At 36.4% G+C, this 288358-nt stretch overlaps 1 pseudogene; it reads right to left on the reverse strand.

The window, feature by feature from the left end:
- Positions 1 to 12203: 12203 nt before the first annotated feature.
- On the reverse strand, positions 12204 to 207479 carry LOC123791745 (host cell factor 1-like; annotated as a pseudogene).
- Positions 207480 to 288358: the final 80879 nt, after the last annotated feature.

The raw sequence follows: 288358 nt of genomic DNA on the forward strand, positions 1-288358 counted from the left end.
TGGTCTATTGAGATGATCATACAATGTTTACCCTTTCTTCTGTTAATGTGGTGTATCATAGTAATTGATTTTTGTATGTTGAACCATCCTTGCATACCAGAGATAATTCCCATTGGTCATGGTGTATGACTCTTTTAATGGATTGTTGAATTTGCTTTGCTAATATTTTGTGGAGAATTTTTACACCTATGTTCAGGGATATTTGCCTGTAGCTTTCTTGTAGTCTTTTTCTATCTTTACTATCAAGTTAATGCCTCATAAAATGAATTTGGAAGTGTTCCTTTCTCATTTCTTTGGAAGAGTTTGACATGGATTAGTGTTAATTCTTCCTCAAATGTTCGATAGTATTCACCAGTGAAGTTATCTAGTTCTGAGCTTTTCTTTGTTGAGAGATTTTTTATTATTTTTTTAAAAGATTTTATTTATTTATTTGACAGAGATAGAGACAGCCAGCGAGAGAGGGAACACAAGCAGGGGGAGTGGGAGAGGAAGAAGCAGGCTCATAGCGGAGGAGCCTGATGTGGGGCTTGATCTCGTAACGCCGGGATCACGCCCTGAGCCGAAGGCAGACGCTTAACCGCTGTGCCACCCAGGCGCCCCAAGAGTGATTTTTTATTATTAATTTAATCTCCTTACTAGTTGCAGTTCTGTTTACATTTTCTATTTCTTCATGATTCAGTTTTGGTAAGTTGCAGCTTTTTAGAAACTTGTCCATTTCCTTTAGGTTATCCAGTTTGTTGGCATATAATGCTCAAAGTAATCTATTACAATCTTTAAATTACTGTGGTATGAGTTATAATGTCTTCTCTTTAATTTCTGATTTTTTTTGAGTCTTCCCTCTTTTTTTTTTAAGATTTGATTTATTTATTTGACAGAGAGAGACAGCCAGCAAGAGAGGGAACACAAGCAGGGGCAGTGGGAGAGGAAGAAATAGGCTCCCAGTGGACAGGGAGCCCGATGTGGGGCTGGATCCCAGGACCCTGGGATCACGGCCTGAGCCAAAGGCAGATGCTTAACGACTGAGCTACCCAGGCGCCCCCGAGCCTTCCCTCTTTTTTTCCTGATTTAATCTAGCTAAAGGTCTGTCAATTTTGTTGATCTTTGCAGAAAGCCAACTCTTAGTTTATTCTATTTTTTTCTATTATCTTTCTATTTTCTATTTCGTTTACTTCTGCTCTAAGTTATGTCCTTTGTCAACTTTGGCCTTCTTCTGTCATTCTTACTTCTTTGAGATATACAATTGGGTTGTTTGAGATCTTCCTTTTTTAATGTATGCTTTATTGCTGTAAACTTCATTCTTAATACTGTTTTTGCTGCTTCCTGTAGTTTTAGTATGTAGCGTTTTTCTTTTCATGTGTCTCAAGGTATTTTCTAATTTCTCTTTTGATTTATTCTTTGACCCATTCATTATTCAAGAAGGTGTTATTTAATTTCCACATATCTGTGAATTTTCCAGCTTTCTTTTAGCCAGTAATTTCTAGTTTCATTGCATTGTAGTTAGATAGGATATTTGGTATTGTTTTAGCCATCTTAAATTTGTTAGACTTGATTTGTGGCCTAGATTGGAGAATGTACCATGTGCACTTGAGAGGAAATGTGTATTTTGCTGTTGTTAGGAGGAGTGTCCTGTATATTTCTGTTGGGTTCCTTTGGTCTATAGTGTTAAGTCTTCTATTTCCTTATTGATATTCTGCCTGGATGTTCTCTCTGTTATCGAAAGTGGGGTATTTAAATTTTGTCCTATTATTGTTTTGCTCTCTCTTTCTTCCTTCGGTTCTGTCAAAGTCAGCTTGATGCATTTGTGCTCTGATGTTGGATGAATATATTTATAATTGTTTTATCTTCCTAATGTATTGGTCCTTTTATCATTATATATTGTCCTTTGTACCCTGTGACAGTTCTTAACTTTAAGTGGTTTTTTTTGTTTGTTTGTTTGTTTGGTATAAGTATGGACACTCCTGTTTTCTCTTGGTTAACATATGCATGGAATATATTTTTCTACCCTTTCACTTTTAGCCTGTGTGTGTCCTTAAATCTAAGGTCTGTCTCTTATAACCAGCTTATAGTTGGATCTTTTTTTAATCCATTCATCTACTTTTTTGATTTGGGAGTTTAATCCATTTATATTTAAAGTAATTACTGATAGGGAAGGACTTACTCTTACCATTTTGTTAACTGATTTTTGTCTATCTTACGTTTTTTTTGTCCATCTTTTCCTCTCATCCTGTCTTTCTTTGTGATTCTTTGATTTTTCTTTTGTGTGGTGACATGCCTTGATTACTTTTTTCTTTTCTTTTTTTGTATCTTCTATAGATATTTTCTTTGTGGTCACCATGGGCCTTATGTATCTTATTACAATCTATTTGAAGCTGATGACATTTTAACTTTAATCACACACAAATAGTCTATACTTTTATTTCTCCTTCTCTCTACACTTTGATATTTGATGTCACGAATTATGTCTTTTTCATATTGTGTATCATTAGAATACATTTATAGTTATGGTTATCTTTTATACCTTTATCTTTTAACTTATATACCAGAATTAAAAATGATTTATGCACCACTGTTACAGTATTTAAATATTCCATATTTATCTATATATTTACTTTTACCAGAGAGTTTTATACTTTCATGTTGCTCTTTAGTGTCCTTGAATTTCAACTTGAAGGACTCCTTTTGTCATTTCTTATAAGACAGGTCTATGCTGATGACTCCCTTAGCCTTTTTTTTTAATGGGAAAAATCTTTAATTATCCTTTGTTTTGAAGGATATTACTGTATTCCTCAACTCTGGAATTTCTGTTTGGTTCTTTTTTAAATATTTTTTGTCTCTTTGTTGATATTCTTTTTTATTCATGTGTTATTTTCTTGAGCTCACAGAGCATCTTTATGATGATGATTTTGAGTTCTTTTGGTAATTTATATATCTCTGATTCTTTAGGATCAATTTCTAGAGTTTTATTTTGTTCTTTTTATGGGGGCCATTTTCTTTGTTTCTTTACTGTTTTATAACTTTGTGTTGGAATATGCCCATTTGTAAAACCAGCTGCCTCTCCCAGTCCTTATGATTTCATTTGGGGGAAGATGTTCATGAAACAGCCTAACTAGAGATTTTAGGGGTATCTAAAAACTTCTGGGGGAAGGTGTGGCTTCTCTAGGCCTATGTAAGCAATTTATCAATTAGAGAGGCATGGCCAGTTTCTTTTTCAGGAGCCTATAATCTATTGCTTTATCTGATGTCTGTGTGTGATACTGAAAGTTCTCTGGTTTACAGCAGTAATTGCCTAATTCTCTCTTGTTCTCACCAGATACCAGGCACTGAAAGTGTGCTGGCTTTCCATCAGTGCCCTAAGACAGGCAGTTACTAGCTCTTCAGGCAGTCATCAGAAAAGCTGGAACACTGGACACATGCTCCACTTCTTTTCCTCCTTCCCGAGGGAGAAGTTTAGACTTGTGCATCTTTTCCCACTCATGCCAAGCTGTGCCAGCAAGCCACTCCCCATCCTTCTTTGTTTACAGTGGCTCCTAGGCATACTAACTAAGCTAGTTCCATCAGTGTTCCAAGTGAAGTGAGACATAAATTAGGCCCTCGGATAGCCCTCTGAAAAACCACAATGTTGGGTGCATGAATGCCCTATCCTTCTCTTTCTCCCTGAGGGAAAAGTAGCTGGTAGGATTGTTCTTTCCCAGTGCTGTACTGTGCCAGCTTGGGAGAGAGGCTGAGCCAGGTAGAGTGAAATTGATCTTCTAATCCATTTCAGTACAGCTGTTCTTAGCTTTGTGCTCTCCTGGCATACTGAAACTTCTTAACTGGATTTGGGGATTATCTAAATGCCAATATTTTGGTCCACATATCTTGTTAAATCAGTGTTTCTGTGGGGAAAGTAGGTCTGAGACTTCCTATTCTGTCTTGCTGAACTTGTTCTCTATTTTTAAGTTATTTTATTGCTAGGAAATTCTTCCAGTAGTGTTATAAACTGTTATACCTTTCATCTGTATTAGTAGAGTAGATATCCATGATTTGAAGTGACCTGAATCAGGCTTCTGTGAATACCACCATCTCCATTCTATCCATCTTTTATTCTCAGGAGCTTCCATTTTTTAAATGTGATCACAATTGATTGTGTAGCTCTCAACCCAAACCGCATCATTGAGCCTATTTCCTGGTAACTTTCATTCTTGGGACCAGAGACAGTATGAAGGAAATGTCTCTCAGGTGACTGAGGTCATAAGACATAAAACTTTGTAGTTATGCATTTTTATTGCTGCAGTTCAAGAAAACTTTTTGGTGCCTGGGTGGTTCAGTCAGTTAGATGTCTGCCTTAGGCTCAGGTCATGATCCCAGGGTCCTGGGATGGAGTCCCACATCAGGCTCCTTGCTCAGCAGGGAGTCTGCTTCTCCCTCTCCCTGTACCCCCACCCCCACTTGTGTTCTCTCTCAAATAAATAAATAAAATATTTTTTAAAAAAGAACATTTTCATGGTTAAATTAGTTAAATCCAGGATTTTATTTGCATCCCAAACAGGCTTAACTAATGCAATTTTCACTGAACTTAAAAAATATCCCAAACTCCAATAGCAACTTGAACCTCATGGTTTTAAGTATTATATCGCATGGCTATGCGGTCTTAATCTACATTGTTTATTTTCTTCCCTTTTAAAATAAGTACAGCCAAATAAATTATTTAATGTTTTTGTTTGTGTTTACTCTAATACAGAGTAAACACTAAACCATTCGATAGCATGCCATCAAAAATTTGCCTGGGGTTGTGTTGTTAAATAGATACTTGACAGGAGTGTATATACACACCAAACTTACCATGGCACTGTGCCTTTATGAAATTATTTTCATACACTTCACGTTCTTCTATCTTCCTCCCAACCTGTATTTTTGCCAGATAAATATCAATGTTTGTAAAGATTGTGCCTATAACCCTTTCTTTTCCTCCTTAGTAATTTTCTTTATGAAAAAGTTAACAGATTCTTCTAAGACTGTTTTTGATGTGTGAGCTGTCCTTACTAAAGATGCATTAGTCTAACTATGGCTCTGAAAGTAACTATAATAACTTTTAATCTTTATCATTTTGTCTGTTTAATGGTTCCCAAATGGTTCTAGAATATGCGAGACAACACATCTATTAAAGTGGAATAATGGTGTTCTTAATAGCGCTGAGGCAAGGGCTCTTTGGCTGTGTAACTTTCTTATGAGAACATTAGTCGAGTCTATTTGGGTCAGAAAAATGAGACTACACTTCAGCTAGAGGAAGTGACATGTTGTTGTTGCCAGACAGGCAGTTTATTATTCTTTTCTGAGCAGAATACCCAAAAGATACCCACTGAGCAGGGTGCCTGATGTGAGGCTCAATCCCAGGACCCTGAGGTCATGACCTGAGCCAAAACCAGATGCCTAACCAGCTGAGCCACCCAGGCTCCCCAGAAATTGAAAGATTTTAAGTAAATAATGACATTATCATAGTTTTAAAAATCACTCATTCTTCAGGATAGGGATGGCTTTATAGACAACAAGACTAAATGTGGTAAGATCAGTTAGAATAACTTCGAAGTAATATAGCTGACAGGTGGTGATGGTGTGGGTTAAGATAAAAAATAACAGAGGTCGAGAGAAATGGATTAATAAAATTTGAAATATTGGGGGTGCCTGAGTGGCTTAGTCAGTTAAGCACCAGCCTTCGGCTCGGGTCATAATCCCAGGGTCCTGGGATCAGCCCTGCATTGGGCTCCCTGCTCAGCGGGAAGTCTGCTTCTGGATCTCCCTCTGCTGCTCCCCCTGCTTGCACTCTCTCTCTGTGTCAAATAAATAAATAAATAAATAAAATCTTTTAAAAAAAGAATTTAAAATTTGAAATGTCAGATTTTAGTGCAATATTAGGTGAAGAGTATAAGGGTGAAGAGAGAGAGCAGTATGGGATATCTCCCAGTTTTCTAATTTCCTCTTGCTGAATAAGAAATTACCATAAATAGCAACTTGAAACAATCTACATGCATTATCTCACAGTTTCTGAGTCAGCAGTTATCAGAGCTTAGCTGGGTCCTCTGCTCAGGGTCTCCCAAGGCTGACTTCAAGATGGCAGTTGGGACTGCAGTCTCATTTCAAAGCTGTAACTGAAAAAGACTTCTTCCCCAGCCCCTGGGAACCTGCATCTGGTGAGATAAATACTACAGTTCCCTAATTCCATTCAGTTAGTGCTGGTCATATCATTATCATGATGCTGCACCACCAATGGTGTTGCCTCCGTGAATGCTGGACTCCCATGAGTCTCTCCAAGGTGTTTACTGTGCTTGAGTGCACAAATGCAAACCTATCTCAGAGTATGACGGAAACTGTAATTGATAATGCATTTTCTCATCACACAAATTTGCCATTTACAATTTTAGAATATGCACGTAGAACAACAACACGTCTTCCCACTATGTCTCCTTTTGAACATTCTAGGCAATTATCACTCCATTTCTAGAATGTGATCTCTTTGATGTTGGTAATACCCCAGCTTTGCACACAGTGCTGTAAGTGGGAAATGATGGGCAAGGGACCCCGGGCAGAGTGAGTAAAGGAGTAGATTCACCTACAGGATGTCTGTTCCTTGTCCAGGCAAGTCTCAAGAGCAACCTGGGAGAGCATGATGTCAAAACATTAGTTGCATTTTATTCAAAATCAATTAAGAATATTTATTCAAAATACTGAAATACTTTGGATGTTTAAACCAACTGTAATTACTAAAAACAAAGCTCACAAACAGGAACATATTGCATTTTATACCTAAAAAGAAATGAGAAAATGAATAAATTAAATGAAGAATCTAAAGTTACAAAGGATATAAAGTTCTACAGTGGCATTTTAGAATTTTTCTCCTCAAGTGATGAATGTTCTGTCAGAACTCTTGTTCTAATTGGATAAATTGCATTCTTTACTGGGTGGAATGAAATTGACGTTTTGCACCATCTAAATTTGTGAAACTCTTCAAAGAATCATAAGTAGTGATAAGTTACATGAGTTTTGCCATGTAAAATACAGTTGTTGGGAAAAGGCTTTCTGAATGAAAGCAAACAGACAGTATCTATAGAAAAGATGAGCTGAAGTATTTACATATTTCAATATAAAAACTAGAGTTAAGAAGATTCTCTATCCAGCAGAATTTGCTCTGAGTTTGACAGGTACCTCTGCACTTCAAGATTCTATTTTCTCATTTAAAAAGAGCATGGTCTGCATAGAAGAGTCAGTTGACAGGACAACGGTTTTAAGTGTATTTACTAAAAGTTTTAAAGGAGAGTACAGGCAATTTTATAAAAATATTAAAAAATGAGATCATATTGAAAAAAATACATTCTTGGAGAAAAACATAATAGCTGCTGATACCATTAAAAAACTAAGGTATATGAATATGTAGCAAGAATAATTTCCTGCTTTTTTAAAAAAGATTTTATTTATATGTATTTGACAGATAGAGAGATTGAGAGAATGAGTGGGTGGAGGGGCAGAGGGAGATGCAGACTCCCTATTGAGCAAGAAGCCCAATGCAGGGCTCGATCTTGGGACCCTGGGATCATGACCTGAGCCGAAGGCAGACACTTAACTGACTGAGCCACCCATATGCCCAACTTTTCTGCTTGTTATTTCTTATGGTTCAGATAATCAATATAAAAACTTTTTAAAAAACATTTTCCTTAGAACAAATTTTCTCATTTTTAGAGAGCAATTTATTATTTAAAATCTTCTGGCAGTGCATACCAACCAGAAAAACTTGAGACTGTTACCTAAGCAAGGAAACACTTCATAGGTATAACTCACTGAGATTTTAGAGTTTATTATGGCAGCTAGTATTAATTGAACATATACAAAAATGGGTACCTTCAAGCAGAATGCTGCCTTAACAAAATGGAAACTATGTGGGATTGTCTTTTTTTTTTTTAAGTAGGCTCTACAATGGGCAATGCAGAGCTTGAACTCATGACCTTGAGATCAAAACCTGAGCTGAGATCAAGAGTCAGATGCCTACCCAACCAAACTACCCAGGAGCCCCTTTGTGGGATTGTCTTGGTGGTTGGGCGAAAGTCGGTAAAAAAACTTATACTGAAGGCTGAAACGATAGCTGCCCATGTTTACCAGACGTGAAACATTTGTAAAATTATTGTTTGCCATACTTGGAAGGCACGCTATGTGCTAACTGTAGGATTTAATAATGTATCTACGGAGCAGTGGCTGCTGAGTTTTTCCTATTTTCCCTTTCCCCAAATGGAATCGATCATGCGCTTGCCCCTTAGTTGTGTATGGGATATCTGCACTGAATTTGACAGATAATTTGTCTCTTTAGCTCACAGGTTCCTGCACTACGTGGAGCCATATTCATAGACAGTAGAGAGGACTGTTTATCATACAGAAATCCTGAACTTCTGAGCTGGGTCCAGTAACCAGATAGCACTTCCAATTTTCACCCTTGGTAGATTATCTGCCTTGAATCCACCAGGACTGATTTTGCTGTCTTTTATCCTACCTGTTAGGTAGGTAGATTTCTGGTCACTCTTCATTTCCTGCACTTTGCCCATTGCCTCTGCACATCTCATGTTTTGTTCCTGCTTTCCACCCCTCCCCAGTTACTGAAACTCTTCAACTCTGTCCACTGGAATTCATGGTCCATCATCAGCAATATCCTTAGTGTTCTCAACCCCTTTTTCAAACTTTTCCCTTTATTTTTTGCTCTACTAGGAAGCCACTTCTTCCATTTGGACACCCTATCAAGGGTGACTCTTCTTCCCACAGTGCTTGCATCATTGAAAGGGGTGAAGAGTGAGGTTTGACAGCTCACTTTGCCTTTGTCCCAGAGGCCTGGGGACAGGCAAAGGGGCAGAGGGCAGGGACAGCAAGAGGAAACTGGGCCAGCAGGGGAGATTCTATTTTTCCTCCGGAAAGATCTCTGCCTTGGTTTAGCCAAGGAGAAAAAAAAAATCTGGAAAGGGAACCCTACGTGCTAAGGCTAAAATTACAATAAAAAGTTAACTTCATCAATTCCAACGTTAAGAACTACAACAAATGCACGGTCAGTGGTCCTGCCCCCAGCCCCAATTAAGGGTAAAAAGAAGTCAGGCTCAGTGGTATCTACTCTACACCAGTTGAGAGTCAGGAGGTTTGCACAGAACACTGCTTAGACTCCCAAAACTTCTTCCCCCTTCTTTCTCTTTCTTTCTTCTCCATCTTTAATGGGGAGAGAAGGGGCCAGGGGAGAAGGGTTGGAGTTCCAAGGCCTGAAAACAGGCCAGGTAGAGGCGTGGTCAGCCAAACTGAGGCACGGGCTATGAGGTGGCTGGAAATGAAAAAGGAACAAAATAAAATAGAACCAGATGGACATCCAGTGCATTGAGCAGAAGCTGAAAGGGAGCCTGGGGGTGCCTTTCCTTGCTTCCATGACCCCCACCTGCACCATCAGCTGCCTCCTCTGCTGTCAGTCTACCCAGGGCTCAGGAGGGAGGGCCTCAGGTCCCTTGCCAAGAGGTTCTTCGTTTTGTGTGAGAAAGAATTCAAGAGCAAACTTTTTAGAGAAAGGGACAACAATTTATTAAGTCTAGAAGCAGGAAAGGAGCTACTTCACAAAGTAATAGTTTCTCCTCCCAGATGAGGAAGAGGACCCCCCCCCTTGCCTCTAACTTATGTTTTTAAAAGTTAGCTAACATCTAGGGAAGGGCTTACTCTTTAACTTTGGGTTCATCATTTACATGAGCAGTTAGTTTTTCCATTGTCTTAGGGTTGTAATTAGAGTTGTGAAATTACCCACATGGAGCAATTTTAAGACTGTCTGGTCTTCGTGGCTTTAACTGCTGGAGGGAGTAGGATCTTGTGGTCTTCTGTGAGTTAGGATCTTGTGACTCTTGTTAGGACCCAGGAGCTTTTAGGTTAAGGGTCAGCCTAAAAACCAAAATGGCTTCACTTCGGTCACCTTGTCTCTGGAGTCTCCCTTATCTCACTTGCAGCCAAGGAAAAGGAACAGAGAAAGGCCCCAGACTCCTACCTGGACTTGACTAGGGGTTCAGCCCTGGGGAAGGGCACTGGGGGAGAAGGGCACTGCTGTCCCACTCACTCTCTGTCCAGATCTGTCTTCCCTTCTTCCTGTAGCCATGGTACCAGGGTACCCGACGTTGCTTGAGATTTTTAAAAAACCGAGATGCAAAATCCTAGAGGAGAACACAGGCAGCAACCTCTTTGACCTTGTGGCTGCAGCAACTTCTTGCTAGACATGTCTCCAAAGACAAGGGAAACAAAAGCCGACATGAACTACTGGGACTTCATCAAGACAAAAATCTTTCACACAGCAAAGGAAACAGTCAATAAAACTAAAAGGCAACCTATGGAATGGGAGAAGATATTTGCAAATGTCTTAGATAAAGGTCTAGCATCCAAAATCTATAAAGAATTATCAAATTCAATACCCAAAAAACAAAAATACAGTCAAGAAATGGGCGGAAGACATGAACAGTCATTTCTCCAAAGAAGACATACAAATGGCCATTAGACACATGAAAAAATGCTCAACATCATTGGGCATCAGGGAAATACAAATCAAAACCACACTGAGATAATACATCACGCCAGTCAGAATGGCTAAAATGAGCAACTCAGGAAACAACAGATGCTGGTAAGGATGTGGAGAAAGAGGAACCCTCCTACACTGTTGGCAGGAATACAAGCTGGTGCAGCCACTCTGGAAATCAGTATGAAAGCTTCCTCAAAAAGTTAAAACTAGAGCTACCCACTACCTAGCAATTGCACTTTTAGGTGATAATACAAAAGATAGAAACATAGTGGTTCGAAGGGGTACATGCACCCTGAAGGGGCACATGCACCCCAGTGTTTACAGCAGCAATGTCCACAATAACCATTATATATATATATATATATAACCCCCAGTCAAGTCCAGGTAGAAGTCCAGGGCCTCTCTCTGTTCCTTTTCCTTGGCTCCAAGTGAGATAAAGGAGACTCCAGAGGCAAGGTGACCGAAGTGAAGCCATTTTGGTTTTTAGGCTGACCCTTAACCTAAAAGCTCCTGGGTCCTAACAAGAGTCACAAGATCCTAACTCACAGAAGACCACAAGATCCTACTCCCTCCAGCAGTTAAAGCCACGAAGACCAGACGGTCTTAAAATTGCTCCATGTGGGTGTGTATATATATATAATATATATATATAATATATACACATATATATAATATATATACACATATATAATATATATAATGGAATATTACTCAGCCATCAAAAGAATGAAGTCTTGCCATTTGCAATGATATGCATGGAACTAAAGGGTATTATGCTAAGTGAAATAAGTCAGTCAGAGAAAGACAAATATATGACTTCACTCATATGTGGAATTTAAGAAACAAAACAATTTAATATAGGGTAGGGGAAGGAAAAATAAGATGAAAACAGAGAGGGAGACAAACCGTAAGAGACTCTTAACCACAGGAAAGAAACTGAGGGTTGCTTGAGGGGAGGGGGCTTGGGGGGCTTGGGGGCTTGGGTAAATAGGTGATGGGCATTAAGGAGAGCACATGATGGAATGAGCACTGGGTATTATATGCAACTGATGAATCACTAAATTCTACCTCTGAAACTAATAATATACTAATTAGCACTATATGTTAATTAAATTAAATTTAAAAAAAGAAAACAAAAAAACCAAGATGCAGTGAGAGAGCATGCAGGGCAGCCAGCGCTCCTGAGAGGGCAATGGGGGCTTGGGTGTGGGATCCGCTTGGGCCTGGAGGCTGGTTTCCCTGAGCGGAAGGGGGCCTGGAGAGGAATCCAAGTGCGGGGGAGCTTCCTCTCGCTGGCCTTTGAGTTCTTCACAATTGCTTTCATTTCTGGAGAGGAAAGGGGCGGTTTGCAGGCTTTCCTGGTTTCCTGTAACCCCCAACTTGGGGCCAGCCATAGCCCATCTCGGTGCTGGCAGCATGTGGAGGGAGGGTGGTGGCAGGCCTGGGGGTGCAATCCCTGCGTGGCAGGGGTGGAGGACAGCACTGGGCAGGAGGTGATGGCTGAAAGCAGGCCAACAGTCTCAGTATCCAGAGGCTGAGATCTCACTGAAGGGCTCTGTCGCAGGTGCCAGTCTCGGCATGCACAACACTCCCACGCTGGGCCAGGCTGCAGCTCCTGCTATGTTAGCTGGTTTTAGTCAGGATGGTGCCCAGGTGATCATCAGATGCAGGAAATATGTGTCATCATTGCATTGGTACCCATAATGACCTCCACCACAGTGTCCACCTCAACTGAGATGGCAGGCTCTGGGCCTGAAGGTGGGATCCCTGTACTGCTTAGATCCATGGCGGCCTGGAATTAAGGGGTTTGGGAGGCTGACAGGATGTCGGCAGAGACCCCCATTAAGGGTATGGAGGCAGGTTGCAGAAGTCGCTGTGGTGGCAGCTGCCATGAGGCCCTGGCAAGATCTGGAGTTCTTCTGGGGGCAGCACCAATGGGCCCTGGGCCAGCGTGGACTGTCAGGATGGTCACAGCCTGAGTCAGTGTAGAGGACATGGTTGTGTGATGGCACTGGAGTTAGTGATGTTCACACTGTTGCCCTGGGTGCTTTCCACCTCTTCCTGCTCACAGATGGTGGGGGATGTTGGTCTGAGCTAATGCTGGAGGTGACAAGCATGGCTGTGTGCATGGTGCTAGCAATGAGGCACTGGTCTGGGGGTGCTGCCACCTCCAAGCTGGATTATAGGGTCCCATGGGAGAGGACAGTGTCAGGGAGCAGGGCACGAATGCCGACTGACATGGTGGTACCAAAGGTCCTGTAGGGATGGTGGGCAGGGGCTGCTGCCTACCCTCAAGCTTGCCCACACCCCTGATGGGGGTGGTGATAGTGGATGTATAGATGGTACCCCTCTCATGGGTCTCACAGGGTGAGTTGTAGCACACCAAGATCACAGTGCCAAGCTGCATGTCACTGTGCCAGGCTGCATGTCACCCTGGACCAAGTCAGCAATGGTGACTGACCAAGAGCTGTTCTATAGTGGGCAGGGCTAGAACGGACATAGGGAGGCCATAACACAGGCTGGGACTTAACCCCATGGGCACTGTGATTGGAGGCACATGGGTAGGCTGGGAGGTAGGCTGCATGGTGATGGTGGGGGTTGTGAGCCCACAAGCCCTTGTCATTGTGGTCTGTGCAGTATGGGACAGTAATGGGAGTGGGGCTGATCACCTGGCTTGAGGGGATGGCAATGGTGCCCAAGGTAGTGATGGGCATGGCCAGGGAGGCTCTGGTGCTGTGGACCACAGCTCTAGCAAGGCTGGTGGGAATGGTGTCTGTAACTCTGCTGAGGGTTGTGACACCTGTGGTGTTCTTCACAATCAACATGGTGATGGTGGGCTTGACAGTGGAGACAGTGACAGGGGTGACCAGGTGAATACCCCTCAATGGGCATTAGCACCACCTAGGTCACCACCTTGCTTCTCATGGCCAGTGGCAATTTGGGGGAGAGTAATGATGATTTCAGTGGGTGCTCCACTTCCCAAAGTCATCACCTTGGTGGTGATAGTGGTAATGGGGAACTTGATGCCAGGGCTGTTGTCATACCTGTGACCAATATGGTCTTGATGATGGTGGTTGTGCTGGGCTTGGCAGTGCTGGAGAACACACTGCAAATGCCCAGTATGGCAAGCTTAGTCCCAGCCCCACTAGTCTGCATAGAACGGATAATGGCAGTGGGCTTGCCATCTGCTGAGGTCACCAGCTTCAGGATGGTCCTAGCTGACAAGGGCTTTTTGGTCTGGAACACCACCATCACTTTGCCCAGAATGGATATCAGAACACTGTCTTCTACAATAGAGATGGGGCTCTTCACTCATGGTCTTGGTGACCCCAATCCACCACTGTGGTCACCACCTGGGCTTGCTGGGCCATCATCACAGTCCCTCACTTGAGCACCAAGATGATAGGGTGGGTGGACGTGTTGACAGCAGATGAGATGGAGGTCCCCATCCAGGCAGCTGCAGTCATCAACGTTTGAGTGGCTGGGTGGCTCACCATAACTGGAGAAGAGGCCACCTTCACAGTAGCCAGGAGGGTGGTGGTGCCAAGTGTCATAGCCATGGTTTTGATGATGGTGGTGCTCCCTGTGAGGCTCGGGACTGTGAGCACCACAAAAGATCATCTGGGTGGGGAAAGCTGTGGTCACTGACCGCTAGTGCATCCACCTGGCTCATCTCTGGGCTGCTGCTAATCACTATTCCCTGGGCACTCCGCCCATTCTGCAAGGAAAAGTGATAAAGTGATGAAGAGCTTCTACATTGTTAATCAAATGATCAGATGTGAATTAGAGATTATTTCCTGTTTTTCAGTATGTACACACAGAATTTCCCAACCCTGTTGATCAAGAAGACCATCTGTAGTGCTTTACAGTACCATCTTTTTTTTTTAAAGATTTTATTTATTCATTTGACAGAGAGACAGACATCCAGCGAGAGAGGGAACACAAGCAGAGGGAGTGGGAGAGGAAGAAGCAGGCTCCCAGCAGAGCAGGGAGCCTGATGCAGGGCTCGATCCCAGAACCCTGGGATCACACCCTGAGCCGAAGGCAGATGCTTAATGACTGAGTCACCCAGGCACCCCTTACAGTACCATCTTTGTCATAAATCAAGTGTCTGTGTGTGTGGGTTTATCTGGGAGCTCCCACTTATGTCTCATCTGTCTGCCTATCTCTGCACCCAGTACCATAACTGCTTAGCTACTGTAGTTTAAACATAAATCTTGATGTCCATTACAGCAAGTCTTACCACCTCTTTCTTCTCTTTTGGCTATTCTTGGTCCTTCACATTCTCATATAAATTTTAGAACCAGCTGACAGTTTCACAAAGTAACCAATTGGGATTTTGAATGATAATTCATTGAATCTATAAATCAGTTTGGAGAGAATCTTTAGGGTATTTCACCTTCCAATTTATGACCATGGTATATCTTCTGTTCTTTTACATCAATTTTTTCTTTCAATGTTTTCTGGTTTTCTGTGTAGAAGCTTTGCACATATTTTATTAGATTTATTTCAAATTATTTTTAAAAGTTTTTAAAAATTCCTTTGGATATTTAGAAAAAAGTTAGTTTTATATATTAGACTTATATAAAATAACCTTATTAAACTCAAATATTCCTTTTTTTTAAAGATTTTATTTATTTGAGAGAGAGAACAAGCAGAGGGAAGAGGCAGAGCGAGAGAGAAGCAGGCTCCCTGCTGAGCAGGGAACCTGATGCAGGGCTCAATTGCAGGACCCTGAAATCATGACCTGAGCCAAAGGCAGATGCTTAACTGACTGGGCCACCCAGGCACCCCATCAAATATTACTTTTAATAACTATTTATTGGTAGATTATTTTGGATTTTTGTGTGTATAATCATATTACCTACACAAAATGATCATATTCTTGCATTTCTTTTTAAAAATTAATTTATTTAATTAAATTAAATAGAGAGTGCATGAGTGAGTGGGGGGAGGGGCAGAGGGAAGGGGAGAGAGAGAATCTCAAGCAGACTCTGTGCTGAGCACGAGGCCAACGTGGGGCTTGATCTCACTACCCTGATATCATGACCTGAGCCCAAACTAAGAGTTGGACGCTCAACCGACTGAGCCAACCAGGTACCCCTGTGTTTCTGCATTTCTAATCAATGTATCTGATTTCTTTTTCTTGTTTTACTGTATTGGCTAAGATCTCCAATATTACTGTGAATGGAAGGGGAGATAATGGGTATCCCAGTTTGTTTCCCAACCTCAAATAAAAGTATCTAGCATTCTACCACTGTGTATCATGGTTTCATAGTTATGTTCTTCAGACTAAAGAAACTTCCTTCTATTTCTAGTTGCTAAGAGTTTTTAATGATCAATGATGAATTTTTTTCAAATTTTTTTCTGCATAGATTGAGATGATCCTATGAATTTTCTCCTTTATTTTATTCTAATTTATTCTATTTAATTTTTCTTCTGTATGAATTGCAGTTTAATATTTTTTCCCCAAAGATAAGCCAACTTTATATTTCTAGAATAAGCTCAGCTTGGTCACTCATATCATCCTTTTATATATAAATGGATTTGGTTTGCAGATACTTCAAGAGTTTTGCATCTATGTTCCTCCAGATCAGCCTATTTTTTTGTCTTGTAGCGTCCTGTTCAAGCTTTGCAATCAAGGTGTTGGAGCATTCATAAAATGAGCTGGGATGTGTATGTTCATTCCCTATCCTCTGAAAGGGTATGTATAGGATTAGCATGACTGTCTCCCTAAATGTTTGGTAGACATCATTGAATTTTCTGGACTGCTCTGACATCAGTGTGCACATTGATGCCCCACACTCTGAGGATCTAAGATTTCAGTAAAGGGTGACTTATTTACAGAAAATAAAACCAGCTCTTGCTGGTCTTGCTGAGTCCTTGAATTATATTGTTGTCTTCCTCTTAAAATAAGCTTATATTTACTTGATGCTTACCGTAAGTCAGGCACTCTGCTAAGAATTTTACTTGTACTATCTCCCTTAATCCTTTAACAATACTAGGAGAGCCTCTGGTATGCTGATGAGAAGCCTGAGGCACAGAGAGAGGTCAGAAAATTCCATGGAGGACCAAGCTGGGGAGCAGAGGAGGCAGGATTCTACCCCAGGCATCCTGGCACCAGAGCTTACTCCCCTCATCTATTACTCCCCTGGCTAAGGCACCTTGCTTGCGTTTAGACTGTTGCTCTTTTTTCTTCTCTATTGAATTGACTCCTCTACTCACTTATTTCCTATTTTCTTAATACTTAATAAATGCTTTCACAGTCAAATTTTCCTTGATTAATGCTTTGTTCGAATTCTGTGTTTCAATATATGGTATTTTATTCTCACTGCTGAATAGCTGTTAATTTTAATTTGGAGTTTTTCTTCATCTTGAGTTATTTAGAAGAGTGATTTAACATTTCTGAGTGGAAAGTTTCTTTGGATCTAGCCTTTGGTTGTTTACTCTCTGGTTTTGTGACATTGTAATCAGAACTTGGGCAATGTAATTTCTGCTTTGAACACTTTTCCTCTAGAATTTTTTGGAAACCTAACATCCGGCTAATTATTGCAAGTGTTGCACGGTGTCTGAAAATAATGTGTTTTCAATTTGTTTGGTACACATTTCTATATATATCTATTATAGCAAGCTAGATATTTGTGATATTCAAATTCTTTATATGGTCCTTTTTTCCCAGCTTGCTTGCAATTTTCTGAGAGGGATTTTTTTTTTCTTCCTCCTTGGTTCTGGTTGGCCAGTTTCTCTGTATTTTTGAAAATATTTGCTATATATATTTCAATGCTATGTTCAGTCCTTCATGGTTTTCGACATCTTCATGAGGTCTATCTTTAAGCAATATAAAACATTTGTCTCGTCACACTCAATACTTGATCTTTTTTCGATTTTGTCAAATACTCATTTTTTTTTCAAGCCGGTTTTCATTTTTATAGTAGTGACCTGGCACATCTTTATCCATTTCTGTTATCAGCTTTCCATGTCAGAAACACATCTGCTGCCTTAGCACTGCCGTGGGCCCAACTTTACTTATGCTTCTTTTCTCTGATCTCTGCGGAGCCCTTCATTGATCCACAATGACTTGAGATCAATAAAGTCTTGCAAAGATGCATTTACTCTTTTATTTTTTTTAAAAGATTTTTACTTATTTGAGAGAGAGAGAGAGTGCATGCACAAGCAATGGGAAGGGGTAGAGGCAGAGGGAGAAGCAGACTCCCCGCTGAGTAGGGGCCACACGTGGGGCTCCATCCCAGAACCCTGGGATCATGCCCTGAGCCGAAGGCAGATGCTTAACTGACTGAGCCACCCAGGTGGCCCGCATTTACTCTTTTTAACTGGTAAGATATAAAGTAGGAAGATCTGTCTGTTGACTGTTTATCTCAGCCTGTATTTTCAGTGGGGCTTGCTCTTATCTTCCAGGATTGTTTAGAACATAAATCATTTTCTAAAACCTTTCTCAGGCTCCTGCAGGAAAGCAGGGGCATAGATCTGCTGTATCTCAAGACCAAAGGCATTGTGTTTTCTTTCCTTTCTTTCTCTTTATTTTTTCCATCATGCCTCTATCATGTTTTACTAGGTATTAACTTCCAAATGTGGATAGATCTGTTCAGAGGGAGTCTGTGTGGCTACGTTCCACATGCACTTGGGGATTTGCTGGAATCTTCTTTTCCCTTCTGTTTCTTGTTGGCACTTCCTGGTGCACAGCGCTGGTTTTCTTCTTTACTTCAAAGGACTAATAGGAATTATTTGAATAGAAAGGAATAATAACAGAAATGATTATTCTGATAATTTTTGGTACAACCCTTGATTCTAGCACTTATACTCTGTATGTTATTATTATGATTTTTTTTCCAGTGTCATCCATTAAATGATAAGTCCTTTGATAGCAGGAACTGTGCTGAATCACCTTTATTGTCCTAGTGTGCAGCATGATGCCCGGCACACAAGCATTCAATAAATGTGACAAATGAGGCACATGGAAATAGACTAATGCATTCATAGACACCTAACACAGAAGGCCATGAGATGCAAATATAATGAACCAGGTGTCCTTACCTCTACACATGGCCTCTAATAATCTCTTCTTCATATAAGAGCCAAAAAGATTCTTTTAAGACTTGTCTGATCATGTCCCTTCTCTGTTCAAAATCTGGTTCTGGGGACTTTCTATCTCGCTCCAAGTAAAAGCTAGAGTTCTTACCTTGGCCTGTGGTGCCCAATGCAATGTGTCCTCATCTCTCTTCACTCTTTGCACAACCTCCTCCAGCTATGTTGGCCTTACTGATTTTCCTTAGACAACCTAAGCAGACTACAGCCTCCAGGATTTTGCATTTGCTTTCCCTTTGCCTGGCACAGACGCCTCCTGTTCCATATCCACATGGCTTTCTCTCTCACCTGATCCAAACTTCTACCAGAATGCCACTTTCCTTGAGAATCTGATACCAGCCCAATCTGCCTGTGTCTTTTTTATCACATTGATTTCCTCACACTCTGTGACACCACCTGACATATTAAATATTTGTTTATTTACTCCTTCTAGAACATACGCTCCCTGACAAAGGACACGTGTCTAGTTTTTCCCTGCTTCATCCTAAGGGCTTAGTGAATGGTAGATGTGATTTTTAAATGAATAAATAGAAGTATTTCTTGGTCTAGGTGGCTATTGCTACATTTGCTATCGTCATGCATACTGAAAACATAGAGGTACACAGTGACTGGCACTGAATACCACCAGGGAGTGTTGGGGCTCACAGCCATGGTGAGGCAGGCTGGCAGCCTTGTGCCCTTAGCTGCACTCCATATGAGCCAGATGTTTGGTCATCCATGGATAAGCAAGAACTGTGGGCTTCCAACACAGTCCTGGGAGAAGGATGCCATAAAGCCTGTACTCTTTGGGTTTCGTGCCCACGGCAAAATAACTCTCATGGCTGGGTGGTGGGAAAAAACTGAGATTGTATGTGTGTATTAGGTGAGCCCATTCTTAGAGGAATAAGACCAATCTTGATTTGGTGTCTGCAGAATGTCCTGTTCTCACATTCATGCTGCTGTGGACTGGAAAACGTGTGAAAAACTGTATTTGTATTTAGCTCAGATACAAGTTTGCTATTTTACAGGCCAAGACTTTGGTGACCAAAAGCAAGGGTCCCTAAACTACCTTTCCCCCCTCAACTTGCAATGCCAGTGTAGAAGATGACCCTTCACAGTATAATTAATGGAGTGGTTTAGAGATGCTTAACTGAACTAAATTAAAACTTAAAACCAAGATGGAATTGTGGAAAGATAATAAAAATGGTCTGATTCACCTGTAAAATTCTATAATTTTAAGTCTTTTACACTTACAAACTTGAGCATTTGTAAATATTTTAAATATCTATAAGATGATCTTTTGACTCTATAGGATGGTATTTTGACACCTAGGCTGAATTTTGTACTGGATTGGTAATCTGTAAGAAAACTGGAATTAAGTTATCAGCGATGTAATAAAGAAGAGGTGGGTCTTAAATCTCGAAGTAATGCTGCCAACTTTGTCCTGTCCTGTCTCTCATGTTTGTTGAGAATTTACAATGCCCCGGGTACTGTAAGGGCTTCCAGAGCACTTAACTAAGGGCATTAATTAATTATGATGTGATTAATCAGTAATAAGGGAGATTAAGGGTATTCTTATTAACCTATTGTCTGCATTTCACCTTTAGCACACAGGATCAGAGAATGGTTTCCTAAGACTGATAAAGGGAGGAGCTGGAATTGTGTCATAGGTAACCTCAGTGCAGAATCTGTGCTCTAACCTGGAGTTTTTCTTATAATCAGTAGGCTGGCTGCCTTGAGTAGACCTGGATTCTGTCATGCTTCGCAAGTTTCAGAAAAAATGCAAAGGGACCCAATTATCTAGGTCATGAAACCTTTCTAGGGTTTTGGAGCTAATGGCAAGTGGGAAGAATTCCAGAGATGGTAAGAAAAATGAAGGGGAAGCATAGAGCTCTCTGAATGCCTTCAAAAGAATGACCATGAATTGATTTCTGTCTCTAACTAATAATTTGGTAATTCAAGGGAACAGACCATATAAACAAAAACACGATAAAGCCATCTTCATTTTTCCCCTAAAATTTGTATAAAACAAATTATTTTTCTTATACATATTCTATAAAAATTCTGTAATTAGGGGTGCCTGGGTAGCTCAGTCAGTTAAGTGTCTGACTCTTGATTTTGGCGCAGGTCATGATCTCAGGGTCATGAGATCAAGCCCAACATGGAGCTCTGTGCTGGACATGGAGCCTGCTTAAGAGTCTCTCTTCTCTTCTCCCTCTGCCTCTCCCTTCCTCATGCTCTCTCTCTCAAAAAAAACCTGTAATTAATATTCAAATTTGACTGTTTCAGAGAGTTTTCATCAGTTATCACATGTGTTACGCGTTTTTCAAATTAACACTTGTTAAGTAAAGCACACTATGCCCCATGGTAAATGGTGAGATGTGGTTCAACATAAAACAGGAGAACTTGAAAGAGAGAGGTTTAATACTCACAGGTCCTGAAGGAAGTAGCTGGAGGAGCACAGGGGAAGGTCAGCGCAGGATGCAAACAGAGAGAGAGAGGCAGGACCTGGGGCGCTTGACTTTTTTAGGATCTGTGGGTGGAGTACTTTGGGGTTCACAGGCTAAGCCTGGATTGGTCAGTTCAAACCAAAAGAGCAGGGTTTTTGGTAAGCTCCACAGAGGTCTTATCTAAGCGGTGCACAAGACAGAAAGCCTGGGAGGCAGGGATACCGTTTATCCCAAGGACTGTTGGAGAAGTCATGTTAGGAACTTCCATTTATTCGTGACTCTGCGGGCTGCCGTTGAGGGCCTGTGCTTGCTAGGGTCAGTTTAAGATGCCTGCAGACCACAGAATAGATGCCGGGGCTGCAGTACCAAGGAGTACTGTAGCTAAACTCCTAACATCATAGAACGAGAGAACCTTAAGACTGTTATAGGAAAAATGTTAGCGCATAGTGAATATAGGTTTTGTTTCAAAAAATAGTCTTTAATGAGAATCTAGCAAAACCATAACCTATTAATAATGAAGCTGAGGGGATTTTTTTGTTTGTTTTTTAGCTATAGTTAAATTGAGAGAGGACTTTAAGTATTATATGCAATGCATAGGAAAGCTTAAAGGACATTTTGATTTTTAATTTTCAAAGTTAAGAGTCATAGCTCATAAACATCTTAGAAAAAGTGTAACCTTGTCTAATTTCTTTCTTGTTTTTTATACTTTTGGCTGTTTTTACCTTTTGTAGCTTCTCCAAGAGAAGTATTTTGTATTTTTCATTACAGATTTACCAATTGTAATTTATTTGTCAATTGTAATTGTGTTTATTAATGTAGTAGCCTCTCTGTTTCGGCTGTGAATTGTTTTCCTAAAACTAGTACCAAAGTTGAAAAGAATAGTGATCAAGGTGTATTTGTCCAAAAGATAAAAGAATAATAGGCAATATCTTTATTATTAAGTATTATCTACTTACTATCATTATCTATTTGTTAGTAGTATCTAACAAATCACTTAACCACTCTTTATACAATTCTCAGCACTAGTGGAGGAGGGGCTGGTACAGAACGTTATGAATTTGTGTAGCCAGTTTAGCCTCAGTGCAGAAAGAAACACCACAATACACTCTCTTTTGCAGATGGGGAGGTATGAATCTTTGTTCTCTTGTGCTGTTCTTGATAAATGTTGGCCTCAGCATAATGCTGAGTACTCATATAGTTTTCAAAGGACATTCACATTTATTCTCATTTCATTCTTTTTTTTAAGTATGTATGTATGTATGTATTTATATTTTTATTTGAGTATCCTTGACACAGTGTTACAAAATTAGTTTCAGGTATACGACATAGTGATCCAACAAGTTTATACACTATGCCATTCTCACCACAAGTGTAGCTCCCATCTGTCACCATATAACACTGTTACAACACCATTGACTCTATTCCCTATGCTGTGCCATCGTCCCTGTGACTTACTGATTCCATACTTGGAAGCCTGGACCTCCCCCTCGCCCATTTTCCACACCCCCCGCCCTCCTCTCTGGCAACCGTCCTCTGTTCTCTGTATTGATAGGTCTGATTCATTATCTACAATAAGACTGAGGAAGGTGAGCTGTTTGCACAGTTTAAGTGTCTTGCTTAAGATTGGGCAATGAATTTATAATGAGTTGAGATAGGAATGGAAATCTCTTAACTTCATGCTTTCAAATGCAGCAGCAGATCTCAAATGTCTTAAATGGTCTTAAACGTCACTGATTGGATACAGCTGTATGACACTAAATTTTTTTTTTCAGTTTTTACTTAATTTCCCATTAGTTAACATACAGTGTAATATTCGTTTCAGGTATACAATTTAGTGATTCATCACTTCCGTACAACACCCAGTGACACTGAACTTAATGTGTAGTCTGTGGTTTGTTCTAGGACCTCTCTGCATTTTAAAGGCATTCCGACAATTATCACCAGGAATAAAGCTTTGATGTCCATCTCAGTATTACTTATTTACTCTCTATGAAGTAATTGGTGTCTCACAGAGATGTGTTTATGTTGAATTATTTTTTTTGTAAAAATGATGTAAGCCTTTTGAATTATTCAAACTGTTTTTATAATTTTTAATACAAAATATAATTTCATTTTTCTATTAGATTATTTCTCATGGAGATCAACAATGTTTAAAATGGTTGATTAACAAAGTGGTTAGTGGACTATTTTAGAATATTTGCATAGGGTAACATAATGTTTTCCTCTCCAAAGGTAAGGTAAGTATATAAATACATTTATCACTTAGGGTGAACAGCTACTCAGCGTAACCTTCCTTGAGCTTCACGTTATAACAAAACAAATGGGATTGCTAGTTAATGAAGAAGAGCAATGTTGCAGAAAAACTACTGACTTCTACTTCTCTCCCTCTTTCCCTTCTTTCCTCTTTCTTCATTCTGTTCATCCATCCATCCATCCATCCATCCATCCATCTGTCCTTCTAGCTTACCCTTTTTTGGTATTTGCATTTTGTCTTGCTTTCTTCCTTTCTGAAATTTATTAAAAAAACCTTGTTGGTAATACTTGCAATTCTGACAAACTTCTGATGTTTCACATTAAAGAAATGGAAGTCCTGCATAAAAAGAGAATATTCTGGGAAACGTTAGTTTAGCTTAAAGTAGACATAGTTATGCCACTTTAGAAGATGCTGGTTAAACAATTTTAAATAGTACATTACTGAAACTATAAGAGGAAGATGGAAGTATATAGAATTTTCCACTTACCTGACCATGAAACTATTTACATTTCTCATAACAGTATTCAAAAGAATACCAACTGGAAATTGTGAGTCTATTAAATCAAGCTTATTCATTACATGATGCAAATGCTTTGAATTCTGACAGTTTGGGGGGGGGTTTGTTTTTATTTCAGATAGAGTGAGCGAGTGCACATGCGAGTCGGTGGCAGGGGGTAGGGACAGAAAGAGAGGAGAGAGAGAATCTCAAGCAGGCTCCCTGCTCAGCACAGAGCCCCATGCAGGGATCAATCTCACCACGAGAGATCATGACCTGAGCCGAAATCAAGAGTTGGATGCTTAACCCACCGAGCTACCCAGGCACCCCAACATTTTTTTAATATTGGAATTTCTATTATCTAATAAACATGTTCATGTTTTCCTTAATGGTTGTGGCTTTATCAGTTTCTACGGGTGTTTCCAACAATCCTTGCTTTCCATTAATTTGAAATCCTTCATTCTATCTGCTGCAGCAATTGTTAAGACTATCTTAACTTCGTCAAATATTGTACCATTTATACGTTCAAAATATACTGCTTCACCTGATTATTTGTGTCTCGAATTGTATATTTTTAAACAATTGATTTTGAAATAATTGTATTCACAGGAAGTTGTCAAAAAAAAATACAAGGATGTCTCATGTGCTTTTCACCTAGTTTCTCCAGTAGTAACACATTGCATAGCTACTGTACAATATCAAAATGAGGAAATTGGCATTGGTACAACCCACGAGCTTATTCAGACTTCATGAGTGCAAGTCTTTGCAATCTTATCCCCTGTGTGGATTCATGTAATCACCACCACAGTCCAGGGTAAAAAGCTGTTCTTCCTTTACAGGCTCTCTGTGCTACCCCTTCATGGCCAGGCACACATCTCCCCATTTGGTTCTTAATCTTCAGCAACCACTGCTCCATTTCTATAATTGAATAGTTTGAGAATTTTACATAAGTGGAACCATACAGCATGGAGCCTTCTGAAATTGGCTTTTTCACTCAGCATGTTTCCTCTGAAATCCACCTGCATTGTGTGTATCCAACAAGCTTGTTCATTTTTGTTGTTGAGTAGTAATCCATGGTGTAGATGTACCATGGATTGCTTAATCGTTTTTTGAAGGACTTTTGGGTTATTTCTAGTTTGGACTTGTAAGCATAAAGCTGATACAAACACTGCTATACAGGTTTTTGCGTGAACATTAAGTCTTCACTTATCTGTGATAAATGCCCCGAGTGTAACTGTTGGCTCATATGAAAAAGAAATTTCCAAACTGTCATTCCGCCTGGCTGTAACATGTTATATTTCCACCAGCAACCGATGAGTGATCTGTCTCCTCTGTGTCCTCAGCAGCTTTCGGTGTTGTCACTATGTTTTATTTCTACCATTCTGATAGATGATATCTTATTTCATTTTCCCATTTCCCTAATGGTTAATGATGTTGAACATCTTTTCCTGCACATGGTTGCCATCTTCTTTGGTGAACTATTTGTTTTGCTCATTTTCTAATTGGATTTTTTTTTTTTACTGTTGAGTTTTGAGAGTACTTTACATATTTTAAACTTGAGATACAAGTTTTGCCATGTGGATGGTTTGTAAATATTATTTCTACCCGTCTTATAACTCATTTTCTTCTTTACAGAGTTTGGCAGAGTAAAAGTTTTTAATTTAGGGGATGTCCAATTAAATTGTATTTTAATTGTTATATTATTACTTTTAAAAACTTCACTTGATACAATGTACCCTTTTAATTTTGCCAAAATTATTCTTGCTTATTATAAAGCATTGTAAAAAGTACAATTTTTAAAACCCTATAAATTCTATTCAAATTTGCCATCATTAGCATTTTGGGGAATAGGCTTAATCTCTCTCTGCATATATTCATATACGTGTGAAACAGAGAAGTAATTTACAAGAATAATATATAGTTCTTTTAACTTTAAAAAGCATTAAATTCATTTTTATTCAAATTCAAAAGACAGGAAACCAAAGCAAAAATATGACATATGTTGAGCTTTAGATAAATTTTCATTTGCATTAGGGAATTTTAGTTCTTATGAGATCCCTTTACAAATAAGAAAAAGGTCATGAAAAAAATTAAAGTTTAGAATTACAGTTGACCCTTGAACTACATGGGTTTGAACTGCCTGGGTCCACTTATACATTTTTTTAATAGTACTGTATATGTATTTTCTCTTCCTTATGATTTTCTTAATAACATTTTTAAAAAATATTTTATTTATTTATTTGAGAGAGAGAGAGCACAATGGGGATGAGGGGCAGAGGGAGAGAGAAGAGCAGGAGCCTGATGCGGGACTTGATCCCGGGGATGATTAACCGACTGAGCCACCCAGGCGCCCCTAACATTTTCTTTTCTCTAGCTTACTTTGTTGTAGAAATAGAGTAATAAAATATGTAACATTCAAAATGTAATAACTGTATGTTATCACTAAGGCTTCTGGTCAACCATAGGCTATTAGTAGTTCAGTTTTGGGGGAGTCCAAAGTTATATGCAGATTTTTGACTGCTCAGAGGGTTGGTGCCCCTAACCCCATATTGTTCAAGGGTCAACTCTATTTTCTTTAATTATAGGTTTCAATTTTACTCTATTGATTAGCTCCATCCTATGAAGGTAATCATCCCTTTTATGTATCCTCCTATTATCTTTCTCCTGAATTTCCATTTTTATGACTTCATGTAAAACTGAGAATACCTTCACAATGTGTATATTCTATGCTATAACCTTAATACCCACGGTGTGTCAGCTGGCTTCAATTTTGGCGGCTGTACAGTAATATTCTGTTTTGTGAAACTATTGCTCCAGTGACCCTTCCACGCACTGAATGTAGTCACTCCAGTCAAATGTCAGTGGGTATGATGGTTTTGCATACCTGGCCTTTACTTTTAGAGCATGTATACACTTCTCAAGTCTGCACAGCATGGCTCTTTCTTATAATGTGTGTGTCTCTCTCTGTCTTTTCCAGACCTCAGATCCTCACTCTGTGTCATAGTTTGAAGCTAAGGCTGTCCCTTGGTGAAATGGAGATAACATTGCTTAAGTCATTCCTGCAGCATTTTTAAATTTTGTTGATACAGATCCCCCCTTCAACCCATTCTTTCTACAGCCCTTTAGCCATGAAGCCTAGGGCATGCAGTTTGTTATTCAAGGATGGGGTGAATTGTATCGAGAAAGGAGAGCCTGGAGACAGGTGGACATAGCAAGGCTTCCATAAGCAAGTGTTTTGTCTATTCTTGCTAGGTTTTTTTCCCCAAGTCAAGAATTTAATTTATTATTAAGTATCCTATTTTTATGTATTCTACCTCATTAATTTATTCCTTCATTTATTTTCATGATTTCCTTCCTTGTTTTTTTCTTTAGTATTCCTTTGTTGGTTTTGTTTTTCCATTTTTTAAGTGAGTATTTAATATATTTATTTTTATTCTTTCATTTTTACTGATAAATGTTTAGTGCTATGGCGTTTCTCCTGATCATTTTTTTAAATGTGTCCTGTTGATTTGGATGTGCAATGCTATTTTGTGATTATTATTAACAGAAATTTTGTTATTTCAGTTTGTATTTCTTCTGTTGCCCAAAGGTTGTTTAATAGGTTTTTAATATCCAAGGTAAAATACCATTTTTATTTTAGTTTTTATTAATATTTTCTAAATTTATTGCATTGTGATGAGAACTGTTTCTTGTAATATTTCTACATTTTGCAACTTCACTAATGTTTTCCTTGTAGCCTAGCATATGATCGATCCATTTTTGTAAATGTTTCATGAGTGTGTAAATTTCTCTTACAACTCAATATATATCTATGAGGTCTCCTAATTGATTGTATTGCTTAAATATTTTCTCTTTACATCTTTTTGTTCATTTGACTTGTCTTGCTGAGAGTAGTGTTTGAATGTCTCCTCTTATTAGCGTATTGCCATATCATTTAGTATATGAATATTTCTAAGTGTTACATCGCTGTCGTGAATTACAGCTTTTATTTATTTATTTATTTATTTATTTATTTATTTATTATTTATTTATTTATTTATTTACTTTTTTTATGTTCGGTTAGCCACTGTATAGTACATTATTAGTTTTTGATGTAGTGTTCAATGATAGTTTTTAGAATTAAAAAGTGCCTTTCTTTGGGGTGCCTGGGTGGCTCAGTGGGTTAAGCATCTGCCTTGGCTCAGGTCATGATCTCAAGGTCCTGGGATCCCTCCCTGGATATCCAGATGGTAGAATGGTGGGATGTACAGCGAGGAGTCTGTGTCTCCCTCTTCCTCTGTCCCTCCCTCTCCTTCTTCCCCTCCCCTGCTCATGCTTTCTCTGTCTCTTAAATAAATAAACAAAATCTTTAAAAAGAGAGAGAACTGCCTTTCTTCATCACATTTAGTGCTTTTGGTTTACATTTTACTTTGATATGTGGATTGCTACTTCTATTTTCTTATTGTTTTTATATGCCTGGGGTATCTTTGTCCATCTACTTTTAGCATATGGAATCGCTTTGTTTCAGGTCCTCTCTTGTATACAGCATATAGTTGGGTTTTGTCTTGCAAACCAAATGGAAAATTGACTTCTTTCCTCTACTCTGCCTCTGATGATACCCCTGAAATCTTAATAACATCTCCTCCATGAAGTTCCTGCAGAGTTCCCTGCAAGGTCTCCCAAACATGGCACATGGCCTCCAGGGACCAAGAACATTTACTCAGCACTTTTATTTCTCTGTTTCCCCTAGTTGTTACCTGTGAGCTGTCACTACACTGGAGTTGAAAGTGACTGGGTGCAGGGCTCTTTCTAATGGAGTGTAGCCCCTCCCCTCAGTTTGACAAGGGAAACAGGCCACTAACTTTGATATTTATGCTTTTCTAATAGCTCTGTTCCTACCACCAAGCTGGGTATCCAGCATGGTGAGGGTGGTATTCTCGATACTTGCCTCCTTCTGTTTCCAGCTCTTTTTGTCCTCCTCTTCACAATCCCTTAGGATTGAAAGTCATCAGGCTATGAATTCTTTTTTCTCCTGAAATTCTATCTTTCTCTTAGCCGTGGGCAGCAACTTCATGGTCTGGACTTCACAGGAGAAAGAAGTAACTTCTGTGTGTATTTGGAGACACACTCTGACCAGATTGCTGTAGGCATGCATTCTTTAAATGGTAAAGTAATTTAAAAACTCCTCTTTTGACAAAGCCTGGTTTGCAACTCAATTGCCCTGCAACTCAAGCAAAAATCTAATTTGACAGTTAAAGGTGAAAAACGACTTCATTGATATAGAACCCAGTATCTGCACTTTCCCTGAGCACTAAAACACTTGATTTCAAAGGACAGTGAGCTTCACCAAAACTTGAAAATATGTACTGAAAACGGTGCACTTATCTCCACCGCAGGCATTAAGTGCAGGGCGTTGTGTAGCCTATTCTGCTGCTGCAGTTGGTCAAACCATTTGTATGCAAGTCGGTCCTTTTTTATCCCTGTCACAGTGTTTGGAATTGTCATCATTTTTGTTCAAGTGTTCAGAGAAGTTATGGTTTCTAGGAAAAATTGTTAAAGGGCTCTTCTGGGATAATTTAGTGTGAGTCAGCTAAGCACTGCTGTGAAAGATTGGTGGCTACTTCTAAGGGTTAGTAGCTTTGCATTTGCCACTGATTTATTCAGAAGTGAAGGTATGGTCATCACTGCATTATCCCTAATACGAAGAGATGATGTGGGGTGCAGAGGCTCTAGTCAACCAAGAAGACGTCAGGATTAATTGTGTTAATCACATCTGACAATAAAAATCAAAGCTTTTAAAATGTATCATTTTGAGGAAATGTGTCCTCCTTCTTTTTTGAAACTAAACTTGGCATCCATACCAGGGGATTGGGTTGAATTCTCATGACTAGTGTATGGATGACAGTGGAGTGACAATGTGTTTTTAAGCAACACTCATAGCTTTTTGCAAAGTCAGCATATTCAAATCTTTAATGACACTGCACATAAAGATGATAAGAGTTTAGCAGGAGAATCAGAAAAAACACTTAATCATTTCCACTTCAGCATTTTTAAGTTGATGGGCTCCATTTTATTCCTGAAACTACACACATCTCTAGTCTGGGCAAGTTTCAATTTCTATACCAATGAATCAGTTAGCTTTTTATCCACATAACTAAATATTAAAACCACTTTTCTTAAATGAGAATTGGAGCTAAAGATTTAGTTAACATAGCACATTTGCAGATTTATTTATTTGCTTTTTTATTTATTATCGACTTTTTTTTTTTAGAGAGGGAGAAAGAGAGTAAGAGTGCACACAAGCGGTGGGACGAGGGGAAGAAGGAGAGGGAGAGAAAGAATCTTAAGCAGGCTCCTTGCCCAACATGGAATCCAATAGTGAGCTTGACCTCAAGACCCTGAGATCATGACCTGAGCCGAAATCAACAGTTGGAAACTTACCCCACTGAACCACATAGGTGTCCCAGCACATTTATAGATCTTAAAGGGGCTCTCCCCAAACCTGAAAGATCATACTACCAGTTAAATGTTACTGAAACAAGACATTTATTTGTGTGTTTGTGTTAGTGGGATGATCTGGTACTATTACATTATCTTCTTGTCACTAAGAAGGTTCCTCCAATCATATCCAGTTGTATGGAAGATTAAGCTTCTACAGAGTGTTTAATCTAAAGGAAACTTGGGGACTAAACACTACGCTTTTTGGAAAGGCCACTCTATTGATTTAAAGGGTTTAATGATCCCTTACATGTGTGTAAGGTCTATTAGTACTGTTAAGAATTACATAGGCACACAGGAAGGAAGAGGTTTCCATGATGGATGATATAGACTAATGAATCTGTAATTTTTTTTCTTGCTCTAAGAAGACAGACTAATACTGACATCATTTGAGTCTACTTATAAATCATTATCTATAATTTTATTCATTCATAAATGTATTCATATCAATATTTAACCTTTTAATTTAAGACAGCTATTAGAGATCAAGTAGGTTCTATAGACTGAAAAAAGAAAACTTTATCAAAGCATTATCATAACACTAATTTTTGAGTACCACATGTTATATTCTTGAGAAGTCAGTTAAAAAACACAAACAAAATGTGTTATTGTTGCATCTGAAAATCAAGGTTGAGATTTCTTCTAAAAATACTTTAAGTTGTATAGTATTCATGGTTTTGTCTAATCTAGTGTATCTTAATAACACATGAATTTAGAAGGCGTTCAGGATAGTCTGCTGCTTTATTTAATATTGTGAAAAACTGACATGACCACAGCCTTTTTAAAATAGAGCTAGAACAGCCAATGCAGAGACTGCCCTTCTTGCCTTGGTCTGAAAAGAGCCAAAATCTTTGGGTTGGGCTAAACAGCAATTGTGTAAAGCACTTATTTGAGAAGTTGGTGGGGGAATAGACATTCTGATCACAAAATTCAACATTCAGGAATTTCTGAAGATAAAATCAGAAGACAATCAATGCATAATCCAGAGTAGTTTAGCTTGTTAACACCCATAGGAAAAAAACTTTTTTTCTTTCTCTCATACAATTGTCCCTTCCTGTTTCTCATTACAACCCCTTGCTTTTACCCTACAAATGGGAATACTATTTGGGTATGTACGTGAACCCATGCTCCCCAAATTATAACTCTTTAATTCCAAATAAACTGTGGCTTGCTTCTCCCTATGGCTCTTTTCCTCAGGCTCTTTTCCTCAGAGAGTGACTGAGGGTGACTCAATTACTTGTCCCTGTTCAGGTGTCACCCATAACTCCATAACTACACCAACACTAACCAGGCATGGTTTTTAAAGCACCATTAATTCAACTGCTAACTTAAAATTTGTGAGTTCAGCCAAAGGCTATATTTTTTTTCAAGATTATATATATTTATTAATATTTTATTTATTTATTTGACAGGGAGAGACATTGAGAGAGGGAACACAAGCAAGGGGAGTGTGAGAGGGAGAAGCAGGCAGCCTGATGTGGGGCTCTATCCCAGGACCCTGGGATCGTGACTTAAGCCGAAGGCAGACACTTAATGGCTGAGCCACCCAGGCACCCCAAGATAAAATATATTTTTAAAAATCAATATGTTTTGCTTCCAAAAAATTCAGAGTTAGGTAAATTATTTGTAAGATCTCAAAGGGCCATAGATATCCATTGACAGATGAATGGATAAAAAAGATGTGAGATATATCTATATGTCTATAGATATATATATATATAAAAGAATGAAGTCTTACCAATCTTACCATCTGCAATGATGTGGATGATCTAGAGGGTATTATGCCAACCGAAATAAGTCAGTCAAAGAAAGACAAATACTATGTAATTTCACTCGCACGTGGAATTTAAGAAAGAAAACAGATGAACATAGGAGAAGGGAAGGAAAAATAAAACAAGACGAAAACAGAGAGGGAGGCAAACCATAAGAGATGCTGAACTCCAGGAAAAAAACTGAGGGTTGCTGGAGGGGATGTGGGTGGGGCGATGGGGTAACTGGGAGACGGGCATTAAGGAGGGCACTTGATGTAATGAGCAATGAGCACTGGGTGTTATATGTAACTGATGAATCACTAAATTCTACCCCAGAAACTAATAATACAGTATATGTTAACTAAATTGAATTTAAATAAAGAATTAAAAAAAAAAAACTCATAGGGCTAGATTTCTAAAGCAACCAGTGACTGCATTAGAGAATTCGGGGATTTGAGAGAATAACCATTTATTTTTGATGCCCAGTAATTTAGAAATAATAAGAGGTAACACTGAATGCTCACTTATTGCCATATTCTGAGCTAGTAAGTCTTTTCCATGTATTTTTTTATGGAATCTCAGAAATACCTTGTAACAGTAAGCACTGTTGCTATCTGGAGTTTCCAGATGAGAAAACTGGGATTGAAAGAGAGCCAGTAACTGTCAAAATCATAATTGAGCAGTTGGGACACAAATTCAACCCATTCTAAAAATACTCATCCTTAAATATTGGTTGTCTAGACTCTCTTTCCATTCATCAGCCAGAATGAGCTGGCAAGAATGAAAATATGATCATATTATTTCACTGTTACCCCTGAAAGTCTTCCCATTTCCCTTGAAATCCCCCACCCTTTTCATGAGCTAGTCTGCCTTCCTCTTCCATCTCCTGACAGCACCTCCTCCTCCTCATATCCTCAGGCCATGTTATATTTTCTAGTTATTTCACACTCTTTCCTCCCTCTTTCTAGAATACTCCTCATACTTCAGTCTGTTTTACTCTTCACTTGGCTAACTCCTCGTCATCTGACCAGTCTCAGCCAACACATTATTTACTCCCAGGGCCTTTTTGAAATTTACACATACAATACTCCTACTCTCCTTTCATGATAAATAATACATATACACATATATGATATATAATATATATAGCTCTTCCTTTAATATATAATAGTATAATATATATTATACCTATTAGGCTTGTTTAATAATTGTGTTCTTTATTATAATGAAAATTCACTTTGGGCAGGGTCAAGGCCTATCTTGTGAACACTGATTTTGCCATGCCTATTACAGCACCAGTCTATGTAAATATATCTTGAATGGCTTAATCAGATAGGTCTATAATTAGTGTTAATTAGTGTTAAGTATACGGATGAGTGTAAGCATTAAATGTATCAAATAAATGTGAACCTCAGCATGAATGTGCTGTAAATAAGACTGTCCCATTCAATTTTGTATTCTCAATGCCCACAATAACAATGGGCCAATAATGAATGCTAGATTAAATATTTTTGGATGAATATGAACACACTGAATGGTTGAGCATAACCTAACCAACATGTATGTAAATATTTTCTTGGGCAAAACGGTAATGATAATAAGTATCCTAGAGTCTTTGTGTCTGAAGTAAAAGCAAAAAGAATAGAAGTAAAGGTATAACAAAAGTACTTGAGAGATATAAAATAATATTTTTATGAGAAAAATACAGAGTCATTTGATAACATTTACCCACTAAACATGTAAATATTTTATCTGCTATATGAATTGTTATTGGAAATATATCTGGAGAAAAGAAATTTCATTTCTTTTTATATTCACATTTGTAATCTTGCTGGTTCAGCCTCTTATTTTATGGTCTATCCTTTGGGTATTTACTGAAATGTTACATCTTACATTTATTGTTTTGTTTTATTTTATTTTATTTTATTTTATTTTATTTTATTTTAGTGAGAGAGCATGACCACAGTGGGGGGAGTGGGGGAGGAGGGGCAGAGGGAGAGGGAGAGAGATAATCTTAAGCAGGTTCCATGCCTAGCCTGGAGCCCAACATGGGGCTCGATCTCATGACTCTGACATCATGACCTCAGCCAAAATCAAGTCAGACACTTAACTGACTGAGCCACCCAGAAACAAGATTTTGCATGTTCATATATTTCATTCCTTTTATTATCTAGGAATGTAGTACATCCATACAATGGAATATTATTTACCCTTAAGAGGACAGTTAATAAAAAAGGAAGGAAATTCTCACATCCTATGACAGGGATGAACCTTGAGTACATTATGGAAGTGAAATAAGCCAGCCACAAAAATAAAAAATACTGTATGATTCTGGCTGTGGGAGATATCTGGAGCAGTCAAATTCATGGAAACAGAAGGTAGAATGGTACTTGTCAGGGGCTGTGGGAAGGGGGTATGGGGGATTTCTTTTTTATTGACTATAGAATCCAGTTTTCTAAGATGAAAAAGTTCTGGAGATTGGTTGGACAGCAATGTGAATACACTTAACACTACTGCACTGTATACTGTAGAAATGGTTAAGGTGGTAAATTTCATTTTTAAAAATTTTATGTTATATATATTTTTACCATAATAAAACATAAAAATGAGTGAAAAATAAGTAAAAAGTAGCTTAAGTATTTTAAACTGTCTATAAGATATGCAAAAATATCTCATAATCACTATTTAAAATAAATTAAAATATGTGATTTCCTTTGGAGCCAATTATTTTAATAAATGTTTCCTTTGTTATAATGCTATCAATATGAGATGTAAATTTCTTCAAGTGTTTACTGCAAACGTTGGTTTTTACAATCTGTACTTGTTCTTTTACTAGCTCCATAGGACTTAGAAGTGGTATGAAGCTAAGCATCATTGATATTCTGTGTAAAGAAGGAATCAGCCTAAGAAAAACTCTGTTCCCAATTTATTATTCTTTTAAGGAATACTTTTTAAGGTATTTTCATGATTAGAGGTAAACAATCTTGCTGTAAATAATCCAAGAAATGCTAAAGTAGACAGTGGAAGATGACAGGTAATCTTAACCCTCATATTAACTACTTGCTTCCCACCCCCGCCACCAGTCTCTCTCTTCCTGCCATGTCCCCTTCCATGTTCCCAAAGTCACAAGATTAGTACCATTTTAGTATCTTTCTTTCATACATATATACTTAGAGAGCCATGCAGGTTTTTCAATTTGATGCTTTTATAAACATTTTTGTATCATATATACTTTTATATTATTTTTATACATTATCCATCTATTGCTTAAGGAAAAATCCCCAATCTGGGCAAAGGATATACATGTAACATTCAGTTCCTATTGCCTCTTTCCTCCTAAGAAAGGTTATAACCATTTATGTTTCCATAAGTATATACGAATTAAGTCCATTGTCTCATAAGCACCTCTACTAAAGGCATTATTAATTTCTAAATATTCGGCAATCTTAGATATATAAATGGCATCTCATTATTTATTTATTTATTTATTTATTTATTTATTTAGAATGTCTTTGTCTAACGATGATTGATAACTGATGTCTATTTTTCTATTTTTCTTTAGGGTGTTCATACTTTTTTTTATTGATTTGTAAGAAGTAATTACAACTCAAATGTACCATCCCTTTCTTGTATGTATTGCAAGCATTTCTCCAGAGTTCCATTTGTCTTACAGCTTTCCCATGAGTTTGTTTGCCAAACAGAAATTTAAATTTTTATACAGTTAGTTTTATCAATCATTTCCCTTGTGGAGTCTGGCCTTAGTGTCATGCTCAGAAAGATTTTTCTTAATCAAAGATGGTTGTGTCCCTATATTCTCCTTTTTTTTCCTATACTAAAATATTCTTATATTTTCTTTTGATACTATTTTTAAAAATAACCTGGTGCTACAAAGTGAGGCTTGGAAACACATGGCACAGCCAGGTTCTCCTACTGTCGCTCTTGGTTTGTGCTCCCAGTGGATCCAGTTACGGATTTTCAAATTTCAGGATTGTCCTGGGCTTGTGAGAGAAAATCTGTCTACTTACTTTTCATGGCTGCAGCAGTGGGTGTGAAGAGGGAGAGGCGGGTGCTAACAGATGGGGTAATTTCCACGTCTATACTTTGTAGGAGATAGCTCTGCCTCCCAGCACTTCTTCACATTTTGTCTTACTTTTATATTTAATTGATTGCAGTGGGATTTGGGAAGCCCAGATTCATGGGTTCATTTAGTACTCTTTCCTTTTTCCACATTGTGAAGTGGGTGATTGTTCAGAAAATCATTCTTGCCGTACATACTGAGGTCCCCATTCAACCTGCTTTCAATAACAGCTCCCCGACCAGCAAGCCAGAGTGAGGTAGAGGGAGAGCACAAAATTTTTTTCGGCCACTGGCCTCTGTTACTTGAAAACACTTCCTTAGGCCACTAGCTGCCTGTTAAACCAGAAGCCTGACCCTCAGGCCCAAGTCCTATACTAGCGAATAGGCCTCTTTCACGGAAAGACTTGGGGTGTGTTTCAGTCTACTGTCTGTGCAGTGCAATGTCCTGGGAGTGGTAGCCTGCCTAGAACTGTCTCTTTGGTTGTTACAGTCCCATAGCACCCAGGAACACAGTTCCCTTGGCCTCTGAGTCAGGCAAAAAGGGGGCATCCCATCAGCTGTAGCCGCAAAAATCAGGATATCAGGTATGTGTAAAAGCTCCATTCCAGGAGATACTGGTACTCTGGAGTATGGCAGAGGGAGAGTGTGAAGATGGTGCTTCTCAGCCATAGCAAGGCAGAGGGGGAATGTAAAGATGGTGCCTGTAGGAAAAAAACACAAAAAACAAAAGGAACAAAAAGATGGCACCTTCCAGCTATTGCAAGGCAGAATAAAAGTGCAAAGATGGCACCCACCAGTCTCTGTGCCCAAAAGAGTGTTCCAGCAGACTCTTAGATCTGTGCGTATTAAACTAGATGCCTGCTTCGGGCCAATGCTTTATTATACTCAAATGAGCCTCTTCCACCTAAAGTCTGAGTAGAATCAGCTGTCTCTGAGCTGGGCCCAGGGGGGTAGGAGTGTGGAGAACTTTTTAAGAGCCGTTTCTCAGATGGCTACAGTGTTGTGGATGTGGGTGGACATGACCCTGTTGGTTTTCAAAGCTAGATGTTTTGGGGCGCTCATTGCTCAGGTACAGGTCTTAAAAGTTGTCCAGCGTGGTGTTCAAACCTTCCAATCCTCAGGGGAAGCTCCAGGTTTTTAATTCCCTCCCGATTGTGGTCCATGTCAGGAGTGGGGTCTATGTGGAGAAATTGTGTCCCAACCTCTCCTACTGACTTTGATGTGGTTTTCTTCTAGTTTTCCCAAAGTATAGTCATTGCTCAGTTAGCCTTCAGGATTTTTTTTCCCAAGGAAATTGTTCCATATGTAACCATAGACTCAGAACGTCCATGGGAGGAGGGACGTTCAGGATCTTCCTGTGTTGCTATCTTGAACCAGAACCAGACACCTTGTGTCTTTGTGGATTTATCCATTCTGGACATTTTTAATAAAGAACTTATATAATATTTTATTTTTAGTGTCTGGCTTCTTCCCACTTGGCATAATGGTTTTGAGATTCATGAACATTATTACATATATTTGTACTTTATTCCTTTTTATAGCTGAATAATATTTCTTTTTAAGTATATATGACAATCTGTTTATCCATTTTTCCATTCATGGACATTTGGGTTCTTTATGACTTTTGGCTTGTAAATAGTTTACTAAGGTCTCTATATTTTTTCAAGATATAATTCTCTTAAAAACTTTGAGGACTTCCTGTGTGTCAGTATAATATATTCGACAAAACACACAGCCAAATTTCCTTATGAGAGAGGAACTTATTTACCTTCAGCCGCATGTGATATTAATTTGGAACAATAAAGTAATGATTCTTAGAAGTCATCTTGAAAAGCCAGAGTGATTTATGAAGCATATTCTTGTTCTGCCAATACATGACTTGGTCCCTTTTTTTAAGCTTTCCGTAATTCTTCCCTTCAAATTTCCATCCGCGATCTGCTTAAGATCCTTTGGGCTTTTGTCTACCGCCTGGCCCCAAGATATTACCATACAGTTTTGGTGTTTTACGGTAACACTCTACTTCCAGATACCAAATTCTGTCCCAGAGTCTACTACTGGGTAACAAACTACCCCCAAATTTAATGGATTAAGATATTAATCACATTACTATGTCTGATGATTTTGAGAGTCAGAAGTTCAGAGAGGGCTTAGGTGATTATCCTCTTCTACATGGGTGAATTGGGGTCAGTTGGTGGTGTTCAGCTGATGGCCAGTCTGGTTTTAGTGGTTTTAGTTGTGCACCATAACCACTATCTAATCCAGATATTTTCAGTACCCGTGAAAGAAATGCCATTTCTATTCCCCTCTGCTGTCAGCTGCTGGACACCGCTAATTTACTTTCTGTCTCTTGGGGTTTGTCCACTCTGGACATTTCATATGTGTGGAAACATACCATTGTGGTTCATTTCTATAATCTTAATCCCTATACATGTATTGAGGTTTGTTTTATGGTGCAACTGTTACTGAACCTAAGTTAGGCTGCCCTTCGATCGAAAGGCTAATAGTCAAGAGATGAGTTTTGATTGGAAAGGAATATGAACTTTATTCAGGAGGCCAGTCACTTGGGGGAGAAGGCAGACTATTGTCCAAAAGTCATTTTTGCATGGCTCAGAAATTTTAAGGGGTTTAATCAGTTAAGGCAGCTCAGTGGTCTGTGACATTTCTTGATTACAGTCAGACTCGATGATGCCAGCTACAGAGTTATCTCAGTGCTCTGGGTTGTGCAAGAAGTGCTAGTTCCTTGGTGCCTGGGGGCATTGTGGAAGAAGGTCTGGTTTCTGGGTACCCAGGGGAAGTTGTGCAAGAGAGACTGGTGACTTATGAAAGTGGTCTGTTCTCTCTAGGAAAGGATGCACAATCTATGCATCTATTCTAAAGAAAGGTTTAGGGCGCCTGGGTGGCTCAGTCGGTTAAACGTCTGCCTTCGGCTCAGGTCATGATCCCAGGGTCCTGGGATCGAGTCCCACATCAGGCTCCCTGCTCGACAGGGAGCCTGCTTCTCCCTCTCCCTCTGCCTGCTGCTTCCCTTGCTTGTGCTCTCTCTCTGTCAAATAAGTAAATAAAATCTTTAAAAAAAATAAAAAAGGTTTAGTTCATCAATCACATGGGTTAAGAGTACTTGATAAAGCTTAAAGACTACTGGGTTGGCAGGAGGGGCCCAGGCAGAGGCTTCAATCCCCCACTATCAATCTCATCGTTCTGTATCTATGAGATTAGGGATGAAGATGGGTCATCTTCTGTAACGCCTTCCTGCCAATCAGCGACAATGTAGGGATTTTGGAATGGAAAACTCTTACACAGTGGGAGAATCTTGTTTCTGGCGTTTCCACTGACGGAGACAGTAAGGGCATCTCCAAGCTAGTATGAATAGTGTTAGGTCCTGCTTGACAGATGCAAAAAGTCAAACAAAAACCAAGGAGAGCAAGAAATACAGCAATGCTTAATAGGGTATATTTCCAATTGAATGGTATTGAATTTAACCAATTGCTAAAAGGAGCTATAGCAGTGCATCTATAGCTGTGATGTGTTTACCTAAATCCTTCATAACTGCAGTTACATTTTTCCAATAATTTGGGACATATACACAACACTGTTTTAATGAGAGCACAGATTCCTTCTTGAGCTGCAGTCAGGATATTAAGGGCCATTCGGTTTTGGAGGTCCACCTTTTGAACTTGTGGGTTATTGCATGTTGGGTTTGGTTACAGGTGGCTGCTGTATGCTGGGCTAAAGTCTCTGCTTGCAATTTTACATCAAGAGACGTGGCTTCTGGGACAAATATGGTGAAGGAATAAATCCAGAAAGAAGGCTTTTTTGCTTGATGTCTAGCCTTAACAATATCCTAATTCTGAGAAATCACTGGCAAGTGGGACAGGACCTGTCTGGGAAACCCCAAGTGGCATCCCCAATGGATCCTCTATCCAATCGTAAGGAAAGTGGGGCCATCTACTATTTCAACAAATCCATAGCTAACCCCATGGAGTGGGGTACGCTCTGGCTTTAAAGGAGTGATTTTGTCATCTCAGCCACATAGAATGGGTCAGGATGATAGCTGAGTTACACAATTGTCAGGAGTCCATCATATTGTTTAGCTGTTCAAATAACCCTATGCCCGTGGGATCCTGTTATTACCACCACAGAGTAATAGACATGAAGATTGTCTATATATGAGCTGTCATATCAGTTTCCCTGAAGTTTACATGAACTTATCTAGCTTAGGCAAACAACAAACATTCAAAGACAACTAATCAGAACTAGAATTTAACACCCACAAAGTCGTGTTATTGAAACCTAATGTCTCTGTCTAAGATCACCCTCATTTCCAAAGATCACCAAGTTGAGAGTAGTTCCTTTGTAAAGTAAGTCCAATTTTAGTCACTGAGAGTTTCGGAACTCTGGAGGGCTCAGGTACAGACAAAGCTAAATGTTTCAATTTGTTCACAAAGGAATATTTTATAGAAAACTTTATTTATAAGTTCTTATCAATAGCAGATCAACAATCCAAGAAAACTGTCTTTTAACAGAGATAAAACAGAATTTCAATGCCAGTGTACTTTTAACATCCATTCATTTTAATCTTAGTTCTGACCACACACAAAATTTTTTCCCCAAGCTTTCCCTTTACAAAACTTCTACAGCTTTTTCATTTGTAATTGGTCCTAAACTTTCTCTCTCTAAATAACCAATCTCTTTTTAGGACAAATTTACTTTGTTTTACTTCAACAAATATGTATTCTCCTTTTATTATACCTTCCATATGCATCTCCTACTTTCCTACATACAAAGTTGCTTTCCTTATCATTTCCATCAGGCTTAATTACATTTAGTGGAACTTTAACTCCTAGAAACCATAGTCTCCAGTGAAAATTAAGTAGTAACCAACTGTGAACTGTCTGTTGGGCCAGAATTCTTTGGATTGGCAGATTTATGAATACATTTCATAATTTCTAGAAACATGTGCTTCTCCATAGTATGACCTTTTAATAAAGCATAAAGCATGTTTACCAACAGACCAAACTATCCTCAGTGTCTCTGCATTAAGAAGCCAAAGCAGAAAAGCCTATGTTCAGTAATCAATAGTTTAGTATTCTATCTCATTGAAAAAGACCTGGCTCAGTGGGTGGAGTGTGCAATGCTTGACCTCGAAGTTGTAGGTTTGAGCCCCATGTCTAGTGTAGAGATTACTTAAAAATAAAATCTACAAAATAAAAAAGAAGACTTAGATATCTGATGAATTCAACCCAATTTATCAATTAACTTAGCAAAACTTTTTCAAGTTTCAGCTTACCAAAGATTTTGAAAGGGGTCTTGGCAATCACCCATGAGAACTTTATGAGACAGACAAGATTAACCATCATTTTAAGCCATCTTTTTGCTAACGAATTACAATAGAAATAACACAAGCTTATTTGGGGGCGCCTGGGTGGCACAGCGGTTGGGCGTCTGTCTTCGGCTCAGGGCGTGATCCCGGCGTTATGGGATCGAGCCCCACATCAGGCTCCTCCGCTATGAGCCTGCTTCTTCCTCTCCCACTCCCCCTGCTTGTGTTCCCTCTCTCACTGGCTGTCTCTATCTCTGTCGAATAAATAAATAAAATCTTAATAAAAAAAAAAACAAAACACAAGCTTATTTGACCTTTAGTAAACCTTGGTAGAATAAAGTTTTATGTTTAATGTGAATAACTCTAAAAAATGCCTATTTTAATTAAACCAACATACTGAAAGTAGCTTTAATACCACATACGTTGCATCTGTGTCCACTAAAAGCCAACCAAGTTGTTCTCCTGGTCATTTTCCCCTGGGGCTCCTGTCGGGTTATCTGAAGTGGGTGATCTAAGTCCAGCGGAGCTGCTAGGCCCCTGGTGCTGATTTGGGAGGCGCTTCAGTTTGAACCTCATAAGGAGGTGGCCTAACAGCAGCTACAGGTCCTTGATAGTGAGCGGAAGGGAGCAGGAGCCTGTGGGGCCTGAGGCACACACAGGGATAGTAGAGAAGCTGCGTATGAAAGTCACGCCCATGGTGTTGCAAACAGGAAGAAGGGGAGGTGGAGGCAGGGGTGCCACGGGTGCTGCCGGCAAGGCTGGAGGTGGATTTAAAGTTTATTCTACCATTCTTTCATCTCTGTGTCCTGCCTTTCCCTGCTGCAAAACAGACTTTTTCTCTCATTGCTTTTTAGCTCTTTGCACCATTTATTAACTTTTTTAAACTTATTTTTTAAAGTTCAGTTAATTAACATATAGTGTATTATTAGTTTCAGAGGTAGAGTTCAGTGATTCATCACTCTTATATAACACCCAGTGCTCATTACATCACGTGCCCTCCTTAATGTCCATCACCCAGTTACCCCATTCCCCTACTCACCGCCCCTCTGGCAACTCTCAGTTTGTTTCCTATGATTAAGAGTCTCTTGGGGCACCTGGGTGGCTCAGTCAGTTAAGCATCTGCCTTCTGCTCAGGTCATGATCCCAGGGTCCTGGGATTGGGCCCCATATCAGGCTCCCTGCTCAGTGGGAAGCCTGCTTCTCCCTCTCCCTCTGCCACTCCCCCTGATTGTGCTCTCTCTGTCAAATAAATAAATAAAATCTTTTTTAAAAAAGAGTTTCTTATGGTTTGTCACCATTTATTTAAAAGAGATGGGCTTTCTTTGGGAACAGAAGGAGTATTCCCCATCTTCCTGCCAAATACTCAGGAAAAAACACAGAAGAAACAAAATTATGACAAGAAGCAGCTTTTGTTTTTGTTCTTCCCCAAAAGTTGAGGGGCTTCACTGACATATGTAGGCCAGGTGGCGTTACAATAAAAAAAAATCCTTTTCTTAGTCATGGGCTTCTGGCTATATTCTTTCCATTTATTCAAAATACGGCCCAATGGCTGTTTTAGTGAGACAGAGATAGAAATTCCCATTGTACACAAATTTAACAAAATACAACCCCCCCACACACACACCAAAACAGATCTGTTCTCAATTCCAAGTACAGTGTCCATCTTTCATGTCCCTTTTAGTTTCTCCCCAAAGCCAGGCCTTTCTCATGAGAAAAGCAAGGACAATGAAATAAAAGTACCCAGTGCTTCACAAATGAGAAACTTGCATGGGCACACACTCCGACAGACTTACCGGATCCAGAAGCTCATCAACTGACCCCCAGTGCTCCTTTCCTTACTGCTCAGACCAAAAAGCTAGACTGGCAGTTGGATTCCAGTCAGTCTGGAATCAGCACGGAGCTTCCCCCGAGACAAAACCAGTCCCAGCAACTGCAGGATCCGTCAGTATCCCCAGGCCCCCTTCCAAATCCCGTTAGCATAGCATGGAGCAGCTTGTGTCCCCTGATGGTCAGGATCAGAATGACTAGCCTGGGAGTAAATTTTGAGCCCGGGCACACTGCAAGGCCGACCGCTTTGTCCACCCAAGCACGGGAGTGCTAGCACTCTTGGCTGGCTTGCCAAGTTTGTCACCAAAACCCAAGTTCGGCTGCCTGTCACTCCAAAGCCCAATTCTCAAGAGCCGAGTTTTGATTGGAAAGGAAAATGAGCTTTATTCAAGAGGCCAGACACCTAAGCGGAGGGCTGACTCTTGTCCAAAAGCTAACTGCACTGTTTCTGTCTGGCCCAGGAACTTTTTAAGGTGTTTAATCAGTTAAGGGAGTGCAGTGGTTCGTGACCGGTCTTGATTATGCGCAGATTTGATGATGCCGGCTACAGTTATCTTGGTGCTCAGACCTGGTGCAAGAAGGTCTGGTTCCTTGGTTCTTGGGCGAGGTTGTACGAGAAAGCCTGGTGACCTGTGGAAATGCTCTACTCTAGGAAAGCATGAATGATCTATAGATACACAGAGAAAGGTTTAGTTCATCAGTCATATGGGATAAGGGTGCTTGCTAAAGATGAAGGACTACTAGGTTGGCCGGAGGGGTTGAGGCGGCTTCAGAGCATGGGGTGTATCCTGGAGAATGTTCTGTGTGCCCTTGAAAAGAATGTGTGTTCTGCTGTTTGGTCTGGGAGAGTGCTCCACGTTCAGACTAGTTGGTTTATAGTGTTGTTGAAGTGTCCTACTTCCTATTTGATATTCAGTCTAGTGGCTCTATTTATTATTGCAAGTATGATATTGAAGTCTCCCGTTATTATTGCTGAATTGTCCATTTCTCTCATCAATCTGTCAGATTTTGCTCCATGTATTTTGTATCTTCTTGTGGATTTAATTTGCATTTCCCTAATGGCTAATGGTATTGAATATCATTTCCATATTTTATCCATATTTTTCAAATTACCCGAGAGTAACATGAATTACTTTTGTAATCTGAAAAAACTATTTTATAAAAACAAAAACAGTGACTTTTCTAATAACAGATACACTTTAAGAGTTGTAAATACAATTCTTATGTAGTATCTGTCCAAAGGCAAGTACCCAACAGTATTTGAAAAAGTGAGTTTTATTTCTACTACTTTATATCAGACATGTTATATTTATTCTCCCTTAAAAATACTTTTAAAAATTTAAATGGCTAGTTTATATGAGTTTGAAAGCATTAAATCTGACTACCTATATGAACCATTGTTTCAAAAATAATATATATAAGGTCAATTCAGCAAGAGAATTGAAACATGCAACATAAAAAGCAATTAAATATTTTTTAGCCCAAATTATATACTGAGTTTCTCTGACAGTTTTCCCAAAAAGGTATCATTAAGTCTGACATAGGACACTTCAGAAATTTAAATTCTCCACTCAGTAATGAGAAAAAACAAGAAGTCTAAACTTTGTACATTTATTTGACGATGCAAAAAGTACTATTTAGCATTAAATTTTTTGAAGAAGTGCTTCCACAATTTTAGTATTTCTTCCAAAAATGTGAATTTCCCAGTTGAAAATATCCCAGGAAAATAGGCCCCTCCCCACAATTTCCTTTGTTTCTGAGGAACTTTTGTCACTTTACACAATACTTGTATTTATATTCAATTGAAAATTACTATTAATCACGATAACATTTAACAAATTTATTTTAGGGTCATTAAGTGATATTTGTTAGTAGACATCTGCCCTCAAGCAAATGACAATATCTCAACATCTACAAGTCAAAGAAATAAAAGTAATTAGCTTTGGTTCAGGGAGAAAGCAGAAGATTAAATTACAGATAAGTTTTAAAAAGGTTAAAACATGCTCCTGGATTTTAGACATGTATGTCATGCAGGAATAACAATGTTGAAGTAAAGACATTTGAAATAAATTAAAGATAAAGATAATTTGATAAGAAAATAAACTTGAATTACAGTTTGCCACACTTTTGATCAGGGATAGTTATCACAATCTTTTCAAGTAAATAAGAAATAAGTTTAATACCCTACTAATTTTGTCGGTTTTTATTTTTAATCAACTTCACTTTTAATTTATGTATCACTAATAAGTAGCTTAGTTAGCAGTTGGAACAGATATTTCTAGATTGGAGTGTCATCAATTTGGATTTAGACCATAACTAAGGCTCATGTTTGGCTTGAACGAAGACAGTACTTTCCAAAAGCTTCATCTTCACCGCCTGTTCTGGGACAATATGAAAGTGTTAGAATTGAAAGAGGATTTCTTGTACAAGGATTTTCTTTAGTTAATATTATGAAAAAATTGTTTGAAATATAAAAACTATCTTTAGTGGTATAATACACTTGTTTTTTGAGTAAAATAGAAGAATTGGAATAAGTGAATGCATATAATTTATCAGGAATTAAAGGAGTTTGTTTTTTGCCAGGAGAGAGGTCAAAGTCATACGCTTTGGTGACTAACAGAACTGGTCGAAATTCTAGCTCTGCCATTTGCTGTGTCACCTTGATGCCACCTACTCCTCTGTACTTCAGCAGTCACAGACTATAGCTCATAGGATTCTGGTGAGGAGAAAGAGAGGACAGATTTGCAAATTCTTTAATGTAGAGCCTGGCATAGGGTAAGTGCCTAATATAAATTACATTATTACATAGCATGTATATTATGAAATAATATAGGTTAACATATAGAATTATAAATTATGTATCTCATGTAAATAATATAGTATAGACATATTAACTCTTTTTTGTTATGTTCAATTAGCCAACATATAATACATCATTAGTTTTTGATGTAGTATTCAGCGATTCATTAGTTACATATAACACCCAGTGCTCATATTAGCTCTTAAAATCGTTTCTAGGTGACCACTCCCAGAGTATGAACCGGCATTGATGTGGGTGTGAATGCAGGTATGTAGCTGGGCAGTTGTTAACTTATTCACTGCCCCCGTCATCAGTTACTTCCACAAATCTTTATGGATATTTACAAAACAGTTTGAGCTTCCTCCACCATCGGAGAATGTTGTGGACCGAATGCTTGTGGCCCTGCCCAACTCATACATTGAAATCCTGACCCCAACGTGACGGTATTAGGAGGCGGGGCCTCTGGGGTGATTACGTCATGAGGGCAGAGCACCCATGGGTGAGATTAGTGCGCTTATAAAAGGAAGCCCAGAGCTCTCTCTCACCCTCTTTCTGCCACGTGAGGATATAGAGAGAAGGTGGCTGTCTTCATTTTCCAAGTTGATACTTCCTTGTACCTGAAAGATCACGTACAAACTCCTTAGCCATTACTTCAGGGTTCTTACGAATGTCGTCCCCATATAACGTGGCACGTTGTAATTCTTCCCTTATGCAAACCTTCTGATCTAACTGGCCTGGTGTGTTTATGTTTTCATAGTCTTAGTCCAGATTTGCTCTTCATTACAACTTTATACATTATGCTCCCTTCATTTAGAATTTCTTCTTACATGTAATCATTCCTTATGCGTATGGACCCTTCTTTCTACATAGCCATACTAGCTTTCTACACCTTGAAGCTTTCCTGCTGTAACCTATGCAGCAGATCGTTTTTCCAAACTTAAACTTAAAAAAAGCAGGTCAAGAGGGCAAAGAAACAACACCTATCATTTTTACCACTAATTTGAGTATCATCATAAACTCCCTCATTTGCTTACCCATCTTTTAAAACGTGTCCACTGCTTGACTACCTTCAGGTTCCTTCATGGTAGGGGACATGTTTTACTTTTCCCACAGTGCATAGCGGGGTGTTTTCCCCTAAAATAAATGTTTTATGGATTCTTAATTGGTTGATGCCTCCAGAGGTTTCTATAAAAATCTATAATTGCTTCGCACGGTTTATCATATGCTGCACTGTTTATTTGTTCATTGAGTCAACAAGTGTTGTGAGCACTGAATATGTGGTACACGGTGAGTGATAAAAGACAAATATATTGAAATAGTTATTCTCAAATTTTAGAGTTAGGGGACTTGCTAAAACATGGATAGCTGAGCTCCACCCCAGACTTTCTGATTCCTCAGGTGTGTGTGTGGGGGAGGGGGGGCAGAACTGCATCTTAAACTAGGTCCTAAGTGGCACTGAAACCGTTGGTTTGGGGGTCCTGCTTGGAGAGCTCCCCTAACACATTACACTGAATATTGTAAGTAATTCTAGAAAACATTCTCAAAACAGTACTAGTAATTATATCTATAACGAGATTGAAACAGAGCGCCGCAGTAAATATTAGTAGCCACACAAAATAACCAATAGAGATTTCAAAAGTATATTCCAAAATAATGAAATGAGCCAAAAATCTTAAAGAAGAGAGCTAATTATGTAGAATTGTTCTCATTACCTAGGAAATAAAATACCTTAGATGTTTTTAATAATTATAATAAGAATGATGGGGTAGCCCTGAGTTTTTAACAATGTTAACAGAAAAAATTAATATGTCATAACAACAGGAGAATATGTTACGTAATCCTGGCAAAACAAGGCTTTCAAAGTAGATCCTTTCAGGGGAAGACCAGGTTATTAATAAATAAAATAATAAAATAAAATAAGATAAAAATAAAAATAAATAGAAGAAGAAAGGAAGAACCACAATGCTGCCATGTTAATGGAAGAAACTTAAAAATGGTTTTATTGGGGTGCTCGAGCAGCTCAGTTAAGTGTCTGCCTTTGGCTCAGGTCATGATCCCAGGGTCCTGGAATCAAACCCCGCATCAGGCTCCCTGCTCAGTGGGGAGCCTGCTTCTCCCTCTCTCTTTGTCTCCCAGCTCTCACTCTCACTCTCTATCTCAAATAAATAAATAAAATCTTTAAAAATTGTTTTATCGATGTAAAAATTAGAGTTCTCTTATACCGAAGTAGATTAAATGAGCCTCAGATTTGAATTATCTTGGGTTATGCATAGTTCTCATGTGCAGACCAAGAATCAATTGATTAATAGCCTAGAGCTGTCTAAAATATTCCTGCTAAATTTCATGAGATTGTTGAACTCTTAGGATAATAGGGAATGAATTATCATTGTTTTAACTGTAACCACAGAAAACTGTAAGAATAAGAGAATGAGCAAGGATTGGAATATATGTCCAAATGAAACAACAATTTTAAATCAATGATATTAGCACTTCTGTGACCTTTTTGAGTAGAATAGTAAGTTTTCTTATTGGGATACATCTCTGGATGCATACTGCCCACTTGCATGACGAAGGCCACAAGCACACTACCAAATGGTCAAATAACATCTCATAACCCTGGAACTGTGGGTATCCATGAGTAGTTTGTGGGAGCAGAACTAAACCTTATGGTCTGATTCATTCCCACATGCTTCTCTTCTTCATAAAAACATTCCTAGTGGGCCTAGTGCTAAATACTTATATATATTTTTGTAGGTACATGCTCAATGACATAGCCACATATTGTCAAACGATACATATGCAACTAAAACATGAATGTATATACAATGAGAGGAAGAGCAAAGGCAGAGACAAGCAGCTTGTTGGAAGGTTTAGAGGAGAGAATGGTCAGGTCCTGGCAAGGCTGCTCCTTGGCTAACTAACCCTAGTGGCCCAAGTCTATCTGACCTCTTGCTCAGTTACAGCCCTTCCCTCCTGTGCTGGCACTCTCCGTCCTGCTAAAAAGTCATCTCATGGCAGGTTTGGGTGAACATGAATAGACAACGTATATCTGGCTCATGAGTTTTAATGTGTTGTTGAACACAGAAGGAGAACATGAAGCATCTTGTTAACTTTTCAGTTGCTGATAAGTAGGCCCTTTTGAAGTCATACTTCATAGACTCCCAATTACAGCTCTGAATAGCATATGTGGGTTTTGAGAAAAATCTGAGAAAAACTAAACAAGTTAGCAAACCTAGAGGTCATGAGCTGCTTCATCTCTTAAGTCTTCCCAGTTCTGATTTCTTCTTCAAGCCTTTATCTTCATTCTCTGCGTTCTCTTTAGCATACAATTCTGGTAGTAACTGAGATCTGAGTTGTATTTTATTTGATGGAACTGAACCTGGAGGTGAATAAATCTAATTAAAGTTAACATCCAATTCTCACACACCTTCATGTCCCAGATCAAGATAAACAGAGGCTTTGCCAGACAAATGTCTAAATCTGCTGCAACAACTGTCAGCTGCTTTCACAAGGTCTTTCTTGGCAGAACGATGGGTTCAACAGCAATGCCATTAACCTCATAATAATCACCTCTCCACTTAATAGGAAGGCACCCTGTGAGAAAGCCTATTCCAAGAACATTAGAATGAGAACATCAGAATTAAAGAACATGTGGGGCTGGGGGATATAGGAATGGAAAATTCTAGACTCTGTCAGTCCTCCAAATATGTATGAGTGATGGCTGAGATTAAGCTGTGTTTGACTTGTGGTATTGTCGACAGTGATATCCTATCCAAAAGTCCACAGAACACCAGCTGCTGTTCCTTGCTTCTGTATCTTAACACTAAAAGAGGGATACTCACAGAGCTAGCAGGGCAGTTATAAACTATGGAGTTAAATAATGCCCTCTAAAAGAATAAGGAAAAATGTAAAATAATTCTTCAAGAGAAGAAAAAGTGCCATAGAGAAAAAAAGGGGGGGGACTTGTCAGTTATAAATGAGTTGGAATCTTAGCTCTACTTTCTTCTACTGGGAGTTTTTACCTCCCTCATTATACTAGTGAGTAGGCTTGAACAACTTCGGAAGAGGTTTCAATCTCCTTTTCCATCGAAAACATCATTCTGAAAAGGAATGTGGAGAATCTCCCTGAATTTTTTTTTTGGGGGGGGAGGTTGGTTCCCTGAATTTTCTTTCTAGTTTCTACAACCCCTTCATAACACACAAAACACAGAAGGAAATAAACAAAAACATCCAGTTAGAGAAATCCATGATTCCATACAATCAAGCCTCCATGATGTAGATGGAATCTCATATGATGTTCAGAAAGTGGTAGCGTTTGGGAGTGTTATGGGAGTGATACTCCAGGAAAGAAAATTCTAGGTGGGGGGACCAGCATGTCTGTGAAAGGTCACAGACAGCAAGGAACAGAGCATGTTGGGGACACAGTGAATCTGTCATAGTAAAGTCTAGAAAATGATCTAGATTTGGTGTCCCCGCACAGAGTCTTTTTAATGTCCAGGAACACATGTCGCTTTTGTTTGCTAGGGACAGAATTCTGAACCCAGAATTCAGATAATTTATATGAAAAGGGAATTAAGTGGTTCCCACAACTGGGAAGTCCAAGACTGATTTCAAGTATGGCTGGTTCTACAGAATCAAATCATGAAATTAGATTGTCTTTCTTACTTTTATGGGGGGGGTCTATTTATGAGCTAGCAGTTCTCTTTTCATTTAATGTACAAGTTTATCCTTATAATAATTCCACACTCTTTTTTTCCCCAGTACCTTTTATTAATTTTTTTTAAATTTTAATTCCAGTGTAGTTACATAGTGTTAGATTAGTTTCAGGTATATAATATAGTGATTCAACACTTCCATACAACACCTGGTGTTCATCACAAGTGCACTCCTTAATCCCCATCACATATTTCACCCATCCCCCCCACCCTCAGGTAACCATCAGTATCTTCTCTATAGTTAAGAGTCTGTTTCTTGGTTTCTCTCTCTTTTTCTCCCTATGCTTGTTTGTTTTGTTTCTTAAATTCCACATGAGTGAAATCATATGGTATTTGTCTTTCTTTGTCTTATTTCTCTTAGCATTATATTCTCTAGCTCCATCCATGCCATTGCAAATTACAAGATTTCATTCTTTTTTATGGCTAATATCCCATTGTATGTACATACCACATCTCTCTTGGTTATCACAGTTTTGTAGTAAGTTTGAATATCACGTATAAGTTATCCAATATTGTTACTTTTTAAAAAAGTGTTTTGAATATTTTTGGTCTTCTGCATTGCCATATAAATTTTAGCACCAGTTTGTCAATCTCTACAAAGAACTTGCTGGATTTTGATATCTATTATACTGAAACTGTAGGTCGATTTGGATAGGACTGTCCTCTTAACAAACTTGAGTTTTTTAATAAATGAGCACAGTTTACTTCTCTATTTATTAAGATTTCTTGAATTGCTCTCAGAAAAATACCTGCAGGAAGCCAGTGAAATAGATATTTGAATGTATCTGTGAAGAATATAAGTTTGGAGGCCTTGCCTGTTTGTTCCAGATTCAGGCTGAGTGAAGGAAAAGGTGGCTTTTTCTGGTTTTTCTAAAAACAGGTATCAGTAAAGCAGGGAAAGAGGACCAGGGGAGACTAATCCTGACAAATGGGAACTCTGAAGAAGGTGTTGGTAGTGTTTCAGAAAAGGGTAACAGCAGATGGGATGGAGTCAGAGAGTGGTGGGCATAAGCTGGAAAGCAAAGTGCTGGGATTCAGGAGTAGATTAAAATATCATTTTCTTGAACTAGTTAAGTGGTTTTCAGAGAGGAAATTTGCTAAGAAGAGGTTTTCCCTCAGTCCATTCCTTCTGAAATTCTGTTAACTTCTCATCTCCCAAAACCAGGGGCTTTGGGGGCCTGTGTCTTTGGCACATCTCAGTAGTGTAGAAACAACTTCTGACCTCATAACACCTTAAAAAGTAAATTAAAATTTCTGAATAATGATTTTTTGCAACATCCAAGTATAGGAGAATGTGAAGACAAACAGTGTTTTATCTCAAATACAATGTATTGTACAAGATCATGAGTTTGAAGTGACATTGGACAATACACTTTAGGCTGGTAGGGGATTTCAGAAATGTCACACGGGAATGGCAAATAAAGCCAGGTGAGTAGTAGGAGCTTATAGAACCAATCGTCCTCATGGTTCCAAACCTAGATGTGACTAGACAATGTAGGAATCTCCTATCTCATTTTTCCCCCACTGATTTAAAAGTCAACCATCTTGGTTTTTATTCTAGCAGTTTCTTTGTGACTTTCCGATATATACTTGCATACACATACCTCTGTATCTATATCTATGTATGTATATACATAAATTATCAATATATGGCTTGCAATTCCCCATGTAAAAAAAGGAAAGTAACATAACAGCATCCATTCTTCTCCCCCTACATTTTTTAAAATTTTTTGCTATTATCTAGATTTTAAGTTTGTGCTATCATTGAATTATGACTTTTTGTATTATGTGATCTTTATCAGGAGGTATCTTGGTTTTGGCATATTTAAACCAATTAGCTACCCTTAGTTTCTCATGGTTCCTTTGCTCTGCCTCCTTGCCTACCATCTTGGTTCTGCTGTATGACATAATCATAATATTACAACCCCTTATTGATTTCTACCAAAAAAATCAACAAGAACCAAACATTTTATGTAACATTTGAGATTTGTAGGTGCTATGGAATGTCATACCAGCCTTTCATCAGTTTGCTGACTGTATCCCCCCTTGTTCCACTGACTTCCACAGTTGATACTCCCTGTACATGACCCTCATGGCCACATGCAGACCTTGGGAAGCTTTGTCCAGTTGCCTGCTTCTCCTCAGAAAACAATCATGCTTACCTGGTCTTGCCTTTCCCAGGAACCCTGGAATCTTGATGAATAAAATGTTTTAAATTCTACCTGTACTATAGACAGGAAGTCCGGAAAAATGTCATCTGGACTACCTATTTCATCCTCATAGTAACAATATGAAGTGAGTACTAGTTGCCTGCTCAGGGTTGAGTGGTGGGAGCAATATAAGAGGTGGGTGCATGGCCATAGAAATTTTGAAAACAATGACAAAAGTCATTCTGCTTTTTATTATCACATGCACTGGCACTTCTAAACAATCTCAGTGGCAAAAATAAAACACCCCTTCTGGGGCTGACCATTCCCCTTCCCTGTTGTTGACAAGTCATCAGTAGGTACTTTTACTAACCCAGTTACACAGATGGGGAAACTGAGGCTTACACAGGGTATTGTTGGCCTTCCAGGTCTTACAGACTGTAAGGGAAAGTATTGGTATTTGTACCAGGTATAGGTTACTCCAAAGTTCTTAACAAATATGCTATTGTGCCTACTTTTTGATGACAGTTTTTAGTAAAAGCAGGCCTTGGCTTTTCTCTACCCCTTAATAAAATGCCTTTGAGACATTATCAGTGAAAAGCACTACAATCTGATCACACCTCTAATGGATTTTCACAGACAATGATAGTGCATCTGCGTAATTCCCTAGGAAAGCTAGTTTCAACTCATTATTGTCAAGGACTATTGACCAGTTAGTGCCAGTTTTATCTAAATGTGTAACAGAGAAACTCAGGCCTTCCTGAATTCATAATGAACTATGTATGGCTCTTGCTAATAGCAGGACATCGCTGGTTCTCCACAAGAAGCCAAGTTTGTAATCTGAACAAAGACTTAAAACATAGCAGCTGTCTATATTTTAAGAGAAAGCAAGCTATTTGCCAAATACTAGTCTAAAATCTTCATGTTTCTGAAAGAAAAATATTCATTCTGTTTTGAATGATCCACAAAGTTTTCTACAAATAAAACAGGAGGATCTTAGAGAGAGAACCTTACTTATATGTTATATGCCAAAAATTCAATCACATGAGATTGATTCTGTTTCATAGTGGTGGCACTAAATATGAATTTAATAAATTCTTGTCATTTAAGTTTTGCAAAACAAAATTTTTTAGAACATAGACCTAAACTGATTAAATAAAACATTTCTTTTATAAATTTCACTAATAGGTGTCATCTTTATTACCCATTAAGAATCATTAGGGTGACTGTCTTAAATTGTTCATATAATTCTTTATTCTATTGTGTTCCCACCTATGTCATAGGTACATGACAGTACACTTTGCAGTACAAAGTGCAAGAACTTTGGATTCATAGAGACCTAATCCAAATCCTCATCTTGTACATGAACAAAGATGGGTAGCTATGTTCATCTCTCAATTGAATGAAAGAAAGATGGAAGTCACAGAAAAAAATGTTACAAAAATTAAATATAATTTCAACATATTCAGTGTCTTAGATTTACCCCTGTATCAGTGTCCTAGGGCTGCTGTAACTGATTACCACAAACTAAGCTGCTTAAACAACAGGAATTTTATTTCCTCTCAGTTCTGGAGACTAGACAAGGCATTGGATAGGGCTGTGCTCCATTTGATGGTTCTAGGGATGGGTTCTTCCTTGCCTCTATCCAGCCTCTGGTGGCTCCTGGAAATCCTTGACATTCTTTGGCTTGTAGCTGCATCATCCTACTCTCTGCCTCTTTCTTCATGCGGCATTCTACCCCATGTGCTTTTGTCTCTGTGTCTTCTCTTCTTAAGAGGATACCAGTCATTGGATTTAGGATCCAATCTAATCTATTATAACTTCATCTTAACTAATTGCATCTGCAAAGATCCTGCTTCCAAATTAGGTCACATTCTGAGGTTCTGGGTGCATGTGTATCTTATGGGAAGACAACTACTGAACCCACTCCACTTATCTAATTTCTTATTCTATTGTGTTTCCATCTGAGTCATAACACGGGGGACTACTTTGCTGTAGAAAGTATAAGAATTTTGAATGATAGAGACCTGGATTCAAGCTCCCTCCTTGTATATGAACAAAGACAGGTTTAACTATTTCTCTATTTGTAAATTAAAGGGAAGAAGATGTAACTCACAGAAGTGCTATTAAAATTAAGTATGATACTCTGAAATCATGTCTGGCACTTGCTAGGTACTTAATAAATATTATTTTTTCCTATTAACATTTAGAATTAGAATATTCTGTATTAAAATATTTATTAGGATGCTAAGTAATTAATAGACAGTCATAATCTTTGACAAACCTATACCCTATGTAAATAATGACTAGTTGGAAATTACACTGTTAAGAAGTCCTTCCCTATACAAAAAGCCCCCTTTAGTTATATGAACTATTACTCACTCTTCTGCCACAAATACTTTTATTGAGGAATTAAAACTCTGTAGTAGGGGCGCCTGGGTGGTACAGCGGTTAAGCGTCTGCCTTCGGCTCAGGGCGTGATCCTGGCGTTATGGGATCGAGCCCCACATCAGGCTCCTCCGCTATGAGCCTGCTTCTTCCTCTTCCACTCCCTCTGCTTGTGTTCCCTCTCTCGCTGGCTGTCTCTATCTCTGTCAAATAAATAAATAAAATCTTAAAAAAAAACTCTGTAGTAATTTTTCTCCCTTGTTAAATAATTAAAATTGTAATCAATTATGTAACATTTCAAATGACAACAACATTATATATCAGAGGTTTATGTAACAACTGGACTTGACAAATCGGTTTAACATTTGTCTACATATGTTTTAATTCTTTTGTTTCAAGTTAGGAAAATAAAGATTTACATGTGCAATTTAACACCACATTCGCATCAGCTCCCTTTCCTTTCACTTCTTAGTAACCAATAAAATGAAGAGGATGCTATTTAGGTCACCTAGTCACAGTACTCCAGGGGTGATAGTAACCACAGACTATAATGTGTATAAAATTTATGTAGTCTATGTGTAAAAATTGCTTTTTAAATGTATATTAATAGTTTTATATGTATGCTTTTCAACTTGTTTTATTGCAAGCTGATCTGGACATTTTATTTCAATAGCTTCACTCATGTCCCCTGCAGGAAAGCCACAATAACTTATCAGTTCCCTACTGAGGGACAATCAGATTGTTCCTTTTCTTTCTGCTCTTACAGCCAGTTCTGTAGTGAATGTCCTAATGCTTTCTCCATTTCAATAAGTGTGGCTGTTTCTAGACTTGCAGTTGTTGAATTATTGGATAGTCACATCTTTAACTTTATGGATATTACTAAATTGCTTTCCAAATTAGATGTCCCAGTTTATACATTCACCAGAATTATATGGTAATTCCCATTTCCACACATTCTTCTCAACATTTGGTACTCTCAAACTGACTTTATCAATCAGATGATTATAAAGTAGTATCTCTGTCTTTGATTATCACAGGGGTTAAACATCTTTTCATCTTAGTTTTCATGTTCTGAGCATTACCAGTTGTGTCCTTTGAAAATATGTATATTTTGGGTTATCTTTTCTTGCCCTCGTTTGTATGAGGTTTAAATATATGTATCCTGTATAATATTTCTGTGTTGGTTCTGGGTTTTGCAAATATCTTTTTCCAGTCTGTGGGACATCTTTTCTGGTTTCCACCATAGTTTATGAGTCTTGATGTCTTATGGGCAACTATCTTCTTATTTATTTGGATTTCTCCTTTCAGCACTGACGTACTCTATTTTTCCTTGGAGACTAGAAGCCTATCTTTATAAGAAACTGCTCAGTGTCTTCAAGTCATTCCAAGGCTGAAGCTTTGGTATGGCTGACTGGGTGGGGATGAAAGCCCAGTGCTGCCATCTGGTTAGACTGAGCTAAGTAGTGCGCCCTCTTTACTCATGTTTTGAGCTGTTCTTCTAGTTCTCACTTAATCTGGTTCCCAAACTCTGTCTTCTGATAGGCTTGTTACTTTATTTCTCCTGGACTTTTCTTAAAAGCAAATGAGTTTCCGCACCTTCCCATATTTGAGCCTAATTTTAAGTCTTTGCACAATTTAAGGGTGGGGGAGCTGATGGGAGGGGGTCAGTTGCATAGACGATGTGTAATTGGTCAACAGAGATAATCTCTAAATGACTGAGGATTTAATGTAAATTATTTCTGTCCATATAACTGAAAGGAAATAAAATTTAATTAAACACAGTCCTCAGTTAACTCTGGCTGCAACAGAATGAGGCACTTGCCTCACTTCCTTTTCTCCTGGCTACATTAAATAACTCTGTTCTTAAAATAGAACAATTATCTGCCAAATGATGTTAAATTAAAAACAAATGATTCTTTGCTGTTTTAATTATCCTGGAACTTGTATTTTGAGGAATAATCCTTCATGCATTTAGTCTCATCCACATTGAATTCTTGGTCAGAAATGATAATAGAATATTTAGCAAGAAAAAGGTTGGGAAGTAATAGAGTATAATCTTATTGTTTTGGCCTATTTGTAATATCTAATATATGAGTGAAAGCTTTTGCAGTTTGCAACTATAGAGTTCATGGATATTTATCAATGTCTGTTTTATTGTATGGTAATTCCCACTGTTGACCACATCAAGAAATGAAGAAAATGAAAGAATCTGGAAGTAGCATGTTACTGTTTTGGCTTGTATTGGAAAACCTAAAAAAAAAAATTAATGAATAGTGTGGTTTTTTTCAATTTTGTTGAGGTCTACAGTGTTATTTTCATTAGTGTGTCCTTTTTGATCTTTGAAATGTGGTAGTTCTCTCATAATGTGTCACTAGAACTTCTAAAAATTTTGAAATATCTTCCTGTATGTCCCTTCATCTGTGCCTTGTATCTGTTTATATAAGTGGTAATCACATGGCCTAATTTGAATTAACTTCTGAAAAAGAATCAATAATCAGAAAATGCAATAGATTGATTTGATTGATTAACTATTTAATGATTTAACTATTCTCTTATTCATTCAGCAAGCACTCATTAAACTACTATTATAGTATCTGGTATTTGCTACATACAGGACAACTGAAAATAAAAAGACAATAGCCAAGTTGATTAGGCACATATGGATCTCCCACTATCCAAATCTATTAAATTACAGAGTTTTAACTGAAAGAGTTTACATGGCTATAGATATTTGCATTTGATTATTGAATAACATTTAGGTGTGAGACATGCTTGCACAATAATAGAGATTGCTAAAAAATTATTTTAGTTGCCAGAGTGTGCAATTATATACTTTAATTATGTTACAACAAACTTCACTCTTGTACATTTATTTTTATTAGAGTGAAGAACAAATTTATAGTTAGTGAAGACCAGGTTTTTAGATGGTACTTTTAGCTTGGTGGCTCTGATGGATTGACTTTTCCCATAGAAACACCCATGGAACCAGGTAAGGGATGGAGATGTTCAATAACACTGGGAACGACAATTGGTACTTTTCTAATGTTTTAAGAGAATGAGGACTCTTTTAGACCCATTCAAACCAAACAAACAAACAAAATCAAAGCTTAGTGACTTGACTTAGGCCATAAAGATAGCAAGAAGAACAGCAAGGAGATGAGTTGGGAAAGACTTCTATATGCTCACTCTCTATCCCCTTAGTAGAGACAGAGGACTTGTATCAACCTCAAATCTGCAGTTAACATTGTATATGGATGATACCTTAGAGGTAGATAATTCCCTCTCTCTGCTTTCTTATCACTTCTTTTTACTCTGAATCAGTACAGAACAACTCCCAGGAATGCAGCACATCCAGTGTCAAATAAGGCAAATAACAACATCATGTATCCTGAGATGCACAATGGAAACTAAGTGTGAATTACCATAGGAGGAATTTTGGTTGCAGAATACAAGGAGGGGTATAATTTTATTCACTAGTTCTAGCTAAAAATTTACTCAGACTCTCTCAAATTACTTATAAATTTACTTTTTACCATTTAATTAGTCAGGTAATAGAAAGGAGAAAACCCTATCATAGTAGTAGAGCTACATTAAAGAAATGCCAGAAAGATATCAAAAATTCATTTAGAGTTTGTGGGCACAATTTGTCCTTTAGCAGAACTGAAGTTGGAAGGGACTTCTGCTTTCCATAATGGTACCCTTCAGAATACCTTAACCTGTTGAGAAAAGCAGACAAGTGGGGGTTGGGGACGTGGGAGGACCTGTTTGAAGGCACAAGATAGCTAAGCATATATTGAAAAACCACCTGCCAAAATTTGAGAGAGGACATAAATTCAGAAAAGAGATTCCTGTTTCTCTGGGGTTATTTGCTGATTGCCAATTATGGAAATGTACAGATGAAATACTGACAAGTGCTTTAGACAACTCTCAGGGCTGGGGTGGGAGGCTGAAGTTGGAAGCCTGAGTCCACTGATATGATAATGGGGACACTGGTGGAACTACCAAGTTTTGAATGGAGATACTGGGAGTTGCACCTTACAAATAAGAACAACAGGGTAAAGCTGCACCCCTGCTTCACATGGTCACCAGTCTGATAAGGGATCCTACATTGCTAGGACTCCAATGCCTGGAAGAGGCACATGTAAATCATCTTTGAGAATTGTAAACTCTAAAAAGGAGAATCCCAATTCTACTTTAAATTTGAAAAATAAAATAAATTAAGAACTCAGCTTACAGTTTAAAGCTGTTTAGATAGATGAGAAATGTAGATAGGTTGATAGTTGATATAGATGATAGTTAGATAGCTAGATAAATAGAGAAATATCTAAGACAGAGTAAATGACATGTAGAACACAATGAGGAAGTCCAAAATATGTCCAAGAAGTGAAAGAAAGAATTGAATAGAAGCAATATTTGAGGTTATTGTGTCTGAGAATTTTATAAAGACAAAGGACAATCAATCATGGCCTAAAAAAGACCTACAGCTTTAGTATGATAAATACAAAATGAGTATGAGTCACACCTCAGTACATCATAATAATACTCCAGAAAAACAGAGACAAAAGGAAAATGTCAAACTCAAGAAAACATACATTTTCAATGTAACAAGATTTTTAGAAATACACCTGATATTTTGGTAACAGCTTTATTGAAATACATTCACATAACATATAATTTACCACCTAAAGTGTGTAATTCAGTGCTTTTAAAATTTACATTCACAGGGTTGTCAACCATCAACCAAACTTTTGAATATTTTCATCACTCCAAAAGACAAACTTCATAGCCTTCAGCTTCAGTCCCAAATCTTCTTCCCCATTCCAGCCCTACACAACCACTTTCTGTCTCTATACGTTCCTATTCTGGAAATTTCATATAAATGGAATCATATGTGTTCTTTTCCTACTGGCTTCTTTCACTTAGCAAACTGTTTCCAAACCTTGGGGCACCTGGGTGGCTCAGTCGTTAAGCGCTGCCTTCGGCTCAGGGCATGATCCCAGTGTTCTGGGCTCGAGCCCCACATCGGGCTCCTCTGCTGGGAGCCTGCTTCTTCCTCTCCCACTCCCCGTGCTTGTGTTCCCTCTCTCGCTGGCTGTCTCTCTCTGTCAAATGAAGAAATAAAATCTTAAAAAAAATGTTTGCAAACTTCATCCACATTGTAGCATGTATCATTATTTAACTCATTTTTTGGTGACTCAGTAATATTCCATTGTATGTATATGCAGACATACTTTAAAGATATTGTGGGTGTGGTTCCAGACCACTGCAATAAAACAAATATCACAATGAAGTGAGTAAAATCATTTTTTTTATTTCTCAGTGCATATAAAATTTATGTTTATATCATGATGCAGTCTGTTAAGTTACAATAGCATTAAAAACAATAGCAAAACAATGTGTATACCTTAAATAAAAAATACTTCATTGCTAGAAAATGCTAACCTTCATTGGAGCTTTCTGCAACTTGTAATCTTTTTTACTAGTGGAAGGTCTTGCCTCCATGTTGATGGCTGCTGACTGACCAGGGTGGTGGTTGCTGAAGACTAGGATGGCTGCAACAGTTTTTTAAAACAAGACAACAGTGAAATTCATTGCATCGAGTGACTCTTCTTTTTATGAATGATTTTTATGTACCACATAGTGCTGTTTGGTAGCATTTTACAGCAGAACTTTCAAAATTGGAGTCCATCTTCTCAAACCGTGACACTGATTTATCAACTCAGTTGATGTAATATTCTAAATTCTTCTTTGTTTCAACAATCTTCACAACTTCTTCACCAGGAGTAGTTTCCATCTCCAGAAACCACTTTCTTTGCTTGTGCATGAGAAGCAGCTCCTCATCCGTTCAAGTTAGATCATGAGATAGCAGCAATGTGGTCCCATTGTCTTGCTCCATTTCTAACTCCAGTACTCTTGCTGTTTCCACCACCTCTGCAGTGACCACTGCCATCAATGCCCTGAACCCCTCCAAGTCCTCCATAAGGGTGGCAACCAACTTTTTCCAAACTCCTGTGAGTGTGGATATTTTGAGCTCTTCCCATGAATCACAAACATTATTAATGGCATCTAGAATGGTTAATCCTTTCCAGAAGGTTTTCTATTGACTTTATCCAGATCCATCAGAGTAATCACTTTCTATGGCAGTGAGAACCTTTCATAAAATGTATTTCTTAAAGAATAAGACTTGAAAGTTGAAATGACTCCTCAATTCATGGGCTGCAGAATGGATGCTATATCAATAGGCATGAAAACAACATTCAGCTCATTGTTCATCTGCATCAGAGCTCTTGGGTGACCAATGAGCAGCAATATTTTGAAAGGAATCTCTGGGTCTCAAAAATGCATTTAAAATATTCAGTAAACCATGTTGTAAACAGATGTGCTGTCATCCAGGCTTTGTTTTTCCATTTATAGAGCACAGGCAGAGTGGATAGAGCATATTTCTTATGGGCCTAAGGGTTGAGCACTGGCTTCACTTAGTCACCAATTGCTTTAGTCCCTAACAAGACAATAAACCTGTCTTTTGATGTTTTGAAGCCAGACATTGACTTCTCTCTAGGTATGAAAGTCCTAGATGGCATCTTCTTCCAATAGAAGACTCTTCCATCTATGTTGAAAATCTGTTAGTGTAGCCACCCTCATGAATTATCTTAGCTGGAACTTTGGATAACTTGCTGTAGCTTCTACACCAGCACATGCTGCTTCACCTTGTACATTTATATTATCAAGATGGTTTCTTTCCTTAAACCTCAAGAACCAACCTCTGCCAGTTCATACTTTCCTTCTTCAGCTTCCTCACCTCTCTCAGCCTTTGCATAATTAAAAAGAGTTAGGGCCTTGCTCTGGATTAAGCTTTGGATTAAGGGAATGCTGTGCCTGGTTTGATCTTCTGTCCAGACAACTCAGACTTTCTCCAAATCAGTAATAAGGCTGTTTTGCTTTCTTATCATTCATGTGTTCACTGGAGTAACACTTTTAATTTCCTTCAAGAACTTTTCCCTTGTATTCACAACTTGGCTAATGTTTGGTGCAAGAAGCCTCACTTTTGGCCAACATGGCTTTTGACACGCTGTCCTCACTAAACTTAATCATTTCTGGCTTTTTAAAAAAGATTTTTATTTATTTATTAGAGAGAGAGAGAGAAAGAGAGAGAATGAGCAGGGGGAGGGGCAGAGGGAGTGGGAGAAGCAGACTCCCCACTGAGCAGGGAGCCCAATGTGGGATTTGATCCCAGAACCCTGGGATCATACCTGAGCTGAAGGCAGACACTTAACCAACAGAGCTCCCCAGACACCCCAATCATTTCTATCTGTTGATTTAAAGTAAGAGACATGTGACTTTTCCTTTCACTTGAACACTTAGAAGCCATTGTAAGGTTATTCATTGGCCTAATGCCAATATTGTTGTGTCTCAGGGAATAGGGAAGACCAAGGAAGGGGAAAGAGATGGGGGAATAGCCAGTCAGTGGAGCAGTTAGAACACACACATTTATTGATGAAATTCACCATCTTATAAGGGCACAGTTCACGGTACCCCAAAATAATTCCAATAGTAACATCAAATATCACTGATCATAGGACGTTATAGCAAATACGATAATAATGAAAAAGTTGGAAATATTACAAGCACTACCAAAATGTGACACAAAGACATGAAATGAGCACAAGCTATTGGAAAAATGGTGGCAATAGAATTGCTTGACACAGCATTGACACAAACCTTCAATTTGTAAGAAACATAATACCTGCAAAGTGCAAAAAAGTGAAGTGCAGTAACTTGAGGTATGCCTGTGGCATATTCTGTTTATACATTCATCAGTTGATGGACATTTGGGTTGTTTCCATGTTTTGGCTTTTATAAACAATGCTGCTCCCAAAATACAAATGTGAATATAGAATTGTTTACAAAGTTTTGGGTGGGTGTATATTTATCTTGGGTAGGTCCCCAAGAGTGGAGTTGTTGGGTCAATGGTAACTGTGTATTTAATGTTTTGAAGAATTGCTAGATTATTTTCCAAAGCAGCTGCACCACTTACCTTCTCACCAGCAGTGTATGAGAATTTCTCTACATCTTCACCAGTGGCCAATACTTGACATTATCTGATTGATGTTTATGTCTGTTTGTTTTTATCGCCATCCTAGAAGATGTGAAGTGGTTTGTGAAATGCTGTCATCTTAACAAAACTAATAAAGTCAGTAGTCAATGGAATGATATATTTAAAGAAAATAACTGCCAACCTAGAAGTCTTCACTTAGTGAAAAAGTACTTCAAAATTAATTTGAAATAAAGAGAAAATTTAAAAATTGATAGCAATAATGATCAGCACATCTGTACTAGGAGAACTAAAGCCTGTTCTTCAGGCAGAAGGGAAATGTTCGAAGATGAAAACTCATATGTGCATAAATCTTTAAATTCCATGCTGGAAGTCAGCTGATCCCTAAACTTTCTTTCCTTAACACCTAATAGAACAAGAACACCCTATTTCCTTCAAACGGAATTGAGTTTTCATTTTTTCCCCTTGCTCTGGAAATAATACATTCAGCTTTGTTTCATATATATTTGAGTAGTAGTTACATTCAGAAGCTTGGATTTTACCTGCCAGTAATGGGGAATTATTTCAAAAGACAAGATACAGGGAAACCAATTAGGTCATTGGGCAGGTGGAGGGGTTGTCACCAGATGAGAGGTTAGATGGTCTCTGTTAAGAGATGGGTATAATTGGACAGGGTGGGAACATATAAGGTTGGCAGGTTGGATGTAAGGGATAAGAATGAAGGAGGAGATAAGAAAACATGAAGGAAGATACTAGTCAGAAAGAGAAAAAGCATAATAGAATAATTGTTTTGTAGGGAAGGATATTAGTTTATGTTTGAAGGTGTAGAATTGGAGGTGCTTGTGGAAAATCTGTGACTGGGTAAGTAGGTTTAGAGTTCAGGGGAAAGACAGATTTGAGGCTCCTGAGCATATTGGTTTATAGTAACACCTTGGGAATGGATGAACTCTCCATGGGGGAATTCTTCCTAGAAGGGTATTGACAATCAGGGGCACATTCAGAATCACACTGGCTTTCTTTCAAAGACAATGGCAAGGACACACCCCTTTTATGTTCTGGTCCAGTTGGACTGTGGTGAGATCTGGATTCTCAAGTTCATCCTTGGTTAAATTTAACTGCATAGAGAGAATAAAAGAAGTCCCGAGGAATTTAAAGAATGGGGATAGGAAAATGGAAGTTGCAAAGTCCAGAGAGAAAGGATATCTAGAAGAGCTAAGAAAAATCTAAGAGAAGGTGGTGTTCCAGAAGCTAAGGGAAGAGGACATTTCACAAAGGAGGTCAGACTGAAAAAATAAGAACAGAATAAACAAGACAGCTGAGTGACATTTTAGAAAACAAATTCAGCTGATTTCAGTCAGCCTTTCAGACAGAAGACAGGCTTTGTGTGTGTGTGTGTGTGTGTGTACATTTGTGTACATGTACACACACACATGCACATGAAGGGGAAGGTATTAGGAAGAAGAAGTGGAGGCTCCAGAAGTACAGACAGATGAGTATAAGCATCTCCTGCATAGACCACCCCAGGGGAGAAGCTTAGATTTTGTCTATCAATTAGAAAAATAGAAAGAAGATAGAAAGAAAACCAATCAACAACTACACACAATCTCTATAAAGGAAACCCTATGTAGATGTGCTAGAAATGAAAATATGTGACATTATGTTACAAAGGACACAGAGAAAAGTAATAATATATAAGGTGACTTTTATATGTAAAAGAATAAAGTCTTTAAAAGAGCACTGAGATCATGAGAAAAGAGAGGAAGGAGGAACATGGATGGGATAGAATGAAGGCATTGGGGCTTGGGTCAGTGAAGAGATAATTATTGCTATCACTTTTAATTTTTAGTTAACAGCTAAAAACGAAAAAAGAAAATAAGATGGGTATAAAAGAACTGGGCATAACAGAATTGTTTCAAATTCCACATCTTTTTGCATAATTTACCCAAACCATGTCAGTAAAAATGGTTCTGGGTAGTTGAGGAAGAAAGAAATGGGACAGTGCATTGTAATGATCTTTCTCTGTTTGCAGCAGATGTTCAATGGGAAGCCCCGAATGGTTGCTGCTGGTTGTTATGCATGGCTCAGAACAGAACAGCTTGTGGGAGCTATGAGCCCAGAAGCTGCAGCCTGAAAATAGCCCGCAGTCGTCAAATTTGTGGTGAGCATCGTGAAGAGACACTGCTCACAGTGCCCTGGGGGTTGTGGATTAGGTGACTTTTCGATTTCTGACCTAGGAGCAAATTATGCTGTCATTTTGAATAATCAAGATATGGTACCACATGGATTACTTGTAGATAAACTTGTACAAAAGTGTTTTAGGATGTATGAGTACATCAAGAAGATATGGTTTTCACAGATTTGTGTAGAATTTCTAAGGTGAAGACTAATAATTTTTATTTAGAGTTTTTAAAGACAATGTTGACTAGAATTCATGTGACAACACCAAAACCTATTATATGAACTATAGAAAACACTCCCATTCTATACTGATAGCATTCTCACTGTGCAATTATAACTAAAGAAAAACATTATTTTAGCAAGTGAAAGATATGGGTTAGGGAGCACTATAGGATGAAAGTAAAAAAAAAAATCTTTAAAATATTTCAAACAGGAGCCCTTCATGGAAGATATGAAGAAAATTAGAATAGAGAAAAACACCAGAAGGAAAAACTTTGTTTAGCATTAAAACATTATATGCTTAAAACAGATATGATGTTCAGAGAGTTCCTAAATTAATACATTTGCAAAAGTTTGCTGTAAAACTATTTCTGTTTTCAGCTTAATAAATAACTGTATTTGGACTGAATTAAAAGGATATTTTATGGATATGCCATTAAAATGTGAAGGGTTAGTTCTTAAAACTATTTCTTTTTTTCTTTTTTTTTTTAAAGATTATTTATTTATTTATTCGACAGAGATAGAGACAGCCAGCGAGACAGGGAACACAAGCAGGGGGAGTGGGAGAGGAAGAAGCAGGCTCATAGCGGAGGAGCCTGATGTGGGCTCGATCCCACAACGCCGGGATCACGCCCTGAGCCGAAGGCAGACGCTTAACCGCTGTGCCACCCAGGCGCCCCCTTAAAACTATTTCTATCTTTGGGTAAAATAGAAAAATATCCACAGTCAGTATACGGTCAAATGGTTTATTTTTCATCCTCCTTCACAGGAAAGAGGCCTGACACTATTTAGCTCTGAAGTAGCTTATGTATCTTCTAGATACTCTAAACAAGAGATCATTTCCTTTCATCTATGAAATTACACAGGAAATAAAACTTATTAGCACAGCAGTAAGTTTTGATGTGATGATTACATCTATGGCGATTACCTCTCCCATTTGGATAGTGATTTTTACCTTTCGTTAGGTAACTTGTCATTGTTTAACTCATTTTATTATAACAGCACATAATATTACTGAAATTTGCAGGCTTTTGTCACCAAGAAAAAATATATTTGTTTTGTTTTTGTTTCCTCTGAGCACAGTTATTTAATTTTCAAAACTAGTTTCTTTCACTCTTTCCCACTTTTCTTGTAATGTTTTATTCTCCTGGCAAAGTTCTTGATCCAGGGATACAGCCGTGAACAGGGCAGGCAGGGCCTTTGCCCTGCTGCTGCTCATAGTCCATGGGGGAGTCAAGAATTAAAGGAATGTTACAATGTGACAAAGGTTAAAACAAGGGAAACATCCAACCCTCTGCAAGGCTGCTATGCCCTTTGATTCTACAGCATTTCTGTTGATCCATTGAGTCCTGATCCCCAAGGTAAACTTGTCACCTTCCCTTTCCCCCTCAAATCTTCATCAGGCATTTGGCTTCACCATTCTATTTTCAGCCCATTTAGAGTCTAGTTGTTGATGCTCACATTTCTAATGCCTCAGCTGCATCTGCCTCTTACAGGAGAATTTGATTTTAACCATTTTTCATACAAAACAACCTCCCCAAATCTCTTTTTTCCCTTCTGTCAGATCTCTGAAGAGGTATTTCTTAAAAGTCCTCTCCACCAACTTGTATTTTATGAATATTTTATATGCCTTTACACAAAACTTTTTCAGTTTTCTTCTCAGACCTTCATGCCTGAAACGTAATTCTACATTGCAAATTTGCCATTGCAATTTCTACACTGGAAATATTTCTGTCACTTCAAAAATACATATTGATCCCTTTTTTAATGCGTGAAGTACTGTGATCCCACTATATTTAATACAGAGCTAAAGAAGATAGAATAGGCCTTTCTGTTAACCTCACCTTGTTTGAGATAAAGAATCATGCATTGAACTAACAGCTTATGCTCTGTGGTGAAAGTGGTCTTCATGTTTCCCTATGGGCTATGAGGATGACTTTAGTAGGGTGGATAGATGTACACAGTGCTGTTTGTCACGTTGCCACTAGATGATAGATGATGACCAGGACTGCACATTTACTCTGGTCCTTGGCATTTACAGAGCTTTACAATAATCTTTGGCCTTTGTTCTTCTTACTTTGTTGTTGTTGTTGTTGTTGTTGTTGTTGTTCTTATTTAATACAATGCTGTTGTTGTAATAGCACTGAAATTAGAATATATTTCCCATAAGTAATTTAGTGGCCTTAACTGAACACTAATCATATACTCGCAATGAGATAGGCATGCATCTCCATTTTATAGATGAGAAAGTAGAAATTTGGGAAAATTAACATGAAAGTCAAAAACCTAATAAGGCAAAAAATGGAGTCAACTCAAAACTAAATCCATTTGAGTTTAAACTTCCAATGGGCACATGGCAAGTTTGCATCATCTCTCTAAAACAGATGGAGAAAAGGTCCTTAGTACCAAACAAAGCATTTTCCAGAGGCCTGGCTCACCACTTCTTCCTCTGTCTTGTGGGACAGGTTCATAGTTAGAGGGACCTCTGCAGTCAGCATGAACTCGTCTCAGGGAGTCCTGCTTTGCACTAGCTGTTGTATACAGATGGGGTGGGCAGTGTGGGATGAAAACCCATGTAAGGAGTTCCTGGTCTTAATGTTTCCAATACTCTGCAAACTGCTATTACATAATAATAGTGTGGATTAGGTGGCCGATAATTCACCTATCTTTCTGATGTGAATCTTCCCAAAGGAGGGCAATGGAATAAATTAATTTAAAAAGTGGATTGAAAAAAAAATATCTACTGTACATTACTCATCATACCCAATTAATTAACTCAAAGTTCAAATTGAGGGTGGAACTTGAAAACATCTATATTGTAGTTTCTGTATAAGTCCTTCATCTCCAATTAAAATAGTTGAAATAAGTATCAAGTCTGATACCTGTTAGAGTGTCCACAGTGCCTTAAACTACAGCAGCAAAATAAAAAAGAGTCTGTTGAATGATTATGAGTCTATTGTTTGGTTTTCTTTAGATCCAAAGATTGAAAGTGAGGTCTAGGCTTAGGGACGCCCTATACATTCATGGGTTTTTCTTGCAGGAACTCAACCATATTCTCATGATGAAAATGGAAGAAAAATCTCCTGCTCCTGGCAGGATGAGAAGGAAAAGTAACCATGTTGAACTAGATCTAGAGCATTCTCCATAACAAAGCCTTACTCTGAGGGAAAAGACTTTAACAGAGCTTTATCAGACTGGGTGGAAGGCGATTAGACAGTTCCAGCCTCCTCTAGCCTTCCTGTTTTACCTAAAAAGCTGAGAATCAGCTGTGAAGGTCACAGCCCAGGGACTCAGGGACATTAAAAGACTGAGATTTAATTAAAAGATAGGGAATGCTTCATTTCTTCCACATCTTACCCCTGGATTAATAGGACTCCCATAAATTACAGTGGATTATGGTTTAAAGAGCTGCGAGACACAAACTCTACTTAAGTAGGAGTTCTTAGGAAAACCCCAAGACTCTAAGGGAGAAAAAGGAAACAAGAATGCTAGAGGACGTTGAAACCTCTGGCACATGCAGCTAGAGCAAACATTAAACACAGCCCACCTCCTAGCCAAATTAACAAAAATCCCTAAAGTCCTGTTTGCCTCGTTTCCTACTTTCTGATACATCACATCTGTCTTTCAACAACAAAAAAATTTGCAAGGTATGCTAAAAGACAAAAATAAAAATGAAAGAACCCCAAAAGATAAGAAACAGACTCTGAAAAGAAAGCAAATATCAAAATGAGACTCAGGTGTGACACCTTTGAAATAATCAGAGAGAGAACTTAAGTTAACTCTGATTAATATTTAATTATTCTAATGGAAAAAGTGGGCAACACACAAGGAGAGATGGGCAATTTAAGCAGAGAAACAAACACTATTAGAAAGAATCCAAAGGAGATATTAGAAATCATAAACACTGAAAAAGAAAAGGATACCTGTGATTGGATACAGCCAAGGAAATAACCAGTGAACTTGAAAACATTCCAATAGAAGATTACCAAACCAAAATGCAATGAAAAAAAAAGATAGAATATTCAAGAATTATGGGACAATTACAAAAGAAGCAATATAAGCATTATTGGAATATCAGAAAAGAAATAAAGAAACAGAAGAAAATTTTAAAGTAATAATGGCTAAGAATTTCCAAAATTAATAGGTGGCATCAAACTACAGATCCAGAAGACTTAGTAAATACCAAGACAAATACCAAAAGTGGACACTCAGACATATCACATTCAAACTGCAGAAAAGCAAAGACAAAGAAAATCTTGAAAAAATTCAGAGGAAAATAATATCTATAAAGCATCAAGCATAAAGATTACATTAGACTTCAAATTCTAGCCATGCAAGTAGGAAGCAGACCGAAGTATTTAAAATACTGAAGTAGAAAAATACCAACCTAAAATTCTTTAACCTGTGAAATCTTTCTTCAAAAGTAAAAACAGACTCTATCAGACAAAAATTGGAATTTGTGAAGAGTAGACCAGTGCAGAAACTTCGACCTACAGAAAGAGAAGAACAAAGGTGGAGAAGGAATAAATGATGGTAAAATAAAATAAATTGTTTTTCTTAATTAGTTGACAAGATAGCTTCTGTTTTCAAATTAATAATGTAGCAATTTATTGGGTTCATATGGCATATGAATAAGTAAAATGAATGACAGCAATGTTATAAGGGATAAAGAGAACTTGAGAATACTTGGTTATAAGATACCTTCATTACCCCCAAAACCGGTATAATGTTATATGAAGCTTAGATTCATAGTAAATTTTGCATTTTTTTTAAAAAAGGAATTTTTTTTAAAAGAAGTGTAAGTGATATACCAAGTAAAGTGAGAAAATGGAATAATGTAAAATGTTCAGTTTATATCAGAAAAGGTAGAAAAAGAGGGGAAGGGAAGGGAGAAAAAAAGAAATGAACAAGTGCAGGGAATTGAAAAAGTTCTTACACGGTAGATGTTAATTCGTCTGTATCAATAATCACGCTTATTAAAAAATAGAGACTGTCAGAGTGGAGAAAAAAAGTATGACCCAACTGTATTGCTTATAACAAACTCATTCTAAACATAAATACACAGATAAAAGTAAGAGGGTGGAAAAAATATACCATGCTAACCCTAATCAAAAGAAACTGGAGTACTTACATTAATTTCAGACAAAACCAATCTTGTCATTTGTGACATGGTTCATCCTTGAGGGCATTATGCTAATTGAAATAAGATAAGCAGAGAAAAGACAAATACTATATGATATCACTTACATGTGGAATCCTAAAAAAAAAAAAAAGAGTTGAACTCATAGAAACAGTGAGTAGAATAGTGTTGGCCAGGAGTTGGGTGTTCAGCGAAATGGGGAGAGGTTGGTAAAGGATCCAAACTTTCAGTTATAAGATGAATAAGATCTGAGGATCTGATGTATAACATGGTGGCTATAGTTGATATACTGTATTGTATAATTGAAATTTGTTATAACCATAGAACTTAAGTGTTCTAACCACTTAAAAAAGTAATATGTGAGGTGATTTATGGGTTAATCAACTCAATGGTGGGAATCCTTTCACAATGTACACTTACATTGAATTACCATGTTGTAACTTTAAATATTTAAATATTTAATTTGATTTATCAATTATACCTTAATAAAGCTGAAAAACAGTAGATAAATCCATTATTATAATTAAAGACATCAACATCATTATTTCCCAAACTGATAGATCCAGCAAGAAGACAGTAATGATATAGTTAAATTGAGCATCATCTCATTCAGTGGTATCTAGCTGATATTTATAGAATAATTCATTCAATGATAGTGAGTATGGATACTTTTCAAGCTTATATGGAACAGCCACCAAGATAACCCACACTGTGGGCCACAAAACACACCTTAACAAACTTAAAAGCATAGAAATGTGACAAAGTGTGCTTTCAGATCACAATGGAATTAAACTTGAAATAAACAGAATAAAGATAGCTCCATGTGTTTGGAGCATAAACAACACATTGTTGTTGTTGTTGTTGTTGTTGTTGTTGTTGTTTTAAAGATATTTATTTATCTATTTGAAAGAAAGAAACACAGAGAGAGAGAAAGCAGGGGGAATGGCAGAGGGGAAGAATCTTCAAGCAGACTCCCCTCTGAGTGTGGAGCCTAATGTAGGGCTCAATCCCATGCCCCATGAGATCACAACCTGAGCCAAAATCAAGAGTTGAGCACTCAACTCAACTATCAGGCACCCCAACAACACACTTCTAAATAACACATAGTTCAAAGAAGTCTCGAGGAAAACAAAAATATGTTGAACGAAATGAAAATACAACTTAGCAAAATTACTGAGATCCACTGAAAGCAGTGCTCTGAGGAAAACTTATAGTACTGAATGCATATATTAGAAAAGGAGGAAAATATAGAATTGATCATCTAATCTTCCACCTTAGGAAACCAGAGAAAGATGTACAATTTAAATCTATAACAGGCAGAAGAAAATAACTGACAAAAAATAGAGCAACAATCAATGAAACTGAAAACAAGAAATCAATAGAGTAAATAAAAACCAAATTCTTTGAAAAGATCAATGAATTCATAAGGCACTAGTTGGGCTAACCAAGAAAAAAAGAGAGAAGGGATAAATTACTAATATCAGAAATAAAAGCAGGATGACTACTATTGATCATTAAAAGGATAATAAAGGGATATTATAAACAATTAATATGCCCACAAATGTAATAACTTTGATGAAATGAACTAACTCCTTGAAAAACACAAATTACCAAAAAATACAAGGAGAAACAGATAATCAGAATAGGCATCTATCTATTACAGAAATTGAAAAAAAATTAATAATCTAAAAAAGAAAACAACAGACCCAGGTGGTTTTACTAATGAATTCCACTAAACATTTATTGTAGAAATGATACCAATTCTCTAAATTTTTTTTTCCAGAAAATAGAAACAGAGGGAACTCTTCCATGCTGATTTTATAAGATTAGCATTACTGTAATATAAAACAAGATAAAGACATTAGAAAAAAGAAAACTATAGACCAATGTCTCTCATAAACTGAGATTTAGAAAAATCCTCACCTAAATATTAGCAAATTGAACCAATGTATAAAAAGAATTATGCACAATGACCAAGTGAGATTTATTCCAGTTATGCAAGGCAGAGACACCATTTGAAAATCAATTAATGTAATCCATCACATCAACAGGCTAAAGAGGAAAAATCACATGGTGTTATCAATTATTGCATGAAAAGCATTTTAAAAATCACCAATCACCAATTATTCATGCTAAAAACTTTGAGCAAACTGGGAAGGGAAGGGAATTTTCTCAATTTGATAAGATGCTTCCAACAACAACAAAAAAATCCTACAGTTAACATCATACTTAATGAGGAGAAACAGGATGTTTTCTTCCTAAAATAGGGGATCTGGCAAGGATGCCCCCTCTCTTCACTTCTATTCAAAATCATACTGGGACTCTAAGTAATTGCAATAAGACAAGAAAAGGAAATTAAAAGTATATTGATTAGGAGTGGGAGGCAAGATAGCAGAAAAGCAGGGGAACTTGTTTCATCTGGTCCCCTGTATTTAGCTAGATAACTATCAAATCATTCTGAACACCTATGAATTCAACCTGAAATGTAAGAAAAGAATTGCTGGAATTATACAAATAGAAAAGAGACTACTTTTTGCAAGGTAGTAGGTGTGGAGAAATGAATTAAAAGGGATATAATGGAAGATAAATGGTGAGGAAGGGAACCTCCATATGCCAGCTACCAGAAAGTGATATAGCCCCAGAGTGCATGTATTGCATGGTGCACTGGGTGTTATACACAACTAATGAATCATTGAGCCTTATATCGGAAACCGGGGATGTACTGTATGGTGACTAACATAATATAATAAAAAATCATTAAAAAGAAATCAACACCTTTAGAAATTTGTTCCAGTGAATGATATCCCTGCCTGAAAGGTACTCAGGTGGTAAAGTGAGGGACACTATATCATACTTAAAGGGTCTATCCAACAAGAAGACCTAACAATTATAAATATTTCTGCTCCTAACTTGGGAGCAGCTGATTATATAAACCAATTAATAACCAAATTAAAGAAACACATGGATAATCGTACAATAATAGCAGAGGACTTCAACACCCCACTCACAGCAATGGACAGATCATCTAAGCAGAAGATCAACAAGCAAACAAGGGCTTTGAATGACACACTGGACCAAATGGACTTCTCATATATATATGGAGCATTCCATCCAAAAGCAACAGAATACACATTCTTCTCAAGTGCACATGGAACACTCACCAGAATAGATGATATACTGGGTCACAAATCAGGTCTCAACTGACACCAAAAGATCGGGATCCTTCCCTGCATATTTTCAGACCACAGTGCTTTGAAACTTCAACTCAGTCACAAGAGGAAATTTGGAAGGAACTCAAACACTTGGAAGTTAAAAAGCAACCTACTAAAGAATGAATAGGTCAACCAGGAAATTAAAGAAGAATTTTTAAAATTCATGGAAACAAATGAAAATGTAAACACAACTTTGGTATATGGCAAAGACGGTCTTAAGAAGGATGTACATAGCAATACAAGCCTTTCTCAAGAAATTAGAAAAGTCTCAACTACACAAGCTAACCTTACACCTAAAGGAGCTGGAGAAAAAAGAGCAAATAAAGCCTAAAACAAGCAGGAGAAGAAAAATAATAAAGGTTGGAGCAGAAATCAATGAAATAGAAAACAAAAGAACAATAGAACAGATCAATGAAACTAGAAGCTGGTTCTTTGAAAGAATTAATAAGATTGACAAACCCCTAGCCAGACTTATCAAAAAGAAATGAGAAAGGACCCAAATTAATAAAATCATGAATGAAAGAGGAGAGATCATGACCAACACCAGGAAACAATCTTAAGAACATATGATGTGTAACTATATGCCAGCAAATTAGGCAATCTGGAAGAAATGGATGCATTCCTGGAAATTTAAAAACTACCACAACTGAATGGGAAGAAATAGAAAATCTGAACAGACCCATAACCAGTAAGGAAATTGAAGCAGTAATCAAAAATCTCCCAACAAGAGCCCAGGGCCAGATGGCTTCCCAGGGGAAATCCTACCAAACATTTAAAGAAGAACTAATACCTATTCTTCTGAAGCTGTTTCAAAAAATAGAAATGGAAGGAGAACTTCCAAACTCATTCTATGAGGCCAGCATTACCTTGATCCCAAAACCAGACAAATAACCCACGGAAAAGGAGAATTACAGATCAATATCCCAGATGAATATGTATGCCAAAATTCTCATCAACATATTAGCCAATAAGATCCGATGGTGCATTAAAAGGATTATTCACCATGACCAAATGGGATTTATTCCTGGGCTGCAAGAGTCATTCAACATTCACAAATCAGTCAATGTGATACATCACATTAATAAAAGAAAGGATAAGAACCATATGATCCTCTCAATAGATGTAGTAAAAGCATTGGAAAAAGCACAGTATCCTTTCTTTTTTTTTTTTTTTTAAAGATTTTATTTATTTATGTGACAGAGAGACAGCCAGTGAGAGAGGGAACACAGCAGGGGGAGTGAGAGAGGAAGAAGCAGGCTCCCAGCGGAGGAGCCCGATGTGGGACTCGATCCCGGAATGCCGGGATCACGCCCTGAGCCGAAGGCAGACGCATTAATGACTGCGCTACCCAGGCGCCCCCACAGTATCCTTTCTTGATTAAAACTCTCCATAGTGTAAGGATAGAGGGGACATACCTCAATATCATAAAAGCCATCTATGAAAAGCCCACAGCAAATACCATTCTCAATGGGGAAAAACTGAAAACATTTCCCCTGAGGTCAGGAACACAATAGCGATGTCCACTCTCACCACTGTTGCTCAACATAGCACTAGAAGTCCTAGCCTCAGCAATCAGACAACAACAACAAAAAACAAAATGCATTCAAGTTAGCAAAGAAGAAGTCAAACTCTCACTCTTCACAGATGACATGAAACTTTATGTGGAAAACCCAAAAAACTCCACCACAGAATTGCTAGAACTTATACGGCAATTCAGCAACATGGTAGGACACAAAATCAATGTACAGAAATCAGTTGTGCTTATATATACTAACAATGAGACAGAAGAAAGAGAAATTAAGGAATTGGTCCCATTTACAATTACATCAAAACCCATAAAATACCTAGGAATAAACCTAAGCAAAGAGGTAAGGGATTTATATTCTAAAATCTACATTTATGAAAGAAATCAAGGAAGATGCAAAAAAATGGAAAATAGTTCCACGCTCATGGATTGGAAGAATAAATATTGTTAAAATGCCTATGCTACCCAGAGCAATCTACACATTCAATGCAATCCCTATCAAAATAACATCAACATTTTTCACATAGCTGGAACAAATAATCCTAATATTTGTATGGAACCAGAAAAGACCCTGAATAGACAGAGGAATGTTGAAAAAGAAAACCAAATCTGGTGGCATCACAGTGCCAGACTTCAAGCTCTATTACAAAGCTGTAATCATCAAGACAGTATGGTACTGGCACAAAATCAGACACATAGATCAGTGGAACAGAATAGCGAACCCAGAAATGGACCCTCAACTCTGTGATCAACTAACCTTTGACAAAGCAGGAAGGACTATTCAATGAAAAAAAGACTTGTCTCTTCAACAAATGTTGTTGGGAAAACTGAACAGCAACATGCAGAAGAATGAAACTGTACCACTTTCTTATACCATGCACAAAAATAAATTCAAAATGGAAGAAAGACCTAAATGTGAGACGGGAATCCATCAAAATCTTGGAGGAGAACACAGGCAACAACCTCTTTGACTTTGGCTGCAGCAACTTCTTGTTAGACATGTCTCCAAAGGCAAGGGAAACAAAATAAACATGAACTATTGGGACTTCATCAAGATAAAAAGCTGCAGAGCAAAGGAAATGGAAAACAGAACTAAAAGGCAACCTAAGGAATGGGAGAAGATATTTGCAAATAACGTATCAGATAAAGGGCTAGTATCCAAGATCTATAAAGAACTTCTCAAACTCAACACCCCAAAAAACAAAGAATCCAGTAAAGAAATAGGCAGAAGACATGAACAGACATTTCTCCAGAGAAGATATACAAATGGCCAACAGACATATAAAAATATGCTCCACTTCCCTTGGCATCAGAGAAATACAAATCAAAACCACGATGAGATAACACCTCACACCAGTCAGAATGGCTAAAATTAACAAGATAGGAAACAACAAATATTGGTGAGGATGTGGAGAAAAGGGAACCTTCCTGCACTATTGGTGGGAATGCAAGCTGGTACAGCCACTCTGGAAACAGTATGGAGATTTCTCAAGAAGTTAAAAATAGAGCTACCCTACAACCCAGCAATTGCACTACTAGGTATTTACCCTAAAGATAAAGACGTAGTGAAATGAAGTGCCATCTGCAGCCCAATGTTCATAGTAACAACATCCACAATAACCAAACTGTGGAAAGAGCTGAGATGTCCATCGACTGAAGAATGGATAAAGAAGATGTGGCATATATATATATATATATATATAACTCAGTCATCAGAAAGGGTAAAGTATCCATACTTGCCATTTACATCCACGTGAAATTGGAGGGTATTAGGCTGAGCAAAGTAAGTCAAACAGAGAAAGACAATTATAACATGGTTTCACTCATATGTAGAATATAAGAAACAGCACAGAGGATCATAGGGGAAGGGAGGGAAAACTGAATGTGTACTTATCAGAGAGGGAAAAAAACCATGAGAGGCTCTTAACTATAGGACACATACTGAAGGTTGCTAGAGGGGAGGTGGGTGCGGAGATGGGGTAATTGGGTGATGGGCATTAAGGAGGGCATGTGATGTGATGAGCACTAGGTATTATACACAACATAAATTATTGAACACTACATCTGAAAATAATGATGTACTATATGTTGGCTAATTGAATTTTTTTAAAAAAGTATATTTATTGCGAAGAAAGAAATAGAACTGTGGTTGTTTGCAGATGACAGGATTATCTATGTAGAAAATCCCAAAGAATCAACAACAAAGAACTTCTGGAACTGATAAGCAGTTAAAGCAAGTTGGCAGGATAGAGTAATAATATACAAAAGTTAATTGCTTTCCTATACATCAGCAATGAAAAACTGGAACTTGAAATTAAAACACAACACCTTTTACATTAACAACAAAGATACGGAATTTTGTAAATTTCAAGCAACAACAGCATGTTTCTAAAGGTTAGGTGGAAAGCAGAAGACCCAGATTAGCCAACACAGCAGTGAAGAGGAAGAACAAAGTTGGTGGGTTGGTCCCACATGACTTTGACTTATTATAATGCTGTACTAATTAAGACACAATGATATTTGCCAAAAAATAGACATAATAATCAGTGGAATAAAATACAAAGCTCCACAACACACTCATGCAAATAGAGTGCACTGATCTTAGATAAATAGGCAAAGGGAATTTAACTGAGAAAGGATAATCTTCTCAACAAATATTGTTGTAACAATTGAATCTCCATATATAAAAGGAAAAAGAAAAGAAAAAAGAATGAAAAAAAGAAAAAGAAAGAATCTAGGTAGAGACATTACTAAAAATTAACTAAAATTAACTCAAAACTAAAAATTAACTCAAAGTGGATCATACGGACCTAAGTGTAAAATGCAAAAGTATAAAACTTCTAGAAGGGTTTATGATAAGTTTTTAAATATAACAGCAAACTACTATCCATGAAGGAAAAAAAAACCTGATAAATTGGATTATATTAAAATTAAAAACTCCTGCTCTGTGGAAAACAACTGTTAAGATGAGGGAGAGAAAAGCAACAGACTGGGAGGAAATATTTGTAAAACACATAACTAATAAAGGGCTTGTCTCTAAATATACAAAGAGATCTTGAAACTCAAATACAAGAAAATGGAGAACCTGATTAAAAAGTTGGGCAAAAGATCTGAACAGACATGTCACCAAAGAAATTATAGAGATGGCAAATAGGCATATGTAAAGATGCTCCACATTGTTATTTATAGGGGAATTGCAAATTAAAAGAACAACATATCACTATACAACAAGTAAAATGACTGAAATCCAGAAAACTGGTGACATCAAAACATCAGCTAGGATAAAAAACAACAGGAACTTCAATTCATTGCAGGTGGGAACCCAAAATGGTACAATGCCTTTGAAAGACAGTCTAGTAGCTCTTACAAATGGAAACATAGACTAATCATATGATCCAGAAATTGCACCCTAGGGTTTACCCAACTGATTCGAAAAGTTACGCCCACAGAAAAAACTATATGTAAGTGTTTATAAAGCTTTATTCATGATAAACCAAAGCTGGAAGCAATTAAGATGGTCTTCAATAGGTGAATGGAAAAACAAATTGATACATTAATACCACAGAATATTACTACATACACCCAATAATGAAATATTATTCACTGATAATAATCAATGAGCAATCAAGCCATGAAAAGACAGAAGAACTTTCATTTTTTTAATTTTTATTTTTTTTAGATTTTTTTTTATTTATTTGACACAGAGAGACAGCCAGCAAGAGAGGGAACACAGCAGGGGGAGTGGGAGAGAAAGAAGCAGGGTCCCAACAGAGCAGGGAGCCCGATGCCAGGCTCAATCCCAGGACCCTGGGATAATGCCCTGGGCCAAAGTCAGATGTTTAATGACTGAGCCACCCAGTCACCCCAAGACAGAAGAACTTTAAATGTGTGTAGGTGAATAAGAGAATTCAGTCAAATAACTAACTAACTAACTAACTAACTAACTAAATAAATAAATAAATAAAGCAATTCAGGCAACAGTCCTAAGATACGTTGGACATTTGAGGAAGAGACATGCAGCTTGATGTATGGAGTAGAAACAAAGTGAGATGATTTGTATTTCACATTTATATCTATCAGAGATCATGTTTCAGGGGAGATAGGAAAGTCGGACAAGATGTCTTATGTGGTAATTGTCAGGCAGCCTCTACTCAGCTACCTCTGTGCTTATACAGTGAGCTCACAGCTGGTGTGGTGGCAGAGATGAAAGCTCTGGATTCACAGCATGGGCTTTTTCTTACCTGGGTTAATCTAGCTATTACTGCAAATGGAGTTTTGATGTGTCAGAAAGAGAATAAAGCTGAGTTCCCATGTGGTATTACATGTAAAGAGACCATTTGGTGGCAAATTAACTTGAACATAGCTGTCTACTCTAGAAAGAGAAGTGACTCATGCTTCTTAGGACTAATACTTTTTTTTTTTTTTTTTTTAGGGAAAGAGAGGAAGAGCTTCAGTGGAGGGGCAGAGTGCGAGGGAGAGAGAGAATCCCAAAGAGCTTCTCCATCCGGTGCTGAGCCTGACACGGGGTTCAATCTCACAACCCTGAGATCACAACCTGAGCCAAAACCAAAGATTGGACGCTTAACTGACTGAGCCATCCAGATGCCCCAGGACTGATACATTTCTAAATATGAATTTGCTTTTCCTTCCCACTCTATAGCACTTTTGATGATACCACTTCTCAAAGGTTCGGAGAGAGTCTGATTTATAGACATGAGATCCCTCATAACATTGTTTAAGACTAAGGGACCCACTCACTGCATATGAGTTGTGGCACTGAGCATATAGCATTAGATCTTGTGGTCCTACCACACATTTCACCATCTACAAGCTGCCAGTCTGACAGAGCATAGAAATGGAACTTTCACAATTCAGCTAATGTGATTGCTTGGAGAAAAACCTCTGTAAAGTTGGGATTCTGTCCTTTAAGTATGTTATGGAATTTAAAATAACTTCTATTATATAATAATAAAATCAATATTAGAAGACCTGGCTCCAGTAACCAAGGAATAGAAGTTGGAATGAATCTGCTAACTCATTATTCTCATTGACTCATTGGAGTATTTGTTCTGTCTTCCTTACAGCTTTAGGCTGCATGGGTTCAGAGATCCTGCTTCCTGAAAGAAGGATACCTTAATCCAAGAACCAAGAAAGGATTGAATTAAACTTAAAGCTACTTGTTACTGCTCCTCTTTGGCTCCTTATAACGTTGGACAAAAAGGCAATGAAATTACTTTACTAATAGATTGACCTCTGTCATCATTATGAAGTAGAGTCACAGCTACACAATATGAGTAAGGAGGAATCAGTCTTTGAGAAGGTCACTCATGTGATCCATTGGGATGTCACTTAGTGTCCCACATCCAATTTCCACAGTGAAGAGATCAAGATCATTATAGCAACCACATTCTGGTAAGAGCATGTTAACAGAGGCAAATCCCTTATCGATGAAAGTCTGAGTCATCTACCAGTCAAGACATCTGGTCCGGCAGAAATGCTAGATGAGACCACAGGGCATCTAGAATGGGTGGTAGAGAAAAGACATAATATTAATAATTTTGACCTTGAGACCAATTTAAGACATGGGCTATCCATTGTCCCACTAACTAAGTTCCCCCCCCCCCAATTATTATTAACAACCAGAATTTTGGAGAAGCTGTGACATGATGGCAAATACTCAGTGTCAGTAACCAATGGGTCTAAGCATGAAAGGAGTGGACAGTAGCAGAAAGTGTCAGTATTTGTCATGTTCCTTCCAGGCCGCTTGGGTCCTTTCCACAAACTCCATGTGCTTGTCCTTCAGTTTTTGCATGCTTCACTTTTAACAACTCACATCTATAAACTTCTTTAGAGGGATATCTTTAGGTTCCTGAAGCTGTTTCATCCAATGCCCCAAGAGCCAGAAGTGCCCAGCAGTTCAATTGCTCTCCAGGCGGCCTGTTAATGACTGACTGGCATATGAGGATGAGAGCCCAGCTCCCATACCTCCAGATGGATGAACTCCACGGTGAAACTTATTCTCTGAAGTTTCCCTTGGTTTCTTTTCCTTTCATTTCTTGATTTTTCCTGTTCCCTACTAACTACAAAGTTTCTTTATAGGAACACTTCCTTAATAAATCACTTGCATAAGAAAAGACAATTATCATATGATTTCTCTCATCTTTGTAACATAAGAACTAGGAAGATCAGTAGGGGAAGAAAGGGGTAAAGAAAGGAGGGGTAATCAGAAGGGGGAATGAAGCATGAGAGACTATGGACTCTGAGAAACAAACTGAGGGCTTCAGAGGGGAGGGGGGTGGGGGATGGGATAGACTGGTGATGGGTAGTAAGGAGGACATGTATTGCATGGTGCACTGGGAGTTATATGCAACTAATGAATCATCGAACTTTACATCAGAAACCAAGGATGTACTGTATGGTGACTAACATAATATAATAAAAAAAAACATTAAAAAAAACATGAAAAAAAAAAAAGAATCTTTATCACAGGATCTACATCTGGGGAATCTGACCTAACAGTATAAGAACTTTTCATAAGATAAACTGGGACTGTTGAATATACATTTGGGGGATAATAAAATTATATCCACACTTCTCACCATACTAGAATAAATTTCAAGTAGATTAAAGAGCTAGCAATAACATTAAAAAGTACAGGAAAACATATTCTATGATTTTGAGATAGCAGGCTTTTCTGAACATGGCATGAAACCAATATAAAAAATAGGGAATATAATGATGAACTAATGCAAGGTTTTCTGATGAACAGAAGATACTCTATGTTAAAAAGATGAAAGACAGACTGAAAAAATATTTACAACATATGTAACACAGTTATATAAATTATATATAAAAGGCCCTAAGGATAAAAAAGCGAAACCAAATAACTCAAAGAGAAAAATTAGAAAAAAAAAGAATATGTAAAGGAAATTCACAGATGGAATGTACTTAACCACACTAGTAAAAAAATGCAAGTTAAAATTAAATATAATCCCTGGAATAAATTGGAATAAGGTATTAGAAAAATTTATGATTGGCAAGAGTATATGAAAATGAGTACTTATATCCACCTTTGAATAGAGAGAATTTTGTATCTACTGATATTTTATTATTTTTTCTACTGATATTTTAAATGTGTAAACCTATACTTCAGGAAGACCTTTTGTAAGAATTTTTTTTAAAGAGTTTATTTATTTATTTGACAGAGAGAGACAGTCAGTGAGAGAGGGAACACAAGCAGGGGGAGTGGGAGAGGAAGAAGCAGGCTCCCAGCGGAGGAGCCTGATGTGGGGCTCAGTCCTAGAATGCCGGGATCACGCCCTGAGCCGAAGGCAGACGCTTAAGGACTGAGCCACCCAGGGACCCCAGGAAGACCTTTTGTAAGAATTTATCCAAAGAAGCACTTGCAGATTGAAAAGATCGATAAATACACACACATGCTTTGTAAAATCAGTTGGAAATTAGTTAAATGCAGTACTGAACCACTAATTAGATAATTTGAAGTTTCATTAATAGATAAAACACTGAAAAATTGTAGCCATCAAAAGAATGATGTGATTTACATATGTTGGTATTGAAAGGACTTTGATGCATGGGTAAAAAGTAAGCACATTTCAGAAAAATGTGTGATATTTGGCTACATTTGTGTACCACGACCATCAACAACGAATCTCTTTGTGCACGTGTGTGTGTGTGTGTGTGTGTGTATGCATACACATATACAACAAGTTTACTAACTTTTAAGTTGATGGATGTCTCATATCCTTGATCACTGATCTATGTTCCATAACTTATCTATAATCACTACGCATGTTTGTGATATCCAATGTCCATTGCATTGTAATTGCAGGAGGTAGGAGTATGGGTTTTATAGTCAGCTCTATTAGAATGAGAGCTCCACCATCTGAAAATATTGACCTTGGGCAAGTTCTTTAACTCCCTAAGCTTCAATTACCTCGTTTGCTAAAAGTGGATAAGAGCAATATCTCTACTTCTTTAGTGAGGTGAAATAAATAAGAAATATGATAAGAGTTGCCTGCAAATTGCCCACTAAAGTCAGCAGTTATTTATCATTCCTACAGGGATACATTCCTCCAGATTCAGTGGCTAAAGGAGAAAAATTTTGAATGAAGTCTTATGGTTCTCAAACATTTCTGAGGGAAAATAAAAAATGAAGGCTTCTGCTTCTAAAATATCTTCTGCAGGTAACACACAAAACTTCAGAGTAGTTTAATTCAAAAGTCCTAAAAAATGTCAAAAGCACAACTGGCCCTCCATTACTGTCTTTTTAGTCTCCCATCTTTCTTTAGCAAATCGCTTTAATATTATTATAGAAGCATAAGGTTTTTTTGGGGGGGTCTTGTTTTGTTTTTCTTTTTCTTGAAGAATCAAAAATTTGTGACTCAATACCATATGAAAAGAAATAAGTAAATGTTGAATCAAAGGCTATAGAATAATACACTAAAAGCACAAAGTAAAACATCACCAGCAGAAAAACTAAACTGAATATCCAGGGAAGTCAATGGTTTTGAATAACATAAATTGTGTAAAACGTCCGCATGACAACAGTTCAGGATTTAAGGTTAATTACTGAAATTGCATTGCCACTGACTCTTTTCACACAGTTATAGCATATATTATTTTCAGCAACCATGTAATCTGGTTAAATACTTCATAAAGCAAAATAAAGATAAAGAAGAATGGTGTTGATTTGAGAAGGACCTGTGTGCCCTCAGCCCTGAGCTTCATTCCTCTACTCACTTTCTTCCTCTCCCAACAAGGGTGATAATGCTTCCATTTAGAAGATTTTTATGAAGAGTAGAGATAAATAAATAGTAACCACCAAATAGCCTGGAACACAGTAAGAACCGAACAAAAGGTAGCTAATGATCTGGGAATTGTGTCACTATTTTAACTCAGTTTTTCCCTCAAAGACTAAAATTGTTGGAGTGAGCAAGAATAAAGGTTTATGCAAACTCTTGAGGTCACCTAAGAAATATGATATTATTTTTAGAGGCTTAGACCAGACTTTCAGCAATCTTTTTTTGAGATACTGAGCCCAGTGTCTCAAGAGCTCAGAAATTTCTGGCTTAAAGAGAATCTCAGTGAATCTTGGAATATACCTCCATTTCGCTTCAATCAGGGATCTAGTCTTACTCATTTCCCCCAGGGCCATCCTTCTCCTACTTCATGTCTTCTCATCTGTTGGATAAACATCATCAGGGTTTTGCCTTCTGTGATATGCTATTTCCCCAACTGCCATTAGAGCAGCCCATTGCCTAAAAATTTCCTTTATTCAAGTGTTTCCGTGTTTCTCCAGAGGGTATCCCACATGTGTTTGCAAACAAATTTTATCAGGTGCCTTGTTATAGCTGCTGGCATTCCTTCCTCTCTTTCCTGCCGCCCTAATTGGCTTGGTACTCACTTGTCTCTCTCACATTACAATGTTCCTTCTCCTTGTGGCAATTCCTGAAAGCCAATGGATGTCTGCCAGCCAACACTGTTGCCCCTTCCAATTCCATGGCTTGACCATTCTATATTTATGCAATACTTTCTTGAAATCAAACACAAGCATTTATTTCTCCTAACCCCCACCTCTTTAAACTTGATCATTTTTTTCTAACTTCTAAAGAAATTTCTGGATCATTATTTCATCATCCAGTGTCTTCAGTATCTTTCCATAATTGTAGCACTAAAGTAATGTATAAAGTATCTGTCATATGTCCATTCAAGTCAATGGTCCACTTGTTGTATGGCTTCTTCCCTGGTCCTCTGTGTCTTACCTTTTCCTAGACAGGTTAAGATCCACCTCCTGTATTCCCATTATACTTCAAACTTAGGCTTACCACTTATCAACTAGATCCCAAGTCTTCCATGATGAAGAATGTGTGGAAGTGATTTTAGAGAGTGATGTTAGGCAGATAGACAGGTTAGTATCCTTGGTTGAAAGTGCTCAGTAAATGTTGGTTAAACAAGCGGAAAAAGAGTTGGTTGGACCAGGTGACCTTAAATAGTATAAGAACTGGCCAAATAAAACAAGCTGTAATGTGACATTGTTTTCAGTTAGGGTCATCATTAACTATGAAATGCTCTAAATAATTAATAAGTAAATGCCAACTTAAAATTTGGATGCAAAAAACCACATGGTATAATTTAAACATATTTGTTTTGTTACACTTTATGTGTGCTTTTCCTTTAATTGGTGATCTAAGAAATATGATATTATTTTCAGAGGCTTAGGCCAGACTTTTCAGCAATCTTTTTTCTAAGCATCTCAGAAGTAAGACTTTATCTTTCCATATTTGTAGCACCTGAAAGAATGTATAAGAAAAAAAAAGTACATTAATCTGCTGTTATTGTAAACAATTATGAGGAATATAATTAACAAAGAGGAAACGAGAAATCTTATCAAACAACAAGAAAAAATTAAACTGCAGAAGGATTAAAACAGAATCCTGAAGCTGGAAATATGTTTTAATCAAGGCCTCTGTAGAAGTTTTTCTGAAGATAGTAATTAAACAATGTACAATGAATTAATAATAAAGATCTTTTTGTGCAAAAGATATATTTCTAGGGAGCTTAGACTCTGTTTCAATTTTCCTTCCACTGCCTTTTCCTGTGAAAGTCACAGCCTTTTAGGTACACATTATCCCATGTATGAAATCATTTTTCAAGCTGGTGTATTGAAATCTCTTGAAAATCTAAGACTTCTTAGATCTGCTAAAATACATTTGCTAATACTTACACTATTTGCTTTAATTTTAAAAAGCTATTTTTTATTCCAAGAATTTTGTTGCATTTCCCAATATTTAGTGTTAATATTTTCAATTAAAACTTTGTTATCAACTAGAAATTAACATTTTGGAAGACAGTAAAAAGGTTCAGAGCAGTGCAAATTCATTTGGGAGGGAATTCTATGGTTAACGTTGGAATATTGTGAAGGATTTCTCATACTTGCACTCAGATACAGCACAGTTTCTTTTCCTACCATTGACATGCTGATTTTTCTCTTTTTACTCTTACTTGGTGGCTTGCACTGAGCTGGGATTTTACTTCTGGTTTTATGCTGCGGGAAGTGCTAACAGTCAGATGAAAATTGCATTAGGCTATGGCTAAGATGCCAGTTTTGTATTGTGTTGAACAAGCACTCTGAGCACAGGGAGGAACTTGTAATACAAATGAGCACAAAATGTGAGCCCCAGCAAGAAATAACGTGCCTCTCATATAACTGAGAAGCACAAAATGGGACATACAGGGGCCGTGATGATTAAGTTGCACAACCCAACCTTCTTCCAGAATGAAGATTTCTCTGGAAACTTGTAATTGGAAATAGTTGTATTTCCTGAACCAAAAGTGTTTACTTCATGAAGAAAATAGCTGAGGAAATATGAAACCAAAAAACATCCACAAAGCTATTTCTATCTGATTAATGGCAACTAAAAAAGGGAAGCTTTGATTCTGTTACCCAGGCAAGAAGGGAGGCTCAGAAATGCCCACATCATCCCAGTCAGCAGCATCTCGAAGAGAAGAGTCATTGTCCAAGGCATTTGGAATTTTCATTGCTCATCTTTCTGTGTCTGTATTTAGAAGTTCATGTATGGTTCCATCACGTTGGCTACATTTGTAATTGTACCTAATAGGGTCTGTAAACCATTAAATTTCTAAAATATTTCACTACAATCTTTTTTTTATCAGCTCTTTCACACTCTCATTTCTAAACAATGTAATTATGCCTTTTGCAGTAAAACACAGCCTTATGAGGTATCTGCCAATTAAAAAAAAAAAAACCTGAATATTGTTTCCCAAACAAGTATCTTCCTGATGGCTTAAGCAGAAATGGTTATAAATTATATATAATTGGACAAGTACACTAGGCCATATTCAGCATTTGAAAAGAATAATATAAAATATGCAATTTACTATAGTTTTTCCTCATTGAAAAGATAACGCAAAGGTTCACTACTCATTATGAAGTTCTTTAGGTATATTTTGAAGTTCTTTAGATATATTAATTAGGTTTTCTTTTCTTTCAAGAAAAGAAAAGGAATCAAATGTCATTTGATGTTGTAATAACATAAGAGTAAAAAGAAAAAAGAAAAATAGTAGTAAGTTTAGTGATTTATCCTATATTTTAGAATCTAATACTCACTCATCATCACAATTGATGATAAAATCCAATATTCACTGCAACACTGGAAACATGGTTGTAGCACTCCTCTCTCTCATTTTCATGAAAGAGAACTCTGACCACAGAGGCAGTTGGCCAACCCCTACAAAAAATGGAGAGGTTGCTCCAATCCTATTTGCTGGATTCTCTACTTTTCCTGTTACCTCCATGTAATTCTATCTTTTTCCGTCCTTCGTGTTTTCATGTGTCCACACTTGATTCAGAAAAGGTTTTGAAACCAATATTCATCAAAGTGAGAATGATCAATGAGAACAAAGTAAAACTACTGCCTATCTTGGCGCAGAAATGTTTGCTTTGCTTCGTTTTCAAATGTTTCCTGGAGAAGAAAGATAAAGAAAGGAGCACAGATGTTTTAAAGAAAAACAGTTTCTTGAGAAAACAGAAAAACACAAGTGTTGGAGTGAATCTGGAGAAACTGGAAACCATGCACATTTTTTGTGGGCATGTAAAATGCTGTAGGTGCTTTGGAAAACAGTATGATGCTTCCTTGCAAAGTTAAACATAGAATTATCACTTGATCTAGCAATTCTATTTATGCATTTAGATACAAAAGTTTGGACAGGGACAAATAAAATATATATATATATATATATATATATATATATATATATATATATATATATATATATATAGAAAAGCAGTAGCATTAGTCAATCTATAATGGAGGCAACACTTAGAAAATGAAGAATTTGGAAAGTTTATTAGGGCAATAAATTTTTCGTTAAATTCCAAAAAAACACAAAATACTGGAAAAATGAAAAGTGTAGAAGAATGACTCTGTGGGTGAGGAACAGTCTTATATAATTTTTCTTTCACCTTTTCATGAATGATGTAACAGAACTTCTCAAAGTGCAATCCCCAGATCATCAGCATCTGTGTGCCTTGAAAACCTGACAGAAATTCAAATTTCCAGATTTTTTGGCCACGCCCACTGAGACACCAAGCAATCTACATTTTAAGAAGCCCTTCAGGTTATTCTGATATACACTGAAGTTCTAGAACTACGCATATAGATGGGATGCACAGGTAAATACATTTAAGTTCCAAATCCTGGAAGCACTTACTAACTGTGACCCTGGAGAAATTATATACATTCAAAGGGTGTTGGTATTCTCCTCCACAAAATGAAAATAATAATAAAGACTACTGTCAAGGTTAAATGAGATACTGAATTGGTGATAGACTATCAAATGAGACCTTTCCTGTTGTCTCAATAAATGGCCACAAGAGTTGCTAATATGTCCAAGTAGGAATTTCTAAAATGCAGTAGAAATGATCCAACAATAATCAACTGACTACAGACTCCAAGGGAGAAGATTTGAAATCGTGAAAGCAATGCTTAGTGGAATTTGTAGGAATGGAGAATTTCAGAGTGTTCTAAGGTTTCTCTCCTTCCATCCCTTTAGATGAGAAGAGTGGCTGCTTCCCTCCCCATAAGGCAAGAAAGAGGGTGCCAAGAAAGCCCTCTGCTAGAAATTGAAAGTCTTTAAAAGAAACTAAGCTCTAGGCCCATTTGGATACAGCCAAGTGGGCAGAACAAGGCAAAAGAATTCTTGTGAAGACCTGCTATTTGTCTCTAGGATTTGGAAGCATAGGTACATATAGATTCTGATGTGTTATTTTCCATGTGGGACATTTTGAAGTCTGCACTTTGCTTGGGACAACTCCAAATTGCAGGTCAAGGAAGAGGAGTCAGCATCTGGGCCAGCTGTACTTCCTCTGTTTTATCAAACAAAGACACCTACATTTTCTATGGGTCAATTAGATGCCATATATTAGAGGGTAGGCATCTTGAAAGGACCCTACCTATTAGGGCTGCTTGTTCTAAGACTAAAAGACTCTGAGGGTTGGTTTTAAGACATCAGCCAGAGAGCACACTGTCAGAAAATAGCACAGCACAGAGACCTCTGTGCACAGAGATTCCAAAGAAACCACAGATACATTCCCTAAGAGAATGTATTTGGACAACTGCCATAGAAAACACAGTGGCCAGCTGCTGACTGCTGAGTCAGAACTACAAGGAGCACCAGCTAAGGGGTAAAATCTTTATTTTTCCCTCACCTTTCTCTTTCTGATCTCCATTTCTCTGCCCTGACTCTGAAAGGGTCACAAGATGGAGGGTGGAGGGGGAAAAAAGGAGTAATGTGAAAGTAGACATATATTTCTTTAACCACAGTTGGGTCCTGATCATTGGGTAGGGAAGATGGTTGAATTTCATATGAGATTAGGGTCAAGTTTTTGACTGAATTGGACTATTACAATTTCTGAAAATGACACAGTTCTAGTGGGTAAGAAACAACTGAAGAGTGATGGGATCTATCCAAAAGTAATGGTGAGAAAGTCACAGTTAATAAAGCATGTTAAGGAGTAATAGGGAAAATATAGGAAAGCTGTTTCTAGTTTGTGCTTCATCAATTCTAGTGCATTCAATAAGCTTGTTCCACAAATGAAGTATCTAAGAAAGTGTCTACAATATATAGAGGTAATCAATACACATTATCTTTTCCTTTTCTTTCTTTTTCTTCTTCTACTTCTCCCCCCCCCCCCATCTTGTTAAGAAGATTGCATGGGATGCAGGTCAAATAAGACCTTTTGTTACTTTTCACTTAGTGGATCAAAGACACTTGTAAGAACTTTTAACATTAACCAGTTCTGAAGAATTAAACTTGAGCAATGAATGTTTTTCAGAAAGATTTTGACTCATAGAAAAGTTTTACAGCAAATCCTTTTCTCCTCATGCTGGAGAGACAGAACTAAGATGAAATTCAGCAAGGGCTGAAACACTTGAAAATTAGTGGGAAGCAATCTTTTTTCTTGGTATGTGATTATCTTTGCATTTGTTCATAGTTGAAATTACATTGAAATTAATAATTTAATTATATTAACTTACTTTCAATGGAGACATGTAAGTAATTTTTAAGTATTAGTAGAATTGTTACACATTTAATGTTACCTAAGAAAATTCTCATTATTAAGGTGTCAAATCGAGCTCTTATTATGATGACCTGAAGACAGTCAACCCACATTTTCAGCAAAGTTACCTGGAAATGTGGAACACAGAACAGAGAAGGCTGGCTCCAGATTAAGGAGAGAAGATGTATAAATTGACTTGATCCTCAGGAGGATCTGACCTAAAGTTGATTCCAGTCTGAGGTTCAAGTAATTCATTCTTGACTTAAAAAGGCTCAATCTGAGGCTATTCCTGCCTATTTTTCCTCACTGTTCACCCAATCCCAGAATAAGATGATTTCTAATAACTATATTACTGAAATAATTTATTGAAAATTCATAAAAATCATGTATAAAACCATTATAATAGTTACAAGTACATTGGAAAACTAGCATTACTTTCTTACTTGTTTTTTGCCCAAATTAGCTAATACTTGGAAAATGACAGAATATCAAGATGAATAGATCCCTATGTAGCACTTTTAGATGGACATTTTTGTGACGTAATTAGGGTAGTTGATGACTTAATCAAAATTTCACCTTGGTCCTGAAGGAAGATAGAAAACCAGAAATATGAGTTGCTATAGAACAAATAGATTTGTCCTCTGGGTGGCAAATGGTTACTACATGCCAGCTACTGTTTGAAAAACTACATATAGAGAGAGCTTTCAATTTTAACTGAGTTTTACCTTTATAGGGTGAAGTTTTTTTATTTGCAATATTCTGAATTACAAAATTATGGATGCAGTGTAATACTTCTCACTACTTCCTCTTCCCAGTGCTCAAACCAAGAAGGCTATTTATTATAACCTAGGTCTTTATTAATGAACGGTGAATAGTAGTTTGTCAGGCAATCAAAGGTTATATTTTTATGACTTCTGTGATGTCAAATCAATCACTGCAATTTATGGTACTGTAATTTCTGCACTCCTATAAGGATAATGAAATCTTGGGAATCAAAGTTTTGTGATCATTGTTCAGTTCCTACCTTTTAGATAGTTCCTAACTGGTTGCATATGCAGCACTGGTGCACTGATGCCTATAAACAGCAATTGCAATTTGTTTTTTTATTTTTTACCAATCTAAAATTAATGGAAACCATTCTTGCTTTGGCCTTAACAAATGGCATTGTGCCCTTTGCAAATCTTCAGAGGCTACTAAAATTTCCCTTGTGACACAATGACGAGAAGGAAATGCTTTTGAACATTTCTAATTGGAAACTGAAAATTCTAAGATAGGAGAAAACTTTGAAAGGTATTGATTGTTTGGGGCATTTTCCCTTGGAAGGAGAAAAACAATGGGCTAGAACCAAATTACGACATGGTCCAATTCTTAAATCCTACAAAACACAGTTATTATTTACTGCTTAGTACCTTCTCTGTTAACCAGAGGGCTTGGGTCATTATAGATCATAGACCCAGTAAAAGCCTCCAAATTCTTGGAGAGTAGTAGAAAGCTTCAACCATGAGGGACTATGGATTCCAAGAAACAAATTTGCCATTCTGAGAACACTCTGAAGAAAACATCATGCCCTTTGTTGCTTCTATACTTGGACCTGCACTTTGATTTCTGTTTAGAATGTTCTTAGTTCTTTTTTCTGCTTGGCAAATGTCTACTCTTTAAAAATCACATTTTTGGTGTGATTATGAAAGAGATATGTATTCATTTTAGGGAATTTGAAAATATAACACTACATCAAAAACTAATGATGTACTTACTATATGTTGGCTAACTGAACATTTTTTAAAAAAGGTATAAAATGGGAAAAATTTTTCCTTGACTACTCAGGCATAATCACTGTCACTTCTTTAGTAGGTATCATCCCAGATGTTTATTGATGGAAATACATATACATGTTTATGCATGTAATATTTACAGAGGCTATGTGTTTAAATTAACAATTGGAATAATTATTTATGATTTTTTACCCACTTGGGACTTGTACAGTTTAGCTTTGTATCATATACTTATCCTACTTTGTTGGGTATTCTTTCAAATATGATTTTAATAATAGTTTATCATATTATGTACTGTAGTGTATTTAAACAGAATCCTGTAGCGTAGGAAATTCAGGTTGTTCTTAATTTTCTCCACTTTAATAAAGCTGGTATGAATTTTCTTTACTTTTGCCATTAGTCATTTTTATTTGGTATCTCTGAATTATTATCCTAGGAAAGTTCTTCAAATGAGAACTAGAGGTCAAAATATATAATAATTTTTAAAACTTTTGATACATATAGCCAAAAAGCTGATAAAAAATATATATCTTTATGTACTCTCTCAGCAGAGGATGAGCTGGAAATGTCTTTGGCAATGTGATATATGAAAAAATGCATTGTATTGTATTTTTAATTTAATCGTTTTGATTTCTGGTGACAATAAACATCTTTCATGTATTAATTTATTTTTTGTTTTTCAATTTTGTGACTCATTTGATGTTCTTTGATCATATTTTGATGGGACTCTTTGTCTTAATTTTCTAAGTGTCTTTCATATAGAAAAACACTTTTTCTGTCATGTACTTTGAATCTTTTGTATTACTACTTTGAATTTTTGTTTGCTTATAAAATAATTTAAATATACATATCAAATTTTTATAGAGTCAAAGCTATGTCTCAGTATTATTTTTTATAAAACACTGCTGGTGATCATCAGTATCTGTCAAAAGCGAATGTGTATCTCCTGATGGAAGAACAAAATACCACCCCCTTTCCTGTAGCAAAGTCAAGCCCTGACACTCACTAATTCCCAAATAGGTTTCCAAAAGCCTACTTCATCCAAATACACACTTTTTTCCCCTCAAAATTGAAACAAAATAATATTGGCACTATATATTATTTTACATGCTTTCATTGTTTTATTAATGTAATACAATGTGAAAAGACAGAAAGGAATAAACATTGGAAAAGAAGAACACATTTCATAATTTTCATATATATTAATTATAAATGCAGAATAATTGTGCAAAATAAGCTAAAGCAACTTTGCTAAAGATATGCAAGATAACTAAGTAAAATTCAATAGGATTTATGTGTACCATTAGTAACAAGCTAGAAAATATGTTTAAAGTGTGGTATTTCATTGTTCTTATATGCATTTTAAAAAGTTTAATGAAGTATGATAGTGTTATTAGTAATATATTTTAGCATTTGCTCAAACTGATCCCTATGAATTATTTTAAATGAATTAAAAATGTTTTATGTTCTTATGACTTTATTCAATAGGTACACATTACCTGCTTCTTGTTCTACACCCTTGATTAAAATTAGAGGCTATAAAATCAACACACAAAATCAGCCGCATTTCTAAACACTAACAATGAACAATCTGAAAAAGAAATCTAAAAAAAATTCCATTTACAATAGCATCCAAAAGAATAAAACGTTTAGTAATAGATTTAAAGAAAGAGGCAAAAGATTTGTATATTGAAAACTGTAAAAGATTTTTCATTTATAAGATTTCTACTTAAAAAGGCATAAATAAGTGGAAATATATCATGAATTCATGTCAGAAGATTTAATATCGTTAATTTGAAAATATTGTCCAAAGTGATCTCCAAATTGAAAGAAATCCCTAGCAAAATCATAATGATTTATTTTACAAAAATAGAAAAACCCATCATAAGATTCATATAACCCAGAATAGCCAAAACAATCTTGAAAAGAGCAAAATTGGAGGACTCACACTTTCTGATTTCAAGCTTACTATAAACCTATAGTAATCAAAAGTAAGGATACCATCACAAGAACTGAAATATAGACCAATAGAATAAAATAGAAAGCCCAGAAATAAACCCTCACTTATTTGGTCAATTGATTTTCAAACATCATTCAACGAAGAAAGGACAGTTTTTCTTTTTGTTTGTAAGAAATAGATTCACTTTCAATTGTTAAATCCAGTTGTTTATGCATTGTTATGCTTTATGAAGGCATTTTGACACTTTCCTTTTTCATAATGTTAAGACTGACTTCTTTAAAAAAAAATTCCAGTGTAGCTAGCATACAGTATTATATTAGTTTCAGGTGTACAATACAGTGAATCAAAATTCTGTACGTTACTCAGTGCTCATCATGATAAGTGTACTCTTAAACCCCTTCAGCTATTTCATACATCCCCTCACCCATCTCTCCTCTGGTTACCATCAGTTTGTTCTCTATAGTTAAGAGTCTGGGTTTTTTTTTTGTGTGTGTGTGTGTGGTTTGTCTATTTTTTTTCTTTCTTTCTTTGTTTTGTTTCTTAAATTCCACATATTAGTGAAATGATATGGTATTTGTCTTTCTCCAACTGACTTATTTCACTCAGCATTATAATCTCTAGCTCCAACCATGTTGTTGCAAATGGCAAGATTTCATTCTTTTTTGGGGGCTGAATAATATTACCTTGTATATATATACACCACATATTCTCTATCTATTCATCTATTGATGGACACTTGGGTTGCTTCCACAAGTTAGCTATTATAAATAATGCTGCAATGAGCTTAAGGATGTATACATCCCTTTAAATTAGTGTTTTCATATTCTTTGAGTTAATACCCAGTAGCACAATTGCTGGATCATATAGTAATTCTATTTTTAATTTTTTGAGGCACTCCATACTCTTTTCCACAGTGGCTGCACCAGTTTGCATTCCCACCAACAGTGCACAATGGTCCCTTCTTCTCCGCATCCTTGCCAATACTTGTTATTTCTTGTGTTTTTGATTTTATCCATTCTGACAGGTGTGAGATGACATCTAGTTGTGGTTTTGACTTGTATTTCCCTGATGATGGGTGACGTTAAGGATCTTTCCATATATCTATTGTCCATCTGTATGTCTTCTTTAGAGAAATATCTGTTCATGTCTTTGCCCATTTTTAATTGGATTATTTGATTTTTGGGTGTTGAGTTTGAGAACTTCTTTGTATATTTTGGAAACTAACCCTCTATCAGATATGTTATTTGCAAATATCATTCAGCAGGCTGTTTTTTAGTTCTGTTGATTATTCCTTTTGCTGTGCAGAAATTTTTATTTTGATGTAGTATCAATAGTTTATTTTTGCTTCTGTTTTCCTTGCCTCTAGACATATCCAGAAAATCTCTAGAAGGGGACATATCTAGAAAAATGTTACTATGACCATTGTCAGAACAATTGCTACCTATGTTCTCTTCTAGGATTTTTTTTTTAAGATTTTATTCATTCATGAGAGAGCTCAAAAATGAGAGGGGGGAGAGGAAGAAGCAGGTTCCCCAAAGAGCAGGGAGCCCAATGTGGGGCTTGATCCCAGGACCCCGGGATCATGACCTGAGCCGAAGGCAGACCCTCAACCGACTGAGCCACCCAGGTGCCCATCTCTTCCAGGATTTTTACAGTCTCAAGTCTTACATTGATGTCTTTAATCCATTTTGAGTTTATTTTTTGTATGGTGAAAGAAAATGGTCCAGTTTCATTCTTTTGTATGGAGCTAGCTGTCCAGTTTTCCCAATGCCATTTGTTGAAAAAACTGTCTTTTCCCCTTTGCATATTCTTGCCTCCTTTGTTGAAGATTAATTGAACATGTAATGGTGGGTTTATTTCTAGGTTCTCTATTTTGTTCCATTAATCTATGTGTCTAGTTTTGTGCCAGTACTGTATTGTTTGGATTACTACAGCTTTGTAGTGTATTTGAAATCTGGGATTGGGATCCTTCACCTTTGTTCTTCTTTTTAAGATTGCTTTGGCTATTTGGGGTATTTTGTGGTTCCATACAAATGTTAGGATTATTTGTTCCAGTTCTGTGAAAAATGCTATTGGTATTTTGATAGAGATTGCATTGAATATGTAGATTGCTTTGGACCATATAGACATATGCGTTCTTTCAGTCCACATGAATGGAATGTCTTTCCATTTGTTTGTGTCATCATTAATTTCTTTCATCAATGTTTCATAGTTTTCAGAGTACAGGTCTTTCACCTCTTCAGTCAAAGGACAGTATTTTTAATGAATAGTGTTGTGAAAACTTAATATCCACATGTAGAAGAATGAAGTGGGACTCTTACCTTATATGTTACACAAAATTAACTCAAAATAGATTGAAGGCATATATTTAAGAACTAAACCTATAAAATTCTTAGAAAAATACATAGAGGAAAATCTTTATGGCACTACAATTGACAATCATTGTTTGCATATGACAATGAAAGCACAGGGGACAAAAGAAAAAATAGATAAATTGAACATCATCAAAATTGAAAACTGTTATAAATCAAAGAACACTATTGGGGCACCTGGGTGGCTCAGTCTTTAAGCATCTGCCTTTGGCTCAGGGCATGATCCCAGCATTCTGGGATCGATCCCCACATCAGGCTCCTATGCTGGGAGCCTAGCTCTTCCTCTCCCACTCCCCCTGCTTGTGTTCCCTCTCTTGCTGGCTGTCTCTCTCTCTGTCAAATGGATAAATAAAATCTTTAAAAAAAAAAAGAACACTATCAAGAGGATGAAAAGACAACTGAACAATGGCAGAAGATATTTGCAGACTGTATATCTAATAAAAGATTGTTATCCAGAAAATGTAAAGAACTCCTACACCTAAACAACAACAAAAAAAACAAACTATCTAAAGGGGCCAAAGAACTTAAATAGCCATTTCTCCAAATAAGATGTACAAATTTCCAATAAGCACACTAGAAAGTTCAGTGCATCAAATCAAATTAGGGAAAACAAATCAAAACCACAATGAGATACCACTTCACATCCATTAGAATTGCTGTTATTAAAGAAAAAAATGGAAAATGACAAAAGTTGGAGAGGATGTGGAGAAATTGGAACTCTTTTGCATTGCTGTTGGGAATGTAAAGTAGTACAACTACCATGGAAAACAGTTTGGTGGTTCCTCAAGAAAGTTTAACATAAAATTACCATATGATCCAGCAATTCCATTTCTACGTGTATGTCCAAAAGAACTGGAAAGAGGAACTTGAACAGATACTTGTACACCCATGTTCATAGCAGCACAATGGAAACAACCCATGTGTCCATGAACAGATGAATGGATAAAGAAAATGGGGTTTGCACATACAACAGAATAACAATCAGCCTTTAAAAAGAATGGCATTTTGATATTGCTATAACAAGGATGAACCTTGAAAACATGCTAAGTGAAGTAATCATAGTCACAAAAGGGCAAATATTACTTCGTTCCATTTATAGGAGGTGTCTAGACCAAACACATTCACAGAGACAGGAAATAGAATAAAGGTTACTAGAGGCTGGGATAAGGGATAAATTTAAGGCTATTTTTTTTAAAAGATTTTCTTTATTTATTTTACAGGGAGAGAGAGACAGCAAGAGAGGGAACACGAATGGGGGGAGTGGGAGAGGGAGAAGCAGGCTGCTCGCTGAGCAGGGAGCCAGATGCAGGGCTCAATGTGGAGTTCAATCCCAGGACCCGGGATCATGACCTGAACCAAAGGCAGATGCTTAATGACTGAGCTACCCAGGTGCCCCAAAAGGCTATTTTTTAATAGTAATGGAGTTTCTCTTTGGGATGAACGAAGAGTGGAAGTGGATGGTGGTGATGGTTGCACAACATTGTGACTGTATTTATGTCCTCACAAAGATTATAATCTACAAGACATTAAACAGATATTAAATGTTAATTTTTGTTGTTACATTATATAAAATACATATGTAATAAGATACAACATGTATTATGGAGAAAAATATTATATACAATGGAAAATATTGCAAAAAACACACCTATGCTTACAGTCAGGTATCAGGGGTTTATCCCAGCTGAACATCAAGTTATCAGTGTATTAATAACAATTTCTCTGGTACTTTCACTGGAAGAAAATAAACGATTTTGGAGAAAAATATTTTCTTCTCATCCAGATTGCTCTTTTCCACAGAAGTTTGAGAGTAGGATTGCAAGAAGGAAAGGATGATAGTTTATTCATCTCTATATTTTCAGCACCTAGCACATAATAGCCATTTACATAGAAAAAACAAAGAATAAAAGACCATGCACAGATGGGTGTGGGCACACACACACACATGTTGGGATAATCTTTGGATAAGTGCTACAATAAAACTCTGAAAAAATATGGTATTTTTCAACTGCAGGAGATAACTGCTTTTTGATATTTTTTCTCATATATGAGATAAATACCTCAAAGTTAACACAGTTTATAAAGCATTGATTTCACAAAATATATACTGAGTTTCCAACACAACTAAGTGTTGATTGTCATCTCTGCTCTAATATGATGGAATGATTCTTGGTGCATTTAAAAAAAGGCCAGAAATATACATGTTGATTGGGCCACTCTTATTGCCATTCTTTATCTTAGTAAACTAATTTTTTCTTCCCAAAAGGAACATTGTAGATTTTACTAATATCTCACTGAACTTCAACCTCTCTTTCCTGGGACTTGGTTAGTGGATGAAAGGCAACATTTTATTCATCTCCTACTCAGCCTGTACCATCTTTCTCTTTTCTCTTACACTTCACCTCAGTCCCTGCATTTTTCATTTCCCAGTAACTCCAGATTTCCAATATTTTAGATGGCTGATGTATACCCAACCACTGGTGTCTAACCAAGATGTAATTTAACTACCATAGTGATATATGACTTCAATACCCTAAATTAAACATAAGAGTCTTGGTGCAAAGTAACATACCAACTGACCTGGAAAATTTAGTGTACTGCTAAATTATCTCTTTACAAACTTAGGTATTGAAATCGTAAAACTCAACTGATTAAAATTTTCTGGGTTTTTTTTTTTCTATGTCTTCAGGCTTATACTTGACCTTGTAAGTTGGTAATTAACCAATAATATTATTGAAGTGGAAATAATCATAATAGAGCACACCTTCAGAAAATGAATGAGATTTATTTTTAACATTCAACTTAGGGTTCCATTTTTCTTTAGTGTTTGAATTATTGTCAGTGAGTAAACAAATCCTACATGGCATGAACATCATTTATTACCAGGAAACGGATGTTGGAAAAGGTTAATGAATTCATGATGGAATAATAAATATAAGCTGAAAATGAGTTGTTTTACAGCAGAAAGTTAACAAGTGTACCTCATATATGTCAGTATATATTATAGCACTAACCAGTGGCAAGAACAAAGTAGGTGTTCAGTAGTGATGCTGAATTCAAATAAATATTTTTAGTTAGTATTCAATAATAATGATAAAAATTAATAGCTGTGAATAGTTAGCAAAGCTTTTCCTCTCATAGGAACAAATGATGGATATTTGAACATTTTGAAGATTGTAGAAAGTCTTTTTGTTTGTTTGTTTAGTTACATTTGCTTTGAGACTTTTCAATATAGAAAACCTTATTTTACTTTAATAGGGACATTGTCTTACACTTTGTATAATGGATTAAAGTTTCTAAATATCATAAGACAGCTGATATTTATAATTAAAAACAATTTTGACAAATGATTCAAAAAGTCATCTATGGATTTGAAATAAACCAATGCAACTTCCTTAACTGATTGTGTTAGCTTAGCTTAAGTTTATGTTTGTGATTTGCCTTGTATTGGCATCATTTCCATAGATAACCTCTCTCATTTAGTAAGCTCAATGAGAGAGGTGAAAAATATAATTGTCAGTTCACTTAATCACTCATATTTCTAATTTTTATTCATACTTGGGTTAAAAAATATAAACCTAAGTTGGAAATAACTATTTTTCCCTATTTATGACTTAGAAAAAATTTAGTCATTGTTTATTTTAATAAAATAATTTTTAGAATGATGCTGGATGATTTCTGAATTAGAGTATTTAATAATGTAGTGAAATAATAAATTTCATTTATATAATATTTCTAAAATATTGGGCATTATAGAGGATTTAAAAATAATGACATTATGAATGACCAACCCGTTTCCATATTTGAATGGGGATAAGTTCAGAGACAAGTATTATAAGAGAAGACCACAACCATAGGTGCTATTAGAAATGTATAAGTAAAGTATTGTAATGGGAGCATTAGATGGTGGAAACACACTGTGCTGGAAGTTGCAATCAAGACTTCTGGATGAGGATAAGGCACAGGTCAGACAAATGATTTAGGAGTGGCCTATAAAATAGAGAGCTTGATCTTGTGTCTTGTGTCTACATGGTAGAGAGCTGGCCCTAAAACTCTAAGAATTTAGAGCTTTGAAGCAATGGGAAGTTGCGCAATTTCTCTGAACCCCTCCAAACCTCATATTCCTCATTTATAAAATTAGGAAATAACACCTAACTTGCAAGCTTGTTGAATATTATGTGAGATTACAAATGCAGAAACATGGGTATAATTTTTGACTTAAGCAAGTAACTCAGTAAATGCTCATTGTAGTACAAGTTCTTGTGGATAGATTTGAAAAACGTGTTAAATATTTTTCTAATGTCAGAGTGAAAACATTAAGTTCATTTTTTTTTGTTCAGAATAACAAATATTTTGAAAGATATGCCTTAAAGATTTTATTTATTTATTTGAAAGAAAGAGAATGAGCAATGGGGAGGGGCAGAGGGAGAGAGCGAGAGAGAGAGAGAGAGAAGCAGACTCCCTCCTGAGCAGGAAGCCTGATGCGGGGCTCGATCCCAGGACCTGGAGAGCATGGCCTGATCTGAAGGCAGATGCTTAACTGACTGAGCCACCCAGGAGACCCCAAACATATGCTTTAAAAATAAACTTTTATACATAATAATATAACTAATTATAGATAGAAATGATGATATATAAAATATCTTGAAATTGATAGGTGCAAATGGAATGATGACCAAGTTCAAATGCTATTAATCCAGGAAAGCTTCTTAAAGGAGTTATTCTCAAGGAGTTTCTTGAAGGGTGGTGTTATGATTTAGCTAAATTTAGATTGTATGTAACCAAAGCAGAGAAAATTATATTAGTGAATTACCACAATGAAGAATGCCCAGATTTTTTAAGAAAAATGGCATATGAAAACTAGGGTATAAAGTCATGTCTGGTCCCTTTTACCATAAATTTCCCTTTAGTCACAGAAACCTGTTCTTCAAATTAGTGAGTCCTTGTTATCCATTTTGGAAAATTTCTACCAAGACACTCCTTGATATGCTGTCCATCTTGGCTAGGGTTCTACCAATTCATCTTTAGGATTTTGGACAGTTTGTGATTTTATTTTGAATCAATGTCCACTGGTTTAGGTATAACTGACCCTAAATTCCATGCTTTGCCATATTTTTGTTACTAGTTTTATAAACAAGATATATGGACCAAGAATGAACTGTTCATGGCATTGTATTTTATGTTTATTTGTTAAATATTTTATCTCCCACCCTAGACTATAAGATCCATGAGGTAGTTAGTCTATCTTGATCACTACCAATAGGTCCAACACATGTTAGATTTCTATAAATATTTAACAAAAAATGACTGGGACACAATTCGCTTTATGAAACTGTCTTAAAGTTGAGAAATACTTTCAAGATAGTAGGGTGAGGACCTACCCAAATCTATTCTTCCCCAAATCATCCCTCCACAAAAGTAATGTGAACACTGGCAAAAAATGCCAAAAGCAACTTTTTCAGGACTCCAGAAATTTATGAAAGACTTGCAACAATCCAAAGATCATTTAGTTAAGAAAAATGACAGAACCTTTGTAAGAACTGTGGGCTTTGCGGTATTTTCATTTCTTGCCTTATTATTGCTCCTTTCCCCCTTCTCTATAGTATTCCCCAAAACACAACTTTGCAACCGAGGTAGCTATGAAAATGAGCAATCTACCAGGCACTGGAGGGGAAGAAAGAGTTTGGAGTTCCTTAGAAAGCCTCACCTCAGAGAATGGTCACTGTCTCATGAATCCGGCCACTCATTGAACAGTTCAGTTCTCAAGGCTTATCTTTATTTTACCTGACTCTGAGCTTGTGTATACAACCTTATCTCCAGGATGTGACAATTATGTAACATCACAGCTGCCTCAAGTGACAATCAGAGTTGGGGCTAATAGGTTTACTGAAACAACTTAAAATGAATAATTGGGGAATGAGATAATCATAGGGGGCCTTGATAAGCTCTAGCACATTCCTGGGAATCTAGAAGGCTGTGTGGAGGTACAAGACTGTGCATGGCCAAGAAACACATGAAAGGACCCTAATCCATCACCTCTGGATGACCTTGAGGTTAAGTACAAACAGGAAGTGAAGGCTAATGGAGAGTTGTAAACTATGCACTGGAGCATTGAACGTGTTCCCCCAAAACCCATACTGAGCCCCTTGGCGAAGGATGGGAGGCTTTCTGGTCCAAAGCACTTAAGGGAATCTGTCCAGTCATTTGCTGGCTGCTATGCAATCAAGCAGAGACATCAGTTGCTGCACACAACAAAGAATACAGATTATACAGAATTAGTCCAGGAAAATCACTATAAAACACCAGTAACAACAATAATGACTTCACAAATAGCAAGAAAATAAAAATTTTAAATGCCAGAGGGATTGTGATTTATAAAATTTCCACATTATAATATTTGGAATAGCCAGTCTTTAAGAAAAATTATGAAACATGCAAAGAAATGGGAAAATATGACCCAGGTACAATAAAGAAAGCAATTAGTAGAAGAAATTATCTATAAGAAAGATAAGATGTTGTACTTACTAGAAAAATATTTTAATTCAGCTATGGTAAATATGTTCAAATATAACCACAACCATACCTAAAGAAGTAAAGGAAAATATGAGGATGATGGCTCACTAAAAGAACATAAATAAAGAGATAGAAATTATTAAGAAACAAACCAAATAGAAATTCTATAGTTGAAAAGGACAATAACAAATAAAAATGCATCAGAGAGGCCCAATAGAAGACTTGAACTGGCAGAGAAGGAATCTATGAACTTGATACTAGGTCAATTGAGATTATACAGTCTGAGGAACTTAAAGACAAGAGTGCAGTAAAATGAACAGACCGTTAGAGATCTGCGAGATACCAGCAAGCATCCTGGCATACCCATAAGAGTGCAAGAAGAGAGAGATGAAGGGGAAGAAAAGATATTTGAAGTAATAATAATCACAAAATTTCCAAAATTGATGAAAGACATTAGTCAGAATAACCAAGATGCTAGACAAACTTCAAGTAGGATAAACGCATGGAAAAATCCACAGGTAAATACATCAGAGTCAAACTGTCAAATTCCAAACACAGATAATCTTGAAAGTAAATAGAGAAAAGTGACTTATCAAATACAAAGGATCCTCAATAAGAATAACATCTGACTTCCCATCAGCAGCCATGGAGGCCAGAGCTTAGTGAAATAATATTAGAAATTCTGAAAGAAAAATACAATTGACGAGAAATTCTATAGAATTGGGTACACCCAGCAAAATATCCTTCCAAATTGAAGGATAAATGAAGACATTCTCAGAAAAATAATAATTTAGGGAAATTGTTGTCGAAAGAACTTACTTAAAGGAACACTAAAGGGAATTCTTCAGATTAATTAAAGACCGATACAAAGTAACTTGAATCCACATGAAGCTATAAAATGCACCATTATAGGTAATTATATAGGTAAATATATAAGGAGGTATACATGTGGTTTTGTTTGTAACACTTTTTTTCTGCTACCCAATTTCAAAGACACTTGAATAAACTAGTAATTATGAAACTCTGTTGGTATCACAGCAGTAACACACAAAAGAGAAAGGAGGAGAATTAATTGATATTGGAGGAAAACTGTGTGTGACACATGTAAATCCAACCTTATCAGTAACATTAAGTATAAATGAACTGTATATTGTAATCTAAAGGCAGAGATTGGCACAATGAATAAAAAATATGATCCAACTATATGCTATGTACGGGAGACAGAGTTCAGATTAAAAAACACACATTGAAAGTAAAAAGATGGAAAGATAAGCCATGCAAACAGTATCCCCAAAGGAGCTGGAGTGACTATACCAACAGACAAAATAGGCTTTGTTACGAAAGACAAAGAAAAACATTTTATAATGATATCAGGGAAAGTCCATTAGGAATACATTAGTAAGAATTATTAACATATAAACTTAAAAAAAAGCCTTCCCCCCATTAAGAAAAGCTGTCAGAATTGTAGAGAGAAATAACAAATGCATCAATAATAGTTGGAGACTTTAACACCCTACTTTAAATAATGGATAAAACTACTATGCAGATCAACAAGAAAATACAAGATTTGAAAATGCTTTAAAGCAATTAGATCTAACAGATTATCTATAGAACAATTCATGCAACCACAGCAGAGTACATATACTCCCTAACTACACATGAACCATTCTACAAGATAACAAGTTAGGCCATTAGAAAAAGACTTGGTACATTTAAAGTAGGGAAATTTTACAAAGTCTGTTCTCTTACAACAATGGAATAAACTTAGAAGTTAGTAATGGAAGGATATTTGGGAAATTCACAAATATGTAGAAAGAAAACAATTTCTGCTAAATAACCAATGGACAAATAAGAAATCACAAGGAAATGTAGAAAACACTTGGGGATAAATGATATTGAAAAATAACATACCAAAATGAATGGGGTTGCAGCAAGCAGTGCTTTGGGGAGGTAGAATTTATGACTGTTGGCATGTGTATTAAAAAAGAGAAAAGATGTTAAATCATAACCCAACCTTGAAATTAGAAAGTGAAGAGGAATCTATATGTAAAGGAAGCAAAAAGAAGGAAGTAATAAAGATTAGAAAGGAAATATGAGAAATCGAGGATAGAAAAACAATAGACAAAAAAATCAACAAAAATACAAATTGTTTTGCTGAAAAGAGAAAAGAGTTGACAAACACTCTTATCTATAGATAAGTCTAACTGCTTTAAAGCATTTTCAAGATTTACCAAGAAAAAGTGAAAAGACACAAATTACAAAAGTCAAGAATCAGAAATACACAGGATTATAAAGGAATATTATGAACAATTGATGCCAGCAAATTAGAGAACTTAGATGAAATAGAAAAATTTGACAAACTCAGAAACTACCAAAACTGACATCAGAAGAAATAGAGTATCTGAATAACAAGAGATTTAATTAGTAATTTAAAACCTTTCCACAAAGGAACACATAGACCCAGTGTGGTTTACCTGCATTATTATGCCAAATATTTGAAGAATGAGTGCCAATAATTCACAAAAAATAGAGGAAGGAAAAGTTCTCAACTCATTCTATGTGGCCAGTATTTTCCTGATATCAAAGCTAGACAAAAAAATCACAAGAAAACTATTGCCTGATACAGCTTATGAGTATAAATGAAAAAATCCTCAAAATGTCCTAATTCAAGTTAAATTCCTAATAGATTACTGAAGGTCTTTTTACCAATGCATACACTGCTGTTTTGTGGCAGTAATCTAAATATAAATTACAATTTACTGAAGCCCCTGGCTTTGAAATAATCTACTTATTTTTAAAAATGTAGAATATTTTTACTATTTCAAAAATTATGTATAGAATAAGATAATGTTTGTATATCAGACCTCAATGATACAGCATTTAAATTTGCATAAAATGTGAATGCTCTGAAAGTCTTTTTCCCCAATATAAAGAAACTGTTCATTTCCAAACCTTATTAATGTAGATAATCTATATAAATATTAATTATACATTGTGCCTCAAAAAAACAGTAGCTGTTTATGGTGAGTATGTGTAAGTGTCTCTCTGCACGTTAGAAACACACAGTAAGAATTCACTGGTATTTTTTCATCACATACTTATGTAATTCTCTTTAGCTTCCTATTCAAACTCTAACTGCTTATGTCCGATTAGTGATTTCTTTGCATAGATACTATTAGGGAAAGTGCAAAAATTATTAGTGTCTATCTGAATTACTCAAAGTTCAGATCTTAAGAGAGAGAGTGTCATTATCAACTCTATTTCTGTTACTTTGTCCAAAAGTTTCTATTACTGTATCATTTGCTACCAAATAGTTCTGTACAAATGCTGAAAGCTAGGACAGGTTATCCGACTTCCCTCTTAAGATGTTTCAAGATGAAACTTTGAGAATGCCTCATTGTGCATTTGAGGAGAGAGGCTGAGGAAAGACTGGGAAGAGGGTAGGAAGTAAAGGATAGAAAATTTAAAGATACTTTTATGGTTTTTTAGCAAACAAAACATCCATGGTTAAACGTAGCTCTTAGGCTTTGAATGTAGAAATATAGGTTCCACTTTAACAATGAACCTGTATTTTTACAATGAACAAAGCTGGGTGAACTACAAAATCATAGGTTTGTCCTTCTGTTGAGCCCATCAGAGCAGTTAGAGGAAGGGCCAACGGGATAGACAGAAACATGGCACAACACAGGATTTAGGGAGTGAGGTCTTCTCCTCTTTCTTGCACCCTCTCCCAAGTGTATGAATTCACCAGGCTTTTCCCTTTTCTTCTCATTGCATCTGTTAAATTGATTAAATAAACATGGGATTCAAGTAATTTAATTTTAGCTGTAATCCTTTCTGTTCTGCAGTCATGTGTTATGCCACTTGGTTGTGTGTCAGAAACTATCGTATACTCAAGTTAATTTCCCACTGTGACAGAGCTTTATAGACTAAAGTAGAGATGCTCTATATTCTGCCATTGCAGAAATAATACAATTAATAAAGCATGGAGGAAAGAGACAGATGATGGAAAATAGAATAAGCCCACATGCATAATAGCTGGGAGCCAAAGAGTATTCTCCACAACTGTCCAATCAAGCAGTAGAATTTCAGCATGTTTAAGAAGACAAAAGCAAACTCTGAGAAAAATAATGCTATTAAATTGGGTAGGAGGAATAATTTTCTAGTTGCTTTTAATAAAGAATATATACATTTTACCCAATGAAAAGGGGAACTAAGACTATAAACTCTAACTATAAAAGATACTAGAACAAAATAATACAAATCTTTCTGAATTAGAACTAAAAATAACCAAAACAAAGAAAACACTTTACATAATGAAAGCCCTTTAAAGCATGCATATATGCTGACAGAGGCAAGACCAAACATATTAGTCATATCAATACATTTAAGTGGGTTTAATTTATCTATAAAAATAAACATATATTTAGATTGAATCATAAAGCAAAGCTCAACTCTGTTCTGTTTCAAAAGGCAAATCTAGGGGCGCCTGGGTTGCACAGCGGTTAAGTGTCTCCCTTCGGCTCAGGGCGTGATCCTGGTGTTATGGGATCGAGCCCCACATCAGGCTCCTCTGCTATGAGCCTGCTTCTTCCTCTCCCACTCCCCCTGCTTGTGTTCCCTCTCTCTCTGGCTGTCTCTACTTCTGTCAAATGAATAAATAAAATCTTTAAAAAAAAAAGGCAAATCTAAAACCACAGCTTTCAAAAGGTTAAATATAAAAGTATGTACATAGATATGCCAGATAAATAAGAGCATATGCTGCTATTTTATAAGTCAAGTAAAAAGTGTTAATTGAAACAAAGAAGTATTATGCTAAAATGTATAATTCACACAATGAATACGTGACAGTTTTGAATATCAATGCATCAAATAAAATTAATGAAGCTTATGTGTAGTAATTAAAGAATTTTCAAAAAATTATAAACTCTCTTATTCTTCTCCTATAATCCAAGGTAGGTGAAGCAGCTAAGAAAAAGTAATGATATAGAAGAGATAAGCAAAATAATCAATGAATTAGATTGGAGGTTAATATATTTTACTTTCTGCTATAATTGATAATAAAATTTATTTTCAAGTATATATGTAATATTCATGAAAATTTAACTTACATTAGGACACAGAAATATATTAATGCATTCTATAAAGTGGAATTACTATAGACAGCATTGTTTTATGTCAGTATAATAAAACCAGAATTTTCACAGTTCAAAACAAAAATGGCCTTTCACTTAAAATTTGAAAATATTCTAATAACTTATACTTAGGTCAAATTGAAAACAAAACAAACAATGAACTTTTAGAGAAGGACAAGGCAATTATCATATGATCTCACTGATATGTGGAATTTAAGAAACAAGGCAGAGGATCATAGGAGAAGAGAGAAAAAAATGAAACAAGACAAAACCAGAGAGGGAGACAAACCATAGGAAACTCTTAATCTCAGGAAACAAACTGAGGGTTGCTGGAGGGTAGGTAATAGGGCGATGGACATTGGCTAGGGCATGTGTTGTAATGAGCGCTGGGTATTATATAAGACTGATGAATCACAGACCTGGACCCCTGAAACAAATAATACATTATATGTTAATTAATTGAACTTAAATTTTAAAAAAGCCAAAAAAGAAAGAAAGAAAAGGACAATAATGAAAATAACATGTAACCAAAGCTATGAAAAACATTCAAGTAATGCTGAAAGAAAATTTGTAGTCTTTAACACTCCTATAAGGTTAAGAAAACAAAGGAAAATAAACTAAGCACCTGGTTAAATATATCATTAAAAGTACAATTAAATAAATAAAATCAGAAGAAAGGAATTATTGAAAAATAAAACAAAGTAATCAGTATAAAAGAAAAATGAGTAAAAAAATTAATAAGCAGAAAACCTGGGAGTTTTAATGCACAAAAATAGTAAAGATATTCATAAGCCTAATCAATACAAAGGGGAAAAGCTTAAACTCACAAAAGAAGAAATTGACAGGATAAAGAATCAAAGAGACAAGAAATTTTTAAAAAATCAGGAAACTGTTTTGTATAATTCTATGAAAATAAATTTGAAATTCTGCATACAATTTTTTTCTAGGAAAATAGAATTTAATAAACCTGACTCTAGAAAGGATAAAATGCCAAAATAGATTTATTTCCATAGGAGGTAAAATTAACGACTGTGCCACCCAGGTGCCCTAGAAGGTAAAATTAAAATTGTCAAAGTACTACTCCTCAGACTTTGAAACTAAAGGTAGGCTAAGGGTTTTTCACAGGGGAATTTTACCAGTTCTTTGAAAGGCAGATAATTCCAGTAATATTTAAAACTGTCCTAAAGCTTTACGAAAGGAAAACTTGGTAATTTTTTAAAAAATTGGTTATAATATAGATACCAAATTCTAATAATGATTGTATAATATGAAAATTTATATATTGATATTATTTAAGAATATTAGTGCAAAAGCCTTTATAAAAAAGAAGTATTCCATAGCACAAGAAATTGTATATTATAACCAAGTAGGTTTTATTCCCATATAATTCTAATATAATTTTAACATTATATTGGTGGTGTTGGTCAATGAAATTAGAAGTACAGAAGTATGGAAATATAACAATCAGAAGGAAGAGGTAAAACTACCTCTATTTGTAAATATATGATTATCTAAATTCCAAATCCATCAATTAAAAAATCACAAACAATAAATTAAGTACCAATCAAGGCATCAATACATAAAGTATCTATCTAAAAATCAATAGCCTTCAAAGAAAATGAACTAGAAGATATAATTAAAGAGAAAAGTACACTTTAAAGAGCAGCAGAGATGATCAAGAAATGTGTGATAACTAAAAGATAAGCTTGAAACCTTTTTTGATGAACCCCAAGTAGATTTGAACAAATGGAAACATACATCATGTCCTTGGAAAGGAGTGCTGCAAATATGAAGAAGGTCAGTTCTTTATAAATTTATAGAAACTTAATATCTAAATAAAAATAACAACTTTTTGTTTGTTTGGAACTAGACAATCAAATTCTCAGGTTCATATATAAAATGAAGAAGTGGGGCGCCTGGGTGGCACAGTCGTTAAGCGTCTGCCTTTGGCTCAGGGCGTGATCTAGCATTCTGGGATCGAGCCCCACATCAGGCTTCTCTGCTAGGAGCCTGCTTCTTCCTCTCCCACTCCCCCTGCTTGTGTTCCCTCTCTCGCCGGCTTTGTCAAAAAAATAAATAAAATATTTTTAAAAAATGAAGAAGTGACAAAAATTAGAGAAAATCTGAAAATGGAGAGCAACTGGGAGGGATCTTCTCTACCACATTTTTACACACACTGAGCCTCAAAGAGTAAAACCAAATGGCACTGGCATCTGTATAAACAGATATCATCGGAATACTAGAGAAAGACCAGAAACAGAACCGTGACACACAGGAACTTTAAATGTGGTGACAGTGGCATCCCAAGTTTGCTATGTCAAAACATGAAATTATAAAAACACCAGAAGAAAACATGGGTCAACCATTTAGACCTTGGAATGGAAAGGGTTTTCTAAATATGATTTAAAGTCTAGAAGCTACAGAGGCGCCTGGGTGACTCATTGGGTTTAGCATTTAACTCTTGGTTCTGGCTCAGTTCGTGATCTCAGGGTCATGAGATGGAGCCCAGCGATGTTGGGTTCCAAGCTCAGCAGGGACTTTGCATGAGATTCTCTTTCTCCCTCTGTCCCAGCACCCTGTCCCTCAACACTCTCTCTCTCTCTCTCAAATAAATAAATAAATCTTAAAAAAAAAAGAAGCTATAAAAGACAGAGACTTAATGATCTGTATTTATTTATTTTATTTTGGGCTTTTAAATCATGTAAATATATTACTTATTTAAACATGTAATTGTGCTAAGAATATTCTTTTAACTGTAGCTTTCTAAGTTTCTTTTTCTTTCTGAGTATTCTTTTCATGTCCATTAGAAGTGGTTCAAAAATTAAATGAGCTATTTCTATGACTAATTCAGCATTCCCACAAAAGGGTTCTATAATATACTTTAAGGGACACCCCTCTTTGTCTAACTCCATACCTAGAGGGAGAGGGACAGCACTCTCCTCAGACCAGGAATCTCTATGTGAATCCCAGCTTGGATACCCATAGTCCACAGTTCCTCTTTCCTCACTTATCACGTAAGGTGGTGGAATCTAAGATGGCTGGTGTTGCTTCCAGCTTGGGAACCCCTTAACAATGTCTACTCAGACTTTGGCATAAGCACTTTCAAGCATGTTCTCATATTTGTCTTGGGAAGAACTATCCTACATTCTAGCTCTGTAACCAATTTAGAGATTAAGCAGAATTTTAAAAATTTCTGTACTCTCTGCACCTATGTTTGCCTGAGGTATTTCTTCTCACACTTTCTTTTTTTTTTAATTTGAGCACTTGTACCCAGAAGGTGGTAAGCTCAAGGCTCTTATCAAAACAGATAAAACTACTAGAAGAATGTAGGAAGTGTTACAATAACTCCAGAGTCCTGCTTGCCAATGATAAAAAAGAGGAAAGAAAGAAAGAAAGAAAGAAAGAAAGAAAGAAAGAAAGAAAGAAAGAAAGAAAGAAAGAAAGAGAAAGAAAGAAAGGAAGAAAGGAAGGAAGGAAGAAAAAGGGAAGTAGGGAAGTATGGAAAGAGACCATTACATCCTAGAAATTCAGAGCAATTACCTAAGTGCCTCCTAAATTTACTTGACTGAATTTCTTGGAGCAAATTTGACACTACCATCTGCTTACTTACTTACTTGCTTGTTTTAAAATAGACTGTATAATTGATTTTAATATTTAAACTTTCTGAAGACATTTAAAAAATTAAAGTTTATTCTGTCAGTCTTAGACAATCGAAGTCCTCATTTGTTTTCCTGGGTACATTTGACTGTAAAGCTTTAGTTAGTAATTATAATTTATTGACTATGTTATTACTATGTAATCTTCATTTGGAGATGAGCATTATGTCCTGCTTAAGCATATTGCATTTAAATTATCTACTATATTTCATTCTGAGAAACATTTACATTAAAGTTGATTGATAAAAACTAATGATTACAATGGAATACAATGCCTTTGAGGTCAAATCTGGACATTGAATTTGCAATGTGTCCATGAATGGCTAAAGATAGCAGTCCTTTTTGGAGGTACATCTTCTCTAGAAACAACACCACCCTTGAAAAGGAGAAAATGAGAACTAGGGCACATGTTAAGAGGACTGGGTCATATTTATAGAGCCTATAACTTAAAAAAATACATGTAGGTGAACAAAAATACAGTTGATGCTTGAACACTGTGATGATTTGCCTCTCCTTGCAGCTTTTTTCAAGTTAACACTCAGTCTACATAAGGAGATGGAGCTAGCACTTGTAAAATAATTAATAAATGATCACATGTGAGTTATGTGACATTTTATCAATTTGCACCCCAAAATAAGCATCAGGTAGGGCACACTGACGGAATCAGAGCTAAAGCAGCCATTGAGGTATTGCGGTGATGAAGTAGAAGCTGAGATTTATAGCTCAGTGCTGTTTCCCGGTTACAAAGTACTTTGTCCCACATAATTTTAATGGATGAATAGAAGAGGAAGAATTGGAAACCATGCAGGGCAAACAGTACTAATAAATGTTCAGAAATTGGAATTCTGTATGTCGACAGACAAAAATATGAGTGGCTCCATTAAATCAAGAGTCTACACTTGGGAAGAAGTAGCAAATTTGGTTGCTTGAGTAGGGCAGGTGGAAATGATAAACAGTTTTTAATATCCTGGAGAGATTTGGTGTGAAAACCGAAGTTGGTGACCTCTTGGGTCTGTTAGGAAGGAAAAAACTTTTCCTCTATCTTCTCAGGTTCAGAATTGGGGAACCTCAAATGAAACTGATAAAAAGATTAGCAAGAGAAAAGAAAAAGTTCATTCACCTAAATACATGGGATCTCACAGAAAATGTGGCTCAAAGAAACAGCTAGAATTTGGGGCTTACACACTGTCTTATTAGGAGAAGGGGAGAGGGAGAAAGGACACTTACAGGAAGGAAAATGACTTTTAGGTAAGATAAATGGGATCTAAGGAGAATAGCTGGAAGATATGATAGTTTTATGACAATGTCTGTTTAAGGTGACTTCTTATTCTAGCGTTGACTTCTCCGGTGATAGGAGTCTGTCCTCCTTGGTTGGGAAACTCCTGGGGAGGCCATTTATGGCAGTTGAGTTCTTTAGGGAGACTGCTTTAAGGCAGATAAGTGGGGTTCAGGAAAACACATACGCACACACACAACTCTTCCTGTGTCTGTTGATTCTCAAATGTCTTCCTCTCAAAATGATCCTTATGCCACAGAGGTGTATTCTGGATCTGTTCAGGCAGCAAAAATACAAACAATAGTGACATCCCGCAACTAGCAATATGCAAGATGGATGGCTCTGTGGCTTTCCTGGAAGCCATCTGGGGAAGGGTTGCAATAATCCAGGTTTGTGACTGATGTGAGTGAGAGCCAGGTTAGTGATATGAAGGAAGTATATAAGAGATGAAAAACTATGGTATCTTCGTGTGAGCAAAAACAAGTCCAAAATTATTTTCAAAAATAACATCTTCATCTCATCAACAGAGCATCAAGGAGACACATTGCAATGTAAACAAGATGTGACATTCCATTCTATTGTTTCAAATTGCTTTGAATGTGTAAATATTCATCATTGCTTCAAAACTCTAATGGATGTAATGTGATTACATTGTTTACTATGACAATACATAACAATGGCTTGTTGAAAGTGTACATTGTCTCATTAAATCTCTTCTTTACAGTTTTAAAGAGATAAATGAAAATGAAAGCATTTAAAGATATTTTTATATCTCCTCTCCTCAAACCTATTATCCTGCAGGCCTGGTTTGGTTCCTGATTGCTGTCATTTGAATGCCGGGCCCAAAGAGCATATTTGAGCCCCATCATTTCAACTCCACCTGACATTTACCACATCAATCACACCTCTGAAAAAGAAAAACAAGCTTAAATGATTTTTCTATATCTATACTGCTTGGGAAAGAATAGATCTTTTAAAAATAATATACTAAATCTTTGTCCAAAAAGGTTTTTTTTGTTTTGTTTTGTTATTTACTTATTTAAGTAAGTAATCTCTACACCCATCGTGGGGTTCGAACTCATGACCTCAAGATAAAGAGTCACATACTGCAATGACTGAGCCAGCCAAGTGCCCCTGTCCAAAAGTGTTTAATATAAATTTTTTCAAGGAGAATGAATACCAGGGTATGTTCAAATTCCAATCTCTCATTCTGGATACAGTTTGCAGAGAGGGCTCTGGCATGTGAGGTGTCAAATGGGACAAGAAGGCAGAAGAAACAAGATTGACCTAGGGCTTCCACTAATTTTCCTTAAACATTTCATAACCCTGGGGTGTATCTACTCTCCCATGAGCATTAACTCCCACACATTAAACAGGATTGATTACATTTCTCATTCCATTATATTGGTTTTCCTAGACTCTTAGAATTTGCCCCCAAATCTGCTTTCCCCCTTCCCACCTGCTTTACTCCCTCACCCTGTTACCAGCAAATGCCGCTGGTCCTTCCAACACTTACTAATCCTTTCAAGGAGGGGCAGTTACTTCTCTTCTGTGTTTCTTTCTGATGGCCAGTGACATTCCTTCAGCTCCTTTTCCGAAATTCCTCATTTGATCCTAGTATTTTTCTGTAAGTCAGGGATGGTAAAGCCAACAATTCTTAAAGTTGAAATCCCCAAATTCCTGGGTACTTGGAGAGCCAGCGATAGCATGGATGATTATCAAATGGACTAGTGAGCCTGCTGGAAGCCAGTGGCTTGGATAGCATCTTAGCTGAACCCTTATTCTATCTAAGCTGCATGCTCTGGGATAGGCCATATCAAGTGGCACTCAAACCCTTCTGACTCTAAGACTAATATTGTTCAGAGCATAAAGCGTGGACTGTGTTTTTGTTACAAATGAAATGAAACTATCTTATGCCTTCTAATAATGAGAGGGTCTTGAGTCATAGCTTTTTCACCTTCTCTAACAATAGGAAAAAATTGCTTTTGCAGCTCAACCAAACTTATGAATGCCTGAAGTGGAAAAAGATACAAAACAGAGCAACTCCTGACAGTCTATAATTTCATTGTTCTGAGATAAACTGCAATCTTTAATTGCACCTCTATGAAAATTGTCTATAAAATGGTTATAAAAATAAGGCAAAAAATTCTGTTTCTGATTTTTGTCCTCTGTGTGTGTGTGTGTGTGTGTGCTCCTTGAATGGATATTCCAGATGACTCCCTACCTGCTTAAATAGTTAAGCTTTTCAGAAACATCAGCAATTAATAAAAGGTCAATCATTCCTCTGAATTATTGCATTTATTTGTCAGTCCCAGGTTTTGTCAGACTAAGCACACACAAATTTAAACCAAAATTCAACTAGTCAGTATATGCAGAAATCTGCAAAATTGTAGTAAGAATTTGACACGATTTTGATTTGTAAGGGTTAAATCCTTACATCCTTCTCTTTCTGTTTGTTAACCCATTTGTCAAAGTGCTAGCCTTATTAAAAATGGAAAATGCTGACCCATACCTGCCTCAGAGAAAATTCTGTCTAGTGTTTGACTTGAAGAAACAATATCTAAGATTAGTGATTATTTGCCATCATCCATGCACTTAGTTGAGAATTTCCTGTGCTCTTCCGCATTCCTTCTAGCAGCATTCAAGTAGGTACTGTTCTGTACCTCACTGAACTGAAAAGGGGTAAATATATTACATAAGGTCATGAAGGAAAATGTAGCTGCTCCTTAGAAAATGTACCCCCAGGGACTATTTAATTATTTTCTCTGATTAGTAGTTAATAACTGCCATAGTTTGACACCCAGAAATTTTCTCAAACATTACGCATGAGTAGAAGTTCTGTCTAAAATCCACTTTTTTTGGATTGAAATTGATTCACTGATGCAGGATATCTTTCATGCATGAGACTTTGTTTGATATTTTCCTTTTTAAAGACTGAATATTGTCAGTTCTCTTTTACAAACGGTATTTTTCTGAGAGTGATGACAAGTATCTGGCAGTTTTATTTTTGCTTGCTTTATAAAAGTTATGTTTAGAAACCTATGAAACTATTCATGAAAGTGAATTCTCTTCTTTAATTTTTTATTATCTTTATACAAAACCTCCACAGATATTCCACACTTGGTGTCCTCTGAATCCGTTTCAATAACTGCAGCTAACTGTGACCTTTCCATGGAACATAAATGTAGGCACGAGAATTTGCTACTGTTATTATACATTAATTCCAACAAAGATTATCTACTGGAAAAGTATAATTGAATGTCTCTTTTAGCTTGTTGTATGTGAGAGAACTTTTTTTTTCTGTGTTTGAAGAGTTACAGATTTTATCTATGCAATGTTTGCTAATGATATACCTGGAGATGAACGGATTTTCATATCTCTATGGTTAATAATTTCCTTGTTTTTGACTTTTAATCTCTTGCTCTTAGACTAATGCATTATAATCAGCTGGTATTCAAGGGCTAGGAGCTCCTCTCAGAACACAAGGACAGCAAAGGGCTTTCTGAAACTCAATTTTAAGTATTTTTTTATAAATTAAAATACAGATACCATCAATTTAGTAGTATCATGATATAAGAAGAGTGGGGTATTTTGTTTGTTTTCTCCTCCTGGACTTTACATGGTTTCTTTTCTTTTTCATTTTTTAAAAATTTTTTATTATGTTATGTTAGTCACCATACAGTGCATCATTAGTTTTTGATGTAGTGCTCCATGATTCATTGTTTGTATATAACACCCAGTGCTCCATGCAATATGTGCCCTCCTTAATATGCATCACTGGCCTATCCCATGAGAGACTATGGACTCTGGGAAACAAACTGAGGGCTTCAGAGGGGAGGGAGTGGGAGATTGCGATACATGGTTTCTTTTCTAAAAGGAAAGTTGACTTAACTGAGACATCCAACTTTGGAGGATGCATTAGCTAGCAGTGAGCAACATTAAGGCCTGCGTACAAGGCACTGTACTGAAGTAAAGCTCAGCACACTTGGTGATTTTGCCCACTTGTAATCCACAACCTACGTACCACTGCTCATTCAATCTGAGACTTTCTTTCTGCCACTTAGCAGTATGATCTTCTCACAAAACCAACGTGGAGGAGACCCTGCCTGGGCTGAGCTGCAAGTGCCAAGGCAACAACTGCCAAGATTCCTTACCTGCAAATTTTGCCTTATCTGTCTTAAAGAAGAAATTGCTCTCCTTCTGCCCTTTGGAGTAGGTCATAAAAAAGTACCTGAAAGGCTTGAACAGACCAAAGCCTCTGAGAGTCAGAATACAACCTTTGGAGAAAGATGGCAGCATAGTAGCAAGACTGTATAATCATCTCATGCCCAGAGCACAGTTAATTAACTACCAGATCATTCTGAATACCAGTAAAACTGACCTGACTACTGACAGAACAACCTGCACAACTGGAGGGAGAGAAGAGGCTGCATAGAGGAAGGTAGGAAGTGCAGAGACGTGGTTTGGGGAGAAAAGGTTTGCGAGTGCTGTGGAGGGGAGGGAGTCCTGATTACGGAGAAAGGAGAGAGAGGGAGAGAGAGAGAGAGAGAAGGAGAGAGGGAGAGAGAGAGAAGCACACAGGGAATTGCACAAGAACACTTCCCCAAATCCATTGACTGGGAAAATGAAAGGAGACATTTTTCATGAGTTTTTGCAACCACTGGGGCTCAAAGATTGAAGGTTTAAAGGTTGGTGTGCTTGGGTGGGGTAGAGACCTGAGGACACTGCCTTACTCCTAAAGAGAAGGCAGGCAAAAAAACAATGGGGCAGATAGCATGATCTAAGAATTGCCTAAGGCACACAAGGAGAGACTGTTATTTTTGGAGTGCATCTGTGAGAAGGTGGCATTGCCTCTCTGGGGACAAAAAGAACTGGCAAGTGCCATTATACTCCCCTGCTTCTTGGCATAAGTGCAGGAATACCTGCCGAGAGTAGCTAACCTGGGCACCACTCTTTAGCCTGTTTGTTCCAAATCCCATGCCTCTGCATTCTGGAGCAACTGCCTTTCTGGGTCAAATCTGCATCAATGCCAGCATGGTGAGACTCTCCTCCCAGAGGACCAGCACAGGTTCCTGCCACACTAGATCCCTGAAGTTTGGAATTTTAAGTCAGCAGGCTTGGCTGGGATAGAGCCCAAAGTGCACTGCATCGCTCCAGGCAGGCAAGTAATCCAGAGACAGATAGTGTGAAATCAGCGATCTGAAAAACACCCATGACCCATGAGGGAAATTATTCACTGCTCTGAAAGTGTTTCCCTGAGTGCAGCAAGCATGGACTCCCCCCTCCAGGGACAAAAGAGCTGGGTGGCACCATTTCCTTTGCCTGCCCCTCATCATAAACCAACTTCAGTAAACAGCACTGTGCCAACACAGGCTGCCTAACCTGCTTACACCAAGTCCTACCCCTGAGCTCTGCAGGTGCTTACTTACTAGGGCAAGTGTGCCTAAGGACCAGCACAATGGGCCCCTCTTCCAGAAGACCAGCACAAACCCTGCACGCATCTCCTCTACTGACCATAGAGTTCTACAAGGCTTCAGTTCTAGTGAAAATAACATCAGGTCTCATTTCAGAAGCAGACCACAGCACACCTAATTAAAACTTGCCACGTTCTGGCTAAGGTTCAAACATTGCCTGCTGCAGGCAAGGAGAGCCTCTGCAGATGACTGTCCTGAAGGATAAAGCAGCAAGAGCACATGTAGTGCACACCAAGACACTCCCTGAAGTGCCAGGCCCTGGACGCTAGATGACATCTTCTTCATAAAGCCATTACTCTCAGGATAAAGAAACATAACAGGCTTTTCTAACACACATAGAGGAAGACAGAGACCTAGACAAAATGCCAACACTGAGAAATTCATTCCAAAAGAAAGAACAAGATGAGATCATGACCAGAGATCTAATTGAAACAGATAGAAGTAATATGCCTGACCCAGAATTTAGAGCAACAGCCATAAAGACACTCATCAGGCTTGAGAAAAGAATGGAAAACTTCAGGAAGGCCCTTACCACAGACATAAAAGAGTTAAAAAATATATATAGTCAGAAACGAATTATACAACTGAGATTCCAAACAGTCTGGATGTAATGACCACAAGGATGGAAGAAGAAGAAGAATAAATAAGTGATACAGAAGATACGATTATGGAAAATAATAAAGCTGAACAAATGAGAAAGAAGATTTAAGGAACACAAGAATAATTTAGGGAACTCAGTGACTCTAACATACTAACGTTCATATCATAGGAGTCCCAGAAGAAGAAGAGAGAGAAAAAGGGGCAGAAAATTTATTTGAGGAAATAATAGCAGAAAACTTCCCTAATCTGGAGAAGGAAACAGACATCCAGATCCAGGAGGCACAGAGGGCTCCCATCAAAATCAACAAAAGCAGGCCAACACCAAGATATATGTAATTAAATTTGCAAAAAGAAAAAATCCTAAAAGTACCAAGACAAAAGAAGTCCTTAACTTTCAAGGGATGATAAGGCTAGCTGCAGGTGACCCAACACAAACTTGACAAGCCAGAAAGGAGTAACATGATATATTCAAAGTACTGAATGGGAAAAATATGCAGCCAAGAATACTCTATCCAGGAAGGCTATTCATTCAGAATAGAAAGAGAGTTTTCTAGACAAACAAAAACTAAAGGATTTGTGATCACTAAACCAGCCCTGCAAGAAATATTAATAGGATTCCTTCAGTGGGTAGAAAAAGGCAAAACAAAGCAAAATGAAACAAAACAAAAACCCCACAACAACAAAGACTAGAACGGAACAGAAAACATCATCAGAAACAATGACAAAACAAGTAATAAAATGGCAATAAATACGTATATATCAATAATTACTCTGAATGTAAATGGGTTAAATGCTCCAGTCAAAAGACACAGAGTGTCACAATGGATGAAAAAAAAAACAAAAACAAAAACAAAAAAACAAACCCAAACCAAACAAACAAAAAAACAACAACCAAGACCCAGGGCACCTGGGTGCCTCAGTTGGTTAAGCCTCCAACTCTGTTTTGGCTCAGGTCATGATCTTATGGGTTGTGGGATCTAGTCCAACATTGGGATCTGCACTCAGCATGGAATCTGCTTGAAGATTCTCTCCCTCTGCCCCTCCCCTAACTCTCTTTTTGTATCTCTTTCAAGTAAATAAATAAATCTTAAAAAAACAAACAAACAAACAAACAAAAAAACAAGACCCATCTGTATGCTGCCTATGAGAGATTCATTTTAGACCTAAAGACACCTACAGATTGAAAGTGAGGGGATGCAGAAATATTTATCATGCAAATGGGCATCAAATAAAGCCAGAGTAGCAATACTTAGATCAGATAAACTAGATTGTAAACTGAAGACTGTAACAAGAGCTGAAGAAAGGCACTATATCACAATAAAGGGGGACCAACCAACAAGAAGATGTAACGTTTGTAAATATGTATGCCCCCAACATGGGAACACCCAAATATATAAAATAAGTAACAACGACCATAAAGGAACTCATCGATAATAATACAATAATATTAGGGGACTTAAACAAACCACTTGCAGCAATGGACAGATCATCCAAGGAAAAAATCAACAAGGAAACAATGGCTTTGAATGACACACTGGACCAGATGGACTTCACAGATATATTCAGAACATTTCATTCTAAAGAAGCAGAATACACATTTTTTTCAGGTGCACATGGTACATTCTTCAGAATAGATCACATACCAGGTCAGAAATCAGGTCTCAACAATTACAAAAATTTGAGATCATACCATGCATATTTTCTGACTGTAACGCTACGAAACTTGAAGTCAACCACAAGAAAAAATTTGGAAAGACCACAAATACATGGAAGTTAAGCAACATGATACTAAAGAATAAATAGGTCAACCAGGAAATCAAAGAAGAAATTAAAAAATACATGGAAACAAATGAAAATGAAAACACTATGGTCCAAAACCTTTGGGATCCAGCAAAAGTGGTCCTAAGAGGGCAGTATACAGCAATACAAACCTATCTCAAGAAGCAAGAAAAATCTCAAATAAACAACTTAATCTTACACCTAAAGGAGCTAGAAAAAAACAACAAATGAAGCCTAGAGCCAGTAGGAGGAGGGAAATAATAATGAATAGAGCAGAAATAAATGATATAGAATTGGAAAAACAAGACAAAACAAAACAAAGCATTAGAAGAGGTCAATTAAACCAGGAGCTGATTCTTCAAAAAACAATTAATAAAATTGATAAACCCCTAGCCAGACTTATCAAAAAGAAAAGAGAAAGGACCCAAATAAATAAAATCACAAATGAGAGAGGAGAAATAACAACCAACACCACAGAAATACAAACAATTACAAGAGAATATTTTCAAAAACTATATGCCAAAATATTGGACAACCTGGAAGAAATGGATAAATTCCTAGAAACATGTAAACTACTAAGACTGAAACAGGAGGAAATAGAAAATTTGAACAGATATAACCAGCAAAGAAATTGAATCAGTAATCAAAATCTCCCAAAGAACAAAAGTCCAGGGCCAGATGGCTTCACAGGAGAATTCTACTAAGTATTTAAATAAGAGTTAACTATATGCTGGCTAATTAAACATAATAATAAAAATGAATAAATAAATAAAATAAATAATAAACAAATAAACAACTGAATAAATAAATCTTTAAAAAAGTTAATGCTTGTTCTTCTCAAACTATTCCAAAAAAATACAAATGGAAAGAAAACTTCCAAATTCATTCTATGAGACCAGCATTACCCTGATACCAAAACCAGACAAAGACTCCATTATAAAAGAGGACTACAGTCCAATATCTCTGCTGAACATGGATACAAAAATTCTCAATAAAATACTAGCAAATTGAATCCAACAGTACAATAAAAGAATCTTTTACTAGGGTCAAGTGGGATTTATTCCTGGGCTACAGGGGTTGTTCAATATTCACAAATCAATCAATGTGATACACCACATTAATAAAAGAAAGGGTAAGAACCATATGATCCTTTCAGTAGATGCAGAAAAAGCATTTGACAAAGTACAACACCCATTCTTGATAAAAACCCTCAACAAAGAGGGAGTATACCTCAACATAATAAGGGCTATAGGTGAAAAACCCATAGCTAATATCATCCTCAATGCGGAAAAAATGAGAACTTTTCTTCTATGGTCAGGAATAATCCATGCTCATGGATTGGAAGAACAAATATTGTTAAAATGTCTATACTACCCAAAATAATATAAACATTTAATGCAATTCCTATCAAAACACTATCAGGATTTTTCACAGAGCTAGAACAAACAATCTTAAAATTTGTTTGAAACCATAAAAGACCCCAAATAGCCAAAACAACCTTGAAAAAAAAAGCAAAACCTGGAGGCATCACGATTCTGGACTTCAAGTTATATTACAAAGCTGTAGTCATCAAGACAATATGGTACTGGCACGAAAATAGTCACAAAGATCAATGGAGAATAGAAAACCCAGAAATGAACCCACAACTGTATTCTCAACTAATCTTTGACAAAGCAGGAAAGAATATCCAATGGAAGAAAGTCTTTTCAACAAATGGTGTTGGGAAAATGACAGCAGCATGCAAAAAAATGAAACTGGACCACTTTCTTACACCATACACAAATATAAATTCAAATAGATTGAAGTCCTAAATGTGAGACTTGAAACCATAAAAATCCTAGGGGAGAACATAGGCAGTAACCTCTTTGATACCGGCTGCAGGAACTTCTTTCTAGATATGTCTCCTGAGGCAAAGGAAACAAAAGCAAAAAAAAACTATTGGTACTACATCAAAATGAAAAGCTTCTGCACAGCAAAGGAAACAATCAACAAGACTAAAAGGCAACCTATGGAATGGAAAAGATATTTGCAAATGACATATTTGGTAAAGTAGTACCCAAAATCTACAAGGAACTTATAAAACTCAACACTCAAAAAACAAATAATCCAATTAAAAAATGGACCAAAGACATGAATTGACATTTTTCCAAAGAAGACATCCAGATGGCTAATAGACACATGAAAAGATGCTCAACATCATTCATCATTAGGGAAACATGAATCAAAACTACAGTGAAATATCACTTCGCACCAGTCAGAATGGCTAAAATCAACAACACAGGAAACAACAGGTGTTGGCTAGGATGTGGAGAAAGGGAAACAGTCTTACACTGTTGGTGGGAATGCAGACTGGTGTAGCCACTGTCGAAAACGGTATGGAGGTCCCTCAAAAAGTTAAAAATGGAACTTCCATACTATTCAGCAACTGCATTACTAGGTATTTACCCAAAGGATACAAAACTAGTGATTCAAAGGGGCACATGTCCCTGGATGTTGATAGCACCATTATGTACAATAGCTAAATTATGGAAAGAGCCCAAAAGTCTATTGACTGATGAATGAATAAAAAGGAGGTGAGATACACACACACACACACACACACACACACACACACACACACACTGAACTATAACTTGGCCATGAAAAAGAATGAAATTTTGCCGTTTGCAAGGATATGAATGGAGCTAGAGAGTATCGTGCTAAGCAAAATAAGTCAGTCAGAGAAAGACAAATACCATAAGGTTTCACTCATTTGTGGAATTTAAGAAATAAAACACATGAACATGGTGGGGAAAAAAGGCAAACTAATAAACAGACTGTTAACTATGGAAAACTGATGGTTACTGGACAGGCAGTGGGTGGTGGGTGTGGGGAGGGAAGATGGGTTAAACGGGTGATGAGGAATAAGGAAGGCACTTTTGATGAGCACCTGGTGTTGTTTTTAAGTGATGAATTACTAAATTCTACAACTTAAACTAATATTGCAGTGTGCTAACTAGCCGGAATTTAAATAAAAACTTGGAACAAAAATAAATAAAGAAAACCTAAAAAAGAGAGAGAGCAGCCCTTGCTCAGGGGATTTGTGGTTTTGTTACTACAATAGTAACTCATAGAATAATAGAATCTCATCATGATCCTCCATGTACCATTTTATTATTTTACTACTTAAAGAAAGTTATATGCAAATTGTCTTCAGAACCATTCTTGCCTTTGGTAAATGCCTCATTGCTGGCCTAAAAGTTGAAAAAGAGAAAGCAGAAAATAAGCATCTATAGAGAACATTCATACCCTAGAAAGCTAAGAATTTAAGGAATCTCTTGATGCTTAGCTAATATTCCAGATGCCCCCAATATTCAAATTTTATTCTTTGTTCTCCCCTTTACGTCCTTAATTTATATTTTGTTTGGGGGCATTACATTGAAAAATCCATTTATCATACATGTGAGAAATTTTATCACAATGATGAGCTTAGGAGATCACTTTATATATATTTTGCTGAAATGCATTGAAAACTCAAATAGATCATCTATATGGGAACATTCAATTCTTTTAAAGACTTTATTTTTTAGAGAAGTTTCAGGTTCACAGCAGGTATGGGGAAAGGTATGGAGATTTTCCATAAGTTCCCTGCCTGGACATATGCATACCTTCTCCACTATCAACATCTCCCACATGAGTGGTTTGATTTGTAATAATTGATGAACCTACAATGATGTATTGCCATCACTAAAAGTTCAGAGTTTGCATTAGGGTTTACTCTTGGTGTTGTATTCTTCATGGGTTTGGACAAATGTATAATCACATGCGACCAGCATTATGGCATCACACAGGGTATTTTCCCTGCCTCCAAAAATCCACTGTGCTCCACCTATTCATTCCTCCCTCTCTCCCAACCCCTGGGAACAATTGATCTTTTTACTGTCTCCATAGTTTTACCTTTTCTGAAATGTCATATAAGTGGAATCAAACAGTATGCAGTATTTTTCAGATTGGCTTCTTTCACTTAGTAATATGCATTTATATCCCCTCCAAGTTGTTTATGGTTTGATAGCCCGTTCCTTTTTTAGTGTTGAGTAATATTCCATTATCTGGATGTGCCAGTTTACTTATACACTCATCTGTTGAAGGACATTTTGGCTGCTTCGATATTTTGGCAATCATGAATAAAGCTTCTATAAACATTCTGAATACAGATTTTTGGGTCGACATAAGTTTTTAACCCCTATGGATAAATACCAAGGAGTGATTTCTGCATCATATGATAAAAGCATGTTTAGCTTTTAAAGGCACTGCCAACCTGTTTTCCAAAGTGTCTGCACCATTTTGCACACCTACTAGGAATGTAGGAGATTTCCTCTTGCTCTACATCCTTCCAAGCATTTGGCATTGTCAATGTTCCGGATTTTGACCAAAAGAGGTATGTAGTGGCATCTGGTATAGTGAAAATGTATTTCAAACAATAAATGTTATATATGATGAGCAAACAGATTAAATCATACTCAATGGTGAAAATATGAAAGCTTTCCTGTAAAATCAGGAACAATACAATGATGCCACACTTGCTATATTTATTTAACATAGTACTGGAAGTCCTAGCCAGAGAAATTAGGCAAGAAAAAGAAATTGAAGTTAACTAAATAAGAAAGGAAGATATAAAACTGTCTTTACTTGCAGGTGACATGATATTAAAAAACCCTAAAGACTACACCAAAAAGCAGTAAGTAAATTCAGTAAAGTTGCAGGATACAAAATGAATATACAAAAATCAGCTGCATTTCTATACACTGACAGTAAACTATCAGAAAGAAAAATTAAGAAAACAATCCCATTTACAATTGTGTGGGAAAAATACCAGGAATAAAGTTAAAGAAAAAGGTGAAAGATCTATACACAGAAAACCATAAGACATTGATTGATGAAAGAAATTGAAGAAGACACAATTAAATGGACAGGTATTCCATGCTTATGAATTGGAGTAATTAATATTGTTAAAACATCCATACTACATAAAGTAATATATAGATTCAATGCAATAGTTATCAAAATTCCAAATGCATTTTTCACAGAAATAAAACAATATTAAAATTTGTATGAAACCACAAAAGATCCCAAGTAGCCAGCACATTCTTAAAAAATAAGAACAAAACTGTAGATATCACAGTTCCTGATTTCAAACTGAGCTCCAAAGCTATAGTAATAAAAAAATATATGGTATTGGCAATAAAAGCAGACACATAGAATAATGAAACAGAATGCTCAGAAATAAATGCATACATATATGGTCAATCAATTTATGACAACAATACCAAGAATATACAATGGGGAAAAGACTGTTTCATTAATAAATGGTGCTGGGAAAACTGGACAGCCACATGCAAAAGAATGAAACTGGTTCTCCATGTCACACCACACTCAAAAATCAACTCAGAATGGAGTAAGGACTTGAACATAAGACAAAAATAAAACTGTTAAACTCATAGAAGAAACATAGGGGATAATCTCCTTGACATTGTTCTTTGCAATGATTTTTTAGATTTGATACTAAAGGCAAAGGCAATGAAAACAAAAATAAACAAGTGGGACTACATCAAAATAAAAAGTTTCTGCACAGCAAAGAAAACTACCAAGGAAATGAAAAGGCAATCTACAAATAGGAGATAATATTTGCAAAACATATATCTGATAAGGGGTTGATATAAAAAATACATGAAGAACTCATACAACTCAATAGAAGAAAAACAGAATTAAGACAATGGGCAAAGGGCCTAAATAGACATTTCTCCAAAGAAGATATACAAATGGGCAACGGGTACATGAAAAGATGTTCATCATCACTAATCATCAGGGAAATGCAAATCAAAATCACTATGCGATACCACCTCACACCTGTTAGAGTGGGTTTATCAGAAAGATAGGAGATAACAAATGTTGACATGGATAAGGAGTGAAGGGATCCTTCTGCACTGTGGATGGGAATGTAGATTGGTATAGTCGACTATGGAAAACAGTATGGAAATTTCTCAAAAAATTCAAAATAGGAATACATATGATCCAGCAATTCCACTTCTGTGTATACATCTAAAAGAAAGAAGTCACTATCTTGAAGAGATATCTGTACCTCTGTGTTCATTGCAGCATTATTTACAATAGTCAAGATATGGAAACAACTTAAGTGTGCACTGAATGATGAATGGATAAAGAAATTAGAATCCTTGTGCCCTGGTGGTGGGAATATAAAATGGTGCAGCCATAAGAAAAATAAAATAAAATAAATGATAAAATAAAATGGTACAGCCATTATGGAAGACAGTATGGTAGTTCTTCAACAACAACAACAACAACAACAACAACAACAACAACAAGACAGAATTATCATAAAATCCAGCAATTCCATTTCTGGGTAATTGTCAAAAATTTCAATGAACACATTCATTTTCACTACAGCATTATTAACAACAGCCATGATGTGAAAGCAGCCCAAATGTCGATCAATGGATAAGTGGATAAAGAGAATGTGGTATATGTATACAATGGAATACTACATATACAATGGAATACTACGCAGCCTTAAAGGTGAAGGAAATCCCATTATATGCTACCACATGTGTTGAGAGTTTAGCTAAACTACACTTTGGTATTGCTGCCTCCTCATTCATTTAGTTTGGCCAAGTGGCCTGCAGGCAACTTAAACTGAGCCTAGGTCCTTCATGCAAGCGCACACCCAGCAGCCCACAGAGACACAAGTAAACATAAGATCCTGACATGACTTCTCTCTCCAACAGCCTTGTGATAAACAGTCTCCCCACCTTTCAGAGTCATGCTTTATGGGCCACTTATAAGCCCTGGAGCCTCCCGTGCAGCATACCAAAATCCCACTGTTTTGGTTAAAATTGACCAATCTGGCCCTAATCCAGCAACCTCAAAGCACTCTACCCTAACAAACATGTCCCTAGGTCCTGCCTCTCTCTTGGTCTGCACTCTGCCTTGACCTCCCACTGTGGCCTCTCGAGGCATGTCATGTACATGCTCCAGGACCTGTGAGAAATAAACTCTGTTTCAGGTTCTCTTGTGGTCTGTTGTTGAACAGATATAGAGATTCAGTTTTGCAGGATGAAAAAGTTCCAGAGATCCGTTGCACAACAATGCAAATATATTTCACACTACTTAAGTATTTTAAAAAATCACAAAGAGGGTAAATCTAATGTTGATTTTTACAATTAAAAATCAACTAGATGGGGCTCCTGGGTAGCGCAGTCGTTAAGCGTCTGCCTTCGGCTCAGGGCGTGATCCCGGCGTTCCAGGATCGAGTCCCACATCAGGCTCCTCTGCTGGGAGCCTGCTTCTTCCTCTCCCACTCCCCTGCTGTGTTCCCTCTCTCGCTGGCTGTCTCTCTGTCACATAAATAAATAAATAAATCTTTAAAAAAAAAAAGAAAAAAAATTTGACCTTTAAAAAAATAATAATAAAAATAAAAATCAACTAGAAAAAGAAAATAACCAACACACTTATACACACATACATACACCAGGATCTTTCTCCCTTTTTCTGTGGTTAGCACTATTCCATCTCTTAATCTCTTCCCTGTCCTGAAGATAAATCCCAGTGGCTTAGTTTGGCATATACTCCCCAGGCTTCCATTCCTGACTTGATTTTAAAACAGTCTTTGGTGATTTTGCTTTACACACTGTTTTGTCTATCTGTAGGGTCTTTACTCAACTTCTTTTCCTATCTTACTTCTACTTATCCTTTAAGAATTAATACACATGTCATCTCCCTCAAGCCTTCCTTGACCATCCTTCTTGCTCATTCTGGGCAGGCTGCCAAGATCTTACTTCTGCCAAGTACATAATACATGTGTTTTAGTTGATTACTTGTCTGTTTGCCCCTAGTGGTCTGTGAGATTGTGAGTATCAGTGTTTCACATTTTGTGGGCTTTAAAAATTTACGTGAAGTACCTACCTACTTTAGACCCAGCACTTGGTGTATTGTAGGAGTGAGAGAAAGAGAGAGGGAGCTAGGGAATGTTTTTGAATAGATGGATTCTCAAGTTTACCTTTAAAATGACTAGCCCAAATGTGGCATAGCCCAAGTGACTGAGATTTTGCACTAGCTTTCTGGATGAATTCTTTCTTGTGACATTTCCAAAACACAGAAATATGACAAAAAGGACTACATTTCTGAAATTAATACCTTATTTGACTGGTTCTTCTTTTACATAAGGAGTAACCGTATGTTCAATTCACAAACATTGCACACCCTGTCCTCTTAATAAGTATATTCAATTGCTAAAGACAGCTAGGAACTGTCATTGCCATATGAAGAGATCCCATTCCATTTATTTATTTATTTATTTATTTATTTATTTATTTATTTATTTATTTATATACAGTAATACAGATTTATTCACTTATAAATGTTGGGGAGTTGTCCAAAATGAATCTTTTAAAAATTTTTAAATTCAAATTCAATTTAGTTAACATATAGTGTATTATTAGTTTCAGGGGTAGAATTTAGTGATTTATCAGTTGCATATAACACCCAGTGCTCACTGAATCACATGCCCTCCTTACTGCCCATCACCCAGTTACCCTATCCCCTCCAGCAACTCTCAGTTTTCCCCTCAAGTTAAGAGTATCTTATGGTTTGCCCCCTTTCTGTTTTAATTTAAATGGCAAGTTTCCAAAAACATTATGGATAGTACCAAAGCAGCAGAATCTAAGAGATCAACATGCTTTTTCGAAGGAGTGGAGAAAGGGACTGCAGAGGAAGGGAAAGAAAAAGAAGTGATAGGACACCATAGGGAGGGAAGAAAGTAGCATTTGTTAAGGACTGGTGATTTCACTTAATGCTCCTCTGCATTTCACTTTGTAAGAAATGGAGAAAAGTGAAGACAGGGAATCTGGATTGCTTAGCTTGCAAGTGGTCAAGTGCAATTTCAGTTCTGAGGTGTGCGTGCCAAAATCTAAGGCAACCAGTATTTTATAATTTAAATTTATCCTACATTTGCTGAAGAATAAATTTGAACAAAAGAGAATAATTTTATTATGGCTAGCCCAAAGGAAGAAAAAAAAAGTTCTTTAAGGCTTTGATTAATGACTCAGAGAGTAATTTGACTACATTATTATATGTTATTTGTTTCCTTCAACAGATGGTGAAGTGGCTGTGGCTAACATGATTATACTCATGAAGAAACTGAAAGCATCAGGAAGCTGTCTTGCCAGAGTAAAGGTGAAGCAAAGCCCCAGTAAGGTCTTGAGCTGGGCATGGGGACTGCCCCTTTAATGTGGCCACTGGTGTCGTGCTCTGGTGGCTACTACAGGTTATGTAACCAGATTTGGTATGAAATTGGTAAAAGGACCAACTAGCAGTTTAGTGATAGATGCAGCCTGTAACAGCCTGGGATCTAATGAGTCTAGAATCAGATCAAATTAGGGTTTTAGATTCCAATGTGGAGAAGTTAATCAATGGTATTGATGTGTGCTTAAAAAAAATACTTGGGAATAATAATATATGAGGTGTTGTCCAGTGATAGCTTTTAACTAGTAATGTGGTCCATGAACGAACAGTCAAGAAAGAATTCTTGAGACATTTTTGGTGCATAAAGGTGCTTTTATTAAAGTACGGGAACAGGACTCGTGGGCAGAAGGATCTACCCTTTTGGTGTATGAAGGCAGTGGTTATTTGCTTTGTGCTCAAGGGGGAGGAGATACGCAGGGAGTATTAGATCATAAATATCTTCTTCGAATTTCTACTCGTAAAACTACCCTTGCAAGATTTCTCTGGTGCTTATCATTCAGCTCAATAGTAATTATTGGTGAGACATACAGGCAGTCATGGGACCCTTTAAGAATGTAGTAACCAGCATGTATTTGATCCTTATTGAAACTCTGCAGGCCATAGGTTAGCCTTCTAGGCCAAAGGTGAACATTTTTCTGCCTCTATTCCTCATCATCTAGGACAATGCAAACAGAAATAGAAGTTTCACACACACACACACACACACACACACACACACACACACACACAAAACCCTCTGATGTCATGTAAATCTACAACAGTATTAATGTTTGAAAGAATATGGAACAAAAATCAGTTAGAAGCAATAGTCACATATCATAAATCACCCCGACAAGGATTGCTTCATTGCTTTTCTGTAATTTTTGTTGGGAGGTGGGGGAAAATAGAGATGAGAAAAAATATTACCTTAATAATAGTCAGAATTGGTGAAGGTTTTAGAGAAAAATAAGCCACAAAATCTATACCTTCCATGTGAGTCAACATTCTACCAAGAAAATTATGTCACAAAATCTTTCAAGATTTTGAATTTCAAGAACAAGCACATGAAAAGTGAAATTTGCAAATTTTTATATTGGCTAGTATTATTTAAGATGCTATAATATACAACTGGAAATGGAAAAAAAACATAACTGATGAAAAAAATATGATAGAGTAAAAGAAAAATTATCAGTGTTGTGTATTTCCTGTGTGAAGTGGAATCCTCAACAAAGCACACTTTTTTTTTAATCAGCATTTCTTTTCTTAGTGGGACCTTTCTAGTACATGTCCAAGGTATAAAGCCAGCAATACAAACCACTTTCTTCTACCAAGTGATGTTCTCTAGGATTGCACCAACTCATTCAGACCACACCCAAGGTCACTTGTGTCATCTCACTATTACCTACCTGGCACCACATAACAGCACTCAGCCCAGTGAATGGGTAGAAGATTAGTTGTACGTAGTCAACAGTCAACTTATGAATGAGGTGTGGTCCAACGGTAGCTTTTAAAGACTATTTTTGCATTGAAATCACATTATGTATAGTGATTTTATTTCCAAAGCAGAACCAAAATGCAGGTCAATTTTTATTTCAAATATCTTCCTTCATGTTCTTCCTGCAGCATGAAACATGAAAACATTTTGGTTAGACAGTGAGTGGTGTGGAGAAAAGCTTCTGGTCAGTGTTAATGCCTGTGCCCATGGCCTCTTCAGAGCCAGAACTCAACTATTGTTTTCTGAGGGAGCCAGAGTTTGTCACTTCTTTATAGTTTTGTCCTTAGCTTGCACAAGGGTCTTTTGATATATGTGTGTGTGTGTGTGTGTGTATATATATATATATATATTTTTTTTTTTTTTGTGGAGGGGATAAAGATTTATGTTACCAAATAGCTACAATAGGAAACAGAATCTGTCCTCTCTTGCTTCTTCTTCTCCTTTCTCTTTTCCCCCTTTAGATTTTGTGGAAAAAATAAGGGCACACATATTAGAATATCATTTTTATTTAGGGAATGGGGTAAAGAAGTTGGAATCAGGAGCAGGATGCATCAAGGCAATGGAAGGAAGTGCCCCTAGGAGGATCAATGCTGAGCTGGGAAGACAGTAGCTGTGTCAGAGGGAGGCATGGAGGGGTTTGCCTTCCCTGTTCTCCTCTCCTCCATCATGTTTACCACCATTGTTATCACTGACATCTACGTTGCAATAGCCTAACTATGGATGCAGCCCAAGTGTCCACCGACAATGAATGGGTAAAAAAGAAGTGGTTTATATACACAATGGAATATTATTCAGCCATTAAAAAAAAAAAACAATGAAATCTTGCCATTTGCAACAACGTGGATGGATCTAGAGTACAATGCTAAGCAAAATAAGTCAGTCAGAAACAGACAAATACCATATGATCTCACGTATATGTGGGATTTAAGAAATAGAACAAACAAAGGAAAATGGGAGAGAGAGAGAGACAAACCAAGAAACAGGCTCAAACTATAGAGAACAAATAGATCACCTATCACCATAGGTGATAGGTCAAATAGGTAATGAAAAACAAAACAAAACAAAAAAACTGCCTACATTGTCTTAGGGAAAATCAAATAGGAAGAAAGTATGAAAAAAGGTAATGCAGGTCCCCCCAAAATACAAAAGTTGAAACTGTATAATGCTACTAAAAAATCGGTTTAGACACAATCTATGCAGATGTATCTATCTATACAAAAATATGAAAGTTGAGGGGTGCCTGGGTGGCACAGCGGTTGGGCGTCTGCCTTCGGCTCAGGGCATGATCCCGGCGTTGCGGGATGGAGCCACACATCAGGCTCCTCCACTATGAGCCTGCTTCTTCCTCTCCCACTCCCCCTGCCTGTGTTCCCTCTCTCGCTGGCTGTCTCTATCTCTGTCGAATAAATAAATAAAATCTTTTTAAAAAAAATGAAAGTTGAAACTGTGAAGAAAAGAATAGAAACAAATCCTATAGGGAAGAGTAAGAATTCCTCTTCCAGTTTTTCTGGGTCAATTATTTCCAGGAGCAATGCACACGTCTACATAGACTTTACATGTATCCAGGAGGATCTGTGCCTTTCTTTGTTCTATACACTTTTCTAAGCCAAATCCTTTTCTAAAGATATATATATATATATATATATTTTAATGGTGGTTAACCATTTCCTAAACTACCTGTTTTACAAGTCAGTGTTTTCTTCTCTCAGTTGAAATGAGTTTTATTTTTGCGAGACATCTTGGCTTGTGCAATATTTAATAAATCATATCAGTAAAGAAGCAGAAGGATAGAAAAACTGGATAATGCCATACAGAATTGCTCGTGTTTAAATAATCAGTCACAGGCTTCTATTTCAGCAAATATTTACCCTGGATGCACCCAAATTTATACTTAACAGCTAAGTTTGATAAGGTTTGAAGGACATCTTTGTTAGAGATAAATGTAAGGAAAGGAATTTTCAAAAGACAACCCAGGCTTCTCAAGTGGTGGTAAGAATGCGGAAAGAGAGAGAATTGGATGAGGTGACGCTGAGAGAGCATGATTCTATTCCTGCTGGTTGGGTCATTTTCCCCACAGGGGTGAGGGCAGTATTTACAGCTACAGAACAATGCCTGCTGGGCCTGCTGCCCTTGCAATATGGCGGCCTGCTGGAAGCAACAGGAGCACCTCTACTCAGCAGCACAACCCACTTCTTCCAGGTTTGCTTTTGGTAGTAAAATAATATGTGTGTGAGTGTGTGTGAGTGTGTGCGTGTGTGTGCATGCACGTTTTTCTTTGAATGATGCTTTAATTAAAAGGAAACACATGATTTGCAAATCAGGAGAGATCACATAAGAGCTTTTTTTCAGAGGTTTTGAGATAATAGGATGGGCTAATTAAGTTCTTTTCTGCTTCAGTAGCTCTGGTTGCTCCTGGTGCACGTTGTCATTACTGATTTTGCAGATGCTCAATGGCACACAGAAGAGAGTAGTGACTGTCTCTGGGTTTCATTTTAGTTGTTTTACAGAATCATCGGGAATGAGTTATGTTATCTTTGAACACAGATGGCAACCATATACACCTTTTCCATAATAACTGTATCATAGGAAGCAATCCTGAGTGTCACTGTAGGTACATATTGTATAATGTAACTAACTATAATGTATTGTAAAATGCTACTAAAAAAATAGTTCACAGATGCAATCCATGCAGATGCATCTATCTATATAGGTAATAAATGTAAAGTAGCATAAAATACAGTTTGTCATGGAGTCTGGTTCTCTCACTGGGTTACAGAGCTAATGAGGCCCCAGAGGTAGCTTCAATTTCTGGGGATGCTGCTTGCCTTCGTATCTGTCTTACTGTTACAAACTGTTACAACTTGAGCCATCGACCTTATGGATGTATCCTATTAAATCATAACGTTTTAGAAGTTGAGGGAATCTTAGTAACTAGCAGTGTATTAATTTGTAGATGAGAAATGGAGGCCAAAATATGGGAAAAGGTGTACTCATGGGCACAGCGAGTGCCAGAATTTGTGAGTACCTGGTTAGAAGTGGGGATGAAGGTGGCATAAGGACTATGACTTACTTAAACAGCTCAAAGTTTCTGCCTTATTTATGATTTTTCTGATTGAATATGGATGATAGGTCGTTGTTTAAGAAATTCAAAGACAGATACAGACATATTTAAATCCATCTGCATATTTCTGAGCTATTCTTACCCTTATTCTCCCACCTCAAACACTGTACAAAGAAATGAATTGAAGTGTAGTGCATAAAATATGTGATGTTACAGACAGTGCAAGAATACCATCTGTCAATAATTAGAAGTTCCTCGGATGGATTGTCCCAGAGGGCATCTGGACACTTGCTTGGTCACCTGAAGATACACTGGAGAGTAGAATGGCAATTACCTGTAAGAGCCAGATATCCCATACCTAACGCCACCCCTGCAGGTGTATATGCCTGTCAGCAAAGAGCGAGAACTGAGCTTGAGAGGCAGTATCCTGGCTTCCTACCTCTTTCATCCACTGACTGTAAGAACCACTTTGAAGAGATTCATTAGCCAGTGACTTTCTCATCTTAGTTTTTCATACTGCTCCTTCTTCTTATTCATTATATTAGCAGCTAAAATTTATTGAGCATTTACTACATGTCAGGCAGTTTACAATACTATTTCATCTAATCTTCACAGAAATTCTGTGAGGTTAAGCAAGACATACCAGGAGGAGTTGGGATTTATACACGGACGTTCTGAGTCTGGAGCCATTGTTGTCCTTGATTGTTACATGATTCTGGCTCTTCGAGACCATCTTTGGGCTTAGGAAAGTAGTTTCGGTAGTGAGTTACGTTGGAAAATTCAGTATTAACATGACATGATTAACATGAAATCATGCTAGGGATGCCAAACAGGGTTTAAACAAAGTTGAAAATACATCTATGTATTTCAGGTTAATATACTGATTTTTTTTAAATGTAGTTTTCAATTACTGAAAAGCTTATTAAAATCAATCATGTAAGTATATAATCCAGTCCTTTTATTTTTTATTTCTTTTAAAGATTGTATTTATTTGTTTGACAGAGAGAGAGGGCACAAACAGGGGGAAGGGGGAGAGGGAGAAGCAGGCCTCCCACTGAGCAGGGAGCCAGACACAAGGCTCCACCCCAGGACCCTGGGATCATGGCCTGAGCTGAAGGCAGACTCTTTACTGACAGAGCCACCTAGGCACCCCTAATCTAGTCCTTTTAAAAGGCATTATAACCCCAATGAAAATTTTAAAGTGATTGTTTTATTAATTTTTTAAAAAGATTTTATTTATTTATTTGGCAGAGAGAGAGAGCGAGCACACAAGCAGGGAGAGAAGCAGTCTCCCTGTGGGCAAGGAGCTCAGTGTGGGATTTGATCCCAGGACTCTGGGATCATGACTTGAGCTGAAGGCAGACTCTTAACTGACTGAGCCACCCAGGTGTCCCAAAGTGATTGTTTTAAATGCTGATGCTAACTTAACTACTCTGGAAAGAGAAACCCGGCTAGGACCAGACTTCCTTGAATTTACACATAAGACCTAAAATGTAAGGTCTTTTGATTAATTTTTATAATTCCAACATAAGAGATTTATTTATAGTTGTGTCATTTTGACAAATTCTGTGGGAACTTATTAGAAAGCAGAATAAAACATGGGACTTGCGGAACCTTCGTTTATTTACTGAACTCGGGAAATATGCTGCCAGCATCGCAAGAGCACAAAAGAAGCCCATCTCACAAGAATGAGTATATGCAAAAGTGTGGGTAACTCAGATGCCCCCGGCCTCAACTGCCCTTGAAGGAAAACATGTTGCTGTTATAGTTATACCCCAAATCTCAGGGCCTGAGCATCAGGCTTCCTTGATTTCTTGAAAGCTTGGCCCTTTCCAGCATTTCTACTCTATAATTCCCTCTAGGACAAGTGGGGTGTAGATGCTGCCATGTGATCAGAGCTGCTCCTGAGTCTCGGTCCTGATGCTTAGTGTTTGTATCTTTTGCCTCCCTTTGACTCCACCAGCTATATTTCTCTGTTGCCTGTGCGGTCAGTATGTGCTTGCTTTCCATGAATAGCTGATCTCAAAGTGTCCACAGTTTGCTGCCCATACTCTGCAGACTTCTCGGTCGCTGGCTTCTGCTGCTCCTCCTCCCTGCAATCAGCAAGAGGGCTTCATCTGGTTCTCCTTACCTCCTGTGTTACAAGGACTTGTTATGAGCGGAATTGTGTCCCCCCAAATTCATATTTTGAAATCTACACCCCCAGTACCTAAGAATGTGACTGTGTTTGGAGATAGGTCCCTTAAAGAAGTAATTAAGTTAAAATAGTGTCGTTAGTGTGGTTCCAAATTCAGCATGACTTGTGTCCTTATAAGAAGAAATTTGGACACACATACACACACAGGCATGACCTTGACACAGGAAAAAGGCCGCCATCTGCAAGCCAAGGAGAGAGGCCTCGGAAGAAATCAAACCTGCCAACACCTCGATCTCAGACTTCTCTTCCACAATGGGGAGAAAATAAATTTCTATTGTTTACCTCACCCAGTCTGTGGTATGTTATTACAGCAGCCCTAGCAAATAAATACAGCATACTTCTCAGACAATGTTTAGGGGACCTTAGTGACACAGTACTTTTTACCTTGACTTCCTGGTCTTCAGAATACTCAAGCATTCTAAGATATGGGCAAATCGGGTGGGAAGGTCTAGATTTGAAAATGTTAAAAAAAAAAAGAATATTCAGATTTAGCCTCATACTATACCCGGATCCTTTATTCCTGTCATGGTCCCAGTCCTGCTGTGACATCAGGTTCATTCTGCTGGACTCAGTTAGTCCAGTGTGCTGCTCTCCTGTCTCTCTTGTTTAACTGCATTACAGAATTCTGCAATTTACCGGAAATCTTGGTTTTAGTATAAAGCCCACTATTGGACCAGATTCAAGATTTGTCCCATAGAGTGCAAATCAGGGATGTGGCCAGGTTCCTGAATATTCTATGACAGTTAATAATTACCCATGATGGACAATAAAATCCAAGGGCTGAGACAACTTCTAGAAGACAGGGTTGTCAAACACGTTTTCCATTCTAAGCGTTTTATCTCTGATCCAGATTCAAATGCCATCGATATTAATGAAGTCACATGGACCTTGCACAGATTTGGCAGTAATCCCTATTACTAATTTGTCAGTGATGTTCTTCCCACACATTTTTCTTGCATCCTCCTCTCTCTAGTCCTCTTGTTAGTACAGATATTGATTCCATAAATGATCCCTTACCAGTCTGCTGTAATTCTCTCCAACTAGCCACAAATACTATGAAACATATATTTCATATATATATATATATAGAGAGAGAGAGAGAGAGAGAGAGAAAGAGAGAGAGAGAATTTAGAGCAACATCAGGGCTAGATATACAAATTTCAGAGGCATGAAAAAAATACATATTTATATTTCTATAGCTTGGATAATATCATGTACAAATAGGTATAGGTTTGGTGAAGCCTAAATCTCTTATATATATGGAAGCTTTCTTAAGAAGAGATTATATAATCAAAATAAAAATTTAAGTATTGGTGTGAATATTTAGAATGAATTTAAAATATTAGAATGCATAATTATTTAGGGATTATTTAGAATCTACACTAATTATAATTTTAGGTGTTAAATAAAATACCTAAAACATCATAAAATCCAGAAAAATAATATTTTTATCAATTAACCACCTCTATCATATCCATCCCCCATGTTTTGAGTATATACTCTTAAATCACATATTCATATGACAACAATTTTGAACTATTTTTTATTATGGGAATAGGAGATGCAATTGTCCTCTAATATGGTTAAGGAACTTTAAAAAATTGTTTGGAAATATTTCATTTAGCTTCACCAACTTTTTAAAAAGATTTTATTTTTTGAGAGAGAGAGCATGAGTTGAGGGGGCAAGGGGAGAAGCAGAGGCGGAGGGAGAGGAAGAGAGAATTTGAAATAGAGTCTGCTCTGAGCACGGAGCCCTATGCAGCTGGATCTCACAACCGACTGCGAGATTATAACCTGAGCCCAAACCAAGAGCCAGACACTTAACCAACTGAGCCACCCACGTACCCCAAGCTTCACCAGCTGTGATTGGGAATTTTCAGAATTGTTTTTATATATGGAAAAATCTCAAATGTTTTTTTCATATATGAGCTATAAGATATCAGAGTATTTCATATTTTCATTTGCACTGATGTATTTTTCTCCAATGTATATTTATTTAGTTATTTTTTTTGCCCTATAGTAGGGGTTGGCAAATGATGGCTCACAAATCAAATCTGTTGCCTGATTTTGAATGACTCACAAACTAAGAATGATTTTTATACTTTTAAATGACAAAAATTTTTTTAAAAGATTAATATTCTGTGACACATAAAAATTGTATGATATTCAAATTTCAGTGCCTACAAGTGAAGTGTCATTGGAACACAGCCAAGCTTGTTTATTTGTATATTGTCTACAGATGCTTTCACATTACAATGGCCATATAGCTCATGAAGTGTAAAAATTTTACTGTGTTACAGTTTACAGAAAATTTAGCGGACCTGTTGTCTAGGATATATCCATACAGAAACAACCAATTAAAATGATAATGATCAAATCCCTGCCACATATCACATCCAGTTATTTTTAAAGATTTCAAAATACTTCATCAATTTTTCATTAATTCTCAATATCCTAAGCAGTCCAATTTGTTCATATTTCAGCGTTATAAATGGGGACAGACAATAACTTGGCCAAAGGCACCAGCAGGTAGAGAGGTATTGCTCTGGGTAGAACAGAGATCTTGAGATCCTTAGAACAACTTTCACTACTCATCTGCCGTGGCTTATTTTATGTACTCTTTGAATTAACAACATTTCACTAACCAATTGGTTGTTGATGCCCTTATTGTAAGCAGTAGATCATGTGTTTTATATTATCTTTGTCAATGACAGTGTTACACGTTTGTATGATTCATTGCTTTTCATTAATTAGATTATTAAACTAAATCCAATTCTTTACTTCTACTTGAAATTTATGTCAGCTTTTAATGAAGTACTTCAATAGGATATGAAAAATTTCTTATTGCAATTCACTTCTTGAAGTCAGAATAATCTCTATTGATTTCATTAACCATCATTATAGCTTTTATTTCCTTTTTTTTCTTTTTCTTTTTTTATTTTTTATAATAATATTTTTTATTACATTATGTTATTCACCATACAGTACATCCCTGGTTTTTTATGTAAAGTTCTATGATTCATTAGTTGCATATAACACCCAGTCCTATTCTATTTATTTTATCTGAATTTTGTCACTTCTTTAATAAATAAAATTTTAATATGACTAAAGAGATGTCCTTCATGTAAGTTCAAATCAGGAATCTTTTCTTGTATTTTTGAAATAGTCCAAAATGTGTCCAAATTGCAGGTAAATGGTATTTTCTCAACAAAGTGTTTCCAAATCTTAGCTGGATTTTAGTCCTTCCACCACAATCAACAAAATATGCATCCAAAATTTGAAATCAGATTATAGTAGTCCCCCATTATTCATGGGAAATATGTTCCAAGACTCCCAGTGGATGTTGGAAACCATGGTTAGTACCAAATTGTGTATATGCCATGTTTTTTCCCTATGCGTGCATATTTATGATACAGTTTAATTTATAAGTTAGGCATAGTAAGAGATCAACACAACATTAACTAATAATTAAATAGAACAATTATAACAATATGCTGTCATAAAAGTTATGTGAATCTGCTTTCTCTCACTCTCTTAAAATATCTTGTACCATTCTCACCCTTCTTGTGATGATGTGAGATGACAAAATGCCTATGTAATGAGATGAAGTGAGCTGAATATCACAGGCATTGTGATGTAGCGTTAGGCTACTTTTGACCTTCTGATAATAGTCAGAAGAAGGATGATCTGCTTCCAAGCCACAATTAACCCCAGATAACTGAAACCAGAGAAAGAAAAACTGCTCATAAGGGAGAGACTACTCTTATTAATTTGCTTTGTAATTTCAGCCTTCTTCTTCTTCCACTAGCTGTAGCCCCAAAATGTGCTTGGCTACTCCAGGAACTTCTGATAAAACAAAAATTATAGGGGAAACCATAGTGGAAAGAGTCAAGAATTACCTGGTAATGGTTAAAATACCTTACTTTTGGGGCGCCTGGGTGGCACAGTGGTTAAGCGTCTGCCTTCAGCTCAGGGCGTGATCCCGGCGTTACAGGATCGAGCCCCACATCAGGCTCCTCCGCTATGAGCCTGCTTCTTCCTCTCCCACTCCCCCTGCTTGTGTTCCCTCTCTCGCTGGCTGTCTCTATCTGTCAAATAAATAAATAAAATCTTAAAAAAAAAAACCTTACTTTTGCAAATTTTACACAAACCATATGACCATGTGAACATATTGCTGGGTCTCTGTCACTGTCTGGGAAGAGGATCCCATGTAAAGTAAATTCACCTCTGAAAGGGAAACATTATATGTAAAAAGCCTGAGAATATACTCCAATGTATATTTAAGATAGTTTAGAAGAGATGGATTCAGAGACATTTAGAAAGACAAGTCAGTGATAAGAATAAACTCAGGTAAGCTTTAGGTACCACAATGCTAAGAGATGACACTGTTTCATGAAGGATGGGAGGTATCAACTATGACATGGGCAGGTTACAGTCATGAGTAGTATTTGAAATAGGATTTGGGGAGTAAATAGTGTTCATAAGAACTAAGTTTAATGATAGTTTCTTCTACTTAACCATAAATCTTTTCAACTTTACATTTATATGTAATCACATATGCATTTAAAGATGAAAAATCTTAGCATAATAGATACATTTGTGTATTTGGGTATTAAACTAATTCAAAGAAGTCATGCAACTTTTCTGATCAAAGTATATTATTTATTTATAATTAATTATAATAAAACCACAAAACATTATGTCAAAGCAGGATCCTAAGTCACATATGGAGTTTACAAATGAAACTATTATAGATAAATACAAATAGATCATGGTGGTTAAACCTCACAGACACTATTGAAATATACTAAATTTAAGGTACTCTTTGGTGAATTTTTTTTAAAGATTTTTATTTATTTATTTGACAGAGATAGAGACAGCCATCGAGAGAGAGGGAAAACAAGCAGGGGGAGTGGGAGAGGAAGAAGCAGGCTCATAGCGGAGGAGCCTGATGTGGGGCTCGATCCCACAATGCCGGGATCATGCCCTGAGCCGAAGGCAGACGTTTAACCGCTGTGCCACCCAGGCGCCCCTCTTTGGTGAATTTTTACTTGTAGAGATCACACACTGGATATTAATGCCTCCACCATTGTCAGCAGAATATAACATTTAAGTATGGTAATCAATTTCTAGCACTACTTGCTACTTCAACCTTCATGTAATTATTATTAAGTAGAGAAGAAAGATTGCAAATGAGAATGGTGAACACTTGAGTCCACATATATTAACTATCAAGACTAAGAATTCTTTGTTTCGTGACATTCTTACCCAAGAAGATAAGACTTTAACAAATAACTTTACTGTTTGCTTCAAGAAATTTCTGACCACTGATTTATCTAAATAAGCATGTAAATAACTGGGCAAAAATATCTGGGCAAATCTTTCCTACCAGCACAAATTTGCTCACCTGAGCGAAGAGCTTGCCGGTTCAATTATGAAGACCCACCTTAATCCCTTGTTGTACCATCAAGACTAAACTATTATGTCACTAATCCCAATCAGTTCCCTGCTACCATGGACTGCATGCTTGTATCTCCCCCTCTTAACCCTAAATCGTATGTTGAAAGCCTAACCTCCAATGAGATGGTGTTGGGAGGTGGGGTCTTTGGGAGGTGATTAGGTAATTGTTGGGATTAGTGCCCTTAGAAGTCAGGAAAGTGTTTGCTTCCCCTCCCTGATCTCTGACACATGGGGGATGCAAGAAGTCAGCAGCCTGCAACCCAAAAGAGGGCTCTGTCCAGAACTGGACAACATGGGCACACTGCTCCTGGACATCCAGCCTCCAGAACTATGAGAAATAAATTTGTCATTTCAGCCACTTAGTCTGTGGTCATTTGTTAGAGCATCCCAAGTGGATTAAGACATCCACCTGGAAATATCTACCTTAATCTACTTGAATCCAGTTGCCAAGACTTTATAAATTTCTTTCTTGACCTCTTACCCCTCTTTTTAATGAAACTACTTTTATCTCTATTGTAATAAGTTTAATGAATTCAGCAGTGCTTGATCAACAGACTATGCTGGTGGTCTTTTTGTGGAGTCAGGAGCCAGTAATCTGGTGAGAAATCAAATGCACAATATCCCACTTTATCTTCAAACTCAAAAGGGAAATTTCTCCAAATTAACCTTAAACCCTGCCACTGTTACACAAGCTATGTCTTAATGACAATGAGCAATTCAGGAGCCAATTCCTAATAACCTTCAACTACTCTTCATGTTACAATCAACAACCACCATCCTTGGACATTTAGCTGAGAGAGATGCTTTTCTCCTCCTCCTAACTTAATAAGAAGTGATCTAAGTGTAAATGATATTGCTCCATTAAAAGCTCCCCTTTTAGGACCTTCCTCCAAATCCCTGAGGTCTCCTCTTTTAAGTAGGTCACAGTTAATTTGCATGTTGACTTACAAGTATCCCTGTATCTACACCAAATTCAAGACGAAGTTTTCCTTGAGGTGCTGTACTCCTTGCGTACAAATATGTATACAGTAAATCCATCAAACTCAGATTATTCCACCCAAACCCCTAATAACCAAGCTTTTACAATAACATTTAATACTAGAAGCTAAAGAAAGTCTAAAACCAAGAGTCAAAAGCTTAGCAGCAGAAAGGATCTCATACCCGGTACCAATCCTTATAATACTCTTCACCTCCTAATCATTACACTGCATATGAGAGGATATACAACTTTTATGTATATGTTTAATTCTCATATACCTGTGGAACCAAACTTACATACAATTCTACTTTTGGTCCCACTTGAGGCTCTATATTTTCCACTTGTAGATTTCTGTTCTGCATTCCTAACTGTCCCTAGATACCTATTTACATTTTCAATAGAAGGTCAGCAATATACCTGGACATTCAGTCTCGGGGGTTTACCAAACGTCCTCCTACGTTAAGTAGTCCTTAACCAGAATCTTAAGTAGCTTAAATTTCCCTGTAATTCTACTCTTACCCAATATATGATCTTCCACTATGTTCTAGATAAGAGGTGATTTCCAAGAAGGTTTAAAAAGTGTAAAGTTTTTAATGAAAAGTTACAGACCAAGCACATTACTTCAGGTAGATTTATCTAAAGAAGGTAAATCCCTTTTTCTCAACTGACTATAACCTTTTAACCTTTTTAAAACTCTATTAAGCCAATAGTGAAGAGATATTTAAAAAGGTCCCTGGATCTCACTAACTACTGCAAAAGATGGATTCCTAGTGTTTTTGAAATTGCCACACCTCTGTATTTCTCAACCAAGCCTTCACTCATTGACTTTTTTTTTTGGAAACTAAACATATGCAGGCATTTTGCAACTTAAAATTAGTTTTTCAACTACCCCTTCCCCTGCCAACCGAATTAGCACAAGATTTTCTAGCTATTCATATTGGGCAGTCTGGACAAGCCTTTCATGTGATGTGTTAGCTTTATGGGAAACATCTGAGACCAATAGCTTACCACAGCATTCTTCTTCCTTCAGTAGCAAAAGCCCACCTACCTTGCTTAAGCACAATAAGAGAATCAGCTAAGCTAGGGCAGCTTCTGGCCACTTGATCCTTGGTTTTAAAGTTTTATACTTAATGGTCCCTCATGCTATGCAAATTTTGTTGCAGATAATTTACTATCTTTCTCAGGGTTATCTCCTGTGAAATCCTATTACTTTCTTCCTCACATACTTCTATTCACTGTTGTAGTACATTTAATCCTGCTATTCTTCTTCCATTACCTGAAGAAGGGGAAACTCATGACTGCTTAGCCTCTACCTAAGAACCATCTATATCCCAGATTTATTAGACCTCTCTTTCCCAGAAAATCTAGATTAACCTAGATTCATCTAATTCCGGATGAACTATATTTTAAGGCTGAAACAGAAAAATATTAACTCACTCCATTCTAAATGCCAAAATATGATAAATGGCATTAATTCATTTCACTCACCAGAGATTGCCAATTAGTTAGAGATACGAGGGTTAATATATACACCTATGGGAGGCATGCCAGTGAATTAGTCCAAGACTTAAGGTGTTTTTGGAAATAAAAAATAATTACTGAGCTTACCAAGAACCCCAATAAAGAAGACCAAAAAGTTAAACAATATTTAGATACTCTAATGGCTTCTTAGTAGATAGTAATTTTAAATATAAAATCTTACACCAAAAAAGAACATGAAAGCTAAACTAAATGCTATGACTGATCACTATGGTGGATAGTAGTCCCCAGTAACATCCTTGCCCCATGATACCCCAAAAGCCACGTAGTTAGTAAAGTTCACATTCTAATTAATGAATTCAGGAGCTTTTCATGATGATTTCTTGGTGGCTCCGGAGAACCTCAAGTGGAAACTTAACAATTTTTTTTCTACATGAACTCGACCACCACTGAAAGGGCACATTTCTTAATGTATTTAATAAATAATGCTAGTGAAGATTTACTAACATTACATGTTTTATCTGTCACCAGCATAATACAGACCAACCTATAAAAGTGAAAAATGAATAAGAGCCTAAGTTTCAGCAACCTTTTGAACACCTCCAAGTGACAACTATACACTCAATAGATCTTAAATATATTCTGTTCAGTGGTCACTTATTTTTGAGAATGAGTTGAAAATTTCCCTTGCTGGATACTCACAGTTCTAATAGTAAAAAAATATTACTTAATTTTGTGTTCTTAGGCTGCAGCATTCTAACCCCTCTTTAAAGTGACAGGAGCAATCATTTTATAACTGTCATTAAAAAGAACACTTTCAGAAACTTTACTTCCTATATCAGATTCAATATTTAAGAAAGAAAAAAGTGGGATTCAGGTATTAAAATAAGGAAGCCGCCTAGAAAATCCTTAAAAACTCCATAACCTAAGGGTATTCCTATGGCCTTACTGGCAATGTTCTTTGGAGTTCATTGACTCTTGCCTTATGCATGAGTAACAGGCTAGCCTACATCTCATCCAGGAATATCACTTCTAATTTTAGGCTCTAACCTATTGCAAGCAGACATGGTCAAACGTTACAAAGAATTTATGTGACATATTCAACCTTATAATCTACAGGTATGAGCAGACTTTAATTATAATCTTAAAAACATTTGCTTGACACTAAACCTGAAGAATGAGTGCTCTGAAAGAGACATGGGAAAAAGTCCTAGAACTCCAATGGAAAAGTTCTCATCACACAGTGTTAACAGCTAGCACAGCAGTAAACCTCCAGGGCACTGATCCTCAGATCAGTCTTTCAATTAATGAGACATAAATAACCTTTGAATCCCTGGAAGGCAACCTCAATTAGAGATTTCAAGATGATGATTTTTAGGATTATTTCGGATTCAAGTAATCTTTTGGAGAGGATGGATTCCACCAAAACCCTTGAATCAAGCAAACAACAGTAGGAAGTAGATGGTCTATACCTAAGACCTATGGAATGAGATCTAAATGACCAGAGCTACAGATGCTCAAGCTTTAGTCTTCGTTTTTGTTCTTTATTTTCTTAGGTATTTTCTCCCTCTCCTGCTGGTGTATGCAGGTGTGTGTGTGTGTGTGTGTGTGTGTGTGTGTATGTCTGTGTGTGTGAGAGAGACAGAAAGAGACAGAGAAAGAGATGGAGAGAGAGCTTTATTGAGATATAATTCACATACTGCACACATCACCAATTTAAAGTGTATATAAAACAATGATTTTTTAGTACATTCATACAATTGTGTAACTATCCCCACAATTAGTTTTGGAACATTTTCAAAGAAACCCTGTACCCATTTGCAGTCACTACCTTTTTTCCCTCACCACAAGTTTCAGACCCAAATAACAAATAATCTACTTAACATCCATTCTAGGCATCTCATATAAATAGAATCATGCAACATGTGAAATTCTCTCATACATTTCTTTCACTTAACCTAATGTTTTCTATGTTCATCCATGTTCCAGTATCAGTATTTAATTCCTTTTTATTGCTGAACACAATTACATTTATAGATATACCACATTTTATTTCTCCATTAATCAGTTGATAGACATTTGGATTGTTTTCACTTGGCTGTTATGAAAAGTAGTGTACAGTGATAATTTGCATACAAATTTTTGTGTGGACATGAGTATTCATTTCTCTGGATATAGACCTAAGAGTAGAATTGATGAATCATGTAATAATTCTATGTTTAACATTTTAAGGAACTATCGGCCATTGTACATCCCCACCAGCAGTTTATAAGGGTTCCAATTTCTCTGCATTGTCATCAAGCTTGTTGATATCCATATTTTTTTATTGCAGCCATACCAGCAGGGTTAGAGTGGTATGTTATTATTTTGATTTTAACTTACCACATGGATAATAATATTGAGCATCTTTTCTTGTGCTTATTGGCCATTTGTGTATCTTTTGTGAAGAGATGTCTATTTAGATTATTGGCCCATTATTTAATTGGGTTATTTATTTTTTATTGTTGAGTAGTAAGTGTTTTTATATAGTCTAGTTAAATGTCCCTTAGCGGATTTGCAAATATGTTTTACTCATTCTGTGGGCCCTTTTCATTTTCTTCATGGTATCCTTTGAAGCACAGAACTTTTAAATTTTGATAAATTTGTCCATTTTTCTTTCTTACTTATACTTTTGGTGTCATATCTAAGAAAGTTTTGCCCAACTTAAGGTCACAAAGATTTACTCCTATATTTTCTTCTAAGTGCTTTATAGTTTTAGATTTTATATTTAGGTATATGATTCATTTTTGTTTAAAATTTGTGTATGGTTTGAAGAAGAAGTTTAACTTCATTCTTTTGTATGTGACTACTTAGATGTTCTACCACTGTTTGTCAAAAAGAATATTTTTTTCTCATTGAACTGTCTTGCTGCCCTTATCAAAAATCAACTGACCATTAAAACAAATCAACTGGGGCGCCTGGGTGGCACAGCGGTTAAGCGTCTGCCTTCGGCTCAGGGCGTGATCCCGGCGTTATGGGATCGAGCCCCGCATCAGGCTCCTCCGCTATGAGCCTGCTTCTTCCTCTCCCACTCCCCCTGCTTGTGTTCCCTCTCTCGCTGGCTGTCTCTATCTCTGTCAAATAAATAAATAAAATCTTTAAAAAAAAATAAATAAAAATAAAAAAATAAAACAAATCAATTGATTGTAAATGTAAAGGTTGATTTCTGGAATCTTAATTCTTTTTCATTGCCTAGATTTCTGTCCTTTGTCAGTACAAGACTATCTTATTCTTTTTGTACCCAACTATCTTGATTACTGTAGCTTTGTTCTTTTTCAATGTTGTTTTGGCTAGTTTGTGTACCTTGCCTTCCCATATATATTTAGAATCAGCTTGTCAATTTCTGAAAATTAGCTATCTGGGTTTTTGATGGTGATTGCATTGATTGATAGATCAACTTGGGGAATGTTACCACGTTAGCAATAATAAGCCTTGTGATTCATGAACATGAGGTGTCTTTCTAATTATTTACTTCTTTAATTCTTTCAACAGTGTTTTTTACTTTTCAGAGTATATGTTTTGAACTTATCTTGTTAAATTATTTTATTCTTTTGATGCTAGTGAAAATGGAATTGTCATCTTAAATTCATTTTTACATTGTTCATTTATAGAAATATAACTGATTTTTATATAACGATCTTATATTCTGTGTATTTGTTTCTTACTTTTGCTGTAAAAGCTTACCGTGCACTTAGAGGCTTAAAAGAACACAAACGTATTCTTTTATAGTTCTAGAAGTCAGAAGCTTAAAATAGGTCTGCAGAACTGCCCTCCACCTGGAGGCTCTTAAGGAAGAATTTTTTTCCTTGCCATTTTCAGCTTAGAGGTCACTTAAATTCCTTGGCTCATGGCCCCTTCCTCTCACTTCTAAACCAGCAACATTCCATCTTCTCCCCGTTCTGATTTTGTTTCCATCCCCACATCTTCTCTCTTATTTTTTTTTAAAGATTTTATTTATTTATTTGACAGAAACAGCCAGTGAGAGAGGGAACATAAGCAGGGGGAGTGGGAGAGGAAGAAGCAGGCTCATAGCGGAGGAGCCTGATGCAGGGCTCGATCCCATCATGCCGGGATCACGCCCTGAGCTGAAGGCAGACGTTTGACAACTGAGCCACCCAGGCGCCCCACATCTTCTCTCTTATTATGGCCTCTTAGGTCCCTCTTATAAGGACCCTTATGATTATATTGGGTTCACCTGGATAATCCAGAATACTTTCCCATTTCGAGATCTTTAATTTAATTATATATGCAAAGTTTCTTTTGCTATATAAGGCAACATATTTATGGGTTTTGAAGTTACAGAAATTCTTGAGAGGCATTATTCAGTGTATCACACCCTACAACCTTGTTGAAAGTATTTGCTGTTTATAGTGTTTCAGTGGTTTCCTTAGGAATTTCTATATATGGTCAGCATATATAGATGGGCCCATGTGTCAGACATGATTTAAAATTTTTTTCTATACCAAATTTCTCAACAGAAACTTTTAATTGTCCATAATGCATATTCTTTATGGAAGGGTTAATGAAAAGCAAATAGATAAAAAATCATGAGAAACATGCTTAGATAAGACATAGTTGGATAAGTATCATCTGATAGAAATTTTAGTATATTCCTTAAAACAATTTTGGCTAGGGGAACCTAACATGTTCTGAATATCTTTCCTCTAACCGAATAGTAAGTCAAGAGTCTATGGTATAATCAATCCTTAAAAAAGTTCGCAAATGATTTCTAAGAGACATCAGACACTACGTGGTGATAATTTTTTCTTCTTAGAACAATCTTCTTTTATTTATTTTTAAAATGTGCATACCTGTATAAATAGATTATAGAGAAATTTATATTTTTGTATCCTAAATGAAGCAAAAGAAAACTTTGATAGGATTTCACCATTGGGCAGGGGATTTCAGTGGATTGTGACCATTAATGTTAATAAAATCAACTAAAGTTGCTAAGCACTTTTCAAGTTAAGACTGAATGTCTTCCCAGAAGGAGAATGACTAACAAATGCAAATATCCTACTTGAGATCCTTTTTTTTTCTTTTGTAAATGTGCATGCCTCTATAAATAGATTATAGAAAAACTTGTCTCTTTGTATCCTAAATGAAGCAAAAGAAAACTAATGGGATTTCACTATTGGGTAGGGGTTATAATTGGATTTTATCTTGGGCAGAGAATATAATTGAATTTCACCATGTGCCCACAATTTCTGCCCCCAGGAAACATAATTAAATGAGCCAGAACTTCTCCATCTCCATTCCTATAACAGTAGGCTGGCAGAACCTGAGGAACCTCTTTGTAAAGCCAGGGCCTTCCCTTTGTTGTCATTTATCCCCATTTGCTGAGGAACCACTTTTGGAAGTGCAGTATTCAGATGATTAAGTGTCCCTTTTCAGGCAAAGGGCTGAAAACTGTACATAATCACATTAGAGTAATGTTTGTTGTTGCATTTGATAAACAATAAGAAAAATGAAAAGAACTTTGTTCAGTCTTCATCACTCGGTTTCCTTAAAATTTCCATTTTATTTTGGTAAAAAGACCAAGATTTGGACATACCAAAGTAAGGCAGCCCTTAAGACACAGTGTGGAGTCTCATTGTGTGAGAACTGGAGCTTCTCCAGAGAAAACAGACATGAAGCAAGGGTCTGCAGAGTCTCCATCAGCCTTCCTCAATTTTATTTAAATGAATGCATGACTTGTACCCTCTTATGATAAATATAAATGTTCTCATCTACTTGGAGATTTAAAATACTCCTCTACTTCCATTGAGAATGACTACTTCAAATGAAGAGAGCCAAGGAAAGTTGCCAGGGAAAAGGCAGAGGAACAAAACAAAAGAGGAAGGATGGGAGGAAGGAAAAAGGAACAAGAGAGAGAAACAAGTAAGTGAATAATGTCAAACAGAAAACTTAGAAGAGAAAATGGTTGATAAGAAGAGAGTTCAAATAATGTTAAAGGGGAAACAGATTCAGAGGAATTTTAGAAAAGCTAGTTAGGGTTATGAGATACTGAATTAAGGAAAACTAAAATTAAGTTAAAGAGCAGATACATATTCCTCACCAAGGGGTGCTTGCTTTCAAGGTATCTGTCTTCCTTCAGGCTTTCAAGGTATCTGTCTTCCTTCAGGCTGCTGTAACAAATCCCACAGACTAGTTGGCTTAAATAACAGATGTTCACTTCTCATAGTTTTCAGAGTATGTCAAGTCCAAGACCACTGTGCTAGGAGATTTGGCATCAGGTGAGAACTCTCCTCCTGATTTGCAGATGTCTGGTTTCTTGTTATGTCTTTCCATAGTGGAGAGATGGAGGGCTCTATGCTCTTCTTGGCATATGGGCACTCATCTCATCAAGGCTGCTCTACTCTCAGGAACTTGTCTAACCCTAATTACTTCACAAAGGCCCCACCTTCAAATAGCATCACTTTTGAGGTTAGGGCTTCAAAACATCAATATTGGTGGGGCACGAAGTTCACAGCAACATCCAAAGTAGATAATGATGTGGGAAACAAAGGCAAAAGAAAAAAAAAAATAAATTTCTTTACTACTTACAGCCCATTGACAAGTCTTTCAAACAGGCGGAGTGACCTTCCTCTGGGAGCTCAGCTGCCTCAATGTTGATATTTTGTTAAGGGTAAAAGACAATCTTAGCCCCCGCACCCCACCCCCAGGATCCTGTGAGTCTATTTTAAACATATAGAAATTCCTTTGGAAACTTCCTTTATATGTACACCCCAAGATATATGTTAACAATAATCCTCCAAGGGTATGGCTCCCTGATATACATCTGAAGGGTCTCATGACTGAGTTTTTTACCAATCAGTAATATGAAGTTTCCTAACAATAGCTAGATCCCTCAAGGTCCTGGAAACCTTGTTTCCAAAATACCTTGGAGGTTTGTGCTATCTCTAACCCCCTCCCAACTTGAAAGCATATAATCAGCCCCTCCTCACAATCCCAGTGCAGCTCTTCCTGCTCCCTGGTCTTGTCCCTGTGCTTTACTAAAACTACTTTTTTGCACAGAAGACATCTCAAGAATTCTTTCTTGACCATTTGCTCTGAACCCCAACATTTCTACAATAGATAGCTTCCCTGTCACACCACAAATTTACTGCAGAAAACCAGAGCTTTTCCTAAAACTAAATTTGCACTAACAAATTATGTCTTATTAATCTTCACCATCAATAAGAAAAAGAAAAGTATTAATTGGATACTAGTTCTCTAGGCATTTTTATCTCAAACAATTTCAATTTCCTGGAACCATAAGTTTTATAAATTCTCATTCAGATTAGAAGATCTTTAGGAATAATTCTGCTCCTTAGTATAGGAGGATACTTTCTATTTGGTTTTTCAGAAACCTAGGGGAAAAAAGACAAGTGTTTTGATATGGTTGGTAACAGTGGTTTATCAGTGAACGTTGATATCACGGATGATTTATAAAGGTATCTACCCAGTTAATTAAGCCTAGGTAAATCTAGTACATTTATTTATAGGTATAGCAAATGTCTAAAGATCTAATAAATAAGGTATTATCACAACTTTAAAAAATATTAGATCTAAATCTAACAAATCTAAAAAGTGTAGATCTAATGAATGATGCATGTTTAGCATGTAATTTTAATGTTAATATATAACATGTGATATCTAATATGTTATCTGATATTAATATATAAAATTTTTAATTTAAAATAGTAAATAATAATATTTAAATATCAAGTGATTAAAGTATAACATATAACATCTGGACCTATTAAAAGCTCAGCCTGAAGCAAAATTGATATATTACATATAAGGATTTGAAAAGAACAGTGAATTATTTTACTTTACTCCAGAAATGGCATCTTTCTTTAGAGGGATGTATTCTTCTCTATCCCTGGGGCTATGAGCAATTTTTTAGCAAACAAAACTGGTCTTAAAAAAAAATGGGGTTGAGATGGCAATTGTTAAACAGTTCACTGTATCAGGGAAAATTGGGGTTTATTTAGATCTTTCTAGATAATTAGGTAAAAATCTAGATCTAAAGTTCCCTCTGAAAAAGTAATCTAAATTACATTTTGCTAAACTGAAAAAAAAAATACCTATCAAGTGTATTTTGTGTGGTGAGAGATTTTTTTTCCCCTGAAGCTTAAGCCAATTTGACTTTGAAAACTACTAGAAAAAGACTAGATCATAGTATTTATTTTAATGAAAGTACGGAAAGGCCTGTGGTTTCTGAAATTAATGCTTGCAAAGGTATTGTTTGGTTACAGTTTACTGCTGCTTTTCGGAGATACCCTACTGGTTTCAGGGCTTATTAATTAGAGTCAAGCTTTAAAAAAATAAAATGAATTCTTCCTAAAAGCTCAGAATTCATTATAAAATGTAGCCTTTTAATATTTACAGGATTCTGTGCCTTAAATATTTTTCATAGTTTTAACCTTAATTTGATAAATAATCAGACAAAGCACAGAATATGGGAGAGACTCCTTTCTCACTTTGCATTTCCTCCTTTCTTCCATTGATCACCTCATTTCTTCTTCCATCTACATCTTTTGAGTATCTTCAATGAGCCAAGCCTGAAGTTATGTACTGGGATCATGAATACAATTAAAGACCAGTCACTCACTTGAGGACCTGACGTTTTATTGAAATACTCAAACTAAAAAGTGAAATACAGTATATTATTGTTCATGCTGTGAGAGGGGTGCACACAGAAGTCGAGCACATATGAGGGACCCTTATAAGCATCTCTTAACTTTTGGAATCTGTGAGGGAAGCATGAGGTATATAGACAAAGGCGGGTATCTTCAACAACGACAATAGCAACACAGAATCATATTAGAAAGAAAGATTCAGTAATGGCTACTGGATAGGTAATAAACTGTAATCGGTAGACAGATGTTGCTAACTTAAGAATGGTTGGATATATGATTCTCTGACTTTATGATGGTGCAAAAGTGATATACATTCAGTAGAAACTGTGCTGCAAATTCTGAATTTTGAAAATGAACCCTCAGGCAGCAGCCTGTAGAATATACAGTCAGATCAATTTCAGGGAAAGACTGGGAGGTGGGGAATTTTGCCTACTCCCTGCCTCTGCTGATCCCTGGTGGGGTAGCCATGGTGAGTGCTGGAGTGCGTGCCCTTTAAGAGCTGCTTCTGAAATTCAAAATTTATTCATGATAAAAACTCTCAACAAAGTAGTATAGAGTGAATGTACCTCAACATAATAAGGGCCATATATAATGAGCCCCATAGCTAACATCATACTCAATGGTAAAAAGATAAAACTTTTTCTCTAAGATCAGGAATAAGACAAAGATGCCCACTTCCTCCACTTTTATGAAACATAGTGTTGAAAATCCTAGCCAGAGCAATTAGGTAAGAAAAATAAATAAAAATCATCCAAATCAGAAAAGAACAAGCAAAACTGACTTTATTTGCAGATGACATGATATTATATACAGAAAACCCTAAAGATTCCACTGAATAACTATTAGAACTAATAAACTTGGTAAAGTTGCAGGGTACAAAATCAATATACCTAAATCTGTTGTGTTTCTATCCACTGAGAATGAACTAGCAGAAAGAGAAATTAAGAAAAAAAAATCTCATTTATGGTTGCATCTAAAAGAATAAAATATTTGAGGATAAATTTAACCAAGGAGGTAAGAGACCTGTACTCTGAAAACTGTAAAACATTGATGAAAGAAGTTGAAGGAGATGTAAATCAATGGAAAGGTATTTCATGTTCATAGATTTAAAAAAATAATATTGTCTAAACGTATATACTACCCCCAAACAATCTACAGATTCAGTACAATCCCTATCAAATTCCAAGGGCATTTTTCACAAAAATAGAAAGAACAATCCAGAATCTGAATGGAAGCACAAAAGACCCCAAATAGAAAAAGCAATCTTGAGAAAAAACAAAGCTGGAGGCATCACGTTTCCTGATTTCAAGCTACATTACAAAATTGTAGTAATCAAAAAGTATGACATTGGCAGAAAAACAGACACATAGATCAATTGAACAGAATAGAGAATCTAGAAATAAACCTATGCATATGTAGTCAATTAATTTATGACAAAAGAGCCAAGAATATACAATGGGGAAATGATAGCCTCTTCAATAAATGGTTGGGAAAACTTAAGAGCTATACGCAAAAGAATGAAACTGGATCACTAACAAAAATTAACTCAGAATTGATTAAAGACTTAAATTTTAAAAAATCTGATTTAAAAAAATGGGCAGAAGCTCTGTATAAACATTTTGCCAAAGAAGATACACAGATGGTCAAAAAATACCTGAAAAGGTGCTCAACATCACTAATCATCAGGGAAATGAAAATAGAAAAAAAGCAGTGAGATAGCACCTCATACCTGTCAGAAAGGCTATCATTCAAAAGATAAGAAATAATAAGTTTTGGTGAGGATGTGGAGAAAAGGGAACAGTTGTGCATTGTTGGTGGTAATGTAAATTGGTGCAGCCATTATGGAAAGTGGTATGGAGTTTCTTCAAAAAATTAAAAATAGAAATACCATATGACCCAGCAGTTCCACTTTTGAGTATTACTTAAAAAACAAAACAAAAAAACCCTCAAAAGTATTAACTTAAAAGATATATGTGCCCTCCATATTCATTGCAGCATTCTTTACAAAAACTAAAATATGGAAATAATGTGTCTACTGATAAATGAATGGATAAAGAAAAGGGGGTATATTTATACAATGGAATGCTATTTAGTCATTAACAAGAAGCTATAAAAATCTTGTCATTTTTAATTGACGGGTGGACTCTGAGGGCACTATGCTACATGAAATAAGTCAGAGGGAGAACGACAAATACTGTATGATTTCACTTATATTTGGAATTGAAAAAAATGGTTCATAGATACATAGAACAGAAAATAACAGATTGATGGTTACTGGAGGAGATGCGTATAGGAGTGGGCAAAATGGGTGAAGGGGGTTAAAAAGTACAAACTTCTAGTTATAAAATAAGTCATGATAGTGTAATGTACAGCATGGTGATTATAGTTGATAATGCTGTATTGCGTATTTGAAAGTTGCTAAGAGTGCAGATCTTAAAATATCTTACCACAAGAATAAAATTATAGTTATGTCTGGTGATAGATGTTAATTAGACTTTATTAAATATTTATTTATTTATTTGAGAAAGAGAGAGAGCACAGGAGGGGAAGGGGCAAAGGAAGAGGGCGAAGGAGAGAATCTCAAGCAGAGTGTGGAGTCTGTTATGGGGCTGGATCTCATGACCCTGAGATCATGACTTGCACCAAAACCAAGTTGTACACTCAACCCACTGAACCACCCAGGCACCCCAGATATTAACTAGACTTCTTGGGTGATCATTTCACAACATGTACAAATATTGAACCATTATGTCATATACCTGAAATTAATTATTGTTATGTGTCAGTTATACCTCAATAAAAAGAAACTGACTGCATCCTCCAAAAGTTCTGTTCCATTATTTAAAAAATATTCTACTTAATACTTTGGTTTTCCAAAAGCTTTCTTAATGTTTCTATGATTTTTTTTTACTTTTTTATATTTTAAACTTTAACTTATCTGGAATTTAATTTTGAATATGATATGCAATAAGTGGTTAACATTTTCCCCTGATAGAAAGTCATTTCTGTCAACATAATAGGATTTACATAATGTGTTTTCTGTACTGTTTGCTCATTTATTCTTTATGCTAGAACAGACCCTACAAATTTATTTTTAAAGAAATTTATTTTCATATGGTCAACAGGTTGTCTGTTATTATGAATTCATCACTTTTTAAATGACCCAAAATGATATGTTACTCATTTCCAACACATTGGTTCATGTTTTGTTCAACAGTACCTACTGGAGTTAGCTAGATCTGTGTCTGAATTTTGACTCTACTCCTCCCTACCTATGTGACCTCTGCAAGTTACTTTACTTCTCTTTACTCAGTATCTTCATTTGTAAAGTGTTTTCAGTTGGATTTTTAGTACCTGTGGAAGATTTGCAAGACAACAGCCTTGTTATAGCAAGTGTTGAGACACTCCTTTAAAATAGGGGCTTGAATTTTGAAATATCTTATTCAGTAGTTAATGCAGCTGTGATTTCTATGACAATCTAAAAAATGCACTGCCTTACTGATATGTATATACGTATATACCAGGCATCCTTTGATCCATTCTTCTGAAATTTGTTTTGTATATTGAGCTTTGAATATGCAGACATGGAGTGAATTCTGACAAGATTTAACCATCCACAAGATTGAGGTGCTGACTCTGCAAAAGCCATCAGTTTGCACAGAGTCCCATGTTTTGTAACAAATATATTTTCGTTAATGGGTCATTAAGTTTTATACGTATATCTACATACCTATATAGTTGGTTTTTGAACAATATGGGTTTAAACTCCACAAGTTCACCTGTACATGAATTTTTTCAATACGTATATTGAAGAAGTTTTTGGAGATTTGTGACAATTTGGAAAAACTGGCCCAAAAACCATGTATCCTATAAATACTGAAAAATTAAGAAAAAGTTATGTATAATTGTAGGAGTACAGTGTATAATAAGTTTAACATACATAATCTGTGTTAATAGAGAGTTTATGTTTTTAGTAAGGCTTCAGGTCAAGAGTACGCTCTTAGTAGTTACTTTTTTGGGGAGTCAAAAATTATATGTAGATTTTCAACTGCCTTGGGGTATTGGCACCCCTAATTTCCAAGTTGTTCAGGGTGAACTGTATACTTCCCTATCTGTACATATGTATGTATGTTTCTATCCATCTATCTATTCATGTATATGTGTGTGTGTTTGTGTGTGTGTGTGTTTGTGTGTGTGTACATAGTATATGAGGATTTCTTAGTGATATTTGTACATTGTGAAAGATTTCACAGTGGTAAAACCCAATCAAACAGTTTCTGAAAAAGTAGTGTTTTCTGTCATTTAATTCTCTTTTTGTTTCCTAGTATTTTATAAGCCCTATTATCCTTTTCATGACTTACCTCCTGAGCAGTAAACAATTTATTTTTCTCCTGACTTTTTAGATGGCATTATCCACAGTGAAAGCACTGGTTTAATTAGTCAGTCTTTAATATGTTTTTTCACTGGAAACCAATGAACCTAAAAGATTATAGCAAGGTATTAGTTATTTTGGGGTATAGTTTTGTTTTTCACCTTGTTTTGTTTTATTTTGTTTTTGAAGATACTTTAGAGATAATACTCTCTTACACCTTCATTATTTTAATTACTTTTTGGTTTCTCTCTTCCTGGAAATTAAAAGAACAGCATGTTATAAAAAAAGCTTCTCTTAACCCAGCTTTTTGTATGTAACCTTTAGATAATTAAAATTCTGAAGTCTTTCAAGTGATATTGTAATTATACAAGAAGGCATGATGTTTAAGATTTTTAACCAAGTGAACTCTTTGTTTCATAATTATTTTTGGCAGTATTTCTTATTATTTAAGGTCATTTCAAGGTTGAACTAAACCTGTACTGAACCAATAAACTGCATACCTAGACTACACCAATTTTGTCCTGCATTAAAGTCTCTTTTCTACACTATAGTTTATTGTAATGTCTGTGACTTTCACAGAAGCTCATATAAGAAGCAGCCTTATGTAAAATATGTCTACATTTTAAAATAAAACCTTGTCAAAGGTATTATTGTTAATTGCTTAGAACCTCTATCATAAAGACCCTTTAGGTAAAACAATTTTCCCTTAGAACCTATATAACGGATATTCATTCAGCAAATTTTAATTGATGTTTACGATTTGGCAGGCCCTATTCTAGGCACTGGTTATATAGCATTTGATACTCTAGATGAAGTTCTTTTTCTTAAGGATCTTTCATTCCTTTGGGTATGAGTCCTTCTAGAAAACAATGAGGACTATGTAATTAATCATGATTCTCTCTTTGCCTGGGTTTCTACAGAGCTCAGATTTAAGTTTGGGTGAAGTATACCTCAATCTGGGAACCCACCATAAAAATGTATTAATAAGAAGAAATAAACTTCCTTTTTCTATGTTTACTTCTTGGTTTTATTTCTTTTATTTGTAGGTGTGTGTTAGCCACCCTCCAGCCTTTTTGGTAAATAATCCCTTCACTCATGAAGCCAAGTCAGTACTTGCCAGATCAAAGCAGATCATGTTGAGATTTGACTGTAGTTAATGGAATGGCGATGAGAAGAGACGAGAAGAGATAAAAACTTAAGGAAGAAAAGGATAATCTTATAGGGTACTTACTTCAGGTGAGGATTCTAGAGTTCCGAGGCAAAGGGAGACTATTGTCCTCTGGCCTAGAGAATTTGACCACATCTGAGGTCAGGATTAAAGTAATACAAGCGTTCAAGTTTCTCAAGGTCATTCACAGCATGTCCCCATCCTGTGTCAAGGTCCATCTTTTTTCTTATCTGTTCCCTGATACTAGAGGAAGAAACTTGCCAGGGCTATAAATTAAACCTTCTCTTTAATTGTTATTCTAACAATTAGAATATTAAGATAGTTTTAAAGAAGATTTGCCCTCCAACTGACTGGAATGAGGATCTTTTGAAAACTGCCTCAAAGTCTTTCTGCTTTCACACTGGTCCCTGATTTGATAATAAGTCAACTCAAGCCTGTAATTTTCTTCATTAAGTGAATCGAAGGCACTACACGACAACCAACCCACTCTGCATCTTTATAATTGTCATGTCTCACAAATATTATCCCCTCCCCTTCCACCTGTATTCCGCTCCAATTTACCATGGGGGAAGATCTTGGTCATTGTGATACTACAGCATGCCAGGAATTATTGCTATTCTGCTCACCACTGGCTGATGTGGCATCCAAGGAAGTGGAGGCAACCAATGATGAGTTTACTATTAAGACAATTTGAATAGGACAAAACAGAAAAATTAATCTCACTCAGAGATGGTACAAAACACTTGCTTTAGAATCAATCCACTTGAGGGGAAAGGGTTGGAATGTTTATGGATCAGTTCCCACACTCACTGATTGAGGGCTATTCCCAGCAAGAATTAATTTCTAAGAATTGGTAGACTTCAATGTATATGACAGTATGGCTTCTTACACTTCCAAGGAAAAGACTCTTTTATGGATAAACTTTACAATAATGGCAATTGAATGTCTACAAGAACACACTATAAGTTTTAAGGAATAAAAATATTGCGTTAACAGCATGTGTCACATAGGGAAAGAAAAAAGGAGGGAAAATACAGAGAAAAGAATCAGAGATATCTGGACCATGTTAAAATGGCTTGACATCCATGTAATTGGAATATTTAAAGGAGAGGAGAGAATGAATAGGCCAGAAGTGATATTTGAGGAGAGAATGGCTAAGGATTTCTAAAACTGAGAAGTTATAGCAAACTACAGATTCAAGAAATGATACAAATGCCAAAATGATAAATACAGAATAAATTATATCTAGGCCACATCACTGTATAAGAGCTGAAAACCAATATAAAATCTTAAAAATAATCAGAGGAAAAAAAAGATACACTGCTTCCAAAGGAGCCACAAAAAGCCTGAGGGCAGATGTCTCTACAGAAGTGGTGAGAGTCAGATGACAGTGGAATGGTGTTTTTAATGTACTATACGAATTACTAACTATAAATTCTACACTAGAAGAAAATATTCTTCAAATATAAAGTGGCATTAAGATTTTTTTCAGACAAAAAAAAGGAAAAAAGAAAAGATGAGATAATTTTTCCCAGCAGAACACACTAAAAGAAATACCAAAGGGAATATTTTAGTCAGAAGGAAAGTGATCCTGGCTGGAAAAAAAATACAACCAAAAAATAAAGGCATCAGGCGGTGTGAATATGTGAGTAAATCTAGATGAATATTGATGCTACAACATGTGAGCTTTCAAGTATTTGTAGAACTCAGAAACAAGGCGATACACATAGGATGAGAAAGGTAAGTGAATTAAATTATTTCAAGATCCTTGCATTTTCTAAGAGGTGGAAAGTACTAATTTAAATTTCACTTTAATAAGACAAGGAAGCATATTGTCAACTTGAAGGTAACCAGTGAAAGGATAATATAAAAAATTCCAATTATAGAGAAATTAAGGTTAATAGAATTATTAAAAAGCTCTTCATTGATCTAAAAGAAATCAAGAGAGGAGAGAAAAAACAAAAATGATGAAATGAAGTAAAAGACAAATATTAAGGTGGTATATTTAAACCCCAATATTTCAGCACTTACATTAGTGCTAAATGGATTAATTTTCCAATTGAAGGATAAAAACTAGCAGATTTGATTTTTAAAGAGCTACTTGCTTTTTAATAAGATAACTCAGACATAAGGACACAGAAATCTGGGAATAAAAGGACAGAAAGAGATGAATTGAAAACTGTAGTAAAAAAAAAATCTCATGGAGATATGTTAATAAAAAACTAAGTAGACATTAATAAAACAGCACTACTGATGACAAAGAGGAACATTTCATAATGACTAAGTAAAAATCTTAAAGCTTTCAATCTAGATTGAAAAAAGGGGATATCACTGTGGATCCCGTTGACATCAAAATGGTAAGGGAATCTAAAGAACAAATTTACCAGTGAAAATATGGGTGAAAGTGACAAACTTTTTGAAAAGGCAAATAGCATATCACTGACATAAGAAGTGTAAAATCTGAATATTTCTTTTTTTATTCTTCTCTGTTTTATTTATTTATTTATTTTTATTATTATGTTATGTTAGTTACCATACAGTACATCATTAGTTTTTGATGTAGTGTTCCATGATTGTGTATAACACCCAGTGCTCCATGCAATACATGCCCTCCTTAATACCCATCACCAGCCTAGCCAAATCCCACATCCCCCTCCCCTCTGAAACCCTCAGTTTCTTTCCCAGAGTCCATAGTGTCTTGTGGTTCATTCCCCCTTCTGTTTATCCCCCCTTCATACTTCCCTTCCTTCTCCTACCAATCTCCCTGCTATTCCTTATGTTTCACAAATGAGTGAAACCATATGATAATTGTCTTTATCTGCTTGACTTATTTCACTTAGCATAATCTCTCCCCCAGTCCTGTCCTTGTTACTGCAAAGGTTGGGTAATTGTTCTTTCTGATGACTGAGTAATATTCCATTGTATATATGGGCCACATCTTCTTCATCCATTTGTCTGTTGAAGGGCATCTTGGTTCCTTCCACATTTTGGCTCTTGTGGACAATGCTGCTATGAACATTGGAGTACATATGGCCCTTCTCTTCACTACATCTTTATCTGTGGGGTAAATACCCAGCAGTGCAATTGCTGGGTCATAGGGTAGCTCTATTTTCAACTTTTGAGGGACCCCCCACACTGTTTTCCATAGTGGCTGTACCAACTTGCATTCCCACCAACAGTGTAAGAGGGTTTCCCTTTCTCCACATCCTCTCCAACATTTGTTGTTTCTTGCCTTGTCCATTTTTGCCATTCTAACAGGTGTAAGGTGGTATCTCGATGTGATTTTGATTTGAATTTCTCTGCTGGCTAATGATTTTGAGCATTTTTTCATGTGTCTGTTAGCCATTTGTACGTCTTCATTGGAAAAGTGTCAGTTCATATCTTCTACCTATTTTTTGATTTGATATTTGTTTCTCATGTATTGAGTTTGAGAAGTTTTTATAGATCTTGGATACCAGCCTTTTATCTATAGTTTCATTTGCAAATATCTTCTCCCATTCCATGGGTTGCCTCTTCATTTTGATGACTGTTTCCTTTGCTGTGCAGAAACTTTTTATCTTGATGAAGTCCCAAAAGGTCATTTCTTCTTTTGTTTTCCTTGCCTTTGGAGATGTGTCATGAAAGAAGTTGCTGTGGCAGATGTCAAAGAAGTTACTGCCAATGTTCTCCTCTATAATTTTGATGGATTCCTGTCTCACATTGAGGTCTTTCATCCATTTGGAGTTTATCTTTGTGTATGGTTTCAGAGAATGGTCAAGTTTCATTCTTCTGTATATAGCTGTCCAATTTTCCCAGCACCATTTATTGAAGAAACTGTCTTTTTTTTTCATTGGATGTTTTTTCCTGCATTGTCAAAGATTAGACAGATCATCTAAGCAGAAAATCAACAAAGAAACAATAGCTTTGAGTGACACACTGGACCAGATGGACCTCATAAATATATACAGAACATTCCACCTTAAAACAACAGAATACTCATTCTTCTCAAATGCTCATGGAACTTTCTCCAGAATAGACCACATACTGGGTCACAAATCAGGTCTCAACCAATACCAAAAGATTGAGATTATTCCCTGCATATTCTCAGATCACAATGTTTTGAAACTGGAACTCAATCACAAGAAAAGTTTGGAAGAAACTCAAACTCTTGGAAGCTAAGGACCATCCTGCTTAAGAATTTTTGTGTAAACCAAGAAATTAAAGAAGAATTTTAACAATTTATGGAAACCAATGAGAACAAAAACACATTGGTCCAAAACCTATGGGATACTGCAAAGGCAGTCCTAAGGGGGAAATACATAGCCATCCAAAACTCACTCAAAAGAATAGAAAAAATCTAAAATACAGACCCTATACTCACACCTTAAACAACTGGAGATGGAACAACAAAGTAGGCCAAAGCCACACACAAAAAGAGAATTAATTAAGAGTAGAGTAGAAATCAATGAATTAGAAACCAGAAATACAGTAGAGCAGATTGACAAAACTAGAAGGTGATTCTTTGAAAGAATTAATAAGATCGATAAACCACTGGTCAGACATATCCAAAAGAAAAGAGAAAGGACCCAAATTAATAAAATTATGAATGAAAGGGGAGAGATCATGACAAACACCAAGGAAATAGAAACAATTATTAGAAAATAGTATCAGCAACTATATGCCAATAAATTAAGCAACCTGGAAGAAATGGATGCCTTCCTGGAAACCTATAAACTATCAAGACTGTAACAGGAAAAAAATTGATTATTTAAACAGACAGATTAATTATGAAGAGATTGAAGCAGTGATCAAAAATTTTCCCAAAAACAAGAGTCCAGGGCCTGACGGATTCCCCATGGAATTCTACCAAACATTCAAAGAAGAAATAACACCTATTCTCCTGAAGCTGTTTCAAAAAATAGAAACAGGAGGAAAACTTCCAAACTCATTCTATAAGGCCAGCATTACCTTGATCCCAAAACCAGGCAAAGACCCCATCAAAAAGAAGAATTACAGACGGATATCCCTGATGAATATGGATGCCAAAATTCTCAACGAGATCTAGCTAATAGGATCCAACAGTACATTAAAAGGATTATCCATGACGACCAGGTCAGATTCATCCCTGGGATGCAAGGGTGGCTCAACATTCGTAAATCAATCAGTGTGATAGAACACATTAATAAGAAAAGAGACAAGAATCATATGGTCCTCTCAATTGATGCAGAAAAAGCATTTGATAAAATACTGCATCTTTTCCTGATTAAAACCCTTCAAAGTGTAGGGATAGCAGGTACATTCCTCAATTTCATAAAAACCATCTAAGAAAAGCCTACAGTGAATATCGTTCTCAATGGGGAAAAGTTGAGAGCCTTTCCCTTAAGATCAGGAACACGACAAGGATGCCCACTCTCACCATTATTGTTCAACATAGTACTAGAAGTCCTAGCAATAGCAATCAGACAACATAAAGGAATAAAAGGTATTCAAATTGGCAAAGAAGAAGTCAAACTCTCTCTCTTCACAGACGTCATGATACTTTATATGGAAAACCCAAAAGACTCCACCCCCAAATTACTAGAACTCATACAACAATTCAGTAATGTGCAGGATACAAAATCAATGCTCAGAAATCAGTTGCATTTCTATACAAGAACAATGAGACTGAAGAAAGAGAAATTAGAGAATTGATTCCATTTACAATAGCACCAAAAACCATAAAATATTTCAGAATAAACTTAACCAGAGAGGTAAAGGATCTATACTCTAGAAACTACAGAATACTGATGAAAGACATTGAAGAATACACAAAAAGATGGAAAAAAGTTCCATGCTCATGGATAGGAAGAATAAGCATAGTTAAAATGTCTATGCTACTCAGAGCAATCTACACTTTCAATGCCATCCCGATCAAAATACCAATGACATTTTTCAGAGTGCTAGAACAAACAATCTTAAAATTCGTGTGGAACCATAAAAGACCCTGAATTGCCAAGGAAATGTTGAAAAAGAAAAACAAAGCTGGGGACATCATATTGCCTGATTTCAAGCTATACGACAAAGCTGTGATCACCAAGACAGCATGGTACTTGAACAAAAACAGATGCATAGATTGATAGAACAGAACAGAGGCTCCAGGAATGAATATTTGTTTTAAGAAAATGGAATCTATAATTTCAGAAGTGTTCCAAAAAGGAAAGCCCATGCTTCACTAGTGAATACCTTCACAAATAAAGAAAATGATTACACCAGTCTTGTACAAATTCTTCCAGAAAATAAGAGAAGAGAAATGTTTGGCAACTCATTTTATAAATAAAGCATAACCATGATATAAAAGTCAGTCAAAGACTTTATAAGAAAAGAACCCAAAACTTCATGGCCTACTTACATTCATAGAGGCCAACACCTTCAACAAAACAATAGCCTCCCAAAGAAAGAATAATACATCAACACCAAATTTTTTATATAGAGAAAGTAAGGTTGGTTTTACATTAAAAGTCAGGCAATGTATGGGTGCCTGGGTGGCTCTGTTGGTTAAGTGTCTGACTCTTGGTTTCAGCTCATGTCATGATCTCATGGGTCCTGAGATGAAGCCCTGCATCAGGCTCTGTACTCAGTGGGGAGTCTGCTTGAGAGTCTCTTCCTCTGCCCCTCTTCTCTCTCATTCTCTCTCTCTATCTCTCTCAAAAATAAATAAATGAATCTTCAAAAAAAAAAGTCTGCCAACATAGTTTAGCAAATTAAAAAAAAATAAAGGAGAATAAAATTATATCTTAATAGATGCAAAAATCTAGCATTCATTTATGATAAAAACTCTTAGCAAACTGGGAAAGAAGAACACTTATTTAATATTAAAAATATCACTTAAAATATTATAAGAATCATACTGAATGATAAAAAAAAATCAGTGTTCACTCTGAGATCAGGAATTATACCAAGACATCTGCTGTAGCCACTTATGATTAACAACATGTCTTATGAGTGCAATAAGGCAAGAAACAGATAAAAAAAGATTAAAAGCAGATTTCTGAATAGATTGATAGGAAGAAATAAATTGTCATTATTTGCAGACATGATTGGCTATGTAAAGAATCCAAATCTACAAAGAATCTATCAAAAATAATCATATTGAGCAAGTTTGCTGGATAAAATATGAAGATCGTGTTGCTATATGCTATCAAAAAATAAAAATCTAATTTATAAAAATATTAGACCAGAATATTAATTATAATAGCAATAAAATATCAAATAGTGCAGAACAAATTTAATAAAATATTCAAGATTTCTACACTGAGAGCTATAAAAATATTATAGAGAGAAGTTAAGAAACCTAATAAATGGAGATTCATACTATATTCAGATTGGAAGATATTCTTTTTTTTTAAAGATTTTATTTATTTATTTGACACAGAGAGAGTGGGCACAAGCAGGCAGAGTAGCAGGCAGAGGGAGAGGGAGAAGCAGGCTCCCTGCTGAGCAAGGAGCCCGACACGGGGCTCGATCCCAGGACCCTGGGATCATGATCTGAGTCTAAGGCAGTTGCTTAACCAACTGAGCCACCCAGGCGCTCCAAGAAAGATATTCTTTTTAAGATGCAAAATTTCCCCAATTATTGTATAGATTCTCTGCAATCTCTATGCAAATCTTAGGAGGTTGTGTGCTATTTTGTAAGCTGATTTAAAATTGTAAATAAAAATACAAAGGTCTAAAGATAGTGAAGACCATCTTGGGGAAAAAAAAAACAAAAACAAAAAACAAAGTTGTAGGACTTATATTACCAAATTCAAAATCTATTATAAAGCTGCAAAACTATGGTGATTAAGACATTGTGGTGTTGGAGTAAGGATAGAAAAGTAGATTAATGGAGCAGAATAGAATGTCTAGGATCAGATGCAGACATATATGATTGCAATTAAGACAAAGATGCTCCTGATGTTTCAGTAAGGATGCTAGATCAAGTGAATAGTCATGCAGGGCAGAAAAATGTCATGTCCCTTTCCTAATGTACATACAAAAATTAATTCCAAAACAAGAAAACAAAAAAGAAGAAGAAGAATAAAAGAAAGATAAATACATTAAAATACATTAAAAATACATTAAATACATTAAAAAATCAATTCCAATGGAGACCTAAGTGTATAAGGTTGAGAAATAAGGTTTCTAGAATGCAACGTAAAAAATAACTTTTGACTTTGTATTAACACAATATTTTTTAAACCAGACATAAAAAGACTAATGATAAGTTGGATTGTATTAAAATTACAAATTTTTGTCTATTACAATATACTGTGAAGTGAGTGAAACACACCCACAAAATGGAGAGGAAATGATATATAAAAATACATATGAGACATATATGGAATACACATGATATATGTGATATTTATATATGTCATATATATGATTTCTACATATTAACAAGAAAAACAGCCTAAGTGAAACAAAATTTTTTATCCCAAAGATTCGAACAAGCAGTATACTTAAGAGAATGTTCAAAGAGCCTGTGGGGTTTTTAAAACATGTTCTCCAATCCATTGACTCCCTTCCCATTAAGAAATAGTGTGTATGGCCCTTCCCCTTGAATGTCAATGGGATTATGATCCTTTTTGTCCAGAGAATATGGTGAAATGATGCTATGTGACTTCTGAGGCAAGGTCATACCAGGCCAAAGAGCTTCCACCTGATTGTCATGATACTCCCTCCAGTGTGATCTATCTTAAAATCCAATGTCCATACTGTGAGAAGCCCAAATGTAGGAGCTCTTATCAAGTGGCAGCTGAATGCAGAAGTTCAATTGATCCCAGCCTAGTTGCCAGGCATGTGAAGAAGTAGTCTTCACATGTACTACCTGTACTAGTTAGTAAAATTGTAATCCAAAGTGATTATTTATTGATAATTTTTTTCCTTACAGTATGAATGAGAAGTTCAGAAATCTACAGCCTTACTCATACCTGGTAGTTTTCTTTTTTCTTTTTTCTTTTACCTAGAATAGGGGGTATGAAGAGTTGAATTGTATTGCTACACTGATGGCCTTCACCAATTCTAGTCTTCCCAAATTAGGCCCAGATATTGGGTAGCAGAAGTTGTGCCCTGTCTGGTTTCTTGACCCACAAAATCAATGACTACTAGGAATTGGCTTGTGCTTGATGACATCTGGGGTGGCTTGTTATACAACATTAGTAACTGGAACATGGCCAAAAACAGAAATAAGATGATCAACATTTTTAATCACCACATATATTAATATTAAAACCAGTTAGATATGACTTTATGTTTTACTTATTACTAATCCTGAAGGTAACAGCTTAACACAACCAAAATTGACTATTATTCATGATTCTATGACTTTACTGGGTCATGGTTCTTCTGCGTTGCATGGTGTTGGCTGTTTTGCTAGAACTGCTGACATTTCTAAAATGGACTCCCTCACATTGTTAGAAATTTGTGCCCGGGGCTGACTGTGAGTCCAGTGGGGTTCTCCTCCACATAGACCCTCCACATGCATCGCTCACTGGCCTCCTGTCAGGATGGAAACCTCTATTCAAAATGGAACATTCCAAAATCAAGTGTTCCCAGTGTTTACAAGTGCTGGTAAAGCCTTCTTTCATGTCACTCTTTTTGAGCACCAACTGGCCAAATCTAGTCACATGGCCAAGTCAGAGTGGGAGGCGATACACTCGGCATGAATACCAGGGGACATGCTTCATTGGGGATCAACAATACAATTCAACTCTTCATACCCCCTATTCTAGGTAAAAGAAAAGACAAAAACAAAAACAACTACCCAATATGAGTAAGGCTGTAGATTTCTGGACTTCTCATTCATACTGAAAGGAAAAAAAATTATCAATAAATAATCACTTTGGATTAAAATTTTACAATATCTAGTACAGGTAAATGTATGCATATCCTATGAACCCACAATAGAAATCTATACATACGTGCAGCAAAATATGACTTGGTGTATTCATAGGAGAAAATAATATATAGTAATGAGAGTAAGTGAACTATTTCCACATACAGCATATGAATAAATCCCACAAATATAATGTTGATCAAAAGAGGCCAGACACAAAAAGAAAACATAATGTATAACTCCATTTATGTAAATGTTCTGAAAGAGGTAAAAATAATCTGTGGCAATAGAAGTAATAAAAAATGGTTCCTTTTAGGAAGGGGATTATGCATTATGACTGGGTGTGGGCACAAGAGAATTCTAAAGTGTTGGTAATATACTTTTTCTGCTATGCTTTCTTTTTAAAGTTCATGGACTTATACACTTATGATTTATGCACATTTATGCATATATGATAAACCAGTAAATTTTACATTTTAATACTATTTCATTATTGAATAGTTCAGTAAAAAATTATATTTAGTAAAAATTTCATTACTGAGTAATTCAGTAAAAAGTTACATTAAAATAAAATTTAGTAATATTTACATTAATTGAGTAAAAATTCAGCAAATGTTAAAATAATTAAATGAAAACATATTTCAGTAAAAATTACAGTCAAAAATTTTATTATTAAGGAATTCAGTAAAAAATTACATTAAAATAAAATTCAGTAAAATTTACATTAAAATAAAAATTGCATTAAAATAGCATCAGATCCTTGCTCAAAAGTCATTGTGAAAGACTCCCATTTTTATTTCTAACAAAGAAAAAAGTGAATGTTCAATTGGATCATACTGTGTAACATATCTCAAAGGTCTTATAATCAGAAAGCTTGAAATTACCTTTGTTTTAATGTAAAATGTAATGGAGACTAGCACTATCAATATATCTTAGAAGATGGTAGCCATGAAGTCAATGAACAATCTGTGATCACTTACACTCAAAAATCATTTTCTTCAGATTGGAGAAGAATACATTCTGACTATTTGGGATCTGCTGAGGAATGGAAAGCACGATGTTTTATTTGTATAAATTTGGAGATCAGAAACAAGTGGGAGTGTGTATGTGTCTAGGACAGTAAAATCTTTTGGGTCAATGACAAATTTTTTTTAATCATTTTTGGTAACCCCATATAGTAATTTTGAGGTTCATCGAAGAGCACAAAGTTGGTGGACACATGATTTTCACACAGCAGAAGCACTGAGAAGTCGGAATAGCAGTAATCTAACTAAAAATAACTTTAAAAAAGACGGATATAACAAATAATGAATTTGAAAGTCTGTATGCAAATCACTATAATGATGTGAATTATTAAAATTTAGAGTGGAGAAATGGAGACAAGAATCAGAATTTCATTCCTACTGGCTGAAATTCTATACTTCCTCATCCACTGAAAACCTGCTCCCTGGTCATGTTGGTCACTTGAAGTGTTCTCAGAGAGGAATTCTGAAATAAGGAAGTAGTTATTTTATTCAATGTTTCGGCTAACTACATTCATTTTTCAGACATATCTTGATGAATTCAAACCCAGTTGAGACCTTTTAGTTGAGGCTTTTAAAAAAAATTGCACCTAAATTTGGAATGTAGCATACTATGGGGAATGAAGAAGGAAGTCCTTATTTGGGGTCAATTTTACACAATGGCAAGTACAAAGTTGAAGCAGCAATTCATGTAATTTTACAATGTCTAGCTAAATGGAATCTAAACACTGTCAGAAACATACAAAGTTAGGGTGTAGGAAGGAGAATATTCACTAATCAACATGTAAAGATCAGCATAAAAAATTCTTTAACTTGTGTTTAGCCTCTGTTCTCAGATTTGCATCAGAACTAATGTTTTGCTCAGAATACTGATATCAGAGCTTCAGGTCAATTTCACCTGCGATGAGTATGTGACCAAGGAAATTATTCTGACTTCCTTTCCAATTTCACTATATTCTTTAATTATGAGTTATGATTCTGCAAACAGTGCTTTGCAGAATGAAACATGTCTTCCTTTTTAAGGAGGGCTTTTTAAGGCTGGATTACTTGAATCAAAGCAAATAGTATGACAATGTCATTTGACATTCATGGATAATGGGCCTGGAGATGTTTTGGAAGATATAGTGGTTGGACAAATAAGGTAAGATTGGAGGCAGTGGATTGGCAAGGGGTGCATCAGCCCAGTGATATCAACTACCCATATGTTGATTTAATCCTTATAGAGATATTATAATGTATGTTTTAGCATCCCACTTCTCCCATAGCAACATTATCATTTAGGAGACTAATCAGAATTTTCGAAAGTTACATATTTGAGATTAGAACCCAATTTCTCCTGACTTGTCCATTTATTGTTTATCAAATATTTATTGATCCTCTTCTGTGCTTCAGCTACCATGCCATGTGAAAGGATACCATGGTTAGTTAAAATAATCCTGGCCCCTATTCTGGTGGAATTTATAATCTAGTGATGGGAAAAAGAACTTAAGTAAAAATATCCATGAAATATAGTTGTAAGCTTGATAAAAACTATAAAGGAAAATAGAAGATTATTTGAGGGAGAAGTAAGAAGGTATTTAATTTACAATAGAAGTTCATGGAAGACCACTATGCTTTCATAATACTTAAGATGACTTAGAGTATGAGTGAGGGTTTATGAGGCTGTGAATGAATAACAGTATTTAAACAATAGAAGATGTATTGGGAAAGGTCATGCGGTGTAAGGGAGCACAGCATCGTGATGGAACTGAAAAAAAGATGGGTAGTGTCCAGTATGAGCAGTAAGAAAATAGCACAGGATGGGATTGGGAAAGTACACAGGAAATGGATTGTAAGGGTAATTGTATCTCAATGGTGAGGAAACTGGGCATGAATTAAAAGGCACAGAGCAGAGGAATGATATTAGAAGACTACTTGGGGGGGTTTGGTTGAAGTGGGACAAATGGAAGCAGAGAAGTGCACATGAATGATGACTGGCTTGGTCTACCGTGGTCTAGTCTAGCACGGTGGAAAAGGAGAGAGACAGCAATATGTGGACATGGAGTATGCTTTGGCAATATCGATATGACTAAAAGATGAACTGAATTAGGAGAATGAAGGAAAGGAGGGAGTCATATTTATCCATTTTGGATTATCTCTAAATTAATAAGTTGATTGATTCCATGGACTAATATTTACTGGTATGTGGAAACTAGAGAAGTAGATTTAGGAATGAAAATGAGCAGTTTACTTTGGACCATGCTAAATCGTAAGCCCCTCTGAAACACTCAAGTGGAGAAGTCAAATGGAAAGCAAGATACAGATTCTGGAACTCAGAAGTCTAGTCTCACTGAAGATATCACTTGGGAATTATCTATTAGTTTCTTATTGCTGTTGTAACAAATTACCCCAAATTTACTGGCTTAAAACAATACATACTTACCATTTTACAGTTCTGGATGTCAGCAATCTGAAATAAGTTTCACTAAGCTAATGTCAAGGTGCTGCCAGTCCTGTGTTCCTTCTGGAGGTTCAAGAGGAGTGGTTTTGTTTTGTTTGTTTTTTGTCTTTTTGATCTTCTAGAGGCTGCCTGCTTTCCTTAGCTCATGAACGCCTCCTCCATCTTCAGCCATCCAGGTAGCAACTTCAAATCTCTCTGCTTTAAGGCCCCTGCTTTCATCATTACATCACCTTCTTTGATTCTGACCCAGATGATACCAGATAATCTCCCCATTTCAAGATGCTTAACCATACCTGCAAAGTACCTTTTATTGTGGGCACTAGAATGTGGGCATTTGGGGGGTCATCATTGTATCCAATAAAAGGAGTTTGAAGCCATTAGAGGGAAGAGATTGCTGAGGGAAATTCCTAGCCCACAGATTGTATAAGTATGTAAGATCTTATCAAATTTATTTCTAAATAATAATCAAATTCTTATGAAAATATTTCAGTTTCAGAGTATTCTTTAAATTTTAGATTATGGATAAGATTACAAATGTGTACAGCACTTATGAAGCAGCTGTATCATAATTTTCTAATTGAAGACTTTCTGGTCTTAGGGGATATTTGTAAGGGTTTTATACAAAAAATATGAACCCATGGGTAAGTAAAAATCTATTATCTGTTTAGATAAAGAAGTTCTTGCTAAGTTTAAAATGGTAAGACTTCCATATATAACATATACTACATAGTATATGGCATGTCCTAAGTCATACTATAGTATACATACTGTGGTAGCATAAATAAATATGAAAATATTAAAATAAAAAGTACCCATAAGACAAGGGATATGAATGATAGATACTAAAAAGTCAATCCCTTCATATTGAATGAAATGTCAAACAAACTTAATTTATCAAATTAGCTTTCAGTGGTAAGGATTTGATGAAATGCAAGCTCTTACATTATTTTTTTAGAGTTTTAAGAACATTTAATCATTTGGCTCATGAATTCTAATTCCAGGATCTATTCTAAGAACTTAATCATAAATGTAGAGAAATATGTATGCATAAAGTTAGAGGTTAAACATGAATAGAAAAACCTATTAGGGATTGGCTAACTACATTGAGATCAATATAATGGAAGCTTATTAGCAATTAAATATGATGTTTTAGAAAGCTCTGTAAGAATATGGCAAATTATTCATGTATTGAAGCAAAAAAGGAGAATGTTAGGTTTTAAAAAATATATACCATTTATATGGACAAAAGGAGACTGAAAGGAAGTTTGTAAAAATATTAATAGCAACCAGTTTTTACTGGTGGGATTATAAGTGAATAATTTTGTGCCACAGAATAATTCTGCTTTTCTTATTTTTTTAATCATGAGTACATAGTTTTATCTTCAAGATTAAAATAAATGTAATGCTTTACATAAAAAACCAGGGATGTACTATATGGTGACTAACATAATATAATAAAAAATATTATTATAAAAAATAAATAAAATAAATGTAATGCAAAGTTTTAATGGGACATGTAGTCATTGTATGGTCCTGTTGGAATTCTTCCTTATTATTGGTGTGTTGGCCCAAATGTCACACCAGTGTTCCGAATATGTGTCACTGAAGGGAACAAGAGCACTTGAGTGGATGATCTTTGTGGAAGAAGGTGGCAGGAGAATGTAGCTGATTAATTGCAGCACTCAGGGAGAAAGACGAATGGGGGCTCTGCAGGTACCATCTGTGTTTTATCAGAATGGATTATAGCTGCTCCATTGCCCTCACGTCAGGGAGAAGGGAATAGCATTGCTGTATATGCAGATTTTCTATAATAAAAGTGTTCCTGGCTGGCGTATAGGAGCCATCAAAGTCATATTTTTTTTTCTTTTAACCAAATTTATCTGACATCTCAAAAAACAAAACCACAATGTGTCATGTTCCACAATTGGGAAATAAGATTTGAGCTGATATGTGTTCCTTATCTGGAGCTTAATTAAAACAAGAACTAAGGCACAGTTGTATCAGAAAAAAGTTAACAGTGTTCAGATTAATTTATTTCATGGATAATCATGACTTGTTAACTTAGAACCTCTTCAGAATTTTTTTAAAAAATAAAATGATTGGCGCAAGGAAGTCTTCAAATATTTCATGCCACTTGCTTTAGAATCTGCATTATATATTCACTATTCATTTTTCACTTAGACTGTATCTCAGAGCATTTTTCCTTTGGTCAGTCATATTTCAAACTAACTGTCTTTTTGATGGGCATGTCAATCTGAGCAAATTATCAATTAGACTGGTGAAGGGGCAGAAGTAAAATGAGATCACTGAAACCATAGTTAAGAAATTGGTTTCTTTCCTTTGTGCTTTATTTGATTATACATCAGTGGTGTTTTACATAAAATAATGTTAGCTTGAAAGAATTTCTAAAGAAGCCCTATGAATGAAGCTCTTATATTTCATAAAAATATCTGAACTTGGGTGCTTGGCTAGCTCAGTCTGTAGAACATGTGGCTCTTGATCTTGAGTTGTGAGTTCAAGCCCCAAATTGGGCATAGAGATTACTTAAAACAAACAAATGATAAAAAAATACCTAAATCTTACTAGTAAGGGGGAAAAATGATGTTTGTCTAGCTATCTTTACATTCATATTTTTGGATTCTAGAGTGCTTCTTGCCATCCCCAGTTACCTTAGTTTTACTATTGTTTACTGATGGTTATCACCCTATGAATTGAATTATCAAAAAGGGAAATACCCTCATTGCTACTTCAGTATATCCGTCATCTAAACTCTGCCTTAGGGGACGTCAGTGTGTGTGTGTGTGTGTGTGTGTGTGTGTGTGTGTGTGTGTGTGTGTGTTTGGTTTAGTTTCAAAATCTATCCAGTGAAGAAATTTAGATCAGCAGCTATTGAAATTGTGCCAAGGTGTTTCAGACCATTAAGTGGCAAATTCTCAGTTATTCTTTTCTGGGTGGAAAACAAAACAAAATATGAAGGACAAGGAGACCAAGGAATTGTGTAGGAACAGCTTTGGGCAGAGATGCAGAAGTCCTGGATTTAAAGGCTCTAATGCTGCTTCTAGAACTGAATGTCAGTGATTTTGACAGTCACATAAACTTTCTAAGAGGTGAAACTAGATGTTCTCTGGCATACCTCCTTGTTTTACTATTCTATACCAATAAATAAATAAATAAACAAATAAATAACAAGAAAGAAAAAGAAGAAAGAAAGAAAGAAAGAAAGAAAGAAAGAAAGAAAGAAAAAGAAAGAAAGAAAAGGAAGGAAGGAAGGAAGGAAGGAAGGAAGGAAGGAAGGAAGGAAGAAGGAAGGAAGGAAGGAAGGAAGAAAAAGAAAAATGAAGAGGGCATGTATTGCATGGTGTACTGGGTGTTATATGCAAGTAATGAATCATGGAACTTTACATCAAAAAGTAGGGATGTACTGTATGGTGACTAACATAATATAATAAAAATATTATTTAAAAATGAGAAAAGGAAAGAAGGGAAAGAAAGAAGAAAAGAAAGAAAGAAAGAAAGAAAGAAGAAAGAAAGAAAGAAAGAAAGAAAGAAAGAAAGAAAGAAAGAAAGAAAGAAAGAAAAAGAAAGAAAGGAAGGAAGGAAGAAAGGAAGAAAGAAAGAAAGAAAGAAAAAGAAAGAAGGAAAAACAGTAGACCCTGGAAGGTCTCCTTGCAGTAAATTTGAAACCAGCAATGGACCTAAATGTACAGATGTAAATTTCTAAGTAAGGAAATGTCTCCATGTGGGTGAGAACCTGCAAAAGAACTCATGTAGACTCCTTTCTTACCCTGTTTTGTAGGGAGTCTATGCCTTTGAAAAGATCATGCATCTTTATGATCATTGCTATTGTTGCTTTTCATTTTCCCTTTTTTAAGACAGGAAAATGAGACACTGGACTGCTGAGAGCATTCAGGTGGAAAATTATTACAGGATCTTATCTAACTCTGACAACCTTTTTTATATGACTAGCAGACTCTAGCTCCTGTATTTTGAGGATTATTTATCCTTACATATTTGTTCAAGTTTTATTTAATGCTTTGTCAGTTTTTAATACAGATTAATGATGAAAAAGGTTAAAGAAACACACTTAAAGGAAACGGTTTACAAATATGTTTGTAAACTGTTAGCTGGCCATTATGAGATGAATAGCATGTTATATATCACCTACATTATTGGATAAATTAATAGCAAACAGCGTAATCTGAACAGAAAATAAAATTGACTAGAAGGGAAATACATATTTCAAAATTATAAAGGAAAATGAAACAAGCAAGATCATGTTGAAAGACAGTTATCCTGAAAAGATTAAGATTGAAACATACCTTAAAACACAGACACATGCACACATACACACATGTACAGATTAGTTTAAGTGTGTGTTTTTTACAACAAACATAAAGCATAATAAATAATACAGAATACATTTAATAACAATGATCAAACAAATACTGACTTAAATCAGGAGTGATAATATTAGCAACAACAGCAAAATAAAGCCAGGGAATCCAAGTTAGTGGTAAAAAGAGTCATATGACTACTTAAAAAAAAAAAACTTGAGGAAAAAGTAATTTTCCAGATACACAACCTGTTCCGGAACATAGGAATTATGAAGCTATTCAGTTCCATTTAATATGGAATTACCTAACTAATGTGAATGCCACGTCAAACTAGGGGGGGAACAAACTACTGGAACACATTAATGTACAATGTCACTTATAAATATAAACATAGAATTTTCAAAAACAATGAGAAAATAATTTAAAATAGTCCAAAAATGGTCTATCCTATGATTGTAAAAGTAACCTACATAAATGGCAATGGAAAGAGGGATTGGAATAACAAAGAAGAAAGTACAGCAAATAAATTAAAAGTGGCCAGAGGAGCTTAGTGAAGGTGAAGGTGAAGGTGAACTTATCAACATACTAAAGAAACTGGTACTGGAGGAGATTACTAAGTGAAATAAGCCAAGCAGAGAAAGACAATTATCATATGGTTTCACTTATTCGTGGAACATAAGGAATAGCAGGGAGATCATCAAGAGATGGAAGGGAAATTTGAAGGGGGGGATAACGGAGGGCGAGATGAACCATGAGAGACTATGGACTCTGGGAAACAAACTGAAGGTTTTAGAGGGGAGGGAGCGTGGGGGGGATGGGCTAGCCCGGGGAAGAGTATTGGGGAGGGCAAGTATTACATGGAGCCCTGGGTGTTATACACAAACAAGGAATCATGGAACACTACATCAAAAGCTAATGATGTACGGTATGGTGACTGACATATCAGAGAGAAAGAAAGAAAGAAAGAAAGAAAGAAAGAAAGAAAGAAAGAAAGAAAGAAAGAGAGAGAGAGAGAGAGAGAGAGAGAGAGAGAGAGAAAGAAAGAAAGAAAGAAAGAAAGAAAGAAAGAAAGAAAGAAAGAAAGAAAGAAAGAAAGAAAGAAAGAAAAAGAAAATGGATGTGAAGGAAAGGATGAAGACATCCCATAGGAAGTGACACTGGCAAAAACCCCTGAGACTGGAGAACTCTCAGAGATATTTCGTAACATAAAAGTGCAAAGGCTCAGATGTGGGAAGCTGATCCAAACTTACAAAGGAGCCCGAGAACCGGCGAGGCACAGAGAACACAAGGAGGTTCTTCAGATTCCAAGATACCTTATATGACAAGGAGAACAAGGCGAGGACTATTCTAACCCTTCTGCACAAATTTTGCAAAAGAAGGAACGAAGTAATCCTCCCAGTTTCTAATTTTAAAGTTACAGTGTGCTAAATACCAGCTAGCTTTACTTTCTTCTTATTCTGTTACTAAGGTATGTAGTAACCTACAGCAAGAGATTTTTCAATACACGGACAACGTTTTTAAAGGTCACAGCACTATGATCACTCCCCACTGGGTATTCATGCCTTTGCAGGGTTTCAGCAAGCGCCATCAGGCAGGCAGTCCTACCCTGCTGTGCAGAGCGTGAAGCGCCTGGATTTCTCATCGGTCATCAAATACAGAGAGTTACAGAGCACTTAAATAACTACAGAGGTTAGTAAAGTTACCACACGTTCTTAATAAATTATAGGGGAAAAAACAGGTCTAGAAGGTACATTATAAAATGATAAAAAACACATCCATTTTGAAAAGAATATATCCTAAACTATAAAACACTATAGAAGGCTATTTTAAAGTAGGAGATAACTATTATTTAACATGGGCATAAGTAAGGGGAAATGATTACTTTTTAAAGGTAATTTCAGGACTACCTAGAAAAAATATCTATTTGAATCAACTGAGACTCCATAGAAAACTTATTATTACATATCAATTTCTGAATAAATGTATAAAGACAAAACTTTTTATATGCCAATAATAACCAGGTAGAATCTATTGGAGTAAAATATCACATTTGCACTAGCAGAATTCCTAACCTAGGAATCTGGGAAATTGTTTGCAACAAAGATGACAGATACAATATTTCATTTCTTAAATATAAAAAAATGAATACTGCTAAGATTAATAACAAATGTTATTAATATAACATTTTCCAATGTGTGAACAAAAATGGCTAATAACTTTGAAGAAATGTTTCATTTTATTAATCTAATTTAATTTAATTTTAATTTTGGCTAAAAGAGCAAAAATTTTTAAAGATTTTATTTATTTAGTTGACAGAGAAAGAGAGCTCAAGCAGGGGGAGCAGCAGACAAGAGGGACAAATAGAAGCAGGCTCCCTGCTGAGCAAGGAGCCTGATGCAGGGCTTGATTCCAGAACCCTGGGATCATGACCTGAGCCAAAGGCAGATGCTTAACAGACTGAGCCACCCAGGCACCCTGAGCAAATTTTTTTTTAAATGATAATATTTTGCACTGGTAATGGTGATGTGAGATGATTTTCAATCATGCCATGCTGAGGAAAGTATAAGTGACTACTCCCAGTAGGAACGTACTCTGGGCTCTATGTATATGCCACTGAGACCCCCACAGTGATGGTGCTGGGTTCCAGGCATGTTGTAGGGATTTACAGAAAGATTCAGTAGGGGCAATGCAGACCTTTTGACTATTTCAGGGTCCTGATGACCTCTCACTAATTTGGTGGTTCACTGGAAGCACTTATGCACCTCAACATAAAGAAGGTATATTGGTGGCTAAGGTGTATTCCAGCAAAGGATATAGTTCAGGAACAGCATAACATGGGCTCAGTCTCATAAGACTGCCTCCCACTGCGCCTCCCCCCCCCCCTTAGATGCCAGTTGCAAACCCTGGGCTGCTACCTTTGTTTCTGATTGACCGGATATAGATTGGAGTTTCCAGTGACCTCCTTCTCAGGTTTGATTAATTTGCTAAAGTGGCTCACAGAACTCAGGGAAACATGTTTACCATTTATTAAAGGATATGATAAAATAAACTATAACAGACAAGTGAAGAGGTACATAGAATGAGGTCCTGAACAAAGGCTCTTCTGTCCTTGTGGAGCTTAGGGCATGACCTGGTGGCAGGTGGAAGTGTTCTAGTTCTTCAATGATGGAAGCTTTCTGAAAAAAAAATGGACAAAAAAGCTGTCCTCCTAGGTTTTAATGGAGGCTTTATTACATAGTCATGATTAACTATATCACTGGCCATTGGCTCCAATCTCTCTCCCCTCCTCAGAGGCCAGGGGGATGGAACTGAAATTTCCAACCCTCTACTCACATGGTTTGTCCCCCCTGGCAACCAGTCCCTGTCCCCCCACTCCTCTTTTTTTAACTTTTTTTTAAAAATGGGTTTTTTCAGCTCTTTGAACATCAGACAATTCATTTAAAGTCTTTGTCTAATTATCCCAAAGTCTGGGCACCCTCAGGGATAGTTCTAATTTTTTTCCTGTGAATAGACTATGCTGTCCTGTTTCTTTGTATACTTGGGGATTTTTTGTTGGACGCTAGACATTTTTAATATTGTAATATGCTAACTCTGAATATCAGATTCTCTCCCCAGGGACTGCTGTTGTTGAGGGCTCCTGTCTTCTTTTTATTTAGTAATTTTTAAAACTATTTTTGAAAAGATTATTTTCATTGTCATGTGTGGTCACTATAGTCTATTCCATTTTCTGGATATTCAGCCAGTGACTTGACAGAGATTTCCATAAGTGCTTAAATACAGTGAGAAGTTGGAAGGGGAGGGGAGGGGAGGGGAGGGGGGGAAGGGAAGGGAAGGGAAGGGAAGGGAAGGGAAGGGAAGGGAAGGGAAGGGAAGGGAAGGGAAGGGAAGGGAAGGGAAGGGAAGGGAAGGGAAGGGAAGGGAAGGGAAGGGAAGGGAAGGAGTTGTATCTCTTCAGCTCATTTGACAGAGGCCAGGAATGCTGATTCAACCCAGTGGGGTTGACACAGTGGCCACCTCTCTTTCTGACTTCTCAGGGAACCATCAGGCAGATCAAAACACACAGCCCTGAATCTTGGAGGACAAGTCCTTATTGCCCACCCTGGCACCTGCAAACCATAACAGGAATGTGGCTTGTCACCCTCACCAGTCACTAGCCTGATGTAGGGTGGGGGATGTGGTATGGTAATTTCTATCCAAAATGCTGAAATTTACCATTCTCTTTCTTCACCAAGCAGTCCCTTGGATGCCACAAGTATTCAGTCTGACTCCAGAGCTGTGAAATAGCTGGTTCTGATAGTTCTTTCCAGCTGAACAGTTGTTTCTGTTGAGTGATGGATACTTGGAGAACCCAACTTCATCATCTGTTATGGTACTACTCCAAAATATGCTAAATTTTGATCCAACTATAACTACAGAAATTGAAAGGGTGGAAGACATCTCCCAAGTGGGAAAACAGTCTTAGCCCTTCTTATATTTTCAGGCAATTAGAAGGAAAAATTAGCGTTCTAAGGGTGAGACAACAGCCTTCATAATATGAATCAGTCTATAGAAGAAATTCGTAAATGTGGGTTTTCATGAGTGGGAGAGAGAAGAGTTAGAAGTATCTCCTATCAGGGAAGCCTGGTAACAGGTAAGGGATCTCTGGTATTGGTGGAGCACTCCAATATTTTAGAATATTTTACCTTGGGTCTTCAAGGCTAGAGGGGAACAAAACAAGGAAATATGGTAGAGGCCTGGATGACATAAGAAAAATAATTAGAATTACTGAGCAGAAACTATGTTCCAACACTATTTTGGGCATTATATGTTCAGCATCTTAGACGCTCAACTCAACCAAATAAATTTGGCCTTATTTTGCCTCTGTGATAAGTAGAATTTTAAGGTGGTCTCTAATATTCTTGCCTCCTGGTGCACGCATGCTATATAATCCCTTCTTTTTTGAATGTGGGTGGGGCTAGTGAATATCTCATATTCACTCTCATATATCTATAACTCCCAAGATTGTATTATTATGGAAAAACAGATTTTGAAGATGTGGTCAAAATTTCCGTCAATTGCATTTGAATGAAAAAGTCACATAAAAGGGAAAATTATCCTGGGTGGGCCTGATCTAACCAGGTGAAATCATAAAAAAGAAGATAGCGGCAGCAAGCACTCTCCTGCTGGCCTTGAAGAAATGAGCTGTGATGTGAGAGGCTGCAGCAAGGACCTGAGGATGTTTTTAGGGGCTCTGAGACAGCTAGCAAGAAGGCAGTGACCTAAGTCATACTGACAAAGAAATAGCTTCAAATGAAATCACACCCCCAGACACCTGTTTGATTTCGGCCTGGTGAGATCCTGAACAGAAAATCCAGCCAACCAGTATCCAAATTCTTGACTCATGGAAAATGTGAGACAATGAATTGCTATTGTTTTAAGTTGTGGTAATTTGTTACATAGCAGTAGAAAACTAATGCACTCATTTTGTGTCAAAATCCACTCTATCATGTTGGAAGATCGGGATAAAGACAGATTTATTTACTCTAACTGAAAATCAAGGAGGTAACAAGGTTGGAGGAGGTCCAGTGCTAAGGTTCACTGAAATTGAACCAGTAATTCTAGCCTGAGTCTCCTTAAAAGTGCCCTTTACAATAATTTTCAATTTTTAAATGAGGCAACTGCAACTCTTATTTCTGGTTAAATTAACTGGTGTTTTATTTATGTAAAAGTAGGAATGAAACCACCAGAAGAAAATGTGAAAATTTTCTGTGATTGATACTGGTAAGTGGTGACAATTTCTTACAGAGCTGTGAAGTTCTATTCTCACATGGATAGAAGCATCCCCTTACTTGTAGTGACTGGAAATCCAGGTTAGACTGAAAGGTAAAGCACAGAAAGCAGAAAAAGGCTCCAGGAATATACATCTAAACAATAAACTTCCCATCAGAAGACAATATTATATTCCAGATATACACTTGATTTTAGTTTGTCCCTTTTGGTTTGTGTGGGTAATGTTTGCTTTTTAAAAAATTTTAATATGATCAAATAGTCTTAATGGCTAGTAAGAAATTTAAAGTAAACGGGAATTTTTTTTTTTACCTTTGTTGTTAAGAGGATAGCACTGGCTTGTTTCGGCCTGGATTGCCATATCAAAGAGAAAGTGTGGCAGGTCACAATTGAGGTGACTTTCATCCAAGAGTCCTCCAAGGTGGCAATTCTTAAGGGCATTTACCTTTTCATTTTCTAAGTGTTGATAAGACCTCACAAGGAAATATATAAATCAGGCACAAATACATTGATTTCTAAAGGAAGTTATTCTTTCTTATGACCTGAATGATTTTTCACCTGTATGCTGCAAAATATAATGACACCGTTTTTATAAAAGGAATCACTCCTGAAGATCTTGAACTATTCAAAACTTGAATAATTCAAGAGTAATTTTCACATAGAAATAAATGTAAGGTAGGTATTACCTTTTTCTGAGCTTAAAAACGGACTGAATGCAGTGTAGGAGCACATTGCTGGGTGATTTATTTTGCAGCCATGTTCTCCACATTTTTTTTTCATGATCCTTGCCTGATATGCAGTGATTTTTGTCAGCATGAAGGTGTGCTTCTTTAATGTTGATTTTAATTTTCAGATCATTTCTGACATTAACTGACAAACATGTCGTCATGTTTTATTGTTTTATCTAGCTATGAATCCTTGGAGCCGGGGTGTGTTTTTCCACTCCCATATTGACACCACCACTTAATGGACATTTGAACGATTATAGTTTATAACATTATTTTAAATCGTATTTGTAGTTAATATTAAAATAAAAGCATCGTACCTCCTAAATCACTCCCAGAAATTTCTGATGCACAGAAAATCATGGAGATGACGATATTGACAAGGAACAAGAAGCATTTCTGTTTCTATTTAAAGTTCTGTCTCCAGGAATGCCAGAAGCATGGCTTCAAAATCACCTTTTTCTTTAAGAATTACATTTTGTATGCATTTCGGCATTGTTTCCCTTTTCCTGACTATAAAGTTTTTAAAAAGCTAGAATGTATCTTCACTTACACTCTGCTTGCTGCTCCTTTGATGGTCACGGATCATTGTCTTCCTCCCCTTGTTGGATATAACTGCTATTGATTGAACTATAGACTGGCTTCCCCCACATTTGGCTCAGCCCCAAGGCACAAGCTCATAGCAGCAATATTTACCAACACTGCCCCTCCCAGATTCGATGTTTTATGGCCTATCATCTCACGGTCTTCAGGTTGCCAAGGGCATCCTATCACTCAGGGCAGAATTCAAGTAAATGACTTATGACGGGAATTTCATATAATAGGGGAAAAGAAATAAGTCAAAAGGTTGCATTCTAACTGTGTTACTGTGAATTCTTGACTCATTTTCTTGCATGTCTGCAAAGACATTTATAGTCATGGGGTGAAAATAAAGGGGTTTCTTGGACTGAAAATTGAAACAAAATGACAATTTTGTTTTTGAATTGCTATTTCCAGCCATTTTATCAAATACAGTAAGAAATAGATTCTTTTATATTTCTAGCATCCATATGGCAGTTTTATGTCCCAGAATGTTGTTTATGAAACTGTGCAGAAAGTTTTATTCAATAGGTTGCTTGTCATTTTTAAATGAGAAAGCTTTTACACCTGAAACTAATATAACACTGTATGTTAACTATACTATAATTAAAATAAAAGCTTAATTAAAAAAAATAAATGAGAAAGCTGTGATCTTTCACATTCAGCCACTTCTTCTCCATAGGAGTTTTTTTTTTTTTAAGATTTTATTTATTTATTTATTTGACAGAGACAGAGACAGCCAGCGAGAGAGGGAACACAAGCAGGGGGAGTGGGAGAGGAAGAAGCAGGCTCCTAGTGGAGGAGCCTGATGTGGGGCTTGATCCCATAACGCCGGGATCACACCCTGAGCTGAAGGCAGACGCTTAACGACTGCACCACCCAGGCGCCCCTCTCCATAGGAGTTTTGTTTATGTTTTTATTTAATTCAGTTAGCTAACATACAGTGTAATATTAGTTTCAGGTGTACAATATAGTGATTCAACATTTCCATACATCACCTGGTGCTCATCACAAGTTCACTCCTTAATCCTCATCACCTGTTTCACCCATCCAGCCAGCCACCTCCCTCTGGTAACCATCAGTTTGTTCTCTATGATTAAGAGTCTGTTTCTTGGTTTTCCTCTCTCTCTCTCTCTCTCTCCCCTTTTTTTCCCCTTTGCTTGTTTGTTTTGTTTCTTAAATTCCACAAATGAGTGAAATCATATGGTATTTGTCCTTTTCTGACTGACATCTCATTTAGCATAATACTCTCTAGCTCCATCCATGTCCTTGAAAATGGAAAGATTCCATTCTTTTTTTTTACAGCTGAGTAATATTCCATTGTGTGTGTGTATATATATAAATATATAATATATATATTTATAATATATATATATAATTATATATATTATATATATATATAGCATAATACTCTCTAGCTCCATCCATGTCCTTGAAAATGGAAAGATTCCATTCTTTTTTTTTACAGCTGAGTAATATTCCATTATGTGTGTGTGTATATATATAAATATATAATATATATATTTATAATATATATTATATATAATATATATAATTATATATAAAATATAATATAAATTATTTTATATATATATATAATATATACATATATTATATATATATATAAAACCTCTTCTTTAGTCATTCATCAGTCGATGAATACTTGGACTTTTTCTGTAATTCGACTATTGTAAAAATGCTATCAATAGCAGGGTGCATGTATCCCTTTGAATTAGTATTTTTGGATCCTTTGGGTAAATACCTAGTAGTGCAATTGCTGAGTCATAGGGTAGTTCCATTTCTAACTTTTTGAGGAACCTCCATACTGTTTTCCAGAGTGGCTGCACAAGTTTGCATTCCCACCAACAGTGTAAGAGGGTTCTCCTTTCTCCACAACCTTGCCAACACTTGTTGTTTCTTGTATTGTTGATTTTAGCCATTCTGACAGGTGTGAGGTGCTATCTGATTACAGTTTTGATTTCCATTTCCCTGATTACCAGTGATGTTGAGCATCTTTTCATGTGTTTATTGGCCATCTGTATGTTTTCTTTGGAAAAATGTCTGTTCATGTCTTCTGCCCATTTTTTAATTTGATTGTTTTTTGGGTGTTGAGTTTTATAAGTTCTTTGTATATTCTGGATTCTACCTTTTATCACGTATGTTATTTGCAGATACCTTCTCCTATTCTGTAGGTTGCCTTTTAGTTTGGTTGATTGTTTCCTTCACTGTGCAGAAACTTTTTATTTTGATGTAGTCCCAATAGTTTATTCTTGCTTTTGTTTCCCTTGCCTCAGGAGACATATCTAGAAAGAAGTTGCTGCGGTGTGGCTGATGTCAGAGAGATTAATGCTTACAATCTCCTCTAGGATTTTTGTGGTTTCAGGTGTCACATTTAGGTCTTTAATTCAATTGAATTTCTATTTGTGTATGGTATAAGAAAGTGCTACAGTTCCATTCTTCTGCATGTTGCTGTCCAGTTTTCCCAACACCATTTGTTGAAGAGACTCTTTCTTCCATCCGATATTCTTTCCTGATTTGTCGAAGATTAGTTGAAGATGCAGTTGTGGGTTCATTTCCAGGGTTTCTATTCTCCATTGATCTTTGTGTCTGTTTTTGTGCCAGTATCATACTGTTTTGATTGCTATAGCTTTGTAATATAACTTGAAGTCCAGAATTGTTATGTGTCCAATGTTGCTTTTCTTTTTCAAGGTTGCTTTGGCTATTTGGGGTCTTTTGTGTTTCCATAAAAATTTTGGATGGTTTGTTTAAGCTCTCTGAAAAATGCTGTTGGTATTTTGATAGGGATTGCATTCAATGTTTATATTGTTTTGGGTAGTATAGACATTTTAATGATACTTTATTCTTTCAACCCATGAGTATAGAATATCTTTCCATTTCTTTGCATCACCTTGAATTTCTTTCATCAGTGTTTCATAGTTTTCAGAATACAGGGTTTTCAACTCTTTGGTTAAGTTTATTCCTAGGTATCTTATTATTTTTGATGCAATTGTAAATGGGATTTTTCTCTAAATTTCACTTTTTGCTTCTTCATTTGTAGTGTATGAAACTGCAACAGATTTCTGTACATTGATTTTGTATCTGGGACTTTACTGAATTCATGTTTCAGTTCTACAAGTTTTTTGGTGTAATCTTTTGGGTTTTGTATATATAGTGTCATGTCATCTGCAAATGGTGAGTTTTATTTCTTCCTTACCAGTTTGGGTGACTTTTATTTCTTTATGTTGTCTAATTACTATGGATAGGACTTCCAGGACTGTGCTGAATAAAAGTGATGAGTGTGGACATCCAAGTCTTGTTCCTGACCTTAGGGAAAAAGCTCTCAGTTTTTCACCATTGAAGATGATGTTGGCTGTGGGTTTTTCATGTATGGCCTTTATTATGTTGAGATATGTTCCCTCTGGAGCTACTTTGCAGAAGGTTTTTATCATGAATGGATTGTACTTTGTCAAAATTTTTTTTTGCATCTACTGAAATGATCATATGGTTTTTATCCTTTCTTCTAATTTTTTATCTTTTCTTTTATTGATGTAACATATCACATTGATTGTTTTGCAAATATTAAACCACACTTGCATCCTGAGAATAAATCCCACTTGATTGTGATGTATAGTTTCTTTTAATATATTGTTGGATTTGGTTTGCTAATATTTTGCTGAGGATTTTTGCATCTATATTCATGAGGGGATTGAAGTCTTTTGTTACCTATATGTTTTGTATATATTTTCTCCTATTTTCTCTAGGATTTGCCTATTCATTTTCTTAGAAGTGTCTTTTGACTAACAGAAGTTTTAAATTTTAAGGTATTCCAATTTATCACTGTTATTTTTTATAGTTGGTAATTTCTGAGTTATGGCCAAGAAATATCTATTTGGCCATAAAGAAATTCTCCCATTTTTTTTTCTTCTAAAGATGTTATACTTTTAGGATTTATGTTCTGTGATTTGACTTAAATTAATCTTTGTATACACAGTGAGGTGGAGGTCAAATTTTATTTTATTTTTCCCTAGTGGATATCCATTTTTTTCCAGCACTGTTTTTGGAAAGATTTTTCTTTCCTCATTGAATTGCATTGGTGTCTTTGTGGAAAATCAGTTGACCTCATAAATGTAAATCTATTTCTGCACTATATATCCTACACTATTGAACTAGATGTTGATCTGTATGCCAATGTTAGACTGCTGAGAGTAGCTTTGTAGTAGATCTTGAAATCAATTAATGTAAGTCCTTTGTTCTTTATCAAGATTGTCTTGGCTATTGTGCATTCTTTGCATTTCCATATAAAATTTTTAAATCATCTTGTCAAATTCTAGAGAAAGCCTTCAAGGATTCTGATTGGAATCATATTCAATATGTAGGTTAATTAGGAGATAAGTAACACCTAATAATTTTGAGTGTTTCAGTCCATGAACATAACATTTCTCTTCATTTACTTAGCTTTTGTGCAGCTTCTTTCTTTTATTGCAGTGCTTTGCACTTTCCAGTGTAGATGTCTTGCATATCTTTGTTAAATTCTAATTTACTTCAAATTACTTTATATTTTTTATATTACTGTTAAAGAATTGAATTTTATTTTATTTTTTATTTTTTGTTGCTAATACTTAGAAATACAATTGGTATGTTATAACTTGACTTTGTATGCTAAATTCACTTATTAGTTCTAATAGTTTATAGATTCCTTAGTATTTTCAACTGAGGAAACAATCATGTTGTCACTATATCTAGGTAGTTTTACTTCTTACTTTCCAGACATTATTCCTTTCATTTTTTTTCTTTCATTTTGTCATCTAATTTTTTTACATCTATCAAAATGAGCATATGACCTTTTCTATTTTTTAATGTGCATTTTTAAATGTTTATTAATATGATAATCAGATTGATGTTAAAATATTAAACCAACCTTACATTTCTTGAATAACTCCATCTTATCATGCTGTATCCAATTTTTAACTGCTGGATTAAATTTTATCAAATACAGTTTTAGAATATTTTCTCCCATTTTGTGGATTGTCTTTTCATTCTCTTGATGATACCTTTTACAGTGTGGAAAATTTTAATTTAAGGCAGTCCAGCTTATCAGTTATTTCTCTGATGCATCATGCCCTTGGTGGTGTATCTAAAAAGTCATCACCAACCCACAATCATCTAGATTTTTTCCCTGCTATTTTCTAGGAGTTTTATAGTTTTGTGTTTTACATTTAAGTCTGTAATCCCTTTTGAATTAATTTTTGTGAAAGATAGGAGGTCTGTCTCTAGATTCATTTTTTGGAAAGTGAATTTCATTGTTCTAGCACCATTTGTTAAAAAGATTATCTTTTGTCTGTTGAATAGCTTTTGATCCTTTGTTAAAGACAAGTTGACTATATTTGAGTGGGTCTATTCTGGGCTGTCTATTCCGTTCCACTGATCTATTTGTCTCTCCTTTCGCCAATACCAGACTGTCTTGATTATTGTAGCTTTTTAATAAGTCTTGAAGCTGGTAGTACCAGTTCTTTGACTTTGTTTTTCTTTTTTCAATATTATGTTGGCTATACTGGGTCTTTTGCCTCTTCATATGAACTTTAGAATCAGTTTGTCAACATTCAACGAATAATTTGCCAGAGTTTTGATTTGGATTCTATGGAATCTGTAGATTGAATTGCAAGGAACTTACATATTGACAATATTGAAGAGATATTTATTCAGTTATTCTTTCATTTCCTTCAACAGACTTTCGAGTTTTCTTCATACACACCTTGAATATGTTTTGTTTGATTTGTACCAAAGTATTTCATTTTGGGGGAGTGCTAATGTAAAATGGTATTGTGTTATTAATTTAAAATTCCACTTGTTTATTGCTGATATACAGGAAAATATTGACTTTTGTATTTTAGCCTTCTGTCCTGCAAACTTGCTATAATGCATATTAATCCAGGAGCTCTTTTTGGTCATGTCTCTCATATTTTCTACATAAAAAATCATTTCATCTGTGAACAGACAGTTTTAGTTCTTTATTCCCAATGTGTATATCTTTGATCCCTTTTTCTTGTCTTAGTGCATTAGTTAGACCTTCTAGTAAGATGTTGGAAAGAGTGGTGAGAGGGGACATCATTGCAACAGTGGTGAGAATGGGCATCCCAGTCAAGTTCCTGACCTTATGGGAAAAACTCAGAGTTTTTCCACATTCAGAATGATATTAGCTATGGGCTTTTCGTAGATGGCTTTATGATATTGAGGTATGTTCCCTCTATCCCTACACTGTGGAGAATTTTAATCAAGAAAGGATGCTGTATTTTGTCAAATGCCTTTTCTGCATCAATTGCGAAGATCATACGGTTCTTTTCCTTTATTTTATTAATGTGATGTATCACGTCGATTGATTTGTGAATATTGAACCACCCTAGTTGTACAGATTCTTAAGTAAGAAAGGACCTAGGATTTAAAGAAACAGAATCATTCCCTGATTCTTTTTTTTTCATATGTCAATCTGTAATTAAAATAATTTTTTTAATACTCATTTTTTAAAAGAATTTTCCTTTTGAGTGTTCCCTTCTGCCTCCTGTAAATCAGTTTCATAGTACCCTTCGTGATATTATTCCGGTTTTGGGTAACCTCTCTTGCTTCTTCATTTCTGGGCACTAATTATTATAACCTTTGGTTTGTAAAGACTATAAAAGAGAAGTGCCTGATAGAATTATTTATGTGTGCATATGTGTATGCTTCTATTACTGTCCATGATGGTATAATCCATTCTGGGTTGTGAAAACACAGAGAATAGAGGGAGGTTGGCAGAGCTGACCTTAAAGGAAGACGGTTATAAAGGACTTTAAGGGGTGCCAGAGGACTCTGGTTCTAAATTATTCCTGTTAGAATAACTTCAATCAGAAAGCAAAGAATATTCATGGATATTCATAATATATTTTGGGTCTGAAATCATAGATCTTCCAGAATAAAGTCCCAGGTTTTATGTATTATTTCCTTATCTGCACTTTCTTTATTTTTGAGATAATCCTTTGAGTTTGGGAACATTTTTGGGTTCATTGCTCACTGAAATGCAAATACTTTTGGAAGGTTTAACCTATTAAACCATTTTTAACCAACTAGCAGAGATTATTTCCTGACCTGTAATGCACTGAAGGAGGAAGGCCTGTAGGAAAGAGATACACTCCTAAGGAAGTAGAGGCCTCTGAAAAATGAATGGGAGGGATTGAAGAAAAACACCTTATTTAAACAGGTACCTTAATATTAAAGCTATCAGTGAGTTGTGAAATTTAATGAAAATACATTCATAAATCTGAGCATATAGTCTGGCATTTTGGAGATACTCAGCAGATGGCTACAATTTATTGATTCTTTAGGCTGTGTTCAAGAGAAAGATTAAAATGTCATAGGCAAGCAAATTCTAGATAAGTGATGATAATATTAAGCTGAATGAGTGAGATGGCATAAACTTTTGTTTCTATTTTTCTTCAGTATTATCAAAATTATTTTGAAAAATCATACACACCTGGCACAACTTTTAAATTTAACACAAAATTTCCACCATGTGCTAATCATCATAAAATTCATAATTTATATAATAGTGCAATCTAAAATTTAAAATACATGAGCCCCTGGGTGATTCAGTTGGTTAAGTGTTCAACTCTTTGGTTTTGGCTTAGGTCATGATCCCATGATTTTGGCTTAGGTCGAGCCCCATGTTGGGCTCCATGCTCAGCATGGAGTCTGCTTGAGATTCTTTGCCCCTCCTGCTTCCTTCCCCTCTGCTCCTCCCTCCCACTCACCCTTGCGCTCTCTCTCTCTCTCAAATAAATAAATAAATAGATAAATAAATAAAATCTTTAAAATTTAAAACACGAATGTTTTATCACTTCTAAAATGTATCACATATAATCTAAATACCATAGGACTTAATATTCATCATTATCTTTGTAAAAATACATACACAAACTTTTTAAATCTAACCTTCTGAGATATAATTGACATATAACATTGTGTAAATTAAAGGTGCATAATGTGTTGATTTGACAGACTTATATACTGTCATATAATTACCATTTTTTGTGTGTGACAAGAATTTGCAATCTTAGCAACTCTCAAGAACATACTACAGTATCATTAACTATAATCACCATGTTGTTCCTTAGATCCTCAGAACTTATTCATCTTATAAATGGGAGTTTGTACTCTTTGATGAGCATCTCCCCATTTTTCCACCCCAATCGCATCATAACTAACATTCTATTCTATTTCTATGACTTCAGTTTTTTTTAGATTCCACATATAAGTAAGGTCATACGGTATTGTCTTTCTTTGTCTGACTTATTCACTTAGCATAATGTCCTCAAGATCCATCCATGTAGTTGCAAATGGCAGAATTCCCTCTTTTCATATTCCTGAATAAGATTCTGGTCTATTATACACCACATCTTCTATATTCATTCATGCATTGATGGACACTAAGGTTGTTTCGTTATCTTGACTAATGAGAATAATACCACAATGAACATGGCACTACAGGTATCTCTTTGAGATCTTGTTTTCATTTCCTTTGGATATATACTGAGAACTGAGATTGCTGGATCATATGGTGTGTTTTTGTTTTTGTTTTGTTTTTTAATTTTTGAGAAACCTGCATACTGTTTTCCACAGTGACTGCACCAGTTTGCATTCTCACCAATGGTGCACAAGCATTCTCTTTTTTCCATGTCTTTGCCGACATGTTATTGCTCGTCTTATTGATGGGAGCCATTCTAACAGGTGTGAGGTGATATCTCATTGCAGTTTTGATTTGCATTTCTCTGATGATTCACAAACTGCTTTTAACAGAAGAAATTTTATACTGTTTAGTTTTCATCTTAAAACTATATTCATTCTATTTCCCTATAAAATTTTATTATAAGGCAACTAATGACTTATATTTGCTTGATAATCCCTTACTCAACCTATCACAGTACTCTGCCAAAAATTGCTGTATATAAATTTAAAATAATTTATATTTTATTTCAAATAACAAACAAGTAATCAACATATCATATGTATTTGAATAAATAATTGGTAAAAAATAAAAAATACTTCTTTAATTAGGAAAATATCTCTTCTGAAGCTGGATGAACTTGTGACAATTTGTTCATATTATTAAAAATATATATTAATTATTGCTAGAATAGACAGAGTTCAGCATTTATTTTCTACTTATTTTCCATTTTTAGTAGCAAAACTTTGCCTGAATGAATGGAAATAAAATGATTTTTGTTATGGAAATATTACTCAATTCTTTGAATTCCTTCTTTGTTATATGCCCCAAATCGCATAGTGATCTATCACCAAAAATTATTTTTTAATGAGTTACGGATTGAAAGCTCCATAGGTCCTTTTTCAAATTTGATGAAAGTAAATAATTTTACGTGTTCTGCAAAGAAAAGATTTACTACTCATTTATTAGTCATTCATTTTTCTTAACACCTGCATCCATATTTCAGATTGTCCTTTAGATTGGAATCAGGGGTAAATCCAAGATGGCTTTCTTGAGAAAAGTGGGAAAAACTTAATAAGGTCAGGCCCACTGGGTTAGCTGATTTAATAAAGCACCGCTTATTGGCTTGCCAACATCATATATTCCCCACCCCAACCCCCTGCCTAGACTGTACTTAGCATTTGTGGTGGGCAGAAAAAATGTTCCCCTTTCTCCAAAAAGACATCCATGCCCTAATCCTTGGAACCTATAAATACATTTTCTTCTGTGGCAAAGAGATAATTTAAGTTGCAGATGAGATTAAGGTTGCTAATAAATTACCTTAAAAAAAGGAGAGTATCCTGGATTATCTGGGTGACCCAGTGCAGTCACAAGTGGAAAAGGGAGGCAGGAGAGTCAGTGTCAGTGAGATGCCAACTGGGAAGGATTTTACCTGCCCTTGCCAGCTTTGAAGGTGGAGGAAGGAGCCCATGAACCAAAGAATGTAGATGCCTCTAGAACCTGGAAAAGGCAGGGAATCAGTCTCCCCCAGAACCTATGGAAAGGGACACAGCCTTGGTATTAGCCCCATTGAGACCTGTGTTGGACTTTTAATCTAAAAAATGACTGTAAGACAAATTTGTGCTATTTCAAGCAACTAAGTTTGTAGTAATTTCTTCCTGGAATAATAGACAACTGATACATACATTTAAGTATTATTAGTATCCCCACTTTATAAGTGAATAAACTGAGTTAGAGAGGTTTAACACCTTTCTCAAAGTCACGCATGGTGTACAAGGAATGGAATCACTGAGTCAAAGTCTGGGCCTCAAGTGATGGAGCCAGTAGAGACTGGGTTAGGCCATGGAAATCACATTTGTGTTTTCTCTTTCACTGCACTGTAAACTTTTAATGAGACTGTATCTTATTCTTTATTGTATCCACAATGTCTAAAAAATATTCATTTGATAAATGTTGTTGATTTGACTTTTTTAAAGTCTACCATGTGCCTTGATTAAGAGACTAGAGGCTGAGAGCTGAAACGGTGAATAAGCATCATTCATGAATCTATTGTTGACAACAGCCTGGAGCCCTGTCCTGAAAGGGTCCCGAGGCTTCCTGTGGGCTGAAGATAAAAGACCACACATTGATTAATAGGCATGTGCAATGCATATGGACTGGGTACCTGCCTGCCTGTCTAGAGCTAGAGCATGATTCATAATCCCAAAGCTGGCTTCCAGAGCACAGGTTAGAATAAGTTCTTTTCGAAGTTTAGCTGACCAGGGAGGCACATACCTTAGAATTGTTCTTTTCTCAGGATAATGGTTTGTGGATTAAACTCAAAACATTTATGTTGAACTTTTTATTAAGATAAACAATGAAATTAGGCTGTTAAAGAACATGGATCCCATCTCTGGAGCTGACCATGAGAATTCCATGCTGGCAAGAGGCTATACAACAGTTCTCCAAGGTTGGCTTAAGGTAATAAGGTGTGTGTATCACAATGGAGGAAAAACAGATTAAGGCATGCGTTTAGACCAAACTCTGCAAATATACTCACTGCTTTGATGCACTATTAACCCAGGATGACCTAGTCATGCTCCAAGGGGCCAGCATCAGTAAAATGAGCCATTGGCATTCCAGGGTCTGGTGAAAATTTTCTTGGAATATCCTATCATCTAATTGCCTTTGCAGTTTTCTTCTGTTCAATTTTGATTTTTGTGTAGGTCTTGGACTTGATCTTTTTCCTACTTTGGGGTTAAAGTTTCCTGCTTAAAGCAGCTGGTAGAAAGATGCCCCAGGAATAACTCTGTTAGAACTCATCACTGTGTACCACAGCTGTCTGTTTTTTGACCAGTGACCTACTGACTCCAGAATAGCTTCGAGGCCATCACTGTTCAATATCCCGCTGTTTGCATTTGTACCTTGAGTGCCACAGTTAACAACGTTTTTTTAGTTGCCATAGATAAGACATGTGAAACTCAGACTAAATTTATTATTAGAAAAAATCAAATCATATGATTAGGGTGATGAAAATATATTACAACAAATATAGTATATTAATATAAATATAGTATTTTACCTTTATATACATTCCTAGCATTCACAAAACACCCTCGGATTGATAGGTCTGCATACTGTGCTCACTATCCAAATGAAGGAGGTGATGGGAAAGGAAGCTAAGATATTGTCTAAGGTTATACACTTGGCAAATAATACAGGTGGAACTATTCTTCAAGGCTTGTAAACCTTAAGTCAGTTCCTTCTAGAAAGTGCATTTGATCTGGATGAGGGTGAAGGGGGTGGTCTCAGACCAATATCAAGCCTCCAGTGGTCCTGCCAGTTCCTGTCTGCAGCCACTTGTCAGCTGCCTAATCTGGGCAGGGACACCCCAGCTTTTTTAAAGCAAATTCCTTCCACTTGTTCAGGATGGTGTCTCTATTAGTTAATTTTACAGAAACAATATGCTAGAACAGGATGTTAGAAAGATTTCCCCTAATAAATTTGATTAGAACTCTCAGTCTCAGTCCAGTCAATGTTATATCACTTAGGATTTATTGACAGAGAGATATGAAAAATGTGCCTAAATCTGCATGGGTTCTCAGGTTCTATCTTTGAACAGTGAGTTATTGAGCTGCCACATATGAGCGGCAATATATCTGTTCTGACCTCTGAGCAGATTTCATTGTGGAAAACGTCATTCGCAAGCTTTGTCCTTGACTGTATCCCATGAAAGAATTATGTGGTATCCACCAAGGAAACATCCACGTTGGATGCACTTAATGGGATCTAACCTGAAGTTTATTTCGTGAAGAATGGGCTCCTGTTGAGGTAGGAGTCCTGACTTATGGTTCCATTACTCCTCAGCTATAATATTAGTAAGGGTACAAAGGTGTGAAAGCCAAAATAAAAACCAAACCTATCTTTCTGCGGCTGACTCTAATGATGTTTTATTTTAAGAATCTGGGGATAGTCTGAAGATTCGGGGCAGGGAGAGATTGGATAGGGTGTTCTGATGTTGAATCATTATAGAAAAGGCCATTTTTGCTCTTACATGTTAATGGAGCCATTAACAAACCGCTTCACCTTAGTGATAAGATGTACACATATATACATGTATATATCTCACATATAGTTTCATATTATTTTAAATAGACTGTATATAACTGTTTTATATATGTATAATATTCTAATCATATACTATTCTATATGTGTGTGTATTTGTGGTATGCATATGTGTATGTGTGCGTGTATGTGTAAGCATATATATTGATAGGCACTCTGTAATTAGTTAATTCAATGAATGAATGAACCTTAGGTTTCATTTGGTTCAAGTCTTCATTTTACAAATGAGGGAGATAATTCTCTACATGAGTGTGGGGGGTAGAATGGTTAAGGCATCGGACAGTTACCACTTTTGCTTAGTTCAAAGTACTCTTAGATATTGTAGTGGGAATAGAATTGGCATTAATATCAGAGATATCAGCTGCTCTTTACAAGCTGTTGCATCTTGACAGAGTTAATCTCTCCAAGACCAAGTTCCTTTTTGGTAGAATTAGAACAATCATACATACTTCTCTGGAATGTTGTGACCATTAAAAGAGAAAATATATTTAAAAAGAGCTAATATTTTCTGCTGTGTAATTGGTTCTAAATAATTGTTAGTTTTTCCTTAAGCTTTGGTATTTCTTGCTGTATTTTTGTAGGAAACACAGAGGGTTAAACAAGCTCCAAGGGGAATTAAACATGACTGAAGAGCCAGGAGTTTGCAAGGAATAAAGACAACAAACCATGACCTCTTCCATTCATTTTATTTTTATTCACTTCATAAAATGCTAAAAAGCAGAGACAATTGTGAGAACTCTGTGTTACTGAGATTAAGAATTTGTAGCCTGATCAAACAGGGCAATTAGAATCTTACAGTAATGCAAATAAGAAACAGTTTCCTGCTTGAAAATATGTATTCACTGTAACCTCTCGATGACGACAATATTAATTCATATATGGATAATACTAGAAACCATGCTTTGAAAGGTGCAAAGAAATGACAAAATCGTATAAAGTGATGGGCAATGGAAGGGTGGGGCGTACTAAAGAAACATGACCAACTAAGAGTGAAGAAAGTTTGCCTGTTTTGTAGCTACTGAACCATCAACGTTATATAGTTTGAGTGGATCTTTAAGTCTTTTGATTGTGTACAGCATTGAACTTATGCTCAAGTTCACAACAGAAAGTGTATTATAATGCATTGACGGGGAAGAGCTGTTGACCAAGTATCTGAGTATCTTATGAATCCCTATGTTGCTTCATTGCTGGCTATGTAGAGGAAGTTGTTTTAGGAAACATTAAATATTTGTGTATTGCAAACACTTGAAATTAGTGTCAGAAACATTATTTGGATGCAGTTTTCCTTGAGAGAACCTGTTGAAGTAGGATTTTAGAATTTTTTGTACTTATGTGTTCATTGCTACTGCTTCTTCTGTGGTATAAGATCCATAATGGTAGTTGTCATTTCTACTTCTTCATTTCTTACATCCTGTATTTGGCCATAAATGGATGCTCAATCAATGCTTATTGAATAAATGAATGATTCTTCTTCTTAGTGGGATATATGTTTTATTTGTCTCTATATCCAGTACCTGGCTTAGTACCTTCTGCATGATTGATTATCTCAGTCTATCTAAGCATCTCTCTTTCTCTATCTATCTTTCTATCTCTCATCTATTTATTTTGATATGGTATCTGAATAGTACAAGCAATCCACTTACCAGTTGCTGGGCCTGCCCTGTATTATCCTATCAAGCCTGGATTCTTCACACATCAGATACTCAAAGAATAACCATAACTATGATGATCTGAGATCACTAGTTTTACTTTAAAGGCTGACTCACAAAAGTGCTAAAGACTAGAAAAGTTCAAATGATGTGATCTGTCTTCTCAGACTTTAGTAGGTATTGAATGTATGATATGGTTTGAAAAAATTTTGTGACTTGATAGGATCCAGAAATATGTGAAATGCATTACTGATCATAGAGAATTATTTCTAAGAGACTTCTTTTTTTTTTTTTTCCAGTCAGGTACCAGTGTGGTTTTATAAAAAAAAATTCTACATAAACCAGAAAGATATGGGCCTTAAAAACTCAAATACATTATGACTGCCTAGTCCTAGTAACAATATGAGTTACAAGTAATAATATGAGCAACAATATGAGAATAACAATACAAATAGCATCAGTAAAATGCCAGTACTCCTATGTAAAAACAATGAAAAAAATTAAACTTTTCAATTGATAGGCTATTCTTCTGCTACAGGCTGAATTGTGTCTCCCAAAATATGGTGAAGCCCCAACCCCCAATGTAACTGTATTTGAACGTAGGGCCATAAGATGGTAACAAAAATTAAATGGGGTCCTAAAGGCAAGGTCCTGATATGATGGTATTAGTGTTCTTATAAGAAGAGCAGAGAGCTCACTCTTGCACAAGCCAGAAGTCACAAGAGAGAAGGCACCTGCGACCCAAGGGGAGAGCTCTCTCTGGACACCAGCCCTGCTGGCACCCTGATCGTGGACTTCCTGCTTCCAGAACTGTGAGAAAGTAAATTTGTATTGCTCAAAGACCCTGATGTTTGTTATGGCAGCCCAAGCAGACGACATCTTCCATGGAGCAGGGTCAGAAATGTGTGATTCATTCTTCTTTTCTATTTTGATTAGAAATCATTTTTAAAAATGTTATTGCCTTACCATTTCCTGTTTAAAACCTGAGTCCTCCATTGCACTGCCAGAATCCTCACTTCGAGTCTCTCAGACAGGTGACTGTGAGAGCTCCTTCTCCCAGTGCCTGCTGTACTCTCCTTGCCTCCATTTATTATGTCAACAGGGGGCTCTTTCCAAAGGACAATGTTGTCATATTGTTCTTGTGCTTAAAACCCATAAGTAGATACCCTTTGACAGAAGAACAAAATCCAGTGTCCTTGAGTAGCGTTAAGCCTACCCAGTACCAGCCCTCGTCCATCTGTAGACTCATCTCATGCCATGTGGCTGATGTCTTCAACTCAGTATTTCAACCCTAGTGAGCTACTTAAAATTTCTTGAAGACATCTTTCTGTTTCAGAACATTGAAGTGTTTATTATGCTGTTGGACTACTATTTGCCTATAATTTACTTTTCCTCTTTGCCTACATTGAAAATATGTTAAAAATTCAGCTTAATTAAAATCACCTTTATAATACTGCTTTCCTTGGTATTTTTGTATCCATATTGGTAAGATTGTCTACACCTTGTGTGTGTGTGTCCTTCCATAACACCTGGACTATAATATGATCACAGCACCTGCAATTTCCTTTTTTTAAAAAAGATTTTATTTATTTATTTGAGAGAGAGTGAGAGCAAGAATGAGAGTGAGAGAGAGAGAGAGAGAGAGCACAGGGGGAGAAAGAGAAACAGACTCCCCTCTGAGCAAGGAGCCAGACCTGGGGCTCAATCCCAGGATCCCAAAATCATGACCTGAACTGAAAGTAGATGTTTAACCAGCTGAGTCACCCAAGCACCCCATCACCTGCAATTTTCTATTCTTATGTCCTTATTTGTCTAAGTATTTACTCATAGCTATTATTTTGTCCCAGGGTTACTCATTTATTTGTGTGATGAAATAAAAATTATTAATATGACATGGTTCTCAGACCTTTCTTTCTTCCCAGAATACAAAAGGGAATTTTGAATGTGCTATGCCAATTCTTCTGTTACCTCCTTGAAGATTCTTGCGATTGTAGAAGGAGGCAAGCTATGTAGGTTACATAAGATGCTGAGAGACATGAACATGTCCTGTATAGGTTACATAACCTGCTGAGAGACAGTGGAGGGGACAGGACAATGAAAGATGACCATTACCAAGCAGCAGGCTGGGGACGGGGCTAATAAATGCTCTGCTCTTTTATTTTTCTCTTGCTCTACAGACTGTTGTTGGTGTCTTCCATTAGCCAAAATCAACCTTAAAGAAGAAAGAGAGTCTACATAAGACCATTCACAGAAGAAAGATTTTCAAGGCAGAAGGCTGGGTGGTAATGCGGAAAACAGAACATCCAGCATGAGAGAGCATCTCTTATGATCACCTAGGAATAGCTTAGAGTAGCATTTCTCTGAGTCTTGTTGATCTCATCAGAATTATTTTTCTTTTCTAAATCAATCCTTATGACCAACTCCTGAGCTTTCTGTGGGATAAATTTCCCTACAAATGCATAAGCTATAATATAGAAAGTTTAATGCCTGAATAATAAATCAGAGTATTTTTTAGAAAGAAGATGGGAATGACTGCCAGGCAGTCATTTGCCCACCATTTCACTCAATACATGGAAGTAAATGATTTTAATGAATAGAAACATTGATTTTTTTAATAGTTTACAATTACTACAGTGTGATGCTGCATGCACAGCTATAGGATTTAAAAGCATGTTCATGAGATATGAAAAACAGAACTAATATTTAATCAATACCTCCAATGTATCTTTAGCATTATGTGCATTACATAATTTGATATTAACACAAGCCAGACAATTGGAATAATTTATAAATATGACTTAGCTGATAAGTGACAAATCTGGACTTCTATTTTATGGTTGTCTTTTTTTAAATGTAAAGTTCTCAGAACTTGCTTTTAATTTCTCCTACCTTCCAGCTGAGAAATTAAAATCTTTAGGAATTCCTTATTACATTAGTAGAAGCAAGCTAAAATTTATTGTACAAAATTTTAAAATATAAGTTCAGGGGCGCCTGGGTGGCACAGCGGTTAAGCGTCTGCCTTCGGCTCAGGGCGTGATCCCGGAGATCTGGGATCGAGCCCCACATCAGGCTCCTCCACTATGAGCCTGCTTCTTCCTCTCCCACTCCCCCTGCTTGTGTTCCCTCTCTCGCTGGCTGTCTCTATCTCTGTCAAATAAATAAATAAAATCTTTAAAAAAATATATAAGTTCATTGTGGTTACACAAATAGAGCTGATGTCTGCTTGTGCCTAGGTGTAGTCTTTATTCGTTATAAAAGTCCACTATTTCTGCAACTCCACTAAAATGTTTGTTGATGGCATTGGAGTGATAATTATTCCACCATACTCTTGTATATAGAGTAGCAATTCCCAACTGTGTTCTATGGGATCCTTGTTCTTTAACATGCTCAGAGCTGTGGTCATACAGGCTTGAGAAATTAGATTGAAAAGTTCTAGAAGTTCTCCTTGCTCCAGAATTTCTCAGAGTCCTTAAATAATAATGTTCATTGTGAATCTGCAGGAAGGAGGTGTGTTATGTAGGCATTTACAAACTTATTTGAGCACAGAGTCTTTTTTTTTTTAATAGAAAATCCACTCACATTCATCTGAAGTCTTGCACAGAACAGTTTATGAGACAGTAGTTTAACTGTAGTCGGAAAGAACTGTCTTCCCCCTTTTTGATTTAATCACCACCAGAATCAAATAAGGAAACAGAAGCTTCTATGTGTTAATAATATGCCCACAGTTTTTTTCCCAAAGTACAGCTTTCTAAAACATAAATATGCCACACAATTTAAAATCATACACATATAATTTAGGGCTATAGTGGAAGAGGGCCCTTTCATGGTTATGTCATGTCTTCTTTTATTTTAAATTAAACCATTTGCAATTCTGTCATATCAAAATCTGCCTATTCTTGTACTCTTTACAATTTTGCTTCCCCTACCAAAATCAAATACAGAAAAATTTTGAATTTTTAAAGGAATTTCTATAAGGAAAAATAACCAATAGATTTCTTGGATTATTTTCAGGGTCTGATCTAGAAGGGTTGTAATAAGGGGTATTTTCAAAGTATTTTTATTTCAAGTCATAATTTTCAATACTAGAGCTGGACTATTTTGTATATTTTCAGAGACGCCTTATATTCATCAGATAAGGCTGTGTTTTTCTTTTGGATATAACAGAATGTTATTTGGGCAATGCCTTCTGAATAAGCTTGATTAGCATACTCATAATAGCATTCTTGGCTAAACATAAAGTCTAATTATAAAGACACACTATTGTTTTGTTGGCCATTTCAGAAAATGGAATACAAAGTATGTATTGAACAATGGAATCATTGACTCAGGCATATTTCATCCCAGTGCGAACATTCACAGGATGAAGAAACTTTAATATTATGTACTAAAAATGTGGTGGTCTCCTAACTTTTTCTAAGCTTTGGTTATAAACATTGCAAATATTGTTAGTGTACAAATAAGGCCATATTCCTCTTAATGATCAAATTAATATGACTTTGAAATCTTGTGTTTAATATTGAAGGCATTTATATCATCCAAGTTTTCTTTCCACCAGTAAAAAAGATCAGCCTAGTTACTAAAATCAGGACAGTCTGTCCTCTGACTCATACAGGCTGGTTTCATGTGCTTACAGGGACATGCATCTCATTCCAGACGTTCCTGGACTTCAACCTTAGAACTTTCTGATCAGTTCATTTGGTGCTCAGAAGCAGGTCTCACCTAAGCATAGGCTCACAATCAGCATGGGGACCCGCTCATTTCTGTGGGACAAGATGGCATCCTGTGATTTCCCAAGAGTAGGTGGGTCCATGCCAAAGGAAATTAAAATAATCTCCCAAGAGATCAAGCCTACAGCATTCCCACATTTTGGTTTATGAACCCAACCAGAGATGGAGAAAGTTCTTTTTTATGGGAACCCAACCACACATACTTTATTCTAAAAACAACATCAGAATTATGAAAGAGCACATAATTATATCATCAAATTTGACTCATAGCAGATATTGTTTGTGTTTTGTGTCACTGAAGAGATATCCTCCAGCTGGTATATTCTGATATGTTGGTATAAAATCACAAGACATTAGAGCTAAAAGTGGCCTTAGATTTAATCTATTGAGTTTGCAGATGACAACAAGGAGAAGGATAAGCATAAATGCTTGTTCAATAAAGGAGGGGCACAATACTAAAATGGTATTCAAAGACAACATCAGCAATTCTCAAGATTCATAAATCAAATAAACCTATATTTTAATACTAACTAGACCTAAAAATCATTAGCACAGACAGTGCATGAGAATCAGGAAATAGATGGTATCAGAACTTAAGAGGTAAAACATAATTAACATTGAAAGAGACCAGTATCAATTTAAAGCAAAACTATTCTAAAACTTTGTTATCATGGTATCTAAAATACGCTTTTAAAATGTTTTCATATCTCATTTTTAGAAAAAAATTGAAATGCTTTTGGATATTTTTAATAGACAAAGAGCAAAAATAGAGCAAAAGAATTTTCCAAATTTAGTTTAAATTATGATTGTTATTATTTAACATCACCCTTAAAAGTAGGGATCAATAAAACTGGTGTATAAAAATATAAACGAAGAACCGTGGTGCTCTCTGGTGGTAATATTTTTGTTTCTTCCTGAAAAAATAAAATGAGATCAACTCAATTCTAGAAGGGAAATAAGCAGTAAGTAATGATTTTTAAAAACTTCTATTCAATAATGTTTTCATGTAATTAGGTTGTATTTTTTTTAGCTTAAGTTCATGGAGAGTCAAGCATACATGTTTAACCCAAGGATATATGGGAAATGCAATTCTGTTCAGTGCTAGAGTGAGAATTCTGTATGTGCTTCTGTGCCCTTTGATGTGTGTGGTGGGGGTAAGGGCATCTGTGGATAGAGGGAGAGAGATAAGTAAAACCATAAGAAACTGAAATAAGACAGTTGGGGCTATGGCCATTCCTGAGTTTGGGGAACCACTCAGAAGGTAAATGACATCTATGTGGTTGCTTGCTGGGGATACCTTTCTGAAGTGGGTCAGGAAATGAGTCCAGATGATTGCAAAGCACACGTGTCCCCACAAAGCCCCTGTCCAATCATGTAGATTCTAAGCTTATAAGAAAGTTTATTGTATTAAAAATAAATGACTGGGTGAATGCCCCGCATAAGAGGTAAGATACAAAAAATGAGAAGGCACAAGGAAATGTGGACTCATGTGATGAGGATAGATCTACGTTACCAAGGCAAGTTCACCAAAATATGCCACAGACTGTGACACAGGAAGCAGACAATGATCACAACAATAAAGGAAGATAAAAAGCTTCTGCACAGCAAAGGAAACAGTCAACAAAACAAAGAGGCAACCCACAGAATGGGAGAAGATATTTGCAAATGACTCTACAGATAAAGGGCTGGCATCCAAGATCTATAAAGAACTTCTCAAACTCAATACATGAGAAACAAATAATCAAATCAAAAAATGGGCAGAAAATATGAACAGACATTTTCCAATGAAGACATACGAATGGCTAACAGACACATGAAAAAATGTTCAACATCATTAGCCATCAGGGAAATTCAAATCAAAACCACATTGATAAGGGCACATATTGCATGGTGCACTGGGTGTTATACGCAACTAATAAATCATCGAACTTTACATCCAAAAAAAATTAAAAATTAAAAATTAAAAAAAACCCACATTGAGATACCACCTTACACCAGTTAGAACGGCAAAAATTGACAAGGCAAGAAACAATAAATGTTGGAGAGGATGTGGAAAAAGGGGAACCCTCTTACAGTGTTGGTGGGAATGCAAGTTGGTGGGAACAGCTACTTTGGAAAACAGTGTAGAGGTTCCTCAAAAAATTAAAAATAGAGCCATCCTACGACTCAACAATTGCACTACTATTTATCCCAAAGATACAGATGTAGTGAAAAGAAGGGCCATATATACCCCAATATTCATAGCAGCAATGTCCACAACAGCCAAACTGTGGAAGGAGCCGAGATGCCCTTCAACAGACGAATGGATAAAGATGTTCTCCACAATGGAATATTACTCAGCCATCAGAAAGGATGATTACCCAACATTTGCATCAACATGGATGGAACTGGAGGAGATTACTAAGTGAAATAAGTCAAGCAGAGAAAGGCAATTATCATATGGTTTCACTTATTTGTGGAACATAAGGAATAGCAGGGAGATCATTAGGAAAAGGAAGGGAAAAGTGAAGCGGGGGAAACAGAGCAGAAGAAGAACCATGAGAGACTATGGACTCTGGGAAACAAACTGAGAGTTTTAGAAGGGTTTAGAAGGGAGAGGGGTAGGGTGATAGGCTAGGCTGGTGATGGGTATTAAGGAGGGCCCATATTGCATGGTGTTATATGCAAACAATGAATCATGGAACACTACATCAAAAGATAATGACATACTGTATGGTGACTAACAATAAGTAAATAAATAAATAAATAAATAAATAAATAAATAAATAAAAGTAAAGGAATATGGATGATGTAATGTGGCTATTCCCATCAGATTCAAAGCCCGTCTCTCACAACAAAATAAAATTTCGAAACAACCTAGCTAATATTGTGTAATAAGTTAGCATTATTTGACAAGAGCCTATAACATAACTAATACACAAATACTTTGTAATAACTTCTATTATTTAAATGTAAATTGTAGATAACATAATCTACATACAGATATAACTTTAAAAATCAATGTAATTTCACAACTGCATTCTAGAGTAGAAATAAAGGAAAGTAACTTTTAAAAATGTATTGCATGGGGCGCCTGGGTGGCACAGCGGTTAAGCGTCTTCCTTCAGCTCAGGGCGTGATCCCGGTGATCTGGGATCGAGCCCCACATCAGGCTCCTCCGCTATGAGCCTGCTTCTTCCTCTCCCACTCCCCCTGCTTGTGTTCCCTCTCTTGCTGGCTGTCTCTATCTCTGTCGAATAAATAAATAAAATCTTTAAAAAATAAAATAAAAATGTATTGCAGTATAAGTTTTCAAGTAACATAATGAAGTAAATCTGTGAATGCCAAGCTAATGCAGCCTGATACTACCGCCTTATAATTACCTCAGTGTCTCAGATATGCTATTATGAACAAATCTTGCTAAAGACCTATTAAAAAATGTATATTCTTCCCTTAAAATTGCTTGGTTGCTACATTTTTGGAAAATTTAGTGTATCAATTGAAATCATGCAAAGATACTTTTTACTTACATATAAAATGGAGAAAATGTCTAAACTCAGATAAACATAAACAGATTTTCAGCTACAGAATGTCTCATAGACTTTTGAGTTTTGTCTGGGACTTAGGACAATTCTTCATCTGTAGTCCTGATCATTTATGGAAATAGTCTAGCCTCTCTGTTTTATGACTATTAAATGCCAGTAGCATGTCACATCATTGTGACAACGAGAAAGATCTTCCAAAAATGCCATCTGCAGACCCGTAAGCTCTGTGGGAGCCACTTGCAGGAACACGAGGGTCTGAGCTACTCAGCTGATTTGCTACCCTGACTCAATGTGTCGGTGTAATTTTATTCTCAAATTAATTGTAATTCTAATTTCTTTTGAAAGTGTACAGTGTTTAAGTTCCAGGAGATGCCTGGCTTGCACTCCTATAACATTGTTGCCTTTTTCATTTAAAGAAACAAAATTGCCCTTCTTAACTCACATGAGCAGACAGTTTGGTCTACTAAAGAATTTCCCTTGTACCTCTCACCAGCTGCCTTATCCTTATCAGTGGCATCACAGCTTACAGGAACACTTGGTTCGTGCCCGCAGAGAGGGACAGGGCGTGCAATCCAGGTCATGTTCTGCTCACCCAGCTGAATCCTGGTATGTAGTTTCATGCCATTTTCTGATGTATCTACCCAAAGAGAATAACTTTTCCTTAGGGAAGTGGTGTAGACCAGGGGCAGAAGACTGGGCTTGATCTGGGCCCACATGCGGCTGTGGAGGTCCTGGCTGTCTGTGTTCTCCAGTAGCTGCTCACTGTCCTTCCAAGCATGCACAACGCAGTGGAGACCAATGATTGGTGTCAGGCAGTGACATGCAGGGGCACTGCTGGAGTGGCTGGTCCCAAGCATGCACACAGTGGTGGGGCCAGCTTGGAGGGGAACATCTAGGCTGGTGCCTTGCACTCATGCTGTTGCTAAGGACTGAGCTGGCTGCTGGTGTGGTTTCTGGGATCTGGTGGGGTTCAGGAGGGACTCAAGTGGCTGGTGTCTGTGCTTGCACAGCTGTAGAGGTCTGAGCTGGCTGCCAGTGCAGTTCCTGGGCTCTGCCGGATGTGGAGAGAGACTCACACAACTGGCATCCACCAAGGCAAATATCTGTGAGAGTAAAGGCCAATGAAATATGCAGGGGATCTGTGGCAGCTGTGCCAGTCATTGGTTTCATCAATGGAAAAATCTAATGAATTTTCTGCAGAGCAGGTCTCTGTGAACCATGATTGCTTCTGCTGCATGGCTGCTATTGGTAACGCCTACTTTTCTTCCTTGTTCCAAGTCACCTATGTCTCAGCTTTGTTGGTTGGGTGAGTGAAACTGAAATGAATCTCTGTGTGGTGCCCCCCAAAGCTGGAGAAGCTGGTTGCTCACTCGACTGTGTTCTTCTCTTTCTAGCAACGGGATCTCTTTCTAGCTGGGAAATTCCCTTTTGAGACTGAACAATGGCAGCTTGGGGGATGGGATGATGCAGATGAAATGAAGTTTTCTTTCTTCTCTTGTGCAATTATTCTCAGGTGTTTTTCTGTTTTATTTTGTTTTGTTTTGTTTTTTCAAATGTTTCTAGAGTTTCTTAAGTGGATGTGAGAGTGCCCTCAGATCTGTTTTTATTAATGGATAGATGTCTAATTATTGAAGGATGAAGATGGGTTTCCTAAGTCATCATTTTGGTGACATCTGTGGGAGCAGTTCTATAGTTCTGCTAAAATTTGCCCATAAAGTGGGAATTTTAAAATAATTTTTGTTTTGTTTTGTTTTAGCTTGGAATATGTTCTTGAACCTGAGAGTTTATTTACATCATCTAGTCTGGGAAGTTTTTAGTTGACATTTCTGAAAATATTGCCTTATACTTATTTCTCAGTTCTTTCCTATTAGTGGCCTTATAAAATTTATGTTGAACACATCTTATGTTATACTTCATATGTCTTAACTCCTTTTCATATTTCCCATCTTTTTCTCTATGTCATGTGTTCTATTAATTTCTTTCTATTTGTCTTTCAGCTCATCATTCTTCTCTTCAACAGTATCTACTTAAAACATATGCTATTTATTGAGTTTTAATTTCAGTGATGATGTCTGTTAGAAGTTCTTTTTTGTTTCTTTATAAAATTTTACTGGTTAATATTTTAATAGTATCTTCTGCCTTCTCAGAATTTCAGTTCCAGGTTTAATTCTTTTAATCTTTAAAGATTTATCTCCCTGCAGTCCAAACATACTATAATGCCATGTATTTCCTGTGTGTTGAACTTCTCTCTGGCAACAATAACTGTGCATTGCTACTTAATTAACTTATGTCCAACAAAATATAAGCTATATTGTTAAGTTTAAAAAGAGTTCAAATGAAATTTAAAGGATATGTTAGTCTCAGAAATATTAACTCAAAGAAAAAAAAAAGAAATAGTAACTCAAAAAGGATAATAAAGGTAAGATTCTCCCTGGTTCTGCTTATTTATTCTTTCCACAAATATTTGTAGAATGGCTACTAGTGTTGCAGGCACTACCCTATATGGGAATGTGAGGTAAACAAATCACTAGTCCTTAAAGAGCTTGGAGTTACAAAGGTGAACTTATGAAATTGATGGAATGCATCAATAGGGTATGGATCTCTTTTTCTTATTAACTGACTAGCTAAGAGAGTCATCTCAAGGATATTTTCTTTGCCATATCTTTTATATAGAAATAAAGAGTTAAGTGAACAGAAACCTGCATATTCAAATTTGGTCAACGGTGGCAGCCATTAATGAAAGTGGCTCATATCATAGCCAATACGAAATGATTCTCAAGTTATAAGTTGAGCCTAACAAGTATATGGAGCAAGAACTCTATGGTTAAGTAGGAAGTTGTGTCTTAAATATTCTCTTGAACTGATTGTTGTAAGATATCCCTTCATTTCAAGTGCATAAAAGTTTTCAAAAAGGAAACATGTTGTACTTTGTTTCAATAGATATATTAAAAAGAATTTTTTAAAAATAGTACATGTTTAAGATAAAACTCAGCAAAGTGAAGCAGAATGGAATTTTCTTAATCTGTCAAATGCTAGCTATCAAAATCTGCAGATATTATACATAATGATAAAATAGCAAAAATAATCTCTTAATGTCAGGAACACTACAGAAAGCTCTCTGCTATCTATTCTATTCAACATCTGTACATCTATTCAACATCATGGTCGTGGATGAAGTACTAACCAGCTCAGTAAGGCAAAACACTAGCAACAACAAACCAGCAAGATCGTAAAATTTCAAAAGCCCTAACATCGAGTGAATAACCAAACTGCAAGAGAATATATTTAAAATGATCATGTATGTCTATGTGTATGTATGTGCATATCATTCAAATCACAAAATAATAGTTTATAGCTGTTATGAATATACATAGATGGATGGATGGATAGATTATAGATAGATGATAGATAGATAGATAGATAGATAGATGATAGATAGATGATAGATGGTAAATAGATGATAGATAGATAGATAGATAGATAGATAGATAGATAGATAGATAGATAGATGATAGATAGATAAGGAACAAAACTAAATACTTAGAAGTTTGCTATTCTATCTGAGAAGGGAAGAATAGGGGAAGGGAAGGGTTGACCTAGCTGCATTTATAAGGATTTCTTCTTTAATTAAGAGAGGGATCTGAAATAAATATAATAAAATATTGGGTGCATGAATACTTGTATTATTTTTGTACTTTTTAGTACATATGAAATCTTTCATAAGTTAAGTTTCGTAAGGTAAAAATGATGTAAAAAAATAAAATGAGTATCTATCTATTACCACATGATGGCACCATAAATCCATTAATATCTCTATCTTGCCTTAGCTGTTAGGAAAAAAAAAAAAGATATGCATTATAGTCTAATGATCTATGTAGAAGTCAGCAAAACGTCTACAGTTTCCTAAACATGGGCAATAACATATGTGCGCATGGGTGTGTGTATGAAAGAGATGAAACAGAGAGAGACAGAGTCAATCTTTTTCTTAGAATAGATGTGCCTGGCACTCAGAATTAAAAAGAAATCCAGCCTGCAGTAAGACAGAACTGGAGAAATAGTAAAGTAAAACCTTATTAATCTGGAATCTACTAAATTTGAATTCAGATTATTTGGAAAGGAAGTTGTTCTTTGCATTAATATAAATGGCTTGTTAAGATTTCTTTTCTGACCAGCAGAAATAGGATGATGTGGTTAACTTAAATATGGATGGTCCTAACTTCCACTTGCTAGCTTTAGGATATGACACTCGGCTCATTTATCTAGAAAATGGGTAAAACAACATAACCCAGAGAGTTATTTTGAGATACATATCTCATTACAGTCCCAGTGATAGAGGACTCTCAGTTAATATCCCTGGCACCTCTTCATTTGAAGGAAGAAATCATTGCCATATACTTTAAGAAACCCACCCCACTAAACTATAAAATACATACTTAGATATAAAAAATGCTTAGTTGAAAGAAATGGTTTTACACTATAAACTGGGCTTTTGAATAATCAATTAAAATATCTTATTTTTTAAGAGCCTATATTGTGTTTCATGGATAAAAGAGCAAAGATTTTATTTGTTTTCGTTTTAAAATAAAATATTTAAAATTCTTACCAAAGCCAAGACTGGAAAGAACATATCCTTTTTTTTTTTTTTTGTCTTTTCTGTTACTAGTAGGCCTAAAATAAAAATAGAGTTTGACTTCATGGAATGATATGACTATTTTTATGAATTTTGCATTTCACAGCTATCATAATGACAAGAAAAAAAAAAGTACTCCCAGATATATTCTTCGGCCAACTTTGTGATTGCTGTGTTATCTCAAAAATATGCGCAACATTTTTTCTTAAGTTGGCATGTGATAAAGTTTCAGTAACATTTAGATAACAGTATTTAAGTAAGACACGCTGATAACACCACTGGTCTAGTGCAGGGCTATGGATTCACGGGGTGAGCTGCAGATTCTAAAGCCAGAATGGCATGAAGGGGTTTTCTTTGTTGGATTAGGTGGTTTGGGGTTTATAAAAGAAATTGAATTTGAATTTGTAAGTTAGAGTTACATAGTTAGAGAAGGAGAGGATACAAATGCAGAGGGTGAATCATCTAATCTTGCTGGCAGACAGAGGGCTGGAAGGTGAAGTAAAATCAGACTTGGTAAGGATGAAATTAGTAAAACAACTTGTAACTACAGTCTACAGGGACGAGGTCTGAGGGTGATTTGAATCATGGTCTCTTAAATGTGGTTTTATAAGTCATCAAGTTTAACATACAAAGTTTGAAGCTTGTAGGTGATAGTTGTAGGACAAAAGGAAAGATAATGTTAATGCAGTGTATTCCATTTACGGGATCTTCATATTTAACAGGCCTATAAGAAAGCAAGTCATGAAGATTTGTTTGCTAATGTCCAAAGGAAGGTTTCTGCCTTTGCTCAGACAGAAGGCCAGGATGATTGGTGAGTGAGAAGACAGAAGGGAGGGAAGGGTTGGCACTCTCATCCTCACCCTCCTGCAAATTATTTTCAATCCAATTATCTTTAGAAACTTAGAGTTGGCAGTGAGTTTGCAATCTAACTGCCTTGTTTTAAAGTGTGTAAACAGATACAATGATGTTTCCTGGCTTATTTCAAGCAGGGGGAAAAACTAAATTATCTGAAGTAGTTGAGATGTGCCAGGATAATTTGATCTTCAGGGCTTGGAGTGAGGCAGGAGGAATACACATCATCGTGATGGTCACCCATCCGGGAACCTCTGAGAATCAGAGCAAAGATCAAAGGAAGAATGCCAGGAGTTATAGGAGAGGGTATGCTTCCCAAAGTCAGGATGTAATAAAAAGAAAGTTCACTTACTTTGCATGGGGTCGGTTTTTTATGAGTTTGCTAAGGCTGTCGTAACAAAGTACCACAAACTGGGTTAAAAAGTAAAAATGTGTTGTCTTATAGTTTTAGAGGCTAGGAGTTTGAGATCAAGATGTCAGTGGAGCCATGCTCCTTCTGAAGGTATTAGGGAAGGTTCTGTTCCAGGCCTCTCTCCTGGCTTCTGGTAGTTCCTTGGCTTGTAGTATGTATCTCCAGGCTATACATGGCGTTCTCCTTGTGTGTGTCTGTTTTTCACAAGACATTCTTTTTAGAAGGATACCAGTCATGTTAGATTAGCGGCCCACCCCACTTCAGTAAGACCTCATTCTAATTATATATGTCCAATGACCCTATTTCCAAATAAAGTCACATTCTGAAGTACTAGGGTTAGGATTTCAAAATAGCTAGTTTGGGGGGCACACAATTTAACCTGTAACAGGGGGTGGTTGAATGTTTATTAATAATAATGGATTCTCTAAGTAACCCAGTTTTTCTAGTTATGTTGAAGGTTTTTCCCCACACCTTACAATTTGTTGTTCCCTAGGTCTCCATTCTTAATCTTTTTTCCCATCCTATGCCGTTTCCCTGGAAAGATCATCCACTCCCAAGCCTTAAGCTGCTATCTCCATATTGATGATTCTGCAATATGGCCAGGCCATAACTCTCTCCTGAAGTCTGGACCTATTAATTCCATTGCATGTTGGTATATCACTGGATAACATCGAGGCACAAAAATCTTCATGGGCACCAAACTTAACTTATTCTTCTTCAACTGTCAACCTAAGGAAGTTCCTATCATGCTTCCTTTGGGCCATGATCTGATCTTATTGCCTGGACGACATCTTTGGTCCTTCCTTTTGGTGCTTCCATGCTCACTAAGCGATTCAGCTTTACAGATTCAGTCTCCTTCTCCTCTCTTAAATACTACCTCTTTGCTTTAACTCCTATGTTTAGTTCTGGTTCTCAGTTTCTCTACATGGGAATAAACTCCCTACTTCTCACCTTTGTCCTTCTCCAATCTGTCTTCAACACTGGGACCAGAGAAATCTTTCTGAAACTCAAATCCAACCATTTTACTCTCCTATTTTAATCCTAAGTCCTGAAGATTTTATCCCTGGAACCAGCTCCAGCTCTTCTCTTCACTTCTTTAGGTCATTAATTTTTCAAACATTTATTGAGAAGCTGCAATGTGTCTGGCACTTGTCTAGGCACATAGAGGCACAAGGAAAAAGTGAACGACATAGTCTAAAGTTGTATGTAAATATCTAAAATCAAAACAAAACACACAAGAGGAAAACCTGTCTGTTCATCAGGAGACTGACAACCTAAACTGGGGTGTGTCTTCACAGAGTCCCCTCCAAACCTTTCCCCAAACATATTCTGTCATGCCAGAGGTTCTAGAAGTTACATAGAATTTAGGCAGATCAACTTTTATATTTGAAATGCATTCGTGAAAATAGTGTATGCAATAAATTCTGGCTATTATGCATAATGTATAAACATTGCTGCTATAAACATTCATATACATATGTTTTCATTTCTCTCAAGTATCTATTAGGAGTGGAATTGGGGGTTATGCGGCAGGTCACTAATTAAAATTTTGGGGAACTATTCAACTGCTTTACAAAGTGGCTGAACAATTTTATATTCCTACCAGCAAAGTATAAGGGTTCCAATTCTTCCACATCTTCCCAGCACTTTCTATACCTCTGTCTTTTTGATATAACCATCCAGTGGATAGGACATGTTAACTCATTGTGGTTTTGATTTGCATTTCTGTAATTATTAAATTTTCCACCAACTGATGTTTGGAAAAAATAAATAAGGTATATCCATACAATGGAATATTATCTGGCAATGAAAAGAAATGAAGTGCTGATCCATGCTGCAACGTAAATGTGGCTCAAAGATATTATGCTCCATGAAAGAAGCCAGCCAAAAAAGATCACATATCGTATGAACTCATTTACATGAAACATCCAGAACAGGCAAATTTTAAAGAAAGTAGATTAATTGTTGCCTAGGTTTGGGGTCAGGGGGAATGGAGGGTGAATGCTAATGGGTGCAAAATTATTTTTTGAAATGATAGAAATGTTCTAAGATTAGATTATGGTGATGGTTGCCCAAACTTTTAAATACACTAAATCCCATTAAATTGTATATTTAAATGAGTGAACTTCATGGTATGTACAATTATATCTAATAAAGGTATGAAAAAATAACTATATGCTGTGGTATTTTGCTAAAGTCTATAAACCTTTTGTAATATGAATAAATATCTAATAATTCACCTTTCCAAACAAACTATGTTTTTGGAGATATCCAGGTTGCTTAGAGCATTTATTAAGACCTAAAAAAAAAAAAAACTACTTGTTTTGCAAGAGATAATAATCCATTAATCTTTGCCAACTTGAAATTGAAAACTGAATGTGAAATTAAAATTATTTAAATGCCCATTGTCTTGACCAAATATAATTAGAAATTGCTCCAGATTGAGAGCTTACATATCAAATAATTGGAATCCAAGGGCAGAAAGTTCTGAAGAATCCACTTTTCTTTTATGCCATTCATAGTGCAGTGATCTCTTTGTCTGCTAGAGAAAAATCAGAAGTAGAATGGGGGGGGCACCTGGGTGGCACAGCGGTTAAGCGTCTGCCTTCGGCTCAGGGCGTGATCCCAGCGATCTGGGATCGAGCCCCACATCAGGCTCTTCTGCTATGAGCCTGCTTCTTCCTCTCCCACTCCCCCTGCTTGTGTTCCCTCTCTCGCTGGCTGTCTCTATCTCTGTCGAATAAATAAATAAAATCTTAAAAAAAAAAAAAGTAGAGTGGGGAACAAAATTTTATATTAAATTTACATTCCGTATCATTGACATACACTCTAAAGGATGAGTTCATTGTAATATTTCAGATTTCTTTTCCAAACCAATTTCACATCCATTTATCTTATTTGGTCCTGGGCGGGGTGGGGGAGATGTGTGGTAGGCACTAAGGGTATTTGCTGCCAACTTTTGACATTAGAAAGCTTTAACAAGATCTAGCATGTAATTTGGCATTGGGTATGGAACCGAGATTGGGAATTAAATTCTCTGACATCCTGCCATTGTCATCATAACCTGGCGTCTGCCCGCAATTGAGACTGAGATTACAAATATAAAGAAAGCAAGCCACTGAAACTAAAACGAATGGTTCACTCAGGGTGGCACGGGAAAAGGAATTCCTTCCTGGAATCAAAGCGTGTTTTAGGAACAAAAAAGCATTAACCTCATGCTAGCTTGATCAATTAATCACTGTAGGTATTTTAGTTCAACTTTGCTAACATTAAAGATTCCTGTCCTCAAAATGCTGATCTTCAAGATGTGACTTTTAAGGGCTTTTCTGTTTTAGTTCAAAAGAGGATTGTTTCATTTTACCTGATGAGGTCTTCTCTTAAAATTCCATTGGACGCTTAGCTCCAAAGCTTGCAAAGACTGTCTCAGAGGTACTCCTTTGATTCGCTTCACAACTTTCTGCAATAATGAGTCGTCCGTTTGAAAGCTTGCAATTTAATAAGGCTAACCTAATAAAATAATTAGAAATACAAGACGAGATGCTCAACTTGATATTTTGTTCACTTCTAATCCTTTTGTGCTATGGGGGCTAGGATATATAGAAGTCTTTGTAAAGCTTCAGAAAGTGCAGAAGATCTCTTCAAAGCAAAACCAATTTTACAAACATCTCATCTCCCACCCCCCTCAGTCACATGATCAGGTAATGTACTTGATTCTTACAAACAGGTAATCCACCAGTCTGCACTCCAGACAGTTAAGTGGCTTTAACATAAACTCTTATAGCAAGGGGGGTAGAGAATGAAAGATAAAAGCATCATTTGTCTTGTGAACACTTGCTGAAAATCTACCCATTATACAGTGCAGACCCGGATGAGGGCTGCTGGTGCCTTTTTGATGTGGAAGAATTTCCTTCGTCTTGTGAAGAGTCAATGACCCAGCTTTTCTTTTTCCTTGGCAGAATGTGGGTATTTACTTGCTGCACATTCCAGCGCCTTGATAGATGGCTGAGCTGAACTTGGCCTGCACTGAGCTAAGGGGATCAAGACTTGGACAGATTCTTTGTTCTGTCCCATGGTGTCAGCAACTTGGAGTAGTCAGTCTGTCGACTCAGGGACCTTTCAATGGGAGGACAGATCCCTTAGCTCACAGATAGAGCAACAAAGGTTTGCTTATGGTGTGGTGGCCTCCTCTAAAAAATAGCTTTTTTGTGTCAGGATATTTATCATGTACCCATGTCATCATTTCGGGGTTACTGTGGCAGTCCTCACTCGGACAGCGCACCAACCCTTTTATCTACAAATGTGAATATCGCTTTGAAGCCTGGGCAAGGAATACATTACAAGCCTACTGATAGAGAAGCTCAGATGGTTGAGCAAGAAGTGAGAGAGGACAGAGAAAGACACAGAGCTGCTAATGGGAAAACAGGGTAAAATTAATCTAATCATTCTTTAGTTAGAGAAATAAATCCTTTGTTCCCCACCTTCCTAAAAAATCCCAAGTATTCAGGGTCATGTCAGTGTGGTTTCATCTTATTCCTTATCTGGTTTTATGATTCACAATAAAGCAAATATTTCAAGGCATTCAAATTAATTAGGTTATTTTTATGCCCATAGAATGGTAAGATCACAGCACCCAGGGCAAACATAGAGACTGTCTTGTCACCATTCCTTTTGTGGAACCATACCTCCTAGTCCAAGTTTAGATTTTATTTGATTTTATTATTCTTCATTCAGGAAAGCCATGAGGCAGATTGTTTGGGAGTTCCATTTTATCAAAACTGTTTGGTCAAAATTTCCTTGAGTTTATTTATTTAAATGTTAAAATAACCTCAAAGTGAAGTGCATTTTTTTCTGATTTCTTTGGTTTGTTATACAGACAAAATCCAGGTGCGGTCACAGATCTTCTTTAAAGAGGAGTGCTGTGTTAAAATACTGAAGATGGAATTTTAAGTGGAACTACTTAACATTTTATGGACTAGGTGGTGGTTGATAAAGTCTAGGAAAATTAAAGATGGGCCATAGGCCATCTCACTGCACCACATAATATTTAAGTTAAAAATCAGATACAATCTCTTGGACAGAAACTTGACCTGCTGAGAAAGGTAGATGGTTTTTGCCACTAAGTATCATTAAATATTTAGTGATTTTTTATACATAGAAAATCATGACCAAACTTGCACTTTTCAAAAATCTGAAAAGAAAAAAAAAACAGGTTTATTTATGGACACGAATATATGTTTACTTAAAGATAACACTAAAATGTGTTTTTAGCAATGCCGATTTTAGTAGAAAATCCTACTTAGTAATTTTTTTTCTATGTAGCTTTCAATCTTTTGTAAATATCTAACAAGACATCTAATATTACTAATATTTTACTTGAGTGAACAGACACTGACATTTGTTTTGTTTTGATTATCCCACTACCTATGAAGATAGATTATGGCTTATCACCTGTGAGCTACCGACTCTCAGCAAAACCCACACCAAATAAAGGATGTATGTACATATATATTTATTTTACTCCCCTAAACTGATCATTTCCCTCCATTCAGCTTTCTTTGTCTGTTTGCTGCTTTTTCCAAATCTTACATTACCGCAGATATGTAAAAAGCTTACTTACTCTTTTCAATGAGCTAGATGTATAGAATAATCAACAAACCATTTGAAAGAGCGCTATGATTTTCAAAGGAAATGTAATCTGTTAATGTTAAGGATTCATGTTATGGTCAGCTCTTGAAACTATGAAAAAATATTACATTGTATGATGGTAATGTGTTGAATATGAATTCAGTATTCTGCTCACAGTAGCATAAAAATGTATTGGAAGGAGGTGTGTCCATTATAATGTATTCAACTGCAAGCAATAAAGAATCAGGCTCAACCACATGATGTTTGTTATTTGTTTAGCAAGAAATCGGAAGTGGGTAGTGGTGAGGTCTTTATTTGCTTTGTTCTACCACTCAAGGATCTTGATTTTTGGTCTTTATAGTCACTTCTTTTCTTTTCATAATAAGAAAAAGGTAAAAAAGGGCCAATATAATCCCATCTCCCAGATTCAACAATTCAGATTATCTTCCTATATTCTTTTCCCTTTCTTTCATTCTCTTTTGCCTAATTATTTCAAAGAGTAAATACAATACTTCAGTATGCACCACTAAAATTTAAAGGTATTTTCTTACATTAAAAAATGAACAATAATTCCTTCATATAGTTTTATAACTATCTCCTGTTCAAACTTTCTAGAAGTGTCAGAAGGCCTGTCTTTCTCACTCATCCAGGTTTAGAAGAATTATATCTTTTGGTTTAAGAGATGTCCTTTTTCAGTTCTTTTGGACTACACTTGCATGTAGAAATTAGGGAAAATATGCAAGAGGCATTTAGTGATGACAATGGACTTATTAATTCAACAAATACGCATTGAGTCTATTTCTATTTTGAAGTAAAGACCATTTGATTATAGATTCCTCCCGAGTTTATTTCCTTTTTCCACTCTTACTCAACCAAATTCACTGTAAAGCTTACTGAGCTTAGTTTCTATTTAATGGCAGCCTTAATGCCTTGGTCTTTCTGGTTCAAAATTCTTGGGGTCAACTTTGGCTCCTCCTTCTGTCTTGTCCATCTCTCTAAAATGGCATCCAGTTCTTTGATGGACTTTCAAAATATGTCCCTTAACTCTTCCCTACTTTCCACTTGTGCTTCTGGTACTCTAGTTAAGGGACTCACTACCTATCTCCTAAACTCCAGTCTCCTGTTTGGAGACACTGTGCCCCGCTCTCTGGTTTAACTCACTTTATAACAACTGACAGATCACCTTTCTTTTTCTTTTCTTTTTGTAATCATGGTAGGACTGAACTTTATTAATGAAATAGTGCGTGGAGATCACTGTGCTCTGATAATCTCTGGCATGTTCTGTCTCATGTAGTGTTCACAATAACCCAAGGAAGCACCTTCATCATTCACATTTTACTCATAAGTAAATTGCACTTCAGCGACTTTAATTAATACCTGAGATTGTCTAGCTGGTAATGAGTTAGCGTTCCAACCAAGATATCACTGGCAAGTCCATCCATGTAGTCAACACACTAAGAGGAAAATTAAAATGATGCCTTCAGAAAGGGCAATCTTTCCAAGCCTTTGGAATATTCTTCACAGGTTCTTCAGGGTTTTCATGAAAGTTTAAGATTATTGTCCCAGGGGAATAGCTTCCTCAGCACCTACAAACAATAGTAATGTAAGTTATCAATGCATCCACTCTAAATCTGGTTAAGTGCCATCTGAATGTACTAGACTAAAATTCATTTCTTCTGATTGAACAGTCACAGGGTACATGTAAGGAACTGTAGATAAAGTAATTGGACATATTGGACAGACTCCCTAAGAGCCTCCTATGTCACAATCTGGTCTTGTCTGTGGAAAGATAGCAAGGAGAGGTAGTTAGAAGACAGGGTGGGAAGAAGGGCTTAGCTTTGTCACTAAGTGGCATAACCAATTGGAGCCACATGTCCTGGTCAGTAAAAAATGAGATAATTAATACTCAACTTTATTGAGAGGCTCAAATGGGAAGACATAATTAGTACCAAGTGTAACACACAATGCACTGTATACATGCACACGACTCCTATTTTTGAAGTGTGTAATTCAGTGGGTGTTAGTATTCATTTGCAGACTGCTGCAACTTTCACCACAGTCTAAGTGGAGAATAGTTCATCACCCCCCAAAGAAACCCTGTACGCTTGTACCCAGTAGCAGTTACTCACTCCCTTATCCCCCTGTCTATCCCCAGGAAATTACCAATTTATATTCTGTCTCGATAGATCTGCCTATTCTAAACATTTCAAATAAATGGACTCATATACTATGTGGTCTTGTGTTTGGCTTTTCTCTCTTAGTGTAATATTTTCAAAGTTCATCCCTGTTGCAGCGTGTATCAGTACTACTTTCCCTTTTAATCACTGAATAATATTTCATTGTATGAATATACCATGTTTTAATGATCTATTCATAAGTTGGTGGAAATTTCAGTTATTTCCACTTTTTGGCTATTATAAATAATGCAGCTATGAATATTCATGTGCAAGTTTTCGTGTGGATATGTTTTCATTTCTCTTGGGTATATACCAAGGATTTATTGGGTCATATGGTAATTCTGTGCTGATTATTTTGAACAGCTATCAAACTGTTTTCCATGTTTATCATTTTGAAGAATCACCAAACTGTCTTTCAAAGTAGCTGTACCATCTTCTATTTCCACGGGCAACATAGAGTGTTCCCATTTCTCCACATTTCACCATTGCTTACCGTCGCCTGTCTTATTTATTAAAATCATCTACTGTGTGTGAGTGCCATCTCATTGTGATTTTGATTTTCATTAACCTAATGTCAAAAGATGTGGAACATTTTTGAGCTTATCTGTTTATCTCCCTTTGCAAAATGTCTATCCATCTCTGTGCCTTTAAAAAAAAGTTTATATTTTTAAGAGAGATTTTAGATTTATAGAAGGCTGACTGAAAAATACTCATAAGCTTCTTTTTCTCACCTCACACACATAGGTTCCCCAATTAGTAACATATCACATTATTGTAGCATATTTGATATGATTGATGAACTTATATCAGTGCATTGTTATTGACTTCTTAACCATATTAGGGTTCAAGGTTTGTGTTATACATCCTATTTTTTTTACAAGTGTATTTACAAGTGTATGATGACATGTATCCACTTTTACATAATAGTTTCACTATTGATCACCTACGGTCTACCTATTCACCTTTCCCCCTCTCCCTGAATTCCTGGCTGCCAGTGATCTTTTTACTATCTCCACACTCTTGCTTTTTCTAGAATGTCATGTAGTGGGCATATGTAAGACATTCAGTATGTAGCCTTTCCAGAGTGGTTTTTCCCACTTAGCAGTATGAATTTAATACTTCTCCATGTCTTTTCATTGCTTGATAGCTCCTGTCTTTTAGTCATGGAATCATCTTTCATTACGTATATGTACTACAGTTTATCTGTGTACCTAGTGAAGTTCATCTCGGTTGTTTCCAAGTTCAGGCAATTATGAATAAAGCTGCGATAAACATTCATGTGCAGGTTTTCTTGTGGGCATATGTTTTCACTTCATTTGGGTTAATACCAAGGGGCATACTTGCTGGATTGCATGATAAGAATGAATATGCTTAGTTTTATGAAAAACGGCCAAGCCACCTCCTAAAGTGTTTATGGCATCTTGCATTCTCACCAGCAATGAATGCTCCACCTCTTCTCAAGCATTTGGTGTTGTCAATGTTTTGGATTTCAGCCATTCTCATGGACTCTAGTGGTATATCAGTGTCGTTCTAATTTACAATTCCCTGAGGCCATGTGGCGTCACATATTTTCATATGCTTGTTTGCCATCTGTATATCTCCCTTGGTGAGGGGTCTGTTCAGATCTTTTGCCTGTGTTTTAAAACTGGGTTGTTTGGTTCCTTATTACTGAGCTTTTTAAGAGTTCTTTGTATATCTTGGATACCAGTCTTTTTCTGCAGGTGTTTTGTGAAATTTTACGTCTGTGATTTGTCTTCTTATTCCCTTAAACTGTCTCTTGCAGAGAATGGGTTATTAATTGGATTAAAGTCAAGTTTATTAATTTTTCTTCCATAAATTGTGCTTTTGGTGTTCTACCTAAAAGTTACCACCACACCCAAGATCACCTAGATTCTCTCCTATGCCATCTTCTAGGAGTTTTATAATTTTTCGTTTTTCGTTTAGGTTTATGATCCATCTTGTGTTAGTTTTTATGAAAGGAGGAGTGTTTGTGTCTAGATTTATTTTCTTCTTCTTCTTTTGTTTTTTGATCCAGTTATTGCAGCACCAATTGTTGAATGATTATCCTTTTTCCATTGAGTTTCCTTTGATCCTTTATCAAGGATTAGTTGATTATTTTTATGTGGGTCTATTTCTGGTTCTCTCTTCTGTTTTTTCGATCTGTTTGTCTGTTCTTTCACCAATACCACGCTGTCTTGATTGTCATATATTAATAGTAAGTCTTGAAGTAAGTCAATTATTTGACTTTGTTCTTCTCCTTCATTATTGTGTTGGGTGTTTTCAGTCTTTTGCCTACCCATATACGCCTTAAAATCAGCTTGTCAGTATCCACAAATAACTTGCTATGATGTTGATGGTGACTGAATATATAGATCAAGTTGATAAAAACTGATATTTTAACAATACCATCTTGTCTTATCCATGAACATGAAATATCTATTTATTTAGATCTTTGATTTCTTTCATCAGAATGCTGTAGTTCCCCTCATATTGATCTTGCACATTTTTTGTTAGATTTATACTTAAGTGTTTAACTTTTGAAGGTTAATGTAAACAGTATTGCTTTTAATTTCAAGTTCCACTTGTTCATTGCTGCTATATATGAGAACAATTGACTTTTGCTTATTAACCTTGTATATGGATCTTGACACTTTGCTATAGTCACTTATTAGTTGCAGGAGGTTTTATTTGATTCATTGTTTGGTATTTTATACATAGACATAGGCAACCATATCATCTGTAAGCAAAGACAATTTTCATTATACCTTTGATTGTTTTATTATTTAATTTATTTTTTAAGATTTATTTATTTATTTATTTGACACAGAGGCAGAGAGAGATGGAGAGAGAGGGAGCACAAACAGGGGGAGGGGGAGAAGCAGTCTCCCCGCTGAGTAAAAGCCCCATATGAGAGCTTGATCTCAGGGTCCTGAGATCATGACCTGAACCGAAGGCAGAAGCTTGAAGGGGGGGTAAACGGAAAGGGGAGTGAACCACAAAAGACTATGGACTCTGGGAAACAGAGGGTTTCAGAGGGGAGTGGGGTAAGGGGATGGCTAGCCCGATGGTGGGTATTAAGGAGGGCACATATTGCATGGAACACTGGGTGTTATACACAAACAATGAATCATGGAACACTATATCAAAAACTAATGATGTACTGTATGGTGAATAACATAACATAATAAAAAATTAAAAAAAAAACTAATGATGTACTGCATGATGGCTAACATATAATAAAAATAAATAAATAAAAATTTATATGCTATTAAAAAATAAAATCCAATTAAACAAGAGGACACACTGACTCTCAAAAAAAAAAAAAAGAAGAAGAAGAAGCTTAACGGACTGAGCCACCCAAGTACCCCACCTTTGCTTGTTTTAAAAATTGGTTTATCTTTTAAATTCCTAATCCAACATTAGAAAGATTTCTTATATTTTCTTCTAAGAGTTTCATAGTTGAGCTTTTCATTTAGGTTTATGGTCCATTTTAAGTTAGTTCTTGTGTGTGTTGTGAAGAAAAAAATCCAACTTCATTATTTTGCATTACAGATCTAGCTGTCCCAGCACCATTTATTGAAAAGACTAGTCTTACTCTATTTAATTGTCTTAGCATCCAGTTGAGAATCAATCATAAATAGGAAGGATTATTGCTGACGTTATATTATATATTATTGCACTATGTGTCATTATGCCAGTACCACAGTGTCTTGAATACTGTACTTTTACAGCAAGTTGCAGAACCAGGAATAGTGTGTCTTCCAATTTTGTTCTTTTTCAAGATTATTTTGGCTGTTCTAGTTTTGTAGCGCTTCCATATGAATTTTAGTAACAGCTTGTCAAAATTTGCAAAAAAAAAAAAAGATATGCAGAACTTTGAAATGGTAAATTTGAGATATGCGGGATTTGAGTTGATGAATTTGGAAGATCATTTCCATTTTAATAATATTAAATAGCCTAATCTATAAATATTCCATTTGTTTGTATCTTATTTCATTTTCTTTCAATACTGTTTTAGAATTTTTAGTGCACATTTTTTGCACTTTTGTTAAATTTATCCCCAAGTATTTTATTCTTAGATTAGGGTAGATGTCACCTTGCAGATGGGAGGATATGACAGACGGAAAGTTCCTTCCAGAATAAAATGAAAGCGGAAGGCTCACCCCTTCCTCTGTCAATTGAGTGTGAGGAGTAGAAGACGGATGGAGAAAAGAACAGGGTTTAAGGTGTCCTCTTCGATTCTTCTCCACTTAACAAAGTAGAATATATAGAAACTTCACCTATATGAATTCCCATGTTCAGGTCTCCTTTCACCTCCACTGGCACTTGTAGGGTCTCATGGAAAAGTTAAGTTCAGCTATAGGATATGAGTCACAATGTCTTTGCACATTAGTGCAGGGCTACGAATCAATCTGTATCTGTGCTAAACTGTCCTTGTCTATTTCTGCTTGTCAAAGTCCCATCCATCTGTAATAGGTTGAATGGTGTCTCCCAAACTGATATGCCCAAGTGTGAACATTCAGAACCGGTAAATGTGACTTTATTTGGAAAAAGAATCCTTGCAGAAATAATTACAGATCTCAAGATGAGATCATCCTGGATTATCCATGTGGGCTCTACATCCAATGGCAAGTCTCCCTATAAGAAGACACAGGGATGCACAGGAAGACCATCTGAGGATGGAAGCAGAGGTTGGGGTTACATGGCTGCATAGTCTAAAAGCATCATTGACAGGATGCAACTTCTGGAAAATAGTGTGACCTACAGCTCTGCAGCGAATATCCTGAAATATATGTGTGGCCTGCATGCATGGATTTGCTCAACAAAAAAATCCATATTGTTGAAGTTCCTGGATATTCTACCCTGATGAGTGAAGAATCATTTTTCAATATAAAGCTATTAGGGAGCTTTATTGGTTTAAAGTGAAATAAAAGGTACCCTAACTCTCCTCTTTCCAATCTAATTCTCAGCACATTTATGTGTGCACACACGCACACACACACACACACACACACACACACACACCCCATACACACATGTCAGGCTAGACATCCTAAGATATCCAGTCTAAATTAAACTCTTATTTCTTCACTTAAAGCCATAATCCTTAAAGTGGCAATAAACATCAATAGATTAGATGTGTTCTAGTCATTTTAGGTTTTAATTTCAGTTAATTCTAAACAGGGGTTTCTGCATTCAGGCTCATTATAACAGATTTCTATAAGGAATGCACATAAACTCCCCAGACCTTCCCATATCGTGGTCCAGAGTAAGTGCTCCTTGTCTCTGATCTGTCCTCCGAAGGAGGGATTTGAGCCCCTTAGACTTAATTCTGACTCCATGGTTTATGTTGTTGAGCTCAAGAAAAAAGCATTTGCAAGACAGAGAAGTGTGTAGATTTTAAGGTGAACAAAAAGGCCTATGAGCACATTCCTTTTCCAGATGAAACTCCTCTGAAGATATTTCCCCTCCACGGTTTCAGTCCCCGTGCTAAGTACGCCTGACATTAAAAGAATATTAAATTAGTTGTAGTCATTCTGTTTTCAACCGTCTATTGTTTGTTTAAAGTTGAAGAGAACAGGAAAACCCATGGTCAGTTATTGGCATGGGGCTCCCTCATTAAAACTTCGGAGAACCAAATTATTCAGGTTAGGGCCAAATGAGAACCCCTGTTCCCCAGTTAAGGGAGGCACAACAATAGAATTCTGCACCTGCATCGATTTCTGCCAAATCTGAGCTCACACAACTGTTGATCTTGATTAAGTGCATTATGGAAAAATGGATTTCTATCTGCCACATTGTACTTGTTTTATTGGTTATGCTCATGGGTGGAATATAAAGTGAGATTGTGCAGGAGACTGTAGAAAAACCATGCTGACTTAGAACTGTTTTTCAATTCAACAGAGTCAGCAGAAAACCCTTGCCAGGACTTCTTTTGGATTAAAATAAAACTACATAATGGTAGTTTCTGTACATTTAAGGGAACGTCTGTGAATTCGTATGTATTTCAAATTCCATTCTTTACAGTTTTCCCCTGGGGTGGTGCAGTAGATACTCTATTGGTGACTGTTATAACACAGAACCTGAAGCCATGGAATTAGAAAGCTTCCACAGAAAACCAGAATTAACACGGCAGCTTTGTCCTAGCTTGCTTTTATTTCCCTTTCTCCTTCTATGTTTTACATCACAGATTTGAACACACACAATTTAGCGCAGTCAAAATGTGGAAAATTCATCAGAATTCTCAATTAAATATTGCAAATTAAATTATAGACCCAAACCAAATCATGTGTGTATTTGTTCTGTTTATTTGGTTGACGCTCCCCATTATTTCCTTATCATTTCCAGTGACCCATGTCACTTCTGACATGCAGGGTGGCTACAGAAATGGGATTTCATTGCCATCTCTACTTTGAGACACAGCAAGAGGCTGCATTGTGGCACTGATTCTGCTATTCTAATGAGCCATTTTTACTTTTTTTCCTTGTGACAAATTTAACTGTTTTCTTTTCACATATACAGGAAATTGGAATATTCATAGACTTTTAATTTAACTTAATGGCTTATACTACTCGATTTGATGGCGAAGTCTCAGTCTGTATTTTATTTTACATTTTACTCTGTTGATAGCATTTGGTGAAGATAATCCCTTGCTCATCCTTTTAGCATTTGTCCAGTTGTCTTCTGGGAATTCATTCTTTCTCGTTTCTTCTCAGGCTTCTTTGCCGGCTCCTTGGCACCTCCTACCACCAGAGCTGCTGTGTGTCCTAGGGCTCAAGCTTCCAGTTTCTCTTCCTGGTCTACATTTATTCCCTAGGTGATTTCATTTTATTTTTCCAAGCTCCTTTCCACTCATATCCCACTCTAACCCACCAACAAATTCCTCAGGCTCTTCCTTCAAAATATGTCCAAAAAATCTGACCACTTCTCATCAGTTCTGTGACTTCCGCAGTGGTCTCCAGCTCTTCCTTGGATGCGTGCAGACCTCCGAACTGCCACAGTGATCCTATTAAGATGGAGCAAGTTACACATCTAGAACCCTTCAATGGCTCACCATCACCTTTAGAGAAGGAGGTGAGGCTGTCTGTGCTCTGCGGTTGGCTCCCCCTCTGGAGTCCCCACCCGCATCCTCACTTGGGTCCAGCTCCTGCGCCTCACCTCAAAGCTCCCCACAATCACAGGAAGTTCTTCCTCCAGGCACCCACTCGGCCCCCACCCTCACTTCCTCAGACCCTCGCTGGAAAATCACCTTTTCTGAGACCTCTTTGACCACTTTGTGTAAAGTATCAGTGTCCGCCTCCACAGACTCACCCCTCTTTACGCTGACTAATTTTTTTATCACTTACATGCACCTAAAATCTTAATGTATGTTTGTTGATGTGATACCATCTGCCCCTCCCTCTTCTAGAAGCTTCAGGGGACAGGTATTTTCTAATGTTTTGTTCACTGTAGACTCTCTAGCACCTAGAAGTAAGCCTCACCATAGTAGAACTCAGTAAGTACTTATTGGATGACTTAGAAGTACTGACACTGGAGAAATAATGTAAAATAATATGACCTTGAAAATATGTAAATTCACAAATGGAATGACTTGCAGTTTCAAGGTGGTCAGTTTTGTTTGTTGGCTTTGTTTTGTTTTTGCTTCTAAGGGGGGGGTACAGGCCTTATAAATCATTGAGTTTCGACACTGTTGTGTGGCAGTGCCTTCACTCATGGGCAGTCCACGGACAAGGGCCTGTGGGGGCTACCAGAAGACTTGAATTCCTTGCTCCTCTAATGGAAATTCTGATAAGTTCTCTTTCTACAACTGTCCAGATACGGATGGCAATTTTCATGTTCAGGCAATCAAACTTGAACCCGTTTAAAACATTTATTTTTGCTAGCCATGGTAGAAGCTACTGCCATATCATTAAATTCTCAAATCAATCCACACCTTCTTTTGGAGTAGCATAAAAAAATTATAGAGCTAGTGAATAATATTTACTTTCCATTTACCAGAGATTTACTTTATTCTTTTGATTCATCTTATATCCAAATTGGTAATGATATAAAGTTGGAAAAAATGAATTATTCTCATACTTACTTCAAAGAAGAATGAAATGTGTATATGATAGTGAAATTATTTTTAGGCATATGAAAGTCATATACAGAAAATATTCTTAGGGTCTTGTGAAAGGTCTTTTTTTTTAAGTTGGACGTGAATAAATATAGATGATCGTACTGCAGCATGTGCGTTCCTATATTTAGTCCTGTACAAAGATTTTCTCACCTTTGAAATAGAACAGATGCTCTTTTGTGCAACTTTCAGAACAGGTAGTTTTGTGTCCTCATTCAGCCCTGAAAAGGAAATTTATATAGGTCAGCAATGAAACAGGAAAGCGCTAAGTCTTCCCATCTCTTTTTGTATCCTTCACCCACTTCATTCCTCTGCAAGCCCCTGACCTACCCACACATATATGAAAATAACCACTCCTCTAGGGACCAACCACAGGTCTTCGTCACAGCTAATAAATGTTTAGGAAGAATGCTAATTACAATTACACTGGAAAAACAAGAGGTCTTCCTGATGCTTTCCTTGACTATCAGTTGAAAATGATCAAACTGCACCACTCCACTGCTGCTTTCAGCTACATGGAAGATTATTACTCAGAGAATAGCCATATAGAAACTCCATAAAAAGAGTGTAGGGATTGTAAATGTCAGAAAATCAAAGCAAAAAGATGATAAAAACTGTGCATTGAATTTAATTAACTGTTGACCATGACTAGACTTGATCAATCTCAACTTGTCTGCTGTATCAACTGCCATTTCATTCAGCTATTCTTGGTTTTATAACATTTGTGTTATGGGAAATTAGAGCAATTTCTACAATGCTTTGAATATCTTCCCTCTCATAAACAAAGTACAGTTTTCTGAGGAGACAATGCTCTCTTGTTGGCACCTCCTGTTGGCTGCCTTTTTCCTAGACCCTTAGCCTGGATCAAGAATCTCTCAACCCTGCCATCACAACAGCCATTTGTTCCTGTCTCCCCACTTGTTTCATTGTGTATTGTCCAGGGTCATATATGTTCCTTTCAGAGTTTGGGGGTGGGCTTGGTGGAAGGGATGCCAGCACGCTATGCTAAGACCTTTGGGGAGCTAACCTAGATGAGATGAATGCATTAAGCTAAACCGGATTTAAGCAGGCTTGAATGGGAAATTGTTTCTCTTTGTAATCAACACTTGAGTTGTAATTGATAGGAGACATCTTTAAGGAATGTTGATTCCTTTTTTTATTCCAATGGAACTATGTGTTTCCTTCATACATAGGACTCCCTTTGAATCCTGAAATAGCTCTGAGCCTGGAGGGGCCAACTTGGAGGTGCACACAGTCAAACTTGTGAGGCAAGGAAACTCAACTTTATAAGAACAAATCTTGGTTTAAAAAAATGAGTTCTAATTCTAGTTCTTTTGTTTCTTCTTTCCTTTTATTTTGTTATTTTTTTCATTGAAGTATAACATGCTATATTACTTATTACAACATACTGATTCAACAATTCTATACATTACTTAGTGCTCACCACAATAAGTGTGGTCACCATTGGTCAGCTTACATTATTACAATAAGAGTGACTATATTCCTTATGTTGTAATTTCTCATCTCTGTGACTTATTTTACCTCTTAATAGCCTGTCTTTATGTCACTGTTTTTTCTTTATTTCTGTCTTTGATGAAGATGATTTTGGCAGTCCTGGGGCATTTAACAAACCTCTGGTTTTGGTAGTCATAGAGAGGGAGATGGTTCTAGTATTAAATTCTCCAATTAAAGTCTAAGATTCTGTTAGATCTAGAACCAGTGTTCTTTGCAGATTAGTGGAAGTATTTAAGTGTCTGTTTCTGTGGATTGGTACATATTCCCTTAACAGTTTTAGCCTTGCCTTGCAGTGTATTTGCTGTATTACATCAGTCAGTTTATTTCCAACTTTAGTACCTTTCTATAAATTAATTCATCAAGATATACAAGCCTGTGCATATTTTTTCACTAAGGCCATTATACCATTTATTAATGTTCTATAAAGGGAAACTGCCATTTACTAAATGTACTAAATGTAGGAGACACAAATTGTGATACATGTAATTTCTATTCATCTTCACAGGAACCCTATGAGTGAACCATTATAATAACCATGTAAGCATGAGAAAATTAAAACATTAGATATTTAGATCATTTCATCTTCTACGACATGACACAAATAGTAAGTAACAGGATGGATTTTAACCAGATATGGCTTTGAAATGAACTCTCTTACCAGAATACCCATCCATGCTATTTTTAGTACTACCTTAGTGTTCTGTAATTCACACCCTTTCAATTTTGGCAAAATGATGGCTCATTTCATATTAATCAGATCTACATATTCAATTCAAAGCATTTATTGAGTGTCTTCTAGATGCTAGGCGGTATGGTAGACTCTCTAGATACAAACTTGAGAGACGTATTGTTATGGTCTTTAGGGAAGACACCAGACCATGGCTATAGGCTAAGTCAAATGCAGGTGGAAAAGTCTCATTAAGATGCATTGTTAATTCATGTTTTCCAACTAATTTAATTGTTTTTAAAGATATTTTTATCAAAGTAATACGTGTATGTATGAAAAGAGAGCCTAAAATAAAAAGCAGTGCTTGTTCCACCCATCCTGGTGCACAAGCCCCACTCCTCAGGTGCAAGGACTTTCAGCTTTTATCTATTTTATTTTCATGTTTTAAATAAGAGGCTTAAATTTCTATTCCTTAATTACTCACTTATGGATTTTAAGTTCCTTACACTCTTTACCCTTCCAGTTACCACCCAAACACATGGGTAATACAGGTACACATTCACACACAAATACACATACACACTTCTACCTCAAATCTCCCTATTTAATTTATGACAAATTTTGGCTAAATTGGTGCTTAGTGTTTACAACTTATGATTAGGTAAGTTTTGTTTATAGATGACATAGTATTTTGAATATATTTTGAATATATGTCTTTGTATGTTTTTCAAAATTTTTCGTAGAATTGATGATGTTTTAAAAATGTTCTGATTTTCTAAGTTCCTATAAATAAATTCTTCCCCTGGGTAGGACTATGGCATTCCTGCAATTTAGTCTAGACATTGGGTAATCTAGTAATCCATATCTTGTTTTTCACAATTGCTATCCTTGCTCAAGCCTGTAGCTTCCTGATACAACTGTTCTGACTGCTCTCTAGGCTTGTGGTAGAGTGTGCATCCTAGACTGTCCCTTCATCATCATCCTGGAGTTTCCCCTAGCTCCTGTTTCTTTTCATATGGACTTCTTTGATCTCCTATATGGATGCTGTATCATTACCCATAGTATGAGAAGCAACAAAAAGAGATGGGCTGAAGGAAGCTCTTTGGCCATTTAGTATCTAGGCTGTCCCTTCACCCCACTGTTTTCAGCCCACTGCCCGGTGCCTGCCTTCTATTGCACCCATGGGCCCCATCCGTAGGATCCTGACTCAATGGTGACAAAGAAGCAGCTTTGGCTCATGCTGCCAGTAGAAGGTGGTCTCTGGCTGCCCATGGTGGGGGACCCTTGGGCATATTGCTTCTCCTATGCATTTTCACCCATTTTCCCACTTCTTGGCCCACACTTTCACTCTACCTTGAAAGAAACCTGATGCCTCTCTTCCTGAGTTTTTCCAAAGGAGGTCTCTGGTACTTGCTTGTTTCATTTTGTTTTAAAACAGGTTACATTTTTAGAACAGTTTTAGATTCACAGCAAAATTGAGTAGGAGGTGCAAAGATTTCCCATATAATCCTGACCCCCCCTACACACACGGCCTCTGCCACTATCAACACTCCCCACCAAAGTGGCACATTTGTTATAATTGATGAACTCACAGTGACACATCATTATTATGCAGAATCCATAGTTTACACTAGAGTTCACTCTTCGTGTTGTACGTTCTGTGGCTTTGGACATAGGTACAATGAATGATGTGTAGCCACCGTTGCTCTACCATACAGAATACTTTCATTGCCCTAAAAATCCTTTGGGTTCTGTCAATTCATCCTTCTTGTTTTGCATTCTATTCTTTCTCTGTAGGTAGTTATGTTTAAAGTTCCTCCACCAGACAGACAGAAGGCCAACCAGTACATAGAAAGGTGTTCGGCATCACTAATCATCAGGGAAATGCAAATCAAAACCACAATGAGATACCACCTCATACCAGTTAGACCTGGCTACTGTCAAAAAGACAAGAAATAACAAGTGATGGTGAGGATGTGGAGAAAGGGAACCCTTGTGCACTACGGATAGGAATGTAAAGTGGTGCAACCACTATGGAAAACAGTAGGGAGGTTCCGCAAAAATTAAAAATAGAAATAAATATGATCCAACAATTCCACTTTTGGGTATTTATTCAAAGAAAATGAAAACATGAACTCAGAAAGATACGTTGCACCCTTAATGTTCATTGAAGCATTATTTACAATAGCCAAGATATGGAAACAGCCTAAGTGTCCATGGCTGGATAGATGGATAGATAAAGAGAATTAGTTATAGGAAGGAGTGACATCAGCATGATGGCAGCATGAGGAGTAGTAGTTCTTTTGTTTTCCTCCCCTTTGATTTACAACTAATTGGACATTCATAACAACAGCAAAATGTCTCTGCACAGCATACCAGGACATCCTAGATATCCATACATCTAAAAGTGGGTAGATTGGACCCCACAGAGGTAGTGAAATGAAGGAAGTGGTGGCAGAGGTGGTGACAGCACAGAAGGGGAAGGCAGGTCTGACCTTCCTGCCAGAGGGGGGGAGGGTAAAAGGCGCTGAATGGAGATCTGCCCTGCCTCACTGCAGCTGGAGGGCCTAGTAACTCTCTGAAGAAAGACCACAGTAACTGGGTGGAGGGATAGGAAAACGAAGTAGGCAAAGAGAGCTGAAGAAAGCATGTTCTGCTGTAGGCCCCAGGAGGCAAGAGGACTGCCCAAGGACCTCTGGAACCCTCTCCCTGCATTTGAGGACTCCCCCACCAGACTTCGGGCACACACAAAGTCCTAAAGGCTAAATACACACCTCCCTCCACTCTACCACTACGTTTTGTTTTGTTTTGTTTTGTTTTGTTTTGTTTTGTTTTGTTTATGTTTGTGCTCCCAACTTTAGCAGGGAGTCAGCGCTGGGATAAAAGAAATGAAAAACTTGTGCTATAGCGCCACCTTCTGGAAAACAAAAGGAGGCTTCTAACTACCAACTTAGTGAACTACTAGAATCAAAGGAAACCAAACCTTGCCGAAACAAGAAAGATGTTCAGTACTTCAAATGTGGGGGCAGAGGCACTTCTTATCAAACATCATGAAGAATCACGGTAAAACGGTATCTCAAAAAGAAGATGATGATTTTCCAGCCACTGAACCCAAAGATATGGAGTATTGTGATCTAAGTGATAAAGAATTTACAATAGCTAATTTACAATAGCTGTTATGAAGAAATTCAATGAGCTACAAGAAAACTCGGAAGAACAATAAAATGATCTGAAAAATAAAATTAATGAACTGAAAGAATACTTTATCAAAGAGGATGAAATTCTAAAAGAAGAGCCAAACTGAAATTCTGGAGCTGCAGAACTCAATAAATGGGATGAAGAAATCACAAGAATGCACTAGAAATAAAACAAATAATATTGAAGAGAGAATTAGTGAACTCAGGGACAAAGATATGGAAATGATTCAGATGGAAGGGAAGAAGGAACTATGATTTTTAAGGAGTAAAGGAACCTTCCAAGAACTGTCCCCATTAGGAAAACCAACATAAGAATAATGGGCACCCCAGAAAGAGAAGAGAGGGAGAAAGGATCAGAGAGTGTATTTAAAGAAATAAAAACTGAAAAATTCCCAAATCTGGGGAAGAAGCTGGAAATACATTTCCAAGTAGCTAAAGAGCACCTTATAATCTCAACACAAGAAGACCTTCTCCAAAACACAGTATATTTAAACTATCAAAGTCAACAATAAAGAAAGAATTTTAAAGACAACCAGGGAAAACAAGACAGTAACCTACCAAAGGAATCCCATGAGGCTATCAGCAAATTTCTCCACAGAAACCATATAGGCCAGAAGAAAGTGGATTGACACATTCAAAGTGTTGAGAGATTAAAAACTGCCAGCTATGAATTCTCTGTCTGGCAAAGTTATTTTTCAAATATGAAGGAGAAATAAAGCCTTCCCCAGATGAACAAAAGCTGTGGGAGTTCACCAACCCTAGACCTGCCTTATAGGAAATATTGAAAGGAGCTCCTCAAGCTGAAACAAAAAGATAAAAGTACATGAACCCCGTTTAAGGTGGTAAGTGATCAGAAAGAGAACACTATAATTCTTTTTAAGAATAGTATATCAAAATCTTAACTATAGCATAAAGGTTAAAGGAAAAGAGCATTAAAAATGCCTATAACTATAGATTATAGCTACTATAACTTGTCAGTGAAGTCACAGCATAAAAAGGGCTAATTCATGACATCGAAAGTATACAAGGGGAAGAGTAAAAGGATGAATCCTTTATAGGCAAATGAGGATACATTGTTATTAGCAGAAAGGAGCTATTTTATCTATGAGAGGTTTTATGTAAACCCCATGGTTATCACAAAGCAAAAATCCAGAGCAGAAATGCAAACATAAAGAAAAGGGAGAGATGGAGCAAATTGTCTTGAAAATTCACTAACTTACAAAAGCAGAGAGGAAAAGAAGGAAACAGAAACAACGGATAGACAAAATAAGCAAAAGGCAAAAGATAAAATGGCAGTAGTAAATCCTCAAATATCAGTAATCACCCTAAATATGAATGGATTGAACTCGCCATTAAAAAGCGTATAGTGGCTGGATGGATTTAAAAAAAAAAAAAGACTCACCTATATGCTGCCTACAGGAGACTAATTTTAGCTCCAAAGAAATACATAGGCTCTAAGTGGAAGGGGGGGGGGGTAAGTCAGGAAAGTAACCTGAATATAAAAAATTTCAGTTTTTATGTATTATAAATTTAAAAGGGTAAATAAAAAAATTGAAATGTGTCACATTTCTTGTCTTGTGTGAGGAAGATTAAGGCAGATTTCAATTTTGAATTCAATACATGAAGAAAATTTATTTCATACAGTTTTTTTTTTTTTTTTTTTTTTTTTTTTTTAAAGATTTTATTTATTTATTTGACAGAGATAGAGACAGCCAGCGAGAGAGGGAACACAAGCAGGGGGAGTGGGAGAGGAAGAAGCAGGCTCATAGCAGAGGAGCCTGATGTGGGGCTCGATCCCATAACGCCAGGATCACGCCCTGAGCCAAAGGCAGACGCTTAACCGCTGTGCCACCCAGGCGCCCCTATTTCATACAGTTTTAAAACAAAATTAAAAAGAAGATATATATCATCAAAATCACTGGTAAAATAAAAGCAAAGAAGACATTTCATGTTTTTATATAATATAAAATAAGAATGGATAATGAAAAATGGATATTAAAAATAGATTTTTTAACTCAATTCAGCAAATTACAAAATAAGATTCATTTTATGCTGATGAAAAGTATAACTCAAAATTAAAATATGCTACAAGTTTCATGCTGAGATTTAAAATCAATAATTAAATTATAAATAAATAATGAAAATTAATAGAAACATTGTTTTGACTACTGTAGCTTTGTAGTATGGTTGAAATCAGGAAGTGTGATGCCTTCAGCTTTGTTCTCCTTTCTTAAGGTTGCTTTGGCTTCTGGGGATCTTTGAGCTTCCATACTAATTTAAGGATAGTTTTTCTTTTTTTGTAAAAAAAAAAAAATTCCATTGGAATTTGATAAGGTTTGCACTGAATCTAGATTATTGGGGGTAGTATGGACGTTTAACCAATATTATTCTGTACATGTCTGTTAGTCCACTTGACCTAAAGTCTGACTCAAACCCAAGATTTTCTTTTGGATTTCTGTTAGGATGTTTGATTCATTGTTGGAACTGGGTACTGAAGTCCTCTACTATTATTGTATTATTGCTTATTTCTCCCAGCAAATCTCTTAGTATTTGCTTAATATATTTAGGTGCTCCAATGTTATATATATATATATATGTTTACATACTCTTGATGAATTGACCCCTTATTATTTAGTGACCATATTTATTTCTTGTTATCATTTTTGGCTTAGACCTCTGCATGTGCAGTCAATTAATACTTGACAAGGGAGTAAAGAATACTGAGTGGGGAAAAGATAGTCTTTTCATTTCATGATGTTGGAAAAGCTGGATAACCACATGCAGAAGAGTGGAACTGGCCCTCTATTTTACACCAGTCACACGAATGAACTTGAAATGGAGTCAAGACTTAAACATAGGAACTGAAACTGTAAAATTCCTAGAAGAAAACATAGGGGAAAAGTTCTTTAACATTGTTCTTGGCAGCAATTTCCTGGATATGACACAGAAAACTTAAGAAACTTGAAAAAAAATCAAGTGCAAATTAAAAGTCTTCTGCACAGAAAAAGAATCAAAATGCAAAGGTTACCTATGGAATGAGAGAAAATATTTGCATATCTTATATCTGGTAAGGGGTTAATATCCAAAATATGTAAAGAACTCATCCAATTCAAACAACCTGATTAGAAAATCAGCAGAGGAACTGAAGAGACAGTTTTCCAAGGAACACATACAAATGGACAACAGCTACATGTAAAGGTACTTGACATGCCTAATCATAAGTCAAATGCAAATCAAAACACAAAGATTTGTCACCTCACACCTGTTAGACTGCCTATCATAAAAAAAAGTTAAGTGACAATGATTGTTGGTGAGGATGTGGAGAAAAAGAAACTGTTGCACACTTTTGGTGGGAATGCCAATTCTCATAGCCACGATGGAAAATATTATGAATACTTCTCAAGAAATTAAAAATAGTTGATTCCAGCAATTCCATTTCTGGGTATATATCCAAAGGAAATAAAAATAAGATCTAGAAAAGATATCTACACTCCATGTTCATTGCAGCATTATTCACAGTAGCTAAGGTATAGAAACAACATTAAGTGTTTGTCAGTAGATGAGTGGATAAATGTGTGATATATATTATTAATAATATTATTCAGCCATGAGAAAAAAGGAAATCTTGCCATTTATGACAACTTGGATGAAACCTGAAGGCATTATGCTAAGTGAAATAAGTCAGACAGGAAAAGATAATTACTGTTAATATCACTTCTATGTGGGATCTAAAAAAGCCTAACATATAGAAACAGAGAGGAGGTTGGTTGTTGCCATGGAGAAAGGATGGGAGAAATGACGAGATGCTCGTCAAAGAGTACTGACTTCCAGTTATAATATGAACAAGTTCTGGGAATCTAAGTTACAGCATGATGATTATAGCTAACATTTCTGTCACATATGGTTGAATGTTGTAAGAGAGTAGATCCTAAATGTTCTCACTACACACACACAGAAATATGGTATTATGCGGTGAGATGCAGGTGTTAGCCAATGATACAGAAGTCATCATTTTGCAAAATAAAAATGTATCAAATCAACACATTGCCCACTTTAAAGTTGCACAACGTTATATGTCCATTATACCTCAATAAATTGGAAAAAATCAATAGAAACAACAAGATAGAAAATTCAAAGGAAACACTGATTTCTATTTGGTCTTATTTGAACAATACAATTGATATGCTTGGTGTAAGTTATTAAACTTTTTATTCTATAATACAGTCATTTCAAGAGACCTTACAACATTTATAAATATTGATCACATGTTAGGATACAAAAGCTGAAAATAAATCTATAGTACAAAAATATATAGTTTTATTTTCTGGCCACAGTTATGAATAAATAATTCATAAAAATAAAGAAGAAAAATTTACACTCAATTATTTGAAAATTCAAAAGAAACAAACGAATGCTTAAGAATCTTTTGGGTAAAAAATGGAAATAAAAAATAAAATTGTAGACAAAAAAATGACAGAAGGAATGGCTACTTATAAAAAGGTATGAAAGTTAGAAGCCACACTCAGGAAAATTCATATTATTAAATGTCTTATTTTAAGTATGAAAAAAAGTATGCTTTGAACATTGATTCAGAAGCCAGATAAAAAACATTGAAAGAAAATCAAGAAAATTAGAAGCAAGTTGATAGTAAACCCAAAAATGAGAAATAAGTAAGTTGGAAGAGAAATAACCTTAATGAAATATGTTAGTGAATGAAAGAATGTTTTCCTTTTTATAAAGAAAGGACTCCCAAAATAAAGCAGTTTCAAACTGCTGGAAAATACACTGAAGACAAATGCAAGTTCAATGACGATTAGAGGTGATTCCTCAGATAAAAATAATTTCATAAAGTAGATAGGTCTTACTGGCTAAAATATCAAGATTTTGTTGAAATGGTCTTTTTTTTTAATCAATGAAAAAATAAAGTTTTCAGACTTACCTTTAGTAAGTTGCCAGGTTCCAGATCTAGAAATACATTTCCCCAAACATTAAGAAGCGAATCAACCCAGGTTATGTAATTTATTCTAGAGAATAAATAATTTTAAAAAAATTAAGAATTCCAATCAAATTATTGAAGTTATTTATAAGTATATACTATAAGAAAGAACTTCACATGAAGATTTCTTTTAAAAAATATACAGATAAATCTTACTTTTCACCAAATATTATTTGAAGGAGTATAATATTCCAATAGCTGACAATATTTAATTCACTTTGGGGTTATTCAGTCACTGAGTTAAGAAATCCGTTGTAGATAATATTTTGTCATTTTGCAGATGAAGAGACTAAGGGTCATATGGTTTCAATAGCTTGCCTCATGGTCACCTAGCTAATAAGTTGCAGAACTGGAATATGCATCTTTTGAGTACAAAGCTGCAGGTTTAAACCACTCCATTATATTGCTTCTCCATAAGAGTTTTAATAGTAATAAAATAAAATGTCAGCAAGTTAAGTATATTCACATATTAGAAGAATTATTCACTGTGAACAGATAGGTTATACTGTAGGAATTCAAGATAGCACACAGTGCCCATTATTGATTTTAAGATATATATGTACCAGAAAATATGACAAAGAGGAAACTGTTTCAACCTTAAGTCTATTTCAAAAAACAGCAAGCCAAATGTAACAAGATATAATCAGAATTTCTATTAATTCTGTAAATAATATTTTCAAGCACACCACACAACTAATCAACATTGTTCTGGACATCTTTGTCAATACAATAAATAGGGCATGCTATAGAAAAAGGAGATGTAACTACTGCAAAGTAGACAACTTTGCCATTAACTGAAATTGGACAATTGTATGCTTAAAAAATACAAGAGGTCATTTGGACCTAAAATTAAATATGAATATTCCATAAAATCAGTGAGTGCATACAGCTAAAAATGTCCTCATATATCATGTATAATAAACCTGATGGTATAGAGATGAAAGAAGACTATGAGAGCAAATAAATACTAGAACAAAGAGAAAAAAAATTACTAATTCCCTAAAGAGAATTATGTTAAACATACATGAAGAAAACCAGAAAATTTACTAAGAAACTTAAAAGTGAATTTTATGGAGTATAGAAAAGTGCCATAATCTTGAATGAGGAAATGAATTAATTATGTTTAAGATGTTAATTCTTCCCAAATTCAAGTTTTAGTATGATTATTAGCCATAAGATAAAAGAAATCAGTTTTGTAAGGATACGGAGGATGAGGGCTTAATAAAAATTATGAAATATCATTTAGAAAAAATTAAAATAAATGGGGAGAATAAACAAGAATAAAAATGTGGGTAGTTCAGCCATATCAGATATCAAATGACACTGAAATTTAAACACAGTGATCTGTCGCTAGCTTTAACAGATGGAAGAATAGAAGCATGAATCTCTTGCTCTCTCTCTTTCTCTGTATGTGTGTGTGGTGTGTGCATGTGTGTGATTAAGAAAATATACCAATCCAGGGGCTCCTGGGTGGCTCAGTCGTCAAGTGTCTGCCTTCGGCTCAGGGCGTGATCCCGGCATTCTCGGATCGAGCCCCACATCGGGCTCCTCTGCTGGAAACCTGCTTCTTCCTCTCCCACTCCCCTGCTTGTGTTCCCTCTCTCTCTGGCTGTCTCTCTCTCTGTCAAATAAATAAATAAAATCTTTAAATATATATATATATATATACCAATCCAAGAAGAATGGATAGTTTGATTAATTGTATTTGGAAGAACATCTAATCATTTAGAGAAATTTTTTTCTCATCTTTTATCATTACAAAAACATAAATTAAAACATTAAATTATCAATACGTTGAAAAGAATTGAAGTCACAGAGAAAATACCGTAAGTTACATTTAACGCACTGAAGTCAAAAGATTGAAATTATTAGAACTAAGAAAACAGTTTGCTATATAAATGCCAGATAAAGTATTAATTGTTGTAATATATGATGTTTTTATAAACAAACAAACAAAAAGCAGTAATAAAAATCAACCAAGATTGGGGAAACTGTGTGGCTCAGTCAGGTGTCCAACTCTTGATTTCATTTCAGTTCATGATCTTGGGGTCATGGGATGGAGCCCTGCACAAGCTCCAAGCTCAGTGGGGAGTCCGTTTGAGATTCTCTCCTTCTTCCTCTCCCTCTACCCTGACCCCCCCATACACCATTTATTTCTCTCTCAAATAAATAAATCAACCTTAAAAAAAACAACAACAACCATGGTCAATTAACAAATTTCTTACAAATGACAAACAAATATAAAATCAAATAAAATGTGCTATAGATTATAATAATAAACAAAATACAAATTACATGCATGTACTATTAACTATAAGAAACAATTAAAATATGACTAATTTATGGTCAGAAGGATGTGGAGTTACTGTGGTTGATAATTTGGTGCAAATATTTTAGAAACATATTAGAAGTGTGTTCCAAAAGCTTTTAAATGTTTTTAATTTGAAGTCTGACAATTCCCTATATCAGAATCCAAGGTCATGGTTGGAGATCTGTCTAGATCCAAGCATGAGAATGGCAATACAGGAGTACAACCATTTGGAAATCTACATGTATTCTCAAAGGAAAGGACAAGTAATTCATAGAACATCTAAAAGATGTTATGCAACCATTAAGAACAATTTTGATGAATTGGGAAAATGCTCATGATATGATACATAAAGAACTCATAAAAGTTGTGTGCTATATATGTGTAATACATATTTATATACAACCAAAATATATAGGTCTTTATATTTTTATGATCTATGTATAGATAATTGAAATGTTATCAAATACCTACAACCAAAATATGTAGACATTTATATATTTATGATCAATTTATAGGTGATTGATATGTTATTAAATATAGTTTTGTATAACTTTATTTTTACTAATTTTTTGTTTTTACTTATTTTATCATGCATGATCATTCATTTCAGTAGCTGTGAATTGTATTACTTTTATTTTTATATATTTTATTGAATATGCAATTTAAATTTAACTACATTACATGTAATTTTATAAATTTTTATTAAATTTGTTAATTTAATAGTTAACAAGTACATCATCAGGTGCCTATATGCTTATGTGGATATAAATAAATACAGAGAGCAATATCATGCAATTATAATTCCAAAATGTAACTGTTATCTCTCAAGAGTAATGGGTTGATTTTATCTCATTCTTTAATTATTTTAATTATTTCTTTTTTTTCCAAACTAATTCTGATTCACAGAAATTAGGGGAGGGTAAGTATACATAGTTAGCATTGATTAAATTTACAAAATGGGTAAATACAACTTTATCCAGAGTGTAGATTTGGTCTCACTGTACTAAGACAGGAGAATGAAATAAAGTTGAGAAGAAAATAAATCTGTACGATCTCAGAAAGATAATATGTTTGGGCATTACTGGCTATTTATTCCTGGTTATGATGTTGTCTCTTTGACTGAGTCACTTCAAAAGGCCTTAGGTGGAGTAAGTATGTTAACAGAATAAGTATGTTAAATGGGCTGTTATGGGTCAGGAGTGAGAATCCGTGTGCCTGTTAAGGAAAACACGGCAGATGAAAGGGAAAATAAATTTGATATTGAAAAGGGGTAGGGTGGGAGGAGGCCTGAGAAAGTAGGAAAGTGGGTTAAAAAAGGTTGCAGACATCAGCTACCGTCAGTATGTCAAACCCACCTGGCTTTGACCAGGCTGATGAGGAGAATTCAGAAGAGTTTGAAGAAGACCTTTTACTGCAGACTGTCATTTTGTCAATTTCACCTGCCTGCATGTGAATTGTGATGTAGGCGACACACTGAAGTTCTAAGAAAGATCTGTGTTTCCCGGAAGGAGAATAATAATATAAGTCTGGTGGGTGGTATATTTGTTATTGTTATTTTGGGTGCCTGAGTCAGTTCTTGGAAAACACTTTATGAGGCTCTGCTGTACTCTGTGTCCAGAGACTATGAAAGAAGCCAGCAGCAGCAAAAATGCTGCCTGAAGCCTGGGGAGGGGGGCACATGGGTTATGTGTGATTAAGATAAACAGTATACAGACTCTAGATCAACTTCTCCATCTCTATGGACTTGGGTGAATTCTGCCCAAAATTGTATTATTTTCATGAAAAGGGCACTGATTCCCTGTGTGGAGACTGTCTCTAAGGCTCAAATATTTTGGCAATTTTATATTAAAATTTGAAATGCAGGTTTTCCTTAAACAACAATGTAACAATTATGAATGTGGAAATGGGCTCCCAACAAACCTTACTTTTTTGGTGTCCTCAATATTTTGCACATTATTGTTGTGTCTTATTTGAAATCTGTAGCTTCTAATGAGTTTTATTTTCATCTGTTCTTTCGCTACTCCCAGTGTGTATACACATACATATATATTTCTCATAGTTCTCTGCTCTTAATACTTTAATATCCCTCTATGGGAACTCATTATCTTAAAATATTAATCACCTATTATCTGTAGAACTCACAAGGAAGGGATGCCAGAATCTTGCTTAAATAGAAACACGATGCTGCTTAACATATCAGGGCAAATACTTCCAAACACATCGTAGGGGAAATGGTGAGTTAATGCCTGAATACCATAATGTATTAAGTATTAGCCAACAAAGTTTAAGAGAGATCATCTCAACCTAATTTAAGTGTAATTCTCAGAGAAGATAACAACCCTAGTAAATGAAGACTGGGGGTGGGTTGGGGAGACCTGCCTGGAGAATCATTGAATTGAAAGGAATGCATATTTCTATCATTAGATGACTTTAAAAATGGTTTAAAGTGAATCTTTCCAGACAAGAGTCAGTGTTAATGTCTGGGACAAGTACTTAATGACATCTCTTTGGTATCTACGCAGCATTTTGTACTATAAGGTATTTATTCTTGCCTTAAAAGAGGGTATTCACATTTGTAAAACATACAAATATGGATGGGAGAGAAGAGATATTTTCAAATTAGTTTTAAGGACTAACATTTATTTTATTATTTTTTAATATTTTTTTATTATATTGTTAGTCACCATACAGTACATCCCTAGTTTTTGATGTAAAGTTCCATGATTCATTACTTTTGTATAACACCCAGTGCACCATGCAATACATGCCCTCCTTAATAACCATCACCAGGACTAACGGTTTAAAAAGAAACCAAATACTTGCTGAAATGAAAATATAAGGTAAAGTAGGAGTTACATTTTAAGCTGGGAAAAATTAAGGTGCTTCGACAATGAAGTACTTCTCCTAACGTATAAAATGTAGATGAAGTGTAAAGATCAAAAACGTGGTGATAAAATGATGACATCAGAGAAAATGAAAAATTGTATGAAAGTAGGACTGTCTGGAAATTGTTGAGCTAATTCAGGCAGGAGGAAAGATACTGAAAGAGGATAATGAATGGTAATTAAGTTCCTGACCTCCTGCAAGTCTGTGTGTGAGTCAACAGTTACTTTGGTTCAAGATAGAAAAAGAGTAAAGCCTTTGCCAGGAGTATCCAGAACTCTTTTCAAGGAAACATACTCAAAGATTTTTTTTTTGATTCTCAATTTCTTTCTCTTTATTTATTTTTTTTAAATCAGGTGATCTTAATTTTTTTTAAATTTTATTTTTATTTTTTTAATGTTTTTTTATTATATTATGTTAGTCACCATACAGTACATCCCCGGTTTCCAATGTAAGGCTCGATGATTCATTAGTTGCGTATAACACCCAGTGCACCATGCAATACGTGCCCTCCTTACTACCCATCACCGATCTATCCCACTCCCCCACCCCCCTCCCCTCTGAGGCCTTTAGTTTGTTTCTCATAGTCCATAGTCTCTCATGTTTCATTGCCCCTTCTGATTACCCCCCCCTTTCTTTATCCCTTTCTTCCCCTACTGATCATCTTAGTTCTTATGTTCCATAGATGAGAGAAATCATATGATAGTTGTCTTTCTCTGCTTGACTTATTTCACTTAGCATTATCTCCTCCAGTGCCATCCATGTTGCAGCAAATGTTGAGAACTCGTTTTTTCTGATAGCTGAGTAATATTCCATTGTATATATGGACCACAACTTCTTAATCCAGTCATCTGTTGAAGGGCATCTCGGCTCCTTCCACAATTTAGCTATTGTGGATATTGCTGCTATGAACATTGGGGTGCATATGGCCCTTCTCTTTACTACATCTGTATCTTTGGGGTAAACACCCAGTAGTGCAATGGCTGGATCATAGGGTAGCTCAATTTTTAACTTTTTAAGGGACCTCCACACTGTTTTCCAGAGTGGCTGTACCAACTTGCATTCCCACCAACAAAGATTTCTTTTTAAAAAACCCACTGGGAGGCTTGTAAACCTGTCATGCCCGCACACACACACACACACACACACACACACACACACATAGAACTCTCACCCAATTTAATGAGCCACTGATTATGTTATTTACGACTCAAGTGAATCCTGGGAATATTACCTTTGTTCATCATTGGGTGATACAGAATGTTGATGGAGTGACATTTCTGATGGAAAAGTCAGAAGAAATTGTATAATTCTGCAGAAATTATTACTGACTGCTTACAAAAATCTTCATCAGGATAACCACTTGTTTACAGAACAAGTAACATCTCTGTGTTGAGATTTGAGTAATATAAGGTGTGTCCACCCAAATACATTTTAGACAAGTTAGTCACGATGCCTATAAAACCCACTGATAAGAGCCCTCCCAGGGATGATGCATTTCATTGGAATAATTTATAGCTCACTATATATCTGGGGAGGTGAGATTAAACACATGAAGGTGAATTAATTTTCTAGGTATTTCCTAGAAATTCCATTATAAGAAATAAGCATTTCTTATAATGGAAAAAGTGTAAGTTTCAAAATTGAAGCAAAATGAAACAAAACCATACAAATGGGTATGAAAGCCAGCTTCACCAAGACCAAATTTGGGACCGAGGACTTGGTAATTAGCTTCTTGCAATCCCACTTTCTTCCCCTGTAAAGGGAGAATGGCATCACCAATCTGACAGTATTGTTGGGATGATTAAGATAATGTAGGAAAACCAACTATCTTATAGTAGGTGCTCAATGCAGGATTACTATTATTATCAAGTGAACAGGGCAAGCAATAATTTAAAATTGTTTCTGAGCAATTCTTTGGGCTAGATTCTGTAGTTAGGAGACTGGGATTCTTGAGTGTGAAGAATACTCATCTTCGTATGTCTAGAGCTTGACACAGAACAAGGCATGAAGTAAGTACTTAGAATCTGGTCCTTCAATTTGAATTACATTCAAATCAAATCTATACTTTATCTATATTTTTTAGTAACTTTGAGGAAAGTATAATTTATCTCTCAGTATAAACCTTAAATATGCTTTTGTAGGGAAATCAATCCTTGGGTGGTCTCCAAAGCTAGATTGACTTGATTTAAATCATTCCTGTATGTGTGATCTTAGGCACATTCCTCCATTTCTTGGTCTCCCAAAGTATAAAAGGATAATAATAGTGGTATCTTACGGGATTGTTGTAAAACTAAAATATTTTAGTGTATGTAAAGTAGATGTGGGACTGACATGGAGTAAATCCTCAATAAATAACAGGTGTAATGATTTTGTTATTGAGAAATTACCATCAGAGTATAAAAGATACATAAGAGATTCACGTATGCTAATGTATTAGTTGTAGGTCCTTGAGATTCATCACTTCCCACAGGAATGGATTAGTTCCTGCTTGCAGATACCACTTTAGTGTCATGGTCATAGCGAGCCACCGTCACCTACCAACGTACTGATGGCAACAGGTAATATCTCTCAGGAGGGCAGCTGTGAAACATTTTTTTCAATCCTTAGTGTTGTCATAGTTCTTAAAACTTTTCTGAATACCTAAAGGAATGTGACCAAATACTTTATAATCTACCTCTTCTTTTCATTTAGCTGGTTACTCCTGTGATCTGCCCAAAGGAAGAAGACCACATTCACATTGAGAGAAGTTTGTTATTCTCCTATTCTCCCACTTATAATTTGTGGTCTAAAATCTATAAACATAATTTTCTATCTAAGTCTATTGGGCCAGAAATGTTCAGTTATCTAGTTAGTAATAGAATTTATATTTGCTGATTTTAGTAACTGATCTGGATACAGTGGAATTGGAAGTGACACAAATAATTCCACTACCACCTTTTTCCTCTTCTCCTTCTCTTTTGCCACCTTCGCCTTCCTCTTTTTCTTCTTCCCCTTCTCCTCCTCCTTCTCCTCCTCCTCCTTCTTCTTCCTGTTCTTCTTCTTCCCCTTCTCCTCCTCCTCCTCCTCCTTCTTCTTCTTTCTCTTCCTCTTCCTCCTCCTCCCTTCCCACCTCCTCCTTCTTCTTTCTTCTTCTTCCTCCTCTTTCTCCTTCTCTTTCTTCTTTTCTTCTTCCTTCTCTTCCTCTTCTTCTCCATGTCTATAGCTACACCGCCTACATATAGTACACACTTAGTAGTTGCCCAGTAACTTTTCTTCAGTGTCTATGAGCAAATGTACCTCTAATTCTGCCTCGTATAGTTAATTAATTCAGGTCAGGCACCTGAGTTAAGCAAGTCTAATTGCAGTTTTTAGAGATTAGACCTCCACAATCCAGAAGACACTAGAACTCAGATCTAAGTTGCAACACAGACAGGGGATGCCCTAGAGCACCCAACTCCCATCTCTCTTCCTACCTTTGTTACTCAACTCCTTCTCCTTGGGCACAGACACTAAATTCCTCCCAGATATTCCCCTTTGTTTTGCTTAAGCTGGTTAGCTTTGGATTTTGCTACTCACAATAGTTTTGTGGAATTTATGTTTTAAAACTGTACTTGATTACTCCAACTTAAGGAAACAAACCAAAGTGTAGGAGGAAGTCAGTAAGTTAAATTGAAGAAGTAATTTGTTTAATGTTTAAAGTCTTTTGTAGATTTACAAATGAATAACCATATGTTTTTATACTTCCTGTATTTTTGAAATGGTGTGATTTGCATAGAGATACCAGACTACTGCACAAAATAGATAAAGTAAAAAACAAACAAACAAACCATGAACTATAATCCAATGTTATAAACTGTAAAATAATATTGCAAAACATTCGGCAAAAGTTTAGGTTTAAAATCTAAAGTTGGTTTACCTTAACATCTGTTTATCCAGGGAAAAATACTATATTCTTATAACCTTTTAAACTTAGAATTAGGTAAAGGGATGCACTTTTATTATTCATAAAAAGGCGAGCGTCTGTTACCACTTTAAATTATTATTGTCATTGTTTGTTTGTTTGTTTATTTATTTATTGCCATGAGGCATTCAATTCACCACGAGTAAGTACTTTTAAATATTTGGTAAGATTCTTTTCCTTTTGAATATAAACTGTAAATTCTCACAATGCCATATGGTGGAGCTGGTGGACAAAAGTTGATTCATACAGTTGTGATTGTTTTGCTGGTTGCTATGTTTGAGATTTTATTTTTCACCACTTTTATTACAAGTTAACTCTGATAAATTTCCCGTGAAACTTACTATTTGTTTATGTATTTCTATTTGAAATTGTTATACACAGTCTTAGTAGCTTAGTTCTTAAAGAGTTGAAAAAAATAAGTAATAGCCATAGTGATTTTTCAATCGGAGGTAATACCTTTTCCAAGAAAGTGAGTTGTGAGACATTGTATTTATATTGTAGCTTCAATTACTATACAGCTATTAGAAAGGGAAGTACGGAGTTTGTAAGGCAGAATATACTACCATATGTTACAAGTGAACGTATATTTAGGGCTTAGGCTCTCAGAGAAGATTAATTATATGTATATTTCATTCATTGATTTTTTTTCTTCAAAAAATAATCAATATTACTCTAAACCCGGCATGTTTACAATTTGAAATCAAGAGACGTTTATTCGGTTAGTCTATGGAACAGGCTTCACATGGACTTGTTCAGGTTTGTTAATTATAATTTATATTACATTAATTCCAAGTAATAAAAAAAAGAATAAAATGTGTGTGTGTAATGGGTAGAACTATACCAGGTTGTGTGAAAATATAAACATTAATAAAATAATCTTATTTCATACATAGAGTTTATCATCTATTTTTTAATAACACAAGTGTATAAAAAGTTAAATAATGCTGACAATTAAAATAATATTCCAGAACAGAATTGAAGAGCTTTCATAGGAAAATATATATCTAGGACACAAATAAATTTTAGAATCACAACTTGTAGTATAAATAGGAATGTGTGTCATGTAGGAAGACTGAGAGGGCCCAGACGGTAACCTAACAGCTATCTGTGTATTTCTAATTATAAACGAAAAGAATCCTCACTTTTTAAAAAAATGCTTAATTGAATAATATCATTCACTGAGTTATTGAAAGCCAAAGGCTACATAAAATGTTTAGATGCATCTAAGATACAGTGGGCCAGAAAATATTGGGTTGTTTTCAATATACTTAAAAATATAAACATAATAAATATTTTCCTCCTATGGACAGAACACAAGGTTTGAAAAGAGTGTCATATCCAATTAAATATTATCACATAATTATAAACTAATTCTAGGCTGTAAAGTTTAATGCAACATATATTACTTGAGCACTAGATAGAGACTATAAGTCTCCAAAGGAATTACCTCTCATTGAATGTTCCAAGCATGCCCTGTGTTAGGTTAAAGGGCATCAGGTAGCTCAAGCCACAAACCAATAACAGTTAAAGGGAAAGCGCATTCTACTAACAAAATTTGTTAAAGACCTTGCTACCAGAAATGTGAGAATGAATGCAACAAGAAGTTGCAGAAACCATTTGTAGAGCATCACCTACCTATTCCAAATACAAGGTGTATTGCATGCCCACAATAACCTTGGGCTGCACATACTATCTGAGCCCCCCTTTTGCAAATGAGGAAACTGAGGCCTGGAGAGATTTATAATGCACCCAAGATCATGCACTGAGTCAGTGGCAGAGCTGGATTTCGAGTCACAGCTAACTCAAATTCTATTCTCTTAACCACAATGCAGAAAGATCTAATTTTGAGACCTGGGTAACTAAGATTGAGGATGTCTTTAACAAGAAGAGAAGGAGATTTGGGAAGAAAGAGAATGAGTTTGGTTTGAAACATGTATATTTTTTTAACTGAAAGAGCTTAAAGAACAGGTAGGCCACTATGTTGCACACATGTTTAACAAGCAACTCATGAGCGTAAATTACGTAGCAGGCACTTCCTAGACATCGAGGCTTCAAAGAGTGAGTTTAAAAGTAAAGGATGAAAAGAGACACATAAAATGCAATTAGAGTGCAGCACAGGAGTGTTTTAATTGACTCGTAAAAGCCTATTCTGTGGGAATAAAAGAAGTTGCAGCCAATGCTGACTAGGGATAGGTATCAAGTACCTGGTACTTAATGCATAATCTTGTACACAGGAATGAAGGAAGGCTCCATAGAAGAGATGACATTTGAGCTGGGTCTAAAAAAAGGAATAGGAGCTCTGTAGACCAGTAAGGTAGTTAGTGAGAGGAAGAAAATTCTAGTCAAAGGAAATAAATTCTAGTGCAGTAGTTGTGTGCTACTGGGGCCCAAAGGCTTTGAATGATTCTCCTAAGGTCAAACAGCCATCTGGTGCAACATTCTGACACAGCTCAAATCTCTAGACCTGGCACTGGCAAACTGCAGCCCAGGGGTGAAAAAAGGCTCGCTGCTTGTTTTGTAAATAAGGTGTGCTTGGAACATAGCCTCCCTTGTCTGGTTAGGTAGTGGTTACGGCTGCAGCCACACTACAATAGGGAAGTGAGTATTTGTGACAGGATCATGTATCCTGCAAAGTCTGGAATATTTATTCTCTGTTCCATTAGAGAAAAAAACATGTCAATACCTACCCTGAGATTTTGGTTCTGCTTTCTCTTCCACATACCATACTGAGGATGATGCTGGTGGATATATGAGACTGCATGTAAAATAGGTTATCTCCAACTATGTATTTTGAAAGTAACAATCCTAATGGTGACATTTAATATCCTAAGATTAAATGGGACCTCTTAGAATATGAGTATCACAAAATATAGGAAAACATCCAGCAAAGAATCCAAAGACATATCCACCTTTAGGAGCTAGGATCAAGAAGAGAAGAGCAAGAAAACCTAGCAGGAGAAGGGCAGAAGCAGCATACTCTGTGAACAAAATAAGACAAAATTCTGGGACTGCTAGAGGGGTGAATCTAAACCTTCAAAAAGGTCAAAGGGGACAAGAGCTAAGAGAAGACTATTAGATTTTGGATGAGAAGTTCACTAGAATATCCTTTAGTTGTTGGAGATAAGGTCACAAATTTTGTAACACTTTTATCCAAATAAGAAGAAATGATTCTCATCATGGCACAAAGTTTTACAATATACTATTTAAATGCAAATTTCTTTATGTTGTATTATACATTTTACAAATAAAAATCAGAAGTTGTTTGTTAGTTTACATATGACTAATGGTTAGTAAAAACAGGGGACACTTTAAGAATCAGCTAAGAGCTAGTCTAAAAAAATCTAAAAGTTTCCACAGGTAAAAAACAGATCACATAAAAGGTATGAACTACCAGGATAGCATTGAATTTCTCAACAGCAGTGCAATGAGCTAGAAGACAATGAAACAAAACCTTTAAAATGTTGAGGGAATTAGAATTTTATACCTAGCCAACCATAAATCAAGAATGAGTATAATAAAGACATTTTCAGACGTGCAAGTTCTCAAAAAATTGACCTGCCAAGTACCGTTTCTCAGGGAACTCTGGAAAATGTCTTCCTCTAAACTGAAAAGTAATCCTAGAGAGAGAAAGTCACAGGATCAAGGAAACAGAATCCAAATCAGAACAGAAGTAAAGGGAATTCTCTTGGCGAAGTTGAAAAAGAAGTCTTGGGGCCGCCGGGGCAGAACTAGGAAAAAAAAAAATCAATAACAACAAGCCAGTGAATGTGCCATTCAGCAAATAGCGGGGTTTAATTTCATCCACATGCAGGGAATAAAATATTTATATGTAATACCAAATCTTTAATTGTTTAAAGAATTTCTAGAGTGATGTTCTTACCCTAGTTTTATATATGTTTTCTTCTGTGTCCTCACAAAATTTTAACAAGCTAGCAGTTAAGATAACTGTGATCATGTTTATTTTCAAAGATTTTATTTCTTTATTAGAGAGAGTGAGTGAGCAAGTGAGTGAGTGAGTGAGAGAGAACATGAGCAGGGAGAGGGGCAGAGGGAGAAGCAGAATCCCTGCTGAGCAGAGAGCCTGATGTGGGGCTCGATCCGAGGACCCTGGGATCATGACCTGAGCCGAAGGCAGACGCTTAACTGACTGAGCCCCCCGGGCGTCCCTGTGGTTGTATTTTTATATGACATTTGTACTTAAGAATTTCGTAATATCATACAATCAGAAAATGAAGTCATATAATAACTAAGCGTAAGTTTGGGAATAAAGCCATATGCATGTTTGTGCATAGTTTTAGTAAATATCACCTGAAAGTTTCCTTGTGTTCAAATGTATTTAAAAGATAATCCTATGATAAGAAGTATTTTGGGGGAGATTTTTAGCTGAGAAATGGCAGGAGGGATGTCAGGAACAGGTCGTGTCAACCCTGCAGAACCACCTCTTGGGACCGTGAAGCTGGAATTCAGTGGGACACATCAAGATGCTCAGGTTCCCAGCATGCCTCAGGCCCCGCTCCCAGCTCTGCTCTTTCCTTCTCTCCTGTGTAAACAATAGGAAGCCAGATGGTTTAAAATCCCTATCCAGTCTATGCAGATGACTCAAGTCAGCATTAATTTCAACAGGAGTCGTCACTGTCCTGACCACACAGACCTTTTTATTAATTGCCAAAGTGCCACACTAGCCGAGTTCCAGGGTTTTAGATTGTGGTCTGCTTCGCCATGTCAGAGGATGGTTACAAAGGATGGTGGCTGGCCCCACTGGAAATACTGCAAACTATTCATTGCTGCACATGGAGGTAATGACTGTTACATAATTTTGACAACTTAATTACCTATCTTAAAACAGATAAAGAAAAGCATATATACTCGTTCATAAAACAAAATATAATTCACAGGTTCTAAAGCAGTCTTTCACAGTGAAAACTTAAGCATGGTTCAGAACAAACAGATCAAACCTGATGGATTTACATGGTTTTCATTCTTTAAAAAGCCATGTATGAAAAAGTTAACAAAAATGAACCATGAGAGACTATGGACTCTGGGAAACAGAGGGTTTTAGAGGGGAGGGGGGTGGAGAGATGGGTTAGCCCAGTGATGGGTATTAAGGAGGGCACGTATTGCATGGAGCACTGGGTGTTATACGCAAACAATGAATCATGGAACACTACATCAAAAAAAAAAAAAAGCAAATATCCAAAGAAACATTAGAGAACATTACAATATTATCAAATATTAAGAATGAAAATGAATAAATGAAAAAGAAAGCTTAATTGTTCTTAATTCTATTGAAGTTTTATTAGACATCTTCTACAAGCCAAGCACATTTTGGTCGCAAGTTGGGATGACATTCTTACAATCTTTACTGAATTGTAACTGGGGGATAGGGAGAAGAGGCTAGAAGTTATCATTTAAAAAATGATTTCAAAATCCTTTCTCTAGTTGAGTGTTTCTCAACTAGTGGGTGATTTTGTCCTCTAGGGGATATTTGGCAATATCTGGAGACAGTTTTGTTTGTCCTCCCTGAGTGGGGTGGCAGCTAGTGTTCCTGTTATCTAGTGGGTAAATACTAGAGATATTGTTAAACAAAAAATCATCCAACAAAATGTTCATAGTGCTTAAGTTGAGAAATACTGCTCTAGTCCAGAGGTCACAGATTCATAGAATCTTAGATTAAGAAGGGAACTAGGAGAAAAAAATGCCCTAATCTACCATAAAAATTCCCATATAATGTTACAGTCCTATAAGGCAGTATTTTTAAGTTTAGAATTATTATATTGAAAAATTTTATGTGTATATTTATTCATGTCAACCACTTCTATGAAATCAGCAAATTTGAAATTTTTAAAAAATGCAACTCAATTAAATAAATGGGCAACTATTCTTTAATTTAATATTCACTTGACCTAGATTTATCCAAGAGTTTTGACTTGAAGTTTGGAGCCTGGAATCAAGCTCCACTTAGCATCTTAGAAACTAGGAAGCCATTTGTAGAGTGCTAACATTAATTAGCATGCCTACCTCCAATGCAGGTAATTTAAGTATAGAGTCATAGGCTTTATATGAAGGAAATGTTTTCAAGATGTGAACACCTCTGAGCACATGTCATTAGATGTGTGATACCTTCACAAGCAAAATCTACGAGAAAATAGCTTGTTAAAGCCCCTGAATGAAAATCTAGATGCGAGATGAGAAAGTAACCAGAACTGTCTGCTAGGTTATTGAGGATGTAATCGTGATCCTGTTCTTTCCTCAGGCTTAAATTTCCCACAAACTAATTCTACAATACACTCATAAATGACCATGGTCATCTAATTCCACCCTAAAAGGCAACACTGATTTTTCACTAGTGGACATAGGTCTGTACCTCTGTACTTAACCACATTTCTTCTCTGACTGGGTTGTGACAGTCTTAACATTTTCAAAGTAACTAGAGTGCTTGTTGGCTATAGGATGAGGTTATTTGTTCACTGAAAAACACTCAATGGGCTCCATCATAGCCTCTGCAGTTGACTAGCTGAATTCTTGGTCTCTTCCCATCTTGGAATTTAATTGAGCTATGAATGAGAGCTAAGAAATGGGAAATATTGCTGTTCTAATGCCACAGAAAAATTCAGACAAGGTTGGATTTTAAAAACAGCATTTAACAATAGGCTTTCTGCTCAGGCAACAGAATCAGATCAACTGTTTTTCTTTTCATTTTCTTTCTTTTTTTTTTCTGTTTTCCCCCTTCTTGAGAAGTCTTGATATGAGGGAAATTATCAGCTGTCCTTACAAAAAAATAACACAAAAAATAGATTAATTCATTTTAGCTTCCTATTGTTTGAGTCATACTTTGAATATCACTCTTAAGGCACACCCGCTCTGGACATCTAGGCAGACATTTTAAAAGGAGGAGATTTTTGGTACATGAAGTAAGACTAAAGATATTCATCTCTGTTCACTAACTGTCTAGACATGGGAAACATCTGGGAAATACACCAGTATTTTCATATAAATTCCCTTCCATGCTTCTTCTAGGACACTCTCAGGAAACTGCTCTAGTGCTGGTCTGTGTGATAAAAATCATTGGACTCACAAACTATTTTCTTCATATGCCTATTAGTTCCTTCTTTCTGCTACCTTCCTAGTAAGTGAAAAAGTGAACAAATCATCTTTTTTCAAACTAATAATCTGGGCAAACATTTTCCTCTCTTCAATAGACTTTTGTATATGATTTGAGTTACAAAGGTTGTCACGTTTGGAGTCCTCCTGAATATGCTAGCTCAGTCAAGAAAAAAAAAATGTTTTCTATCCCCGCCATTAGGCTTTGATTCTGCCACCTAAAAACAGATTGCTCTCTAAAAACAGATGCCTGGTCTGGATCGGCAGGCTCCTTCTCTAAGCCCATCTGAATTGTAAGATTTCTAATAGTCAGTCCTTAGTGATTTAATTCTGCCTTGTGCGTGAAAACCTCCCTGATGGCCCAAGCAAGCTCTGACACTTCTTAACCCAAAACAATCACTGTTTTAGTTAATGGGCCCTGACAATTTGTTTCCTTCTATTATTAGATTTTCAAAAACATAGATACATCTTTTTTGTCCAAATAGTTTGTACAAGGACAAATGTTGCACACTTATAACTCGATACGTTCCTAAAATGTTCCATAAATGTGATTGATTCAGGATACATGTGCCAACTAGAATGGCACGTTCTTCTTTAGTGTGCATTGCAGGTTCCTCCTTTTGAAATTCAATAGAACAATGCTACAGTGAACCCATGAAAAGGAAGAAATAGTTAAAAATCTGTATGTGATCCTCGTAGCTGATGTAACTGATGAGATAGCCTAATATGTTTCACTTTTAAAGTTGACATGGCAGGATTATACTTTGTAGTCATAATGACATGTTGTCAAATTGGTTGTGAATGACTGAACATTTGAGTTAGAATGGGAAAGGTCATCTGCTGAAATAGTTCCCAGCACAGAGTTGGAAGAAGGTTTCCCAGCTCCATCATGCCAATGCAGTTCAGACTATTTAAATTATCAAGACTTTTTTGCTTCTGATTAAAATTACGCAGATTACTGAGGGTAACAATGATTATTTCATTCTCCTAGGAAACCCTGATTAGTTAGGTAGCTAGACTTGTATCTAGTATTGATCAATAAAAAGATAGGTATTTATTATTAATAATTCACTACAAGCCTTTAAGCATAAAAGCACTTAAACATATAGCTCCTGTAGGGGAAGAAAAGATAATGTGAAGTGCAGTAGGTGCTAAAAAAGTTGTCAATCATGTATCTTGTCCAGACTTACTTAGGCGGAGCAGAGGTGGGGATAAGAAATCCAAAATCCAAACAAGTTAATATTTTAGGCCACAGAGGTAAAATTGGCAGAATTCACATCTCAGAAGTGCAAATCCTTTGCTTTTACAATTTATTTCTCTATAGACTTTAGGTTTGAGACAACCACCTAGTAAAGATGAGAGAGATGTATTTGGTATCCACTTTGATGTTAAAAGTGGTTAATTTTTGTTAAAAGTTGCATGTAAAGAAAGTCATCAGAAACAAGCTTTCATCTATGAGTTTAAACTGTAATTCATATTAAACTATTTCTTGACATAATGAATTATGACCTTTGTTTTCACAATTTTCCTTATTCTGTAAAGAAGTTAATAATTTTAAAAAGCTAATAGAAATGGTTGCTGGGGAAAATATCACTGATGTATTGAGACAGTGGTCAGGTAAAGGCTTGATGTTGAGGGTAGATCTCCTTACATAAGACTGAAGTGAGGATTTGCAGGAGATGGCCGATTAAGAAGACAAATTCAATCTTTCCATTTCACTTAATTTCTTCTTAGTGATGACCATGAATCTTCATGGACTTCTGTTTGGCAGAGGTGCTTAGTTCCTATCACCTTCCAGAGAACCTGTACTGTAGCTGATAGGGTAGAAGTTTGTACTCAGTGCTGGATGTAGCTCTCAGGAAGACAGTTGGATATATTGTATGAATGACCACAAAGAAATGAAAGTCATTTTTTCTATTAGCAGATAATGGGTTTTAATGACTTTTGAAAGGTTTGAGAATCTAAGTCTGTCCCACAATATAGACTATTGAACAAAGGTTTAGAAAAGAGAAAAACTGTTTTCTCTCTTTAGCAAGGGACAACCCTACATATATACACAAGAAATACATAAAAAACACCAAATTAATATTTTTGCTTCACATAACTTAGAGGAAATATATTAGCATGTCACTATGTTAAAGTAAGACAAAAATGAGTAAATACTTTGAAAAGCTAATATGCCACCATGTCATTTTCAGACCACAATCTATACTTCTTCCTTTAGTAAGCCTTTCCTTGTTGAGTCTAAGATAAATTGAAAATGGTTGCCAAAATGAGGTCTCTATATGCCAATGTGCATAAGTATATAGAAAAGGAGCTCCAAGACCATTTGGTAATAAGAATTATTTTTAAAAGATTGCATTAACTGTTTATTTGTAGAAGAAACAAATATTTAAAAAATAAATTTATTAGTGTGTTATTGGCATGCTATTTTAAAGAGTACTTTTGCTGGCTAGATGATATTTTAATATTTCCCCTGAAGGAGCCTAGATTTCATTTTATTTTTAGCATCTTTCAACCAAGACACCAAATTAGAGTTTTTAAAAGCTCTTTTATTTAGAGGTCGTTCTTTGTGATTCAGATTCTCCAGTTAACACCTAATTTCCCATGTTCATAATGAAAGGAATAATATAATTAAATGAAATCTACAGACAGGCTCTAGATTTTATTTTAGCACTAACTGCACTACTATTCTACCACACCCAACCCCTTTACCAGAAATGCTAGGAACTAGGGGCGCTTGGGTGGCTCAGTCTGTTAAGCGTCTGCCTTCGGCTCAGGTCATGATCTTGGGGTCCTGGAATTGAGCCTGTGTCAAGCTCCCTGCTTGGTGGAGAGTCCACTTTTCCCTCTCCTTCTCTTTTGGCCCCTTCCTGCGCTGCTTGTGCTGTCTCTTTCAAATAAATAAATAAAATCTTAAAAAAAAAAAAAAGAAATGCTAGGAACTAGTAAAATGGAATGATTTAATTAAATCTTTACTCCCCAACTTTGGTTAGTCTTGATAAGCAGTGGAAATAGTTTGCATTTAGGTAATAATGATTTGAAGTTTCATTAGTACACACAATAGATGCTCTGAAGTTGGGGATGGATACAGTATATAGGGACCAACAATCATAGGAAGTGATAAATAGACTTAACTGATAGGTTTATAAGTGGTTATGATGATGGATTGATAAGTAAACACTTTGTCACTATTTGGGCTGTTTATAGAATGAGAACTTCCATTATTTGAAACCTGAGGTCATAAACAAATAACAAAACAATAGTGTTTTACTTTGTGTCGTTTGACTTGGCTTTGATAAAAAACCTTCCTATTATATACCAGTGTGTACTTCTCTTGTAGTAAGTCAAGTTTAGCAAAAAAAAAAAAAATATATATATATATATATATATATATATATATATATATATATATATATATTAGTGGTTCTTCATGGTGCAGCACCTGAGATTGAAATCTCAGCAACAACGGTCATTGTCCAGGGCTAAGGATGTAGAATGTATAGGACAATAGGCAGCAGTGAAAAAAATTGAGTGGATGTTATGGAAAAAATGGGATCAAGTGCAGTTTCCGCCGCATGCCAGGGATGGGATATACATTGCTAAGGCTGGGCCGCTAGAAGAAGAAATGTTCAGGCTGAGCTGAGCTGATATGGGAGCTAACCAAATGGTGACCAAATGTATTCTTATCAATCTGTCATCATAACCTCAACTCTGCAAAAATCCCTACTTCCATAGTAATAACAACAATATAGCTATTGGATATTACTATATGCAGGGCACTGTTGTAAGAATAGCGCATCCATTTCAGCATTTAACTGTCACAGCAACTCTATGTGATAGATTCTGGTATAGTTTGTGTTGACCAACAGGAAAAGGAGGCACAGAGAGGTTATGTGGTTTGTGAATGGTGACATGGCGATTATGTCACAGTGTTGGAATTCAATTCAAATTTGAGGGTCCAGTTTGGGAATCTGAACTCAACCATGACAATCTATTAGAAAAGATATTAGTTTCCTAGTGCATGGAAAGTTCTATTTTCTCCTCTGGTAAATGCCCACTGTACACAGAGGTAAAATCTCCCTTACCCTTCTCTTCCTAATATTTCCCCAAACACCATAAATCTAATATTTTGTTTCCTTCCTGAGGTGAATAGTGATGGGGTTTCTATTTGCTTCATATATTGGAAATGGCATCATTAAACTACTTATCAGGGCTTATTTTTATCCAATTCAAGTTATCTTAAGTAAATATGGGCGTTTATTACAAGGATGCTGGGGTGTCCCGTGAAACACAAGACAGGAAAGCAGTTTAAGTAAGGGACAACTAGAACAAAACTTTCATTCACGAGAATGATATTTTCAGATCTTGTTAATGTGTTTGCCTTCTGTCTGTCTGTCACATTGGTTTTCTCTGCTTGACACAGCAGAAGGACAGAAGATTGGGTGAATATAATCTATTCATTGAATCCAAAATGAATTACAGGTTCCTCACATATTCCCAGCTTTATAATGACATACTGGGTAGTTTTTTTTGGATTGAAATTGCCTTTCCTTCTCCATATTCTTCAAGATAAAATGAATTAAGAACACTCTTTGGCCAGTTTTACGTAATGTTCATCTATTCCATTTTGCCTGAATGATAAGTTTTGACTTTGGAGTTAGATTATAATGATAATAGGGTTGACATTCAAATTTAAAGGATCAAAACTGCCAAATATTTCTCCTTATATTATATTCCAGAGCAAAGCATGGAGCATCTGCTTTGCTCCTAAAGCTATGCTAGCACTGTATAGTTCATAAATCATGATCTTTTCTCTCAAATATGTCTATGTTGGTTGAAGAAGCAAAACTAAACCATCATGAAAGCAAGTATGTGATATAAACAATAAATGGTATGTAACATTGAAACATACTATTGAAAAATATTTGCAGTTAGCAGAAATGCAATACCTTATCTGAGTGTCACACCAGTCCCCAGAAGATGGTGTCACATTTTGTGGGTACTGCAGTATTCTAATGTGAAGTGACTTGCAAGAAGTCATCTGATTGAAAGTATTAGGATTAGTCCTTGAAACCTTCTAAATCTAAGTTCATATTACTTCCCACTTTGCCATCATTCTGTAGCCCATTAAGTAATAGAAAAGTCCAACAGTCAGGAAGTAGTGTGGGGGGTGGGGGGTTGGAAAAATATGAACAAACTAGTGGAACTAGAAATTAAAGAATATATTTGTTTAGACTCTATTAAAAGTCACAGAAAATGAACTCAAAATAAGTTAGGTAAAAAAAGAATAAGTTAGAGTATTTTAGAACATAGTTTATTTGGACACATATACCTCTGGACAATGAACAGCAGTAAGAAATAAGGTGGACAGTAGTTTTGAGGAAGTGTATGTGGGTATGTGGGTTCCTTAGAAATCAGGCCCCACAGGATAAGTTGAGGTGACTAGGGTGACAAGGATCAAGTAACCTAATAAGGTCAGCCATGCACAGGAATCAGCTGAAGAGCTCAAAGATGTTATTGATCAGAGAGATGCAGAGTCTACAGTTTAAAGAGGCATGAGGATTTAGAAACCAAGAGAAAGACCAGGGCAGCCTGTAAAAGTGGAGGTTACAGAAGAGATTCAGAGAGGCAGAGTGTGGCACACTGGATGAAGATAGCCAAAGGCCATCATGTGTCATGCCCTACCCGTGGGAAGCTGTGTCCGAGTAAGAATGGACGTATGGACCAGGCCAGCTTAACAGCTTGGCAAGAGCTGGCAGGAGGAACAGTGTAATGGATTGCTCATCATGCTTATTTTTCTCTTCCATTATTTTTCTTACAACTGAATGCATCCTTTTGGTAAAAACCCCATTTTATGTGTTTGATGTATTTGACTTCCTTCCTTTTGTAACAATAGAAGTGACCACAGAATCCTAGCTTGGTTTATCAGAGTCCTATACCACCCTGGTCACAGTGATTGGTTCAAGGATGAGCACAAGTCCAACTAGACCAACCTTCTCAAGAATTTTGCTAGAATTTCATGGGGGAAAAAAATGATCCTTCTCATCAGATTTGCTAGCTGTGAGGGATATTGTAAGCCTGGAATTGCTGGTGGACAACTTGGCCACCCTGTGGAGAGTGCCTCCAAAAAAAAGGAAGCTAAGAAAATGGAAAACAGCCTAGAGCTGAGGAAGAGAAAGATTCCTGAGGAAATCATCTGCATTCCTGAATCCCACCATGCCTGAGGCAGATCTGCATCCTTCTTAGGTAAGGGGGCCAACATACTCCCTACCAGTCGCAGCTGATTGGAGTTGAATTTCTGTCACATGTGACTTTCCTGTCTACTCATATAGTTAGGCAGTGCACAACCAACCAGGTAGAGCTTAGATTCTGTGTGGTAAGTAATTGTAAGCTGTGGCAATTTTGTTAGGGTGAATTACATTAGGATTAGAAACGGGGATAAATTAAACTAGATTTTATGAGATTTAATATAATATTTTTATATGACAATGAATGAAGAATGGAAAAAGAAAATAAATCTAAAGTTTAAATAAATAGCAAATAAAGTTCTTAAAGAAATTGCTTGCTTTCTTCTACTTTATTTAATAGCTGTTTGGTTATTATGGTTATTTAATGATGTTTTTCTACTCCCTGCAGCACATGTATCTATTGATTTGAAATAAATTAGGCTCAATATAAATAGCTGTGAAAATGGAAGAGAAAGGAAAATGACATTTACGACTGCTTACTCAGTACCAGACCGGGTAAAACCATTTCTAATTTTGTCTTATTATGTGCAAAACAATGCAATGGGAAAGACATTTGCTTTTCCACTTTAGAGATAAGGAAATTAAAAATGAAGTAGGGTAAGTGGTCACTGATGTCATATGGGGCTGGGATGTGAACTCCATTCTTTTGATCTTTCTTTGATATAATGATGTCTCTGTGATCCTACCACCCACATAGGTGTGGATTCTGAAATGAAAGGCATCACAGATGACATGGTATTTCTGCTTCAGTATTGATTCTAAATTAGGAGAATTTATCTCTGATGGATTAACTTTATTGGCAATCCCTATTTGAGAAGTAAAACTACTAACAGAAGATATTCTGAGCATTCCAGCTTTTTTTCTCCTCTTTACAAAACCCTGATTCTCTCTCTCTCTCTCTCTCTCTCTCTCTCGCTCACTCTCGGTCTCTCTGTAGAACTTTAGTACCAGAACCAGTAGGCTGTCCAAAGAGCCAAGTTTCCTCAGGTATGTGTTACTTTATAACCACTTCAAACAAGAGGCCTTTCCAACTGACAGTAGCTTCAAAAAAATGTCTTTCTGGTAAATTAAAGGAGGGCAACTGATCACTGAAGGTAAACAGGTGATGAAATACGTCATTAGTACCTCATTCGTAATTCATTTCTCCTGAAGTAGTTGACAAAGCATCAAGACTTGAGTCGCGAATTGCTCAGAAGTGCAGGCTTTGAGGTCACTGGAGCAGATTCATTATAACCCAGTGTAAAGCGCAGCCTGTCTCTGTGTCAATTACCGGCATTTGATAACGGATATTATGTCAAGGTCTGTTCTTTCTCAAGATGCAGCCACACATTTTAAAATCATTACGAGTGTGAGCAGGAGCTGCATGGCCTCAGGGGGTTCAGTTCATTTGTTATGTCCCATTATGACTTAAAGATAGGAGCCTGAGGTCTGAAGAAAGCGCAGTGGGGAAGGGGTAGGCAGGGGAGCAACGAAAGCACAAAGCTGGACGCCTCTTCTCTCTTGATAGTGAAGTAAACTGAAGTTTATTTGCCCCAGGAGCCATTTAAGGTTCGCACCATATAGTGGGGAGACAAGTAACCCCAGTAATCACTCTTGCTGCACAGCGATTACGGGCATCACTAGCAAATAACCCCAATTGGGGTTTCAGTCTGGCCAGGGAAGTTTTATTGAAATGAAGTACTTTCTGCAGGAGACTTTCTCTGCTGGGGCATGGAAACGTTCTGTTTCTTTCTCCCTTTTCTTTCAAAAACCATATGTGTGCTTTCCAATAGTCTTTTAACATTTTGGCCTTTCCAGGAGCACTTTGTGTCACAAATTGGCGTGGATTCGAGACACGTCACCCATCATCTGAAGGCAGTCTCCACGCTTCAGAAATAGATCCTACCCGGGTCTTCAGACTGATGTGCAAACGCTATAAATAGACGTGGGGATGCCATAGTTCACCACCAATATATTAAAATGAAGAAAAATAATAATGAGTCTTTTAAAAAATTGAAGGTTTAAAAAAAAAAAAGGAATCCCTCCTGAATGGGCTTTATTTTCCCATATGGAGCCGTGTTTCGCACTGTTCCTGAAATGCCAGAATCTTGGACCCACATCCCCCTGACGGAACTTTATTGAACAATGCACATTCCTTTATGTTCAAAATTCCCCCTTTCCATCAGTGGGGAACCCCATATATGGACCCCGTTCAGAATATTTAGTTCCTTTTTCCATTCTGTAGATAAGCCCTCCAGGGAAAACTTCACCTTTGTGCACTTTCCGCCCCCCCAAACATTCTGATCAGTCTGCGCTCTGGGAATCATGACATGCCATGAAGTTGATGTCAGGATTCTCTCTTTTTGAAAACAGCCTGTCAGGTGGAATTGGCCTAGGGAAGCTTTTATTTATCCCGGCTGGATTTTTAAAAGTAACCCTTTTCACAGACACGTTTGTTACAAAGCTTTTCAAGGAGCTAGCCACACTGCAGAATGCTGACAAAAAATTAGTATTATCAGAGATTTATCACAAAGAGAAAAAATCCACTTCAAAATTATGTGTCAGGGTAGTGAATTAAGTAAAAATTTTACTTGCTTAAGGAAGCTTTAGAGCTACTTTTCAGAAATCTAAGCACATGGAAGACTTAACACAATTCTACTCCCTATTGCAGGGTACAAGAAATCCAAACAGCCCATAAATGATAACCTAGTTATGCAGGGTAAGAGCATAAACACTTAGGATCTCTGATTTATTCATTTGGTTGAAAGCTTTCTCTGTATATCTCATGAGGCGACATTACGCATGACCTCCTTTTACGCATGTGCAAACACGCGGACACAGCATACATAATTCCATTAGATTATATGGAAAGAATACGTTGTGAATAAGAAAAAATGCAGACCCCTCACTTCTATGAATTTTATTAGATTAAAATGTTAAAACTTCCATCCATTACACACACACACACAGAGTTTTCATCTTCATCATCCATAGCCTCAGTAAAGATTTATTAGTAGGTGAGACAAACATTTTAGAAATGAATCCTTTCGTAGAATCATTTGATCAAAGACTCAGAAATGCTCTTGTTTTTTTATTCCTATAATTTTTCAGCTTGTAGGACTCCGTATACTAAAAAGCAGTCTTGCCCATGTAAGACCTTGTTAAACCATATACTTTTCATTGCCATGGACTCCCACTTTCCTTTAATATAGGGATTCCCTCCATTGTCCCTTCTATTGAATACCATAGAATAATGTTAAAAATGAACTATCTCCACAATGCAGTGGTTCCCTGGAAGAGACTATTTTTATAAGATTTTATTTTTAAGTAATCTCTCCACCCAATGCAGGCTCGAACTCACAACCCTGAGATCAAGAATCACATGCTCCATGGACTGAGCCAGCCAGATGCCCTTGGAGGAGATTTTTGTCTAATTCCTAAATTTGATTATCAATTTTTTTTATGTTTAACAACTCATAGTGTTTTATAATTTTGGTGTATTTTATCAGCTCAGTTTCACCTAGATGTTTTATTAATCACATGAAAATAAGCATAGAAAAATACACTATTTTATAAAATCAAAGGTGGGTGACATTTTGTCACAGGTTCAACTCTAATCTCTTAATTGAGATTGCATACAAATATTCAGACTGATTTTGACTGTAGTATAACTACAGACTGTAGGATAATTAGGATCCTAAAAATGCTCCCTCTGGGTCAAAATAATTCAGTCAGTAAGAGCAAGCATTTTTTTTAAAATAATTCTTATTTTAGAAGAGATTTTGCTTTATATTTATAGACAAGTTGTGCAGGTCATACTGCATTCCCATATACCTCATGCTCATTTTCCCCTGTTATTAACATCTTACATCACCATGGGACATTTGTCACAGTTAATGAACCAATATTGATGCATTATTATTAACTGATGCCCATAGTTTATTCATATTTACCTAGTTTTTACCAAATGTTGTGTTCTAGTACCCTGTCCAGGATTCCACTTACATTCAGTCATCATATCCATTAGGCTCCTGTAGACAAAGACAATTTCTCAGACTTGAGAACATAGTCTTAAATCCATTTTATTTTCATGAACTACTGTACATTTAGGTACTTTTGTTTGTAGAAGTAGAGTTGCTTGGGGCCAAAGATGGGAAGAGGTAATTAATTCACTTCCATTATCAAATCAGTCAGATAGATTAGCTAACACCTTTACAGAAAATCTTTTAAACACAGAAAACAATTATAAATTTAAGAGTACGCTTGCTGAATAATTTCCAGTGTCAAAGAGAATATCACCTTGCACCTCCATGCCAATTCGACTCTCCATTGCAGTGTTGAAGATAAGAGTGTTTATTCACTTACGCATTGACTTTTTTCAAGGCAGTGTCTCACATGTCATTTTTCTGCCTTACAAGATAAAAAGAAACAGTGTGTGACCATTTTCTATTTAAACAGAGAAGTTTTAGATATTAGATAAACAAATGTACCAAGCACATGTATATCCCCAAAGGCATTTATTTAAGTGCCCAAGGCAGTTCTGAGCCATCTAAGGAATATCATCCCTTTTACTTAACAGAGGTGTTATTCCCAAGCAATGCCAAAGGATCTTATCTTCTCAAATAGGAACTGTTAGGGAAATGGCCTTAATTAAAGTGGTTTGTTTTATTTTATTTCTGTTTATAGTTGTGCCATTCGTTTGTAACATTTTAATGGTTTGAAATGATTTTTAAAAATCTCTGTCTATATATATAAATCTCACTTTTCAACTAAGAAATATTGGTATGTCAAATATTCAAGACAAGAAATTTTCTAATAAGAAAATACAATTGAGGACTAAAGGTCAAACAGCTTCTCATTTTTATTTATAATTTTGCTTTTAACCTTAGGAGCACCAAGTCAATTTGACTGTTTGCTGAGTTAGATTCCTTTCTGTATATAGTTCCAGATTTATAAGCAATACTGCATAAACAATAATATTTGAACAGTCCCTTCATTTCACTCTAGGAAGGTTGATTCTCAACATTACCCTATATTTAAGCCACGTGGAATCACGGCTTTTACAGCTTTGCTATTCCCAAAGTGCACAAGCAACTTGTCATGGAAGTTTTATGATGAGTGAATCCATCAAATGGGGAAATGGATACAGGCCATTCTGTGTATCTGCTCACCCATTCAGTGAGTCACTGACTACTGAACAAATATTAACTATGTGTCGGGTACTTCACTCGTGAGGACTTAAGTTTGTGCCTTGGGGTGACACAGTCTAGGAGGGAGCCAGGCAAATGGATGCATGTGCAGACAGATAGAAGGGAAATAATAAGACTTAAGGTAACTAGTGATGTTAAACCAAAGTGGTGTGGACAGGAGGGAACATATGATGTAACAACTGGGTTCTCAATGGGTACTTTCAACACTGGCTGATTTGGGATCTGGGAACAGAGCCTGCCATTAGGGGTCAGGACACAGTCCCAGCTGTGTACAAACACAGGCCAGTAAACAACACAGATTCAGCCCTGGAAAAATAATTACCTCAATATTCTTTGGAGGCATGTTTACACATACGCTGGAGGTTTATGTATTACATCAGATGATAGAACAGAAGGGCGTGGGGAAATGTTTGAATCAGGCAAAGAAAGAAACTCAGGGAATCATGTTGATATTTTTCTAAGACTTTTCACTTCCTACTCACTGAAACATTCCAGCTCATACAAACTCCAAGTTAGGATGAAATTTTTTTTTTTCATGCAAATCCAGGTTTTTTTTTTCCTAGTGAAATCAACATTTCCAGGAAAAGAGTATAAAATGCATGTGTAATATAATAATGGTTTGATTATTATTAGATTTTTCTAGCAAGTTATATGCAATTTATATACATTTCAAAGGCATTCTTAATTTGATGATCGTTTCTTAGTTTCTTTAAATATACTTTAATTAGAGATTAAAATCATTTTCATAGCTTTAACTGCACACTAGTTGATTTCTTGCTCAAATTCCTGATGACAAATACAGCTCATAAAAAATGGGCCCCTAATTTCTGTGGCAGAATAATATTTTAAATGACTAGATTCTGAAAAATTCACCTGTTGAATCTGAAAGCTAGCCTGTAATGTCTAGATGGGGACAGCGCTTGTGGTATCACCAATAGACCTGGTCTTTGGATCTGTTAGGTTTCAACAACTGGATCAAATCTGGGGAGAAACCTTAGCAGGTACTAAAGTTTTAAAGGAAGGTGACCTTGGGCAGGGATAGGATGTAGACTTCTAGGGCCACTCACAAAACACATGCAAACAAGTGGCCTTTGAGATTGGATTTAGCAGTAAGAGGTCTAAATTATACAGAGAGGCATGTTAGGGTGCCTGGCCTGATAACATTAGGAAATTGGCAACATTTATTGTTGGTGTGATTCCAGCTTCCCTGAGAGTCAATTTTCTTCTTTCAGTGATATTTTCTAACTATCTGACCTCCTCTCTTGTTACTCCCCTCATGTATATACCATTCTTATTAATTCTTTTTAAAGTAGTAACTGAATCTCAAGTATCAAACCACAGTTTCTGTGTTACTAACGCTCAGAGAACAGTAGACCATTTCTCTGTCTCAGTCTAAACTTTCAGGAAACATACCACAATTGTTCCATAAATATGTCTTTTTGTACTTTATTCTTGAAATACTGTCACTGAATTAATTGAAAACACAATTTTGACGGTATGGTTATGTTCTGATGGTGAGAGGACAGTCTAGTGGTTGGTGATGCTGTGCTGATATAACGATGAATTCATGCGTGGTGATGCTGTGAATGACCAGGCTGTAAATGACTGGTTAGTGACCCTGTGTGTAACATTCAGCATTGTGACGGCAATAACGAGTGGGTCAAAAATGACTTCATCTTAAAAACAGTTAGTCAATTTCATGGTACATAGATATTTGCTGTTAGGAAGATGATTCTTTACATGTATAGGTGAAAATAGAAGTCAGGAGGAGAAAGGCATAACAATAGGAAGGTGATGCCAAAGATGAATCTTTTCTAAAGAGCTTCTTTTCCTTTGGTTCCTGCAGATTCCAATCCTGATGATATGATTTTGCCACAACCCACCTGCATATCAAAAAGTAGTCACTGTGAATAAATAAATGCCTATTTTTAAAATTGTTGCATGACTTTTTTAAACAAAAATAGTGTCCAGTGCAAATTCTAATTTCCAGTGCAATAATTACAATTAGAACATATTGGTTTGCGGGACAACTGGCTGGCTCAGTTGGAAAAGCATGTGACTCTTGATCTCAGGGTTGTGAGTTTGAAACCCCCTGTTGGGTGTAGAGATTATTTAAAAAAAATAAAATAAACAAACTTAAAAAAATAAAATATGAGTACTGACATGTTCTAAAATAGTTTTTAAAAAAGAACACATTGATTTGTATAAGCTGATTTATTGCATTATTTTCTCCTATTAGATAAACCCGTCTTCAAATGATTGAAGATGACAGATACTTAATACATATACCTGATTTTATGACATGTTTATGTCAAATAAAAGGTCTTCTAACCATGCATTTTTAAAAAGCATTTATTTTTTTATGAAACTTAAATTGTGTGGTTTTTACCTTACCAGGTAATTTTAATTTTTGTATGCTTTTGAGGCTTACTGTATTCCAATGTTAGAAATGTTTTAAATTCAGAAAATATCAGGCCTTCCTTAAATATTCTGGACGAAATATTTTTTCCACTGTATCTGTATCCACTGTACTCCACTGTATCCTGTATTCCAACAGGAACTATTATATACACATCATATAAGAACCAAATGAAAATGTGACATGTACCTTCTCAATTTCAGTCCCTCCTTGGTATAAATCTTGTGTGCTAGAACTCACACTCTAGGTAATCCTGATCATTGTCATTAAAACGAAAAAGCAAACAGGCAAACTCCTCAAATATCAATACAACAGTATGCACACCATCATTTGTGTCTCCCTTTCAATTCTTAGGAGTTCAGACACAGGAGAGAGAACATCGCCAGCTTTGCTTGGACCCAAGCCCTGACAGTAGTTCCTGGCCTGGGTCCAAGTTATATCACACAGGCCCTACCCCTTCCCATATTCCCTCAGCTCAATTTCTCCTTTCTACCTCAATGACTCCTTGTCCTTTGGCTTTCCCTTTGGAGTTCCAAACTCAAGCTGTCAAGTCAGATCATGACACCTGCCTACTGTGTATACAAAGGAAAAGAAAATGCCGCTGGGGACTGCCATTTCCATTTGCTGCCACGACGCCTCCTCTTTGGAGTCTGCAGATTTGTGTGTGATATAGCGGAAAATGCAAACGGTAACATTCTCTTTATGTTAAGGTAAGTTCACAGTGTCTATGTACAACATTCTCTCTTAGCTTTTAAAAAGGGATCGAGTTAACATAATCATTAACTAAAGTATTATATACTTTTGCTCATTATAGATATTGAAGGGAGCTTGGTGCGTTGAATTATTAGATATAACTTTAAAAGACTTGTACTGAGCAAACTGGGATGTATATGGGATGAGCCACTTTGATCAAAAATAGGAACTAAGATGATAAGACAGATTTTAACAATGGCTTACAATTAATCTAAGAAGACAGAATATTAATTTAACCAATGTAAAACATGATATGATGCCTAAGTGAAATTTTAGCAATAGAAATGTAAAGCAACAATATCTTGGTAGTGAACTTGGCCCTGAAAGAACATGAGTTCAAAATGAAATGTGACAAAGTTTCTATAAAATAAATTTGAGGTTCATTGTCCTGTGGGTTCAGAGATTTTTCTTCCCACACAGCCCATACAGTGAGAAGAACAGACCCATGCTTTGCTAATGGAGGGGGCAAGTCTAGTTTTGTAATTGATAACTCATGTTCCCTCATGAACATCTTTTCTGTGCCACTTCGAAACTTACCTGAGGTAAAGATTTGATTACCTGTTGGACAGTTCAACAAAGTTGTATATTAGTTGTATATTAGTCTTGGTGATCTGTAGGTAAAATCCTACTGCCTTATCATTTTTCCAACACATGCCCCAAGCAGGTTGCATACCAGACACACCAGCCACAGCAGTTTGCTCTTTAAATGAAATACAAAGTGTCGTGATTCTGAGTGAGGATTTGTCCACATACTCATGTAAAAACTGGCTATTTTCAGCTCTGTGCTTAATCCTTTGAATGAATATTTATTTAATTCAAAATAATGTCCTTAAAGTCAGTTCTAGATTATTCTAGAATTTGTTTCACTTGCTCTACTGAGTCAAAGTTTTAAAAGAATCAAAAAGCTAGTATTGGCTCTTCCACTAACTTGGGTATATTCTACTTCTTGGCTCTTGAATGATAAAGGCAGCCTCAAAGGTCCCTTTAAGTCCGACATTCTATGTGCAGGATTGTGTGGAATCAGATTGAAGGTAGGTGCAAAAGTGCCCTGTGCCTCTCTTGATGTCTCCTGTTTCACAGGGGGGCATGCACAAGCCTGTGTAAGCATACCTTCAGATGCTTGGAACACATTTTCACTTCAGAGGACCCCTTGCAGGAGGCATAACGATTACCCTGCAGCAGGAGTGGACAATGCTTTTCTGTACATGGCCAGATTGTGAATATTTTAGCTTTAAGCTTTTCACCATTAGCTTTAATTTACTTTGGTTTCCTTGCTTTCCATGTTTGAAGGACCTGTGTGAGGAAATAACTAACTTTAATAAAGAAGTGAAATTGCAGTGTTGAATTATTACTATCTTGAGCCATTTCATTAAGCACTCCCCAAACTTACCTCCAAGTTGGGTTCAATGTCTCTTCTCTAGTGTATACTGTAACATAGCATTTCTACATTTGTATTTCCATAGTTGTCTATTTATTGTTTTTCCCCCACAGTAAAATGTGACTTCCTTAAAAAACAAACAAACAACAAGCAAACAAAAAACACCAAAAAAATACAGAGTCATGCTGAGGTTCTTGGTAAAAGACCAGCAGAAATATGGTGGCAAGTCCTGCATGGTCAAGGGTTGGAGGATCCTCCTGGCACAATTACACCTGAACAGCTGTAATTCATTTTGGTTAAATGAATGAAGAAAGGAGTAACTGATCAAAGTATCCTAATTTAGTTTGGCTCATATTAGCTGGGGCTATGACGTATGCTAACTTATGGTTTATACTAAACTGTATGTCTAGGAAGGCATGAAAACACTGCCTCAGTCTGTTTTCTAGGAACTGAAACAAGATGCCTGATGCCACAGTGAGAGGATCGGTTATGTCCCCAATGTTACTTCAGTGTAGGGGCTGTGCACCTTCATAAGATAGAACTTAGCAGTGGGATTCCTGGGGGAGGTGTGTACAACTGCAATTTCCTGAAAGGTAATAATGTGTGTGTGTGTGTGTGTGTGTGTGTGTGTGTGTGTGTGTGTGTGTGTGTAAAGAGAGAGAAAAGCAATGATCCTTCTAGATAAGATCTGCCTGCAAATCCAACTTCCAAACATTCCAATTCCAAGAAGTTAGGAATTGAAAGACAGTACTATGACATTTACTCAGAATGTGTTCCAAAAAGACAAAGAGATTTTTTGAACATATGAAAGAACAGGTAAATAAAATGGAAGACAGATTATAAAGCTCCAGGGTATATCAAATCCTAGTTACGAACAGAAAAACACATAGAACAGAGGAAGTGGGCCCCAAACCATGTTTATAGACAGTGGCTAAGAGCTGAGAACTTTTCAGAGTGGAGAAATGTACAGAGCTGTTAGATTGATTGTCCACTCTAAGTTCCATGAAAGACTTGAAAACAAAATCCACACCTAAATAGAAGGGGGAAAAAATTAAAGTAAAACTAATTACCTATACAAGAATGGCAATTATTCCAATGACTTCTCAACATCAACAATGTAGGCCAGAGGGAAGTGGAGTCATAGCTTTCAAATTACTGAGAGACAAACAATATCAACTTCAATTCTATACCCAGCTATATTATCATTTGACAAGTAGCACAGAATAAAGATATATATAGACATGTAAGACTTTAAAAATGACACATACTTACCAAAAGTGCTGCAAAAGATATATCTCAGCAAGAAGCAAACTGGCAAAAAGAATCAAATGTGCATGCAGTGTCAGAGAAAATAGTGAACAGAGAATAATGATTTAAAAACATCTTACCAAATTTTTCATTGATCATAAAAATATCAAAGTTGCATATAATAAGAAGAAGAAATAAGAAGAGAAGAGTTAAATAGGCGAAGGTCCCTGTAGTTCAGGGCAAAGGTTAGAGGCACTGAATACTGTTCTACTTTGTTAGAAAAATTTATAGTCAATATATATGTTTAAACTTTTCTCTGAGAGGATTAAAAATAGATGATAATCTGAACAGAATGAGCAAAAGAAATTCAGGATTAGTCAGGAAATGAACAAATCCATAATACTCGGTTAATGGGTATTAAGGAGGGTGCCTGTTGTGATGAGCACTGGGTGTTATATGCAACTAATGAATTGTTGAACAGAGAGAGATTTTAAATGAGAAAAACATTATACACAACATACCAGATTTTGAAAATAAAAATGAAATAAACTATTATCTAGAAAAATAAACCTTACCAAAATTGTCCCAATAATTAAAAAAAAAATCTTAAGGTAATAATTTTTAAAGAAAATAGATTTCCATTCTAGTCTCTCCTGATCCTCCCTTCAAATGACAAGAATAGACATTTCTGTAGATGATTTCTAACAAAACATCCAGGCAAACTGCTCAGAGAACATAGCAAAAGAAAATTATGTAGCTTATTCTATGAGGTAAATGTAACCTTCTTAATAAATCCAAAGAAAATATAATAAAAATCTCGAGCAATTTTACTCATGAACGTATTTTCAACAATTCCACCAAGAAAAGAAAGAATAGTGAATATTGCAGGTATTTAGAGAAAATACTGCATGAACAAATGGAATTCATCACAGGAATGCAATATCAATATGGCAGAAAATTTATTAATTGCTCTTATTATACGGTAAGTGAAGGAAATAGTATGTTCAACCATAAATACAGAAAAAAGCAGTCAAAAATTTAGTGCACACTCATGACAAGAATTCTTAACAAACTAGACAGGAGAGTCTTTTTAAATTTTAAATAAAATATCTGTTGAAAGTAACTATTTCCTGGTAAAATTGTGGATACATTCGTATTCAAGTCAGGGATTATTCCTATTATTTAATATTGTTCTAGAGGTTTTAACTAAAGCTAAATCTTTTCAAATTGGAAAGAGAAATGCAAAATATTTCCTATTTGAAAATCGTAGAGAGTTTTTATAAGAAGAGAAAAAATAATAGAATAGAATAACATGTAATTTGCATTATCCACAAAAACTATATGGCATTTAGGAGCACATTTAACAAAAGTTGTTCAAGATCTCTGTAGATAAAACTATAAAAAGTTATTGGACATAAAAACCCAAAATAAATAGAGATAGATATCATTTTGCTATATTGTGGCAGCAGCGGGGGAGGGGGAGGAGTCAATATTTTAAAGATGTCAGAAGAAAAAGATTAATAAGTTGAACAAGAATAAGTTTTTTAAACTATGTACAACCAAAGGCAAAATTAAGTGCAGAGACAAGTAACTGGAAGAATGTATTTTTCATATAAATAATTGAAAAAGCATTAGTATCTAGAATGTATAGAACTCCTACAAATCTATGAGCAGCAAAAAATAGAAAAAATGGGTATCCAAAAAAGAAACCTAATATTCTGATAAATATATGAAAGTTGGCCATTCTCTCTAGCCATCAGAGGAATGTAAAATGAAGCAAAATGGTAGAGCAAACATGTCTATTAGGTTGATCATGCCAATACCAAGCTTGGCAAAGAATGAGCCACAGTATTTCTCCTACACTGCTGGTGGGAATGTAAATTGGTCTAACTACTGTGAAAGGAATTTTATGCTGTAACGAAGTTGAAACTATTGGACAGTTTACCCAGAAATTCTCTTAAAGAAACTCTTGTATGTAGTACACAGGGAGACATGTGTGAAGATGTTTAGTACAACATTATCTACAAATACCAGACAAATGGGAACTATCCAGTTGTATACTGGAAACACCTAAGTGTTTCATCACTTAAAGAGATGTCCATCATTAAGAGACTACAGTTTGGGTATGTTTATATGACGTGATTTTATATAACGGAAAATGTGAAATAGAGTTACTGATTTTGCATCAGTTACAAGAAATCTCATAGCCAAAAGCTGGTTTAGCTGAAGTAAGTGTTAAAAGATTCTGTGCTTTGCCTTTTAGGTACTAACTTCATCCAAAGTTTCACACTTTCTGCTCCTATTTTATTTCTTAGAATTAAATTAAAGATGAGCAATATTAAAAAGAGGGTCCAGGCACAACTGTTGCAACTATCTTGGCAAAGGATGAAAATAGCCAATCAGAGGGGCAGTGGGGCTGGGGAAATGATGATTCAGGGAACATTTAGCCGGTTGAATTAATAAGGCTTTGAATGTACAGAGGGTAGGCAAGCCTGGCTATGTAATTTGCAGGGCTTAATGCAAAATGAAAATGTGAGGCCTTTTGTTCAAAAATGAAGAATTTCAAAATGGCAATAGCAGAGAGTGAAACCAAGCATGTGGACCTTCTAAGCAAGCACAAGGGCCTGAGTGACTGCCAAAGGGAGCCATTTGCTTCCTTTGCTCATGAAGGTAACCCTGAGTGCAGGAGATAGAAGGGATGATGATAGGTCGTGGTCTATAGCTTGGAAAATAGAGGAACAGTAGTGTCAGTATGTCTCTGGACTAGAAGAAGAATGGAGAGCCTTGGGGAGAAAACTTGAGGACCACCAATATTTCAGGGATTTTCAGAGGAGTGACAAATAATAAGCATCTCCGTGGGAGAAGAAAAACAGGAGAGCATGGTACCAGGGAAGCCAAGAGAAGAGGCTATTTCTATAAAGAAGGACTGGTCAACAATCCACAGAGATGACCAAATCATACACTGCATAAAGCATTTCCATCAGATCAGCAACAAAAAGTGTGAGGTAACTTTTGGGGGGAAATATCAGTGAAATACCAGAAAGAGAAGAAAACTGAGTTTGAGGAGTGAAGAGGAGGTGAGAATATGTAGAGGTAACTCTGGAAACCATTTCAGTTGGTTTTGTTGTGAGAGAAAGGACAGAGATAGGGCAGTGATGGAAGGGAATGTGGGGTCAAAGATAGGTTTGTTTTTGCTTTTTAAGATGACAGAGAAATAAAATGTATATATGCACAGGGTATGTTAGTAAAGAGAGAAAGGTGAAAATGAAGAGAGGAGTTGGAAGCAACAATTCACCGAATGCTATTCCTGAATGAGGTGGAAGAGGTCTGATGTAGAGCAAGGATAAGAATTGTATTTTGAGAAAGAAACTTCATCTCTTCCATTTGAAAATGAGTGAAGGAAGAAGGTATAGGCTGGGTCCATTTGTTAATTTGGTGGCAGAAAGTTGGCAGGATTTTCATCTGAAGACTTGGGAAAGTGGAATGGTCAAAGGCCTGGGGAGGTATGAAATATCCCCTTGGAGGATGAGAGAAAATGATGACTAAGAGTCCAAATAGAATCAGAACCCAGTGGAGGAATGGAAATGTGATCTGCAGTGATATCTTCCTGAGTGTTTGTGTGATTCTTCTTTAGTGGTGTACCAGTAGCAGAGGTGTGGAGATGTACAGCTGAACTAATCCCAGAAAAGAATTTACCATGTGGAAGGTAAAGAGATGGGCAATGGGAAAAGATCTGAGAATTTGGCACAGGTATGACTGAAGTAATAACACACGGAATTTGAGTTGAATAGGAAAAGTGGCAAATATGGTAGGAAACACGGAAAAGTAACAGAGGCATATAGGGCTTCTAAGAAATGAGAGGGCTTCCCATAGCTGAAGAATCAGTATAAAGTCAGAGAGAAAGGTGGTGGGAAAGGAGAATTTGATGGTCACATCTAAGTGGCGGCCATAACTTTGATGACTAGGAATGCAAAGCCAAGGTGCTTAAGGGATTCATGACCTTAGGTGGAGAAGATCTTAAACCAGGCGCTCATGTCTTTAATGAATGAGGGAAGCAACCAGGAAATTGGCCAATCACCAAAACAAGGTGAGATGATAATATATTTGGGTAATATAAGCACTAAAGGAGAAACTTGTGCACAAAGGCATAGAGGAACAAAGACTTGCAAACAAATGCAAATTCCTTGTCACCCCAAGGTGAGTGCAGAGTGGCAGAGTGGAGAGCCTTCATGAGAGAGAGAACCATACAGGTGATGGTTGTATCACTAGCAGAGCACCAACCTAGGAAACGATGAACTTACCAGCATGAGGACAAGACATACCACACTGAAGAATAACATGAGGGATGATCCCAGCTTCTCTGGTAGTCTGGCTTAATCCAAACAAAAATGTAAATTATCCTCAGGAATATAAATAATGCCTGCCCTTGAGGTAAGCCAACATATTTTTTTCAAATGAATATTTGATATATACAATGGTTTTGATATTATTCTATGTAACATCTTTCTCTGGAATTTGGTTTCAAGACTTATTACATAGCTAAAATAAGCAACACTCTGTGTTATTGGCAGAGGTTAGATGCATAGATAAGTGGGACAGAATAGAGAACTCAGACATAGACCTGCATGAATATCCCAGCTGATTTTTCTACAAAGGTGCGAAAGTGATTCAGTGGAGGCAAAGGGTAGCCTTTTCATCAAATGGTGCTGGAGCACTGGACATGCACAGGCAAAAAAGGGAATTGTGACCCAACTTTACACCTTATACAAAAATTAACTCAAAATGGATCGTTCTATTTAAAACTTTAGGAAAGAAAAAAAGAGAAGAAAGTCTTGGGACCCACGGCTAAGCAAAGAATTCTTAGACTTGACACAAAAAGCACAATCAGTAAAAGGAAAAATCTATAAATTGGACTGCATCAAAATTAAAAAGTTTTGCTTTGCAAAATACTCATTAAGAGAATAAAAATACAAGCTATACATTGAGAGAAAAATTTTGCAAACTAAATATTTGACAAATGACAGGTGTCTATAATACATAAAGAAATCTCAAAACAACAGTATGAAAACAAACGATCCAATTAGAAAGAAAATAGTTAAAAGGCACGGACAGACATTTCACTGAAAAGGATTTACAGATGGCAAATAAAAACATAAAAAGATGTTCAACTTTATTAGTTATTAGGGAAGTACAAATTGCAACCATGTGATATCTACACACCTATTAGTATGGCTAAAATAAAATAATGACATCATCAAATGTTGATGAGAATGCAGAGAAACTGGGTCGCTGAGACATTGCTGGTGGGAATATAAAATGGCACAGCCACTCTGGAAAACAGTGTGGCAGTTTCTTAAAATACTAAGCACGTAACTACCATATGAACTAGCATTTGCTCTCCTGGGCATTTGTCCCAGAGCAATGAAGACTTATGTTCACATAAAATCCTATACACGAATATTTATAGCAGTTTTATTCATAATAGGCCAAACCTGGAAACAACCCAGATGTCCTTCAATGGGTAAGTGGGTAAACAAACCACAGTACATCTCTACCACAGAATATTACTCAGCATTGAAAAGGAAGGCACCATTGATATATTCACCAACCTGCTTCAATCTCCAAAGAATTATGGTAAGGGAAAAAAGCCAGCCATAAAAGGTTATGTATTACATATGTGTATTACATATATATTCCATATTATATATGTGATATGTAACTTTTATATGTGTTATATTATATATATATATATATCTCACATATGTAGCATATATATATGATTCTGTTCATGTAATATTCTTAAAGGACAAAATTATAGAGAAGTAGAATATATTAGTGGTTGCCAGCATTAATGAGGGGGGGGAAGGAAAAATAAAAGGGAGGGATACTTGTGGTGACAGAACTTCTGTGCCTTGACTTCACCAATGTGGATATCCAGGCTTTGATATTGTCCTATAGTTTTGCCAGGTGTTACCACTGCAGGAAACTGCATAAAAGGCACCCAGGATCTGTTACAACTGCATGTGGATCTATACTTATCTTCAAATAGAAAGTTCAGTTAAAAAAAAAAAAGTCTTGACTTTAAAGAACTGGAGCATAAAGCCTGTAAGACCTTGTACTCATTACATACAGTATCTTCTATGGACACAAAAAAAGTCTTCACTATGGCCTATTATAAAATCTAGAGATAGGAATTTAACCCCCACCTCTCAGGAGTTCAGCTGAGGAATTATTTGACAGAAAGGAATTAGACTTCCTCATGGACTAAGTCTGGATGTGGCTAAATTTGAAGGCGTGTAGAATGCTTTCCATTTTCTGGGTCAAAGCAAGGCAGTTTTTTTTTTTTTTTTTTTTTTGGTTCTCATGATTGCTGTTGTTTTAAGGCTCTTCCTTTGGATTTTGAGTTTCTGAGACAGACAGAAGGCTTTGAAGAGCCAAAAGTGTGGTTTTGTTCACTGCAGCTCAGAGTGAAGGACAGACAGAAGAATCTTTTTCAACCACATACTAATCTATTATAAATTTTGTAATCTGGCATGTCAGAAATTGCGTTGGAGGAAAAATCCAGAAGGATACAAAGATCACCAGTGTGAGTGGTACAACTGCTAAATTAGTACAGGTGCTGAGTTGAGAGCACATAAAAACCCTAACTTTGTTCTGCCTAAGAGCTAAGGACTCTTAGCTTTTCAAGGAAATGCCAGAAGCTAACCAAGCCTGAGAGAACTCGGGAGACCACCAACGGGCCACTATCTCCTCAAGAGGCACATCTCATTTTGCCTCCATTTCTCTCTTGCCTGGTGTGCAATTGTGAACTACACACTGTAGCTTATAATTGTTAATCATCACATTATAAGGTGAGATGCATGAGCATTGTTGATCACTGGAGGACTGAGCTTTTATAAACGTGCAATTAAGAATGGTACTATTCTGGGGCACCTGGGTGGCTCAGTCGTTAAGCGTCTGCTTTCGGCTCTGGTCATGATCCCAAAAAAAAAAAAAAGATTTTTTAATACAGTTAGCTTTAAGAAAGAAACTATAATTGGTGTTGCAAAGGTTTTCTACTTCTGAAATACAAGCCACTCCACGAATTATCCCATGTATGTCTACGTATTATTGAATGTACCTCATCATTTCCAAGTATGGGGAGTCATAACGTTGTGCTATTGCCAACTTCTTAGGTCCTCCTTGGAGGAGTCAATGATTACAAAACATAGAAAATGCCTGTGCTGGATGGGATTCTTTATGAAGAAAGAGATTATGAAGCAGCAGCTGTAGTGAATGAAGTGGTAATTTAATGAGACCAAAGTCTAACAACAGGGTTTAGAAACGAACATTCTCGAGAGAAAGAGGAGCTCAAATCTGTGATAGGAGTCCCCCAATTAGTAATTTAAACTGAGAAGCTCAGTTAATTATGGTATATTTGTAAAACAATGAGGTAATTAATCTTTGAATTCTCAACCTGCTTCCCTGCAATATTATGGAAGAATGTGCCTTATCCCTTTCTTGTGTGTTTTTGTAAGAACAAGTTGTGACTAATCTTGTGCAGAAAATCCACCTCCATCAGAAAATCAAGATTCTTTCTGTTGCTGAACATATCAGATTTCTGACAACTAATCCATTGTTCAAGATAGAAAATATTTTCATAATAAAACCTGAAAGAAGTATTCAAGATGTATAAGCTTGTTCATATATACCACAGCAAAGTTATCTTTTCTCTATCGTTCTGGGTAACACTATTACACATTTGAGCATTATATCAAAAACTAATGATGTACTATATGTTGGCTAGTTGTATTTAAATAAAAAATAAAATAACATAACATAAAATAAAATATGTTCATTGTTCTCAGGCCATATTAACCTATCTAATTATATCCATTGTAAGCAATTTTTAAAGCAGTAGTTTTCATTGTTAAAGTTGTACTCTTCATTTTCTTAAAAAAGGACAGAAGAATTTATGACCTTTGGATTATCCAGAAAGTGTAATATAGAGGCACTGAGAAATTCAAACATGTCATTCCAATTAAAAATGAACTTTTAATCCAAAATAGCAGTGTTTAGTTTCTAAGAAAATAGAAAAAAAATTGAGCACAAGCAAATAGCCTAATTTATTTATTTATTTAGTCCAGATTCATTATTGTCCTGGGAGAGTCCAGGACCAGTAATAATTTAATTATTACTTCATTTATTCATTTATTTCATTTCAGTCATGTAATCTCATTCATTCACGAGGCACTTACTGAATCCTTTGGGGAATGCTAATGAACAAGACAGTTAGATGGCAGAGAGGAAGGAAAACCAATAGAGCGTGTTGAGAGTTTTTCGAGGGGAAGAGTCCCATAAGAATGGAGAGAATGGTATTAACCCAATTTAGAGGGTCAGGGAGGGAGGTCTCAGAGGAAGTGATTCTTAAATACAAATGAATGGGATTGCTTACCACTTGAAACTGAAGCATTTATAGATTTTCATGTGAAATATGTGTCAGTGTAAATCTGAAGACATTTATGTGCACAGAGTAATTTCAGTGGTTTGACTGGCCCAAACCATGTGAGGGCACGGCCACGTGCTCTCCACTGCCTTGGCCTCAACAGCACCGAGCTTTGTGCCAAGAGCACGACGCACACACAGTGCCTGCTGCTGAAATAATTCATACATAAACAAAGCAATACCCATTTTAGTGCTTTTGCAAAACATGCCTATTTACATAATGCATATTTCCAATTATAAAAAAAATGGCCAAAATTGAATATGCGATATTAAGAATCTTATGATAGCTAATAAGGACTGGAAAAACTCATTAAATAATCTGTTTTGAAAAATTATACTTTTGAATTTTGCTTTGCATCTTGTTTCTGATTTGCTGGATGTGTTTAAACTAAATCTGGCTGTAGACTATTTTATATCTCCTCAAATCTAAGTTAGATTTGATATATTCAGTTTGCCATGAATTTGAGGAAGCAGGGGTTTGAGCTAAGCAAATATATATGTACTTGCTTCTAGATTTGCCTGAGCCCCATTTTTAACCCTAAATTTCTTCTTTGCATTTATATAATCTTTTCATGAGTGGGTTATTTTCATCATGATTCTTATCTTAACTCTTGCTAAGTAGAAAACAATTCAAAAATTATTTTATCCTATGAAAAGCTGTCATATCATTCCTTCCTCTTTTTATATTTTCTTTTTTTGCTTCCTCTTTGCCTCCAATATTACCATCTGCTTGTTTTATTCCTGTTCCCAGTGATACCCACAGCGAAATTTCCATCCACATTCTCTGTTGATTTACGCTCGGCTGTGTTTATTTCTGGCATTGCTAACTTTCTTGATATGTCTGAGACTTGGACTTGTTACACTGACTTTGGGTTCAGGTTTCCTTCTCACAACATTTACTCCACACCTCCTTTGAACTTTTCTTTAAGAGAAGAGCTGAAATTACCAAATATGATTCTTTCCCAGTACAGATTTAAGGGTGGAAAAGAAGTGAGGATAAAGGAGGAAGAGAGTTCCATGTTCAAAAATGTCCAACTCTTTTTAAAAACCTGGTAGTAGGGACTAACTCTTGCTCTAATTTAGCTTCCAGCATATCAGTCGCTTTGGCAGTGGCTGCTTTGGGGCATTTTCCTAGCGTCCACGGCCTGGTTTCATTTGAACCAGTGACATACTTCTCTTGGAACCCTTCATGGATACTTGAAGCTTAAGTGGGTTTCTGGATTGCAAGTCCTGAAAATTTCCTTATAAATCACAGAATTTGCCTGAGTGACAAATCTAGTCTGTTCCCAACAAAGGTCTGGGACACGAGTTTCAGCAGTGGTCAGCTACTCATCTTGTGTCTGACCATCGATGAAATTTGATCACAGAGGTAGAACTTTTCTTCTCAAACCCAGCTGTTATTCAGCTTACATCTTGAAGGATAAGGATTGATCACCCTGGTAATTTTATCCTCCCTGGTATAACAGCAGATGTTATTCTAATGCACAGGCATCTAATCCTCTTCAAATTTTACAGAGGTAACTGTTTTCATAGATTTCATCTACAAATGTAAATACCATCAACAAAGCTTGGCTGGCCACTGCTGAAACTTCTCACCAGGCCTTTGTGGCAAACAGACATCGGCTGTGGATGAAGAGGCTCTCCTCGTCACTCAGGCAAACACAGTGTTTTATGAGGAAAATAAGTTCTTTTACCACAGAAGTCAAAGGAAATGATTTTTACTTCAGGAATATTTACAACACTGCAGATATTAAACCCACTTTACTGATCAGGAAAACTGAGGTGTATTATTAAAAGGCATGGCTTAGCTTAGTACAAAACAACAAGAACAGCAATCAAATATTGGCACTGGAAAGAACTACTGGTCTGCTCTTTTATTTTGATTTAAATAGAGATATAACACCACATAGTAAATCTATCAGTTCCAGGTGCCAAATTAATAGAAGTGCATATGTGGCATTGAATTCGCAAAATGAGAAGCAGGAAACGGACACAGAAAATGAATTATCACAAAACTTATAAATCCAATAAGGTGATGTATGATGCAGGAGATAAATCACCAGGATGGTACCAGGGGCAGATGATGAATATGTGTGTGTGGTGTGTGTATATCATCTTTTGATGTGGACACTTCGCATAAGGCAGTGCTGGTAGTACCCTTGGTTAAAAATAAGTCTGGGAGTGTGGGAGTGGGCCATGGTGATGATATTAGACATATAGCAAAATGACCCCAAATGTGGAATTTTGGAAGTGGAAGGCCTTATCTTAAAGGATTTCTTTCCAGCCCCAGCTCTCTAAAACTGAAAGGAGGGAGAAGGGACAGAGAGAGACACAGAGAGAGAGAGAGAAATATTCTTTTCCCTGTGCCATGTATTTTTCATAACTTTGTGGACAAAATGTTACATCCCAAATACGCCAAAAGCCATGTATTATTGGTAGACTAGTATTTACTCAAACCCCATCTATTATGGAATTGAAGAGGCTACCAACACAAGTTACTTATGAAATGGGATAAAATTCTAGGGTATTCATATAGCTTTTTACATCTAAGGTTTCTTCCTTCATTCAACAAATATTGGTTTCAAAGTCTGCCATTTGTCTGGGTCAGTTTCAGGATACAGTGCAATGCGCAAAACACAATTCCTGCCTTCACAGAATATATCATCTGGTATAAAAGAGTTACAATTGGGGGCGCCTGAGTGGCTTATTTGGTTAAGTGTCTGTCTTTGGCTCAGTTCATGATCTCAGGGTCCTGGGACTGAGTACCTCATCAGGCTCCCTGCTTAGCAGGGAGTGTAATTCTCCCTCTGCCTGTCTCTCCCCTGCTCGTGCTCTCTCTCTCTCACTCATGCGCTCTCTCTCTCTCAAATAAATAAATAAAATCTTCAAAAAAAAAGAGTTATAATTGGATAAATGCCACCATAGACAAGTAGAGCCTTCCACAGAATCACGACCTAACTCAGTGTTGGGAAATGATGGTATCCGGAAGACCACCCTGAGAAGGGTATAGCTCACTCAGGCTCTGTGCTGGTTCCTGTTCTTCTCGACTTTGAAATGTTGGAGGACCCTGAAACCCAGTCTTTGGCCATTTTCCCCTCTTCTATTTACCCTAACAATCTAGGCTTGAGTGGTTTGCAGGGGTTATCATTTTAAATTCCATCGATATGCCAAACTCCTGTCTCAACCCTGCTGTTGCCCTCGATATGTAGCCTCAGATTTTCATCTGCTCACATTCTCTACCAGGTGTCTGCAGGTAACTTAAACAGGTGCCAAACTGACTCTTGGTTTTTGTTTGTGTTTTACTCTCATAGTCGTTTCTCACTCTGTCTTCCCAAATTCATACCATTTACACTGATGCTCAGGCCAAGCAACCTGGAAAACGCACTGGAGTCTTTGACCTGCTAGCGTCTCAAACAGGCCAGTTCTCGCCATGGCCATCAGTACCTCCATCTGGCGATCAGAGCTGCCCTCATTCAGACCACCCTGTCTCTCATAAAATACCATACCAGCCTCTGAAAGGCCTCCTTGTCCCCTTAGATTCAAGTTTCTACATGCCAATCTTAATGGCATCTTAAAATGGAAATCAAATTAAATCACCTTCTTGCACAAAACCTCCCAAAGGTTTTTCCACACATTCAGCTGACATTCCCAATGCTTTACCATAGTTTACAAGACAAAAGAGCCCATCTCTCCAGCCTCATAAACTACAGTTGGGAGTTTACACACTCAGAAGATGTCTGTTCTCATGGACCCCTTCTAACAACTTCTGACTGTTGTGTTATTGGAACATCACTATATCAAAACCAAAGAATGACTCCGGGAGGTTAAGCGATTTTCCCCAAATCACATAGTTGGTAATATTTGGATATGATCTTTATAATAAAATCTGGGAATTTAAACTTCCAGCCAGAGCTCCTTCTATTATGCTACAGTGTACAATGAAATACAAACAAAACGTACAAACTCTTGACCTTAAAAACAATAACAGTACTAATATTGATTTATGTTTTGATAAGAATATTGTTTCAAACACTTGGAAACTCAGTGTTTATTTCATACATATTAGAACACTGAAAACCAATCTGGCTTGCCCACATTCACCTCCAATATTATGATCTCATGGAAAAGGACTTCAGCTTCTCTCTGTTTCCATTGGGAGTCAGTTGCAACATTCACACAGGCACAGAGGCTTGGGAAGAGACTTGGCATCAATTACTGGCTACAGAAATGTTTCTTTGTTTACAAAATAGCCGGCTGTCTCTGTGCATATCTGTCAATAGCTTCTCTTCTACCCTTTTGTCATCATCTGCACCATGATTCTATCCCCTCGTTGGAGGAATTTACTAGAGCAACTACCAGCCTGTACCTGTAGCAGGTCTGCTCAGAGTTGCCCTGTGTCCATAAACTTCTACAAAACAAAAACAAAGAGAAAACAAGCAACTGCTGCCCAGTCTCACAACTAGTTGACTTTCAGGGTCCAAAGTGACTTCTCCTACAGTGTTCAGGAGAGCTGCATGGAGTGTTTGGTGACACGGCCCGGGAACTTCCATCCCTGACCCCCCTGTGCACCTGCAAGCCCCAGGAGACTTGGCCAGGCCACCTCACTATCTGTTGGCCCCTGCACATTGCCAAGGGGGTCCAAGCTTTATCCTCTAACACTCTCAGCCCTAACGTGGGAAACTTCTGAGTGTCATGATTACATCTGTATCCTCTCTGTTGGCAGGTGAGGGTGGGGGACCCTGGGACCAGGACTTGGTGCTGCCAGCTGAGGGAGTGGGACTGTGTCATGGCTCTTGCATGAGCGGGACCCAAGCTGCCTTCAGAGCCCTTCCAGCTTCCCCGTGCCCTGACTGCTCAGTTTGCTTGTGGTTTTGTGAGCTAGTAATCCTCATCCTCAATCTAAACAATTAGCAACTGGATGAAAACAGCTATGTCAGGGACAACCTCTTCCTCTTTGGGATATGAGGTTGTAAGTGAGGGGAGAAAACTTTGTTTTGATTGTGCTGAGAAAGAAGCCAGTCTCTTAATTTGCCCACATTTACGGGGATGTGACACTTTATATACTAATATGAGCACTTAATCCACGTCTACAAAATGCCAAACATCTGGATGAGCATAAATACTCGGTCAAAAATAGATATTTCCAAATAGCTAAATGTTTGGTCTAAAAAATAACTCAAGTAGCATTTTTTTTTTGCCGCATTTTTCAGACTTAAATTACATCCTCTGCACTTACTTGTTAGATCTGTCAGAGCCTTTAAAAAAAAGAGTATTTGGAAAATGAAGATGGAGCTCTGAAATCCAGCAAGCGTGGTTTTGAGTGACATGAGGACAGCTTAGAGAGGTGCTGGTCTGGTTTTGAGAAGCTCGCTGTCAGCCTTCCAGGCTGGGAAAATGGAGTATGCCGGGGAGCTCTGAAAGGCTTATTCCCCAGATTCACGAGCCTCTGACAGGTGCAGGATTACTCTTCCTGGTTCATTGATTGGAACTCACAAAGTAGCTTGAATTTATCTCATTTGACTAACAAGAATAAAGCACTACAAAGGCAGCCTAAGTGGATGCCAGGAGGCTCAGGGGAACAAAAAGATTTTGTTGTCCCAGGGATGGTGTTATCCTTTGTCACATGTACTAATTAATACAGGGGGAAAAGGCAGCACTGCATTTGCCAAAGTTTATTGCAAACAAGCCAGCCGCTGTGCTGAGTGATTCACAGTAGATAGAAATGTACTGTACATGGCCTATGACTAATATTCAGGGCAAGGTGTCAGATTAGATCATAAAATTTTATGTATGGTTATTAATATTTATATAAACTAAAAAAGACATTTGACCTGACTTGTATAGGCATCTTAAAAAGTAAAACAAATAAAATAAAGGAATCACTTATTCTGATAGTGTTTGATCAAGAAGCATATTTTATTGTCATCAAATTAAAATTTGAAGAAGTACAAATTGGTATTTTGCTTGCTCCATTATATATTTTACTTTTTGTTTGCTTTAGGAAAGGCATCAAAGCATACATGTTAGCTAATTGCTAATATATCTTTTAAGTATATTAAATGCTCTTATTTGCTTGATTGGTAGACAGCAAAAAAGATACGAAAAAACTTTTTCTAATTTTGCTAATTTATTGTTTTACATCTACCAACACATTGTGAGCAACATTATAGTGGTATGTAACATACATTTGTATAGAAGATTTTTTTCAAATTGTAGATACATATGTCTAAGAGATATGATTATTTATATTTGCTATGAACCCAGGTGAACCACTTGACTATTTTGTCTTTGGGATTTTATTGGCAGCTTAGAAGACCTAGCCCTTCTCTTTCCCAAGTGAGCTACTTTGACAGGCCAGTCCAGACCACTGACAGGCACACAGGATATGGGGTGCAAAGGGGGCAAGTGGAGGACTTGGAACTCCCCCAGCATTTCCAGTGCATGACTCATGCATGATGGCTCCAAACAATTCTCACCAGTCACTGAGAGCAAAGAAGGGGGCAAATTAGCCCACTGGGGGTCTGAGGGTGTCCTATTTGTTCCTGAAAGGAAAAATCTATCCTGGAACCAATTCTGACTTGACCTCGAGCCAACATCCTAACATCGGAAGTACTGCCAAATATGTGGGGACACCCAGGACAGCTTCACACTGTGCCTCCCTCTCTTCTTAACTTCACACCATCAACTCATACTCATAAAATACCATCTATTTCTGAGATACACCAGTCCCATGCCTACTTAGATCTGGTGACTCTTGCGGCTTTGAGGAAAAACAGCCCTAGTCTTCCTGCCCCTCAAGTGGTTCCTTTCTGCCTGACAAGTCAGAGCTGAAGGAGAATGATTCTGGTGCTGATGGTTCTCCCTCCATAGGCCTAGAAGGTAACTGATATAGGTTCCTAAGCCCTAGGGTGTAGGAAGTCTGTTTTCTTGTATGTAGGAAGAGGTGTGGAAGAAGAGGTTTGCATGCCCCTCCAAATACAAAACATGTTACTGCATTCCATCACAGGGTACTGTTAAATTAAGTGTTTTGGGATGGAGCCGATCACAGCTTCTGTGTTTCACTTGGCCATCATTCTTTTCTGACAGACTTATTTGTTAACAAATCCTTGTGTTTTACTAGATTCCCAGTAATCTACACTTGAGATTGCATTTGGTTGTGTCATGCTATGGATTATGAATGCCATCAGTCTCACAAAGAGGGCTCTCAGTAAAATGAGACGTTAAAAATCTAAAGGTAAGGCAAAGTTAACAAAAACGTGCATGTGAAAAGTGTATGGTTGGGCCTATTTTGTAAGACAGAATGCATTTCAACATGAAATTCTCAGAGGAAGTATGGTGTAATAAACTTGGTATATTATGCATGTCCAGGGACCAATCAAAGTGAAGATGAATTATAAGGGAGAAAAAACAATGTAACTGTAATGATTGAAAATAATAGCAAAAGGAAGATCATGTTCCTGGCAAACTGAATGGCCTTCAGTTTCGAAAGATTCCCTTTGTCCTCTGGCCTCCCAAAGGTATTGCTTGTTGGAAAAACAAAACCCCATAGAGAACCAAATATTCTATTAGTTGAACCTCCAGGAAGGCCA

The sequence above is a fragment of the Ursus americanus genome, chromosome 10 (assembly GCF_024610735.1).
Source record: "Ursus americanus isolate L20-20 chromosome 10, mUrsAme1.1.p, whole genome shotgun sequence".
NCBI classification, from domain to species: domain Eukaryota; kingdom Metazoa; phylum Chordata; class Mammalia; order Carnivora; family Ursidae; genus Ursus; species Ursus americanus.